A 288,358-nucleotide genomic window follows, 5' to 3' on the forward strand; every position below is an offset into this window, starting at 1 on the left:
ATTTGCCAGGAACTGTTTGACGATATTGTCTGTGTGTGGACGAACGTTGTTGGTTGTTGTGAACAAAAAACCAGGAACCTTGTTGTGCATACTGGGGTCGTACCCTGCACAGACATTACATGAAAGGGGTCAAAATTTTAACATACCATGCAGCGTTCAACGTCGTTCCCTCAGGTAGAAATTCCTTGTGGATAATGCATTGACTATCGAAACAGGTGATGAGCATCGTTTTGATGCGTGATTTTTCGGCCCTGACCTTTTCCCGACGAGGTGATGTTGGAGAACGCAATTCCATGCTTTGCCGTTTCCTTTAAGGGTCGTACAGGAGACACCAGGTTTCATCCTTAGTGACAATACGGTCCAAGAAATTGGGTGTGGCATCCACAGTTTCGACCAAATCCTGTGAAGCCTGTAAACAAACCTGCTTCTGATCATCAGTCAAGTGATGTGGCACAAGACGATAACACGTTTTCCTCTTCCGTAATACCTGAGTAACGATCTGTCCCACGGATTCACGGTTCATCTGCTATCACGCCTGGCCGTGCGGTTAAAGGCGCTGCAGTCTGGAACCGCAAGACCGCTACGGTCGCAGGTTCGAATCCTGCCTCGGGCATGGATGTTTGTGATGTCCTTAGGTTAGCTAGGTTTAACTAGTTCTAAGTTCTAGGGGACTAATGACCTCAGCAGTTGAGTCCCATAGTGCTCAGAGCCATTTGAACCATTTTTTGCTATCACGCGCACAGTTATTCGACGGTCTTTCGTGATTAATGTCCTCACTTTCTCAATGTTTTCGTCACTGACGGCGGTCGCTGGTCATCCGCTACGAGGATTGTCAGAAACGCTTCCCCGTCCTCCTCGAAAACGGGCGAACCACTCGTACACACACTTCATGGACAATACGTGATCCCCATAAACACGTACCGGCATTGCATGCGCTTCTTTCGGTGTCTTGCCAACTTAAATTAAAATTTTAATTGATCCTTTGCTCGGTCATTGTCCTTTTCACAGTTCAGGATCAACGCACTAAACGAGCACTTCGTCCGACATGTCTAACGCGGAACAGACACGATACTCAACTGAACTACGGTGGGGGCAAGTTGTCCACACCGGCCGCTACGCAGGTGCAGCGTTGTGAGTCGCCAGTGTTGCCCGATCGACCGTTATGACATCATTCACCGAACTTTATTGTCAAAGGTTGTACAATGAGAAATCTTTTTTGGAACTGTTCTGACACTGAGTTTTGTTAAAGATAATTTCTTGTAGTCAAAACAACAAAACCAGAAGATTTAATGTAAACAACAGGTGCTACCGTCTTTCCTCGTAGTAGTGTCACTTTGCTCCCTAGCTCTGCTTGATACTATCGGCACAAGTCGGTGGTCTTTGTGAATATGACGTCACATTTTCAATTGCTGCCAGCTGCAACGTTCCCATGGTTGCGTTTTATCTGCTCGGTGAACGTGTGTGCAGTACACAGGCGTCCGCGAAAGGGGAAAGTGGTGCAGGGAAAAGAGGGGGTATTTGACACCTCCTGGAATCTGGGAACAAGCTTTTTAATTATTACAGAATTCCCTCACATTCTAGCAATGGTTATCAGAGATACAGCTGAACTGTAGGTTTTGCACTGCTAGCCAGACGGGAAATACTGTGACTTCAGCAGTCATTATATATTTTGGATTTTTTGTTTGTGCCACGCGGAGTAGCCGCATGGTTTGAGGCGTCATCTCACGGCCCATACGGCTCCCCCATGGGAGGTTCGAGCCCTCCCTGAGACATGGGTGGGTGTTGTCCTTAGCGTATTTTAGTTAAGTTAGATTAAGTAGTATGTAGGCTTAGGGACCGATGACCTCAGCAGTTTGGTCCCGTAAGACCCTACCACCAATTTCCAAATTTTTTTGTTTGCAACTGTTGTTGTTGTTGTTGTGGTCTTCAGTCCTGAGACTGGTTTGATGCAGCTCTCCATGCTACACTATCCTGTATAAGCTTCTTCATCTCCCAGTACCTACTGCAACCTACGTTCTTCTGAATCTGCTTAGTGTATTCATCTCTTGGTCTCACTCTACGATTTTTACCCTCCACGCTGCCCTCCAGTACTAAATTGGTGATCCCATGATGCCTCAGAACATGTCCTACCAACCGATCCCTTCTTCTAGTCAAGTTGTGCCACAAATTTCTCTTCTCCCCAATTCTATTCAATATCTCCTCATTAGTTATATGATCTACCCACCTAATCTTCAGCATTCTTCTGTTCCACCACATTTCGAAAGCTTCTATTCTCTTCTTGTCCAAACTATTTATCGTCCATGTTTCACTTCCATACATGGCTACACTCCATACAAATACTTTCAGAAACGACTTCTTAACACTTAAATCTATACTCGATGTTAACAAACTTCTCTTCTTCACAAACACTTTCCTTGCCATTGCCAGTCTACATTTTATATCCTCTCTACTTCGACCATCATCAGTTATTTTGCTCCCCAAATAGCAAAACTAATTTACTACTTTAAGTGTCTCATTTCCTAATCTAATTCTCTCAGCATCACCCGATTTAATTCGACTATATTCCATTATCCTCGTTTTGCTTGTGTTGATGTTCATCTTATATCCTCCTTTCAAGATACTGTCCGTTCCGTTCAGCTGCTCTTCCAGGTCCTTTGCTGTCTGACAGATTACAGTGTCATTGGCGAACCTCAAAGTTTTTATTTCTTCTCCATGGATTTTAATACCTACTCCGAATTTTTCTTTTGTTTCCTTTACTGCTTGCTCAATATACAAACTGAATAACATTGGAGATCGCGAAGAGGCTACAACCCTGTCTCACTCCCTTCCCAACCGCTGCTTCCCTTTCATGTCCCTCGACTCTTATAACTGCCATCTGGTTTCTGTACAAATTGTAAATAGCCCTTCACTCCCTGTATTTTACCCCTGCCACCTTCAGAATTTGGAGGAGAGTATTCCAGTCAACATCGTCAAAAGCTTTCTCTAAGTCTACAAATGCTAGAAACGTAGGTTTGCATTTCCTTAATCTATCTACCAAGGTAAGTCGTAGGGTCAGTATTGCCTCACGTGTTCCAATATTTCTGTGGAATCCAAACTGATCTTCCCCGAGGTCGGCTTCTACCAGTTTTTCCATTCGTCTGTTTAAAATTCGCGTTAGTATTTTGCAGCTGTGACTCATTAAACTGATAGTTCGATAATTTTCACATCTGTCAACACCTGATTTCTTTGGGATTAAAATTATTATATTCTTCTTGAAGTCTGAGGGTATTTCGCCTATCTCAGACATATTGCTCACCAGATGGCAGAGTTTTGTGAGTACTGGCTCCCCCAAGGCTGTCAGTAGTTCTAATGGAATGTTGTCTACTCCCGGGGCCTTGTTTTGACTTAGTTCCTTCAGTGCTCTGTCAAACTCTTCACGCAGTATCATATCTCTCGTTTCATCTTCATCTGCATCCTCTTCCATTTCCATAATATTGTCCTCAATTACATCGCCCTTGTATAGACCCTCTATATACTCCTTCCACCTTTTTGCTTTCCCTTCTTTGCTTAGAACTGGTTTTCCATCTGAGCTCTTGATGTTCATACAAGTGGTTATCTTTTCTCCAAAAGTCTCTTTAATTTTCCTGTTTGCAACTATGTGACATGAAAAAATGCGCCCGCATCTCGTGGTCGTGCGGTAGCGTTCTCACTTCCCACGCCCGGGTTCCCGGGTTCGATTCCCGGTGGGGTCAGGGATTTTCTCTGCCTCGTGATGGCTGGGTGTTGTGTGATGTCCTTAGGTTAGTTAGGTTTGAGTAGTTCTAAGTTCTAGGGGACTGATGACCGTAGATGTTAAGTCCCATAGTGCTCAGAGCCATTTGAACCATTTTTTTTTTTAAAAATGCGAGAAATTAGGGCTAATGCAGAGGCTCATCTTCAGTCATTCTTTCTACATGCAGGTCGCTAGTGGAACAGGGAAGGGGGGGGGGATCAGTTTGTGGTTCCAGATGTACCCCCCGCCATAGATCCTCAGGTCGCTTGCAGAGCATTAATATGGATTTAAATGTTAATGAGAAATTATGACGATGATAGACGTCCACAGGGGATGGAGGGTGCGGGGTGAGGGAGGCAACAAAGTACACTTGACCACCACCCAATCCCCAGATTCTGCGTCTACATCTACATTACTGCTCTGCAATTCAAGCTTAAGTATCTGGCAGAGACTTCTTTGAACCACCTTCAGTCTATTTCCCTACTGTTGTAAGACGTCGTGGTCTCCTGACCTTCATTGCTTACATATTCCACCCTCACAATCATATTCCGCTACATTGTGTAGGAGCGGCCAGCCTACGCATTCTTTACACATAGCACGCAGTTTCAGAGATTTTCACAGGGAGACAGCAAACGCCAAACGCCAATGCTATGGATTTCTGGATTGGTCGCCTTAAACGAAACGTCATTCTCCCGTTTTAGAAGACAAATGCTGATTGGCAGACGATATTTCTGACGTCTTGAGCTGATGGAGTAATGGAAGAGACCGAAAGATATACCCCTTCACGTCTGGTGTGGAGAGGCGCCGTTCCATTGTCGCCCTTGGAGCGAGAAAACGTAACGAGAGCATGCGCGCTCATATGTGTACTCGAAAAAGCGAGGAACAAGTCTCTCCTCAGTACTTCACTGGGAGAGCACCTCTGTCGAGAGCGAATCGAAGTGCGACTCGATATTGATTCCTTGTGATTAAGCGTTGTTCACTGTGTTGGCCGACACACTTATTGTGCGGTGTGAATGGACAGAGTTATAGTTAAACGCCTGCGAGCGAATTTTTGAGTGGCATCGCGGTAGACTGGTTATCTGACCAGTGTACCACGCCAATAGTTAGACTAGGGGCGAACAGGAATACTTGACTTCCTCAAGGCGTAGGGAGAGTTTGATTGGCGAAGGTCAATCCAGATAGAACAAGAGTTATCTTATTTGTCAGGAGCGAGCGGCGCAGACAGCAGTCATCGCAGCTTACGGTATTGTGCGCTACAGCTATTGTGAGCCCCATATTTCCTCCACAACAGTACACTTCACTGCATTTCACACGCGACAGCCTTGAGCGTACCTAACAACATTCTAAAGGATAATTATTCAAGTTGAGTAGGCACGCCTCTCAGCCATTCTGCCAAGTCAACAACCATCTTAAACTTTGTATAGAAATTTCATTAGCGAATCCTATCCTTGAGAGGTAACTTCACAATCCGAAAATATCCAGGATATAACTTGTTCAATTCATGACTAAAAGTGCCATTGTGATTTGTTAGAACTTTTGCAAAATAAAATAATAACTTTCGTTAGTTTCATGTTTTTATTACACTAACTAGCACTAATCCAGTACCCAAGTATCACACTAGTTACGTAAGAAATTTTGTGAATTTTTGTGTCATTTCCTTACAGCGGACGACTCCAGAAGATATTTATTGCTGAAAGTTTTTCAGGCATTTCTCTTTAGAACGTTAGGAGCGTCTGTCTGACTTCTGCAGTAGTGTGGGGGTGGAAATTGCATCTTGCAGGAGCCACAGGGTAAAGGGTACATCTCAGATTAATCCGTTGCGCAGAATAACAAAATCTGAGATAAACCCCACGCTCACACCGTTCCAATCTCTACCAGCGTGTGGTAAGAATGAACAATTAAATCTTTCAGTACAAACTCTGATTTCTCTTATTTTATTATGATGATCATTTTACTCTATGAAGGTTGGCAACAACAAAATGTTTTCGCATTCAGAGGAGAAAGATGTTGACTGAAATTTCGTGAAAAGACTTCGCCGCAACGAAAATCGCCCTTGTTTCAATAACTGCCAACCCAACTCGCTTATCATATCCATGACACTCTCCACCCTCTCCCTCATTCCGCGACAATGCAATAAGAGCAGTCCTTCTTTGAACTCTTTCGACTTTCTCCATCAAACCTATGTGATAACCATCCCAAACCGCACAGCAATACTCTAGCACTGGACGAAAAAGCATCTCTTTAGTAGACCTGTTGCATCTGTCAAGTGTCCCTCCAGTAAAACGTAGTCTTTGATTTTCCTTGTCCACAATATTATCTATGCGATCGTTCCAACTTAAGTTGATCCTAATTTTATTTCCTAATTATTTAGTCAAATCGACACCCTTCAAATTTGTCTGACTGATCTTGTAATTGAAATTTAAAAGATTTCTTTTTGTATTCAATTAAATGACTCACATTTTTCCTTATTGAGAGTGCGACAGTACTTAACAGTTATTGCTGCTGAGTTGCTCTTCTAAACAGCATCCCATACGAGCAAACCGGTTACGTCTTTACTTGTGGTTACTTATACCTTAGGTACATGGGCTATGCGCGTCTCTGTTTAAAAAGAAAAGCTCGATGTACCCATAAGGTAGAGCCGCGCACGTCTGCTTTCATACCTCGCAGCTAATTCGCAACAAACAATAACCGGTGGCTGTGATCTAACAGTCAAATAGTCTATGCACTGGCTGGAAATGCGAGTTAATAAAATATACAGTTTAAAGGCACATTTTTAGCCATAGCATGTAAATCTATTTTTTTTAATCAGAGAACTCTGTTTAATAAAGCATGAAAGCCAATGCAAGTTATCTTGTGCGCGGTCGCATGTGATCGCTAGTGAGACACAGAAAGGATGTCTAGTATTTTCTTAATTACTTCATCTGTTATCTGTTCTGGAATGGAGACGAGGGAGAGCCTCGCGCGTTAGACTGGCCGCTCTAATTTATAAAAAGTCACTGCGTACTGCAGGGCGCATGCTCGCGCATGCTAGTAATTATATAAGGAAATTTCCACTGCGCAAGGAAGAGATACCGACGTGCGGATAATCAACATATCACTGTTGCTGTTGCGGTCTTCAGTCCTGAGACTGGTTTGATGCAGCTCTCCATGCTACACTATCCTGTGCAAGTTTCTTCATCTCCCAGCACCTACTGCAACCTATATCCTTCTGAATCTGCTTAGTTTATTCATCTCTTGGTCTCCCTCTACGATTTTTACCCTCCACGCTGCTCTAAAATGCTAAATTTGTGATCCCTTGATGCCTCAGAACATGTCCTACCAACCGGTCCCTTCTTCTCGTCAAGTTGTGCCACAAACTCCTCTTCTCCCCAATTCTATTCAATACCTCCTCATTAGTTATGTGAGCTACCCATCTAATCTTCAGCAAACTTCCGTAGCACCACATTTCGAAAGCTTCTATTCTCTTCCTGTCCAAACTATTTATCGTCCATGTTTCACTTCCATACATGGCTACACTCCATACAAATACTTTCAGAAACGTTTTCCTGACACTTAAATCTATACTCGATGATAACAAATTTCTCTTCTTCAGAAACGCTTTCCTTGCCATTGCCAGTCTTGTTTCACTTCCATACATGGCTACACTCCATAAAAATACTTTCAGAAACGACTTCCTGACACTTAAATCTATACTCGATGTTAACAAATTTCTCTTCTTCAGAAACGCTTTCCTTGCCATTGCCAGTCTACATTTTATATCTTCTCTACTTCGACCATCATCAGTTATTTTGCTCCACGAATAGCAAAACTCATCTACTACTTTAAGTGTCTCATTTCCTAATCTAATTCTCTCAGCATCACCTGACTTAATTCGACTACATTCCATTATCTACGTTTTGCTTTTGTTGATGTTCATCTTATATCCTCCTTTCAAGACAATGTCCAATCCGTTCAATTGCTCTTTCAAATCCTTTGCTGTCTCTGACAAAATTACAATGTCATCGGCGAACCTCAAAGATTTTATTTGATCTCCATTGATTTTAATACCTACTCCGAATTTTTCTTTTGTTTCCTTTACTGCTTGCTCAGTATACATATTGAATAGCATCGCGAAGAGGCTACAACCCTGTCTCACTCCCTTCCCAACCTCTGCTTCCCTTTCATGTCCCTCGACTCGTATAACTGCCATCTGGTTTCTGTACAAATTGTAAATAGCCTTTCGCTCCCTGTGTTTTACCCCTGCCACCTTTAGAATTTGGAAGAGAGTATTCCAGTCAACATTGTTAAAAACTTTCTCTAAGTCTGCAAATGCTAGAAACGTAGGTTTGCCTTTCCTTAATCTTTCTTTTAAGATAAGTCGTAAGGTCAGTATTGCCTCACGTGTTCCAATATTTCTATGGAATCCAAACTGATCTTCCCCGATGTCGGCTTCTACCAGTGTTTCCATTCGTCTGTAAAGAATTCGTGTTAGTATTTTGCAGCTTTGACTTATTAAACCGATAGTTCGGTAATTTTCACATCTATCAACACCTGCTTTCTTTGGGATTGGAATTATTATATTCTTCTTGAAGTCTGAGCGTACTTCGCCTGTCTCATACATCTTCCTCACCAGAAGTAGAGTTTTGTCAGGACTGGCTCTCCCAAGGCCGTCAGTAATTCTAATGGAATGTTGTCTACTCCCGGGGCCTTGTTTCGGCTCAGGTCTTTCAGTGCTCTGTCAAACTCTTCACGCAGTATCGTATCTCCCATTTCATCTTCATCTACATTCTCTTCCATTTCTATAACATTGTCCTCAAGTACATCGCCCTTGTATAGACCCTCTATATACTCCTTCCATCTTTCTGCTTTCCCTTCTTTGCTTAGAACTGGTGATATTCATACAAGTGGTTCTCTTATCTCCGAAGGTCTCTTTAATTTTCCTGTAGGCAGTATCTATCTTAACCCTAGTGAGATAAGCCTCTACATCCTTACATTTGTCCTCTAGCCATCCCCGCTTAGCCATTTTGCACTTCCTGTCGGTCTCATTTTTGAGACGTTTGTATTCCTTTTTGCCTGCTTCATTTACTGCATTTTTATATTTTCTCCTTTCATCAATTAATTTCAAAATTTCTTCCGTTACCCAAGGACTTCTACTAGCTCTCGTCCTTTTATCTACTTGATCCTCTGCTGCCTTCACTACTTCATCCCTCAGAGCTACCCATTCTTCTTCTACTGTACTTCTTTCCCCCATTGCTGTCAATTGTTCCCTTATGCTCTCCCTGAAACTCTGTACAACCTCTGGTTTAGTCAGTTTATCTAGGTCCCATCTCCTTAAATTCCCACCTTTTTGCAGTTTCTTCAATTTTAATCTGCAATTCGTAACCAATAGATTGTGGTCAGAGTCCACATCTGTCCCTGGAAATGTCTTACAATTTAAAACCTGGTTCCCAAATCTCTGTCTTACCATTATATAACCTATCTGATACCTTTTAGTATCTCCGGGATTCTTCCATGTATACAACCTTGTTTTATGATTCTTGAACCAAGTGTTAGTTATGATTAAGTTATGCTCTGTGCAAAATTCTACCAGACGGCTTCCTCTTTCATTTCTTAGCCCCAATCCATATTCACCTACTATGTTTCCTTCTCTCCCTTTTCCTACATTCGAATTCCAGTCACCCATGACTATTAAATTTTCGTCTCCCTTCACTATCTGAATAATTTCTTTTATCTCATCATACATTTCATCAATTTCTTCATCATCAGCAGAGCTAGTTGGCATATAAACTTGTACTACTGTAGTAGGCTTGGCCTTCGTGTCTATCTTGGCCACAATAGTGCGTTCACTATGCTGTTTGTAGTAGCTTACCCGCACGCCAATTTTTTTATTCATTATTAAACATACTCCTACATTACCTCTATTTGATTTTGTATTTATAGCCCTGTATTCACCTGACCAAAAGTCTTCTTTCTCCTGCCACCGAACTTCACTAATTCCGACTATATCTAACTTTAACCTATCCATTTCCCTTTTAAACTTTTCTAACCTACCTGCCCGATTAAGGGATCTGACATTCCACGCTCCGATCCGTAGAATGCCAGTTTTCTTTCTCCTGATTTCGACATCCTCCTGAGTAGTCCCCGCCCGGAGATCCGAATGGGGGACTATTTTACCTCCGGAATATTTTACCCAAGAGGACGCCATCATCATTTAATCATACAGGAAAGCTGCATGCCCTCGGGAAAAATTACGGCTGTATTTTCCCCTTGCTTTCAGCCGTTCGCAGTACCAGCACAGCATGGCCGTTTTCGTTATTGTTACATGGCCAGATAAGTTAATCATCCAGACTGTTGCCTCTGCAACTACTGAAAAGGATGCTGCCCCTCTTCAGGAATCACACGTTTGTCTGGCCTCTCAACAGATACCCCTCCGTTGTGGTTGCACCTACGGTACGGCCATCTGTATCGCTGAGGTACGCAAGTCTCCCAACCATGGCAAGGTCCATGGTTAATGGGGGGGGGGGGGGGGGGAACATATCACTAGTGATTAATATTGTATTCCCAATGTAAGTAGCATAGTGCACTTCAGTAATTATGGTTATGATTGACGCTATTGTGATTTCATTATTTGTTTAATCCATGATCCTAAAATTTCAACATTATATGTAAACTGAATTTTCAGTATTTATCTCATTTTAGCTCAGAAATAACGTGGCCCACGAACCTCCTTCTTACGGCGACGAAATTCTCAAATTATATGTCCGATGCCACCTTATCATGGTTTAAATATATTCACTGATTTTTTAAATATTTCCATCCGTCTCAATTCAGTTCAACAAAAATTAAAATAATATAAATAATCATATTTACTTACACATATATACATTTTTTATTTAATTATTTACAACAGGAATACAAAATAAAAGTTAAATAAATAATTTAATTACAAGGGTTCTATTCTAAAACGTGCACTTGATGCAGAATTGTGCTGAATATTGTGTATTCGAGAAAGTACGTCTCAAATAAACGGGAAGTGGTCTTACGATAGTCAGTTAAAATATAGACAGAAAATACCCTTAACAAAAGCAGTAAAGTTCGTTGAGAGCGTCACGAGAATGTAACAAAATCCCCAGAATGAATAGTCATCAAAGACGGAAAATGAAGTCTATTTTGTAATCAAAATAAACGAAATATTCACCAGCTCAAAACAGTTCAGAGTTGAACATGATGATTCACAAATTAAGACGTGTTAATGTAAGTCCTACTTTGAAGTACATTCAGACCTCTCGAAATAAAAGTCTCTTCGAAAGTTTAGAGTACTGCAGCGGACGTTCACTGAACCACGGACGTTATCACATCCAAGTCTGCCTTCTTCCAGCAGTCGACGTTAAGTGTACAGAATCGCTCCCTTGAGCTCGCCACTCAAAAAATCACAGTCCCCATCTGACTGCCCTAGTGTTCGGCTACTGTCTGCTTTTCCATTGGCTGAAGGCCGTCCCCACCAAAACTACATCGTCCGTAAGCGCTACAGACACGATCTGATTCAAGCTGACCACTTCCCGGACCAAATTAATATATTACAACGATATTTATAAAAGAAATATCATAGACATTCGGTTACACTTAGATTATTTACAATAAAAATAAATAACAGTTAGTTCATAAATAAATAAACTAGCATTCTTCCGCAAGTGTGCTCACGATAAATGACAACAGACTGTCGTTAAACATCGTTTAAACAACTATTTATACCTTTTTGACAGAAGCGTCCTTTGGTTCTCTTTTCAATTGTGGTGTCCGCTAATACATGCGATTGGCACAGAGTTTTAATAGCACTTGCAATCAACATTTGAATTAAAGTTACTGGCAAAATAATAAACTGTTCGTTTAATAAATACCTAAGTAGTACAACATGTGAGGTATTCAGGCTATATTCATTTTCTTTGTAGTTGTGGAGTATACGAAGTTCTGACAAACATTTGCATAGTAAAAACGTTACAAAAGACGTCGTAAATTAATAAATAATATAGATACAAGTATGAAGCTTCCAGGGATGACAGCTATAGTGCAGTGATATCGTTTGAGATATTGTTTGTTGAAATCGCATGAAGCGATTAAAAGTTATTAGTTCAGAGATTCATTGTGAGAATGTTTATTCAGTGTGAAATATCAACTTCTGTAGTCTTAAAGATACTGAAATATTATTTTGTAACTGGATGTGCCTCTATTTTCTGGGATTGCCAATGTATTCAGATTTGCATGAATATTTGACTGTATATTATTACAGACTCTCAAAGAGCTGTAGGAAGCCATCTTTCAGCTTTCAAATAACTTCCGGGAATTCAGCCAGGTAACACTTTCAGCGACCGCCGATATTTCGGCGGGAGAACACCCCGCCATTTTCAAGGCAAACTGCAACGGACAGGCGGCGTACATGCAAATTTAAAACCTCGGTTCTCGGACTGAAGCAGGAAAGATAGCACACACACTGAACACTAGTGCCACCAAAGATGACCAAAGTCAAAGCTATCGATAGTGAGACTATGAATTCGCAGGTGAGGTAGCATTGACTCTGTCCCTCTGTTTTTTGACAAGGGAGAGAGCCGGATTCCAAACAGAGTTTAATCAGAAACCTCCATCCCTGTGAACGAGGTTGCTCGCTAATTAAATCTCAACTACCTCCCTAATAACACTGCCCCAAAAGCTGGACGTGCATGCCAATATCTCGCTGTTATTATATGACATGGGGTGACCAGTATCCAAGCAATGTTCGGCAATAGCAGATCTACTTGGCTGCTGTAATCGTATGTGCCGTTTATGCTCAGTACATCGGTCCTCCACGGTCCTGATAGTTTGACCAATATATGCCATGCCGCAGCTACAAGGAGTACGATATACACCCGCCGAAATATCGGCGATCGCTGAAAGTGTTACCTGGCTGAATTCCCGGAAGTTATTTGGAAGTTGTATACGCCAGGAGAAACTCAGGTCTCACATCTTTCAGCTTGTCTGACACTCCATCATTTCTTGGAGCTTTGTGTGTCCCTTATAAGCGTCTAAATTCCCTGTTATCGGGATTTTCTCGCTTCCGGCAACGTGCTAATTTTTCTCTATACCTGATCTCGCCTGTACCGGTCGCCTAGCCGGATCTGCCACAGCGTGCCCTGAACCCTTGAACCCACTAGCGTTCGTTCAGCTGTACATCAGATTTACCTTACCTCGTAGCAACTCTAGGCGACCGATTAGCTCGCCTACATACTCTAACGCTACAAGAGACAACGGCCACTTTTCGCAACATTCCGATATCGTGTCTAAGTCATTTTGCAATTTGTTTCGAGCTTTTGATAACTTTACTAGACGGTAAATGACAGCATCATCTGCATTTTGCAATTTGTTTCGATCTTTTGATAACGTTACTAGACGGTAAATGACAGCATCATCTGCATTTTGCAATTTGTTTCGACCTTTTGATGACATTACTAGACGGCAAACAATCTAAGAGGGCTGCACAGTATAACATCCACGAGATAAATTTTAGCTACAGTGCGACGAGAGGAAATTATGCCTCTAACAGTTATAAACATTATCTATTCGACATATGAAAAAACAGTGAAAACGATGATAAATATTAATTATTTATATAATATTTTATGATGTCATTGGACATATCGATGTGTGTCATACAAAGACAATGATAATTGTAAATTCCTTTTATGATCTGCGTTTGTCTTCCTTTGTTTTTACCTTTTGTTGGTTGGCTTTTGTGGGTTCAGGACGCAAGACGCATATCACACTGAGGTCTGTTAAGAAATTGTAATTATTTGTTAATTATTACTATTATAAATATGAGTGAATAATTATTTGTAACATTAATTCCTCTCTCAGTAAGCATTATCTGTGTTAATTATTTCTTTCCGCTGCAAGGAGCGCAGCCATTGATGATAACGATTTATATAGCGTTTTTTTGTCTGTGTTTTCCTTAGAAAAAAATCAAATGTTTGCTTGATGAAGTCTAAATAGTACTCAATACGAAAGTAAAGTTTAATAAGCATTTCAAATACTTATCCTATTTGATCTAACAATAGAAAGTCTCTATCAATTGTCTGCCGCCATCTTAACAATTATCTCAGCGGCAAATTCAAATTACGCAACTCTGCAGACATAAATGCCGAAGGTAAAATGGCTCTGAGCACTATGCGACTTAACTTCCGAGGTCATCAGTCGCCTAGAACTTAGAACTAATTAAACCTAACTAACCTAAGGACAGCACACACATCCATGCCGAGGCAGGATTAGAACCTGCGACCGTAGCGGTCGCTCGGTTCCAGACTGTAGCGCCTAGAACCGCACGGCCACTCCAGCCGGCTGCCGAAGGTAATACATAGCTAACACTTGGTTCAAGAATCCTAAAAGAAGGTTGTATACATGTAAGAATCCTGGAGATACTAAAAGGTATCAGATAGATTATATAATGGTAAAACAGAGATTTCGGAACCAGGTTTTAAATTGTAAGACATTTCCAGGGGCAGATGTGGACTCTGACCACAATCTATTGGTTATGAACTGTAGATTAAAACTGAAGAAACTGCAAAAAGGTGGTAATTTAAGGAGATGGGACCTGGAGAAACTGACTAAACCAGAGGTTGTACAGAGTGTCAGGGAGAGCATTAGGGAACAATTGACAGAAATGGGGAAAGAAATACAGTAGAAGAAGAATGGATAGCTCTGAGGGAAGAAGTAGTGAAGGCAGCAGAGGATCAAGTAGGTAAAAAGACGAGGGCTAGTAGAAATCCTTGGGTAACACAAGATATATTGAATTTAACGTATGACAGGAGAAAATATAGGTTAAAGCTAGATATAGTGGTAATAAGTGAAGTGCGGTGGCAGGAGGAACAGGACTTCTGGCCAGGTGAATACAGGGTTATAAATACAAAATCATATAAGGATAATGCAAGAGGGGTTTAATAATGAATAACAAAAATAGAAACGTGGATGAGCTACGATAAACAACATACTGAATGCATTACAGTAGCCAAGATACACACGAAGCGCACAGCCACCACAGTAGTACAAGTTTATGTGCCAACCTGCTCCGCAGGTGAGGAAGAGACAGAGAAAATGTATGATGAGATAAAATACGTTATTCAGATAGTGAAGGGAGACGAAAATTTAACAGTCATACGAGACTGGAATTCGACAATAGGAAACGGAAGAGAAGGAAAAGTAGTAAGTGAATATGGACTAGGAGAAAGGAATGATAGAGCAAGCCGCCTGGTAGAATTTTGTACAGAGCATAATTTAATCATTGCTAACACTTGGTTTAAGAATCGTGAAAGAAGGTTGTATACGTGGAAGAGACCTGGAGACACCGGAAGGTTTCATTGATTATATTACGGTAAGGCAGAGATTTTGGAACCAGGTTTTAAATTGAAAGAGATTTCCAGGGGTAGATGTGCACTCTGACACTATTTATTGGTTATGAACTGCAGATTAAAACTCACGAAACTGCAAAAAGACAGGAATTTAAGGACATGGGACTTGGATAAACTGAGGAACCAGAGGTTCTAGAGAGTTTCAGAGTTAGCATTAGGGAAAGACTGACAAGAACAGGGGAAAGAAGTACACAATGGAAGAAGAATGGGTAGCTTTGAGACATGAAGTAGTGAAGGCAGCAGAGGATCAAATAGGTAAAAAGACGAGGGCAAGTAGAAATCCATGAGTAACACAAGAGTTATTGGATTTAATCGATGACTGGAGAAAATATAAAAAACAGTAAATGAAGCAGGTGAAAGGAAATACAAACGCCTAAAAAATGAGATCGACAGAAAGTGCAAAGTAGCTAAGCAGGAATGGCTAGTGAACAAGACGTGTAAGGATGTAGAAGCATATATCACTAGGCCTACTGGAAAATTAAAGAGACCTTTGGAAAAAAGAGAACCACCTGTATGAAAATCAAGATGGAAAACCAGTCCTAAGCAAAGAAGGGAACGCAGAAAGCTGGAAGGAGTATATAGAGTATCTATACAAGGGAGATGAACTTCAGGGCAACATCATGGAAAGGGGAGAGGACTTAGATGGAGATGAGAAGGGAGAATACTGCGTGAAGAATTTGACAGAGCACTGAAAGACCTTAAGTAAAATAAGGCCCCAGGAGTAGACAACATTCCGTTAGAGCTTCTGCCAGCCTTGGGAGAGCTAGCCAAACCCTTCCATCTGGTGAGCGAGAGGTATGAAAAACACGAAAGAAGCTCAGACTTCAAGAAGAATATAATAATACGAATCCCAAAGAAATCAGGTGCTGGCAGGTGAGAAAATTACCGAACTATCAGTTTAATAAGTCACGGTTGCAAAATACTAACACAATTCCTTTAGAGAAGAACGGAAAAAACTGGTAGAAGTCGACCTTGGGAAAGATCAGTTTGGATTCTGGAGAAACATACGAACACGCAAGGCAATACTGATCCTACGATTTCTCATTGAAGATAGGTTAAGGAAAAGCAAACCTACGTTTATAGCATTTGTAGACTTAGAGAAAGCTTTTGACAATGTCGACTGCAAAACTCTCTTTGAAATTCTAAAGGTGGCAAGGGTAAAATACCGGGAGCGAAGGGCTATTTACAGTTACTAAAGAGGAGGAACTGAATAGAATTGGGGAGAAGAGAAACTTGTGATACAACATGCCTAGAAGCAGGGATCGGTTGGCAGGACACATTCTGAGGCATCAAAGGATCACCAGTTTAGTTCTGGAGGGAAGTGTGGGGGTTAAAAGTCTTTGGACTGAAGACCACCACCACCACCACAACAACAACAACAACAACAACATCAACAACAACATGCTAGCAAATGGTGGCTCATGTCAACGGAACAGCCCCCCCCCCCCCCCAGTGGACTCGCCACTCTTTGGCGGGTTTGTGCTTGGCTACCATGGGGCCCCAGCTCATCTTTTCCCTTCTGTGCTGCATATCTCTCCTCTTGCTATTCTTTTCCCCCTCCCTTGGGGACTATGTCTGATGTGTTATTGGGAATGTTCCGCATTGTCTGTCGCTGACATAAGAATACTCACCACTGTTTTCCGTTCCCTTTTCCCTTCCTTGTCTCCCTTCTCCTCTCGTTCCTCCACTTCGACGTTTGAGGTTCCTCTTTTTCTTCTTCCTCCTTGTGCGCTTCTGAAGTCCAGGCCACGCGTCTGATATGTAACAGGTGACTGGGTAACGCGTAATTCTCAGCTCCGTGTCGACAGGTAGGATTCGCACGTACCCCCTGGTACAGGCCAGGCCCAGGAAATTTGGAAATTTGTGGTAAGGACTATGGGACCAAAGTGCTGAGGTCGTCAGTCCCAAGGCTTACCCACTACTTAATCTAACTTAAACTAACTTATGCTAAGGACAACACACACACCCATGCCCCAGGGAGGACTCGAACCTCTGATGGGGGAGGGGGGGGGGGGGAGGGGAGGGAAGCCGCGCGAACCGAGACAAGACGCCCTATCCCGGGTTCGATTCCCGGCGGGGTCAGGATTTTCTCTGCCTCGTGATGGCTGGGTTTTGTGTGATGTCCTTAGGTTAGTTAGGTTTAAGTAGTTCTAAGTTCTAGGGGACTGATGACCATAGATGTTAAGTCCCATAGTGCTCAGAGCCATTTGAACCAAAACAAGACGCCCTATATCGCACAGCTACCCAGTGCAGCCCGCAGGGCCTGGGAAGGGGATTGCCTGGGCTACAACCTTCCCAAATAGCCAATTGGTCCCTCTGTCAGGTGTTTGGGAGGTGTGGCCTGAGGTGTGAATAATCACCTATAGTGGGTGCACCCCCTTGTAAAGGGGGGCCCTAGTTGGAAGGAGTGCGCCATCAGAGACGCTGGTAATCATGGGGGATTTTCCTAGAATGAGTCAATCATCTTCACAGTCAACGTCTACGAAACGTAAACATAACGAGGCTAATGGTTCAAAGACCCTTCCTGCTACACCAAGGTTACTCGTGGTCTCACGTAATGAAGACGGTCAGTCCTTCACCATGGTAAATCCGTTTATTATTCAGAAAGGTGTTGGTGCAATTGCCGGCCCTGTGAAATCCTGCTCTCGTTTACAGAATGGCACTTTACTTTTGGAGACTACTTCTGATTCTCAAGCACAACAACTGCTAGCTGCCTCGCTTCTCCATGGCTACCCTGTTCGTGTCGAGGCCCATAGAACTTTGAATTCTTCCCGTGGTGTTATTTACACTAGGCTGCTCGACAGTCTAACCGAGGCCGAAATCCAATATTACCTGTCTCATCACGGTGTCATTGCCGTCCATCGTATACTGAAAAAGGTAGATTCCTCCTTAGTGCCCATCCGCACCCTTTTTCTCACCTTTGATAGAGTGGTACTTCCATCCAAGATCAAAGCAGGCTACGAAATTATCACAGTCCGGCCATACATTCTGAACCCGAAGTGCTGCTAACAGTATTATCGTTTCAACCACACTATAATGTCTTGTCGACATCCAGTTAAATGTATAACCTGTGGTAGGAATGCGCAAGAGAGCGATTGTCCACCTTCTTCTCCCCTCTGTATCAGCTGCAATTGCAGCCATGCCGCCTCCTCTCGGGATTGTCCCGTGTATCATGATGAGCAGGCTGTCCAAGAGATCCAGGTAAAGGAAAAAGTGCCTTACCCAGTCGCTCGCAAGTTATTGGCTAGTTGCAAACCCTGCGTTCTCCCATCTGACTCCTATACTTCTGTTCTTGTTACCCCTCGCTCCACGAAAGACATGGCTACGCAGACACGCAACCTCCAGTTCAACTCTGAGGTTGTGAAATCGCCAGTGTCAAGGTAGCATCGCCATCTCCACATCCAACTGTGCAATAAGCTGTCAAACTCTTGCCTCAAGGGGCAAAGCGTTTAGGTACACAACCAGTAGGCCGGAAAGGACAGAAGGAGTACTGCCATGAAGACATCCTCTGTCCCTTCAGCCAAACAACACCCGAGTCTTCCTGTAACCGAAAAGGCTCAAAGAATTTCACCAAAGGCAAACGGTCTTCTCCTTCACGAACTCGAAAATCCTCTTTGATGGTGTCGCCACGTGATACATTAGCCCGGCCGGCCTCTATGTCGCCGTTGCGCACCATCAACCATTTTTCAGTGTTGGACTCCACAGGCCAACCGCACAAGCAAGCCAATGCTTCTGTGGACCCCATGGAGCGGGATCCTCCTACTTCTGTGTCCTGTAGCAGCGACTCTTCACAGGCTGTCACTCGGCAGCCGCTGAGGTGACACCCCTACATCTCTTCCTTGTCATGACTCTCCTATTATGGAACGTTCACAGCCTTTGGTGCCACGAAGAGGATTTATGGCTGCTTTTAGCTTCGCAGCGTCTCCTTGCACTCTGCCTTCAGGAAATGAAACTGCACACTCACGACCGCTTTCAGCTTTCACATTTTTTACCGATTGGTTTTGACCTTCCCTCTGAGGTCAGCATTCCATCTCATGGAGGCGCCATGCTGCTCATACAGAATGACATTCATAGTCAACCCATCTCCCAGACTACCCATCTTAAAGCTGCTACAGTTCACCTTTTCCTTCTCCGCCTGACTTTTTCCCTCTGTACAACTTATTTCCCTCCGTCATTTGATGTCACCAGGGCAGACTTCCTTCAGCTTATTGGACGGCTACCTCCCCCATTTTTGCTACTTCGTGACTTTAATGCACATCACCCTTTTGGGATCCTCCCAGGACCCGTCGGAGAGGTGCCCTCTTGACTGACCTTCTTAAGCAACTTAACCTCTTCTGCCTTAACACTGGAGCACCCACTTTCCTTTCCGACTCCTTGCACACCTATTCCCATTTGGACCTATCCTTCTGCACTGCCCAACTTGCCCATTGTCTTGAGTGGTCCATTCTTTCTGACACCTACTCGAGTGACCATTTCCCGTGTGCTATCTGTTTGCTGACTCCTACCCCATCTGCGTGCATACCCAAATGGCAGCTTACTAAGCCTGACTGGCAACTTTACTCCTCCCTGGCGACCTTCAAGGAACAGGATTTCCCCGGTTATGATGACTGGGTGGAGTATCTCACAAACATTATCGTTACTGCTGCAGAACATTCCATTCCTCGCACTTCCTCTTTACTACGTCGTGTCCCGGTCCCTTGGTGGACTGAGGCATGCCGTGATGCAATTCGCGCATGGAGACGTGCTCTCCACGTTTTTAAGCGTCATCCTGCGATGTGTAAACTGTATTCATTATAAACAGATGCATGCAAAGTGTCGTCGCATTCTTCGGGATAGCAAAAGAGCTAGCTGGATTTCATTCACTAATTCTTTGAACAGTTCCACCCCTTCCTCTGTCGTGTGGGCCAACCTTCGACGGCTCTCTAGGACCAAGACCATTCCCCACTTTCCGGCATGACAATAGCAGACAATGTCATCGTGGACCCTATTGCTATCTCCAACGTTTTGGGCCGGCATTTTGCGGACATTTCGAACTGTTCCCACTATCGCCCTGCCTTCCTCCATCGGAATCGAGCAGAGAAGGCTCAGGCGATACCCTTCGCTTCACTGAATCGTGAGTGATACAATGCCGCCTTTACTATGAGGGAGTTATATCATGCTCTCAGTTCATCCCGATCATCCGCCCTAGGGCCAGACGTCGTCCACATTCAGATGTTGCAGCACCTTCCTCTTGCGGGCAAGCACTTTCTGCTTAACACGTACAACCGCGTCTGGGCAGAGGGCACATTTCCCAGACGTTGGCGTGAAGCCATCGCCATGCCATACCTAAGCTCGGTAAGGGCAAAACCTTCCTTCTAGCTACTACCCCATCTCTCTCACCAGCTGCGTTTGCAAGGTGATGGAACATATGATTCATGCCCGGCTAGTATGGTGGCTTGAGTCTTGCAGTTTACTGATGAATGCACAGTATGGATTACGAGTGCAGCGTTCTGCAGTTGACCATCTCATTACTTTGTCTACTCATGTCATGAATGGTTTTCTGCGGAAATCCCAGACTGTGGCCGTGTTTTTCGATTCCATGGTTTTCTGCGGAATTCCCAGTGTGTGGCCGTGTTTTTCGATTTGGGAAGGCCTACAACACCTGCTGGAGAACTGGTAACCTCCGTACTCTTTATACATGGGGCTTCGTTGCCGCCTGTCCTGTTTCCTTCAGGGATTTTTAAAAGACCGAGTTTTCAAGATGTGTGTGGGTTCTAACTTGTCAGACACCTTTATCCAGGAAAATGGTGTGCCTCATGGTTCCGTCCTGAGCGTCGTCCTCTTTGCTATCGCCATTAACCCTATTATGGCCTGTCTCCCGCTGGATATCTCTGGTTTCCTTTTTGTTGACGATTTTGCCATCTATTGCAGTTCCCCACGGACTTGTCTCACTGAGCGACGTCTTCAGCAAAGTCTTGATCGTCTTTATTCCTGGAGTATCGACAATGGCTTTCGCTTTTCCACTGACAAAACAGTCTGTGTGAATTTCTGCCATGCAATTGGTTTCTTCTACCATCTTTATATCTTGGGCCTGTTGCCCTTCCGTTCGTTGAAATTACGAAATTCTTGGGGCTCATGCTCGATAGGAAACTCACTTGGTCCTCCGATGTGTCTTACCTGGCAGCCCGCTGTAAGCGATTCCTCAGTGTCTCACTGAGCGACGTCTTCAGCGAAGTCTTGATCGTCTTTATTCCTGGAGTATCGACAATGGCTTTCGCTTTTCCACTGACAAAACAGTCGTATGAATTTCTGCCATGCAATTAGTTTCTTCTACCATCTTTATACCTTGGGCCTGTTGCCCTTCCGTTCGTTGAAATTACGAAATTTTTGGGGCTCATGCTCAATGGTACTTCCTGGGGTCCCGATCGAACCACCGTCCTCCGTTTGTACCGGTCCTTTGTCCGTTCGAAACTCGACTACAAGTGCTTTGAAACTTGAAACTTCCCGGCAGATTAAAACTGTGTGCCGGACCGAGACTCGAACTCGGGACCTTTGCCTTTCGGGGGCAACTCCTCTACCAACTGAGCTACCCAAGCACGACTCATGCCCCGTCGCCACAGCTTTACTTCTGCCAGTGGATACAGGTGCTTTGTTTATGCGTCTACACGTCCATCCCTCTTACGCCGTCTCAGAACTATCCACCATCGTGACATCTGTTTGGCCACAAGCGCCTTTTACACTATCCCAGTTGAGAGTCTGTATGCTGAATCTGCTGAATTACCACTGTCCTACCTCTGTGACTTTCTCCTCAGCAGGTATGCATGCCGTTTGTCTGCCATGCGTGGCCATTCGTCCTATGCCTCCTTCTTCGATGATTCCTTTGATTGCTAGTCCCTCTTCTCTGTTACTCCTGGAGTCCACTTTCGGTACTTGCTAAGGCGGCTTAACTTCACACTACCTGCAACTTTCGCGGTGGGTGTGAACACTTCACATCTTGGCTTCATGAAGCGGTCCATGTTAACCTTGGCCTTCATTCTCTTCCTAAGGACACTACTCCAGCCTCAGTCTATCGCCTTAAGTTTCACGACCTTCGCATGGAATTTCGCGATAGTACCTTTGTATACACTGACTGCTCTCGGACTGACCGTGAGGTCGGGTGTGTATCCGTCATTGGCACCCGTGTCTTTCAATATCGGCTTCTGGCACACTGCTCAGTATTTACATCCGAGCTCTTCGCATTGTATCAGGCCACAGAGTACATCCGGCGACATAGCCTTTTCAATTTTGTCCTCTGCTCAGACTCATCCAGCGCCCTTCAAGATTTATGTGCGCTGTACACCGCCCATCCGTTAGTGCAGCGGGTCCAGGAACAGTCATTTGCTCACTCTTGGTGGAGCCAGTGTGTTGTTTCTGTGGGTTCCTGGTCATGTCGGTTTGCCAGGAAACAAGGCTGCTGACGCTGCTGCCAAGGCTGCAGTGGTGTCTCTTTGGCATCGCCAATGGTCCTCACTTCACGGGAATAAGCTCCGGCTTATTAAGCCTCTCTCAGCGGCTTGGACGGGGAGGGCCGAGAGAAGGTCATTTTAACTCGGCTGCGTATTGGGCACTGCCTTTTCAGCCATCGTCAGTTGATAAGTGGCGCTATCCCACACTTTGTTCACATTTATTTTTATTTATTTATTTATTGTTCCGTGGGACCAAACTAAGAAGAAATCTCCATGGTCATGGAACGAGTCAATACATGAAATTATAACACGATAGTAGAAACAGATAAAATGAAATATAAGAAACGTATTCAGGCGACAAGTCGTAAGTTTAAATAAAGAAAATCAACAATGTAACACGGGAATTTGGTTAATTTTTCAGCTCTCCCAGGAGCTCCTCGACAGAATAGAAGGAGTGAGCCATGAGGAAACTCTTCAGTTTAGACTTAAAAGTGTTTGGGCTACTGCTAAGATTTTTGAGTTCTTGTGGTAGCTTATGGAAAATGGATGCAGTAGAATATTGTACTCCTTTCTGCACAAGAGTCAAGGAGGTGCATTCCACATGCAGATTTGATTTCTGCCTAGTATTAACTGAGTGAAAGCTGCTAACTCTTGGGAATAAGCTAATATTGCTAACAACAAATGACATTAAAGAAAATATATACTGTGAGGGCAATGTCAGAATTACCAGACTACTGAATAGGGGCCGACAAAGGGTTCTCGAACTTACGCCACATACAGCTCGAACAGATACCCTTTTTGAATCAGAAGAATTACCCCAAAAAATAATACCATGTGACATAAGCGTATGAAAATATGCGAAGTAGACTACTTTTCGTGTTGAACTGTCACTTATTTCAGATACTGTTCTAATGGTAAATAGAGCAGCATTTAGTTTCTGAACAAGATTCTGAATATGGGCTTTCCACAACAGCTCACTGCCTATCCAAACGTCTAGGAACTTGAACTGTTCCGTCTCGCTTATAATATGCCCATTCTGTCTGATCAAAATATCGGTTCTTGCTGAATTGTGAGTTAGAAACTGTAAAAACTGAGTCTTACTGTCATTTGGCATCAAATTATTTTCCACAAGCCACGAACTTATTTGATGAACTACATTATTTGATGATGTTTCAATATTACACACAAGATCCTTCACTACGAAGCTGGTATCATCAGCAAACAGAAATATTTTTGAATCACCTGTAATACTAGAAGGCATACCATTTATATAAATAAGAAACAGCAGTGGCCCTAGCACCGACCCTTGGGGAATGCCCCACTTAACAGTGCCCCATTGGACTGAACATCATTACCACTCTCAATATTGCGAAGAATTACTTTCTGTTCTTAAATTAAGAGGCGAACCAATTGTAAGCTACACCCCTTACTCCATAATGCTCCAATTTCTGCAGTAATATTTTGTCTGGTCAACAAGTCAAAAGCCTTCGTTAAATCAAAGAAAAAACCTAGCGTTCGCAACCTTTTATTGAATCCGTCCAAAACCTCACAGAGAAAACAGAATATAGCATGTTCAGTTGTTAAACCATTTCTAAAACCAAATTGTACATTTGACAGCAAATTATGTGAATTTAAATGCTCCAGTAACCTTGTATATACAACCTTCTCGATAACTTTAGCAAACACCGATGGCATAGAAATAGGTCTATAATTGCGCCCAAGTTTTAACTGTTCGCCACTTCCTGATGGAAATCCCATTTTTCATCCGTTTGCGTTCCCGCTTGGGTTTGCCGTCTGAGTTAGCGGCCGTTTTAGCGAATGATGCGAGGGCTGTCGACCGCATTTTACTCTTTACCCGCCAAATCGATATGGCGAAGGCTATTTAATTTTTAGTTTTGGACCTCCGTTTCTGTATGGTGTCTTTTTCAGTCCTTTCTCCACGTGCCTGTTTTTGCCTGTCTTCTCTTATGTCAACTGGGACTGACTTATAGCCGTTTTTTAACTCCTCTCTGTCTCCGTCTTCTATAGTTTTGACTTGGGCGTGTATGACTCCAGTTGTTGTTTGCGCCCTAAAGAAAAACAAAACCGAAAACGGAACAGCTCCGGGACGTATCGCAGTGGAAGTCATCACTGTCCCAGAGATCAATCCGACCCAAGAGACTGGCGACTCTGGATCCCCAATATGACGGCGCGTGTCATCGTAGCGAGGAAGCAGACCGACCAACTGGCCTTCCTGATGGACCTCTGGGAGGAGAACAAGAGTGCCCAGCAGCACAGGCGCTTCCACGACAATTCCACTGCAGACAGCAATCGGTAGAGTCCTCCCCAGCCAATGGCCAACACCACCGCCACCAGCCACCCCACAACACTCATCACAAGAAAAAAGTGTGCACTCAAAATGAAAAAGTGCAATGGAAAAAGTGTTTCTCCTCTCACCCCAAATAGCCTACCTCCGTTAAGTACAGCAGTGCGATGAGTCTTCTCAGTGAAAACAGTGTTTACAAAGTGTATTTCTCTCTGTAACATCTGTTATGCCCATAAATTCAAACCACAGTCCAAAGTGATCCAAAAGTACTACCAGTGTTTTCTAAATGTGTTTGTGTTAAAAAGACAACCTTTCCTTCCTGTTATGCGTTGTGGCATCCCATCCAGCTGTACTTCATTATATGTACCATATTGTGTTGGGATATATGCTGTACGTAGTGAAAAATCCCTAGTCTACATACGTTTTTGACTGGTTTCCTAATGTTATGTGCTTCGCTAGTTTTATGTAATGTATCTTCTCATTCTCTTCACTGCTTCTTATATAGCATGTCATCACTTTTCTTTCCGATTTACTCTTTTGACTGTACTGAGAGAAAAAAAAAAAAATCTTCCACTTCCGTTCCGTCCGTCATGTTAATGTTTTCTCTTATACTTTGATAACTTACAATGTTGATTAAAGAAAGCAATTCAGACCAGAATGTACAACGTGCCTGTCGAATCATAAAGTACATCGATTAAATATTTGGGCGTAACATTGCAGAGCATTATGAGGTGGGACAAGCATGTAATGGCAGTTGTAGGGAAGGCGGATAGTCGTCTTCGGTTCATTGGTAGAATTTTGGGAAGATGTGGTTCATCTGTAAAGGAGACCGCTTATAAAACATTAATACGACCTATTCTTGAGTACTGCTCGAGCGTTTGGGACCCCTATCAGGTCGGGTTGAGGGAGGACATAGAAGCAATTCAGAGACGGGCTGCTAGATTTGTTACTGGTAGGTTTGATCATCACGTGAGTGTTACGAAAATGCTTCACGAACTCGGGTGGGAGTCTCTGGAGGAAAGGAGGCGTTCTTTTCATGAATCACTACTGAGGAAATTTAGAGAACCAGCATTTGAGGCTGACTGCAGTACAATTTTACTGCCGCCAACTTACATTTCGCGGAAAGACCACAAAGATAAGATAAGAGAGATTAGGGCTCCTACAGAGGCATATAGGCAGTCATTTTTCCCTCGTTCTGTTTGGGAGTGGAACAGGGAGAGAAGATGCTAGTTGTGGTACGAGGTACCCTCCGTCACGCACCGTATGGTGGATTGCGGAGCATGTATGTAGATGTAGATGTAGACACACAAAAGCTGAATTCAGCAATCATTGGTATATTGACGTTAGATATACGTATAATTAGACCTGTCCTCCTATGGTTTATTTACAAAAACACGACAAATGGCCATGGAAACGGACTTGAGGAAGAACAATAACAGAGAGAAGCAAAAAGAAATGGAATATAGAAATTAAAACTATAAAAACGGCAGTATTGTTACCTACTGCAGAAATCTACACCTTGATAGATTAAAATGTTAACATTGTACCGTTGTTAATAATTTTAAATAAATGTATGTGGTTACAAAAAAAAAACTGCCAAGTGGGCGAATCGTGTTCAAGCCTCCCTCGCGCTAATTTTTTTCCCCGCTGTTCGCTGTATTCGGAGTTGTGTCTGTATCGTGGTGCAACGTCCGTTTGCAACAGTGAGGCGTAAGATAGGGACCTAAAATGACAGTTGATTCTGCACAACTACTCTAGTGGCAGCCGAAAGTAAATGGGTTCCGAATGAAAACCTTAAACGTTTGATGACAAGGCGACAAGTCAACCGAATCCTCCACATGAAAACGCGTGTGGTGTGTCACACACGGCGTTAGTGACGGTACGTGTGTCATATGATAGGAACCTCTCATCGACGCATCTAATTTGTACGCCTGGTGAGTGAATGAGATACACTGAAGAGCCAAAAAAACTGGTACATCTGCCTAATATCGTGTAGGGCCCCCGCGAACACGCAGAAGTGCCTCAACACGGCGTTTCATGGGCTCGACTAATGTCTGAAGTAGTGCTGTAGGGAATTCACTCCATGAATCCTACAAGGCTGTCCATAAACCCGTAATGTTTCCAGTCATCAACAATCCAATGTCGGTGTTGACGATCCCAGGCGAGGTGAAAAGCTTTGTGTCGTGCATTCATTAAGGGTATACGAGCGGGCCTCCAGGTCCGAAAGCCAGATGATGTTTCGTTGAATGGTTCGCACGCTGACACTTGTTGATGGCCCAGCATTGAAATCTGCAGTAATTTGCTGATGGGTTGCACTTCTGTCAAGTTGAACGATTCTCTTCAGTCGTCCCGTTCTTGCAGGATCTTTTTCCGGCCTCAGAGATGTCGGAGATTTGATGTTTTACCGGATTCCTGATATTCACGGCACACTCGTGAAATAGTCGTACGGGAAAATCCTCACATCATAGCTACCTCGGAGATACTATGTCCCATCGCTCGTGCGCCGACTATAAAACCACGCTAAAACTCGCTTAAATCTTGATAATCTGCCATTGTAGCAGCAGACACTTGCTGTCTGACTTAGGTTTTGCCGACCACAGAGCCGTACTCTGCCTGTTTATGCATCTCTGTATTTGAATGTGCATGCCTATACCAGTTTCTTTGGGGCTTCAGTGTATGCCTCCTAGCCCGATTTAGGTGTTCCTGTGAATGTGATCACTCCCAAGGAAATGATGAAAACATAACAGTTTGTCACACACGCTACACTAAATGAACTTAACAGTTTCACAACCACACAGTTCCTCTGTGCTCTGTCAAAATATACGTTTTTAACTTTTTTGAAGTTGCGTTCCATTTTGGAAGTTCTGACTCTTGAATTCCTTTGATGCTGCATAGTGGGCACACCCGTTTATTTGTTGTTTTCATTTCTGTGAGACGTCTATGTGGTATCTTGCCTGCTGTCACTATTGATGACATTTACTTGCAACGGTAACGTATTCTTACCATATCACTCATATTCTACACTCCTGGAAATTGAAATAAGAACACCGTGAATTCATTGTCCCAGGAAGGGGAAACTTTATTGACACATTCCTGGGGTCAGATACATCACATGATCACACTGACAGAACCACAGGCACATAGACACAGGCAACAGAGCATGCACAATGTCGGCACTAGTACAGTGTATATCCACCTTTCGCAGCAATGCAGGCTGCTATTCTCCCATGGAGACGATCGTAGAGATGCTGGATGTAGTCCTGTGGAACGGCTTGCCATGCCATTTCCACCTGGCGCCTCAGTTGGACCAGCGTTCGTGCTGGACGTGCAGACCGCGTGAGACGACGCTTCATCCAGTCCCAAACATGCTCAATGGGGGACAGATCCGGAGATCTTGCTGGCCAGGGTAGTTGACTTACACCTTCCAGAGCACGTTGGGTGGCACGGGATACATGCGGACGTGCATTGTCCTGTTGGAACAGCAAGTTCCCTTGCCGGTCTAGGAATGGTAGAACGATGGGTTCGATGACGGTTTGGATGTACCGTGCACTATTCAGTGTCCCCTCGACGATCACCAGTGGTGTACGGCCAGTGTAGGAGATCGCTCCCCACACCATGATGCCGGGTGTTGGCCCTGTGTGCCTCGGCCGTATGCAGTCCTGATTGTGGCGCTCACCTGCACGGCGCCAAACACGCATACGACCATCATTGGCACCAAGGCAGAAGCGACTCTCATCGCTGAAGACGACACGTCTCCATTCGTCCCTCCATTCACACCTGTCGCGACACCACTGGAGGCGGGCTGCACGATGTTGGGGCGTGAGCGGAAGACGGCCTAACGGTGTGCGGGACCGTAGCCCAGCTTCATGGAGACGGTTGCGAATGCTCCTCGCCGATACCCCAGGAGCAACAGTGTCCCTAATTTGCTGGGAAGTGGCGGTGCGGTCCCCTACGGCACTGCGTAGGATCCTACGGTCTTGGCGTGCATCCGTGCGTCGCTGCGGTCCGGTCCCAGGTCGACGGGCACGTGCACCTTCCGCCGACCACTGGCGACAACATCGATGTACTGTGGAGACCTCACGCCCCACGTGTTGAGCAATTCGGCGGTACGTCCACCCGGCCTCCCGCATGCCCACTATGCACCCTCGCTCAAAGTCCGTCAACTGCACATACGGTTCACGTCCACGCCGTCGCGGCATGCTACCAGTGTTAAAGACTGCGATGGAGTTCCGTATGCCACGGCAAACTGGCTGACACTGACGGCGGAGGTGCACGAATGCTGCGCAGCTAGCGCCATTCGACGGCCAACACCGCGGTTCCTGGTGTGTCCGCTGTGCCGTGCGTGTGATCATTGCTTGTACAGCCCTATCGCAGTGTCCGGAGCAAGTATGGTCGGTCTGACACACCGGTGTCAATGTGTTCTTTTTTCCATTTCCAGGAGTGTATATCCAGTGTATGGTATGACAACTGTCAAGGCTACAGAAAGAGACCAAACATTTCAATGACCGGGCGGATAGTTCATCAATGTAAAAATAAAAAAATAAAGAAATAAATAAAACTGCGTGGCACGAGGGAGTTTTGAAGTCTGGTTCATAGCCCAACGTCTAGACCATTGCCCCCCCCCCCTTTCCGTGAGGACTTTCTTGAATCATTCTTCATAATGAACCGAGCTCATTTCGATGTGGTAATCTCACGTGCCTTTCTCCCCAATAAAAGAAAGTTCTACGCCGTGAAGAAATCCTTCTTCATTTCCAACGTGTGAAATATGATGCGTTTTCCAACTCCAGAAGGTATCTTGATCCTTCAACGCCATCCATAAATTTACTGACTGTACCCTCAATATTGATTATAGAAGTCAAAGCTTTTTTCTAAAGACTCAGCTACGTTTTCTTGCCATCCATACTGCATTGGGTGATCCTATCCGCACCAGGTCTCGTCTGTTAGGAAGACCTTGCAGTCCTGTATTCGTAACTGTCTCATTCTTCTAAGGTAGATATCTTGGGATACAGCAGCTGTCGCAGACTCGATTTTAACTACTTTCAGAAGAGTGGAGATCGAAATAACAGGAAAATCTGCCACATTTTCTATCAATTTCAATGGGAGTTTTCTAATTGTGGGGACTACTGTATTCATGTAAAAATCATACTGTGCACACAGTAAAAATCATCGAGTCTGATTTTCGAGCCCTCTGGACAAACACACAGTGATTTTCTTGACATAGGTGACGTACTTTAATCGTTATGCCACGTGTTTGGTAAAGGTGTACATTAGTATTCAGTGCGCATGATTCATTACATGTAGTAAAGCACAGGAACAAATTACTGCAATACAAATTGTCGCAATGGCATGTATAGCGAACAGTCAGGCTGACAGTGTCGCCAACACGGGGGAAAATCGGGCGGTACAGCCAGTCTCAGGTGAGCGAATCGATCACGCGATTGAGTGTAGCAGCTCCTACACATTCACTGACGACAAGACAGTGTGACACTTAATTTCTCCCCCTCACTTTGAAGGGAATAAATAGCGCTTAAAATACTGCCAGTTCACACGCTAGTGACCTCGGAGGCATCTTGATGTGATCACAGCCGTGCGCGCTTCTATACGCAAGATTCTACGCGCACCCAATCACCCTTCAATTTAACTCTTTATAAAATCCACATCACACCGTACGCTAACAGTGATGCAGTTCCTTACAACCACGTAAGTGAGATCCAAAAGAAATCCACGCTTTCTGTGATATGTTTATCCGGGCTGGGAATAGTTAAGAAAATTTCTTTGGGTGATTGAAAAATTCTGTAACTTGAGATTTCCACTACTAATGTATATGCCTATAACTTCCCAAAATTTAATAAACATCGGATAAATACATTTCACGCTATGTGGTTTTAAAGTGAACATTTCCTAGCGAGAAAGCCCTGAACCGTGCAGAACTTTAAAACAAAATTGCTCCATATAGGCTAATGCAAAATAAAACAAGAAAAACATTGGTATAACTCACTTTATGATAGACCTGTTGGTTAACTTGTAATTAAAGCTTGAACTCGAATCTCCATGACAAAAGATCCGTTAGGAGGCAAGGTTGTTGGCTATCACGGATCTGGTGGTTCCCCTACGCTTCCGATATCTGCAGCGGTACGTATATGTCACGACGCAACGTAGAGATCATGTATTTTCCGAAGGCGATAGATTCAAAGAAAGGAAATAAGCACCAAATAATTACTGTCTTTCGGTACGATACCAAAGGTACTTTAAACTACAGAAACAAAACGGTATTCCATGTAGCAGATACGTCTAATTCAGTTGAATAGTAGTACTCAGCGTCACGTGCTTCTGTCTCTTAACATTCCAGTGTAATGACTGTGGTGGTCGTTGTGACAAAAAAGGCCGTGCCTAATCTTACTGTAACATTCACGTTGAAATAGCAATATGTTTCGATTTGTTAGTACCGTACCGATACCACGAAATATGATGCTATAGAGACAAAACAAATATTCAAAGAGTCTTATAACGAACAATCCTTTCTTATTATTGCGGGAGTTTGATCAACTGTTGTTTCTGGAGACGGTAATTAGCGTAGAATCAATTTCACATACGATATTCAAATGTTAATAAGATCAAGTGTTTATTCCAGTGGGTTACTTTCGTGCAAAGGACGTAAAGATTCTGTGACTGATGTCATCTATGCTCACCGAAAATGAAAATTAGTGAGAAAGCTACATGTTCAGCCAACATGTAATATTCTTTGCTACGTTGGACACGGCCATGCCATGAAAAGTCGAAAATTATACGCGTACGATGTAGGATGTTAAACGTAAAATCACATGAAGTGTAAACACATGTCTACTTATTTATGTAGGAAACATGTCTTTTCAGAAGCCGACAGTGAAAAGATTCAACGAAAGAGGAAGTAAGTACCAAGCTTCTACAGTCGTTCGGCGCGAACTGGTAAGGTATGAAAGATACTTTAAACTGCTAGTTCTCAAAAAGTTTTACTCATCTTCTGTTGTATAATTCCGTACAGATAATGCCAGAAGAAACAAAAAATCATATTTTGAAAGTGTAAAATCAAAGTATTTCGGTTTATCGACACGGAGTTGTAAAATTTTGTCAAGAGTGTCTCGGTCCTGTATACTGTTGACTGCCTCTTGCCATAGTTCATTATTACAGACGCTCTCCAACACTCTAGTGCCATATAATGAAGACGGAAAGATGATGAACGTTAATGATTAAAACACGCAATGAGTATGAAATATCATACCTATTTTAAGAAACACTGGAACTTGTTTGCGAAAGGTGTTGCTCAGTCCTTATCAACAAAAGGAGATTAGGTCCTACAGAACTCAACAGTGGCTATTATACACAGTATTGTTAGATGTGAGACGACGACGGTACGTCTCTACACCGTAGGAATTCAGATACAAATATTAGGTTGCGCTCTTGGTGTTAATTTTCTTTGTCGAAATGGTTGGCGAAACTCCAGGTGTGAAAAGGATTACATTAACTTATCCGATGAATAGCAATTTTTCAGTTAATTTTAGTTGACGTATAGTAGTTTTAACTGTAATATACGTCCTTATTATGCGGTTTCATCTTGGGCATTTGATTGAAATGAAAGATTCGGTAACCTTACAATCGTTGGCTCTTATTTGATTTACTGTTTTACAACCGACGAATATATTCAGCGCCGTTATAAAGTGTAGGAAACGTTGTTTGCAAACCCTATTATCGTTAGTTACTGTGCTCGACTAATTTTTCTGCGGATGCGGTAAATTTAAGATACTGGCACCAGTTGTCAAGGCAGGACGCAGTTTCATGTTTGCGTACTGTAGCCCCAATTTTTTAAAAATTGTGTTCAACTGCACTGTGGATGTATGCAATACGTCAAATTCGGACTTGGTATGACTATTATTTTATTCTATGTCTGTTGTCATTCCCTAATCAGTAAAGTATTATTATCAGAGGTCCGTGCGACCTAATAGAAGGCTTTTTTTTCTCAGGACAGGACCGTTGAGACATAACAGTACAATTCGTTTTCCCAAAGTAGGAAGTAAATAACGATTATGTATTTTTAATTGTATCCTTACACATGATTTTCTTGATTTTATTTGAACTTAAATAAGCGAGTTAGGAGAAATATTAATTGAGTGAATTCTGTATGTTTTTCAGAAGTACAATTATTTCTTGTATCCCACAGACCGGACCTATTTTTATAATCTCAGTCCATCATCTGTAACCATTTTGTTTTGTTTAATACCAGAGTTGTTAACTTATACTGGAAGCTCTTCTTGCTATAGAGATATATTACAGTGCAATACTGTAATATAGTAATCTGTTTTAAGTGGCTTTTAGTGAATGAATTCATTCATGCACACATCGTGTTCTGTAAATTGAATAAGTCACGTTGAAAATAAAAATGCAGAATCAGCTACTGCAGGCTCCTTATGTAAAGATACTAGGAGCAAATTGTGATAAGTGCTGATCTGTTCACTCTGAAAATTAACTGAAGATTGATTTGATTCTGCTCTCCATGCAAGCCTTTCTTGTGCTAGTCTTTTCATCTCTGCATAACTACTCTAACCAGAATTCACTTAAGCTGCATACTGTAGTCAAGCCTTGATCTCCCTCTAAAATTTTTACCTCCTTTCACTTGCTACTATTACAAGATTAGCTACTCTTTGATGCTTCAGAATGTGTACTATTGTCTTACCCCTCTTTTAGTCAAGTTATGCCATGAAAGTATTTTCCCCCCAAAGCAGTACCACTTCATTAATTACTCAGTCTCTCCATCTAAACTCTAGCAATCTTCTGTAACACATTTCAACAGCTTCTGTTTTCTTCTCTACACTGTATGTTGTCCTTGTTTTATTCACATAAGCCTAAACTCAAGTAGGTGTATGTTCAGAAAAGATTTTCCAAAACTCAAACTTAGGCCTATATTTGATATTAACAAATTTCTATTTTCTAGGAGTTCTCTTATTGTAATTATGAGTCTACTTTTTATATCCTCTCTACTTCATTCGTTATCAGTTATTTTGTTGCCCAAATGCTAAAACTCATACACTTCTTGTGATGCCTAATTCCATAATCTAATGTGCTCTGATGTCTCATTCCCTAATCTACATTCAGCATTGTGTGGTCTAATTTGATATACTATTCCATTACCTCTGTTTTACTTTTGTTGAAGATGTTCTTATAGCCTGTTTTCAATGTACTATCCATCCCAAGCAACTGATCATGCAACTCATTTGCTGTCTCTGACATAATTACATTCTTCTTGAGAAATCTCATAGTCTTATTTCTTCTTCCGGAACTTTAATACCCTTTCCAAATTTATTTTTGGTTTCCTTTATTGAAATTTCCGTGTACAGATTTAATTACATGGTGACTAAGCTGCTACCTTGTCTCACCCCTTTCTCAGCAATGCTGCCCTCTTGTGTCCTTTGATTCATAACTGCAGTTTAGTTTCTGTACAAACTATAAATACCTTTCAGCTCCCCGTAGTTTGTTCCTGCTGTCTTCAGAATTTTAGTGTGTATTCCAGTCAACATTGTTCAAAGCTTTTGTAATTTTGCAAGTGCTTTAAATGTGAGTTTGTCTTTCTTACAATTAGCCTCTAAGTTAAGTTTTAGTGTTAGTATTTTATAGTGTGTACCTACATTTATCCAGAACCCAAAATGACCTTCGTTAAGGTCACCTTCTACCTGCAGCTAATTCGTGTTAGTGTTTTGCAACCATGACTTAATAAACTGATGGTTCTATAATATTCTCATCTTTCAACACATCAGTCTGAGGGTATTTTATCTCTTGTGTGTCTTGCATACCCTGTAGAACAGTTTTGTCATGGTACATTTTCTTAATGACATTAATATTTCTGAAGGAATGCTATTTAGTTCAGGTACTTTGTTTCAAATTTCAGAGCTCTGTCAACTTATTCTTGCTGTATCACATTCCTGTCACACCTCCATCCATTTCCTCTTCATGCATAAACAGGTTTTTTGATATTGGTATCAGTCATTTTCCCTTGTTAATTTGCTTAATTTATTTTTAATATTGTACATGTCTCCAGGAAGGATGTATTCATCAGGCAAAAAATTGCAATACAAAAACATTTAGCATCAGTACACAAATACATTAGTAGTTTTTTTGTTGTTGTGGCCTCCTCATCTAACTTCATTGCATGCAACATTGATATGGTGTAATAGCGCACTAGTTGCCAAATATTCCAGTTTTCACAGAATGTGCCAAAGTATAAGATTGAGGTGTGTGATTTAAAGGGACACAAATTGTTATTAATATATGTATGTTAGGAAAAGGAAGGGCTCAAGGATTGAGATATTCATATCATTTTTGCTGCTGTATTATTATCAATTTTATATAACAACATTATGAAAAGAAAAGTTGCTACTCACCATAATAGCAGAGATGCTGAGTTACAGATAGGACAGTAAAAAGACTCGTCACAAATAAAGCTTTCGGCCAGTAAGGCCTTCGTCAAAAATAGAGGACACACACACACACACACACACACACACACACACACACACACACACACAAATGCAGCTCACACACATGACTGCAGTCTCAGGCAACTGTGTGAGTTGTATTTGCCTGTGTGTGTGTGTGTGTGTGTGTGTGTGTGTGTGTGTGTGTGTGTGTGTGTGTGTGATGTATTTTCGATGAAGGCCTTACTGTCCGAAAGCTTTATTTGCGACAGTCTTTTTGTTGTGCCTATCTGCGACTCAGCATACTCTGCTATATGATGTGTAGCAACTTTCCTTTTCATAATATTATTACATTCCATTCTGAATTTTCCATTGTTTTGTCAATTTTATATGTAAGTTTGGAACGCTATTTCCAAAGTAGCTGCACGGTTTTAATCTGCCAGGAAGTTTCATATCAGCGCACACTCCGCTGCAGAGTGAAAATCTCATTCTGGAAACATCCCCCAGGCTGTGGCTAAGCCATGTCTCCGCAATATCCTTTCTTTCAGGAGTGCTAGTTCTGCAAGGTTCGCAGGAGAGCTTCTGTAAAGTTTGGAAGGCAGGAGATGAGATACTGGCAGAAGTAGGGCTGTGAGACTGGGCGTGAGTCGTGCTTCGGTAGCTCAGATGGTAGAGCACTTGCCCGCGAAAGGCAAAGGTCCCGAGTTCGAGTCTCGGTCGGGCACACAGTTTTAATCTGCCAGGAAGTTTCATATCAGCGCACACTCCGCTGCAGAGTGAAAATCTCATTCTGGGAACATAATGGATTGTCACTATCAGGTGCAATGATGGACTGATACCAGGAAGCTAGATTAACTAATATTTGTTCTTGCAGGTATCACTAGGGAGGGGGGAGGGCCCTCAGGCACACATTAGTCAGCCCATGCTGGGGCTGGGAGGTGGGGGGGGGGGGGGGGCCTCAGGCACACATAAGTCAGCCCATGCTCTGACCCATACCCCAGAGTAACAACTGGCTCACTGTTTTTATGTCCAGCATCCACAACATTTCCATATAAAAGGTCCTATTAATTTTTTCCTAACACTAATAGTTTCCATGTTGGAGTGGATGGAAACCTACAGATTTTTGAAAATAGTGTTTTAATGGTATAAAATTAATGTTTATTGTTAAAAAAGTGGGTTAAGAACAAATATTAAATGTTTGTACCATATCAAAGTGCAGTAGATCAATATTTAAAGGATAAACTGTGTTCTGGTGGTGCAACAGAGTGGAAAGGAGAGGGGGGAGGGAGGATGATGATGATCATGATATTTGGTTTGTGGAGCGCTGAACTGCACGGTCATCAGCGCCCGTGCAAAGTCCAAGTTTTACACAATCCAATTTTTTTACACAGCCCAATCAAGCCACTGTCAGGAATGACAATGATGATGATGATGAAATGATGAGGTTACCACAAACACCCAGCCCCTGGGCAGAGAAAATCCCCAACCCAGTGGGGAGGGAGGAAGGCAGAAGTTGGAAGTGTGAGGGAAAAGCAAGTCACTAGATTGTCACGCGTTTCCTTCTTTCATAAGGTGGCAAACTGAATAGCGAGCAGATGGTTTCCTATCTTTTCTAGCCCGCTGCCTCACAAAAAGTAACTACAGGGTGTTTATATTGACCCTACTGCACCTCACCTTATGAATCAGTGGTGATTCAATTTGCAGACATGCCTGGTGGGGGCGGGGGGGGGGGGGCATTTATTTTTCTCAAAATGCATTGACACTGTGTGGAGTACAGATATGAGTTACTATTAATACTAATGCAAAAAGGGAAAAGAACAGAATCTGCATAAATCTCCGCACACTGTTCTGCACTTCTGGAGGGCAGTTGATTCTTAGTCATTCTGTACAGCAGCTTTAGTTTTCTTCTAGAAAAGGCAACTTCCCCAGCCAAGGACACTGCTCACTTTTCAGTATATCGACAGACTATACCTCCCCAGTATTTCCTATCCAGATCTCTCATTTGGGTATACAAAATAAGTTCATTGATCTCGTGTTTATATAGTGGAGTTATTTTTGGTTTATTTAGTGACTAATACTTACTTGTAGTTGTTGTGTTAGCTATTATGTAAAAAAAGCTGTACAGGCTATAGCTCTCACCTGTCAACTACGCAAGAACCTGTCCCAAATGTGATATACTGGCAATATGTACTTGATGGTGTTGTTTCACTTTCTCCTCTATCAGGGTCTGGATTAGTTTTCACACCATGAGTATCAGCTCCCCAAACATCTGAAGAGGCCCAACGGGTTCCCTCTGTAACGGAAGTAGGCCATCAGGGTGTTAATGGAAATTCAGATATTTCAACATAAGTCAGGCATTGCATGAGCACATTACTGTTCTAGTTTGAACGTGACGGCCCATGAATTGAGTGGTGAGTGGCTCTACTCTCCACAGCCCACTCTAAAAGTGCCAGCTGTTCGAGAATGGAAGAGATTTATGCAGTCTACTAGTAACACAGTAACTTTCTGGTCATTCGTTAATTCATCACCAAGTGACTATAAAATGGTTACACAGCTTTACAGTATGCGTTCAATGACACATAGCTGTAAGATGCCACATTTCCTAGTTCAATCCCCTTTCCATCAACACTGCATAGGTCATTGGCAACACAACACTTACAAATTAAGCCATTCTCTGCCATGTTTATAGGAATGTATTTTACATAGTAGCTTGTTAACAACTGCAAATAAGTTCTCACTTAATAAACTGAAAATAATTTCACTACATAAAGACAAGCTCAGTGAAGTTATTTTGTCTTTTATGTAAGACAACTGGACAGGAACTGCAGGGGAGGTATAGCCTGTATGTAACTGAAAAGCGAGCAGCACTTGTGGTTGGGGAGGCCACCTTTCCCAGAAGAATGCCACAACTGCCATACAGGATGATCAAGAATCAATTTCACATCTAGCCGTGCAAAATGGCATGCAGAGATTTATGTAGAATTTGTTCATGTCATTTCCTTGTGTTAGTATTGCTAGTAACACTTATCCATAAATAACCTATGTAGAAGATAGTTGTCCCCCCCCCCCTTCCCCGTCCCAGAGTGTTTGTGCACTCATCGCCAGTGATTCATAAAGCAAACGGTGGAAGGGTCTCTAAAACTTCGTGAAATAGCATATGGTGGCGTTTTGTAACATAGTGGGGTTGGAGACAGTCCTGCTCACTCTCTTCAGTTCCAGACCTATGATGGAGGAAATGCATGACTACAATCTGACGAGCTGCCTTCCCTCACGTGTCTTACCTCCACCCCATCTGCCAACCCCTTTCCAGACTGTCACACACATAAAATACAATTTATATCTTAATACAGTTGTAATGCACTTAGATGTGGCACACATGATTAATATTTGTTCTTGACCCGTTTCATGTAACAACAAGCATTAATTTTACACCTCTAAAACACCTGCAAATAAGTTCTCACTTAATAAACTGAAAATAACTCCACCACATAATAAACTGAGAATTTTCGCGTTTTCTCTGGGACTAATAGTTTCTGTGTTGCAGGAGACAGAAAAATCACAGATTTTTAACCCTAGGATCCATGGTGCCGAAAACACGCATGAAAGCATATGCAAAAATTTCCCTCTTTTCATATAATCATTCTTTGGAGTTAAATTTATTTCTGTCAAATTTATTGTCATATTGAAAGATTCCTAAGATACAGTAACAGGATCTGGTGGGCCTGATTAACATTTTATTGGTAAAAAAAAAAAAAAAAAAAAAAAAAAAAAAAAAAAAAAAAAAAAAAAAAAAAAAACCTCAAAGAGTGAATTTTTATTAGTTAGATCCATTTACATACAACATATACAAATAATTTTATTAATTCACTTATAAGTTGCAGTTTACATTTTATAACATTTATTACAACCAATTTCTTCAATTAAATCATACTCATTATTCACAATATTATGTATATAGGCAATATTTTGACAAAAAGTTATTATTCATTGTTCACATAAAATTACATATTTCTTACTTTTCAACATGTGACAAACAACAATAATCACAAAGAACGCCACTATGTTCCTTACAAATGTTGGTTTTACACTTAATGCATGTCATAGCACTTTTTCTGTGTTTATTATATGGAAAATAATTGCATCTTCTTTTTCCTGAGACAGGTAGTTGGTTCGGCAGTATGACATCTTTTTGAACACCACATCTGTGCATGGCATCAACAATTTTCTTTGGAAGATTAGGGATCTGAATACGAAGGTCCATTATTGGTCTTCCCATTTCCTCTGCTAAATCTCTCGGGAACACACGCATTTTATCACTTCTTCCACTATGGTATGTCAGATGTTGGGCGGAAAATAAAATTTCACTGTTCATTGCTGCAACATCCATCATATTCATCCATAATGCAAATGGCCATCTTTTTGTTTGTCTCTTGCAAATGTAATATTGAATTTTCTGGTCCATTTGATCTACTCCACCCTTCGTAGAGTTATAGAACTTTATTATATCTGGTTTCTTTTTTGCATGAGTTTCATCAATGTTTCTGTCGTGATGCATTGTGCAAATGAGAACTACAGACTTTTTCTTTTTGGGAACATAATTAACCATTGTAATGTCACCTCTAAATGCAAACAAAGAGGAATGAATCGCTCTTGAGGCAGATGTTTTCATATCATTAGGAATTTCTGGTTTATTTTGTTTGATTGTTCCCACCACTGTAATTTGCTTCTGAAGCATCTCTTCTGCCAGCTGCACACTAGTAAAGAAGTTGTCAACAGTAATATTTTTTGATGATCCTTCAATGCTTTTAGCAAGATCTTTTACCACATTCTATCCAAGATTTTTCTGAACAGGTTCATGGGGCTTCCTTCCCGTGTAAACAATTCCGTCTAAAGCATATGCAAATATAGCATGACATAATCAAAATATTTTTATGCCATACTTGGCTGGTTTAGAGGGCATATACTGGGTGAAGCTGCATCTTCCACAGAATGGGACTAGCTGTTTGTCAACTGTGAGCCAATCATTGGAATCATTCTATTTCTACACTTGTCAAGGAATAGTTCCCATACATAGCGAACAGCTGCAAGTTTGTCATCTGCAGATCAAGCTTCACGGGTACACCTGTCATCAAATCTAATCATTCTCCTTATATCCTCGAATCTATTTACTGACATGGTGGCCTGATATGTAGGATTTGCCTTTTTATCCAAGAATAATTCCCTAATAGGGACATCCCAACTCTTCTCAACACCAGAAAGCAGTAAAAGACCAAGAAAACCCCCCATTTCAGCAAGCGAAACGTTTTACCATGTAAAGCAGCCACTCTTCTGCTTTCAATATTTGTGCAGCTGATGATTTCCTCTAGTATTTCCTTGGAGATGAAATAGTGCCAGGCATCCTTAAGTTTACGGGTTTTCAAACCACGGGCTGGACCAGGTGCCTTCTTTACAATATTATGGACAGGCGTAAGAAAAGTTGCAAGAGGATCTAATTTCCAAATTGTTCCATTCCGACTAATGTATGTGTGGTCTTCTATACCTTTTTGTGGTTGTTCTTCATTTTCAGACTCTGGTGAAGTAATATTATCGGAAGGACTGTCATCTGCCTCAATATTCAAATCTGCAGATTCATTGGCTGATTCTTCACTACTTGCATCTTCAAAAGTATTTCCTTCCTCGCAAGAATTATCTTATTCAAACCACTGAGCCACAACACTTTCAAAATTAGCTGCATTTGCACATACTGACTCTCTGGCTTTCTGTGTCGAAGCCATAGCAAAAGGCGTGTCTCTCGAACAGCAGCTTGTGCAGCACTAAACGAGTCATACTCGTTACAATATGGGCCTTACAGCAACAAACAAACTACAGTAACAATGAGGCTGACAAGAGCAGCCCAGGATAACAATACTATGCAATAATAAAACATTTGATAGCAAAAAGATCAATAATACACTGACATCGCCAATATGTGAAAGTAGTGTGTATTATTTTTTAGTTATACTATTAATACTACAGCTGCTGCTGTTGTTGGCACTCCTATTGCTGGAAATACCACTACAGTTATTGTTGAATTAATAACTGCTCCCAAACAAATGTTGAAGACAATATAGCCTAAAGAACATTTATAAATGTGTGAGGGCTTCTGAAGCCCTGCTTATGCATTCATGGTGTATGGGTAAACATATTGAATTATACAAAAAAGGTATCTCGTTCAGACTTGATAGGAGGAATGTCACAGTGTTAGTGAAAGAGTACTGGAAAGCAGTTTGAAATGAAACAACAAATTACAGATTTTTTTAAAAAAAATGAAGACATACAAGGGCCTCAGAGGCCTTTTTTATGCATTTTAGGGTTAACATAACAATTCAGTTCTTTGTTGACTGGGCTAATATGCTGGGGAAAATTGAAAAATGACATCAACTGCCCGGATGGGAATAGATCAACCGCAGCATGAAGAAATATCAGAAGCTACATTAGTTGATTGTTCAGTGCTCGCTCCTTTTACCTGAGGCGCCATGCTGAGCAAGTTATGCCAACCTTCGTGAAATTAACATACCCCAAGAATAATGCAGCAACAGCGTGGGTCAAACTTAGAGTGACTAAAGCATTGTTAAACGAGAGAATATTTTATATTTGCTATGAACTTGACAAGAATTCCAGGAAACTGTTGTGCCTTCAGTATAATGTGATCAATGAATTCAGTCCCAAGACTTGTGAATGTCCTGTTTTTTCACCATGCAATGGAGAGAACCAAGTTGGTCATTCATCAACATAACCAATAAGGAAATTACACCATGATGCCCAATCAGTCCTCAAGAAGGAGCTCAACTTTGCCCTAAAGCTGATGGCAGCAGCTGTCCTCTTGTCTCATTAGCACAGTGGGACAAGCAATTGAACTTCCCCAACATGAACATGACACAGGTATAAAATTAAATTATAAAATTATTTATTAATGCTTGTTGTTACATGAAATGGGTCAAGAACAAATATTGAACATGTGTGCCACATCTAAGTGCATTAGAACTGTACCCAATACAGTCATCTACACTTAACAGCTACACTTTCTTCCCCACACACAATTCATACTCAGTGAAGGAAGGATGCCTACAGGTGTGATGGAAGAGAAGAACCTTTTCAATAAGGTAGCTGAACTTGCCTTTCAATATCAACATTGGATGCCTAGAATATGGTCTTGTGAAGTATGTGAGCAACATTCTTAGCATATATGTTGGCTTATGTGAACACAGTGGCTCACTCATTTCAAAATTAATGGCACTGATGGTCTTGTCAGGTTTGACTTCGTTTCTCTCTTCAGATGGGTCCCATGTTTAAACGTGATTGGCAAGAAATTTGACAATAAGATGACAGGCCTATTCAAGCACATCCTTTCCTATGCATTCTGTGTCTTTGGTGGAGACTGATATAAATGGACTGATGAGGTAGCTATGGGCTGCCCACTTCCCCCCATTATTGCAAATTTATGTATACAACACTTTGAAGAGAAAGCTCTAAAGTCAGTCACAGAAATGCCATTTTAGAGCTTCTGTTAGTTAAGCAACAAATTTGCAATTGGGATGCACAATAAAGACAAACTAGAATTCCTACAACATCGAAATTTCATGATGCAAATGGAAATTGACATGAAACTGGATGTGTTTGAAGGAGGGAAATGGACTGCACATGTAAATCCACTCATGCAAGCTTATTTCTGCAGTCACCATCATACAGCACAGATAAATGACACTGAAAATGTATAAGCCAAACTAGAACAACTGTAACATAGCAGGAGGTAGAGAATTCACAAACAACTGTGCAACTCCATTCTTTCCATACACAATCACTTTGTCCAGCAGAATCAGTGGTATTATAGAAATAAAGGTTTGAAGCATATTCTGGCAGCCTGTCGAAATTAAATCTGTATTGGGCTGTGTAAAAAATGTTAAGGGTTCCGCAAGTTGAGAGTGTATCAGCTCACTTGCCAATGCAGTTTGTTGTCTGTACGTAAACTGTCAGAATCATGGAAGAATGCTGCATTGAGCAGTGGTATGCACACACTTAAGACAGGCAGGCAAGTCATTAATTACAGAACATTGCTTCCCCCCTGCGGGTCCGGGGATTAGAATAGGCCCGCGGTATTCCTGCCTGTCGTAAGATGCGACTAAAAGGAGTCCCTCCCCCTCAAGGGGGTAGTTAGCGCCTGCGTCCGGAGACGGACGGTTCCACGACCTCTATTTGCGGTCACTTTGCTTTTTCACTTCTCGTTTCTTCCTTCCTTTGGTTGGTTCCTTTCTTTGCTCTTCTCCACCTCACTGTCTTCCTTACTCTTTCCCCTGCAAAATCTCCTTGCCTTCTCATTGCCTTCTTCTCCTTGCCTTCTCATTGCCTTCTTCTCCTTGCTTTCTCATTGCCTTCTTCTCCTTGCCTTCTCATTGCCTTCTCATTGCCTTCTTCTCCTTGCCTTCTCTGGTCTCCGCCTCGGCGTTTGAGACAGTCTGTCCTCTCTCTCTCTCTCTCCCCCTCTCTCTCCTTTTTCCTCTTCTTTCTTCCTCCCTGTGCGCGCCTGAAGGCCGACCCACGCGTTCGCACGTGTAGCCGGTGACGGGGTAATGCGTAATTCCCCGCCCTGGGTAGACATGTAAGGCACGCTCGTACCCCCTGGTAAAGGCCAGGCCCAGGGAGGGGTGATTGCCTGAGCTGATACCTTCTGACCATGCCGATTGGTCCCTCCGTCTGTTTCTCGGGAGGTGTGACCTGAGGTGTAAACATTCACCTAAGGCAGGAGTGCCCACTGAGAGGGTCCCCACAAGGAAGGAGCGCGCCATCGGAGACGCTGGCAATCATGGGGGATTCCTCCGCAATGGATTTCACTCCACCTCTCTCGACTTCTGCCCAAAAACGGAAACTTGACCAGCTACCAGTGACAAAAGTACTACCGCCTGCCCCACAGTTCCTCGTCGTTTCTCGATCTGAGGACGGAAAGGATTTTTCCTCTGTCAACCCTTTCGTTATCCAGAAGGGCGTAGATGCCATAGCCGGATCTGTCAAATCTTGTACCAGGTTGCGTAACGGTACCTTATTACTCGAAACTGAGAGCGCCTTTCAGGCACAAAAACTGCTTCGGGCCACACTCCCGTACACGTTCCCTGTCCGGGTGGAGGCTCACCGAACTTTGAATTCGTCACGTGGTGTGGTCTACACTAGATCCCTCGACGGCTTGACTGACGAGGAGATTCAATCATTCCTCGCTGAGCTGGGCGTGACGGCTGTCCATAGGGTCATGAAAAAGGTCAACAATGACCTTGTACCGACCCGGACACTTTTCTTGACCTTTGATAGTGTTAAGCTGCCATCGCGCATCAAGGCGGGCTACGAGGTTATTTCTGTTTGCCCCTATGTCCCGACACCTACGCGCTGCTACCAGTGTCAGCGTTTCAATCACACTCGACAGTCTTGTTCCAATGCGGCTAAATGTGTCACTTGTGGCAGGGATGCCCATGAGGGTGACTGTCCACCTCCGTCTCCTCGTTGTGTGAACTGTCAGGGTGACCATGCCGCATCCTCCCGCGACTGTCCTGTCTATAAGGAAGAACGCTGTATCCAAGAAATTCGGGTCAAAGAGAAAGTGTCCACCTCGGCTGCTCGCAAGCTATTGGCTAGTAGGAAGCCCACGCTGCTCCCAGCGGAGAAATATAGTACTGTCCTCGCCTCTCCTCGGACTACCAGGGAGGTGGCAACCCAGACATGCGATCTGACCTTCAGCACCACGGTCGTCCGTTCGGCCAGTGCTAACATCGCGCGGTCGACGTCTCCTCTTGCTGCCATCACCCCACAGAAACCGGCCCCTTCATCAGCTTCTGCTAAGACGAAGACCCAGAAGTCAGATGCACGGGCCTTCAAGAAGGAACCGTCCCGTGCAGACTTCCTACGTACCTCGACCTCCCAGCCTTCGACCGGTACTTCCACCAAATGACCTTCCAAGAAGGCTCATAGGACGCACAGTTCTCCTTCTCCGCCACGGCGCATTTCTTCTCCTGCGCCACCCAGCGGTTGCCGCCCCAGGCCGTCATCCGTTTCGCCTGGCCGCACCGCTGGTAGCCAAACATCTGGCCGTTCACCAGCGGAGGAAGCTCCCCCTCCCGGCCATCTTCCCAAGATGGCCGATGAACCCATAGACCCAATGGACGATGACTGTCCGCCTACTGATAGCGACGGCAGTGCTCGCTCGAAGCCAGGCCCTCAGCGGCCTTCGAGGTGACCCCTTCTTTCATCTTTTTTTTTTTCTTACGATGGCACTTATTCATTGGAATATTCGCTGCATTCGCTCCAACCGAGAGGACTTGAAGTTGCTGCTCCGCTTGCACCGTCCGCTCGTCGTAGCCCTTCAGGAAACGAAGCTACGCCCATGCGATCAAATTGCCTTGGCACACTACACCGCTGTGTGTTTTGACCTACCCCCTGTGGTAGGTATCCCAGCTCATGATATTTACTACGATCCCATCACGTTGCACACCGGCCTGCAGGCAGTTGCCATCCGCATTACTCTCCCCACTTTTACATTTTCCATTTGTACCATTTACACTCCATCGTCGTCTGCCGTTACCAGGGCAGACATGATGCAACTTATTGCTCAGCTACCTGGAGACTTCAATGTCCACCATCCCCTTTGGGGCTCTCCAGCATCCTGCCCGAGGGGCTCCCTGTTAGCAGACCTTTTCAACCAGCTCCATCTTGTCTGCCTCAATACTGGCGCCCCTACTTTTCTTTCAGACACATCTCACACCTATTCCCATTTAGACCTCTCTATATGTACTCCCCAACTTGCACGCCGGTTTGAGTGGTATGCACTTTCTGATACATATTCGAGCGACCACTTCCCGTGTGTTATCCATCTCCTGCAGCATACCCCCTCTCCGTGCTCATCTAGTTGGACCATCTCCAAAGCAGACTGGGGGTTCTTCTCTTCCAGGGCGACCTTTCAGGATCAAACCTTCACAAGCTGTGATAGTCAGGTGGCACACCTCACGGAAGTCATTCTCACTGCTGCTGAATATTCCATCCCTCACCCTACTTCTTCTCCACATCGCGTACCGGTCCCCTGGTGGACCGCAGCATGTAGAGACGCTTTACGTGCTCGTCGACGTGCTTTACACACCTTTAAACGCCACACTACAGTGGCGAATTGTATCAATTATAAACGATTACGTGCACAGTGTCGTCGTATTATTAAAGAAAGCAAGAAAGCCAGCTGGGCTGCTTTCACAAGCACCTTCAACAGTTTTACTCCTTCTTCTGTTGTCTGGGGTAGCCTGCGCCGGCTATCTGGCACTAAGGTCCACTCACCAGTTTCTGGCTTGACGGTCGCGAATGACGTCCTTGTGGCCCCTGAGGCTGTCTCCAATGCCTTCGGCCACTTTTTCGCAGAGGTTTCGAGCTCCACTCATTACCACCCTGCCTTCCTCCCCCGCAAACAGGCAGAGGAGGCTAGGCCACCTAACTTCCGCTCCTCGAATCGTGAAAGTTATAATGCCCCATTCACTATGCGGGAAGTCGAAAACGCACTTGGCCGATCACGGTCCTCCGCTCCAGGGCCTGATTCTATTCATATTCAGATGCTGAAGAGCCTTTCTCCTGCGGGTAAAGGTTTTCTTCTTCGTACTTACAATCGCATCTGGATTGAGGGACATGTTCCCGCATGCTGGCGCGAGTCTATTGTTGTCCCGATTCCCAAGCCGGGGAAGGACAAGCACTTGCCTTCCAGTTATCGACCCATCTCGCTTACCAGCTGTGTCTGTAAAGTGATGGAGCGAATGGTTAACTCTCGTTTGGTTTGGCTGCTCGAGTCTCGACGCCTACTTACCAATGTACAATGTGGATTTCGTAGGCGCCGCTCTGCTGTTCACCATCTGGTTACCTTGTTGACCTTCATTATGAATAACTTCTTGCGGAAGCGCCCAACCACGGCTGTGTTCTTTGATTTGGAGAAGGCTTACGACACCTGTTGGAGGGCGGGCATTCTCCGCACCATGCATACATGGGGCCTTCGCGGTCGCCTCCCTCTTTTTATTCCTTCCTTTTTAATGGATCGACAGTTCAGGGTACGTGTGGGTTCTGTCCTGTCAGACACCTTTCGCCAGGAGAATGGGGTGCCACAGGGCTCAGTTTTGAGCGTCGCTCTCTTCGCCATAGCGATCAATCCAATAATGGATTGCCTCCCAGCTGATGTATCGGGCTCCCTTTTCGTGGACGATTTTACCATCTATTGCAGCGCGCAGCGTACGTGTTTCCTGGAGCGCTGTCTTCAGCGTTCTCTTTTACCATCTTTACTCCTGGAGTGTCGCCAATGGCTTCCGTTTTTCTGCCGAGAAGACGGTCTGTATTAACTTTTGGCGCTACAAAGAGTTTCTCCCACCGTCCTTACGACTCGGTGCCCGTTGCTCTCCCATTCGTGGAGACAACAAAATTTTTAGGTCTTACATTTGACAGGAAACTTAGTTGGTCTCCACATGTGTCATATTTGGCTGCTCGTTGTACCCGTTCTCTAAATGTCCTCCGTGTTCTCAGTGGTATGTCGTGGGGAGCGGATCGAACCGTCCTACTTCGCCTATATCGGTCGATCGTCCGCTCCAAGCTGGATTATGGGAGCTTCATATACTCCTCTGCACAGCCATCCATCTTACGCCGCCTCAACTCCATACAACATCGGGGTTTACGACTTGGGATCGGAGCGTTTTATACTAGTCCCGTCGAGAGTCTTCATGCTGACGCTGGTGAGTTGCCACTCACCTACCGGCGCGATATACTGCTTTGTCGGTATGCCTGTCGGCTACTGGCAATGCCCGACCACCTGTCTTATCGTTCCTTTTTTGATGACTCTCTCGACAGTCAATATGGGTTGTATGTCTCTGCCCTGCTACCCACTGGAGTTCGCTTTCGTCGCCTCCTTCAACACCTTAATTTTTCACTCCCTGCAACCTTTCGAGTGGGCGAGAGCCACACGCCACCTTGGCTCCAGGCTCAGGTTCGCGTCCACCTTGACCTCTGCTCGCTCCCGAAGGAGGTTACCCCCGGTTCAGTCTACCACTCCTGTTTTGTCGAACTTCGTTCGAAGTTCATTAATATGACCTTCATTTATACAGATGGCTCTAAGACCAATGACGGGGTCGGGTGTTCTTTTATTGTCGGGGCACAAAGTTTCAAATACCGGCTCCATGGCCATTGTTCGGTCTTCACAGCTGAGCTCTTTGCCCTCTACCAGGCTGTTCTTTACATCTGCCGCCACCGACATTCTGCATATGTCATCTGCTCCGATTCCCTGAGCGCCATCCAGAGCCTCAGTAATCCGTACCCGGTTCACCCTTTTGTGCACCGGATCCAATGCTCTCTTCAGCAGCTGGTGGACGTCGGTTCTCCGGTTAGCTTTATGTGGGTTCCTGGCCATGTTGGTATCCCTGGGAACGAAGCAGCAGATGCCGCGGCCAAGGCTGCGGTCCTCCATCCTCGGACAGCTTCTTGTTGTGCCCCTTCGTCAGATTGTAGCAGGGTCATTTGTCGGTGCATTTTATCGCTGTGGCATGCCGATTGGGCTGCACTTACAGACAACGAGCTTCGGGCCTTGAAACCTCTTCCCGTGGCTTGGACGTCCTCCTCACGCCCTTCTCGGCGGGAGGAGGTAGTTTTGGCCCGGTTACGAATTGGACACTGCCGGTTCAGCCATCGCCATCTGCTGACGGTTGCGCCGGCGCCGTTCTGCCCATGTGGGCAATTGCTGACGGTCTGCCACATTTTAACGCCCTGTCCGGATTTTAACACCCTGCGTCTTGATCTTGGCCTGCCATGTACTGTAGAAGCCATTTTAGCAGATGACCCACGAGCAGCTGCTCGCATTCTTCATTTTATCAATTTGACAACCCTCTCAAAGGACATTTGATTATGCTGTTTTCTTTTTTTAATCCTATGCCTGTCAGTCTGTCTTTTATCGTGTTTTCCGTTTCGTTGCTGTCTTAAACTTGTGACTCGCGGTGCGTTCCTAACGTAGTCTGGGCGCTAATGCCCGTTGAAGTTGTGCGCCCTAAAAAAAAAAAAATTTGCTTGAAAATGGAATATTCCCTGGATTTTAACCAAACGAAGGTAATGAAACAGACCTCTAACTTTCTGGAATCCATCATGACAAACTCCACTGAAAATAAATCACAGAAAACGTTATTAACTGTGACTCAGGCACTACCTCAGTAAAGCCTGGGCTCCTGCTTTTGATCTACTTAAGGAACAACAGATACATAGACCACATAAAGGTAGTGGAAGAGCAAAGGCCAAACAATGAGATAGACCAAGTATGCTAGACAATGATGATAGTGAGCCAAGTGCAGTGCTGAGACCAAGTGTGGAATGCCTGACCAGCCAACAGCTGTTGCAGTTATTAAGTATTTTCTGCACCAGCCTACTGTCATCAGACTATAAGTGCGCCTGATAACAACTCATTCTGTTGTTGAAGTAGTGTGCATCTCAGGTTTGAACTAGAGAGAGTTGAAGACATACAGAAATGATCTTCTTGACTGAATAACCAATCATACTGCACATATCTAACACAGTGATTGACTGTTCAGTCAAGACGTTATCCCTAAGTTAGCATCTCTGTCATTTTGTGAAGTAGCTTTGGGTGAATTCCAAGAGGGCTTCTTAAATAAGATGATTCCTGATTTCCTCTCTCTTCCTTGTCAAATTTAAGCTTGTGTTGTTGTTGTTGTTGTTGTTGTTGTGGTCTTCAGTCCTGAGACTGGTTTGATACAGCTCTCCGTGCTACCCTATCCTGTGCACGTTTCTTCATCTCCCAGTACCTACTGCAACCTACATCCTTCTGAATCTGCTTAGGGTATTCATCTCTTGGTCTCCCTCTATGATTTTTGCCCTCCACGCTGCCCTCCAATGCTAAATTTGTGATCCCTTGATGCCTCAAAACATGTCCTACCAACCGGTCCCTTCTTCTGGTCAAGTTGTGCCACAAACTCCTCTTCTCCCCAATTCTATTCAATACCTCCTCATTAGTTATGTGATCTACCCATCTAATCTTCAGCATTCTTATGTAGCACCACACTTTGAAAGCTTCTATTCTATTCTTGTCCAAACTATTTATCATCCATGTTTCACTTCCATACATGGCTACACTCCATACAAATACTTTCAGAAACGACTACCTGACACTTAAATCTATACTCGATGTTAACAATTTTCTCTTCTTCAGAAACGCTTTCCTTGCCATTGCCAGTCTACATTTTATATCATCTCTACTTCGACCATCATCAGTTATTTTGCGCCCCAAATAGCAAAACTCATTTACTACTTTAAGTGTCTCATTTCCTAATCTAATTCCCTCAGCATCACCCGACTTAATTCGACTACATTCCATTATCCTCATTTTGCTTCTGTTGATGTTCATCTTATATCCTCCTTTCAAGATACTGTCCTTCTGTTCAGCTGCTCTTTCAAGTCCTGTGCTGTTTCTGACAGAATTACAATATCATCGGTGAACCTCAAAGTTTTTATTTCTTCTCCATGGATTTTAATACCTACTCTGAATTTTTCTTTTGTTTCCTTTACTGCTTGCTCAATATACAGACTGAATAACATTGGGGAGAGGCTACAACCCTGTCTCACTCCCTTCCCAACCACTACTACCTCTTCATGCCTTTCGACTCTTACATTGTCAAAATCTTTCTCTAAGTCTATAAATGCTAGAAACGTAGGTTTGCCTTTCCTTAATCTTTCTTCTAAGATAAGTCGTAAGGTCAGTACTGCCTCACTTGTTCCAATATTTCTATGGAATCCAAACTGATCTTCCCCGAGGTCGGCTTCTACAAGTTTTTCTATTCGTCTGTAAAGAATTCGTGTTAGTATTTGGCAGCTGTGACTTATTAAACTGATAGTTTGGTAATTTTCACATCTGTCAACACCTGCTTTCTTTGGGATTGGAATTATTATATTCTTCTTGAAGTCTGAGGGTATTTCGCCTGTCTCATACATCTTGCTCACCAGATGTTAGAGTTTTGTCAGGACTGGCTCTCCCAAGCCCGTCAGTAGTTCTAATGGAATGTTGTCTGCTCCCGGGGCCTTGTTTCAGCTCAGGTCTTTCAGTGCTCTGTCAAACTCTTCACGCAGTATCGTATCTCCCATTTCATCTTCATCTACATCAGGGCCAGCCAAACACTGCACAGTGTGCAGACGTGCGGAAGTGCTGCACATGTGCGCACGTGTGCGGCAGCGACATCTGTTATTAGACATGTGTCCTAAATGAACGGCGGTGGCTCCACTTTCCTGTTTATGTGGTACAAGCAAGAGCGCAACATACCCAGTCTCGTTTACCCCTGGTAACCATAACCTTAACAGAGAAGTACTCAGGTACTGTGAAAAAGCAAAGGACAGGAGATCTATGTTCTCAGTCGTTTAAAAATGACTAGGAACTGCAATTCTTTTTTGTAGCCATTGGTGAAAACTCACAGTGTTTGCTATGTCGCCGAATAATAGGCGGCCAGTATAAGTTTTCAATTGAAAGACACTACAATACATATCACGAAGATGAGTGTAGTGTACTCAAGAGTGAAGAATGGCAAGCAAAATTAAATGTCCTTAAGAAAATGGATGAGACACATCAACTCGATTATCATTTCTCATGACCAGTGATAAACGTGTTTGGATTTATTCCTTTCATAATTAAAAATTATTGTATACTAACTGTGCATTAGTGCCTCATTCTGCTCTGCTCCATGTTACATTATTATCTGGAAAGTTGGTCATTAAACCGTTTGTTCTCATGTGTACTTACATTTAGGGTTTTTTTTTTTTTTTTTTTTTTTTTTTTTTAATGTGTGAAGGGCTACGCTCAGCTGAAGCCAATAAAACGTAACATTCATCTAATTGTCGGTTATTATGCAGATTTCAGACGGAGTTGATGAAAGATGTAGCAATAATGGTATTGAAATAACAGGTGATCATCGAGAGGTCAGTGAGACAGAAATTATGTGGGTGTAACTGAGGGCACCGAGAATTAGTTATAGGAAACCTTGCATAAGTTTAATGTTATTTGAAATCATGAATAAGGTTCGTTGGAAGTCGCTAAGTACTCTCTTTCTTAAATACTAGATCAAAAACATTACTCGTATTTACGTGCCGCCAGTCAAGCTACCTTAATAAAAACGCACGGTTGTTAACTGTATTACTTGTCTTACTGGGTTAAACTGTTAACATAAAAGTAGACGTCTCAATGAGTGTGACAGTATTTTAAATGTTTAATACGAGAAATACCTTCCCATGGTTGGCTTGCAAACTGTGGAAAGAGCACTAGAATGCGCCGGTACAGAGTATCCAAGCAAACGTATAAAGCGACATTTGTGGGTAGAAACATGCACTACATGAACGCTGACGGCTGCGGCGTGCACGCTGTAACCCGGAAGTTGCACATGTGCAGCAGCACCGCACGCGTGCAGAATTTCTGGCCGGCCCTGATCTACATTCTCTTTCATTTCCATAATATTGTCCTCAAGTACATCACCCTCTATATACTCCTTCCACCTTTGTGCTTTCCCTTCTTTGCTTAGAACTGGGTTTCCATCTGAACTCTTGATATTCATACAAGTGGTTCTCTTTTCTCCAAAGGTCTCTTTAATTTTCCTGTAGGCAATATCTATCTTAACCCTAGTGAGATAAGCCTCTACATCCTTACATTTGTCCTCTAGCCATCCCTGCTTAGCCATTTTGCACTTCCTGTCGATCTCATTTTTGAGACGTTTGTATTCCTTTTTGCCTGCTTCATTTACTGCATTTTTATATTTTCTCCTTTCATCAATTAAATTCAATATTTCTTCTGTTACCCATGGATTTCTACTAGCTCTCGTCTTTTTACCTACTTGATCCTCTGCTACCTTCACTACTTCATCCCTCAGAGCTACCCATTCTTCTTCTACTGTACTTCTTTCCCCCATTGCTGTCAATTGTTCCCTTATGTTCTCCCTGAAACTCTGTACAACCTCTGGTTTAGTCAGTTTATTCAGGTCCCATCTCCTTAAATTCCCACCTTTTTGCAGTTTCTTCAGTTTTAATCTACAGATCAAAACCAATAGATTGTGGTCAGAGTCCACATCTGCCCCTGGAAATGTCTTACAATTTAAAACCTGGTTCCGAAATCTCTGTCTTACCATTATATAATCTGTCTGATATCTTTTAGTATCTCCGGGATTCTTCCATGTATACAACCTTCTTTTATGATTCTTGAACCAAGTGTTAGCTATGATTAAGTTATGCAAGCTTGTGTTCTGTTTTTAATTATGGTCATATTGACTGCATATTAAGTTTGTAAATTCCTGTGCTTTTACTTATCTTTATTTTCCATGCTACTAAGCAGACAATATTCAAACACATGTATTGCACATTTAAGGACATCTAAAGTATTAAAGGAAATGCGGCATTTATATTAGTTTCACAAATGGGCTGTGAATTAGAGAACATTTCCTTCTGTATTCACCTCACATGGAACAATTGTTATTTTCTGTTTTTAGAGAGGCCACAGACTGCTTCTAAGCTTTCCACTAAACAAAATTTGGATGTGAAAGATGAGAAAACGGAGAAAGTTCCTGCACCTTCATTACCACGTGACAGCATCAATGTCAAACCTGTGAGTTGTAATTATCATGCAATTACCATTTTAATACAGTTTTATGTTTTTGCATAGATAATTATAAATAATATTTATCTTTTGTTTATTAAACAAATTTTTTGAGCCTGCTTGCAGAAGAAAGTTATATTAACAGTTGCGTAACTATTGTTAGTAGTGTCCAAAACAATGCAGTTACCAGCAGTAGCCATACAAAGTTTATCCAAAATTATAAATAGCGTCTCTGTTGAGAATTTGTTAATTGACTGTAACCACAGCTCAGATTGTGAATACAAGTCATGCAATAGTGGCTAAAATCTTATAGTACAAAAGTCACCCCTCTTTAAAGTAAGGAAAATGAACAAATTAGAGAGAGGTTCATATTACTGTTTCATCACACAGGGTACAAAACTGCCCATAAACTGAGCAGAACCATTAATGGTTGATGGTGTGTGAATGCAGCAGACTTTGAAAACTCTATATTAAAAAAAAAAAATCTTCAGTAACTTATTAATTTACTTTGTAAATTGGTTTGTAAGTAATCTCCTTTGGAGAACTGCATGTGGTAGCCGCGCAGTGTGAGGTGCCTTGTCATGGTTCACACGGCTCCCCTCGTTGGAGGTTCAAGTCCTCCCTTGGACATGGATGTGTGTGTGTTGTCCTTAGCATAAGTTAGTTTAAGTTAGATTAAGTAGTGTGTAAGCTTAGGAACCTTTGAACTTATCACAAATTTCCAAATTTTTTTGCTTTGTAGACTGATCGCATCTCACTAGTACTGTAATAAAGCCGAAGTCTGCCACCTGCTTTAGTCATTCTCCTTGTACAATCCATACCTCTTGCAGTATTCTAGGACGGGTCCCACGTATGGTTTGTAAGCAATCTCCTTTGTAGACCAACTGCATTTCCCTAGTATTCTACTGATAAGCTGAAGCCTGCCACCTCCTTTAATGACTGGCTATTTGGTTGGTCTATTTCATATCCCTACAAAGTGTTACACCCAGGTATTTGTATGAGTTGATTGATCCAACTGTGACTCATTGATACTGGAATCAAAGGATATTACATTTTTTTTCATTTTCTGAAGTGCACAATTTTACATCTTTGAACATCTAAAGCAAGCTGCCAATTTTGCACCACATTCATATCTTATCAAGATCTGAGTGAATATTTGTGCAGCTTTTAGAAAACTGCTGCACGGTGTGGGATCCATACCAGAGAGGATTGTCGGAGTACATTGAACAAGTTCAAAGAAAGGCAGCACATTTTGTGTTATTGTGAAATAGGGGAGAGAGTGTCACTGAAATGATGCAGAGTTTTGGGTGGACATTATTAAAACAAAGGCATTTTTCATTGCGGCGTAATCTTTTCATGAAATTCCAATCACCAACTTTATCCTCTTAATGCAAAAATATTTTGTTGACACTGACCTACATAGGGAGAAATGATCTCTGTGATAAAATAAGGGAAATCAGAGCTCATACAGAAAGATACAGGTGTTCATTCTTTCCGGGCTCTATATGAGATTGGAATAATAGAGAATTGTGAAGGTGGTTCGATGAACTCTCTGCCATGCACTTAAATGTGATTTTCAGAGTATCCTTGTAAGTGTAGATGTATATGGTCATTTCTTGAAACTTCCTGGTGGATTAAAACTGTGTGCCGGACCGAGACTCGAACTCGGGACCTTTGCCTTACGCGGGCATGTGCTCTACTGACTGAGCTACCCCAGCGTGACTCACGCCCCATCCTCACAGCTTTAATTCCGCCAGTACCTCGTCTTCTACCTTCCAAACTCCACAGAGGCTCTCCTGCGAACCTTGCAGAACTAGCACCCCTGGAAGAAAGGATATTGCGGAGACATGGCATAGCCACAGTGTGGGGGGTGTTTCTAGAATGAAATTTTCACTCTACAGCGGAATGTGCGCTGATATGAAACTTCCTGGCGGATTAAAACTGTGTGCCGGACCAAGACTCGAACTCGGGACCTTTGCCTTCGCGGGCAGGTGCTCTACCGACTGAGCTACCCAAGCACGACTCACACCCCGTCCTCACAGCTTTAATTCCGCCAGTACCTCATCTCCTACCTTCCAAACTCTGCAGAGGCTCTCGTGCGAACCTTGCTAAGCCATGTCTCCGCAATATCATTTCTTCCAGGGGTGCTAGTTCTGCAAGGTTCGCAGGAGAGCCTCTGTGGAATTTGGAAGATAGGAGACAAGGTACTGGTGGAATTAAAGCTGTGAGGACGGGGCGTGAGTCATGCTTGGGTAGCTCAGTCGGTAGAGCACTTGCCTGCGAAAGGCAATGGTCCCGAGTTCGAGTCTCGGTCTGGCACACAGTTTTAATCTGCCAGGAAGTTTCATATCAGCGCACACTCCGCTGTAGAGTGAAAATTTCATTCTAGAAACATCCACCAGGCTGTGGCTAAGCCATGTCTCCGCAATATCCTTTCTTCCAGTGGTGCTAGTTCTGCAAGGTTCACAGGAGAGCCTCTGTGGAGTTTGGAAGGTAGGAGATGAGGTACTGGCGGAATTTGCCAGGAAGTTTCATATCACCACACACTCCGCTGTAGAGTGAAAATTTCATTCTATTGTCATTTATTGCTCGTGATCTTCCACAAGCTCATTGATATCGTTGTTGTCCACTTCTACTCCCATGCTCTTGGTCAAAGACACAATCTCATTGATTACACGCTCCGCAGGTATTGAATCAAATGCCTCAGAGTCACATTTGACAATGCACTTCGGCCAAAGCTTCTTCCAAGCAGAAGTGAGAGTTCTCTTTGCAATTCCTTCTCATGCCTTTTTGATCATCTTGATGCATGAAACGAAGTTGAACTGATATTTCCAAAACTCTCTGAGAGTGAGACTGATTGCTTCAGTCAACTCACAAAGCAATTCTCAAAGAGTGCTTCAGAGTAGAGCTTCTTAAAGTTAGAAATAATCTGTTGGTTTGTAGGCTGGAGTAAGGAAGTGGTGTTGGCCGGCAGAAACTGGATCTTGATGAATTGAAATTGTAGGCCTGGAGAATGGGCAGGAGCATTATCCATGGTAAGCAAGACCTGGAGTGGCAGTTTCATCTCAAGCAAATATTTTTTCACCAAAGAACCAAACACTCAATTGATCCAATCACAAAAAAGATTGTTGTTGGACCTCCACATCACATGTAACCTGCTCCTCTGGTCTTTACACATCTTGAGGGCACATGGAGTTTCTGAATGGTAAACAAACAGTGGTTTAATTTTCACCTAGCCACCTGCATTTGCACAGAATAACAGTATGAGATGATCTTTCATTGGCTTGTGACTGGGCAATTCATTCTCCTCCACTGTTATAAAGGTATGCTTCGGCTTCTTTTTTCAGAATACATCCATCTATTTACAATTAAAAACCTGTGGGGCAAATAATTCTCAGAATCTATGAACATCTTGAAGTTGTTGCTGAAGTTCTCCGCTGGCTTTGATGTTGGAGCTGGCTGCTTCACTGCGCCTCACAATACTGTTTATGCCAGTTCTTCTCTTAAACTTCTCGAACCACCCACAGCTTCCCTTAAGCACTTCTTCAGCCACTGATGATTCTGGAATCTTGGTAATGAGGTCAGTGAAAATCATTCTTGTCTTCTCATAAAAGATTTTCTTGTTAATAGCGTAAACTTGCAATTGCTTTTCAGTGATCCACATAAGGAGCAACCTCACGATATCATCCAGAATATGAAACTGTTGTTTAGATGCTCTTGTCACTCCCTTTGAAGTGTCTGTCTCCTTCATCTTGTCCTTGTTTGCGAGGACAGTGCAAACTGATAGTATGTGCATGCTAAATCAGCAACGCTCACACCATGTTCACGTTTTTCAGTGATTTTACATTTCATTTCTAAGGTCATTTTCTTTCTCTTATGGCTGTCTTCTTGTGGCTTTATCTTTGGAGATATTTTTATGAAGGGTTATTAAAATTTGCACACAAAAAAAATGCTGTTTGAACACAAGTTTAAAAAAATGTGTGATCACAAGCTACACTAAGATAGTAAACCCAGACTGCAGTACATACTACAGACATTGATCACATGCTGCTGCCAACTTTGAAAGGTTGTCTATTGTTGAATGTTTCCTCCGCAGCGTGCAAATGCCTGGTGATGTCACACTAAATCATTCACTTGTTATGCGAAACATCACTTGCTAAGCGAGGTAATTTTTTACAATTTGTTTTGCTCATTATACAAATTGTGCCTTATGGGAGGTTCTTGTTAAGTGAGGTTCCACTGTACTTTTGTAGCCTTATACAGTGAGTGCACATAAACTTGCACATAAACAGCATGTGCCTCTGCGGCCAGCTTAAAAAGGCTACTGTACCATGTAAAGACAGTTGTACACATTCTGGTGCACCAGGCCGTTGCGTGCTCCACTGTTTTCGTGGCTGTGGAACACTTCACTGTTAGACTGTGCATTAATGCAACCCATGATTTTGTGCGTGGTACGTATTACATCATCATTCAGTGTGTTTGTATTTTCCTTCATGCATAAGTGAATTAAAATCCAATTGTTAGGAATTGTAATATTGTGTTTGTGCTATGTTGCAACACTTTTGGTGACAAGTGCGGTATTCTAATCCATGTGTTTCGTTTCTTGGTTTGCCATGGCCAACATGTCAGTGGAAGAAGTTCTTATGTCTCCTGTTGAACAGTAGTGAGCTCTCACCAACCAGTAGCAGTCTCTTTTTGCGGCACTAAACAATTAGGCAGCATCGTTGACACCCCAGGGTTCACCACCATTGATGCACCATTTCCTCCGTATGATGATACTGTGGATGATTGGGACGCATATGAAAAATGCCTTTAGCAACATTTCCAAGCTTTTAGTGTCACCACCCCAATATGTGTATGACGTTCTTTCTGTCTGAATTTCTCCTCACGTTTATCATCTTTTACGTCAGTTAGCTCCTCTGCAGGAACCTACCAGCCTATCATTTGATGAAATGTGTCAATTACCCTCTAATTATCATTGCAAATGTACTTATGTTATTGCTGCGCACGTTGAGTTCTACTTTGTGAAAAGTGGCTCAAACAGTCATATAGAGCTTGGACAGCAGAACTTCATGGGATTAGCTGTTGTTGGCAGTTTGTTACTGAATCTCTGCAGGACTCATATGCTGATCTGATAGTTTGTGATGCTGTAATATAGCTGGCCCCTGATAGAGAACTTTGTCAATGTGCTTTACAATGTGGAAATCCCTCTCTCAAAGAGGTTTTGAACATTGTTTAGTCTTTTGAGTATCTAGGGAAGCAGGAAATCAGGCAGAAGCTTGGTGTGAAGTAGCCACCATTGCATCTTCTCCTCAGCCACTGTTGATTAGCTCTCAGGCGGGGGATGACATTGCAACTGTTCAGTCATGGTCTCCACATTGCGTGGGGCAGTGCTGCACTAAGGAGCAACAGCAGTCAGTGTTACAACAGAAGTCATTTCCTCCTCTCCTGTCATGTACTTATTGCTTTGTTCAACAAGAGCAGGCCACATGCCCAAAGCGTTGGGTGATGTACAACCATTGTAAAAAAATAATAAATAAATAAATAAAAAAGGGAAGAAGGAACGTATTGCGTATGTGTGCTACTCTCAACCTCCTTCACCAGACTTGAACACAAATGTTCAGTGTTTCCAAGTGATGGTAGCCCCAGAAAAACTTTACACTGAAGTACTCGCTATGGATAAGATGTTAAAAATGTAAGTGGACACAAGTGCAGCTCTGACTTCGTTAAATTCTCAACCCTATGTGGGCCTTGGATCACCAGCATTGTCCCCTGTCTCTTGTCGATTGGTGAGTTACAACAAACAATAAACACCCATACTGGGACAGTTTTCTACTCCCATATCATATAAAGTAGTTGTTTGGCCTTACCTTTCTAGTGTTAGACAATGCCAACACTGACAACTTATTTGGGTTAGGTGCCTTCAAAATTTTGGATTCTCTATTTCTGACAAGGTGCATGTGGTTTCGGATCAAGTTCTGTTCCAACAACTGGGCATGCTAAGTTCGGAATTTTCCTCACTGTTTTCGGACGGTTCAGGGTGAGCTATCAATTTAAAGGCTCACATCACAATGAAACTATTCGTGTGCCTCCATTTTCTTCATGCTTGCCAAATTCCCATTGCTTTATGGCAACGAGTCAAAATGGAACTCAGTCAATTTAATGTCCTTGGGTGTTGTCAGGCCTATAACATCAAGTGAATGGTCTGCTCCACTGATCATTGTCACAAAACCTAATGGCAACCTTTGACTCTGTGATGATTTTAAAAAGTCTGTAAATTCACAGTCTGTTATTGATACCCATCCCTTACGCATCAGGATAAACTCTAAGCTCACATTTATGGGAGCCAAAGTTTTTCTCAAAATAGACTTGTCTGAAGCCTACTTGCAACTGCCTCTGGATAATGATTCCAAACATACCCTCGTAGTGAATACCCCCTGCGGGTTATACTAATACCAACGCCTGCCATTCATCGCAGCTAGCACCTCTGCTATTTCCCAACAATTTTTGGAGCAACTCACAGCCTCCATGCTGGGGTGCATTAACTACCTTGATGATATTGTAGTCTCCAGTTCCTCTACAGATGAACACTTGCAGAGTCTTCATACCTTGCTCACATTGCTGCAGGCCTCTGGGTTGAAATATAACTTGGATAAATTGCAATTTTTTCAGCTGTCTATCATCTGCCTCGGGTTTAAAGTCTCACATGCTGGCGTCAAGCCTTTATCCAGCATGTGGATGCCATTATGGCTTTGCTGCGTTCTACCAATGTGAAGGAATTGCAAGTCTTTCTTGGAAAATTTGTATACTACCATAATTTCTCGTGGCCACAGAGGCTCAGCCCATACATACTCTCTCTTATGTAAAGGTATTCCTTTTCAATGGTCACTCACCTGCGAGCAAGCTTTTACCCTGTTGAAGTCAAAATTACACTTCTCATCTTGCTCGGTTACCTTCCTGTCAGACCAGCATCTTCTGCTGGACACAAATGCTTCCCAGTATGGCCTTGGCACTGTTCTCATTTACTAATAAATGGGCAGTTCCAAATGTGGTATTGCATATGTTTCCAAAACCCTGAACCAGGCCCAATACCGCTACTCACAGATAGAAAAAGAAGCCTTTACTATTGTGTGTTCACTCAAAAAGTTTGTTTTCCTCTATGGTTCTAAATTTCATTTGATTACTGATCATAAACCTCTGGTTGCTCTTTTCCATTCTTAAGCATCCCTTCCGGACAAAATGGCCCTTCGCCTGCAACATTGGGCTCTGTTTTTGTTGCACTGTAACTACAAGACTCACTTTATCCCATCTTTCTTGATTGCTGATTGGCACTAATCCAGCATTTGATCATGATGAATTGTTGGTGTTCCATTTAAATGGCAAAGCCCAGAACACTGTGGATGGTTTTCCATTTGCCATCTCTTGGATTTTCGAGGCTGTCGCTGCCTATCCTGTCTTAGGTCAGGTTGTTCAATTTGTCCACAACAGCTGGCCAGGTAAACCACCAAACCGAGCGTTGGATCCTTGGCATAATTATTATGCTTTCTGCCACTGCCTCTCAGTTCTTGATGGTGCATTAATGTTGGCTACTGGAGAGTCAATGCCCAGGATTGTGAACTCATTTGCATTGTGACAGAACACCATGCGCCTTCTTCAGCTTGACCATTGGGGTGTTTATTGTGGACTACCGCCACTTATTAGGTCAGGTATTGACAATGAGATCACGTGTGTTGTATCAGCCTGCCTGCAGTGCGCCACCTATCAGGTAGCACCAAGGGCGCCTCTTTCCCCACAAACACAATATTAGAATTTGCACAAAGCAACTTTTAATTTGCTTACACATATAGGAAAATACACACACACTGAATGACATTGTGATAGTTACCACAGTTTAACAATGAAGTGTTCGACATCCATGAAAATATTGGAGCAGCCGAGAGCTGGCATGCTGGTTTATATTAAGCTGTATGCATATAGCACAGTACTTGTTGTGCCCTCTGTGATGACGTGTGTCAGCGTCTTTGGCCGTCCTCCTCTCGTCCCAGCACCCCTGGGAGTGTATTCATGCTGATTTTGTGGGCTCCTTTCTTAACTTCGTTTGGCTTGTTGTAGTTGACACTTATGTGGTTTGTTCCCCATCCACAACTACATTGCCTATGGTCTCAGCTCTCACAAATATTTTTTCCATGGAAGGATTACCTTATATGCTTGTGACGGGTAATAGCCCACAATCTGTGTCTCAGGATTTTGAAGGTTTTTGTACAAAGAGTGACATTCGTCATGTTATGGCCCCTCAATTTCATATTCAGTCAAATGGTGAGGTGTGGAGCGGTTGGTCAGTACTTTCAAAACTCAGACAAAAAACTGCATCACACAATTTTCTCCTGGGGACACCCTCAATAGCTTCAATCCATTTGGTGACCATAGGCCCGTGGAGCTGCTTCATGGCCACCAGCCCCATATGCTGCTGCATCTGCTCTGACCAATGTCTGGCTGCTTGCTAGCACCTGCCTGACAGCTGTTCCATCTGGGCTCTGCTGTCTGGGCCTACAGGTTTGGCCAGTGCCTAAGTGGATACCGGTGGTCATCCATTACTGCTGAGGCTGCCGTCTCTGCGTCATGTGCACCTCCGATGGCTTGGTGTCCGGACACTATGACCAGCTTCAACCACCTGTCTGACCATGTGCTAGAGACCCTGCCGCCCCTGTGGCTGCGTGCACTCTCTGTGCCAGCCTCTGCAGCATGGTCTGTGCCCCCATCGGCTCCTGCGCCGTCTTCATTATTGGTGCTGCTGCCTCCAGATGGAGTAATTAGTGGCGGGCTGCCTCCATTTATGTGGACCCTGTCTCAGCCACCACCTGTATCTTTTCTGCTACCTTAATTGCCGAGCACCTGCCCAGATGTGGACATGGATACTACATCTCCATCACCAGTGCTCTCTCACGGTCTCTCATGAGGGAATGGACACCACGCCTGCTTACACTGACTCTGTTTTACACTGTTTTTTCCTGTGGTGGCACAACCCCTATTCCAGGTGTCAAACCTTTCCGATGAAGACATGGACATCTGCGCTGTATGCAAACAGCTTAACAGCTTTATATAAACTGATATGCCGGGCTCTTGGGCACTTCAGTGTTTTCGTAACAGTGCAAAACTTCACTATTAGACTGTGCATTAATGCATCCCGTGATTTCATGTGTGGTATCTATTACAACGTCATTCAGTGTGTGTGTATTTTCCTACACATGTAAGCAAATTAAAAGTTGCTTGGTGCGAATGCTAATACTGTGCTTGTGCAATGTTACAATATGTATGAATCAATGAAGATTGGTAGAACAGAAGACACTGTCCTGAAGATTTGAAAGATCTCTGCTGTGTAGTGCACAAATTTACATGGGATGAATTGAAGTAAGGAAACGATAAGATGCAGGTTAGTTCAGATTATAAAGCAAGATTTCTTCAACGAAACCTTCTTGTGTTATGTAATGTACTAAAATTTAAAAAGATTTTAAAAATTCAATAGGTGGTCGAAAATTATTGGTTTAATTTAGTTTAGTTATTTGCATGTTCCTTGAGTCAGCCTTCACTGTCTACGTCTATTCTGCATAATATAATTGGATGAATAAAATATCTACTCATCAAGCAGTGGCAGGAGATGAGACATATAAAAATTAAAGAAATATGCAAGCTTAGGGAGCCAGTGGCTCCTTATAATGGCAGAAGGGCTGAAGGGGAACAGGGATGAAGGTAAAAGACTCTCAAGGTGTAGGAAATGGGGAAGATTACCCATAACCGTGGATCTGGGACGACTTATCAGATGGGATAAAAAGGAAGATGGGATGAAAAGGAAAGATTCATCTTGCTCAGGGTTCTGGGTGACTTTACTGTAACTCTCCTCATTTCCTAAACCACAGCAGTCCTTTTCCTTCATTGCTCGTTCTTCCCCTTCAATCCTTCTGCCAGAAGGAGCCACTGGGATTTTTTTATCTGTCCAGTTTTATTATACTATCAAAAATTGACTACGAGAGCTGTTCAATAAAGAAAGATCATAATTGTTTTATGGTCATAATTTCTTGCGCTAAAATTTAGTCTTATGGTGTTCTGTTAGCTTGATGTGCAACAAACATGCCGTAGTAGTTTCATTGTTGGGACTCCTGGTTTCTGCCTGTGAGAGGCAGACATGTTCAGTATCGCCTACTGCTGCAATGGAGGTAACACGTGAGGGACAATATGCGGCCTTGAAATTCTGCTTTCATATGAACAAATTTTCAGCTGAGGCCTATACAATGTTACAGGAGGCTTCTGGAAGTTTGTTCTTCCCTACAGCACAGCTCGAAGGTGTTTCAAATATTTAAAGAGGGGAGACAATCAGTTTCAAAGGAAGGCGGACCTGGTGCTCCAGTTACTGCTGTTATGGAAGAAAACATCAACACTGCTGCTGTCATTGTGAGAGAGCATCGACAGATTACCTTAAGATCACTTTCTGAAATACTGAATGTTTCATTGGGTGCCACCCACATATTGGTGACAGAAAAATTACACACGACACGTGTTTGTGTGCGATGGGTTCCAAGACTGTTACAAAAGCACATTTGCATGCAGGTCTGCATGCAGTTAAAGTTGTTAGAGGAAGATCTGGAGTTTCTTTCAAATGTAATCACTGCTGATGAAACTTTGCTACACCATTTTGATCCTGAGAGCAAACAGCGAAGGACAGTGTGGAAATATTTTTAATCACCAAACCCCCCAAGAAACAAAAATGATTGCTTCTGCTGGAAAAGTTATGGTCATCTCACTCTTTGGTATTCATGGAGTGGTTTATCAGCATCTTGTACCTGCACACACATCAGTAACTGGACAATACTACAGGGATGTCCTGAAAACATTGCAAGTCCATATCAGGCACAAAAGACCACATTTCTGTGAAGCAGGCTGGATGCTGCACCATGATATTGCCAATGTTGCTGCTGAATATCCTGCAAAAACCAACGTGAAGTGCATCCCTCACCCTCCCTACAGTCCAGATTTAGTCCCATATGACTTATTTCTATTCTCTAACATGAAGAAACGCCTTTGCATGAGGCATTATCAATTGTCAGAATCAGTGGTGAAGGCTGCGGAGGCAATTTTGAAGGACCTCTCAAAAAATGGATTCCAGCATGTATTTGAAAACTGGCAGAAATGCTGGGACAAGTACATCGCATTCATGGGAGACTACTTTGAGAAGGACCATCAAATTTGAGGATGAGTAAGGTATGTAGTAAAAAAAAAAAAAAAAAAAAAAAAAAAAAAAAAAAAAAAAAAAAAAAAAAAAAGTAGTAAAAAAAATTGTCATCATTCTTTATTGAACAGCCCTCGTATTTTTGTTGACGTGCATCAGCATTCCCCAAACCCCCTATCAATGTGTGGCAGAGGGCACTTTTGGTGTTACTATTTGTCTTCTCCTTCCCTGATCTATTTGTGAGTGATGTGTGGGAAGAATGATCATTGGTAAACTCCTGCAGTAGCTTTAATTTCTTGAATTTTCTTGTGGTCGTTTTGTGAGACTGTGGGGGGTAGTAATACAATGTTCAACTCTTCCCAGAATGCATTCTTTTGCATTTGCAAATGTAAACCTCCCCATGACACGCAACAACTATGATGTAGAATGAGTCAGCTTCTTTACAATTACAATAAAATTTTGCAGGAAAATGTATGGCAACATGTTGGCCATTTACACAACTGTCTTGTAAGTTAACCTCAAGCTATCACATACTTTTTATATAAGTTTATACTTAAAACTCTATGTGCAATCTGCTTCCCTCTCCCCCCCCCCCCCCCCCCCCCCCTCTCTCTTTCTCTCTGTGTCTCATGGGGCATTTGTAAGGCATCTACAAAATGTTAACTTGGCACTGACAGAACCAGTAGAAAGGAAAATGCTTATAAGCCCCCATTGCTGTTGTTACCACCTTTTTTTTTTAGATATGTGTCTTATACCAACATACAGCGAGACCTTCAGAGGTGGTGGTCCAGATTGCTGTACACACCGGTACCTCTAATACCCAGTAGCACATCCTTTTGCATTGATGCATGCCTGTATTCGTCGTGGCATACTATCCATTTGTTCATCAAGGCACTGTTGGTCCAGGTTGTCCCTCAAGGCACTGTTGGTCCAGGTTGTACCACTCTTCAACAGTGATTCGGCATAGGCCCCTCAGAGTGGTTGGAGGGTCACGTCGTTCATAAATAGCCCTTTTCAATCTATCCCAGGCATGTTCGATAGGGTTCATGGTCTGGAGGACAAGCTGGCCACTCTAGTCGAACAATGTTGTTATCCTGAAGGAAGTCATTCACTAGATGTGCATGATGGGGGCGCGAATTGTTGTCCATGAAGACGAATGCCTCGCTAATATGTTGCCAATGTGGTTGCACTATCGGTCGGAGGATGGCATTCACATATCGTACAGTCATTACAGCGCCTTCCATGTCCACCAATGGCGTACGTCGGCCCCACATAATGCCACCCCAAAACAACAGGGAACCTCCACCTTGCTGCAGTCGCTGTCTAAGGCGTTTGCTGCACTTGCTGTCTAAGGCGTTCAGCATGACTGGGTTGCCTCCAAACATGTCTCTGACGATTGTCTGGTTAAAGGCACACGCAACACTCATCGGTGAAGAGAACGTGATGCCAATCCTGAGCAGTCCATTCGGCGTGTTGTTGGGCCCATCTGTACTGCGCTGCATGGTGTTGTGGTTGCAAAGATGGACCTCACCATGAACGTCGAGATTGAAGTTGCGCATCATGTAGCCTATTGCGCACAGTTTGAGTTGCAACAAGACATCCTGTGGCTGCAGGAAAAGCATTATTCAACATGGTGGCGTTTCTGTCAGGGTTCCTCTGAGCCATAATCCGTAGGTAGGGATCATCCACTGCAGTAGTAACCCTTGGGTGATCTGAGTGAGTCATGTCATCAACAGTTCATGTCTCTCTGTATCTCCTCCATGTCTGAACAACATCACTTTGGTACACTCTGAGACAGCTAGATACTTATCTTGTTGAGAGCCCTTCCTGGCTCTAAGTAACAATGTGGACATGATCGACCGCGGTATTGACCATCCAGGCATGGTTGAACTACAGACAACTCAAGCCATGTACCTCCTTCCTGGTGGAATGACTGGAACTGATTGGCTGTCGAACCCCTCTCCGTCTAATAGGCGCTGCTCGTGCATGGCTGTTTACATCTTTGGGCAGGTTTAGTGATGTCTCTGAACAATCAAAGGGACTGTGTCTGTGATACAATTTCCACAGTCAATGTCTATCTTCAGGTGTTCTGGGAACTGGGGTGATGCAAAACTTTTTTTGATTTGTGTACATTGCTTTAAAATCAAATGCATATAATTTAAATATAAGAATATAAATGTTTGATGATCTTCTGACAACTTATAAAGAAACCAATTCCCAGTACTTAAAGATCAGCATTTCCATTGAAATTTTTTTTTCTAGTAGTCAAAAAATTTGCTAAAGTGCAAGAAAAAAAGACATATTAAATTTCAAGTTATTAATGAATAACAGTATAAATTGAAATGATCAGTATCTTTCTACTCTTGGCCGGCCGCGGTGGTCTAGCGGTTCTAGGCGCTCAGTCAGGAACCGCGTGACTGCTACGGTCGCAGGTTCGAATCCTGCCTCGGGCATGGATGTGTGTGATGTCCTTAGGTTAGTTAGGTTTAAGTAGTTCTAAGTTCTAGGGGACTTATGACTGCAGATGTTGAGTCCCATAGTGCTCAGAGCCATTTGAACCATTTTTTTTCTACTCTTGTAATTGATCAAAACAATTTTTTTAGAACTTTGTATTGTATTAATAGTTTAAAATCATGATGTCACGTCCACTGAAGAGACAACCATTGTAAAAACACAAATGATCTGTGTCTTCTTTTTCCAGGCAGCTTCCCCCCGAAGTACAGCTTCCCCACGAATTGCAGCTTCCTCCCGAAACACAGCTGCCCAACGAACCACAGAAAGCAAGTCTACGAGCAAAGCACCCAGCACAAATTCTCGTCCTTTATCTGCCAGAAAGCCATTGACAAAAAGTGTTCAGCCAACAACAAGTATTCAGCCAACAGTATCATCTAGCCCCAGAAATACAAAAGGACAACTCAATGTGCAAAAGCAGAAATACAGTAAAATGAAGAAGGAACTGAAAGACAAGCAGGTATATGCAAATACTCTATGAACTTTACACACAACAGTATCAGCTGTCTATATACTGCCAAAGTTGAAAGTTGTTTGATACTGATATAAGAGATAAGCAGAATTCGGATCCCTGAGTCCAAACACTCTGATCAATTACAGTAGAAGCAGTTAGTAACATACTCTTTCACTTTGTCTTTGAATGTATCGGGATTTTCAGTTCACTTTGTGATTTTATTTGCTGGCAACTTCTTGTTACATCAGAACTTAAAATTCAATTCTGGTCCCTAGATATGTATGAAGGTAAGTCTGTAATTGTACTTCTAATATGTGAATTGCAAGGTTTGTTCTAAATTCACTTCTGTTATCCATTTTAAATACCATTAAGGAGTATATTTGTTGGCACATAAATGTAAGAACCCCTAGGTCCCTGGTGAAACTTCTGCATAATGTTTGATTATTAACTTCATACTGTATTTTTACTCTATGCTTATGTAGAACAAATACTTTTTTGCGTATAGTTGCATTGCCTCGGATTATGCCTTATGAAGGTACACAGTGAAAGTACGCAAATTCTGCTTACAATCCCAACTGCAGTTCAGTACAAAGAGAGAGAGATTTCTAAGAGCAAAGCAGGCAGAGTTGAACGTTTTCATTAATTTATCCACATGACTTATTTAACAGACTGACTGAAATTTTCATGAATGAATGTTTTTAATGAAATATCTTGTGGTTAATTCTTATGTATTGCTACTAAAAATAATTATCCAACATGAGTTCTTAGGCCAGAAAGCATAGTTTTTCCTACATTTCTTAAACTTTTATTCGCTTTATCTTGGCTTCTGATACTAATCTCACTTTATAGTGTTACACTGTTGTAGAAGTGTTCATAAACCAATGCTGCGTTGAAATAAGCAAAATGTCTGCAACTGTCAATGAAACGAAGTGAAAATTGTCAATCGTTGTGACCTACTTTTAAATTCTTTGTCAGTTGTAAACTCTTTGTTTGGTTTCATGTCAAAATACATTAATATTACCTTTACAACACTGGAGTAATAAAAAATGGGTACAAACCTAATATCTAGCTCTCTTATACTAATAATAAGACTGTAAAACTGTTTTGTCTTTCTGTCTGTTTGAACATGTTACGATCCAAAACTGCTAGATAAATTTTCATGGGGTTTTCGCAGGTAGCTTGAGTATAGCTTGGGCAACATATAGACTTAACATCATCAAATCAGACCAGTATACACATTATTGTTATAACCTTCTGGTTGCTGATATTTCTTGATCCCATTGATCCATAGTTTTGCTCAGAAAAGTTTTTTACCATCTCCCCATACTTTGCACGTCACAATGCCAAGTACGGCTTCAGTGCTCTTGGGACGGAGTGGAGCCCATGCGGAATACCTCAGACAGACAAATAATAGAATATACAAAACAAGACTTCTCCTTAATAAGTCCTCTTACATAACAATTCTGGGTGATTTGGTTGGATAAACAAATGAACAGATCTTCTGCTAGTAAAGCTTCTTCATTTATATGCAAAATTAGTACAATATCTCACTTTCAATCAACAAAATGATTTATTTCAGAAAACTTTGGCTACTAAACATTTGGAAAATCTTGTACCCTCACACCTGCTGCCCCTTTATAAATAAACAAGCATTTGACTACTAAACAATTTCCACCTGTAATACCCCAACCTGAGAATAATTTTAATTAATTATATTTTACTGTATTAACTGCACTCCAGCGTAAGTCCTTTTTTTTCCTTTTCAGACTAATCAAAAGTCTCTATGCAGTGTATACAAAATCATTTATAGCCATAAGTGGGTTTATTGTTTTCTAGTATCACTGAAATAACCAGGTAAATCATCAGTGCAACAGTTACAAGCATGTAGTCCTTTTTGTCCGGTATACTATAGTAGTTCCATACTATATCACAAGACACATAACTACACTTGATCTTAAAAGTTTTACTAATGCTGTTCCCCTCTCTCCAAAGAGAAGTGAGGTTGTCCATTGTTATATCAATAAGTGCAAAGTACTATACTTTCCTGTTACAAGTGTTTTCAAAAATAAGTACAAACTACTATACTTTCCCCCGATTTAGGTTGCGACATGTTCAATGTGCCTGCCGTCATTGGCGATGATGTGGCACAGACGAATAGCGAAATTCTGCAGACCCACTGAAGTTTTGGAACATCAATGCTGTTGATGACCTCCTGAATGGTAGTTTTCAGCTCATCAATGTTTTTATGGCTGTTACTGAACACCTTGTCTTTAATATAGCCCCACAAAAAGGAATTATATGTATTCAAATCTGGTGGCCAATCAAGGCCATGCCAGTGGCCTCTGGTACCTCAGAGCCAGAATGCGGTCACCAAAGCGCTCCTCCAGGACATCAAACACTCTCCTGTTTTGATGGGGTCGAGTTCCGTCTTGCATGAACCACATCTTGTTGAAATCATGGTCACTTTAGATAATGGGTATGAAATCACCTTCCAAAACCTTCATGTACTGTTTGGTAGTCACTGCGCCAACAAGGAATATCACACCAATTATTCCGTGATTGGATATTGTACATCACACAATCACTTGTTGAGGCTGAAGAGACTTCTTGATCACGAAATGCAGATTTTCAGTCCCCCAAATGCACCAGTTTTGCTTATTGATGAACGCACCAAAATGAAAGTGGGCTTCATTCCTAAACCAAACAATACTAATTCCCACCATGTCCCATGGCCAACCATGCAATTTGAATGTCCTGATGCAAATTGTTCAAAAATTATGACGATTTTATTTCATATAGCTCAGTAATTTGTCATCCTGTATAAAGGTTGAAATTTACTCATAAATTTCCACTTTTTTACCCTTTTTGTGACTCTTAACTAAAACTAAATCACCTGTCTTTTACTGCATGGATGCATCTTTCTCCCATCACTTTTTCCTTCTTTCAGCCTCTCTCATTGGCTTATTTACGAGTCTGGAGTCAATTTCTGTCAGTCTGTTTTCAACTTAGGTGAACTTCTCATTCATATTCATAACTGTAAGTAATTGGATAGATAAAAAAATCTACTCACCAAGCAGCGGCAGGAGAAAAAACATAGAAAAAGGTTTGATGGTTTGCAAGCTTTCGGAGCCAGTGGACATTCCATAAGTCTACCCTGACTTGGGTTCTGGGTGACTTTTCTGAACTCTGTCCCTTTTCCTGAACCTCACCAGTCCTTTTCCTTCACCCCTCTTCCTTCCCCTTCAATCCTTCTGCCAGAAGAAGGAGCCACTGGCTCCAGAAGCTTGCAAACTGTGATACCTTTCTATATGTGTGTTCTCCTGCTGCTGCTCGGTGAGTAGATTTTTTATCTAAGCAATTATTTGTATTTTCAGAAACTGGTTATTATCGTTGATATGTGCATAACTGTATTATTTAAGTGAACCACTGTTGTGAAACTGACTTCATTAACTCTTCCATAGTCATGCTGTTGTTTATGTGGGCCATTGTATTGTCCCCAAACTGAAAAGATTTTGTGTTCATGTATCATCATAATGTAGCTTTACTGAACAATATCCCAAAGTAAATTGTTGTAATAAAAGCATGGATGTATGTATATTTGCTGTAATGACCAAGTTTTAACCACACTTGGCATGATACCAGAACATATGAATGTCACAGTGACCTGGTCGTTGTGAACTACTGTGCGTTCACTGAAGTCATTGTAATAAAATGTATCACTTTAATTTTTGTATTCCCGTGATCACACCACTGCACTTTGAAAACAAGCAGAAAAAAATCTGAACCCACCAAGTTATGGCATTTTGCATCCCATTGTGGACGGCTACAAAGCTGCTCGCTGTTTGGCGTTATGTGCCATTTTTTGGATCTGGTGCTAAGTGCTGCATCAGAGCAATTCATTGAACTGCAACCTCACAGACAGCTGACAACCTTCTATGCTCTGAACAACATGTTCATTGTGTGGGCTTTGGTTATCCATGTCTTGTTAGATGTAGCTGAAATTCTTGATTGTTGCTGGATAACTCAGTTGAAATTGTCAGTATAACCACTCTGAATATGTAAAGGAAAGTTGCTACTCACCATAAAATGGGTAAACACACACACACACACACACACACACACACACACACACACACACACACACACAGGCGCGCACACACACACACACACACACACACACACACACACACATACACATACACACACACACAGGCAGTGTGGCTACAGTTGCCTGAGACTGCAGTTGTTTGTGTGAGTTGCGTGTGCGTGTGTGTGTGTGTGTGTGTGTGTGTGTGTGTGTGTGTGTGTGTGTGTGTTTTTCTGTCGTCTATTTTTGTCGAAGGTCTTACTGGCCGAAAGCTTTATTTGTGACAGTCTTTCTGTTGTGCCTATCTGTGACCCAGCATCTCCGATATATGGTGAGTAACAACTTTCATTTTCATAATTGTTACATTCCATCCTGGATTTTCCATTCTTTGATTTTCACTCTGGAATTGTATTATTCGTTTTGGTTCACATTCCATCTTCACTGGATGTACGGCGTATTCTAATAATTTCATGGCTATTTAGTTGCTTAGCAACTGGTTTCCAGTCATGTTGCTATAAGCAGATTTTTTCGTGAACAGAATTCAAGTGTATTAAAAAGTCAGCTTAAAAGCCTGTGTTACTCTCATTTACCGTATTTACTCGAATCTAAGCCGCACCTGAAAAATGAGATTCGAAATCAAGGAAAAAAATTTTCCCGAATCTAAGCCGCACCTGAAATTTGAGACTCGAAATTCAAGGGGAGAGAAAAGTTTTAGGCCGCACCTCCAAATCGAAACAAAGTTGGTCTATTGTAACATGAGACACAGTTTAGGCTGAATGAATGACGATACAGCTACAGTAGTTTGGTTAGAGTCGTAAGCTTAGCAGTTAAGCTTTACCAGGTAGCCATTGCTATGCATCAGACGCTCCGTCCGTATTTATACGGATACCCTTCCTTTTTCAAGTGCTTCGTCTGGTTTGAATCGGTTGCTTATTTTTCTTTGATCTGATAAGTGCCGTTCTCTTTGTTACAGGTGCTTACGTCACTATAAGCTGAAAATGCATTATTGTATTGTGTCATGCATTGTTTGTCGCATTCTGATAATGAGTGTTTACGACCTGCCGCCGCTCGCGGCATGGCTTGCTTTTGTGCGCGCTACCGCCGCTTACAACAAAAAAAGAGAGGAATTGTCTCATTAGCGAAACAATGGCAAGAGACTGGTATTCGTTGTTACTTACACTGCTGCTTTCTTTGATAATGATCAACAAGAACCAAATAATAGACTGTGTATGATAGATGTTCTGAACGAGAGTTTAGCTAAAATTTTTCTCCGTTTGAAAATCTTTGCAGACGCCTCTCATGTACATTACATTCTGCACAGAAATTAGAGTCATCTTAGATTTAAAAATCTAGTCAATTGCCGTGCTTCATTTCTGATTGTATCACTATTAGGCATAAGAATAATACGAATATAAACATGACATGATATGTATATTCTTCCGCATTTGCTGTTGTCTCACACTAGTTTCGTAGGTTATTAGGCAGACAGGATTTACACGAGATAGCAGCAAACCCGAAACAATACATGGCAAAATGTTTATATTCGTATTATGGTGAAGAGAATACTGCAAGTGATTCACAATTCATAAAAGTTCCTATTAGCAACCATCTCTTCTCACAGGTAGGAAAAAATTCAGAACGTAGAGTTGGCCATATTGACAAACATCCCAAACAGTCTTGCCAGTCGGAATTTCGTAGTACATTGAAATGCTGCTACATTCGAAGATGAATAATACGGAATCTGTATTTACTTCATTGGATAATGTAAGAAACTGCAGTGGTTGAAACTCGGGGCGGAAAAAAAAAGCTCGTCTTCCACCTTTTTTTTTTTTTTTTTTTTTTTTTTTAATTTATTTTCTGACGCAGAGGTTTTGGCGCCAGTGTTTATCTTTGTGGCTGCAAAGCATGTCTGTGTAGCGCTACATACATTCAAAGGCAGAAGTTATTTGTGGCGGCACCTACCAACATTTTTCAGAACTTCCCCTTACTTTGCACTCGATTCTAAGCCGCAGGCGGTTTTTTTGATTACAAAAACCGGAAAAAAGTGCGGCTTAGATTCGAGTAAATACGGTAATGTGTTTAGCTTTGTCTGCCTTTGGCCATTCTGCTTCTTGATTTTTCAGCATGATACAGTTGTTTATCTTGGATACTGAGTAATTATGTCAATACTGCAAGTTACTCCTTTAAACTATTTCTTCTGGAAAGAAGAATGTATTCTTACACTAATTCAGTCTTGGCTAGTGAACAGCGGATTGTTGTAATAGTACTGCTGCTTTTGTGCCAAAATCTTCCATTCACATTGAATCTTACTATTCAGATTTTAGTTTGTTGTACCAGTATTGCTTCCAGTTCATCCCACACCAGGGTCACCACATGCGAAATTTCAGTTAATTTATGAAGAATTATATCATTGCTGGTCTTCTGTTCTAAGAAGTCTGTGAACCCCTGACTTGCTGATAATTGTTATTATGTCTGCAGAAGGATTCAGCTTCTAGCAAAACCAGGACTCATCAACTCAGGTTTATGGGAAGGCTTTTATTGTGCCATTAATTACAATATGTGATCAGAGGTTAATCATCTAAGTACAACTCATTTTGAACAAACTCCAGTACTTCCAATTAAAAACAACAGTATCAGTATACACATTATTGTCATAATCTTCTGATTGCTGGTATTCCTTAACCCCACGGTTTGCGCAGAAGATTCTTTGGTGCCTCCGATTGCTTTGCATGTAATGATGCCAAGTACAACTTTAATGCCCTTGGGATGGCACGGAGCCCTTGCAGAATACCTCAGACAAATAGGAGAACATACGAAACAAGACTTACTCCGTAATAAATCCTCTTACATAAGAATCTTACCCTCTAGGGGTAAGATAGATACTGCCTACAGGAAAATTAAAGAGACCTTTGGAGAAAAGAGAACCACTTGTATGAATATCAAGAGCTCAGATGGAAACCCAGTTCTAAGCAAAGAAGGGAAAGCAGAAAGGTGGAAGGAGTATATAGAGGGTCTATACAAGGGCAATGTACTTGAGGACAATATTATGGAAATGGAAGAGGATGTAGATGAAGATGAAATGGGAAATATGATACTGCGTGAAGAGTTTGACAGAGCACTGAAAGGCCTGAGTTGAAACAAGGCCCTGGGAGTAGACAACATTCCATTAGAACTACTGATAGCCTTGGGAGAGCCAGTCCTGACAAAACTCTACCATCTGGTGAGCAAGATGTATGAGACAGGCGAAATACCCTCAGACTTCAAGAAGAATATAATAATTCCAATCCCAAAGAAAGCAGGTGTTGACAGATGTGAAAATTACCGAACTATCAGTTTAATAAGTCACAGATGCAAAATACTAATGCGAATTCTTTACAGACGAATGGAAAAACTGGTAGAAGCCGACCTCGGTGAAGATCAGTTTGGATTCCGTAGAAATATTGGAACACGTGAGGCAATACTGAACCTACGACTTATCTTAGAAGCTAGATTAAGGAAAGGCAAACCTACGTTTCTAGCATTTGTAGACTTAGAGAAAGCTTTTGACAATGTTGACTGGAATACTCTCTTTCAAATTCTGAAGGTGGCAGGGGTAAAACACAGGGAGCGAAAGGCTATTTACAATTTGTACAGAAACCAGATGGCAGTTGTCGAGTCGAGGGACATGAAAGGGAAGCAGTGGTTGGGAACGGAGTGAGACAGGGTTGTAGCCTCTCCCTGATGTTATTCAATCTGTATATTGAGCAAGCAGTGAAGGAAACAAAAGAAAAATTCGGAGTAAGTATTAAAATCCATGGAGAAGAAATAAAAATTTTAAGGTTCGCCGATGATATTGTAATTCTCTCAGAGACAGGAAAGGGCTTAGAAGAACAGTTGAACGGAATGGATAGTGTCTTGAAAGGAGGATATAAGATGAACACCAACAAAAGCAAAACAAGGATAATGGAATGTACTCGAATTAAATTGGGTGATGCTGTGGGAATTAGATTAGGAAATGAGACGCATGAAGTAGTAAATGAGTTTTGCTATTTGGGGAGCAAAATAACTGATGATGCTCGAAGTAGAGAGGATATAAAATGTAGACTGGCATTGACAAGGAAAGCGTTTCTGAAGAAGAGAAATTTGTTAACATCGAATATAGATTTAAGTGTCAGGAAGTCTTTTCTGAAAGTATTTGTATGGAGTGTAGCCACGTATGGAAGTGAAACATGGACGATAAATAGTTCAGACAAGAAGAGAATAGTAGCTTTCGAAATATGGTGCTACAGAAGAATGCTAAAGATTAGATGGGTAGATCACATAAATAATGAGGAGGTATTGAATAGAATTGGAGAGAAGAGTAATTTGTGGCACAACTTGACTAGAAGAAGGGATCGGTTGGTAGGGCATATTCTGAGGCATCAAGGGATCACCAATTTAGTATTGGAGGGCAGTGTGGAGGGTAAAAATCGCAGAGGGAAACCAAAAGATGAATACACTTAACAGATTCAGAAGGATGTAGGTTGCAGTAGATACTGGGAGATGAAGAACCTTGCACAGGATAGAGTAACATGGAGAGCTGCATCAAACCAGTCTCAGGACTGAAGACCACAACAACATAAGAATAACCCTTCTAAGTTCTTGATGATTTTTCTGGGTAAACAAATGAATAAATTTTCTGCAAATAAAGTTTGTTCATTTACATTCAAAATCAGTACGAGATTTCACTCTCAGCCAACAAAATTATTTATTTACAAAAACTTTGGCCACAAAAGTCTGGAAAATCTCATACCCTAACATCACACCACAGGAAGAACTTGTACCCAATGCTCCTAAAGACTACAAATTACAGCACTTTTGTCAATGTGCTGTGTGTCCTATCTAGTGGCTTTGTTACCAAATCACAGGTCACTTGGTATCTTACTTGATTTTTCATTGGACATGGTTGCTCAAAATGTGTTCTGCCCAGTATACTTTATGCACAAAATTTTTGTAGATTCTCTGTGTGATTGGTATACACTGCAAGGAAAAAAGTCCTGTGTGTGTGTGTGTGTGTGTGTGTGTGTGTGTGTGTGAAAAAAATGATCAATGTTTGTTCATTGTTGACCATAAACTCGCTGCCCCTCAATATTTGGCATCTCACTTCATTTTGAATTGTTATACAGTAGACTCAATTAGATTAACTTTTCACATCACTTATTCTGCTGGTTGCATACCTTGTAACTCCTGGAGCACTACTGATTACATTTGAAGATACGCAGCCATGTTGTGCTGGTGGATCTAACTGCCATTCCATGTTCTCAGTGTTAGAAGTAAAGTGTGTTCACTTTTTTTTACAGGCTGTGGACTGTTGTTTATATCGTTGGAACACTTTCAGATATGCTACTGACATGACCTGCAAACTCAGAAAGTGTTATTTCATTTATTACGGAATTTTACTGATTATTCCAACTCAATACCTGTCAATCAGCCATGGTGTCACAATGCAGACTTAGTAGAAACAATAAAGATTCAAATAAGGGAGATGCTGAGTCACAGATGCAGGGGATAGGCAAAACAATGTGAACACATGTACTTACTTGAGAATGGTTTATTAATGAGGGTCTGGACCCCCATTTGCCCATAATACAACTGTGACTCTTCTTGGAATACTGGTTCCGAAGTGTGTGCTCCAATACTGCCTATAAAGTTCGATAGTCCAGGAACTGTGCTGGCCAGGGAAGATGCTGCAGTTCAGTTGCCTGTTGCTCATACCACGATTATACTGTCCTGGCTGTCTGAATTGGTGCATTATCATCCTGAAATGTGGCACCATTGTTGGGAAACTACATTTCAATCATGGGGTGCACCTGATCACCAAAAATGTCCACATAATCTTTGCCTGTAACATAGCCTTTGCAAGAGGGGACCATGATATGGCTGCCCACACAATCACACTTCCACTTCCATTCTTAAACGTTGGGATCAAAGAATCAGGATTGCAGGCTTCTTTTGGTGTTCTCTAGATGTAAACCTGGCCCGATGTTGGGAGTAACGAAAACATTGACTCGTTGGACCATATGACGTGTTTCCACTGATCAGCCATCCAGGATTTATGCTCCTGACACCATTTTTTATGCTTCTTTGTGTTGGTTGTCATCACTAATGGTTTTGGTATAGCAACTCATTGATGACTATTCACTTGATGGAGTTCTCAGCAGACAGTGCCAATAGATACGGTGTCTTGAAGATGGCTATTGAGCTCTGCAGTCACTTTAGCTGACGTAGTTTTGTGTTGTTTTGACACAATTCGTGTTAGCGTATGATGATCTCTGTCATTTAGTTTTAATTTTTTACACGGTGATGTCTTCCCATGTTTTGTGTTGGCTGTAACGACTATTGAAACAGTTGCTTGTGAAATATTCAATAAGTTGGCTGTCTTGGTTACTGATGCTCCAATCTGCCCTCTGTGGAACTCTGTTAGGTCTTTCATAGGCATGTCAACCTTAGCCTCTGAATGCAAATATAAAGTGTGCACTACTCATAAACAACCTGCACTGATGCTAGTCCATACTGAACACAAACAGTCCAGGGCAATACGTGCCTTACCTGTGTTGTTGACCGTCAGACACACCCATCACATTACTACCACTGTTCACATTATTTTGTCCATCTTCTGTAGGCACAACAAAAAGACTGACACAAAATGAGCTTTCAGCTAACAAAGCCTTTGTCGAAAATAAACACTCACACAAATGCAGCTCACACACACATGGCCACAGTCTCTGGTAGCTAGAGCCAGACTACAAGCAGCAGCGCATGGTGAGAGAGGCAACTGAGTGAGGTTAAAGAGGAGGCTGGGCCGGAGAGGGTGAGACTAAGCAGGGTAGGAGTGGTGGACAGTAATGTGCTGTTAGTGGGAGAATGCAGGGATGAGGTGGAGAGTGGATAGGGCAGCTAGGTGCAGTCAGGAGGTTAGACAGAGGGCAGGGGGAGAGAGAGAGTGTGTAGCAGGAAAAAGAGAAGTAAAAAGACTGGGTGCATTGGTGGAATAGAGGGCTGTGTAGCACTGGAATGGGAACAGCGATGGGGCTACATGAGTAAGGACAATGACTAACGAAGGTTGAGGCCAGAAATGTTAAGGGAACGTAGAATACATTGCAGGGAGTATTCCCACCTGTGCAGTTCAGAAAAGCTGGTGTTCATGGGAAGGATCCAGATCACATAGACTGTGAAGCAGTCATTGAATTGAAGAACATTGTGTTGGGCGGCCTGCTAAGGAACAGGGTGGTCCAGCTGTTTCTTGACTACAGTTTGTCAATGACCATTCACAAAGACAGGTAGCTTGTTGGTTGCCATGTATACACAGAATGCAGCACAGTGGTTGCAACTTAGCTTTTAGGTCAAATTACTGGTTCACAGGTAGCCCTACCTTTGATTGGATAGATGATGTATGTGACTGGAGCGGAGTAGATGGTGGTAGGAGGAAGTAAGGGACAGGTCTTGCATCTAGGCGTATTCCAGGGATATGAGCCATGAGACAAGGGGTTTGAGAGCAGAGGTTGTCTAGGGCCGGACGAGGATATTGTATAGGTTCGGTGGGCAGTGGAATACCACTTTTGGAGGGTGGGAAGGATAATGGGTAGGACATTTCTCATTTCAGGGCATGACAAGAGGGAGTAGGAATCCTGTTGGAGAATGTGGTTCAGTTGCTCCAGTCCTGGGTGGTACTGAGGCACGAGGTGAATGCTCCCCTGTGGCCAGATGGTTGGAGTTGGGAGGTGGTGGGTGACTAGAGAGATAAGGCGCAGGACATCTGTTTTTGCTCAAAGGTTGGAAGTATAATTATGGTCCGTAAATGCATCAGTGAGACCATCAGTATATTTTTGAGAGGGACCACTTATCACTACAGTTGCGACGGCCATGGGTGGCTAGGCTGTATGGAAGGGACTTCTTGGTATGGAATGGGTGGCAGCTGTCGAAGTGGAGGTATTTCTGGTGGTTGGTAGGTTTGATATGTACTGGGGTACTGATGTAGCCATCTTTGAGGTGGTGGTCAACATCAAGAAAGGTGTCTCGTTGGGTTGAGTAGGACTGGACAAAATGAATGGGGGGAGAAGTTGTTGAGATTCTGGAGGAATGTGGGTAGGGTACCCTCACCCTCAATCCTGATCACGACGGTGTCATCAGTGAATATGAACCAGGTGAGGGATTGGGATTGTGGTTGTTTACAAAGGATTCCTCTAGATGGCCCATGAATAGATTGGCACAGGATGGTGCCATGCATGTGTCCATAGCTGTGTCCCAGATTTGATTGTATGTAATGCTTTTAAAAGAGAAGTATGTGTGGATGAGGATACAGTTGGTCATGCCAACTAGGAAGGAGGTTGTTGGTTTGGAATCCATTGGGCTTTGGGAAAAGTAGTGTTCAGTAGCAGTTAGGCCATGGGCATTAGGGATGTTAGTGTAATGGGAGATCGCAGCAGTATGGACAAGCAAGCAGGGCATCCTGTGGTAAAGAAGGAACAGGAACTGTGGAGATCCCGGGAGGGGGGGGGGGGGGGGGGGGGAATGGTTGGTATCTTTTTATAGGAGGGTAGGTTGTCAGTAATAGACTGAAGATGTTGGTCTACAACAGGAGACATCTTTCAGTGGGGGCACAGTAACTGGCCATAATGGTGTGTCCTGGGCAGTTGGGTTTATGGGCTTTAGGAAGAATGTAGAAGTTAGGAGTGTGCGGAATGGTAGGGGTGAGGGGAGAGATGGACTCTGGGGAGAGGTTCTGGGATGAGCCTATGGATTTGAAGAGAGACTGGACGTCCTGCTGGATTTCTGGTGTGGAGTCACTGTGGCAGGGTTTGTAGGTTGATGAATGTGACAGCTCAGCTGGCGGAGTCCTTCTGCAGGTAATCCTTGCAGTTCAAAACAGCATTGATGCAGCCTTCGTCAGCTGGTAGGATTAAGGTCAGAATCAATTTTTATTTGGTGGATTGCAGTTCTTTCTGTGGGTGCAAGATTAGCCTGCATTTTGAGTGATTTTGGGAATGATAGTGAGGCTAGGTTCAAGGTTAAGAAATTCGGGAAAGTTAGTAGGGGGTGATTTGTGGGGTATTGGGGGTGGAACACAGATGGATGGAGGAGCGAACTGAGTCAAGCAGGGTTCAGCATTGGTCTTTGGTTGAATCTGATGTGTGAAAAATTGTTTCTGCTGTAGGGACCAGGAGAAGGAGAGAAGGTCTTGAACAAGTCCTGCATGATTGAATTTTTCAGTGGGGCAAAAGGTGAGGCCTTTGGAAAGGACTGATATTTCTGCAGGACTAGGGTTTTTGGGGGAAAGGTTCATGAAGTGTTTCAGGTCTGTTTAGGATCTGGATTTTTGTGTGGTGGTGGGAGGGAGTTTTGGATGGTGGGGTAAATGTTTAAGCGTATGAGACAGGGTTGTCAGCTATGAGGTTTGGACGTTGTTGCGGAGGTGGTGGACAGTGGTAGCCCAAGTGGGAGTAGGAAGTGAACTGGGTGGAGAGTTTTTTTCAGGTGGTGTGGTGTATGTTGCTCTAGTTCCTGGAGTGCAAGAGTTTCAGTATGTGTTATGGGATTAAGGAATTGGGGATTGCACAGCAGGAGAATTTTACAGATGGAGGGAAGGTATTGCAGTGAGGTTTGGTCTTCATATATCTGGTTTTCGGGACTATATTGGTGAGGGCTGAAGATTGGCAGAATCTGAACAGATGGAGATCATTGTGGACGGTAGGGTAACATGTGTAATTTGATGGTACGATCATTTGGAGGGGTTCCACGAGCCAAGCAACAACAGTATGTGGAACTGGGTTGTGGCTAGGAATAAGGAAACTTTTCTGCATTGACACAGATGGAAGGAGCAAGTATCCATGATGGTAGAAAAAAACACAAAAAAATACGTAAATACATAGAATAATTTCTGAAAAAAAATCACAAAAATATACCCAAAAAATGAGAAAATCACGAAAACAGATGACATGAGGGGAGAAAAATGAAATGAAATCTGGGGGAATATGTCGATAGTGAAAGGCAAAAACTGACTGAAATTGGCGTTAAGTCACAATTAGATTGAAGAAAAAATATAAGTTTTTTTTTTTTTTTTTTTTTTTTTTTTTTTTTTTTTTTTTTTTTTTTTTTTTTTTTTTTTTTTTTTTTACTGTGGTTTGCCTGTCTGTGGGTGGATGAGTGTAAAGAAGGGGGATGGCATATGTGACTGGATCAGGGGAAATTAGTAGATACAAACTGGAATAGAGAGGAGAAGGAATGGATGTGGGTTGGGGAGGGGTTGGTGGGATGAGATACAAGATTGTATGGCACAGGAAAAGTGTGAGAAATAACACATGTAAATATGGGAGATTGCCTTATCTCTCCAGTCACCCACCACCTCCCAAGTCCAACCATCTGGCCACAGGGGAGCATTCACCTCGTGCCTCAGTACCACCCAGGACTGGAGCAACTGAACCACATTCTCCCCCAAGATTTCTACTACCTCTTGTCTTGCCCTGAAATGAGAAATGTCCTACCCATTATCCTTCCCACCCTCCAACAGTGGTATTCCACTGCCCACTGAACCTATACAATATGCTCATCCGGCCCTAGACAACCTCTGCTCCCAAACCCCTTGCCTCATGGCTCATATCCCTGGAATATGCCTAGATGCAAGACCTGTCCCATACATACTCCCACCACCATCTACTCTGCTCCAGTCACATACATCATCTATCCAATCAATGGTAGGGCTACCTGTGAACCAGTAATTTGACATAAAAGCTAAGTTGCAACCACTGTGCTGCATTTTGTGTATACATGGCAACCAACAAGCTACCTGTCTTTGTGAATGGTCACTGGCAAACTGTGGCCAAGAAACAGCTGGACCACCCTGTTCCTTAGCAGGCCGCCCAACACAATGTTCTTCAATTCAATGACTGCTTCACAGTCTATGTGTTCTGGATCCTTCCCATGAACACCAGCTTTTCTGAACTGCGCAGTTGGGAATACTCCCTGCAATGTATTCTACATTCCCTTAACATTTCTGGCCTCAACCTTCGTTAGTCATTGTCCTTACTCATGTAGCCCCATCGCTGTTCCCACTCCAGTGCTACATAGCCCTCTATTCCACCAATGCACCCAGTCTTTTTACTTCTCTTTTTCGTCCTACACTCTCTCTCTCTCTCTCTCTCTCTCTCTCTCTCTCTCTCTCTCTCTCTCTCTCTCTCCCACCCCCGATCTAACCTCCTGACTGCACGTAGTTGCCCTATCCGCTCTCCACCTCGTGTGTGTGTGTGTGTGTGTGTGTGTGTGTTGTCTTTTTTTGACAAAGGCTTTGTTGTAATTTTTCATGCTTTCCCGGCGATCTGTTGACATCTTGGATATTCGGGAATCCAGCCGGATGTTCGCGTCGTCCTCGCACGATATTTCAACAGCGTGCCCCGCTGTCTTCTTCAGGTGCTACCTGAGACTGGTCCTTGGGTTGATCGAGTCCAGTATTTATGCCTGGGAGGAGCTGGGCGTTCCCTAATCGGTCCGCGCCAAGTCGAGTGTTCCATCTGTGGTCTGCGCCTGCCAGACTCGGTTTCAACGGACCCCTCCAGTCGCGGATGTTCCGACTACCGTCGGCGCCCGTTTTGGCCGTCCTCAGTGGTTGTGGTTGCCATCTGCGGTGTGTCAGACCCGATCTGAGATGTTGGGTACTCTATCTCATGACTTTTACTATGATTTCCACTTCTGTTTCGTGCTGGGAGCTCCCTAATCGGTCCGCACCGCGTCGTGTGGTCCGTCTTGAGGTCCGCGCATGCCAGACGTGGCTACATTGTCCCTCTCTGGTTGCCGGTGTTCCCTCCGCCGTCCGCGCCCGGCCTGGCCGTCTTCTATTTCTTGTGGAACCCCGGAGTGTCCTGCGTTGAGTTTTCACAAGCTCAAGTGCTGGATTCCAGGCAGTGCTGATTTGGTATCCCGAGTCACGGTTGATTAGATTGTCTGTGACCTTAATCTCAGTGGCTTCTTTAATGACACTGTCCCAAAATCTTGAGGTCTGTGTCACAATCTTCATGATCTGGGGTGTGTCCGATCTGGTCTCTAATGTCCGACGCCTTGTCTCACGACTGTTCTCTCGGTCTCCACTTCTATTTCTTGTGGAACCCCGGAGTGTCCTGCGTTGAGTTTTCACAAGCTCAAGTGCTGTATTCCAGGCAGTGCTGATTTGGTATCCCGAGTCACGGTTGATTAGATTGTCTGTGACCTTAATCTCAGTGGCTTCTTTAATGACACTGTGCCAAAATCTTGAGGTCATTAAGGACCACAGATGGAACACTCGACTCGGCGCAGACCGCTTAGGGAATGCCCAGCTCCTCCCAGGCATAAATACTGGACTCGATCGACCCAAGGACCAGTCTCAGGTAGCACCTGAAGAAGACAGCGAGGCACGCTGTTGAAATATCGCGCGAGAATGACGCGAACATCTGGCTGGATTCCCGAATATCCAAGATGTCAAAGGCTTTGTTGTCTGAAAGCTCATTTTGTGACAGTATTTTTGTTGTACTTATCTGTGACTCAGCATCTCCACCATATGGTGAGTAGCAACTATCCTTTTCATAAATTATTACATTCCATCCTGGATTTTCCATCGTTTGAAAGATTCAAATAATTGTTAAGTACTCAACAGTTTCCTGTGAGAAGTACTCAACAGTTTCTTCGAAAAATCAAGAAACAAGTTTATTATTGTAAACACAGAGCCTTAATTGGTCATAGAAAGCTGAAAAGATAAAATCATTATTATCACCAAGTATAACAGAAACTAAAAATATATGACATTATAGTAACCATGCTTATATTAAATCATTATGATCTGAACATGATGAATGTCACTATTAACGTTTATGATCAAACTACTTATAATATTTTAACACATTTTTCTGTAAGTATGTTATGTAGGTATTGTCAGACAGAGTCAACAAATTTCATAGTTATCTTGGTATTTAAATACTGAGAAATGAAATTTGTAACCATTTTTGGTCATATAAACCCTAACAGAACAGCAGCATTAAAGAATCAAACTCCTATATACAAAAGAGCTTGAAACTTCTGTTCACTTTACACATGAGCTAAAGGCATTAGATATTTAATGTTATTCACGTAAATGAGAATAAGTTTACAAATGGTTTGAAGTTATGTTTAAGGTTAGTTGGAAGTTGCTAAGTGCTCTCATTATCAAGCACTGGAAGCATAGTGTGGGTAATTTGTGCTCTGTTTAAAGAAAAACCTAGTTTCTTATGTTTCGTTCAGTTACATAATTTTGCAGGTACATTCAGTGGTATATGTGGCTGCTGTCTGCAAAATGTGTTGCAAATAGAATAGCAGAAAAGAAGTAATAACTTAAAACATCATGTGTGATACTGCAGTTTACTGTATGAACACCAAAAATGTAGTAAGCAATAAACGTCTCTCCTTTCATCATTTTGTGGAGGATGTCACTTTCATCACTTTTTGGAGGATGTCAGTGAGAAAAAGTTTCATAAAGGTTTGAAATTATTTGTAAAGTTTGTTACAAGTCACAAAATGCCGTTAATCTCAAATACTGGATGAATATAGCCTGAGCAGTCACATATGGTCATTTACACTGCTTCAAGACATATGTACAGTTACTATCTGTAATACTTGTCTTGCTGTGTTAAACCTTTAACATAATATTATGCCCGTTAATAAATAGATTATGAAAGCATTTTAAATTCAGTCAGTAATTGTGCGATATTTTGAAAATCAAATTTTTGTTAACTCTGAAAACAGTTAGGTTGGCAACCTGAAACTGGAATGGTGCACTAGGAATTGGGTTAGTCATTTAGTAATATCTTCAGTGGTTCATACACTTTAGCTGTCACTATTAATTGTTAGTAATGTAAAGACTCTAGCGTGCAAAAATGTGATGGAGATAATTTCCACTTGCATCTATAAAAATCTTGCATTTTCAGGGTGAGATGTTTCATCTGTATGATGCCATGGTTAAACTTAGAGAAGAAATGATAACTGCTGGAGTGAAAGATGTTGAAATTCCTGAACAGCCAAAAATTGTGGATGTAGGACCCCTGGGAGGAGGTGAAGATCTCAGTTCTGCTCACAAGAGAATTGCTCATGGTATGCCTAACATATTTTGAGACTTTACTGTATGTTTCATATACCACTATGATAACAGAGTGGGCTGTTGTGAATTGAGAATGATTTATGTGCTTTTCATGTGTCAGCTCTTTTTCATAAGTAGCAAGCATGCTAATAGAAATAGGAAACTACCCTATAGTTAGAGAATGATATCAAATACAAAGTGGCATAAGAGTAGAAGAGGCATAACAAACAAGTTTCAGAGTGAATAAAGAAAGAGGGGCCAAATTGTTCTGGAAGAGAACAAAAATTATTGGATGAAAAATAAATGCCTTAGGTTTATGATGTGTAGAGTGATTAAAATGTGCCTCAAAGCAAGTGCACTATGTAGTTTTTTACACAAGAGAAAATGTTCTCATTATTCCTTCAACCAACATTATAAGGAAGGTGTCAGACTTGGTCTCTGAGCCTGATATGAGCGTACCTTCGTTCAGAGAGGAATTTTTATTGGATCATTATTGTTAATGTTATGATACCTACCAATTTTTGGAACAGTCTATCTGATTTGTAATAATTATGGAAATTGCAGCATTCCACCAGAACAGCATATCTTTTTTGCACATGTGGCTAATGCTGCTTATTAACAGTATTTTATATTGGGTGCATTTGTTATCATTCCCAGTCAATTTGTGTGTGTTGCACACATCATTAAGTTGCAGTATCCATTTACTTAGCAAGTCCTGTAGCCAACATGTCAAGGAAAAAATACAAATTATACCCAGTTGTCAGATTGGAGCATACCCAGGCTTTAATATTAATTTGAAAAATAATGCTAAGCGGACTGCACATTAGAAAACTAAGGGAATGAGACACATTGTGTTTCCATGATTACTTTTTTACAGTTTTATTTATTCAAACCTGTATACTACATATCTTTCTCTGTAAGTTCGCATTCATAGCTATCAAATGCGATCTACTTATCAGTCCTGGACATGCTTACATTAAAACACACATATGCACACACACAAGCTGTAGGTACACCCGATAAATGATATCTGCATGAGACCAATAAAGTCTCTGAAATTTAACATTTCATTTGTATATGTTTGATGCTGAGGTGCTATTCCAGAACATGGAGAGCCTTGTCAGTTCTGGTCGTTTGTAAGGGGGAATTTAAAGTAGACTGGGGCAGCTGTGAGAATTTGGATCAAGGAGGAAGGCATGCCAGGGTAATCCGTGCAGTTGTGCAAACCACTGTGCTGAGATGGCTTAGTGGCTAGTCTACGTGCCTAGTAAGCAGGAGACCTTGTTTGATTCCCAGCCTTGGTAGAAATTTTCACTTGCAGTTGTGCAAACCATTGTGCTGAGATGGCTTAGTGGCTAGTCGACCTGCCTAGTAAGCAGGAGACCTTGTTTGATTCCCAGCCTTGGTAGAAATTTTCACTTGCTGCTTCCATCTGTATATATAAAATCATATCTGTACAAGATCAGTAAACTCTCTGAAATGTGTCATTTCATTTGTATAACTTTCACTAATGTTGATGAAAAAGTGATTATTTATGGGGTATCTGCTCACTGTTGGCAGATGTTGACAGTAAATCTTGCCAACCAGTGAGACATAGTATTAGATAATTACTAGGAAGAGAGAACTGTAGCTAATTCAGAGGAAAAAGTCAAGAGTTAAAATTACTTTATGGCATTATTAAAAACTGTAATGTTTTATAATGACATAAACATATATCAAAGGAGGTGTTAGGAGCCAGGAGTCAAACTTGACCATATATAGGAGTGCAACACCAGTTATACCTCAGTCACAGGTGTGAGTACATGTTAAGACTGCTACTTGGGTCACCAGAAGATGGTGAGTAGGTCAGTTGTCAAGATATCTTACACAAAAACTAAATTTTCAGATTTCGCCAAAAGTCTTAAAACATACCATTCACATTTATGTATCTTGGTGAAATATGATACGTATGGTTTTGTTATGCTGTATTTACAGAAAATATGTGGATACTTATAAACAAATATCTGTCATTCTGATTGCAGAATTTCATGATTAAATATGTCATGTTTTGATGCAATAGTATGACTGTCATTTACTTTTCAGCCACAGGAAATAAATCTGCATACCTCTCGGCATTGGAAGAAAAGCTGAACAGTGTTTCGTTTTGGTGTTTTGACTTATGCCAGAAGGCTGTTGCAGTAAACAATAGTGTTCTTACAGAACTTGGTCATATGGGGCGTGACAAGTTGAAAGTGTCTGATAGTGAAATGCATAAAACAATTGAAGGTTTGAAGAAGGAAAGTGAGTATAAAGCTGTTAAACCTTTCTGCTTGCTGTTATTCAAAATTCATTTACAAAACATAATAATTTTAATTGAATTAACTGTGGGTTCTTGGTGAAACATTGTAAATTAACCAAGCAAACACTGTTCTTGTCTTTTCTCACAAATTTTATTATGGTTCCAGCATAACCTAGGTTTTGGGTTATAAGCCTATTTTCAAGTACATTCAGATTCTTTACTCACCATTGACCACCTGAGGTGGAATAGGCAATTTACATGGATATCATATAACACTTTCCTTGAATAGTACCTTAAAGCTAAATGAGCATTGCAAATAGTGCCCATAGAAGATAACATACACCATAGCATAAGATAAATACATTCAGTGACATCACATAATGAAATCCTTAAAAATTAATGTCAACTGGTTTTATATTCATAAATTCTGTTATATTGTAAAAAGGATTGATTAGTAACCAGTTTAGTAGCTTGCTCCTGAAGCTACTTATATGAGCCGACCGAGAAGAAAATGGAAGTTTATTAAATATTTTTAGACTATTGATTAGCTGGGAATTTCCTGTTCTTTGTCAGCCTAAGTATGTCTAATTTTGTTTTGCCTCTGGTATTATGGTGGTGTACGTTTTCCCTCATTTCGAAATCTGCTATATTGTTTTTTGCATACAATGCTGAGGCGTATATATAAAGATTAATAACTGTTAATATTTTCAGCTGAATGAACAGTGGCCAGCAGTGCTCTGATCTACCAGAATTGCTCATTGCCTGTATCACTTTCTTCTGAATTTTCAGAACTTCAGTGATGTGAAGAGAGTGTCCCCATATCAGCAGTCCATACTCTATATGTGACTGAAAGAGTCCAAAATAAATAACTCGTAAATATTCTTTTGTCACCAGGCTTCTCAGTTTCCACATAAATATGTAACTTGATCAATTTTGTGCAGGTATGGTTGATGTGTGTTTCCCACGTTAACTTAGAGTCTACATGAATTCCTAGAATTTTAACTGCTTTCATCTCTACCTCTTTTGACAATCCTAGTATAATCTGTTGGTTTTTATCAGGATTGCAAAGCAGTGTATTTGATGAGAACCAATTTAGTGCTGCTTCCAGGCCATGTTGCATTATATCTTGCAGAACTGATATGTTCTCATGCTGAGCAAGCAAAGTTGTGTCATCAGCGCAACAAATAACAGTATTGGGGATGCAATGTGGTAAATCATTGACTGCAATTATAAAAAAGAAGGGCCCAAGGACAGAACCTTGTGGGATGCCTGTCTTAATTTCTAGCAGTTGTGAGTCTTTGTTTCTGACAGAGGCAAACTGCTTCCTATTGTTTAGGTATGATTCAATTACTGCCAATGCAGAGTCATGTACGCCATAGAATTTGAGTTTAGCAAGTAAGATATTGTGAGATATGCAGTCAAATGCCTTACTTAAATCACATAAAAGAAGTGAGGCTTTATTTTTATTATCGAAGGCTGTTATTACTTCATTCACAATTGAAAGAACAGCAGTGGTGGTATTTCTTCCCTTGCGGAAGCCAAATTGACTGTTAGAGAGTAATTTATGCGACTCAAAGTAGTAGTTTAGTTGGTTATAAATAAGAGATTCAAATATTTTCGAGAAAATGGGAACTGTTGAAACTGGTCGGTAATTTTTTAGATCATGTTTGTCCCCTTTTTTATACACTGGGATAACTTTCGATACTTTTAGAGTTGTAGGATAGACTCCAAACTCTAGCTACCTATTAAACAGAAAGACCAATGGTTCGCTAATTATATGCACTGTTTTTTTAATTATGTAATTGGACAACCAAGAGTAGTCCATGCTCTTGGAGTTTGAGAACTTTGCCACTACCTTAGTAATCTCAGTGGGTGCGATTGTCCTCCATTTAAAGGTATTGTTTGTAGGTTGTTGTTGCTTAAGTAGATCACTTGCATTAGTGTTCGTTGTTTCAATTTTTTTCCTAATATCACTTACAGAGTCCATGAAAAAATGATTAACTTTATCCGGGTCAAGAACTATGCTATGTTCATCATTCCTGCAATGCTCTTGTGCAACAACATTCCATGCAGCTTTGCACTTATTAGGAGCCCCTTCAATGTATCTTTCATATGCTGTTCTTTTTGCCATTCGAAGCTTAGTTCTGTAGGTTCTCTTACATTCAAGATATGCTTTGTACAGCTCATCTTTCTGTTCCGTTCCATATTTAAGAGAATTTTTATACATGTGGTACAACGATAACATATTTTCCCTCATATTGGTAAGTTCATGTGTGTACCACTTAATGTTTTTCTTTATAGGTTGGCTTTTATGATTGATTTTTATAAGAGGAGAACAAGAATACCACAAATCTAAATAAATTTTAATGAAGTTCTGAAAAGCAGTGTCAGTTTTATTTATTCCCACTTGACAGTTATATACCGCATTTACTCAAATCTAAAAGCCGCACTCGAATCTAAGCCGCACCTGAAAAATGAGACTCAAAATCAAGGGGGAAAAAAAAAAATCTCGAATCTAAGCCGCATTTGAAATTTGAGACTCGAAATTCAAGGGGAGAGAAAAGTTTTAGACCGCCTCTCCAAATAGAAACAAAGTTGGTCCATTGTAACATGAGACACAATTGAGGTCGAATGGATGAAGATACAGCTACAGTAGTTTGGTTCGAGTCATAAGCTTAACAATTAAGCTTTACCAAGTAGCCATTGCTATGTGTCAGGTGCTCCGTCCGTATTTATACGAGTACCCTTCCTTTTTCCCATGCTTCGTCTGGTTTGAATCAATTGCTTATTTTGCTTTGATCTGATAAGTGCCGTTCTCTTTGTTATAGGTGTTTATGTCTCTCTAAGCTGAAAATGCATTATTGTACTGTGTCATGCATTGTTTGTTGCATTCTGATAATGAGTGTTTATGACCTGTCGCGGCTCACGGCATGGCTTGCTTTTGTGCGCACTGCCGCCGCTTACAATAAAAAAAAAGAGAGGAATTGTCTCATAAGCGAAACAACAGCAAGAGACTGCTATTTGTTTTTACTTACACTGCTGCTTTCTTTGATAATGATCAACAAGAACCAAATAATAGATTGCATATGATAGAATTTATTCCAAACGAGAGTTAAGCAAAAAATTTTCTCCGTTTGAAAATCTTTGCAGACGCCTCTTTAGTACGTTACATTCTGCACAGAAATTAGTCATCTTAGATTCGAGCTTCATTTCTGGCTGTATCACTATTCAGCTTAAGAATAACACGAATATAAACATGACATTATTTGTATATTCTTCCGTGTTTGCTGTTGTCTCACTCTAGTTTCGTAGTTTCTTAGGCAGACAGGAGTTAAATGAGGTAGCAGCATTCACGAAAGAATACATGGCATAATTTTTACATTCTTCTACCTTTTCTTTTAATTTATTCACTGACGCATAGGTTTTGGTGCCAGTACTGCTACATATATTAGACGGCAGAAGTCAGTTGTGGCGGCACCTACCAACATTTTTCGGAACTTCCGCTTACTTTGCACTCGACCAAGTCTATTTAAATGAACACCATCCCTACCCAGATATTTGTCACTCAGGAATTTGTTTGGGACAACAAAAATTGCACCAAGTTCATTGCAGTGATCCCTAATGCTGCCATTTAAATTGTTTATGTGAGTGTTACGCACCAATCTTCTTTGTAAAATTCCACTGATTACCAGTCTTGAGCCTGTATTATGAATTTGTCCCTGCATGTATTATAACAGCTTTGAAATTTGTCTTAGGACCACTATTATTTCTGGAGTTAGAATCATGCTTTTTTGATATTTTTAAAATGTTTTGCGAGTTGTTGAGGTTGAATGCCAGGGCGAACATCGATATCACAGTTCGGAACTACCACATTTTTCAGTATGGAGTCGCCAATAACGAGAAATTTATTTTCGTCAACCTGTTTTGATGAGATACCGGTATTTTCAAAGATTTTTTTTTTTCTTGTATGTAACTGTTTTCCAAGTGTATTTGTTTACAGATTTTCCACTCAGTACGTCCTCTGCGTCTTTTTGTACTGAAATTTGCACATGAGAATCGTCCTTGTTTTTTTATTGTACTTGACAAAGAATTTCTACATACACAAGAAACTGTTTCACTTGCCAACTTTGCGTTTGCTTCTTTCAGAGATTTAATCCCATTTTTCAGGGGTCCAATATCACTTTTTAGCAATTTTATTATGTCATCTTTCGACTTTATTGTACTTACAAGTTCGGCTGCTTCACACTGCAAACAGTCGGAGCAAGACCATGGCAGATTGTCACTTACAAATTTTAGGTTCACTTTAGCTCACTTTTCATGAAGCCAATAGCTGCACTTTACACATAAGATTGCTTTCATAACACGCTTTTTACACTGTTTATACAGTGAACTGTTGTTTTTACTATTCTTGTATGCATGCAATGTGTCATTACACTGTACAGTCGGCGCCATATTTTATTTAAAAATACTGACTCTAAAGAAGAGAAAGCAAATATAAACATGAAGCAAACAATGGAATCTCCAGCTAGGAATATTAACAGTGTGGGAAAAGACACATTGCTACTTACTGTAAAAAAGATGCAAGATGCATCAAGTTGCAGACAGGCACAATTAAAACACACTCACATATCAGCCACAGCCTTCATCAGTTACACACACACACACACACACACACACACACACACACACACACACACACACACACACAAGCAAGCAAGCACATCTCACACACACATGACCAACAATTCCAGCATTCCAGCCTGACATACTGGAGATGGCAGTCATGGCAGTCGTGTGTATGAGGTGTGCTTGCTTGTTTGTGTGTGTGTGTGTGTGTGTGTGTGTGTGTGTGTGTGTCTTCTATTGACAAAGGCTGTGCTGAAAGCTATATGTGAGTGTCCTTTAATTGTGCCTGTCCAACTAGACGTTTTTTTTTTAATGGCAAGTAGCAATCTGTCTTTTTCTACATTGTTTTAAAGATAAATGTAATGATAAGGTAAAGATAAACATGTCAACTTTGTAATGTATCAATCCTTGGCTTAATGTAAAATTACTTCATTGACCATTTTTTGACAAATTAGATATGGAATTGCACAATTTAGCAATTACACCAACTTGACTAAGCATACCTAGGAATAAAGTTATGCGTCAGCCTAGAACTTTATATCTACTCATGGATTGAGGCCCAAAGTTTTACTTTTATCTAGATTTTGTGTTATTATCTAAAAGAGGTGAATGAATGAATTGGGTTCGCTCATTTTCTAGCAGGATATACATACCAGTTTTTTTTTATTTCTAGAATTTCCAACTGGCTGAGATTTGCCCACTTTTCCTCTATGTGTAAGACCTCTACATCTGTATGTATTTGTGGTTTTTGTTAAGGCAATGTTCTGCAAAGGCTGAATCAGGCTTCTTCAACTCCAGCTTCTATGGTGTTCTTTAAGACTGGTGCAGATTGACCGCCTGGTCTGTCCAGTGTAGCAAGATTGGTACTCCCAGCGTAAGATCTTATAAACCCCCTTTTTGTGATGGTTGTTTGTTTTGTCTTTTGCATTAAACAAGCAACCACCTATTGTCTGAGTGACATAGAAAAGCACAGAGAAACCCTTTGCCTTCAAAATGTTACTTTTCCTGTTTGACATTTTCCCTATGAAAGGTAATTTGCATAATTTGTTTTCTAGTTTGTGTTGTTCATTGGGAACAGAAGGGACCTGCCTTGCAAGATACTCTGCACTATTCGTTTTTCAGTTTTCTATGTTGTTCATTGAGGACATTAGAGACCTGGCTTGCTTCTTCATCTTTTTACTTAGGACTTTGTCAATGATGTTTGGGAGAAATTCATTTTTTGTGGCTACAAAACATAATGTTATCTTACTGTACAATATATATTATAAATACAGCACAGAATTAAGCAGAAATTGAACTTATTTGAATCATGATGTGTAAGTTATCAAAAAGTCTAGATAACTTGAAACAATGATAACGTCCAGATATTAACAAACATCCTGGTAAATTCTTTAGTTATCTGAAACATACTGGTAGCAGCAGTTGTGTGATTTTTAATACCTATTTTAATTTATTGATAAGCAACAACTGTCTGTGTTGTCATTGTTGGAACACCCTTCAAGTCTCTGATAAATGACACATTAATTAGTTAGTTCTTTATTCATTCACAGATCATTTACAAAATTATATCAGACATGTCATCTTAATTGGAAAAGAAATTAAAAAATATTAACACATGCACACAGTAATATTATTTCATGTAGGTATAGATTAACATGTTGCGTTGTTAATTTATGTTGTGTGCAGTGTTTTTATACATATTTGCAAATGTTGAATTAAAGAAAATGTAAAGAGCTTACAATTACACATCACAAATTCTGAGAACAGGATTGTGCAGGAAGATTCATTAAACAATGATTGTTTACTTTAGAATTACTATCTAAATATTCCTTGACTGTGTATTATGAATTATTTAAGAGATATGTTGTAACTGATTTGTTATATATTTGTATTTTAGTGTTCTATTTAAGGGTATACGGAACGCGCTATGCTTGTAATGTTAAATTGAGCTAAAAGTTAGGAACATTTTCTTATTTGTTATTTGGACGATACTCTTGATTTTTTCACAGAACGCAGAGATATGTTCTGCTTTTATGCTGAATTATTAATTTTGAAAAAATAATTTTTAGTTTTGCAGATATTTTTTGTAAATGTTAAAAAAGTTACACATTTTAACAAGTATTTTAAAATTTACATCTATTAATAAAAAATAATTCCACATATCTTTTAATTCAGATATATTAGAAGGTCTTAAGGAACAACTACAGAAAATTTCATCTTTCTACTATAAATAGGCCCCGAGAAAATGTACCTTATACACAAAAAACTAAAGTTACGGGAAATTAGCTTCAAAGTTTTTACTTCAGTACAAGCCTGCTCCATAGCTTGTATCATCAGAATCGTCCAACAGCTTCCTCTTGATGGCTCTGCTATGCTGTCTAGCCATCTTTGAATATACTTTTGTGGCATTATCTGAAGACCGGAGCTGTTCCTTGTCCAAACAAAGCATAGCTGTGGCAGTTCGTAGTCCTACACAGAGCCCCAACTTCTGCAGAACTTTGCACTTTGTTATATTGCCCTGATTGAATGATGAAACAGCATCATAAACGCCAAAGTGAAGACTGTTTATACCCAAAAACACAGTTTTAGGTAGTCTATTCCATATCACATGGTTCACACACTCATTTGGATTTTGAGTCCGGCCATGAAGACATTCCTTTAGTAGACTAATATCTGCGAGGTCTCGGAATATTGGTTTTATTTCATCCATTATGGCAGGTGGCAGGTGATGAGGGTGATTGTATTGTTTCTTAGTTACCTTGCCTCTGTTGTACTTGCACCAACTATCGTCTCCTTTTGGACATAGCCCATATTGGGGATTCTCATTGTTTGAAGCTGTATGAAAAAACAGAGCCCAGACTGCTCTTCTCATTAATTCTGCATCTGCTGTATTCTGTCTTATTGCTAGACCATAGCACTTCTGAATTTGATCTATTGTAGCATCTGTCAGTCTATTTTTCCCATCTAAAGTTTTTCCATCGCTCAATTTCTTGCCTTTCATGCTAGCCTTGAGCCGTCGAAGTCTTGATCCCATCCTTTTCTGAACATGGCCAACACACTCCAGTTTGGAAATTTTCACATAGTTAACATAGGGTCTCAGTTCCTCAATTTCTTTGAAAGCCTTTGAGTCACCATCTCCAAGATAATTTATGTATCTAATGTTGTACCATTTTACTGAGCGTTGATAAATACTTCTTACACCAGCAACTTCCATACCACCACCTGACCCATAGTAATTTGCCACGCACTCCTCTTCATGTTTATTTTTCATTTTCTCCTTGCATCTGCAATGCTTGGAAAGTATTGCCACATCAACTACCTTACTAGTGTTCACACTTGTAGCTGTTACTACACCATTCAGAAATGTGTGGCCTCTCTTCTGCCAGCTTCCATCAAAAGCTATGGACAAGTCTCTGCTATTATTATTTTCAACAACTGCTTCCTCAACAGCATATTTCATGTTTTCCTGTGCCACATCTTCTACAGCAGAGCCTATTGCAATTATGTGTTTGTTAAATTTTGAAGGTGGAGGAGGGAGGTTCATCACACCACACGACATGGCACCTGCAGCCCTGCCCTTTCCTATACACCATAATCCATAAACCAGTCTAATGTTTGTATTGTATAGTTTAACTGTATCTGCAGTAACATGTGAGGAATTGAAGAAAGTAACACTGTGTTTGCAATAACTGCATATCAACTCTAATTCACAAGCAAGTCTTACATGTAAGTTTGTTTTCAATGAAACACCACATTTTCCACATAGTTTGCAGCACACATTGTTCTCCAAAACGTCTGATAATAAAGAGGCGTTAATTACCTCATATTTTGTAGTCCCAGCATTTAGTTTCTTCAATTCCAGCTAGTTTTCTTCTTGAAGCACTTTCCGGTGTAGTGGCAGCAGTATCACTCAATGTATCACTACCAGTGTTGAGATTAGTCGCTACTGGGACATCAGATACTGATGAAGATGAATCAGACGAATTTTTAGTACACTTTACTTTCTTGCGCCAATGTACACGCTTTCTAAATACCTTCAGACTAGGTCTTGGCATGTTGAAGGAAAGAAAACTCAATGACTTCTCCACATACGACGTTCACAACAATGACATGGATGTACTCACAAAGGAAACAATACAAATGGTGCAGAATCTATTGTCAATCGTCTAGCAGTGTAGCCAACAGAAAAGCTAACTCTCTTGTGCTCAATTACATCTCTGGCAAGGCTGTCTATATCAGGTATATTTCGCGTCTCATACACAAGGTTCGGAACATCGTGTGTCGAAATTATTTTAAAAAATTATTTAAAATAGTTCTATTCACGTCATCCAAATATTTTGTACATGGTATTAAACGGGAGACTCTAAATTTTTCGAAAATGCAATTACCCAATCGAAAAACTCATTCCGTATACCCTTAATCTCTTTGGAAAATTTTTTGTAAAACTTTATTCTCTTGTAGAAAATCCTATTTCTGTTTTTTTGTGTGTACTCTTGATCAGAATGAGTTTAGTCTAACTGTTGTTTCTTGATTATCACTGCTGTTTGTGAGAAAATGGCTGATGTTATTTGTGATGTGCATAACAGATAAGTAAATATAAGCAGCATGGTGTAGTTATAATTCCCAGCTGTTTAAAGAGAACTTTTCTGAAATTTGAAGACTGTGGCCTGATTTGTGTATATATTATGTGTTATTATTATTATTAATTCATTTAACTCCTTATTAATTCCTTTAGCTCCTTATGTGGAACATAGGGCTGCAACAAAGAATCGCCAACTTGTCCTGTCTTCCGCAGGTATGTTTGATCATCCAGATGGGGCATTGTGTCTCAAATGAATAGTGCTCTTGCAAAAAATGAAAATAATGATGGTAAAAGTGAAGTGCGTGCGAATTGTAGGGCTGAAATTGTGAAATTGTATGAGTGTATTTCTAGTCGTCAGTTAATCATTAGTGCAGTGAGTAGTGATATGTCAAAACTTTTAAAGGAAATGAGTGAGCCTTCATGCAAACAAAGGTCCATTTACGTTCTGTCTAAAAATTCAAATGAGTGGACTAGGATATCATATAAAAACTAAAAGTTTGAACACAAAAATGCTGCCAGGAAGTGAAAACATCGGACAATTGGTGGTTAAAACCAAGTTTAAAGGTCTTTTTTTTGGGTGAAGAGACTAAATCAGTGCCGACAAGTGGAGCTGAACATTCAAACCAGTTGTGTCGACAGATTGGTGAAACAATGTCTAAGCTCAGCATTAAGAAAAATGGTGACGGTGAGAAGGTTAAAACCAAATTTAAAGTTCTTTTCATGAGTAAAGAGACTGAGCCAGTGCCAGTAAGTGGAAATGAACATTCAAACCAGTTGTGTCAACAGAATGGTGAAACAATGTCTCAAGCTCAGCATTAGGAAAAACAGTGGCGGTGAGAAGTTGTGCATACCATCCATTGCACGTAATGATGAAACGAATGTAAAACACAGTGTTAACAAAAATGTACATCACAAATACAACAGTTGTGTATTATTTTTAATGGACAGCCCTGGCAAAAATGTGACAAGACTTTTCAAAGAACATAGGAGATGTTATGCATCAGATATTGTTAAGCCAGTAACAACAACACAAAATGTTATTGGTGTCAGTCTGCATTACAAAATGTTAGCAAAAAATGATTATGCTGTGTGTATAGCTGGTGCAAATGATGTTGCAAAAAACAAAGCAGATAATAGCCTAGCAGAAATAAAGAAGTTTCTAGAACTTAATAAACAGTGTAACACAATCGTTGCAACAGTACCACCTAAATTCGACTTCATGCATCACTTGTTTGTGAACAACGAAATACAAAAAACTAACATTCAAATAAAACAGATGTGTTCTTTGTTCGGAAAATGCAGCATCCTCGATATTTGCAAATTGGACAGGCGCCAGCATACCAGGCACAGAATGCATCTGAATGATGAAGGACAGAACTGTATATGTAAAATGATAAATGAAATCATTGCAAATAGAGAGAAGCAAACAGCATAATTCCATGTGTCAGACCATCAACATTGGTAGAAGCAGCACAAGAAATAGCTACAGAATCTAATAAATAAAACACGAGACCTTCTTCACTGATCGCTCCTATGCAGAGGTTGTTTCTGTGCAGAAATCTGATGATGATGAGGCACCATCAAGGGGAGCAACAGAAAGAGTATCACAAAACAAATCAGCAAGGACAGTAAAAGCAAAGTTTGCTACAAGTACTGCAGCAAAAACTGACTCAAACAGCTCCATCACCAGTGAAGGTACCAGCAAACAGCAATGGCACCCACAGCATCAGCCAAGTAAGTGTTAACTTATGGCCATGGTGGTCTACAACAAAGGAGGAGGATTTTTGCTATTCCCCTCTAAAAAAAAGATCAGACATTACAACTTCAGTTAAGGTTCAGACATATAGTAACACTGTTAATAAATCCAAACATTCAATTGTAATTTAAAAATGCCAGAATTTTCTCATGGGAATGCATTGATTGGTGTGATACATGACTCTGCCCCAAAAATCTATTTGCAATATGTACAGGGATTTAAGAGCAAACTGAATGAGCTAGAACTTTTAAAGAGTATCAACAGTGAACTGTCAAATGCCCAAATACTATGTATTACTGAACACTGGATGAAGTCTCTCGAAATAGAATCAGGTGTGTTACCACTATTCGAAGTAGTGCATCACTTCTCAAGGAAAGTCTTCAGAGGTGGAGGAAGCTGGATATTTGTAAAAGACAGTGTTGCAGCTTCACCACTGGACATACGCAACTCTCACTGTATAGAAAAAAGACATGGAATTGTCAGGTGTTGAAATCAAAGATATCAGCATGTATGTAATATCAGCTTATAGATCTCCTTTGGGCAGCTTGTGCTCCTTTTATAGAAATTTGACACCAGTATTAGAAAAAATGGTAAAAAAGAAACCTTTAAGGATCATAATGTGTGGGATTTTAAAATCAACACCCTTACAGAAGATGATGATCAGTGTAATTTTAAACATTTCATGAACTGATTCTTGAGTTTCTCCTGGCGTATTTGATAATCAAAATATCCACGGGTATGCTGCCAGTCTATAGTGTCCAACGGGCACAATATTTCGGCGATCAAACATGTCGCCATCATCAGGTGAACTGACGGACTGAGCTCCTGTGAACGTGCCGGCACGGAGATCCGTACGCTATGGCTGCTCAGAGGGAACTGGGTTCGGTCGCGGCGGCGGCTGATTTAATACCCTCCGCCCGTGTCGCGCTCCCTCCGCCGTCCGCGCCCAGCGCCACGGTCGCGCGGTGGAACAGATTGCGAAGGCGTCTGAGATGACGTCGGTGTGATGGCTCTGTCCGCCGTGGTCGTCACAACTATACGTCTGCTCGATTTACTCTTGATCGCCGACAGTCTTTTAGTGCAGGTTAGTAAAATTTTTAACAGCTTTTCACTTAACTTAGTTCCTTCTGCACGACGTATGGCGTTGCCGGCGCGGCGTACCAGGATTCCTGATGCGACGTGGCACGTTGAACTGCAGACGGCTCTCCGACGGCTGTTGTGTGTTTGCGTGGCCCGCAATTGCAGGCTCTGCGCCGGCTGCTCCAGGGGACGACTGCGGTACGGCGAGACTGGCTTCTCGCGATGCCGGCAGCACCGCTAGACTCAGTGCCAGCTCCGTCAATCCAGATGCGTTGTTAATCCAATTGCGTCGTCCACATGCACACGTAACACATTCACTGTTCTATCCTCAGTTGCGTGTCGCATTTCCCTCGCGAATCCGAATAGTTAAAAATCACTTTCACTTAGTCGATTTCCCGGCCGATGCACCATATGTGGGGCGGCGGATGTATAAGTTTGTAACAATAATAAAAAATCTGATTGCTGGATATATGCTTGCGTGTTGAATCAGTTTCTAGCTTTTAGAATGTTGTTAATGCTGTCTTTTGCCGTTCTCAACACTGGCTCTCTATTTACTTCGTGGCCCCCAGAAAGTGATTTAATAAAACTTGGAGCCAGTAAGTAGATATCCTAGTGCCCACTTTACCTGAGAATGTTATTATAACTGCAGCTTATAGCTCTGAGGAATTAGGAGATTGTCCGGGATTTCTAATCAAAAACGGTTTTCCAAAATAGTTGAGTATATTCTGAAATTCACTGATAAACAACACAAGTATCCCTACAACCTAACTAACAGAACAGTTCAGAGTCTAATGCGCTGATGCAACTATAAATGTCCGAATCAAATGTTAAAAAGAATGCTCGCCATAATTTGATGAAAATACTTCATCAAACGCCACGCTAAATATTTGGTAGAATGTCTGTCCCGCGACGGCACGTGAAAATACAACAGTACGCAAACTGAAGCTAGATAATGAAAATCATCCCAGAATTAACACTTCACATGAAATGTTTTCATGGTTCCGCATATCTCTAGTAACTTAATACGGCACCCGAGGCTGTTTGTAGCAGATACACTGATGCGACGCGACTACCGACACAGATGGCGTGTCATTCAGCGTCTGGAGAGAACTGGGGCCTTGCTTCCTCGCGCAGTGTTCTTATATATAAAGCCACGGTGCGGACGGCTGAGGGAACGCCTGATTAAATCCGCTCTCCCGACTAGCCGCTGGGCTAGTAATGCACCACTTCAAGTTACATAATAATTTATAGCTTCTTTGGCTGATGGCCGAAGAAGCTCTTAATTTAAACGTGCATTCAGCACGCAGGTAAGTATTGATAATAAAATTTTGACATGGCTAAGTTAAATATTCTGGGCGAGAGAATTAATCTAATTACACTGCCCGCAGTAGATGAGCTCTGAACTGGCCCTGTTGAGATCCGCTATCGCTATAATTTTATAGGTATTAAAAAGAAAATTTACACATCTTCATAGTCATAGCGGACCTCCAATCTATTTAAATCTAAACATCCTAGCCTTATTTATTAACCTACTTAATCTATCTTGCTTCCTTCAGTTTTGAGACGAAAACCAGAAAATCATGAATTTCCACTAAAGTCTTAATTTGTGAAATCCAAAGTACTGTTTTTATTAAATCATTATGAAATATGAATCTAAATATAAATTTTGAAGTCTCTAGCTCTTTTCTGTTGCGCCAATGATTTTTCCAGAAAAACGTCCAAATCTCGGAAATGGCTGAAGTTATCAAACTGATATTTAACACACATTAATTTAGTATTATTTCTGACATGCTAGAAAAGTTTTAGTTCATGTGCTTGATTTTTAAGGTATTGCGCAACATTTATGACGTCAGAGCTAGTTACAGCAGACTGACTTGCACATAATGGAAACTGATGTGAATTTACTATAGCGTGAGTAGGCTGCTTCCCTACATCACCCTCTACTTAAATTTTTTTGTTTATGAATGTTAATGAATGAAGAAAAAATTTAATTACAAAAAGGGAAGCAAGAGTACAGTTTAACTCCCTATGAAAAATCAAAATTGAAATATAAACCGGTAGAAACATTAAAGAAAACTGATTACCTACATTAATTATTTAAATTGTAGGCATGTTAACTGCCTTTTTAAACAATGTCATTACTCAAAATTTTAAGCAAAGTCAATGAAATATTTTCGCATACATATTGCCTTAGACAAACAAACACATATAAATTAAAAAATTTATGAAAATCTTAGATCCATTAAATACATTAAATACATTTTTACAGACACAAATTCAAAGAAAATAACATGACACATAAACAGATGATTATCTCTTAGCAGTCTTTCTAAACCTGAAAGAAAATTCCACAAATAATTTTTACACACGTGGTTGTAGCCGCTTTGGCTGGCGTCCTACACTTCCATTCATAAGGGTAGAGGAGGGGAAGTTGCTATGGTGTGCGTCCTTCACGTTCTCTCTAAATTACATGGGGGGAAAGGGGAGGGGTCACTGTGAGTTGTGTCCAAGTCACTCCACGCTTTCACGCAGCTACCAGGCTGCCATTATCTGGTTTGTCCTGTAGAACAAACAAAAAGAGTGCCTCAGACTCTGTTCACTTATTATCTAAGGGTGGGTCACAATGAAATGGGGATATATACATTTTCTCTTCCGATATGTTACTGGAACAAAGTTAACAGAACTTTTTCAGTATTACTCTCGCGGTTACTTAACTGTCATAAAATCGTTAAACAAGTGGCTCAAAACGCCGTCAATGACGTACTTGAGAAAATTTATGCTCAAGGCATACAGTCATAAATCATATTTAATCTGAATTTATTATTTCTGGGCCGGAACACTGAACCAATGCTCGGTACATTCCTGACAAATCTGCATCTTATTTACTTAACTGACTCATCTATGATTACTTTATTCTTAGAGATAGTATGAGTATGATTAGTGGTTGTTTTCTCAGCTTCCATGTACATGTGAGTAACTTTTGGTAATAGTACAGTTTTGAGTGTTCAAAACACACTACGTTTAGTTGACTACTAAATCCACTTATTGGTCCTCTGCTGTTGTCAGTTCCACATCTGCAATTACGTACTTACTTACAATGAAGTGTATTTATGCGGAGCTAAAATAATGTTTTACGTCTGTCATTATGTACTTACTTACTTTGCTAGTGTATGAACTTAAGTAATACTCACTCCACTTAAATTTAAAGCATAGGAAAGCATATTTATTTCATATTCTTAGTGTATTGCAGCTGATCAGTTTGCTCACGTGGCAATCCATTTCCACTCGATCGGACGCTGAAACCTCAGGTAGTCTCTCTCAGACCTACCACTAAAGTGCATCAAGTAATTATGGACGAGCATAATGCTGAATTCCTTAAACCTATAGGACACCATGAGCTGCTCTGTCTCATCTAACATAAAGGTACCTATGGTCGCATTCACGCCTCCAACTCATAACCTCAATACGTGTAGGTGTATCCTGTCACACACTACACTAAAATAATGGCCAGCTCCAACCTTATAAATACTTCAGGGACGTGTCCTTCACGTCTCAACCACAAACACTGCTCAATTCTATTACACTGCCTTTCCTTGCTATACCAGGTGAGTTTATCCTTACAACTTATCTGCATATTTTTCATAACACTAAGCAATCTCTTTTATTATTAATTAGTTAGCTCTACAGCATACACTAGGTTTCACTACTATTTCAGATCCTGCTTGTACATGAATTCATATATCTTTTTAAATTACTGTTGGTGGACCATTTCCAATAACACAACACTTTGTACTTACTATATTACCAGGTTTCTACACATACTTGTTACTCAAATACATTTGTATCTTAATTACGTCATACTTCTCTATTGTTTGTCACTATCAGGTTTGTCACATTAGGTATTTTTCTTCACTAATCGGTAGATGGAATAGTTACATAACTCATGGCTTGATAGCCATGACAGAAAATTTTCATGTCTGGAAAGAAGAGGTCGAAATTTTTGAGGACAGGAAAGAGGAAGAATGAGTGAGACCTGAAAGGGAAAGAAGATCTCACACAGCTGGGACTGCACAGCTGCCACACTGTGTAGAAGTTACCGAACAACCTCCTCCCTACAGCATTCATTGGTTTAGTGCTGTAAAGAAGAGTTAGAAATTTTAGGTGGATAGAAAAGACGAAGAGTGAGTGAGACCTGAAATGGAAAGAAGATCTCACACAGCTGGGACTGCACAGCTGCCACACTGTGTAGAGGTTACAGAACAACCTCCTCCCTACAGCATTCATTAGCTTATTATTGACGTGATAATCATACCGGAAAATTTTGTGTTGGAAAGTAGAGGTCGAAATTTTTGGGGATAGGAAAGATGAAGATTGAGTGAGACCTGAAATGGGAAAGAAGATCTCACACAGCTGGGACTGCACAGCTGCCACACTGTGTAGAGGTTAAAGAACAACCTCCTCCCTACAGCATTCATTGGTTTAATGCTGTATTGATAACCATACCAGAAAATTTTATGTGTTGGAAGATGATGTCGAAATTTTTTGTGGATAGGAAAGATGAAGAATGAGTGAGACCTGAAAAGGAAAGAAGATCTCACACAGCTGGGACCGCACAGCTGCCACACTGTGTGGAGGTTATAGAGCAACCTCCTCCCTACAGCATTCATTAGTTTAATGCTGTAAAGAACAGTTAGAAATTTTTATGTGTTGTAAGAAGATGTCGAAATTTTGTAGATAGGAAATATGAAGAGTGAGTGAGACCTGAAATGGGAAAGAAGATCTCACACAGCTGGGACTGCACAGCTGCCACACTGTGTAGAGGTTACAGAACAACCTCCTCCCTACAGCATTCAGTGGCTACCTATGAATCTGACAGGTCGATCTGAAAATACTTTATGATGCCTTTTTAGAACCTGTCTCAGTTCTTCCTTCTGATTGGCTGAAATCCTATCGATTTCCTGCAATTTAGTTTCCATTTTGTCTAAAATAATTGCTTCTTCTTCTTCTTCTGTGTTTGGCTTACTTGTACTAAGATTAGCACCATTACCCCAATATTTCCTGTTTTTCAGAACTCGTATAGGCAGCTCCCAAGTTCCATCATCAGTCACTACATGCTTATCACTAAAAGGGACTGTAATTACTCCGGTTATTGGCAAGACCATTTTTAACTGGCTTCTTTCAAAGTCAACAACACTCTGATATTTTGACAAGAAATCTATGCCAATTAAAACCTCAATACTGAGATTGTTTACAATTAAACATGGATGATCAATTAAATTACCATTAATGTTAAAGGGCGGTAAAGCTTCTTGCTTTACCGTTTTTGACACCTTGCCAGTAGCACCAATTATTCTTAGTCCTGATACCCTCATTACTGTAAGCTTATCTTTACCAGGTAATGCGTCAAAGAAGGACTGAGATATTGCACTCACCTCACTTCCACTGTCTAAGAGACAACGTACATTGATACCCAACATATTCACTATTATAGGGTGGCTTATTCTAGGTTGTACAGGTGGTTCCTCACATTCATCTAGTAGTTCCTTTTGGATTTGTCTCCAACTAAAGTGATCGACATCTGTCTTCATTACATTTAGGTCACAGTGTGTAGGGGTTTCCTGAATTACATTTTCAGCTGCCTTTTCCAGTCGGTCTATTAATTTTAAATCGAAACACCGCACGACTTCATTACATTTAGTTTGATGAACATGACCCAAATTACTGTAGTCTGAGCGATTCTGCGCCTCCAGACCGGGCATAACATTAGTTACAGCTAAACCACTTTCACCATTATCGTCGGTTTCCTTCTCAAGTGACAACTGGTCACAGCTACTGGGTTCATCGACCCCAAACTTCCTACCCTCTACATTCCCACTTATCTCCTGCTCTAAATCTATTAGTACATTATCAACATCCTGCACAGGCACTTTAGATAAGAGCACATCATCCTCATCGTAAATATAAGCATGAATTTCTTCTGCTTCTTCACCTGACAATTCAGTATTTTGTAGCTCATCCCTACTGTTACACTGCTGCGCCTTCTCTTTCTCTTCCCACTTAGAAAGCGTCTCTAACACGGTATCTATCAAATACTGTGAGTGATCTAATATTTCTGTTGTATCCTTAGGTGCTACCGACTCTTCATCCACATGTTCAGTCTGAGTATTCTGATCTGTCTTACCAATTCTCTTAACTACTGGCATAGGAAAAGTAACCGCCTGGTGAGCGCCAGTGTCCTCATAGACGGGAACTAGTTTTCCTGCCTCGGCCTACTGCTGTTTCCTTTATTCTCATTATAGTTAACGGGCACAGCATTACTTTCCGTACTGTTGTTTACCTGCATATTTCTGTTTGGAACAAAATTATTATTCCTTGGACGCCATTGTTGGTTCTGATAATTATTTCCCCAATTCCTACCTCTCTTAGGATGACGAACACCTACTGTTCTAATGTTTACATTGCCATTTTGCTCGTTCCGAAAATTACTATTATTATTATTGGCATTACGGTTATTACGTGCTTGCTCCTCATTGGCAGCAACACGTTCTACACGTTCCAAATATTCAATGAAACGATCCAGATTGTCTCTAGGGGCTGATATAATTCTAGTTTGCCAGTACCATGGCAGTTTGGCTTCCAGACCTAGTATAATCATTTCTGGTTTTAGCTTTTCCGCCAAATGTGACAAACGTGAAATCCATGACCTAGCAAACTCTTTAATAGATTCCTTGCCTGCATTGAAGCGTTTTCCACTCCAAAATTCTCTCAACACTTCATTTTGCTTATTGCTAGACCAATACTCATTAATAAAAGCTGTTTTAAATTCCGCTAATGTTTTACATTTCAACATAACATCAGCTGACCAACGCATGGCGTCACCTGCTAAATGGCTTCTAACAAACGAGATTTTCTCTCGTTCAGACCAAGTTGGTGGAATCACATCTTCAAAATCGTTCCAGAAATCTAGCGGATGGATATTTTTATCTGGATCGAACCGCAAGAACTGCCGACACCCGATAAAAGCGGCGTTTGCAGCTACAACTTGTTGTACATTACCATTACCAGAAGTTACTGAAGCTACTTTACTCTCAATGTTAGCAATGTTAGTACTTATATTTTCTACTTTCATTTCAACATTATCTACTCTTTGTACAATATGAGTAGTGTCAGTTTTGATTGCTTCTACTTCTGCTTGACATATGTTTACTTTTATATTAACATCTTTAAATCTATCTGAGCATAGTTCAGATTCCGCCTCGATTCTTTCTGTTAACTTGTGCTCCAGCTTCGCATCTTCCATTCGGAAGTCTTTGCGAACCTCAGCAACTTCGGATTTAACTGTTTTATACATTTCAGAAAACTGTTGAGCAACCTTTTTCTTAATATCCTCATGGTTGTAATCAATTTTATAATTCAAACTGTCCAGATCTTCTTTCAACTTATTGCAACTAGCCTTGAAAGAATTTTCTAATTCAGCTTTATTGGATTCTAATTTATTGTCCATCGCCTCAAACCGTTTATTAAAATTGGTTTGGCTGGCCACAATTTCAGACTTTAATTCAGCATTACTGCTTTTGACCTGTTCACTTATTTCAGATTTTAATTCAGCTGTCATTTGTGCATTACTGGCAGCTATTGCTTGTAATATAACATTTAGATCAACAGCCCCAGCATCTTTGGGTTGCTCACGAGCTGGCTTTTTATCACACTCAGGTGACGAAAAACTAGCTTCAATACCAGAATTATCAAAACTACATGAAACTTCTGATTGATTAGTCATATCTAACTGCTCCTTCTTAAACTCTACCATCTCTGATGACTGTTTCATTTTTAATTCATCAGAGGAACTATCATCCAATAAATTTACAATTTCTACTTTCCGCTTTACTACAGGGGTCTCTATTATTGAATCGTTGGCCCTTCCCACACTACTGTCAGGAGACAATACTTCATATTTCACTTTAACATTACTACTTTCATGCATATTTACACTCGAACCGTTGTCTGTATTTACAGTTCCCTCAACAGACATAGGTTCTGATTTAAGTTTAACCTCAGTTTCTTTTGGCGGTTTCATCGCCGACAGTCTTTTAGTGCAGGTTAGTAAAATTTTTAACAGCTTTTCACTTAACTTAGTTCCTTCTGCACGACGTATGGCGTTGCCGGCGCGGCGTACCAGGATTCCTGATGCGACGTGGCACGTTGAACTGCAGACGGCTCTCCGACGGCTGTTGTGTGTTTGCGTGGCCCGCAATTGCAGGCTCTGCGCCGGCTGCTCCAGGGGACGACTGCGGTACGGCGAGACTGGCTTCTCGCGATGCCGGCAGCACCGCTAGACTCAGTGCCAGCTCCGTCAATCCAGATGCGTTGTTAATCCAATTGCGTCGTCCACATGCACACGTAACACATTCACTGTTCTATCCTCAGTTGCGTGTCGCATTTCACTCGCGAATCCGAATAGTTAAAAATCACTTTCACTTAGTCGATTTCCCGGCCAATGCACCATATGTGGGGCGGCGGATGTATAAGTTTGTAACAATAATAAAAAATCTGATTGCTGGATATATGCTTGCGTGTTGAATCAGTTTCTAGCTTTTAGAATGTTGTTAATGCTGTCTTTTGCCGTTCTCAACACTGGCTCTCTATTTACTTCGTGGCCCCCAGAAAGTGATTTAATAAAACTTGGAGCCAGTAAATAGATATCCTAGTGCCCACTTTACCTGAGAATGTTATTATAACTGCAGCTTATAGCTCTGAGGAATTAGGAGATTGTCCGGGATTTCTAATCAAAAACGGTTTTCCAAAATAGTTGAGTATATTCTGAAATTCACTGATAAACAACACAAGTATCCCTACAACCTAACTAACAGAACAGTTCAGAGTCTAATGCGCTGATGCAACTATAAATGTCCGAATCAAATGTTAAAAAGAATGCTCGCCATAGTTTGATGAAAATACTTCATCAAACGCCACGCTAAATATTTGGTAGAATGTCTGTCCCGCGACGGCACGTGAAAATACGACAGTACGCAAACTGAAGCTAGATAATGAAAATCATCCCAGAATTAACACTTCACATGAAATGTTTTCATGGTTCCGCATATCTCTAGTAACTTAATACGGCACCCGAGGCTGTTTGTAGCAGATACACTGATGCGACGCGACTACCGACACAGATGGCGTGTCATTCAGCGTCTGGAGAGAACTGGGGCCTTGCTTCCTCACGCAGTGTTCTTATATATAAAGCCGCGGTGCGGACGGCTGAGGGAACGCCTGATTAAATCCGCTCTCCCGACTAGCCGCTGTGCTAGTAACGCACCACTTCAAGTTACATAATAATTTATAGCTTCTTTGGCTGATGGCCGAAGAAGCTCTTAATTTAAACGTGCATTCAGCACGCAGGTAAGTATTGATAATAAAATTTTGACGTGGCTAAGTTAAATATTCTGGGCGAGAGAATTAATCTAATTACACCGCCCGCAGTAGATGAGCTCTGAACTGGCCCTGTTGAGATCTGCTATCGCTATAATTTTATAGGTATTAAAAAGAAAATTTACACATCTTCATAGTCATAGCGGACCTCCAATCTATTTAAATCTGAACATCCTAGCCTTATTTATTAACCTACTTAATCTATCTTGCTTCCTTCAGTTTTGAGACGAAAACCAGAAAATCATGAATTTCCACTAAAGTCTTAATTTGTGAAATCCAAAGTACTGTTTTTATTAAATCATTATGAAAGATGAATCTAAATATAAATTTTGAAGTCTCTAGCTCTTTTCTGTTGCGCCAATGATTTTTCCAGAAAAACGTCCAAATCTCGGAAATGGCTGAAGTTATCAAACTGATATTTAACACACATTAATTTAGTATTATTTCTGACATGCTAGAAAAGTTTTAGTTCATGTGCTTGATTTTTAAGGTATTGCGCAACATTTATGACGTCAGAGCTAGTTACAGCAGACTGACTTGCACATAATGGAAACTGATGTGAATTTACTATAGCGTGAGTAGGCTGCTTCCCTACACCGTGGATATTTTGATTATCATATACGCCGGGAGAAACTCAAGAATCACATCATACACCTTTACGGGGAGGAGATGTATCGCAGCATGAAGAAATTTGAAAAGTTGCGCCACCGTAGATGTCGTTTGCTAAGTACTCTTGCCTTTCTAAAGAGATGTCGTTTCGAGAATGTTGTTCCAAATTTTGCTAAGGTTATGCATCACATCGATTCTGCAGCAGCTAAGAGAATCAAGAAACGAGCCAGCCTCGCATTGGTACGTGAGAGAGTGCAATTCACCCGCCGGAGCCTTGAGTTTATCTCACAGGAATTACTCAAACTACATTTGCAACTGGCTAGTAAGTTCACTTCTTGTTCCTGGGATTGGATTGATGGTGTCACCTGGGTGTCAGCTGATTCCGCCCATAAGAAGGCTACAGGACGTCAAACAGCTAAGTTCTCACGTCTCCTTGACAAACCATCCCTGCAGGTTCCGTGCAAGACTGTCATCAATTTGAGTGGCATGGTGTTGAGTGATGATGCGGTCTCGGTTTTGCAGAAAGGTCTCAACTTCGCTCCCACCCCCAAGTTCACTCCGGTCGCAGAAATTGTTAGTGCTGTTGAACAGGTTGCAGCTCGACTTCCGCCAGAATCAGCCGAGGAAATACGTCGTGAAACTTGTCGTGCGTTGACGAAATCCAAGCCGATGAAGTCAAATATCAGCAGTAAAGAGAGGGCGGCCATTCGTGATCTGAGGGAGCGCTCTGAAATTGTTATCTTACCGGCTGACAAAGGCAATGCTACAGTTGTTGTCTCCCACAAGGACTACACTGATAAGATTCAGAGCCTGCTAAATGACGATTCCTACCGGAAGATCAGCGTTGACCCTACAAAGAAGGTGGAGAACAAGACGAGGGCGCTTCTCAAGGACGCAGATTTACCGGAGGGTGACGCTAAGAAATTGTTACCCCAAGGTCCGGTACCGCCTAGACTATATGGACTCCCGAAGGTTCACAAAGAGGGGGTACCATTACGTCCCATTGTCAGCAACATCAGGGCACCTACATATTTGTTGGCCAAATACCTGACGGGAATATTAAGTCCTTATGTGGGTAAATGCCCTCATCACATCCGTAATTCCGTGGATTTTGTTAAACGCCTTGATAGCTTCAGGTTAGATGAGTCAGATATCATGGTGAGTTTTGACGTCGTTTCCTTGTTTACGAGGGTACCCCTGCGAGAGTCACTAGAATTGATTAGTCAGAAGTTTGACGAGAAGACCACTGAACGTTTTAGGTATGTCTTGACTTCCACGTATTTTCTTTTTAATGGAGAATACTACGAACAAACGGAGGGAGTCGCCATGGGTAGCCCACTCTCACCAGTGGTAGCGAATTTGTACATGGAGAACTTTGAGGAGGAAGCCCTGTCGTCATCCGTATGGAAACCTACTTGCTTTTTCCGTTACGTGGACAACACGTTTGTCATCTGGCCACATGGTATGGATAAACTCCTTGACTTCCTTACACATCTAAACTCCATACACCCCAACATCAAATTCACTATGGAGACTGAAACGGAGGGTAAATTACCTTTCCTTGACGTCTTGGTCAAGAGAAGGGCTGACGGCATCTTAGGTCATGGGGTGTATCGGAAGGCTACGCACACTGATCTGTATTTGCATGCAGACAGCTGCCACCACCCTTCACAGAGGAATGGGGTACTTAAAACTCTAGTACATAGGGCGCGCACTATCTCTGACGCAGAGAGTCTACCCCAGGAATTGGAACATCTGAGAACTGTATTTTGAAAAAATGGGTACTCAGAGTGGCAGATTCAACGTGCTCTCCGCCCAACCACTGCAGCACAACCTGTTGAGATGGATGAAGTCACGAGGGAGGAGGTAGGCACTGCATTTATTCCATACACAGGCGCACTCTCGCGGAAAATCGCCCGCATTCTGAAGAAACACCGGGTCGGAACTATGTTTTGTCCTCCAAATAAAACTCGTGCACTGGTGGGGAGCGCCAAAGATGACCTCGGTTTGAGGAAGGCCGGCGTGTACCAGATTCCGTGTCAATGTGGCAAGTCGTATATTGGTCAGACGATGCGTACCGTCGAGGATCGATGCCGTGAACACCAGAGGCACACTCGACTGATGTATCCGAGCAAGTCGGCGGTCGCTGAACATTGTTTGTCGGAAAATCACGCCATGGAGTATGACCGCACGAGGATTCTGGTACAGACGTCGAGATACTGGGACAGCGTTGTTAGAGAGGCCATCAAAATTCGCACCAATGACGACCTCATAAACCGTGACTGTGGCTATAATCTTAGCAAGGCTTGGGAACGAGCGATCGGGTTAATCAAGAGTAAATCGAGCACACGTATAGTTGTGACGACCACGGCGGACAGAGCCATCACACCGACGTCATCTCAGACGCCGTCGCAATCTGTTCCACCGCGAGACCGTGGCGCTGGGCGCGGACGGCGGAGGGAGCGCGACGCGGGCGGAGGGTATTTAAATCGGCCGCCGCCGCGACCGAACCCAGTTCCCTCTGAGCAGCCATAGCGTACGGATCTCCGTGCTGGCACGTTCACAGGAACTCAGTCCGTCAGTTCACCTGATGATGGCGACATGTTTGATCGCCGAAATATTGTGCCCGTTGGACACTATAGACCGGCAGCATACCCGTGGATATTTTGATTTCATGAACTGTTACAATTGTGATGTGAAATGTACATCCCTAATTGGGGTAACCAGCTGAAGTGTAAGTGCTCATGACCAAGTAGTTAGCCACACAGATTGTTCTGTTAGGTCTGTAAATCTAGGGTTTTCTGATCATAATGCACTGACTATACAGCCAGTCTTTCTGGGAAGTAAACCTCAACCCAAAAAAAATTACAATACAAAGCAAATTTGTTATGTAAAAGCAGTGTCCTTGAGTTTTTGTACCATATGCAGAGAGAAAACTGGGAGACTGCACACTATTCTCAAACTGTAGATGAAGAATTCGAAACCTTTTTAAACATTTTCTGTTACTATTTCAATTGCCAAAACAAAAAATGCAACAACAGGGTTTCCTTCAACTGGATTACAACAGGTATTATAACCTCAGCAAAAAGGAAGAGAGAGCTTTTCTTCGTCAGCAAGACTAACCTTGGCAAAAGTGAACAATTTGAGAAGTACTTCACTGCACACAAAATAATATTTAGAAATGTGGTGAGTGCTGCTAAAAACTACACAATGACAGCCTTGTGAAGTCTTGGTATAATAAAAGCAAATACATGTGTCAAATAATTATTGCAAAAACTTGTTGTGGTCTTCAGTCCTGAGACTAGTTTGATGCAGCTCTCCATGCTACTATATCCTGTGCAAGCCTCTTCATTTCCCAGTACGTACTGCGACCTACATCCTTCTGAATCTGCTTAGTGTATTCATCTCTTGGTCTCCCTCTACGATTTTCACCCTCCACGCTGCCCTCCAGTACTAAATTGGTGATCCCTTGATGCCTCAGAACATGTCCTACCAAGCGATGCCTTCTTCTAGTCAAGTTGTGCCACAAACTCCTCCCTAATTCTATTCAATACCTCCTCATTAGTTATGTGATCTACCCATCTAGTCTTCAGTATTCTTCTGTAACACCACATTTCAAAAGCTTCTATTCTCTTCTTGTCCAAACTATTTATCGTCCATGTTTCACTTCCATTCGTGGCTACACTCCATACAAATACTTTCAGAAACGACTTCCTGACACTTAAATAAATATCTGATGTTAACAAATTTCTCTTCTTCAGAAATGCTTTCCTTGCCATTGCCAGTCTTCATCTTATATCCTCTCTACTTCGACCATCATCAGTTATTTTGCTCCCCAAATAGCAAAACTCCTTCACTACTTTAAGTGTCTCATTTCCTAATCTAATTCCCTCAGCATCACCCGACTTAATTCAACTACATTCCATTATCCTCATTTTGCTTTTGTTGATGTTCATCTTATACCCTCCTTTCAAGATACTGTCCTTCTGTTCAGCTGCTCTTTCAAGTCCTTTGCTGTCACTGACAGAATTACAATGTCATCGGCGAACCTCAGAGTTTTTATTTCTCCTCCGTGGATTTTAATACCTACTCCGAACTTTTCTTTTGTTTCCTTTACTGTTTACTCAATGTACAGATTGAATAGCATCAGGGAGAGGCTACAACCCTGTCTCACTCCCTTCCCAACCACTGCTTCCCTTTCGTGTCCCTCGACTCTTATAACTGCCATCTGCTTTCTGTACAAATTGTAAATAGCCTTTCGCTCCCTGTATTTTACCCCTGCCACCTTCAGAATTTGAAAGAGAGTATTCCAGTCAACATTGTCAAAAGTTTTCTCTAAGTCTACAAATGCTAGAAATGTAGGTTTGCCTTTCCTTAATCTTTCTTCTAACATAAGTCGTAGGGTCAGTATTGCCTCATGTGTTCCAACATTTTTACGGAATCCAAACTGATCCTCTCCGAGGTCGGCTTCTACCAGTTTTTCCATTCGTCTGTAAAGAATTCGCGTTAGTATTTTGCATCTGTGACATATTAAACTGATAGTTCGGTAAGTTTCACATCTGTCAACACCTTCTTTCTTTGGGATTGGAATTATATTCTTGAAGTCTGAGGGAATTTCGCCTGTCTCATACATCTTGCTCACCAGATGTAGAGTTTTGTCAGGACTGGCTCTCCCAAGGCTGTCAGTAGTTCCATTGTAATGTTGTCTACTCCCGGGGCCTTGTTTCGACTTAGTTCTTTCAGTGCTCTGTCAAACTCTTCTCGCAGTATCATATTTCCCATTTCATCTTCATCTACATCCTCTTCCATTTCCATAATGTTGCCCTCAAGAACATCGCCCCTGTATAGACCCTCTATATACTCCTTGCACCTTTCTGCTTTCCCTTCTTTGCTTAGAACTTGGTTTCCATCTGAGCTCTTGATATTCATGCAAGTGGTTCTCTTTTCTCCAAAGGTGTCTTCAATTTTCCTGTAGGCAGTATCTATCTTACCCCTCATGAGATAAGCCTCTACATCCGTACATTTGTCCTCTAGCCATCCCTGCTTAGCCATTTTGCACTTCCTGTTGATCTCATTTTTGAGATGTTTGTATTCCTTTTTGCCCGCTTCACTTACTGCAGTTTTGTATTTTCTCCTTTCATCAATTAAATTCAGTATTTCTTCTGTTATCCAAGGATTTCTACTAGCCCTCGTCTTTTTACCTACTTGATCCTCTGCTGCCTTCACTATCTACAGTTCATAACCAATAGATTGTGGTCAGAGTCCACATCTGCCCCTGGAAATGTTTTACAATTTAAAATCTGGTTCCTAAATCTCTGTCTTACCATTACATAATCTGTCTGAAACCTTTTAGTATCTCCAGGGTTCTTCCATGTATACAACCTTCTCTCATGATTCTTGAACCAAGTGTTAGCTATGATTATGTTATGGCCTGTGCAAAATTCTACCAGGCGGCTTCCTCTTTCATTTCTTAGCCCCAATCCAAATTCGCCTACTACATTTCCTTCTCTTCCTACTGTCGAATTCCAGTCACCCATGACTATTAAATTTTCATCTCCCTTCACTACCTGAATTAATTTCTTTTATCTCATCATACATCTCATCAACTTCTCCATCATCTGCAGAGCTAGTTGGCATATAAACTCGTACCACTGTAGTAGGCGTGGGCATCGTGTCTATCTTTGCCACAATAATGCGTTCACTATGCTGTTTGTAGTAGCTTACCCACACTCCTATTTTTTAATTCATTATTAAACCTACTCCTGCATTAATCCTATTTGATTTTGTATTTATAACCCTGTATTCACCTGACCAAAAGTCTTGTTCCTCCTGCCACTGAACTTCACTAATTCCCACTATATCTACCTTTAACCTATCCATTTCCGTCTTTAAATTTTCTAACCTACCTGCCCGATTAAGGGATCTGACATTCCACTCTCCGATCCTTAGAATGCCAGTTTTCTTTCTCCTGATAACGATGTCCTCTTGAGTAGTCCCTGCCCAGAGATCCTAATGGGGGAATATTTTACCCAAGAGGACTGCATCATCATTTAATCATACAGTAAAGCTGCATGCCCTCGGGAAAAATTACGGCTGTAGTTTCCCCTTGCTTTCAGCCGTTCACAGTGCCAAAACAGCAAGGCCGTTTTGGTTAGTGTTACAGGCCACATCATTCTATCATCCAGACTGTTGCCCCTGCAACTACTGAAGAGGAACCACATGTTTGTCTGGCCTCTCAACAGATACCCCTCCATTGTGGTTGCACCTACGGTACGGCTATCTGTATCGTTGAGGCACGCAAGTGTTAGTAACATTAAAGTGTTAGTAACATTAAATTTAAAGTAAGTGCAACGTTGATCACTGATCAAGAGGAAGTAGCACAAGAATTTAAATAATACTTTATTGAAACTGTAGAAAAACTAACAGAACATCTAAAAAGCAATTGCCCCCCCCCCCCCTCAACCCGTCCTCAATACCTTCACCAACACAATGTTTTTATCACCAATTTTGGGAGCAGAGATAGAAAAGATAATTCGTAGTAAAATAAACAAAAAATCATCAGCAGAAGATATTAACCCTTGCTTCCTTCTCTGGTGTTGCAACAAACTTATTACTAAGCCGCTGTCTCATGCAACAAATGCTTCATTTTCAGATGCAGTATTCCCAAGAAAACTTAAAATAGCCCATATGTAAAAAGGGATCTACAGAAGATCCTAGCAACTACCATCCAGTTGTAGTGCTGTCTGTATTCAGCAAAATATTTCAATATGTAGTGGCTGCCAGGCTAAAATCAATTATTAGAAAAAATAAGATTCTTTCTTCTGCTCAGTATGGTTTCCAGGAAAATAAAACCACTACTGATGCAATATGTGAATTTCTTGATACTACTGTACATCTTGTTGACAAGAAATGCCTAACTGTAGGTGTCTTTCTTGAACTCAGAGACGTTTTTGAAATGGTAAATCACAACATACTTTTACAAAAGTTGGATTCTTATGAGATAAGGGGAACTACCCACGGATGGCTCAGCCGCTATGTCAGAGACTGACATCAGTACGTTCATATAAATATAGTCAATTAATCGGAATCCTAAATGGGATGCATTCATCTACACAAGTCATAAAACATACTGTGGCAAAGGGCTCTGTTCTAGGTTCTTTCTTATTTGTACTTTATATAAATGACCTCCCTTCCACTCTTCGCACTAGCAAGGCATTTCTCTTCTCTGATGACACTAACACTTATATCAAATACAAATGAATCTCGCCAGTCAGCAGTTAATAGAAATACAACTCAACTAGACTCATGGCTTGCATCAAATAACCACTTCTAAATGTAAAAAAAGACAGTATGCCTAACCATCCACACCATTTAGAACAGAACTCCCCAGGTTCCAACAGTAATACTGAGTGGCAGTAATGTTTAATTTGTCAGTGAAACAAAATTCTTAGGAATTGACATCACTGACACAGTCACATGGAAAAACCACATTGACATTATTATTTCCAGGTTAAGCAAAGTTTGTTTTATGCCCCAATGAGTAAGGGATGAGGTAATTGCCAGCACATTGGCATGCATGTATTAATGTATTGCGCTCTTTTCCATTCAGCACTATGCTATGGAATTAAATTTTGGGGGTGATAGTACTGAATCATGGAAATTATGTATACTAAAAAAAAAAGCAACCAGAATGATCCTGTACAAAAAGCAAAGAGAAATGTGTAAACTGCTCTTTAGAAATTTAAACATACTTTCTCTCCCTAGCCAATATATATTTGAACATCTCTGTTTTATTAAACAAAACGTTCAATAGATTGCACATGAATCTGGACAATCACCATCATGACACAAGCTCAAAAAAGTTGTTAAGATTAATTCCCCATTCTACTAAACTGTATAGCAATAGTGTTAAATGTAGGAGAATCAAACTCTACAACTATCTCTTGAAAGAGGTAGAGAGTATTCAAAAATCAAAATTAAAAGAAGAAAGGGGGGGAAAAAACACCTAAAGAGCACTCATAACAAAGCATTGCTTTTACAGCATGCAAGACTTCCTTGAATATGTGATGTCTATCATAAATTATACAGGGTGATTTTTTCTACTGTGTATAAACTCTAGGGATTGATTGGCGAGAGGACACAGAATAAAAAAGGTCTAATGAAATGCATGGTTACCATGCTAGAGAATTTATTCAATCGTACAGTGTTACAGAGACTTTCTGTACCTTGCAGCCACAGTTACAGTATGTGTTGTACATGGTTTCCATGTTCAACACATGCATGTACACACCATAGCATGTTTTGTTATACATGTTCACATTTGCCAGGCTGCATGCGAACAGTGTCAGAGGCAGCATGAATATGCTGCTTCAGTATCTCCACACCTGGAATGGGCTCCGTGCGCATGAAACTTTTGAGATGGCCCCATAACCAGAAATTGCATGATTTTAGATACGATGAATGAGCAGGCCATGCAACTGGGCCCCTCGTCCTATCCATCGAGCAGGGAAGACACGATTGAGAGGCCGAGCAAGGTGGTGGAGTGGTTAGCACACTGGACTCGTATTCGGGAGGATGACAGTTCAATCCCGCGTCTGGCCATTGTGATTTAGGTTTTCCGTGATTTCCCTAAATTGCTCCAGACAAATTCTGGGATGGTTCCTTTGAAAGGGCACGGCCAAATTGCTTCCCCATTTTTTCCTAATCCACTGAAACCAATGACCTCACTGTCTGGTCTTCTCCCTCAAAACAACCCAACCCAACATGATTGAGATGTAACCAGATGTTAATGGCGAAGTGGGCTGGAGCACCATTATGTAGCAGCCACATAACCCTTCAAATCATTAATGGCACTTGTTCCAGAAGAAACGCTGATATTTCCAGCCTGTCAGGCGACACGGAGGGAAGACTGGTCCCAAAATATGATTGCCAGTTATCTCAGCCCTTACATTCCGGCTGCACCGATGCTGACAATTCGCTGTCACTGTGCCATGGGGGCTCTGCATATTATCCCACAGATGACTGTTATGAAAGTTGAAGGTACCTCATCTGTGAATAGAGTGGATGACACAAATCCCCATGCCCGTGGTTGCCTGGTGAAGAAACCAGTGACAAAACTGCTCCCAGTGAGGAAAGTCTGTCTCTAGTAAGCCCTGCACACGCTGTAAGTGATAAGGATACCAACAATGATTGTCTGGCTTACCCTCTAGTGGTCGGCCAACTACCTGGTACTAACATGGCAGTCACCTTCCACAGTGTTAATCACATTTTCCTCCAAGTCTGATGTCTGAACATTTTGGGTACATCCTTCATGATTTCCTGCTTCCTGAAATGACCCTGTCACAGACAAATGCTGAAACACTGTTGCAAATATTGAATGCTGTGGTTGTTGTTGGCGTGGATAAGTCTCCTGATACAACCATGCTATCCACTGCCCATTGCCGTTTGGATTCCTGTACGTAAACACCAAGTCGGCAAGCTCTCTAGTCAAATACAGAACCATTGAGTACAATGCTGTATCACATCCACTACAAGGTAATTCAGCAAGAGAAGTGAATCAGACACAACATTACCGATGACTATAGCAGGAGAGGGTGCTAGGGCATGATGTATGAGGAAGAGTACCACCCTCTAGGAGGAAACCATGCGTATTGTAACAGTAGCTGCATGGTACAGTGTATATTAGACCACAGTTTCTGTAACAAAGTGTGATTGAATAAATGGTTTCTAGCATGGAATCCATACATTTCCATACATAGTTTCATTGGACCTTTTTCGTTCTGTATTCTGTCATAGATTAATCCCTAGGATTTGTATACGGTGGAAAAAAATCACCCTGTATATTTTTATTATGTTTCAAAATCAAACTGTTTCATTAGAAATAACCTATTGTCCATTAAAGAGCTTCCACTGTTTGACTATGACCAGCATTATTATTTGAACTTATTGTTACTCTATTATTATTATTATTACTATTACTATGAATATACAGGGTGATTCAAAAAGAATACCACAACTTTAGGAATTTAAAACTCTGCAACGACAAAAGGCAGAGCTAAGCACTATCTGTCGGCGAATTAAGGGAGCTATAAAGTTTCATTTAGTTGTACATTTGTTCGCCATTTCAGCCAATAAAATTTTTGGTCCCTTTTTCTTCGAAGGTGCTACTGTAACTGGACTACAGTATCTAGAGATGTTAGAGAATTGGCTGTTCCCTCAGCTCGAACAAGAAGCACAACAACTCATATTTCAGCAGGATGGAGCGCCACCACATTGGCACTTATCTGTCCGTAACTACCTGAACGTCAACTACCCGAGGCGATGGATCGGCCGCCAGGCAGCCCGTGACAGAGCACTTCATCACTGGTCTCCAAGAAGCCCTGATCTTACCCCCTGTGATTTTTTCTTATGGGGGTATGTTAAGGATATGGTGTTTCGGCCACCTCTCCCAGCCACCATTGATGATTTGAAACGAGAAATAACAGCAGCTATCCAAACTGTTACGCCTGATATGCTACAGAGAGTGTGGAACGAGTTGGAGTATCGGGTTGATATTGCTCGTGTGTCTGGAGGGGGCCATATTGAACATCTCTGAACTTGTTTTTGAGTAAAAAAAAAACCTTTTTAAATACTCTTTGTAATGCTGTATAACAGAAGGTTATATTATGTTTCTTTCATTAAATACACATTTTTAAAGTTGTGGTATTCTTTTTGAATCACCCTGTATATGTAATAATAATTCATGACAAGTGACAAACATGGACCACAATTCCTTGAAACAGAGATTGGATAGATTGAGATGGTAAAAAACTTCAAATACCTCGTTGAAGCCATACAAGAGAATGGACTGGAGAAAACTGCTGTGGGGGACTGGATCTCAAAAATGGAGAGAGCTTATGGATCAACTAAAAACAGTTACAAAAAAAAGTGCATCTCTTGAAATGCCAAAATAAAGCACTACATTGCTGTGGTAAAAACGGAGCGCGTATATGCCAGCAAATGCCTCTCAATGAATTACAAGTTTTAAAAGCTGGAGGTAATAGAAAGAAGAATATTACGGAAAATAATGGGTCCAACACAGATTGAAAGTGGCTGGAAGCTTTGGAGCAACAATGAAATCTACAAAAAGGTGGAGAAAATCTCGGAGACCATGAAAAAGAGGAGGTTATCATTTCTAGGACACCTGTACAGAATGGACAAAACCAGACTTACCAAAAGGATATTCGACTACACGTGGAAAAAGAAGACAACAATGACATGGATTAAGGAAGCTCGTAAATATCTGGAAAGGTTCAGCATTCAGGAAATTGAGATGTTAAATCGGGATACATTTCAGACCATGATTCAAAATTTGGAAGGATTTCAAGTCAGAAGAACTAAGAAGACTGGAAGAGCCTGGATGGATGAACAGAAGCAACAGCACAGCGTCCATATGAAGGATTACTGGAGAAAAAGGAAACTTCAGACAAAGAAGAAATGAAATTGTAGAGTGATCCTAAGAGGCCAATTCGCCGGGGGAAAAAAATTAATTAATTAAAAAAAATTGCTTATGTTGTTTGTTTGACTTGTCCCATATCATGTTGTACGCTTCTGTACATTGAATGATTGAGTGGATCAGTAAATATATAAATACAGATACTTCTCCCCATCCCATAAAGTGATTTCTTTGCAATGTGTTCATTTGGTCTCCCAAGTGTATGTCCTAAAGATCTCCACTTTGTGCTTCTGATTTGCAGGTCCATTGGGTTCTGGCTGGTCCTTTTTCAGTGTGTGTTGTTAGAGATGACATTTGTCCACCATACACCAAGGATGTTCCTCAGACATTTTTGTTGAATGTCTGCAGCTTATGGATTAGCTGCTTTGTCATTTTCCATGTTTCACATCCATATAGAAGCACAGATTTTACGTTACTTTCAAGTTCCACAATGTGGCCCTCAATGTTGTCCTCAATGTTGTTTCCTTCGATCTCCAGATAGAGCAGAGAGCTGTAAAAGTGCCTTTGGCTTTGTTGAAGTGGCTGTTAATGTTCTCTGTTGCACCATCATATGGTGTAATCATGTTGACAAGGTAGGTAAACTAACCCACCCTTTCGATTACCTGGCTCCCAAGCTTAAGCTCTGCTATGTTGTTATCATTTACCTGCATGTCTTTTGTTTTTTGGGCATTAATTTCCAAACCAACTTTCTTCACCGCAGATTTCAGATATTCTACTTCTCTTTCATGTTGTTGAGACTGTGCGATCATCTGCAAAATCTCTGTCTTCTAGATGTGTCCCATTGCTCAATTTTATTCCTATCACTTTTTTATTGGTCGCACCAATACAAGATTCAGTACTATGTTAATTAATATTGGTGAGAGTATGCAGCCTTGCTTAACTCCTATTTTCACTGCTATCGGATCTGAAAGCAGACCTTGATGTTGAACCTGGCATGTGTAATTTTCATACATGCACTTGACAAAAGCAATTACTTTCTTGGGAATTCCAAAAGTTTGCAGTAAGCTCCATATTTTAGTTCTAATTATACTGTCAAAGGCCTTTTCAAAGTCTCCAAACAGCATGTAAAACAGCCACTGATATTCGCATGAATGTTTGTCCATTATTCTCAAGGTTTTTATCTGGTCAATCCAAGAGTGGCCTTACCTGAATCCTGCTTATTCTCTTCTTATTTTCTTGTCTACATATGTTTATTCTACTTAGGATTATTTGCAACAGGATATTGCTTGGAATTGACAGCAGGGTGATGCTTCACCAATTATCACAAATTGATAGGTGTCCATTCTTGGGGAGCTTGATGAGCGTGCTTCTGTTCCAATCATTCAGTACTGTTTCATTCATCCATATAGCTGTCAGGAGTGAATGTAAAATTTCTGCTGCTATAGAGGGATCTACTTAGAGTAACTTTGGACTGATGTTGTCCAGGCCTGGAGCTTTTCCATTTTTTATTTGTTGGGCTGTTTTAGCAATTTCTTCTTTGGATGGCAGTTTCCATTAATTGACATATCTTTTGGGAGTCATTCCCCATCCACATTCAGTTAAGTTACATTGTCTTCTGTAGCTTCATGGTTCAGAACATTCTCGAAATGTTGTTTCCACCTCTCCACTTGGTCTTCTTGATTTTTCAGGCAGTTTTCGTTGATTTTCCTTGATTGGCATATCACCCCCAAATTTCTTATTTGACAGTTTTTGATGTTATATAGGGTCTTGTTATCGCTGCTGCCTCCGCCTTAGCTGCAACATTATTGATGAAGGTTAAGTTACCTTTTCTGAAACTGCTCTTCACCATCCTATGTAATATGCAGAGTTCCTGTTGGATTTTTTCTTGTATTTCCAGTACAGTCAGAGATCCAGCCTTATCTGCTGTGGCCATTTGTTTCAAGAATTTCTTCAGCAGTCTGTGCATAGGCCGTGTTCACTGCATCCCACTGGCCCTCGGTTCGTTCTCTTTGATTCTGCTGCTGAGCACATCAAAACAGTTTCCCAGTTGGATCAAGAACTCCTCTGGGACTTTTGTATTGTCCAATTTCCCAAAATTAGACTTAATCCTCTTCTGCCTGCAATGTCTCTTGTGTGCAGCTGTTTTTAGATGGACTGTTGCTAGCATAAGATGCTGGTCGCTACCGACATCTACTCCTCTTTTATTCCTCACATCTAGGAGTGATCTTTGCCAGGGCCTGCTGATTACAAAGTTGTCTATCTGGTTCCCTGTCCTGCTGTCTGGTGAAGCCCACTTCACTTTGTGACACCGTTTATGGGAGTAAATGGAAACTCCAATGATCAGGTTAAATATGCCGCACAAGATTATGAGACGTTCTCCATTGTCGTTTCGGGTCCCCAACACATGTTGCCAAATAATCTACTCTATCCCATGGTTGTCATTCACAATTTTTGCATTAAAGTCACTCATTTGCAGGAGGATATCTCTTTTTCGACACTTTTGCAGCATTTCTTGGAGTTTGCTATAAAACTTATCTTTCTCTTCATCCTCAAAATTTCTATCGGTGCATAACATTCTACAGTTGTGTATATAACCCCCCCCCCCCCCCCCCAAATGATTCCATAGCTAATGATGGAGTGCATGTAGGTATAATATATTATTATAAGGCATTGTCTATTACACATAGCATGTGATGTAGATGACATTTTCTTTGTTATTGTATTTGTGTGTTCTTTCCACTTTATGTGACAGTCAATATTAATTCCTAAAAATGTTGTATTTGATGTACAGTCTATGAAATTTTTGTCAACATTCAATTTTACAGAATTATTTTCCCCCTCTAAGCAGAAACTCTTGCTGTTTTCTTCCCTCATGTTCAGTGTACGTAATTGCATGATCACCAGTTATAAACATCTTTTATGGCTATGTTTGCTTTCTGTACTAGGGGTTCTGATGTTTTGTCTGTGATTATAATATTGCCATTATCAGCAAAATGAAATGTCTTACCTTATCTCAAAAGTCACTGATGTGTTTTGGAAACAATATTGGTCTTAAGATGCTGCCCTGGTGGACTCCTGTGCTAATATACTTGTGATTTGATACATATTCCACTTATAATTTTAATATTTAGCAGTAAAGCAGAACACTTACTAAACAACGAAGACTGTGAGTCATCAAATTAAACTTAAGTTGGAAAGGAAATGTGCCTTTTACAACAACAAAATGCACTGCACACACAAGCTTCTGCCATTAGCAAAATGTGTCAAAGGTTTTAGGACGAAGACTATATAATACTACATAACAACAAACTGCTTCTGATGAATGTGACATCATAACTGTTTACATTAGGTCTGTTTCAGTTGCCAGTGGTCTCATGTGGATGTGCAGTTGAGTTGTGTACAAGCCGTACCTTCTCCCACTTCTGGCTGTTAGCTTATTTGCTGTAACAACAAGCAACCAGATGCTACCCAGAACAGTTTTTCTGGTGCACCCAAGCTGCCAGATTCGCGCATGTGCAGAGCAGTCTGGGCTGGGGGGAGGGAGGGAGGGGGGGGGGGGTGCTCTACGAGACCCATGTTTATGTTTAGTAATTTTTCTGTTTCGTCTTAGTTTACAACTCTCACGTCAAATGAAAACAAAACAGATTTCTGTGGCCGGTAGCTATCAAGTGAATCAAAATACATACACATAAATATGGAAGGCTTAAATATGTTGTTAGTTTCAGTTTTGCGATTTGATTTTATTTCCATGTTTTTGACATCAAGCCTTGCAGAACAATGAAGTTATTTTTGTTGGTTTGGTAAAGAAATTTGCCTTTTACTAATCTTTTCCACTGAGGCAGTCAATTTATTTGAAATGAAGTGTTTCTTTCCACATTATTGGCTAGTTGCAACTGTTCACTGAATTTCAAGTGCATGTTTTCATCTTTTGGCAAGCCATAATAAAGAACCAAAGATGAGATATCTCAGTACTGGTACCACAAGAAAATTACATCCCAAAAACCACACTGAAAACCTTAATATCAAGTTGGAGCCTACTTCATTGTCAGTCTGGCCATAACAAATGTGCAATTTAAGCCAAATTGTGCATTTTACTATACTTTATGAAGAAACATCCTCTGCTTTCATGTTTCTTTTAAGACATGGTGTAAGATCTCTTAATGCTTTATATATACCAACATATGGGCTTCCTACATCAACGTAGCAGTGCATGCACAGTCACGCCTGTTTTCTGGTGCTCTCGAGCAACTGCTGAAATGAACGTATTTCTAACGGGTTGTGGGAAAATACTATGAATGGTGATCTGGAAAACATTGCTTTCAAAGTAAATTTCCTTTTACACAAGATGAATTATGTTAAGTGCGAGATTGTACTATGACTTTCTTAAACCACAGAACGTTTGACTCTCATTTAAAACTTAACACTTTGAGGACCACCCCCCTAGAAGAAGTTTGAACCCAGAAGACGAGACATTTACGTCATTATTTGAAATTTTATTGGCACCTTTGTGTGATTAAAATAGTTTAAGTATAACACACACAAATAATGTGAAAGCTTAGCTTTTCTTGTAGCTTATTAATCTTCAAGAGCAGTATTATATGTGGAAGCTTAGCTTTTATTGTCGCTACCTATGAATATTAATTTAAACCATAAACTTTTCCTTTTTGTGTGTTCACGCTACTTAACAGTGATGTTGCTATTGGCAGACTACATCATGTGTACTATGCACTGAATAACTGCTGTCATTAGCTGGCTAAATTGTGTGACATGACCGTGATTGGCTTACAAAAGTGCATCACAATTTCAGTTTCAATGCTTTGGAAACTAACGTGCTGTGTTTCGTGGAATTTGAGTTTATACTTTCGTAATATAAAAATATGCAGCATAGTGTAATATGAAAATATGCAGCATACATGTTGCTGGGATCAAAGATCTTTCCAAAATGCGTTTCTTTTTTTCTGGGTTTTGTTTTCTAAAGTGCCAGGAAGTCCTACGCTGGTGTATAAAATCTGAACCATTCAAAGGATTGGTAGGGTTTACAGTTCTGAGAGAAAGTACGCTGTCATTTAACACAGACAAAGTTTATATTCACTGGGAAAAATGTTTAGTTTTTGCCCGAGAAATACGGGTAAAACCTGGGTATTTTTTTCCTTGTCTGTGTATATACCCTGAAGAAGACTCCAAAGCAGTTCAGAGACGGGCTGCTAGATTTGCTACCAGTAGGCTCAAACAACACAAAAGTTTTATGGAGATGATTTTGGGGAATGGGAATCTCTGGAGGGAAGGCAACATTCTTTTCAAGGAACACTATTGAGAAACTTTAGAGAACCGGCATTTGAAGCTGACTACAGAATGACCTGCTGCTGTCACCACACATTTTGCATAAGGACCATGAAGATAGAAAATCAGGGCTCATATGAAGGTGTATAGACAGTGGTTTTTCCCTTGCTCTGTTTGGGAGTGGATCAGGAAAGGACATTAGTAGTTGTACAGGGTTCCCTTTTGCTATGCACCATGCAGTGGCTTGCAGAGCACGTATGTAGGTGTAGATCTAACATAGCCTTTAACAGGGCTTTGATTATCTATCATCATTCTTAAAGAGGGACATCCTACTCAAGATCCTTCCAACCCCTCCTAAAGCAGTTTTCCATTACCCAGCCAATGTACAAAACATCCTGGTCCATCACTATGCCCCTCCCAACCCTAATCCCTTACCACAAGTGTCTTATCCATGTGGAAGACCCAGCTGCAAGTACTGCCCAATCCATCCACTCAGTATATCGTACTGCAGTCCAGTCACAGGTTTATCCTACCCATCATCAATACATCCTTTGCTCCCGTAATCATCTTGGCCTCAGCCTCTGCTAATCCATTGTCATCCTCCTCCACCCCATCCTTTACCCAGTAGTTCCACCTCCCACCTGTCCTGTCACCCCCTCCTAGTCCATGCCTCCGTGTCATATTCATCATCTGCTGCACCTCACTGGCTCCTGTAACCATATGTCATAATGCCTAGACGATGCATCTGCCATCCATCCCTCCTGCATTCCCATCTTGCACTCCTGCTGCCTCCCTCTAAGCCACTAGTGACTAGTCCCCAACCTCTCTTCCTCACCCCTGCCTCTTTCTCCCTCTATCCATCCCACATGACGCAATCCCCATCACCAGTCGACCTACCGAACTGCATCCCCAGTATTGTGTGTTCAGCTGGCATAATGTAGGTTATAACACTACCGTCTGCTACTGCTGTACCATAACCTTAAAGTGGGAAGTAGATCATAAAATGGAACTATTTTGTTAAGAGTAATTATGCTATAAAGCAACAGAGCAGTGTTACCCTCTGAGAGGAATTCTGTTTGTGTTGACCGTGAAATACCTAATGGAGGTAGCTTATCGGAAGTGAAAGTCAGAATTACGTAAATATTTAAACAGTAACAAACAATATTTTACCTATGTACACTGTTCAAAGAATAAAGAAAACGGTCGCCAGTCTAATTAGGCAAGAGAATGATTGACATTCTTGTTCATGAAAATAGGTATGAGTAACTTTAACGGGCAAACGCAAGCTATACTTTGCCACACGCGAATGCAATGAACTCTGGCACCTGAATACAGTATGTTCATCTTAAGGTTGGAGGTACCAGATCAGAGCAAGCTATTTGCATAAATATAACCTTATAATACTACACACCATTACTTTCAGGGCTTATTCAAACTGAATGGTCTTTATAACATTACCATTAATACTCACTGTAGAATCATAAATTAGACATAGGTTCAGTATTACTTTTCAAACATTTTCCTAGCTGACATAAAATTGTAAATGTGGTTCACTGCAAAATTATGAACTAGTTACAGGTTAAGTCTCTCTCAGCTAAATACTTTTCTATTTAGAGTGAAAGTTGAATGGAATTCACCAACAGGTTACGTCTCACTGTCTTTTGAGTAAAGAAGTTATTGTTTTCATAAATAGTGCTCTTTCTATTAATCGTTATCTAGCATGAGCACAATAGACGAACTGTTGGTCCTGTTACACTATTAATATGCACTTTTAATACACAAGAGGAGCCCAATACTGTACAGACTTTGACTTGAGTAGCAAGAGTAATTAAAGCTTTCTATAATTAAGTGACTTTGTGTGTTTGAACTACTTTCAATGGAGGGGGGCCCTTAATCTTGACCACTGTAGCAGAGCAAACTAAACACATTTTCAATACACTAGAGAAACAAATACTTAGCAAGCATGAACATATAATTCTCAACAGTTGCAGTTCTGAACTTTTACTGCAGTGAAACACAAATTTGAGATATTTGTAAGATCCTTTCAACAAACGATATTAGTTTTAGCACACTCTAATGTCATATTAATTTTAATATGCCTCCAATAAAGGGCACTTGGTAAACACTTTAGTGTGGGAGGGACCCTAAGTGGAAATGTGACTGAGGATAAATCACGGTAGGTACAAGAGTTCAGTCAAATGTTAACCTTCTATTTGGGTTCACTATAACATCCTATGAGCTGATCCTTCACTGTACATTACTATAGTGTTCCATGACAGTGATTGCGCAATGTGGTGGCGATTGCATGTTGATAGGTGGATTTGCAGGTAGAATTGCTGGACTCTGTCATTTCTTGGTGGCGATGATAGATACCAATTCCAGAATAGTTCCAGCTCTTTGTCCATCCATCCGAGGCATTGGAAAGTGTCAGGAAAAGCCTCTCTCGGAACCAGCACAATACCCAACTTTTACATGAGCAGTTGTTAGTTTGGTAGCTCGTCCCCGACCGACTCTTTGTTCCACCTTTTCTACCTAGGCCAACCACAATTTGCGCGCTCTACACAGTTCCATTCCTGAGGGCAACCACAGCACCTTTTACATACAAAATAACTAAGAACCCTAAGTGAGGGTGGTGGTGGTTGTTGGGATGTTTAAGGGGGACTAAACAGCGAAGGTCATCAGTCCCCCCTAAGTGAAGGTCAGAAGTTTACATAACAGTAAACTAACATTTTAAATAAAACAGAACCTTTGCACATATTGACATTTCTATAAAAAAATTATTTAAATAAAATTATTCATCCTCAAAGAGATTATGTGAGAAAGACAAAACATATCATTTGCTCATATTGTACATATTAGAGGGATTACACTTCCTATACTATAAAAGACATCAAAGCTTTTAACAGAAAAGAATAAACACTCATGGTATCGATTCAATCCAACAACATTTACAGAAACTCAACGATGTAACATTAAATGAAACAAAAATGCAAAATAAATCAGTAAAGCATTAGAGCTACGGTGTTACAAGGTGCACAGGTGTGTGTGTGTGTGTGTGTGTGTGTGTGTGTGTGTGTGTGTGTGTTTGCACTTTGGCTCTTCAAACAGTTTATTCCAAAATTATGGAAAGTATACGTTGCTACTCACCATAAAGATGACATGTTGAGTTGCAGACAGGCACATCGAAAAGAATGTTGCACACTAAAACTTTCTTCAGATTGAAAGTATGAATTTGGGATGGAGCAGGAAAGGAGGAGGGATAGTTAGTTACAGGTGGGAGGCGAGAAGAGTGTGCTGTCTTGTGGAGTGTGCTGGGACTAGAAGGCAGTAGAACAATGTTGCCAGACGCAGTGTTGGGAGACTGTGGATGTGTGTTTTGGGGGTGGGAGGGGTGGGGTGGAGAAGGAGAGGAGCAGAGATGGGAAATGACTGGTGGGTGCATTGTTAGAGGGTGGTGCACAATGATGGTGAAGTAGCATGAACCGGGAGGAGGTGATAGGACAGAAGGGGCAGAAACAGATGGGTGTAGAGATTTGGAACAGTTAGTTATCATAGGTTAAGGCCAGGATAAATATGGGGGTGGAGAGTGTGTTTTAAGGATAACTCCCACCTGTGCACTTTAGAAAAGCTGGTGGCAGTGAGGAGGGTCCAGATGGCCCGATTTGTGAAGCAGCTTTTGAAATCAAGCATGTTATAATGAGATGCATGTTGCGCTATAGGGCGGTCCACTTTGCTCTTGACTGCAATTTGGTGATGCCTGTTTATCCTGGTGGACAGCTGGTTGGTAACCATACTAATATGAGAATTTGTGCAATGACTGTGGCAGAGCTAGTATAAGACCTGGCTGCAATCACAGGTGGCCTGGCCTCTTATAGGGCAGGATAAGCCTCTGATAGGACTGGAATAGGAATTGTTGGGCGATTATGTCAGACAGGACTTGCATCCGGCTCTTCCATGGGGATATGATCCCTGTGGCAAGAGTTTGGGACTGGGTGCAGCATTGAGATGGGCTAGGATGTTGTGGAGATCTGGTGGGCAGCAGAAAAGCACTTCAGGAGGGGTGGGAAGGACCTAGGGTAGGGGGGCCGCCCAGTTAGCCATGCATCTACATGTACATATACATGTATACTACGCTAGCCACCAAGCAGTGTGTGGCGGAGGGCACAATTTGCACCAAAGTAATATTTACCTCCTCTGTTCCACTCGCAGATCGCGCGAGGGAAAAATGACTGTCTGAACGCCTCAGTACAAGCAGTGTAATGCACCGCTTTCCTGGTGGAAGGCTTGTCAGTCCCTGGCACGAATCTGCCCGGTGGATTAGTGTCGAGGTCCAGTGCGCTGGCCAGTCTGTGGATGGTTTTTAAGGTGGTTTTCTATCTGCCTCGACAAATGCGGTCTGGTTCCTCTCATTTCAACTCAGTTACACTGTGTCGGCAATTGCTGTGCAAACACTTTCTCCACATACGCGTACACCATAATTACTCTATCACGCAAACATTGGGTGTACACTTGTCTGGTGCAAGATGTTCCTGGGGGTGAGGGAGGGGGTGTTGTGGGGGAGGGGGTCCACTGGGGGCTGAACCACACAATAACCCTGGGTTCGTGTGAGGCGGCAGTGGAGTGAGTGGACAGCTGTGGCCCTTTGTGGGGTTGTGTACTACTGAGGGCTACGGTGGGGATGAAGCCTCTCCGTTGTTTCTAGGTCCCCAGGTCCATACAATACAATAGGGTAGGAGTCCCTATCTCAGGGCATGATGATAGATAATAAAAGCCCTGAGAAAGGGTTTGGTTCAGTTGTTCCAGTCTGGGGTGGTAGCGGGTGGCGAAGCAGATATTCAAGGTGCCTCTTGGTGTGATGGGAAGATTGATGGTGTGTATGGGTATGGGATGGGAAATCAGTTTGTGAACTAGGACTGGGGGATACTGCCTGTCTACAAGAAAGTTCTTGTTACTGCAGATATGCAAGTACTGTTGGTGGCTGATGGGTTTATTGTGAACAGAGATGTGGGTGGAGCCATTAGAGAGTAGGAGGTTAGTGTCCAGGAAGGTGGCACACTGGTTGAAGAGATGAAGCAGATACGAGAGGTGTGGAGGTTGTGAAGGAATGGGGGTAGGATGTATTGGCCCAGTGTCCAGATCATAATGGTATCATCAGTGAACCTGAACCATACCAGGGGTTGGGGTTCTGGGTGGCTGGGAAGCTTTCCTCCAGATGGCTCAAAAACAGGTTGGTTCAGAAGGGTATCATGTTGGTGCCTATGGATGTGTCACAGATTTGTTTTTATACCTTTCCTTCAAAGGAGAAGTAGTTGGGATAAAGTTAGTAAGGTGTATGAGAAATCGGGTAGTGGGTACCTTTCCTTCAAAGGAGAAGTAGTTGTGTGTTGGGATAAAGTTAGTAAGGTGTATGAGAAATGAGGTAGTGGGTTTGGAATTTTGAAGGTTATTGGTAGAGAGAGTGTTCAATAGTAGCAAGTATATGCGCATGAGGGATGTTAGTGTATAGGGAAGTGGCATCAATAGTGATGAGTAGGGATCCAGGAGGTAAAATGGTGGAGATGGTAGAGCAAGGCTACACAACATACGTGCTCGCGGAGCAAGCTGTGAGCAGCAAGGCACGAGCACGGAGCAGGGCGAGCACGCTGCCCCCACTACTGGACCAGAGCGGAGAGTGGGGAGAGTCACGTGGGGTACAGAACAGCTGCCGCCAGTCAATGTAAATCTGCGGCAACCTGCAGGGATATCACGAATTATTACTGCGACAAATGAAACAAATAAAGGAGAGTGTACACGTGCCACGTAATTTTATTAGCTTAGTGTATGCCTCTCCGTTCGTATTAATTTGTGAACTGTTACACAATAAAAGGTGTCACTGAAGTGTGGGATTCTCGGTTATCTTGTACTTTTTGCCCTTTACAATTGCGTCTATGTTCGGAGTAATTGTTCTTGTCCATTGTAGGCGCAGCGTGCAGTTTAAATTTCGATCAGACTATGCGTTTCTCAGGCGCGTCTTGTTACATTTCATTGCAGAGAACAGTTGTTCACAAACATACGTGGAACCGAATATTGATATTATTGTAGCCGCCAGTTTGTGCAAACAAGGAGATCTATCCTGAGGGAAGTGTCTGTAGAATTCCAAAATGTTTTTCTTGTTCTGAAATTTGTCTGTGTATTCTCTGTCACACTGCAGCTCAATTATTTCTAGTTGCAGCTCAGGACGAATCTCTTCAATATTCGCTGAATATGGAGAGGAGAACAGATCAAAATCACTGTCTAGTGCTGTCAGATCTTGAAAGCGTTGATCAAAGTCTTCCTTAAGGGCATCTAAACTATGTGAATAACGTTCACAGTCTTTGTGAACATCTTGCATGGATGATAATTTAGGAAAATGAGCTAGATTTCCTGTTTCCAGCTGACTCACCCAAATTGTCAATTTCATTTTAAAAGCTCGTATTCGATCTATGAAATGAGTAATTAGCAGATCTTTACCTTGTAGTGAAATGTTCAAAGCATTCAGATGGCTAGTTAAATCTGCTAAGAACGCGAGATCACATTTCCATGAAGGCTCTTTCAATTCAGGAACACACATGTTATTTATATCCATGAACATATTTATCTCATCTAATAGGCAAAAAAATCGATTTAATAATTCGCCACGACTAAGCCAGCGGACCTCGCTGTAATAAGGCAGGCTACCATATTGGCTTTCTACATCCTCAAGAAAGCTTTTAAATTGCCTTTGTTGTCCATGCTTCCTTGTATAATTGATTGTACGAACAACAACACTCATCACATTTTTTAGAGTGATACTCTTTGCACTTAAGTTTTTCTGGTGGATCACACAGTGAACGCCCCTTATTTCATTCGGCACGGTCAGTTTTTGCATTTTCTCCTTCAACAGCGCAACGAAACTTGATTTTTTCCCTGTCATCGCTGGTGCACCGTCCGTAGACACTGAAACTAAAGAATTCCACGACAATCCTATATTTTCAACACTTTCTTCAACACTACTTAAAATATCACCCCCGGTTGTAGTGTTCTTCATGGCTGCTACATCGAGGAGCTCCTCCCTCACCTGAAGATCTCTGTTAACACCTCTAATAAATATGGCAAGCTGTGCTGTTCCAGTGATATCAACACTTTCGTCCAGAGCTAGAGAATACGGCATAAAATCTTTACAGATATTTGCAAGCTGGCTCTGGACGTCGTCTGCCATGTCCTGTATGTGACGCATAATGGTCATGTTAGATAATGGCACAATCCGAAACTGTTCAACTTGAGATGGACACAAATGTTCCGTAGCAACTACCAAACATTCTTTTATTAAATCGCCATCAGTGAAGGGGTGCAGGGAATTTGCTAAAAGCAAAGCAATTTTGTAACTCACTCTGAGAGCTGCCTCAGTTGATTTTTCTTCGCCGTCCATATCTTCTTCGGATAGCTTCCTTTTAAGTTTAATAACTTCCTGTGCGCGATCTGGTACATCACATTTTCCACTTCCGTAGTCTTTCGCGTGGTATGACATATAATGTCGCTGCAAATTAAATTTCCTAAAAGAATTCAGCATTTTGTGACATACTACACATTTTGCAACACCATCTTTTTCTGTAAACAGATACAATTCCTCCCAATGGGGGTTGAACTGCGAAAGCATGGTTGGGGTTACACAACGGCGACTTGACATGATTCTTAACCAGCGAAGTGACTGTTAGAGCTGATCGTAGTACTTTAAACGTTACACAGCTGGTGCGAATTCAATAGGCACGCTGCAGCCCTATTCAAACATGTGTGCGCATTTCCCCACTCCGCGACCTTGCACCTGCTCGCGAGCACATGCCTGAGCAGACGCGAGTACTCACGCTCAAAACCGGCCAGTTGTTAAGCCCTGTGGTAGAGAGTCAGTGAAGGAATTGGTTTTGTATCTTTGACATGGGATGCTAGTTTTTGACAATTGGTTGGAGGTGTAGGTCAATGAATGCTGAAATTCTTTCAGTGGGGTCACAGTAACCAGCTGCAATGGAATGTCCAAGATTGTTGAGTTTGTAGATTTTGGGGAGCATGTAGGAGGTGGGTGTACAGGGAATTAGGAGGGAAATGGATACAGGGAAGAAGTAATTATTGTCCTGTTAATCTGAGGAATTCTTTCCAGAGTGAGTATTAAGAATGTGGTAATCATTGTAACAGAGTCATAGAAAATTCAATTTACAAGAAATGTAATGGAGTATTTGTAAAGAACTAAAGTCCATTTGGTTTTTGTCAGTTATTTACTGAATATTTAATAAATTTTATTGTTGAAAATGTCCCCAGACAAATTGGTTTCAGACCCAAGGACTTCCACTAATGTTGATGGAAAGGTAATTTTAAGTGGAGTGCCTGATCATTACTTTCAGATGTTGACAGTAAATCATTCTAGCCAGTCAGATTAATCTTGTACTAGGAGGAGAGAACTGTATTAATTCAGAGAAAAAAGTCAAGGGTTAAAATTACTTAAGGCATTATTAAAAACTAATCTTTTATGATGACACAAACCTATGTCAAAAGAGTTTTTGGGAGGTGGGATGATGACCAGGCAGTGGTTAGGTGGGAAGGGGTGGAGGATCAAGGTGGGACGGTGGTGTGAACTGGAAGAGGCAGGGTTCAATGTTGTGATTAGGTTGACTTTGGTTGGAGAGATTGGTGGCAATGAAGTGTTTCCATTGCAGGGATCAGAAGGGGAGTAGACCCTTGACAAGTCCAAAAAGGTTAAATTCAGGTGTAGGGCTGAAGGTGAGGCTTTTGTATGGGACTGAAACATATGTGAGGCTATTCTTGGGTTGTTTCAGATCTGGATTTAGTGGAGTGTTACAAGGGGTTTTAGAGGATGTGGTAAGTTGAAAAAGTCAGCTAGGCAGCGTCTGGGTGCTTTGAGTTGTTGACGAGGAGGAACATAGTGATTTGGATAGGGTTTGGATAGCAGTGCTCCTAGGCAGCAGTAGGATGTCAGCAGGTTGGATAACTTATGGAGGTGGTGTCTGGAATACTCTTCCAGGTGCTGGAGAGGAAGGGTGCAAAAACTGCCCAATCCATTCACCCTCCTGATCTCAAACTATGATAAGTAACTGTCCCCCCCCCCTCCACCCAACCACCCCCCTCCCCCTCTCCCATCACCTCTTCCCAATTCATCTCCCTTCATTCTCATGCTGTCTGAAAATTCAGCCACCACTCCTCTCCCCTCTCTGCTCCTCTCCTTTTCCTCTCGCCATTCGGAACCCCCCTCCCTCTCAGCTGCATCTGGCAGCCCTGTCCTACCACCTTCTAGTTCCTGCATGCTCCACCAGACAGTGCTCTTCTCTCCTCCCACCTATATCCTGTTATCCCTCTCCCTTCCCTACCTCACTCCAGATTGCTGCTTTCATTCAATGCAGCACTTGCAGTTTGACCAAAGCAGCTGGGGTAGATGTCGTGTGTGAGGTGTGCCTGCATGTGTCAATGTCTGTCTGTTTTCCTTTCTTTTCAGAAGAAGGCTTTAGCTGAAAACTTGACATGTAACAGCCTTTTCATTGTGTCGGTCTGCAACTCAATGTATCATATGGATTGTGAATAGCAGTCTGTCCTGCTCATGGTTGTTGATATTCCAGCCTAGATTTTTCAGTGTTTGATTTATTCTGAAAGGTAGCAATATCTCCATTCTCTTTTGTATGTGCCTCTTGATGACCCGGCACCTCTGCTGTTCAGTGAGTACTCTCCTTTGCTCATAAATATTTACATTCTGCCAGAACTTTCCTACAAATTTTGACTAAAAATTTTGCTTTTTTGAAGCCTGTGCTACTTCTAACCTGTGAGCCCTGTTTTTCATATATGATCAGAACCAGTCATTGGCAATTCCTCAAAGGCCTTTGATAAATCTAAACATTTTCTTGTGCGGTACACATCCAGTCTAGTACATGAATTACCATTTCGGTAAACTCTACTATTGCTGATTTTGTACTTCTGCTACTCCAGAAACTGAACTGTGCTTCTCTGAGGTAGTTACATTTCTTCAAATAACTGCGTATAGAACACAGTACATTTGTAACAGGATGATCAGTTACTGATGCTGAGGTTTTCATTACACTTGTTGCACTGTTGTCCAATTGTGATATGCTAAAATTACAGAGCATGTTTGTAAGATTGCTACTAGTTTCATTTGTAATATTTTTGTTTATTTTTATATCTCCACATAAACTATATTGTTCTTGAGCATTGAAACTTTGTTCAGAATCTCAGCTAATTTCTTAGAAAAGGTGTCTATATTGTTGCCTATGGCCTTGCCACAGTGGCAACATCGGTCCCTGTAAGATTACCGAAGTTAAGCACTGTCGGGCTTGGCTAACACTTGGATGGGTGACCATCTGGTCTGTCAAGTGCTGTTGTCACGCTTGGTGTACTCAGCCCTTGTGAGGCAAATTGAGGAGCTACTTGATTGAGAACAGAGGGACTGTAATGTGCTGGCCACATGCTCTTCCATATCCACATCCAGTGACACCTATAGGCTGAGGAGTCAGTATGATTGGGCCTTCCGAGGCCTTTTCAGCTGGAGTTTACTATAGTTTTTACAACTTCATCACACTAAGCATTCAGTTACAACAATATTATGAAACGGATAAATTGCTTCTCACCTTATAGAACAGAAGTTAAATCACAGACATGTACAACAAGAATACAGATATAATTTTAGCTTTCAGCAAGAGGCCTTGTTCTAAAGTAGAAAACACACAAGCACAACTCACATGCATACGACCAGTGTCTCTGGTCTCTGAGGCTGGACTGCATTCAACAACTGTGCCTGATGTTAGAGGCAGTCTGTGAGTGAGAGGGGTAAGGAAGAGGCTGGTTTGGGGGGGGGGGGGGGGGGGGGGCTGTAGTGTTGCTTGTGGGAGCATGCGCAGATATTTTTTTTTTCGGTACCTCTACTTCTCTCCTTTCTCTCCCTCCCTTCCCCTCAACTCTCCCGACTGCACTTAGCTGCCATACCATGTCTACACCATTCCACTCCATGTCTCTACATGTTCCCACAAGCAGCACTATACCTTCCCCCCTCCATACCCAGGTATCTGCCCCCCTCCCTACACTGGTATCTTCCCCCTCCCTACCCTGGGATCCATCCCTCTCCCCACTCCTGCCTCCTCTGTATACCTACTACCCATGGATTGCTTCTGGCATCAGGCACAGTTGCTGTGCATTGTCTGGCCTCAGTGGTCATGTGTGTGGGAGTTGCACCTGTGTGAATCTGTGTGTGTTTTCTGCCTTACAAGAAGGCCTTTTGGCTGAAAGCTCAAATGTATAACAATTTTTGTTGTGTATGCCCGCAACTCAGTGTCTCTTCTCTAGGGTGAGTAGCAGTCTATGCTTTTCATAATATTATCATTATTCCATTCTGGGTTTCCCATCATTTAAGAATTTCGTTAATACTCTGTAATGATATTGATAACCACTCTGTTCAAGTGCCGTACCAAAAGCATCATTAGTAGCAACATTATCATCAGCAACAGCATCTGTAGTTAAAAAAAAAAAATCTGTCAGGTGATGGAATATGGCTTGTGAGTATGAAATATGTAAGAAGGTAACTATTAAATGGAAAATGCAATAGAAAACTTCTCTTTCTTTGTATGCGCAGTGTTTCAGCTCCTCCTTCCTATCCACATTTTCTGTGATGCCATACATTTTGCCCTTACCTTCTGTCTGTGCCTGTTCGTACACAGTACAGGTCACCCTTTAATACAGTACATTTGGGTAACTGTTGACATTCAACTTTGCAAAGTTGTTATATTGCTTACATGATATGCCTCAGTCATACACCACCCTTTATATTGAATGTTTTCAAAGCAACCCACTAATTAAAAGGCTTATGTTTAAGCTGTGCTTGTATTGCAACTCCAAACAGTTTAGGAAATATATACTATCAAGTGTGCTTTGTCTAGTTCTCTAAATCAGAAAACATGTATACTGAAATAATTAAATGTTTAAAATAAAAAATACAACAAATATTTCAACAATTTGCATCTTTTGTGCTAATTTATAAGTTAGGATAAATAAAATACTTCAGTTATTTCATATCTTTATTACTAGCCACAGTTAATATTGGCAGGCCATTCACTTATGCAGTCTCTGGAGAAAAAAAGGCAGTCTCACAATGACACTGTGACAGAGGTTCTGCAAGAGATGAAGGCTCTGCTCCAGGAGAGGGACTCCCTGAAAGAAAGCCAGAAAACTAACTTTGAAGAGGAACTTGCACAAGTCCAGAGTGAAAGGAATGCTTTGGCTGAAAAACTTAAAGCTGAAATTTTGAAAGGAAAGGGAAGACAGGTATTTTGCTTACAATTTGTACCATTTTCCATTTTTTCATAAGTGTAAGTAGTAATGGCAGTTAATTGACAAGTGCTGTTGGACAACTTTGTCTGAGAATGATAACTTAAGTAGTGTATCCAGGAATAATAGCTACAAATTTAAGAAGGATTGTTATTTTTGTAATAACCAGCATGCCATGCTTCCTGTAACATCTGTGATTGTGGGTAACTGATGTGACTTCAGTTTGACTAATTTTCTGAATGTGTTATGAATTTGATATTGGACGCATTCATTCATTCATTCATTCATTACACATTGCACAGAGAAGTAAATGAGTAGAGGGACTGTTCACCATGGGGTGGAGGTGTTAGATTTATTGGTTGCCAGAGACAATGTAGTCTTCTCCTCCCACCTCCCTACTTTGTGTTTGTCTATGTGTGTTTGTGTTTTTGTGTGTACCTAAAGAAGAGCACAAGTTTGTAAGTATAGTGAGACTGTTTAATTTTTTATACTAATGTGCATATCTACTGCTCAATGTACTCACTCATACTATAGGTGATAGTCTTTACTTGTTCCATTGTTTGCATTCTACCCAGATTTAGCAGTACAGTTGTACAGAGATATCATTTTAAACTGTTATTGCTATAGGTTATATTAATTGGTAACTGCAATTAATGGAAAAAAAAATTGTTACGGGACATATGTACTTCCCATATTCTATTCTATGTTTAGAAAAAGTTCAAATTTGTGTCTCCTGTAATGCTCAGATTACTTGCTGATTTCAAAATGTTGCAGCCAATATCAATCAAATGATGTAAATAATGTTCATATACTTAAGTATGTTTCACAGTTATGTATCTACTTTGTTATTACTGAAAATTAAAAACTGCATGACGTAGAAGAATTTACAGACAAATTTGCCATGTGCAATGCTAATAGAGATTACTCATACACTGTAGTATTTACCATGGAGCCACATTGCAACAGCATGCATTCAGAATAAGGGAGTTGCAAGTAAGGTATACTTTTGGTTTGGTTTTTAGCTTTTGTAGAGCCAGAGGTTCCCTTTGTACATACCCAGGGAACTTGGTTTTCCCATTCATTATCAAATGAAAGTGCTGGCAGGTCGACAGACACACAAACAAACACAAACATACACACAAAATTCAAGCGGGAAAAATATACAGGGTGATTCAAAAAGAATACCACAACTTTAAAAATGTGTATTTAATGAAAGAAGCATAATATAACCTTCTGTTATACATCATTACAAAGAGTATTTAAAAAGGTGTTTTTTTTTCACTCAAAAACAAGTTCAGAGATGTTCAATATGGCCCCCTCCAGACACTCGAGCAATATCAACCCGATACTCCAACCCGTTCCACACTCTCTGTAGCATATTAGGCGTAACAGTTTGGATAGTTGCTGTTATTTCTCGTTTCAAATCATCAATGGTGGCTGGGAGAGGTGGCCGAAACACCATATCCTTAACATACCCCCATAAGAAAAATTGCAGGGGGTAAGATCAGGGCTTCTTGGAGGCCAGTGATGAAGTGATCTGTCACGGGCTGCTCGGCCGTCCAGAACTTTTCCGTTTGCACAAACACCCATTCTCTGTAAACTGTTTATACCAACGTTTAATACACCACCTATCAGGAGGTTTAACACCATACTTCGTTTGAAATGCACGCTGAACAACTGTCGTCGATTCACTTCTGCCGTACTCAATAACACAAAAAAGCTTTCTGTTGAGCGGTCGCCATCTTAGCATCAACTGACGCTGACGCCTAGTCAACAGCGCCTCAAGCGAACAAATGTACAACTAAATGAAACTTTATAGCTCCCTAATTCGCCGACAGATAGTGCTTAGCTCTGCCTTTTGTCGTTGCAGAGTTTTAAATTCCTAAAGTTGTGGTATTCTTTTTCCACATCCTTTCGTCTTTCCCTCTCCTTCCCTCTTTCCTGATGAGGCAACAGTTTGTTGCGAAAGCTTGAATTTTGTGTGTGTGTTTGTGTTTGTTTGTGTGTCTTTCGACCTGCCAACGCTTTCGTTCGGTAAGTCACATCATCTTTGTTTTTTATATATATATATATATATATATATATATATATATATATATATATATATTTTCTGATGTTCACAATTCAACATACGTCTCTCCAAGTTTTCTGCTTTATCATATTTTGTAAATTCCACAATGATTCTTCTTAGTACCTACTCAGTGTTGTCAGGTGGTATCCGCTGGTTACTGTTGACAAGTAGCAACTGCCAGTGTGTGCACTACAGTGATCTCTTGGTCTTGTTGTGGAGATCTCATTTGAAGTCGAACATGTGTGTTTCAATTGCTGACAGACTTATGACAGTAGCATGTTCAGAGCCCACTACTGGGAATTGATCTGTGGCCTTCCATGTGTACACCAGGTTACTGGTGCTGCTGCTGAGTGTCACTGTGGCCAGGAGCCAAACCAAAATTCGTAGCTAGGTAAATTTTTCATTATGTAATGGTGTAACAAATTTCAGATATTCTTGTTTTTCTTTATATCTGACAGCTAGTTCATGGTTCCTTGGCTGCACTTACTTGAAATCCTGAGTCCTTTAGTAGATAATTAACTGTGTGAATATGTATCGCCTCCTTTATCAGACAGGCCCAGAAAGTGTAAACTGAGGATATAGTCTTTTTCTTCTCATAAATCATGTGGTGTCCTACACCAAGGTAGTACTTCGCTATTGCCAATTTATACAGTTCACACAGATGTGTATGACATTGGTGTTTCTCACATCAGTCTTGCACTGTACAACATGCATGACTGATGTATGTAATTCAACACTCACAACGAACCTCAGATACAGCCTGTTTCCTGAAGCTGAGATAGTCTTTGTCAGGACCTAAAAAATTGCTTAGTTTTTCTGGGGGTGAACGGCACACCTGATATGTCTGTAGAGGACTCTTCGATTATTTGAGGATGGGGAAAAGGGACAAATTACACCACATGTACTGCAGGTCTACTCACACTAACTTATATTTGTGGGCTACAAGTTATCACCATGAAGCATACTGTGATTGTTAGGGACAGGAAGAAATCGATTTATTTTCTGGCAAAGTTTGGTGCTATCTTTTGCCAAATTTGGTGTTATTTTTTATCAAATTCAGTATTATATTTGCCAGATTTGGTGCTATTTTTGTCACATTCAGCACCGTTTAGCTGCCAAATTCTGTGTTACTTTATTATGTCTATTTTGGTTTTAATTTTTTCTTTTTCCGTGTTATTTTTTCCAATTTCAGTATTACTTTTCTCCAATTTAGATTTTTTTCTCAATTTCAGTGCTATTTTTTTTGTCAATCTTGGTGTTATTTTTTTTGTTGAGTTTAGTCTTATTTTTCACCAAAGATGGAGTTATTTTTTTGTGAATATTGGAGTTATTTTTGACAAATAGTGTTATTCTTTGCCAAATTTGCAGCTATTTTTGTCAAATTTTGTGTTACTTTTTGTCAAATTTGGTGTTACTTTTTCCAAAATTTGATGTTACTCTTTGGTAAATTTGATGTTATTTTTTCAAATTCGGTAAGTTTATTGCCAGATTCACTGGTTTTTGTCAATTTCCATGTTACTTTTTGCCAATTTTGTTTGTTTTTTGTCTGTTTTGGTGCTATTTTTGGCATCACATCATAGTTCATTATGTGGGAAATGAAGTGTCATTTTATGATTATAAAGGAACCTTATCCTTGAGAAAGAAAATGCAATTTCAGTGTTCAATAACTATCGGTTATGAATATTAGTAAACTGTAGTCCTCAGATTTACATTCAACGTATATGGGGAAATGTCAGATTCCATGATATTTCGTAAAAATCACCGATTTTATGTTATTTTGCTAAAACCTGCCAGTTTTGCATTATTTTTTTTTAATCATTTTCACAAAATTTTCGTGTCCTCAGTGATGGCGTGCTGCACACACTGATTCACAGAGCACACATTATGTCCAGTGCTGATAGCCGGCAGGGTGAACGTTGACACTTAAGTACAGTTTTCTGACAGACTTGTCTGGGCCAAACTGATAAATCTAGAACAGCTAAGCATTCCATTACCACAGGACACTGCGTGATGCACAAAAGGCCAAACTCTATTTCCTCAGTTTTATCTTTCTGGGTGTGTATGGTAAAGGAGGCAGTACTTATTATCATGGTAGATACGGTAATAAATATGGAGTCAGCATTCCAGTTAAGTACAGCCTGGAACCCTGCCACCTTTAGATGTAGAGGAAAACAAGAATTTCTGATGACATTTACACCACAATGTATTGGAACGACTATCTATCTATCTGATTTGGCTTCTGGCCACAGTGGCACTTGGCAGCAGCACCAGTAGCCTGGTGCGTGCACATAAGGCGGCAGCTTGGTTCTCAGTAGAAGGCGCTGAACACACTACCATCCTCTCATCTGCATACAACTCAGTCTCACATGTATGACGAACAATTCAGTCTATATCTAAAAACAAAGATGATGTGACTTACCAAATGAAAGTGCTGGCAGGTCGACAGACACACAAACAAACACAAACATACACACAAAATTCAAGCTTTCGCAACAAACTGTTGCCTCATCAGGAAAGAGGGAAGGACAGGGAAAAGACGAAAGGATGTGGGTTTTAAGGGAGAGGGTAAGGAGTCATTCCAATCCTGGGAGCGGAAAGACTTACCTTAGGGGGAAAAAAAGGACGGGTATACACTCGCACACACACACATATCCATCCACACATATACAGACACAAGCAGACATATTTAAAGACAAAGAGTTTTGGGCAGAGATGTCAGTCGAGGCAGAAGTGCAGAGGCAAAGATGTTGTTGAATGACGGGTGAGGTATGAGTGGCGGCAACTTGAAATTAGCGGAGATTGAGGCCTGGTGGATAACGGGAAGAGAGGATATATTCAAGAGCAAGTTCCCATCTCCGGAGTTCGGATAGGTTGGTGTTAGTGGGAAGTATCCAGATACCCCTGATGGTGTAACACTGTGCCAAGATGTGCTGGCCGTGCACCAAGGCATGTTTAGCCACAGGGTGATCCTCATTACCAACAAACACTGTCTGCCTGTGTCCCATTCATGTGAATGGACAGTTTGTTGCTGGTCATTCCCACATAGAATGCGTCACAGTGTAGGCAGGTCAGTTGGTAGATCACGTGGGTGCTTTCACACGTGGCTCTGCCTTTGATCGTGTACACCTTCCGGGTTACAGGACTGGAGTAGGTGGTGGTGGGAGGGTGCATGGGACAGGTTTTACACCGGGGGCGGTTACAAGGGTAGCAGCCAGAGGGTAGGGAAGGTGGTTTGGGGATTTCATAGGGATGAACTAAGAGGTTACGAAGGTTAGATGGATGGCGGAAAGACACTCTTGGTGGAGAGGGGAGGATTTCATGAAGGATGGATCTCATTTCAGGGCAGCATTTGAGGAAGTCGTATCCCTGCTGGAGAGCCACATTCAGAATCTGATTCAGTCCCGGAAAGTATCCTGTCACAAGTGGGGCACTTTTGTGGTTCTTCTGTGGGAGGTTCTGGGTTTGAGAGGATGAGGAAGTGGCTCTGGTTATTTGCTTCTGTACCAGATTGGGAGGATAGTTGCGGGATGCGAAAGCTGTTGTCAGGTTGTTGGTGTAATGCTTCAGGGATTCCGGACTGGAGCAGATTCGTTTGCCACGAAGACCTAGGCTGTAGGGAAGGGACCGTTTTATGTGGAATGGGTGGCAGCTGTCATAATGGAGGTACTGTTGCTTGTTGGTGGGTTTGATGGGGACGGACGTGTGAAGCTGGCCATTGGACAGGTGGAGGTCAACATCAAGGAAAGTGGCATGGGATTTGGAGTAGGACCAGGTGACTCTGATGGAACCAAAGGAGTTGAGGTTGGAGAGGAAATTCTGGAGTTCTTCTTCACTGTGAGTCCAGATCATGAAGATGTCTTCAATAAATCTGTACCAAACTTTGGGTTGGCAGGCCTGGGTAACCAAGAAGGCTTCCTCTAAGCGACCCACGAATAGGTTGGCGTACGAAGGGGCCATCCTGGGTACCCATGGCTGTTCCCTTTAATTGTTGGTATGTCTGGCCTTCAAAAGTGAAGAAGTTGTGGGTCAGGATGAAGCTGGCTAAGGTAATGAGGAAAGAGGTTTTAGGTAGGGTGGCAGGTGATCGGCGTGAAAGGAAGTGCTCCATTGCAGCGAGGCCTGGACGTGCGGGATATTTGTGTATAAGTAAGTGGCATCAATGGTTACAAGGATGGTTTCTGGGGGTAACGGGTGGGTAGGGATCCCAGGCGTTCGAGAAAGTGGTTTGTGTCTTTGATGAAGGATGGAGACTGCACGTAATGGGTTGAGGGTGTTGATCTACGTAGGCAGAGATACGTTCTGTGGGGGCTTGGTAACCAGCTACAATGGGGCGGCCGGGATGATTGGGTTTGTGAATTTTAGGAAGAAGGTAGAAGGTAGGGGTGCGGGGGTGTCGGTGGGGTCAGGAGGTTGATGGAGTCAGGTGAAAGGTTTTGTAGGGGGCCTAAGGTTCTGAGGATTCCTTGAAGCTCTGCCTGGACATCAGGAATGGGATTACCTTGGCAAACTTTGTATGTGGTGTTGTCTGAAAGCTGACGCAGTCTCTCAGCCACATACTCCCGACGATCAAGTACCACGGTCGTGGAACCCTTGTCTGCCGGAAGAATGATGATGGGACTGGTCAGCCTTCAGATCACGGATAGCCTGGGCTTCAGCAGTGGTGATGTTGGGAGTATGATTAAGGTTTTTTAAGAAGGATTGAGAGGCAAGGCTGGAAGTCAGAAATTCCTGGAAGGTTTGGAGAGGGTGATTTTGAGGAAGAGGAGGTGGGGTCCCGCTGTGACGGAGGACGGAACTGTTCCAGGCAGGGTTCAATTTGGATAGTGTCTTGGGGAGTTGGATCATTAGGGGTAGGATTAGGATCATTTTTCTTCGTGGCAAAGTGATACTTCCAGCAGAGAGTACGAGTGTAGGACAGTAAATCTTGGACGAGGGCTGTTTGGTTGAATCTGGGAGTGGGGCTGAAGGTGAGGCCTTTGGATAGGACAGAGGTTTCGGATTGGGAGAGAGGTTTGGAGGAAAGGTTAACTACTGAATTAGGGTGTTGTGGTGCCAGATTGTGTTGCTTGGAATTTTGAGGTTTTGGAGGGAGTGGAGCTGGAAGTGGGAGACTGAGTAGATGGGAGAGACTGGGTTTGTGTGCAATGAGAGGTGTTTGAGGTTTGCTGGAAAGGTTGTGAAGGGTGATAGAGTTGCCTTTCCGGAGGTGGGAAACCAGGAGATTGGATAGTTTTTTGAGGTGAAGGGTGGCGTGCTGTTCTAATTTGCGGTTGGCCTGTAGGAGGATGCTCTGAATAGCCGGTGTGGATGTGGGAGAGGAAAGATTGAGGACTTTTATTAAGGATAGGAGTTGACGGGTCCGTTACCCCCAGAAACCATCCTTGTAACCATTGATGCCACTTCCTTATACACAAATATCCCGCACATCCAGGGCTTCGCTGCGATGGAGCACTTCCTTTCACGCCGATCACCTGCCATCCTACCTAAAACCTCATTCCTCATTACCTTAGCCAGCTTCATCCTGACTCACAACTTCTTCACTTTTGAAGGCCAGACATACCAACAATTAAAGAGAACAGCCATGGGTACCAGGATGGCCCCTTTGTACGCCAACCTATTCATGGGTCGCTTAGAGGAAGCCTTCTTGGTTACCCAGGCCTGCCAACCCAAAGTTTGGTACAGATTTATTGATGACATCTTCATGATCTGGACTCACAGTGAAGAAGAACTCCAGAATTTCCTCTCCAATCTCAACTCCTTTGGTTCCATCAGAGTCACCTGGTCCTACTCCAAATCCCATGCCACTTTCCTTGATGTTGACCTCCACCTGTCCAATGGCCAGCTTCACACGTCCGTCCCCATCAAACCCACCAACAAGCAACAGTACCTCCATTATGACAGCTGCCACCCATTCCACATAAAACGGTCCCTTCCCTACAGCCTAGGTCTTCGTGGCAAACGAATCTGCTCCAGTCCGGAATCCCGAAGCATTACACCAACAACCTGACAACAGCTTTTGCATGCCGCAACTACCCTCCCAACCTGGTACAGAAGCAAATAACCAGAGCCACTTCCTCATCCTCTCAAACCCAGAACCTCCCACAGAAGAGCCCCAAAAGTGCCCCACTTGTGACAGGATAGTTTCCGGGACTGGATCAGATTCTGAATGTGGCTCTCCAGCAGGGACACGACTTCCTCAAATCCTGCCCTGAAATGAGATCCATCCTTCATGAAATCCTCCCCACTCCACCAAGAGTGTCTTTCCGCCGTCCACCTAACCTTCGTAACCTCTTAGTTCATCCCTATGAAATCCCCAAACCACCTTCCCTACCCTCTGGCTCCTACCCTTGTAACCGCCCCCGGTGTAAAACCTGTCCCATGCACCCTCCCACCACCACCTACTCCAGTCCTGTAACCCGGAAGGTGTACACGATCAAAGGCAGAGCCACGTGTGAAAGCACCCACGTGATCTACCAACTGACCTGCCTACACTGTGACGCATTCTATGTGGGAATGACCAGCAACAAACTGTCCATTCGCATGAATTGACACAGGCAGACAGTGTTTGTTGGTAATGAGGATCACCCTGTGGCTAAACATGCCTTGGTGCACGGCCAGCACATCTTGGCACAGTGTTACACCGTCCGGGTTATCTGGATACTTCCCACTAACACCAACCTATCCGAACTCCGGAGATGGGAACTTGCTCTTCAATATATCCTCTCTTCCCGTTATCCACCAGGCCTCAATCTCCGCTAATTTCAAGTTGCCGCCACTCATACCTCACCTGTCATTCAACATCTTTGCCTCTGCACTTCTGCCTCGACTGACATCTCTGCCCAAACTCTTTGTCTTTAAATATATCTGCTTGTGTCTGTATATGTGTGGATGGATATGTGTGTGTGTGCGAGTGTATACCCGTCCTTTTTTCCCCCTAAGGTAAGTCTTTCCGCTCCCGGGATTGGAATGACTCCTTACCCTCTCCCTTAAAACCCACATCCTTTCGTCTTTTCCCTGTCCTTCCATCTTTCCTGATGAGGCAACAGTTTGTTGCGAAAGCTTGAATTTTGTGTGTATGTTTGTGTTTGTTTGTGTGTCTGTCGACCTGCCAGCACTTTCATTTGGTAAGTCACATCATCTTTGTTTTTAGATATATATTTCCTAAGTGGAATGTTTCCCTCTATTATAACCATAACAATTCAGTCTCGCGTATATGACTTTCAAGGAAGACCTCTATTAGAGGACCATTGCCCTGCAGACATTGGCAGTTGCTTCTTGTCATCAGTAACCAGAAGACACCACCTGTTGGTGATGAGCAGATGCATTGAAGATGTATTGTGGGGTTTACAGAACGTATTCTGGTGGTGAACCCAAGAGCCATATCTTAATAGGGTGTATGCATCCCGGGACAGCCGGGAGATCTGGGAAAACCTGGGAATTTTCTTATCTGGGAGAAACCGGAAAAAACCCAGGAATTTTTTAGAATTCTGGGAGTTGTTCATTGTTCTAGTTATTAAGTTAAATTTTTGTAACTTTCACTGGTAAGAACCAATACTGTAACAAAGGACATTACTGTCCCTCGCTACTGCAGAATAATACTGCAGCAATAAAACATCAACGGACAAAAAACGTAAGTTTCCAAGGAAGTGTGCCATATTCAACAACAAAACACAGTTCTCATACAAGCGCCTGCCAACAGCAAAATGTGTCAAAGGCTTTAGGAAGACGATGCAATTCTTCATAACAACAAATTGCCTCCGATGAGCATGACATCACAACTGCTTACATTAGATTCATTTGAGCAGTTGTGAGCGAGCTCATGTGCATGCACTGTCGAGTTGTGTATGAGTAGTATCTTCTCCCACTTCTGGCTACAGAAATGTGGCAGTTAGCTGTATAAGTAATAGCAGGAAGCAGCCAGATGCTACCTGGAAAAATTTTACTGTCATGTCTAAGCTGCCAGATTCATGCATGGGCAACAGGCCTAATCTAACGGGGGAGGGGGGGGGGGAGCACCAAATTCATATTCTTGAGGAAAAAGACCTTGTTTCACAAAGCACCCAGCAGCTCATGTTGGTCTATCGATTGTTCATATTATTTTGAAATGCATCCCTGTTGGTTTTTGAACATTTGCGAACAAATTCTAAGTTGATTTCTGAATGAATCATAAGTTGATTTTTGAATCGTGCATAGTGTTCATGACCTCTCTGCTAGGGGAATCCCTGTGCCATCTAGAAATAAACTTTCCTGCAGACAAAAGGAGATGGGGCTATACGAGCTGATCAGAATGAAGCCGAACGGGTGAATGCCAATGTGGTTGACAGGGTTTGCGAATGATCATTGTTGTTGCACTTGGCTATGAGTGGCATATCAGTGGTAGAATTAACACTTTCAGATCCACTGATGGAGTATGTACATCATTATGATTTACTGCTATAGCTCCGATGTCAGACAATGTCCTACACATTTCCATTAGTTATAAAATAGAGTTGGGGAGAAGCAATGAGTAGAAAAATTCTGTCGGAAAGGGTTGAAGGCCTCGTACAAGGGAGGCAGGGACCAAGAAGAACTCAAGGATGTATCGTCATAGCCAACAAGTTTGAGATTTTCTTTCACTGAAACTGTGCAGGCATTTTTAGGTTAGTCAGTTCTCATCCAGTTCAGATAATGATAAATGTAGGAGACCCTGAGATTTCAGTGTAAGATCCAAGTCAGTGCCCTCACAGGCACAAGTGGTAAAATCTTAAAAATAATCTGCCAAAACTTTCACAACAATGTGACACATTTTGTAGCACATTTAAGAAGCAGTCCAGCTCACATAACACTAGAGATGTTTGAAAGTGGTATCAATGAAGCTGTTACAACCTGAAGTTGATAGCAGTGAGATTTGTGCAGCAAATTTGAGAGTATATTGAAAATATAGGCTACTAGGAAACGGAGATGGTGTATTTGTCACAGCAGACAAAAAACTGAAATTGAGCATTATAGAAATGCAAGATTGTTAGGATGAGACTCAGTAACAGTGGTGGACATAAACTTATAATAATTGGATATTTCTATGTGTCATCAGACTCACATCCCCCCCCCCCCTCCCCCCCCTCTTTCCATATGTAACGAAAGAATTTAGAAGAAAAATCCTTATTTCACTAGTATTAATGTTTCACAATCTTCAGAGGAGACTTTAATCATTCCACAGTCAATTGGAACAACTGTAGTGTTGTGTGTCAAATGTGACAATACATCCTGCAAAACATTACCAAAAGCCTTCTCTGAAAACTATCTAAAAGAAATAGTTGGGAAGATAGACATATACTGGATATAACAGCAACAAAAAGATGTTTGAAAATGGTATCAATGAACATTAGGCAGTTAGCGCAACAGTTACTGTCAAAAGGACAAAGGGCAGTTAAGAGAAGTAGAAAGAGTTATATCTGTAGGAAACTAGATAAAGAGGCATTAGTATCATATCTCAATGAAGAACTTGAAATGTTTATTTCTGGACAGGAGCATATGTAAGAACTGTGGCTCAAGTTTAAAAGAATGGTTTACGATGCACTGGATTGGTATGTAACTAGTCAAACAATTCTTGATTGTAAGGACCCTCCACAGTATATTGTCACTATAGAGAAACAGAGACTACTACAAAATAAATGTCTAATAGGGCTATAGGTATAGGTGCACTGAATGAAATGCTTTTGGCTGTCAGGAGGGCAATACGTGAAGCATCAGGGAATATTGTAGAAGAATCGTACTGAAAGACTCCTCACGAAACTCAAAGAAATTCTGGACTTATGTGAAGGATGGCAGTGAAACCAAAGCTAATGTCCAGACTTTTCATGAATGAGAATGCTACTGAAATTGATGATAGTAAAGTGGAAGCAAAAATACTGAACGCCATTTTCAGGTGCTCCATTACAAATGGGTATCACCTCAGTTTGATTCTGTTCTCAGTGCAATTTAATCTTCATACCACTGTAAATGTGAATGAAATAAGTATTAGTGTCAGTGGTGTTGAGAAACAGCTGGAATCATTAAAGCTGAACAAAGATCCAGGCCCAATGGAATCCGTCTCAGATTCTGTACTGAATTTTTGGCTGAGTTAACCCCCCTCTTCTAACTACAATCTATCATACATTCATTGAACAAAAACCATGCCCAGTTCTTGGAAAAAGACACAGGTCATACCTATCTACAAGAATGATAGTAGAAGTGATCCACAAAACTACCATCCATTATTTGTTGTAGAATCTTAGAAAATATTCAGAGCTCAAATACAATGAGGCATCTGGAACAGAATTACCGCCTCAATGCCAACCAGATTGAATTTCAAAAACATCAGTCATGTGAAACCCAACTCACACTTTTCTCAAATGACATACTGAAAGCTTTGGATCAAGGCAATCAAGTAATTGCTGTCTTTCTTGATTTCTGTCATGGTTTACTTGATGTACTGTGTTTGAACAAATTTAATGATGTTATGTTGTATTTAGAACACTTTTATCTACAAATTTATATTCCCAATCATATTTTTCTCTCTTAAAATGAAATTGATATGTTGACCAACTTTATGAGAAAAGTTCTTGTTAAATACAAACAAATAAGAAAAATATTGTTTGTTGAATATGCTCCAATGTATTGACTGCTTCCTCAAAAACCATATATCATGCATTTCAGAACTAAAATGGTACCAAAAGTTCAAATCTAAAAGTGGTTTTCTAATTAGCCTGAATCTTGGTACATTATAATACCCCTTCACAGAACCTCACTCATGGAATATGCAAGACATTTTGTGACCCCATGTAACACAATATCTCTAAAAACATAGTCATCACTTATTTAAAAAATCATAGAAAAATGTTACCTATCTTGTTTTTTTATATAAAAATTATACATTTATGAACCATGACAAAGATATGCAAACTAAGTACTGCATAAACAATTGTTAATTAAAGTATGAGATGTAGTGACAGAGTCTTAACCCCATTGCTGCTGTGGACATATATAAACGTCCTGCTCTTCTATTCCCTAGCTGCTGTGGACTTGTATACACTTGACACTTGGGTCTTCATACAGTGCCATTGACTTCTGTATGTGTCTTGAGCTGCCAACTTCTCGGTGCTGTGCTCAGAGAATAAAAACGTTTTGAGTATTCATCATACTACACATGTGCATCTCTGGCTGCTATCATCTGCATAAAGCCGGATTTCATTTTCTTGAACTTTTTATGAAATATGACTACTGTTACGACCACATAATTCCTGATCCACAGATATGGAAATGGGTGTACCACATTTGGCTGTCTGTCAGATACAAATATCAGTAACTTGAGATAAAATGAAATATTGTTCTCCTCTTAATTTTAAATAAAATTTCAATATCTAACCTACATTTTTCATACACTGCAGTGTGTGAACTAATATCAATCATAAGCAAAGTGCTTTTACCTCTGAAAACTCTTTAAAATTTTTTCAGTGTTTTACTTAATTTGAAGCAGTACAGTAAGTATGATAAGTAACAAAAAGAAATTTAGTCTTTTATGGAGCAAAGATATCAGACCAAGCTGCGCAAAAATCAGTTTTTTTCAGTGAATAATTTTCTTAAGATCATGTAATACGTATCTCACAGTGGTCGAAATGTTGTCTCATAAGCACATGTAGCAGCATTTGACGAGCAGTACAGCCACAACAAAGCCACACTCAGCACAGACTGCAGAGAATACGGCTGTAGCAGCACAAGGGTTAATTATCACCCTGAAAACATCAAGCTGAGACCACGAGACTTGGAGATGGGTGTTACCGGTAGTCCTTCTCTACACCTTCACCTTTCAGTGTGACACTGTCTCCCAATGATGGATGGCTTGGCAAAGTCCTTAGTTACAGAAGTCTGTCTGTCTGGCTGTTCAGGAAACATTCAGCTTTCCATCATTCCAGAATTGTCTTTCCTAGTGTGACACTTTGTTCCAACGATGGATGACTTGGTAGAAACCTTAGTTATAGAATTCTGAATTTTGGCTGTTCAGGTGACATTCAACTTCAAAAATAACTTTGCCATCATTCTGGAATTGTCTTTCCTAGGACGGTTTCTTCATTCAAGGAAAAAGGAAGAACTTATGCCATGTCACTAGAATACAGAGAGTGGTAGTCCAAAGAAGCAGCAAGTTTTGACTGTGATCTGTGAAGAATAAACCAGGGCACATACTTGGACAGCTGTGACAGCTTTATTGGCAACCTTCCATAACCTCATTAGGAGATTGCTTTACTCCTTTGTCTCAAGGTCAAAGTGATACACCCCACACTTGTCCATGTAGCTAAAGAAGTCAGTTGAATTAACCTGAGACAGCTGCAACATTTCTGTTGCTGCCTTGGTTCGGCAATATTTTTGAATGGGTGTTATGTCAGAAACTGATCCATCTCTCAACTGCTCTCATCTCGATTGCGACACACTAGTTTTTGGGCACCAGGCTTTCATTTCTCTTGTGACTTCCAATTCATCACAAAGAGAGATATTTTTGACAATGCTAGAAGTGTCTGTGGCAATTAACTACACACTTTTCTTGGTCTGTTGTTTGAATACATTTCAACAGGGATTTCAGTGCATACCGGTATTGCAGATGTGTACCTGTGAAGAAACAAAGTATTCATTATGGAACGTTACTTTCTTAAATTTTATGGCTATCACTCTTATGATAATATGGGATACTGAATGAAATTTTTATTGTGTTGGAGTGTGAGCTGTTCCTGTTGTGTATTAATAACTTTGCAATATTGATTGTAATCATAGACTTTTTGCAGATGATGCAGTTCCCTTTATCTGTGAAAATCTGCACAGATATTTAGTCGGATCTTGAGAAAATTTCAAACTGCTGTAAACATTGCCAACTTCCTTTAAATGTTCAGAAATGCAAAATTGTGCCCTTCACAAAACTCATGAACATAGCATCTTGCAACTAAGATATCAGTGAGCCACTATTGTAATTAGTCAGTTCATGTAAATACCTGGGTGTAACAACTTGTGGGGATGTGAAATGGTTCAGTCAGAGTTGAAGCCATTTCCAGACTTAGGTTCACTGTAGGATTCTGGGAAAATACAGTCACTCTACAAAGGAGAATTTATGTATAACACTCAAATGAGCAGTTCCAGAATATTGCTCAAGTGTATGGCACTGATCCCAATTTAGAAGTACTAGGAGATATTGAACATAATACTAGGAAGAGAAGTATAAGTGGTCACAGGTTTGTTTGCTTCATGCTAGAGTGTCATGTGGTCACAGGTTTGTTTGCTTCATGCTAGAGTGTCATGGAAGTGCTGGAAAAACCTGAACTAGTAGACACTTGAAGGCAGACATCAAACATCCCACAAAATGTCCTTGCAGTACACACGGCCTAACTTGACAGTGTGTGCAGAGGATGCTGGGAGTAGCGGACTAGGCAGAGTCCTTACGGTCCCTCACAACATCCCCTGTGCATAGTGGCATGTTAGATTGAATGTATAACACAAAGTTTCAAGAACTGATATTGATTTCGGAATCTAGAAATATATTATGGGTCCTACATATCACTCCAGACTTAAGACAATATTAGACTACTGATAAAAAGCATTTGAGTTTAAAGCCAGACACTGTGATGGGGTGAGTGTAAGAGGTGCTTCACATTGAGCTGATACGATATTCAATATGATACGGGAAGCAACTTGTGGTAATGATGCAGAAGCAACCCACATTAGCAGAATGCATAGAAACATGGTTAAAGTGACTTTATTGGTTCACACTGGGACAACACCAACATGTATCTCTGTCACATCACCAGATGCAACACAATATGCTGGTTAATCTATGCCACTTCCGTTATATGATACGTGACAAGGGCAATTTCAAGTCATCCAATGTGGCTCAAAAAAATTGTTTGGTGTAGTTGAGGCAAAGCTACATTCTTCTCTGTAGTTAGTTACTAAGTAAAACTTTTAATTTTTCTATAAAAGATGTAAAACAAAAAGACAGTTTTGGAATTCACATTGCTCGCCTTTATGCTGTCTTTCTTATTCAGTTTTGAGAAAACTATTTGGTAAAAAAATTGATTTTTCTACATCTTATAGCCTGACATCACAGCTTATTAATGAACTTGTCTTTTCGTTATTGCTGACAGTTATTGTAATACCTCACAAATAAGCAAGTCACTAGGCATATTTTGAAAAGTTTACAGTGAAGGATGTAGTAGTTGGTCAGTTTACATTTGGTGGGTTTTAGGTCATAAATTGCTGCATATGAATGAAATATTGCTAACATACTTTACTTGTTTGTAGTGGTGGAAGCAGAGTCATACTTCTTTCCATTTTTGACAAAATATGTGGGACACATTGGAGCCGCCTCATGTTTCTCCTTTTTGTATGTTACCAATACAAGCCGAAGATGAAAATGAAAAACTTACTGAAATGGAAAGACACCAGGAGTCATCAGCTGTTGGTTTCTGACTGTACGTTTTGGAAGTGTATGCACACTGATTTCAGGAAACAGTAAGGCAGGCATAAAAGATTCTTGTTACATCTGAATAGGCAGCTGGATGAAGCTGAAGAGGGCACATTGGGATTTATTTTATCATCATGGGCTTCTTCCATTTCTTCAAACACATCTCTGCCCCTACATAGAGTTTACCACCCACTGCTACACCACTGATGGTGACTGATCTCACTTTAAATCCAGAAAAATTTCTCCTGAATACTCTTCAACCTGAATCCCATACTACTATGCGCAACTGAAGAGTTGTAGAAATACTATCATAGGTTTATTAATTTGTAATCTGTATTTATATTATGTACCACACTGAATTAAAATACTGTACAAGCCAGTCTTACAAAAAATAAACTTTTCATAGTGGCATTTTTAATGACGTTCACACACTTTTCCAACTTATCATATTGTAATGAGTTGCTTCTCAGCAGCAGAAATAGCAACTCAAAAACTTGTGTCCTGCTTTGTCAGAGTAGCTGATACTAGTTGCTCTAAAAAGTGAAAACTGTTTGGACACATTTTGTGAATTCATAAAAATTTTCAAGTTGAGAGATCTTACGAGAAACTACAGCTGAACTATGTTTGACATTTATACCATGGTACAGGTGCACCCAGTAATTTCTTTCCCTTTTCAGTTGTTTGAGATATAAATACTGGTGAGCCACAATAATGCGCTCTTCAGTAGAGCTCATGATTTGAGCTGTGACTCATGGTGTCTTGTTGCTTGTTGTATTGATCCAGTGGGAGCTTGAGTGTCATACTGATAAGTGTTGCATTTTGTGACCTTCTTTGCAATGTGTCTTATCACATATTGTATCTTCCGAGTGTGAATGGCACCTAATACTGTCTTCTGGTGAACTGTCAAGACAGTGCAGATTCCCCATATTGAAGTACTGCGGGTGGCCGCTCCCTTCATTTGGCTGTGGATGCTCCAGTCTTGTGTGGCTGCCAGGCAGGAAGAGGGGGGTGTGAATTGGGTTTGGACTGGAAGCTGTGTTCGAATATCTGAGAGCACTCGTGATCAGCCTTGTGTGCTGTCCATTGTTAGTTGCACTATCAGCATAGCCACTTATGCCAAATTACCACACGACACTTGGCTGAAAATCTTTATCCCTATTGACTGGGTGCTCGTGGATCCTTTTTCTACAGATTCCTATATGACATTTTTCTGATATCCTTTGATTTTTCACAGCAAATTGGTGTTCTCAAAGTCAACATACCGAGTGGTTATAATTAAACTTTCCTTATAACATGAAAACTAACCACCGTACGAGGACCGAATTTGCTAGCATTAGTATCAAGGACATTGGGAAGAGAAATAATTCAATTGAAACACTTTTATTGTGCTGCTATAGTATGTCATACCATTACTGCTTCAAAAAGGGGCTCAATATCATGCCCATCAGTGTCCAGAAGAGTCTGAAAGTGCAGGATTGCATTCTGCACAGCAGAATGGACCATGTCTATAGGTCTGCTGGCTACTTCTCTTGATATGCTGTGCTTCATCTCAGCACATGTGTAAGTGTTCCCCTGGTAAACCTTGTTCTTCATGTTGCCCCACAACCAGAAATCACAGGGAGGGAGATCAGGTGATCATGGCGATGTAACATTTGGAAACAATCAGCTGATAAATCAATGGTTTCAAAACATATTTTGGAGAAGCAGGTGAACCTCATGAGCAATGTGCAGGAGGGACCCATCTTGCACGAAAACTGTTGAGTTCAATGTGTCTCTCTCCCGATCTTGCATGAAAACTGTTGAGTTAAATGTGTCTCTCTCCTGTAGTGTGGTTGACGAAACATTTGGAAACAATCAGCTGATAATTCGATGATTTCTAAACGTATGTTGGAGAAGCAGGTGAACCTCATGAGCAATGTGCAGGGGGGACTCATCTTGCATGAAAACTGTTGAGTTCAATGTGTCTCTCTCCTGATCTTGCATGAAAACTGTTGAGTTCAATGTATCTCTCTCCCGATCTTGCATGAAAACTGTTGAGTTCAATGTGTCTCTCTCCTGTAGTGTGGGTATGATGTGCTGGCAAATCATATTGTAGTAATGCTGGCTAGTCACACTGCACGTTTTTGGTCCTGGAGTGCCAATCTGTTCAAATAAGAATGGGCCAATGATGAATGTAGCCATGAAGCCACACCATACAGCGACACGTTCACCATACAGTGGAACTTAATGCACAGTGACTGGAGTTGAAGATCCCCACATTCGACAATTCTGTGTGTTCACCTCACTCGTCAGAGAAAATTGAGCTTAGTCTGTCCATAGGATGGTCCAGAGCAAACCCTCGTCAACTTCAATCCTTGAGAGAAAGTAGAGGCCGAAGTCAACACATGGTTGTGCCTCCTGTGGTGTAAGCTGCTGTACGATATGAATCTTGTTTGGATACCATTTGAGAAAGGTTCAAAGCACCTTCCAGATGGTGGACCAAGGGATGTTCAACTGTCGTGACACAGCAAGTGCACTGCATGATGGTCAGGAATTGTGCACCGTGTTCTCTTCCAAAGCAACAGTGATTTCATCAACCACCTGAAATGTTCCCGCTATCTTCGGAAGCATTCCAATTACTATCCCAGTTACTGTCGATGTGATGAGAGGGTCTTCACACGTTAAGGATTACACCAAATAGTAAAGTCCGCACTTACAGAATTAGGCAAATATTTCTTTGTTTCCTTCACCACCAGATAAACATCTGGAAAAACTAAAAGACTCGTATTTGCAGAGTCAGTTCTCTGTTGCTGGCAAAATACTTGAAACATAGGTTGCTCCACTAGGAAAGAGAATCCTAGGTCTTATTGCAGCTGGTCTTCCTATATGTGTATGTTGCATTAATAATCTGCAGAATTTCTGAGTCATCGTTGTTTATTCACAAAAAAATCAAATCATTTCCACTGCCCAATTGTTCCATCAACACCAGCCATGTGCATTCAACTGCCATTGAAAACTTCCCTCCAAAACCCCTCTCCTCCAAAGAACAAGCAAGTGACAAAACATTAACATCTTTGGAAATGGAAGATTAATGAATTAACAACTAAAATTAATATCAATAATTATATCACCAGAAAATGGGTAATTAAGATCTGCACACAATATAAAACTTATTTGAATAACAATTAAAATTAGTCATGCATAATTAAGATCTGCACTTAGTAATGGGAAGTATAGAAATGGGAAATTGGTTCCATTTCACACCTGCCCAGTTCTCCAGTTGATTCAAACTTCTTCATCATTCTCTGCACAGCAGGTGGAGATAAAGGACCCTTCCGTAATACTTTCAGCTGGCGATATTCTTAAAGTGCAGCTGCAGCATTACTGTTGTTTTGATAATAGAGCTTCACCAATAATGTCCTGCTCCTTTTCTCCAACCTCGTGTTGACACGTCAACAAGTGCACTGCAAATGGTCAGGTGTGTGAGACTATGAATCACAGTGACTGATCATGCACCTGGTGTTCATAGTTGGAACAGGACGGTGGCACTGTGACACATGGAAATCATGCGCCCCATACTCTGGACATTAATGCTACCAAGTTTGGTACTCATATGGTAATTAGTTTCCATGCTATAACATGTTAAATAGGGAAAGTTTAATTACAACCACCTGGTGTGCTGAACCATTGCTGATTTGGCTGTGTCCCAAATGTACAGTACTAATGTGTTCCATACAGTGTTTCAAGGTAAAGTTTTGTGTTTGCTCAATGCATTGGCAGCTTCATTCATATATATGAAGTTTCACTGGGTCCTTTATAAAGCAAACAATATCTTATGTCCTTATTGGTGGTTGAAAGATGGTTTTGATGTTGCAATTTTGCATGCAAATGAATTTGAGCAGTCATTGTCCCTGTGCTCCATATGTGAATGGGAGTGGAAGAGAGGCTATACTAGTACTAGTACTATACTAGTACTATCTGCCATTCATTTCACAGTATTTTGCGGAGTGTGGATGTAGATTTATGAGTAGTTGCCAGGTGTTACACAGATTGCATGTTATCTATCTATGACTATGAATGCTCTCCCAATTCACGGTTGTGTTTTCCATAATTTTTCTTATTCTCCTTAAAATAACAGATATTTGTAAAGCCTGATTCTATATATTTCTTTATGATTTCAATGCTCATGACATTTACACATCATTTGCTTTATTATGTTATTTAAATTGATGTTAAATTTTTCTTACAGGTTGAAACAGATACTCTGTTGAATAATGCTCGCCAGAAAATAAAAGATGTAGAGTCGAAAGTTTCATCACAGGAGAACAGAATTCAGGGCTTCCATTCTCAGATGAGAAAGTTTGAAAGTCAGATTAGATCTAGAGACCGTGCTCATGCTATGCGATTAAATGACGTGTCTGAGACAACAAAAATGTTAAAGGAAAGTAAACAGGCACTTGAGAAGCAAAAAGAAGCTTTGGAACAAAGGTAGCATTTTAATTTATAACAGGATTTGGTGAGTGGTATGGTCAAGTTTCTTCTATTGCTTTAAATACTGATGACTGTTTATTTACTGTAGGGTGGAAGATTTAAAGAGAATTATGAACCAGAAAGAGCGAAAACAGGATGATACAATAAGCAAATTGAATTCTAAAATTAATGAGTTGACTGTCATGTTAAGTGCAGAGCAAGATGAAAAGTAAGTTCAGAAATATTTACATTACATACGTAATTAAATATTTCATAATATAATGTAAATGGATGGATAAAAACAACTACTGACCAAGTGGCAGCAGGGGAACATACACACAAAAGAATATAACTTTTACTAGCTTTCGAAGCCAGTGGCTACTACTTCTGGCAGAAGAATGGAAGGGGAAGGAAGAGGGTTGAAGGAAAAGGATTGGAGAGGTTTAGGGAAAGGGGTAAAGTTTAGAAAAGTCACCCAGAACCCCAGGTCAGGGGAGGCTTGCCGGATGGGATGAGAAGGAAAGACTGATTGTTGGGACTGCACCAGACAAGATTTGAAAACCTGAGAGAGGTATCCTACAGTGATGTAATTTGAAAGAATTTTAATGTTCTATATACGTGACATTTGAAGCAGTTGATTATTCTGACAGCCAAAATTTTCACTAATTACACTGTCATCTAAAGAGATAATGAAATCAATTTCAAAACCAAAGTAAAATCATACATCCTTGAATAATTAAGGATGGATGTATTCCACAGAATAATCTCTTAATATGTGATACTATAAGTGCATTTTTGTGCAATTAATCTAAAATTCAGTCCAGTTCATTATGATTGCTAGCTAAACATGCCCCGTTAGAACTATGTAACTGCCCATAATACAGACACAGATACATGTTTCTTTATTTGTGTAGTGGCAGTTGAGTATCACCTCAGAAGAATGATCACGGGCTAGATACAGGGGAGAGGTAAAATAATGTGAACACCTGTACTCACTTGGGAATGGTTTATTAAGAAGTGTTTGGACCCCTGTTTGCCTGTAATACAGCTGTGATTCTTCTTGGAATACTGACATATAATGGTTGTATAGTCTCTAATGGAATGTTATGCCACTCTTCAATCAGATCCTCTTTTTAACTCCTGTAGTGATGCGAGAGGCAGAAATCTGCTCCTGAGTCTGTGCAACAATACCGCCCACAAGGATTCGATAATGTTCAAGTCCGGGGACTGTGCTGTACAGGGAAGACGCTGCAGTTCAGTTGCATGCCCCTCATACCACGATTGTACTGTTATGGCTGTGTGAATGGGTGCATTATTGTCCCGAAATATGGCTTCATTGTTGGGAAACAACATTTGCAACATGGGGTGCACCTGATCACCTAAAATGTTCACATAATCGTTGGCTGTACACGGCCTTTGAGAGTAATGATGGGACCAGCAGAATACCATGATATGGCTGCCCACACCATCATACTTCCACCTCCATGCTTAACTGTTGGAATCAAGCAGTCAGTATTGCAGACTTCTTTTGGCGTTCTCCAGTCTTGGAAATAATGAAAACGCTGATTCAGTGTCGATAGATATGGGGTCTCGAAGATGGTTATTGAGCACTGTAGTCACTTCAGCCGCCATAGTTTTGTATTGTTTTGATACAATTTGTGTTAGCATATGATGATCTCTGTCATTTAGTTTTTATTTGCACCCATTATTATGTTTACATCATGATGTCTGTCCATGTGTTGTGTAGGCAGCCGTGGCTGTTAGTTTTGCTCTTGAAACATTCAATAAGCTTGCTGTCTTGGTTACTGATGCTCCAGCTAATTGGGCCCCTACAATCTGCATTCTTTGGAACTCAGTTAGGTCTTTCATTGTACATTCGACCTCATCCTGTGAATGCAAATACGAAGTGTGCACTACTCGTAAACAACCTGCACTGATGCCTTGTCCATACTGAACATACAGAATCCAGTGGGACATGTGCCTTACCTGTGTTGTTGACCGTCAGACAACCATCCCATTACTACCACTGTTCACATTATTTTGCATACCCCTGGTATAATCCATAGACACAACCAAGTAAACTGAAATCCAAGCCACAAGGAAACATCCTACAGATATGTGAAATTGCTACTGGCATGTACAATGCCGTTTACACAAATTGGGTCCATGGCATCTTTTGCAATATTTGGATCTCTCCATCAGCTCGAAACAAGTAGTTCTGTGTCTCACATGCCTGAGAGGCTTCATGAGTCTGGGTGTCTTACTGATTTTTGTGATGTCACTTTCAGAAAAGTGCATTCTAAAGTGTAGTGTCCCACTATGAGAAGCTACTGAATTTGTTCACTTCATCAATAACCATCTTCAGATGATAACTACAGAAGATAATTCCTGATGCAGAGCGAACAAATACTTTGCATTTTCATCAAGTTCTTTGAGTGTGTAGTGAAACTCCTATCATCATTTTTATGAAACTGGCCTGTTGACTTAGCAATTTCCAACAGACATAGTTAAAATGGTAACCAGTCCTTGTAGATCGGATAAGGCAGTACGTAGTGACAACTTTGCTTCACACAGATGAGGTATTTTAAAAACATAGTATGGCATGTCTGTGTGATGAAGAACAAGTAAGCAGCAGCGACATTCATTCATCCATTCGTAATTCATTTTTCTTAAATGAAACAATGGAAAATCCAGGATGGAATGTAACAATATTATGAGAAGGAAAATTGCTACTCACCATATAGTGGAGATGCTGCGACTCAACTTAAGAGGTATAGTCGCTACTCACCATCTAGTGGAGATGCTGAGTCACAGTTTAGGCACAACAAAAAGACTGTCAGAAAATAAGCTTTTCACCAACAAGGCCTTCATACACACATACACTCACGTGTATGCAGTTCGCATGCACATGACCACAGTCCTAGCTGCTGAGGCCAGGCTTAGCAGCCAGAGGCTGTGGTCGTGTGAGTTACGTTTGTGTAAGTGCGTGTGTGTGTGTCGTCTATTTTTGATGAAGGCCTTGTTGGCCAAAAGCTTACTTTCTGATAGTCTTTTCATTGTGCCTACCTGCAACTCAGTATCTCCACTAGATGGTGAGTAACAACTGTCCTTTTCATAATACTGACATTATTCCATCCTGGATTTTCTGTTGTTTCATATTACCATTTGTTACCACACATGTATTAATATTCACCAGTCATTACTGGGCAGACAGTGTCAGACTTACAATACAGGAAATCATACTATTATGAATATACATACAATGAAATAGAAGTACCTTAGTAACATATATAAGCATTTAATACTTCGCTTAGTTTAAAGTGGTAGCTACTTAAATTAAGACAAATTTTATAGCTGAAAATGTAACAGCACTGTATATTTTGGATAAATTTTCTTGCGATTTCAAAAGTCCATTGAGCAGTGTCAGTGTAAATAAATTTATCAACTGAACACAGAGATTGCATTCTTAGTGTATTCTGAATTCCCATTGTGATTTTTCCAGTGGTAATGACTGACTTTCAGAAGGTAACATATTATACATTTTCAGTGACATCACTAGATAGCTTACAACTGAAGTCTCACAATTACACATTTGTTATCAATTTGAACTTTCATAAAAAAAAAAAAAAAAAACAAAAAAAAGACCGGAAACTGCATATGATTATTACATAACAGTTTCCAAAATACTGCTACTTGTATGTTTGGCATTACCATAACCTTTACACTGAGCTATGCAAAGCACAGTTCTGTAACTTATGCTGTTATTCATGAAAATGGCCACTTTATCAGCTGGGTGTGTGGCCTTGGTGCATGACCTTGGCTACAAAATGTATCGTAGCTTTTGCTCTCGCAACAGCCATTAGCAAATATGAAACATTTGTTGTACCACTCTTTGGAGTATAAGCAATATTATTATGTTGGTAATCATGATACTAGTAGCAAATTTTATGAAATTTAAACTGTTGTATGTCCTAAATTGAACTATCAAACATTGGAAAAACCAGGATGGAATGTGACTACGTTATGAAAAGGAAAGTTGCTGCTCACCATACAGTGGAGATGCTGAGTCACTGGTAGGCACAACAAATAGACTGTCAAATAATGGACAGTGATTAATGAAGTTTGAGGCTAAGAGGGTTATGGAAAGTAGGATGTATTGTGGGGAAAGTTACCACCTGTGTAATTCAGAAAAGCTGGTGATGGTGGGAAGGATCCATATGGCATAGGCTGTGAAGCAGTCATTGAAATGAAGAATGTCATGTTTGGCAGCGTGTTCAGCAGCAGGGTGGACCACTTGTTTCTTCGCCACAGTTTGTCGGTGCCCATTCATTCAGACAGACAGCTTGTTGGTTGTCATGCCCACATAGAATGCAGCACAGTGGTTGCAACTTAGCTTGTTGATCACATGTTTCACAGGTAGCCCTGCCTTTGATGGGATAGGTGATGTTTGTGACCAAACTGGAGTAGGCAGTGGTGGGAGGATGTATGGGGCAGGTCTTGCATCTAGGTCTATTACAGGGATATGAGCCATGAGTAAGGGGTTGGGAACAGGGGTTGTGTAAGGATGGATGTGAGTATATTGTGTAGATTTGGTGGAAGGCAGAATAGCGCTGTGGGAGGGGTGGCAAGGATAGTGGTCAGGACATTTCTCATTTCAGGGCATGGCAAAGGGTAGTTGAAAACCTGGCAGAGAATGTAATTCAGTTGCTCCAGTCCTGGGTGGTACTGAGTTATGAAGGGAATGCTCCTTTGTGGCCACAAGGATTATCTGGCAGAAGGACTCCATCAGCTGTCGGATACTTCCACCCTGAAACCTTGCCCAGTGACTCCATTCCAGAAATCCAGCAGGATCTGCAGTCGCTACTCAAATTCTTTGGCCCATCCCAGAACTTCTCCCCGGAGTTCATCTCTCTACTCGCCCCTACCACTTCCCGCACTCCTAACTTCTACATGCTTCCTAAGTCCATAATATTAACCAACCAGGACACCGCATTGTATCTGGTTACTATGCCCCCACTGAGAGAACCTCTGCTCTTGTAGGTTAACACCTTCAACCAATTACCTGAACCTACCGTCCTACATTAAAGATACCAACCATTTTCTCCACCAACTCTCCACAGTTCCTGCCCCTTTACCACACATTGCCCTGCTCATCACTATTTACACTAACATTCCTAATACCCATAGCCTTACCACTGTTGAACTCTACCTTTCCCAGAGCCCGATGGATTCCAAACCAACTACTTCCTCCCTAGTCACCATGACCAAATATATCCTCACCCACAATTACTTCTCCTTTGAAGGCATTACCTAAAAACAAATCCAGGGTACGGCTATGGGTACCCACATGGCACCACCCTATGCCAACCTATTCATGGACCATCTAGAGCAGGGGCGGGCAGGAATCCTGCACGTGTGCGATGCACTTGCATGTGTGCAGTTAACAGGTGTTCTGCATGCACACAGGGGCAAGCTGGCCACCCACTTCTCTCCACTCCTCACCATACCGTCTCTCCGCTTCTTCCTCTGTAATGCGTTTTGTTTCCTGGCCTGCTTTATTGAATGAAGGAATAAGGTTAGTAGGAGTGCTTGAAAGAAATGGTTCAAATGGATCTGAGCACTATGGGACTTAATATCTGAGGTCATCAGACCACTAGAACTTAGAACTACTTAAACCTAACTAACCGAAGGACATCACACACATCCATGCCCTAGGCAGGAATCGAACCTGTGACCGTAGCAGTCACGCGGTTCCGGACTGCAGTGCTTAGAACCGCACGGCCACCGCGGCCAGCTGCTTGAAAGAAATCGTGGTTTGAAAGAGTACCTATTAACTACGATATGTTTTATTTAATTATCACAGGTGAAGTTTACAATACGTGTAATGTCTGGAACAAAATTTCTACATACAGACAAACGCAAACAGTTATGTAAATTTTCATTACTGATGTTTTGCTCTTAACCGAGACTTATTAATTTACATAACAGAAAAAATCTCTCACAAACGTATGTTGAGCCAAACATTGATATTATCTCCGTGGCTTCACGATGGAGACGAGGAAACTCTTGCTGTGAAAGTCCTGATAAAAATCTATTAAACGTCTTGTCAAAAGGAACCTGTCTCTCACATGGGAATTATGCTGTAGAATCTACAGTGCAGATCTATTGATTCCATTTGCAAACTGAGATGAATATCATCTACAGAAACAGCAAATTGTCTCGAGAACTGTTCAAAACCTTGGGATAAGTATGATATATCCCCAAATCACTTGAGAAATTCCTCTTTTATTGCACTAAGTACGGGAACATATTGAAATTTATTATAATGGCGTTCAATATTAAACTTCCGCTGACCAGCGAGAATACTGTCACATATTATACATTTCAAATTTTCACGTTTTTGCACAAAGAAAAAATGATTCTCCCATTCCTTTTTAAAAGATAGCAAATCTCCACTTCTCCGTTTCGTTGATTCACTCTGCATTTTCCGGTTCTTGAAATACAACTTTCACTATGTAGTGGTCGCTTCCTTTCAACGTCCGCAGCTTAGCTCAGTACTACACTGCCGCAACCTGCCGGCTGTCGGCACTGTCCCGTTTGACGATTGCACGCGAGCAGCACACGTGCAGCGCTGTGTGCTCATGAGCCGCGGCCAATGTTTGCCCGCCCCTGATCTTGAGGAATCCTTCCTAAAAACCCAGAATCCTAAACCCCTCACCTGGTTCAGATTCATCGTGACATCTTTGTGATATGAATCAGTGGTGACGACACCCTATCCACATTCCTCCAGAACCTCAACAACTTCTCTCCCATTTCTTTTACCTGGTCCTATTCAACCCAGCAAGCCACCTTCCTAGATGTTGACCTGTACCTCAAAGATGGCTACATTAGTAACTCCATCCATATCAAACCTACTAACCACCAGCAATACCTCCACTTTGACAGCTGCCACCCATTTCATACCTAGAAGTCCTTTCCATACAGCCAGCCACCCAAGGTCATCGCATCTACAGTGAAGAGCGGACCCTCTTGTAATATACCGTAGGTCTCACTGAAGCCTTCGCAGACTGTAATTATCCTCCCAACCTTGTACAAAAACAAATCTCCCATTCCTTATCTTTCCACTCTCCCACCACCTCCCTAAGTCCCACCGTCTGGCCACAAAGGACCATTCCTCTCATAACTCAGTACCACACAGGATTGGAGCAACTGAATTACATTTTCTGCCAGTGTTCTGACTACCTTTCATTGTGCCCTGAAAGGAGAAATGTCCCGTCCGCTATCCTTTCCACCTCTTCCACAGTGTATTCTGCTGTCCACCGAACCTAAACAATATGCTCGTCCATCCTTACACAATGCCTCCTCCCAACCCCTTACCTAATTGCTCAAATGCCTGTAATAGACCTAGATGCAAGACCTGTCCCATACATCCTCCCACGACCACTTCAGTCCGGTCACGAACATCACCTAAACCATCAAAGGCAGGGCTACCTGTGAAACCAGTCATGTGATCAAGAAGCTACGCTGCAACCACTGTGCAGCATTCTATGTGGGCATGACAACCAATAAGTTGTCTGTCCTCATGAATGGCCACTGACAAACTGTGGCCAAGAAACAAGTGGACAACCCTGTTGCTGAACACACTGCCAAATGTGACATCCTTCATTTCAATGACTGCTTCACAGCTGGTGTGCCATATGGATCCTTCCCACCAACACCAGCATTTCTTAACTACGCAGGTGGCAACTCTCCTTGCAATTCATCATACTTTCCCATAACCCTCCTGGCCTCAAACTTCATTAGTCACTGTTCTCACCCATCCAGCCCCTTCCCTGTTCCCATTCCAGCATTACACAGACATCATTGCACCATCACACTCAATCTTTTCAATTCTCTCTTTTTCCGCTACTTCCCCCCTCCCCACATTTCCCCTGCCCTCCGTCTAACTTACAGTATTACTCTGTCCTCCATCCCCACCATACTATCCCCCCCTCCCCGCCCCAGCCTCCTCTTTATCCCCACCCAGTCGCCACTTCCATCATGCACTGGTGCTGCTGCTTGCAGTGTGATTTCAGTTGCCTGAGACTGTGGTCGTGTGTATGAGTTGCGTTTGCATGCATGCGCGCGCGCGCGCGTGTGTGTGTGTGTGTGTGTGTGTGTGTGTGTGTGTGTGTGTGTGTGTTTGTTTGTTGTGTGTGTCTGCATCTATTGCTGATGAAGGCCTTAATGGCCAAAAGCTTTATTTATTTGTGACAGTCTTTTTGTTGTGCCTAGCTGTGACTCAGCATCTCCACTGTATGGTAAGTAGCAACTTTCCTTATCATAATATTGCTAATTGAACTATTGTAAAAAAAGTATTGACTTTTAAAACACAACATAACTGCTGATGTAAGGGTCTGATTGTATATCAGACATAAATACATTTCTCTGCGTTTACCCCTTCCTACATCGATAGTGTGATTATATCCGCCAGTCAAACAGTCATTCCTTGCGGGAACAAGATGACAGCTGCTTTTAACTCACTTACATTATGGTCAACACTGTAATAAATAATGAAACTGTGAATTTACAATCATCAAACTCTGAAGGAGCTAATTTTACTTTATTGCTTCTAAATTACTATGACTCAGTATTTAATTTTTTCATTGTATTTAAAATTCGAGATGGAAGCAAGCAGTATGGGTTCTGATGCAACAGTTAGGCAGCCTTATTTAAAATTACTGAAAATTATTAATCAGAACCTGTACTTTCATTCAAGAAAAATTAATATCAGCAAATGGGAGAAAAAGGGACCAGTGCTTTACTTTTGCTTTCTGTGCTGATCAGTTGAACAGAAAAATATAACCTGTTAATATTTTTAAATCCGAAAAGTTTTTGGATTATGCAGATAGGACTACACAAGTTATTAATTATCATATATGACACAGGAACAGAGATGTTGATTAGATTGTAGATTAAATGAACTTTCAAAATAATGTGAACATAGACTTTACATTGTCCTAATTAATTACTATCCTACACATGTGCTAAGATTACTGTCACTCGCTTAACAAATTTAAGTGTATCAAGTAATAAAAAAGTCTTGTGTTATAGTTGTTGGGTCACCAAAAACAAACGGCTGGATGCAATTTTTTGATGATTTTTCATGTCTCAAAGTAAATTAATATTGTCCACCATGACACCTTCTAGAACAGGTGTTGCAACTGCAGCCATGGCTTGAAAAACTTTGGAATGCTATAAGTACAGAAACTCTTGCATCTGCAACATAAGAATTTCAGAGACAACTTATTATAATAATGGAAATTTCTGAATGGAAGGAAAAGGCAACCACTTACCTTTAAAGAACTGGTCTGTCGCACACAGAAACGTGTAACAGTACACACATTCACGCACACACACACATACACACACACACACACACACACACACACACACACACACACACACAAACAACCTCAGGACATCCAAGCATACATGGTTTCAGTAGCGGTGAGATGGAATCTGTGGTCAACTTTCTTATTTGAAGCTGTAATCCTGATTCCCTTCTTTAGAAGAGCAGGACAGTGTTACAGTCTGCTGAGTGGCTAAACAACTGTAATCTGTAACTGATGTGGCTGTGAAAGAATTGTGGTTCATTTTTAAGAGATACAATGTTGTTATTATACGAGGGTGGTTTGGAAAGTTCTCGAAATCACCACAAGAGGTGAGTGCTAGCGCAACAAGTTGTTCATGTGATATTCATTGGACTGTTGCCTGTTAAAATATGCCACATCAGTGCTCTTGGAAGAGACCTTTGGTGGTGACGTTGCTCTATTGTTGTTCCCGCATAGTGATTTGCGGAAATGGAAAAAATCGAGATTTGAGCAGTGATTAAGTACTTCGTAAAGAAAGGTGTGAAAGAAAAGGACTTTCATGCTGATTTCTAGAATACACTAGGGGACTCTACTTCTTCATATTCAATTGTTGTCAAGTGGGCAAATGAACTTAAATTTGGTCGGGAGAGCTTAGATGATGATCCGCGCAGTGGTCGGCCAAGATGTGTGACTTTTCCAGAAATCATTGCAAAAGTGCACAGAATGCTCGTGGAGTATTGCCGATTGAAATTGCTCATGATTTCCAGATGTCATCTGAAAGGGTATATCACATTTCAACTGAAGAATTAGAAATGAAAAAACTATCTGCAAGATGGGTGGCGCAACTCATGACGCTGGATAAAAAACGCATGAGAATGAACGTATCGGAACAATGTTTGGCCTGTTTTAGGAGAAACGAACAAGATTTTGTGCACCAGTTTGTCACCACAGATGAAACTTGGGTGCACTACTGTATCCCAGAGACACAACAACAGTCAAAGCAGTGGAAAAATGCTGACACTCTGCCACCAAAGAAAGCAAAAACAGTTCCCTCGGTAGGAAAGGTCATGGCACCAGTGTTCTGGGATGCGAAGGGGATTCTGTTTGTAGATTATCTCCCCATTGGACAAACAGTTACCCGAGGAAACTATGCTAAGCTCCTGGACAAATTGCAACAAAATATACGTGAAAAAAGGCCATGTTTAGCAAGAAAGAAAGTCATCATACATCAAGACAATGTGTGTCTGCACACATGTGCTGTCGCCATGGCAAAATTACACAAATTAAGATATGAATTGTTGCCACACCCACCTTATTCACTTGATAAGCCCCATAAGACGTCCATCTATTCCAAAAGCTGAAAATTTTTCTTGGTGGACAAAGATTCACTTCAGACAAAGAATTGATAGCCGGAGTTGACAAGTATTTTGCAGGCCTGGAGGAAACTCATTTTCGAGATGGAATCAACACACTGGAACATTGTTGTACCAAGTTCATTAATCTACAAGGAGACTACACTGAAAAATAAAAGAAGTTTCAGTGATGTAAGTACTTTTTTTCTATTCTGTTCGGAGAACTTTTCAAACCACCCTCGTAATAGATGCCCAATCACAGACCCTTAGGCACCCCATATTTTAGCATTGGTTCATATGACATTGTTTCTTGGATGGATACATGGACAACCAATAACAACACAGTGGTTCAAGCTGCTGGTGAAGGAGTGTTAATATTATGTAACCCGTCTTTCCATGTGCCTTCTGTTGTATCCATGAATGGTGGAACAATAAATAACAGAAGATGTGAGTACTCAATGAGTGAAGACAGAAAACAGAATAATACAACATTTCAATGGCTGGCTAATGCTGCCACTGGGATGGCGATCACCAAATTTCTTGAATGAGTCTAGAGTCTGTGGTGCGTAGTTGTAGAAATCCCTGAATAGTTCAGTTGGAGGAGTCAAAGTCCAGATGTGGGTGAACTGAATGGTGTAGCATCGAGGTATCAGCACTAGTCAAGTCCAAGGTGAGACTGCTGGAGCGATGTGCTGCCTGCGCGTATAAAGCCCTGACAGCGTAGGAATATGCCTGCAGTCGATGAGTCTACAGTGCCATGGCACCATGTGACTGGTGTGGTACCACTGTGCAGCTGTGCATTCATCAGCTGGGCATTGCTACGTTTACTGCAGAGGCAGATATGTGCATGTGTTGCACCTTGTAATCTCCCCCTCCCCCACCCCTCCTTCCTTCTTCCATCTATTGTCCACATTAAGCAGTGCCCAGTCCAAGTAATTAATAAGCGAAGTCTTTTATGGAGATTCTGAGAGGAGAGAAGATTACAATAAACTTTCAAGTGTACTTAGCTTGTTGTGTTGAGAAGGCTCCAGTTCTTCTTGTCTAGAGGTCTGATTCTTGAAGCTGAAAATCTAAGATCTGGTCCTCATGGTTGGTTTGAGCTAAATAAATTGGAAGATTGTTGTTGGAGAATTTATATTGTAAATATATTTTCCATTGATTTTCTCATATTTTAGGATATCATACAGTTTTTGATTTTTAAAATTAGCAAAGCTGAAATTACATTGTTCACACCTATTATACAAAAATGTGTCCGATCACATCACAGGCAAGCTTACGACTCCCTCACTCTGCGGCAATAATAATATTCCAAAGGGTTTACAGTTTTTCTTAACAAATTAATTCCTAGTAATTTTTGTTACATTATTAGTTTCAATTATTATTTCACAAATGAATCCAGAAATAAACGTAGTAAACAGTACAGGATTGCGTAATTAATAATGGAAATTTTAAGTGAGCTAATAATTCATAATTTCAAACGTTTCTCAAAAAGAATAATTTTAACTGTACATTCAGAACTAATACTTACCGATTATAACATCAAAACTAAAATATTTTATTAAGTAATTCTTTCTCACAAATTTTAGCTTGAAATACAACATACAGGGTATAAAATTATATGAAAATTTTCAGAAAAGCAACTGAGATAATATTAACTGTCCAAAATTCGAAAAATAATATTGGTTTCAACAATTACTGTTGAGGAAAAGTAATACTAGAGGAGGGTATCCTGTTGCAACATCCCCCTCACATAATATGGAACAATGTGTTTACAATGTTTTGTGACCTACTGTAAGGTTTGCCAAACAGTGTACGAAATGATGCCAAAAGGTAGAATACAGATTGTCAGAGTGAAATTCCAAAATTACAAGAAAGTTTTGGGCTGTGTGATCATCACTTGCCTATGAACATAAGTATAGGTTGGCTTACAAAAATCTTGCAAAAGGTATAGAAGGAAATACATTGCATCTGACAAATTTCTGAATACAGCAAACAGAGTTCCTCTTGCTTACAATTTGTCTACCATCCAAATAATTTTGAAACCTGACTAGTGAAATGCCAAAATTAACATAAGGTGGCATTCAAAATTCACATGAAGTTGCTCTAAGATAGCTAGCTTCATGCAGAATGGTCTAATCCAGTGTAATCTTTAAGTCTCTTTCATCATTGCAATGAATGAAATGTGAGGGTCTGTTAATGTTATGAAGAAATGAATAATAAAATATTACAGAAAAATGTACAAAAGTGAAACATTGTTCCTACAAATGTAGTAAATACAACAAGTGTAAGTGTATTAACCATAATAAGTAGAATTCAGATGTATAGAAGTATCTGATGCATACCATATTAACTACGAGAATATTGATTACACCAATTTATAGGTCTCCTTGAATGAAGTTATGCCATAAACACTGTTTCAAATCAACAACTTAAGGAGCAAGTACAATTTTAGTGCACTATAGGTTTAGATTAATGTGTTACAGAAAATAATCACAGTGATCACAAAACCAAACTTTAACATATTACAGAAAATGTATGAAAAATATTTACTATACAAGTCATAATCTATACATATATGAGGGCATGACATTCAAATTTTCAGATCAGTGGAACAATCTGTCCCAAGACAAATGATACAGAGTCAAAACTAAAGAAATACAGGCAGAGGCAATGTAAAGTACGAAAATTACAAATTGCAAGTACACGTCGATGAAGTCACGCATTCAAAATCATCAAAAGAGAAAAAAAAATTCAGAGCGTAAGTGTACAGCAAGTGAGCCGACTTGAAAAAACACATGAAGACGCATATTGACCAGAAGAATATACTCAGTCACAGTTAGGAGTATGGCACAAAATCAATCAGCCACATAAACCAGAGTATGTAAGGGTATGTTGACTCACAAAAAGAGAAAATAATGAAAAAATATTAGGGCCTATGCTTACAATGTGGGGACCGACCTACGAATCCAAACCACATTAGGTACACACCAGCAGAAATGTTTTGACACAATAAAATGAATAAAGTTCAAATCATATATCAATAAGTTCATTCATATGTAAAGGATAATTAGAGGAAGCATCTAGCCTCAAGAGTTGCACACTCTCCTTAAGTACACATACACAGTCGTGATGACTATGGGTGCCCAAAACAGAGTTAAGCATGAGTTTGCACACAATTCGAGTTCCAGTGAGATACAATAACACAGTACTCAGGATAAATACAGGTAATCAGAGTCATTAACAGCCTGGAATGATGACATAATCAAGTCGTATGAAAATTAAAAGCAGTGTGTGAAATCAGAAATTTATACATCTTGTTATACAGTCTAAACACACAAACATAAATGTCTTTCACACTATTTGCTAATGGTTCATACAAACTAACCTATGTACATAAAAACCTAGAAGATTCATTTACAACTGATAAAAAATACATACTGAGTGTTGAGATAAGAAAAATCATTGAAATGTGTGACTACTAATCTAACAGTGCCTAATTTTATCAGATTATGATAAAAGCAAAACAAGGATAATGGAATGTAGTCTAATTAAGTCGGGTGATGCTGAGGGAATTAGATTAGGAAATGAGGCACTTAAAGTAGTAAAGGAGTTTTGCTATTTGGGGAGCAAAATAACTGATGATGGTCGAAGTAGAGCGGATATAAAATGTAGGCTGGCAATGGCAAGGAAAGCGTTTCTGAAGAAGAGAAATTTGTTAACATCCAGTATTGATTTAAGTGTCAGGAAGTCATTTCTGAAAGTATTCGTATGGAGTGTAGCCATGTATGGAAGTGAAACATGGACGATAAATAGTTTGGACAAGAAGAGAATAGAAGCTTTCGAAATGTGGTGCTACAGAAGAATGCTGAAGATTAGATGGGTAGATCACATAACTAATGAGGAAGTATTGAATAGGATTGGGGAGAAGAGAAGTTTGTGGCACAACTTGACCAGAAGAAGGGATCGGTTGGTAGGACATGTTCTGAGGCATCAAGGGATCACCAAGTTAGTATTGGAGGGCAGCGTGGAGGGTAAAAATCGCAGAGGGAGACCAAGAGATGAATACACTAAGCAGATTCAGAAGGATGTAGGTTGCAGTAGGTACTGGGAGATGAAAAAGCTTGCACAGGATAGAGTAGCATGGAGAGCTGCATCAAACCAGTCTCAGGACTGAAGACCACAACAACAACAACAACATGATAATTATTTACTACATGGTTCATAGGATGTGCTCCGGAACTTTTAAAGTTTTCACATTTGTGTGTTGAACATAGCAAATCATAATTCATAGAACATCAACTTTCCACAGCATTATACCCAAGTCAAACAAGATTTATAGTTATATAATGTATTGGGAAGTTTTTCCCCTGCAAGTAAAAACATACATTTATATGGAATAACAATGTCCACAGCAGTGACTTGTTTTCTAAACAAATAGTTCCTTGAAATTTATATAAATACAAGAATGTTTCATATAGGTTAATTTCTTGGCTAATAATTTACACATTTCAATCACAGGACTGATTTAGTTAACAGATGCTTGAGTATATTACCCAGCACCTCTGATATCTTGAAAGTTGACTGGACCAACAAGTATGCAGCCATACAGCAGTGTGGGAGCGGATCCACCCACATCTTTCAGTTCCTTCCCTAGTTTTCTCATCACACTCTACAATGGATGGGTACTGTCCTGTGTAGCATTCACATCAAATCCTGAAACATTGTTTTATGTACTAAGTATGCTATCCAATATCTCCCTCACATCACATGGCATATTTTTATCCCATCTATATTGAGAAAAAATAAGTACTCAGGGTTTACATTAAAACGGATTAAAAACTGCTCACACATATGATACATTAATAAACAGAACTAAATGCAATGAAAAAATGAACTAGGAAGGTAATATATACATATATACTAAAGATATCTCAAAGTAACATTGACTTGGCAATTAGCAGATAAAAAGTAATTATGTACACAAGCAAGACAAGTTGGACTGCACTGACACAGCATCCAACAAATGCCTACAAAATGAGGTATGGTCCATAGTCCACAATGTGCTGACATAAGAATTCTGTGTTTAACATACGTGTGTTTGGTTTGCACATATGAAATTTCTAGATACTATTCCTAATATTTACAGTACACATGAAAAAAATGAGTCCTCTCTCAGGTTACCACAACACCCATGACTTTACCCAAAAGAGTTCCTGACAGTTTAATTAAATCACTTTCTGCAGAATACACAAGTATAATAATAATCTACATCTACATCTACATACATACTCTGCAATCCACCATATGGTGCGTGGCGAAGGGTACCTCGTATACAACTAGCATCTGCTCTGTTCCACTCCCAAACAGAACGAGGGAAAAATGACTGCCTATATGCCTCTGTATGAGCCCTAATCTCTCTTATCTTATCTTTGTGGTCTTTCTGCAAAATGTAAGCTGGCGACAGTAAAATTGTACTGCAATCAGCCTCAAATGCTGGTTCTCTAAATTTCCTCAGTAGCGATTCATGAAAAGAACACCTCCTTTCCTCCAGAGACTCCCACCCGAGTTTCTGAAGCATTTCCGTAACACTCGCATGATGATCAAACCTACCAGTAACAAATCTAGCAGCCCGCCTCTGAATTGCTTCTATGTCCTCCCTTAATCCGACCTGATAGGGATCCCAAACGCTCGAGCAATACTCAAGAATAGGTCATATTAGTGTCTCCTTTACAAATCTTCCCAAAATTCTACCAATGAACCCAAGACGACTACCGTATTTACTCGAATCTAAGCTGCACCTGAAAAAGGAGACTCGAAATAAAGGAAAAAAAAAAAAAATTCCCGATTCTAAGCCGTACCTGAAATTTGAGACTCGAAATTCAAGGGGAGAGAAAAGTTTTAGGCGGCACCTCCAAATCGAAACAAAGTTGGTCCAATGTAATATGAAACACAATTTAGCTCAAATGAATGACGATACAGCTACAGTAATTTGGTTCGAGCTGTAAGCTTAGCAGTTAAGCTTTTCCAGGTAGCCATTGCTATGCGTCAGGCGTTCCGTCCGTATTTATACGGGTACCCTTCGTTTTTCACGTGCTGCGTCTGGTTTGAATTGATTGCTTATTTTTCTTTGATCTGATAAGTGCCGTTCTCCTTGTTATAGGTGTTTGCGTCACTCTATCTGAAAATGCATTACTGTACTGTGTCATGCATTGTTTGTCGCATTCTGATGATGAGTGTTTACGACCTGTCGCCGCTCGCGGCATGGTTTGCTTTTTGCTTTTGTGCATGCTACCGCTGCTTACAATTAAAAAAAAAAAGGGAGGTATTGTCTCAGTTGCAAAACAATGTCATCAAATGATCAACAAGATCCAAGTAATAAACTGCGTATGATAGAAGATGATCTGAACGAGAGTTTAGCAAAAATCTTTGCAGACACCTGTTTAGTACATTACTTTCTGCACAGAAATTAGAGTCATCTTAGATGTAAAAATCTAGTCAATTACCCTGATTCATTTCTGACTGTATCACTATTAGGTATAAGAATAATACGGATATAAACATGACATGATATATGTATACTCCCGCGTTTGCTGTTGTCTCACTCTAGTTTCGTAGTTTATTAGGCAGACAGGATTTAAATGAGATAGCAGCAAACACGAATACATGGCAAAATGTTTATATTCGTATTATTCTTACGCTGAAGAGAATACTACATGTGATTCACAATTCATAAAAGTTCCCATTAGCAACCATCTCTTCTTACAGGTAGGAAAAAATTCAGAACGTAGAATTGGCAATATTGACAAAAATTGCAAACAGTCCTGCCAGTCGGATTTTTGTAGTACATCGAAAAGCTGCTACATTCGAAGATGAACAATATGGAATTTGTATTTACTTCGTTTGATAATGTATGAAAATGTAGTGGTCGAAATTCGGGGCAGAGAAAAAAAGCTCGTCTTCCACCTTTTTTTAAAATTTATTTACTAATGCAGAGATTTTGGCGCCAGTATTTATCTTTGTGCCTGCAAAGCATGCCTGTGTAGCGCTACATATATTCGACGGCAGAAGTTAGTTGTGGCGGCACCTACCAACATATTTCATAACTTCTGCTTACTTTGTACTCGATTCTAAGCCGCAGGCTGTTTTTTGGATTACAAAAACCGGAAAAAAAGTGCGGCTTAGATTCGAGTAAATACGGTATCCGCCTTCCCCACAACCACCATTACATGGTTGTCTCACTTCATATCACTCTGCAGTGTTACACCCAAATATTTAATCAATGTGACTGTGTCAAGCGCTACACTACTAATGGAGTATTCAAACATTACAGGATTCTTTTTCCTATTCATCTGCATTAATTTACATTTATCTATATTTAGAGTTAGCTGCCATTCTTTATACCAATCACAAACCCTGTCCAAGTCATCTTGTATCCTCCTACAGTCACTCAACGACGACACCTTCCCATACACCACAGCATCATCAGCAAACAGCCACACATTGCTATCCACCCTATCCAAAAGATCATTTATGTAAATAGAAAACAACAGCGGACCTACCACACTTCCCTGGGACACTCCAGATGATACCCTCACCTCCGATGAACACTCACCATCGAGGACAACGTACTGGGTTCTATTATTTAAGAAGTCTTCGAGCCACTCACATACTTGGGAACCAATCCCATATGCTCGTACCTTAGTTAGGAGTCTGCAGTGGGGTCTGAGTCAAACACTTTCCATAAGTCAAGGAATATGGCATCCATCTCATACCCTTCATCCATGGTTTGCAAGATATCATGTGAAAAAAGGGCGAGTTGCATTTCGCAGGAGCAATGCTTTCTAAAGCCGTGCTGATGCATGGACAGCAACTTCTCTGTCTCAAGGAAATTCATTATATTCGAACTGAGAATATGTTCGAGAATCCTGCAACAAACCAATGCACACTAATAGCATTCTAAAATCAGGAATCTATCACTAGATATTTAATGGCATTGTCGCATTTCAAAATTGTGAAAGGATCTACCCATTTAGTCACATGGTGTATATGCATCAAAATCAAAAGCACAAATCTGTTACATAACAGAATTATATAGTTGTATGAACCTACAAATATAGTGTGGCACAGACTTAAACTGAGACAATAGACAAGACAGAACTTTAGAAATCACATCATCTTACATACTACATTCCTGACAAAGGAGAAAGAAAAAAATAGATACTTAAGGATCATGTCTATAAGCTTTCAGTTCAGCGATATTTTGTTATCCAAACAACTTCTTAGAGTTAGGATACACTAGTCTGTATGCATTAGGATGCAGATTTTCATGAAGTTTGAATGGTCCTATGTAAATATCGAAGAATTTCTTTATCTCAGATGTCAACACTTTAGATTTCTCTTTGGCTTTCATGAACTCAAGATGTACTACCTCCTATCCCCCTGCTTTTTCATCATCCCCCTGACACACTCTTCTCTCTCTTACGGTGACAGAATTCTACATGGTGGAAACTCAACATTCTCAGAAATACAGTTAGCTGGTCTATGATTAAACATGATTTCACATTGTGAAAACCTGTTGAAGAATGTTGTAATCTGTTCATAATATCCTCAATATCACTGACATAATCTATCCAATTGATATGATTTTTACTACAATATGTTCTAAACAGTCTTCCAATCCCTAACATATATCTTTCTGCAGGATTACTTGACACAAATGATACACAGAGGTTAGAATAAGCCTTATTTTTGCTTGATCAACAAAGTCTTTCCAAGCTTGTGATGTCAACTGGGAACCATTGCCAGATAAATTATTTTTTAGGAATACCCACCTGATAAAAATTTGTATTTTCAAACTCAGAGATGAATTGCTTATTGGTAGCTTTCTTAAGAAGAAACAGCTTTATGAACTTCGAAAATACATCAACCACCACAAATGCATAACAAAAGCTATTCGTAGACTTAGGCAAAGGTCTATAAACGTCCACAGACACGAGATCTAGGTTATTATTAGGCAGTATGTTTTGCATTTGGCCTCTACTTGTTTGGTTACTTACCTTCACTCTTTGACATCTGTCACAGCTGTCATTCTTCTTCTTGACGTTCCTCACTATGTTATAAAAATAGGTGTTTTCCTGAATCTTTTGGTTGATCCACAATGATCAAAACTCTCACGTGTGTAAGTAAGTAAAGCATCAATACATTGTTCTGGCCAACGTAGTTTCCAAACATCTGAGTCAGCCTTAGATCTCCTGAATAAAATACCCTTGTGTACCTTATAATATCGTTAAGTCTTTTCTCCTCCTTTCTTATCCAACATGTTCTTAACCAATTTCCAGTTCTGATTATGATTTTCAAGATCTCTTTTTCTTCTTTCACACCTTTCAATTACATAATTTTAAACTCTTTCTTTTCTGCTTCAAAGTAGTTAGATGAGTCACTTCCTAAAGGTAGCCTAGATAAAGCACCAGCAACTATATTGGCTATGCCCTTAATGTATCTGATTCCATAATTGAACTGCTGTAAAAACAAGTCCCAAGGAGTAATTCTGTTGTGGTACACTCCTGGAGATAGCATAATGCTCTGTGATCAGTATGGATGATGACTTTATGACCTAGTAAAACATTTTTAAATTTGTTGAATGCCGAATGTACAGCCAAAAGTTCTTTCTCAGTTACAGTGTATGTCTTTTCCTGCTTCTGCAATACTCTAGTAGGAAATGCAACTATGTTCAATAATACCTTCAACTTCAGCCTCCTGAAATAAATGAGCACCCAAACCAATGTCACTACTGTCTGTTATAATCAAGAAGGAAGAGAGAAATCCAGTCTGAACAATATCTGACTTTGACACAACTGTCCTGTGATCTCATCGAAAGCATCCTGAGATTCCTGTTTCCAATCCCAAACAGTGTTCTTCAAAAGTTCACACAATCATGAAGCATTCAAAGCTTAGCTGCTACAAAATTTTCTGTAGAATCCAGTTAACCCAAAAAATGATTTAAGATGTTTTTTTGTTGTGAGGAGCAGGAAAATTAGCAATAGCATCAAGTTTCCCTTTGTCAGGTGTAGTTCCTTTCTGAGATATAACATGTCCAAAAAATTTAACTTCTTCCAAACCAAATTTACTCTTACTAATTTTCAAAGTCATACCTTCTGATTCCAATTGTGAAAACATATCTCTTAACAGATCCAAATGTTGTTTCCAAGTTTTGTCTGTGAGCAAAATGTCATCGATACACACAATTAATTATGATCTCTCTTCACTTCCCAAGACAGAATCCGGAGCTCTTATGAATTCAGCTACAGATACATTTAGCCCAAATTGCACCACACAGTATTGAAAACACTTACCTCCATACAAAATGCAGTATACTTTGTAGAATTAATTACAAGTGGAATCTAGTGAAATCCAGAGGTCAAGTCCAAACTAATCATGAATTTTACATAATCAGAGTTGTATGACAGCTTGTCCACATTCTCAGGATGGTCGTTCTTTCCGCTAAGAAACTTGTTAAGATGTATAGAGCCCAAAACAAGTCTCACTCCACCAAAGCATTATTGTAAGCACTCCTACTTCTCTCAGTTACTCCTAGCAATTCCATTTTCTGAATTTCGTCTCCACATCTTTCCTTCTTTTAACTGCCATGATTAGTTTGGACTTGACCTCTGGATTTCACTAGATTCCCCTTGTAATTAATTCTACAAAGTATATGGCTTGAGAAAGAAAGGTAGGTGATTTTTAAGGTAAAGCGTGCACTGATAGCCTTGCACTTTCCTTGGTCTTTCACTGAAAACATTTATAAACTCCAATTACAGATTCCTAAGTTGTTCCTTTTGCTGGTCATTAAGAGTTTAGCTTCCCTCACTTTGGAATCTACTACACTTTCAAAATCGTGATCCTCAGTCGCATCAAAATTTATTTTGACCTAAAATGTCTGGCACTCACCTTGGTTCACAATATTCTGCAAATAGTTACAACTTTTCCCGCAGTTTAAAATACAGAAATAAGTTTTCACATAAGTATTACTTTTAGGTTCCAAAATAAACAATTCTTTAGCACTCCATCCAAAACAAGCCTCAACTTTCACTGTCCAATCCATACCAAGAACTATATTTTCTTCCAGACTAGGGATCACTAAGCATCAATGTTCAAAGGTCTTGTCTTCTATACTAAAAGTTAAAAGTACCTGAGATTTTACCAATTTGCTTTGCTTACCTGTAGTTCCTCTTATCTTTACACCTATGTTGGGCATTTCCACAAAATTCTTACTATACTTGTCTCTAAATTGTTCAGATATACCACAAGTCAGGCTATGTTTTTACCTTTATTCTCCAGGCCCACAGATACCTCACCTTCACCAATTGGATCATTACTGTGTTTGAAATTAATGAGAAACTGGTTTGAATGGACTGCTATTCCATGTCCCTCACTTACAACATCACATACACCACTTATCTTACCTGTATTGTCAACATCATTTTCTTAAACTCCACAAATATCTTATACTCATCATCATCATATTCCTCAAAAATTACTTGAACAACATCACTGTCAATACAACTCTCATCTCCACCAAAGTCACTTGTTGTTGTTGTTGTGGTCTTCAGTCCTGAGACTGGTTTGATGCAGCTCTCCATGCTATTCTATCCTGTGCAAGCTTCTTCATCTCCCAGTACCTACTGCAACCTACATCCTTCTGAATCTGCTTAGTGTATTCATCTCTTGGTCTCCCTCTACAATTTTTACCCTCCACGGTGCCCTCCAAGGCTAAATTTGTGATCCCTTGATGCCTCAAAACATGTCCTACCAACCGATCCCTTCTTCTAGTCAAGTTGTGCCACAAACTCCTCTTCTCCCCAATCCTACTCAATACCTCCTCATTAGTTATGTGATCTACCCACCTTATCTTCAGCATTCTTCTGTAGCACCACATTTCGAAAGCTTCTATTCTCTTCTTGTCCAAACTAGTTATCGTCCATGTTTCACTTCCATACATGGCTACACTCCATACAAATACTTTCAGAAACGACTTCCTGACACTTAAATCTATACTCGAAGTTAACAATTTTCTCTTCTTGAGAAACGCTTTCCTTGCCATTGCCAGTCTACATTTTATATCCTCTCTGCTTCGACCATCATCGGTTATTTTACTCCCTAAATAGCAAAACTCCTTCACTACTTTAAGTGTCTCATTTCCTAATCTAATTCCCTCAGCATCACCCGACTTAATTTAACTACATTCCATTATCCTTGTTTTGCTTTTGTTGATGTTCATCTTATATCCTCCTTCCAAGACACTGTCCATTCCGTTCAACTGCTCTTCAAAGTCTCTGACAGAATTACAATGTCATTGGCGAACTTCAAAGTTTTTACTTCTTCTCCATGAATTTTAATACCTACTCCGAATTTTTCTTTTGTTTCCTTTACTGCTTGCTCAATATACAGATTGAATAACATTGGGGAAAGGCTACAACCCTGTCTCACTCCTTTCCCAACCACTGCTTCCCTTTCATGCCCCTTGACTCTTATAACTGCCATCTGGTTTCTGTACAAGTTGTAAATAGCCTTTCGCTCCCTGTATTTTACCCCTGGCACCTTCAGAATTTGAAAGAGAGTATTCCAGTTAACATTGTCAAAAGCTTTCTCTAAGTCTACAAATGCTAGAAACCTAGGTTTGCCTTTTCTTAATCTTTCTTCTAAGGTAAGTCGTAAGGTCAGTATTGCCTCGCGTGTTCCAACATTTCTACGGAATCCAAACTGATCTTCCCCGAGGTCGGCTTCTACCAGTTTTTCCATTCATCTGTAATAATAACTCATCCAAGAGCTTTAGATTCCAACTTAAGTGTTGAATATGTCTCTTCGTAAATGGCACCACGACAGTGTTCTTAGGATTAACCTTCAGATCCTGTTTAATACACCAATTTTGCACAACGTCCAAACCTCCCTGTGCCATATTTCTAACCGTGTTAGTAAATTTGCCTAGCATTACTGTGACAAGGTCATCTATGTATCCTTGGCAGAAGCATTGACTGGAATTTAATTCCTCAATGAGATCGTTCACCACTCGATTCTACAATAGAGGGGACAAAACTCCTCCTTGTGGGCAGCCTCTAGTGGTGTTAATTACCATCTTTTCATTCATCGTGGTAGCCTCTACTTACTCCCACTAAGCATGACCCTGGTGCACCTGTATATAATGGTCCCCAGGTCATGCACCTCTGCTGCCCTTACCATGGAATCGAAGGTTGTGTTACTGAAGGCCCCCTCAATATCCAGGAAGATGCAGAGGGCTATTCCTTGGAAGTGAAGTGCTTTCTCCACCTCCGTGACGAGTTGGTGGAGAGCTGTCTCACATGATTTACCTGGTTGAAATGCCTGTTGGTTTGAACGTAGAGGGGCCCTACTAGCCTCCTCTCCCCAACATATATATTAACCAGTTTTTCCAATGTTTTGAGAATGGAGAAGGACGGACTGATTGGTCTCATATCCTTAGCCTTGATATGATCAATTCTCCCTGGCTTTGGATTGAAAGCAACCTTCACTGCCCTCCAAGCATTGGGAATGATTCCTACTGCTAGGCTAACCATGAACAGCCTGCATAGGACTCGTTATGAGCTTCTCTTCTTCCTGTTGCAGGAGAGTTGGAAAATTTTTTATCTGGGCCAGGTGACTTGAACAGTTGGAATGTTCCCACCGCCCATTGGATTTTATTGAAGTTCACACTTTCCTTGGCCGATTCCCAGTCCTTTCTTCGAGTGCTTGAGAACAATTATCTCTCTGGGATCACATTCTGGTCTGTGTTCTCCGGCAGAGCATATTGAGGAATGTGAGTTTTGAGGAGCAGTTCAAGTGTCTTATGTGCTGTCTTTGTACATTCCCCATCCTACTTCCTCAACGTACCTCCTGAATTGGTTGGTACTCTAGTAAGAATCTTATGAAGTCTGGTTTGTGCAGCCGTGCTCTCCACTTCCTCACAGAATGCCTTCCAGGATGCCTTCTTTTCTTGTCTGATTGCAAGATTGTAGTTGACAAGGGCCTCACAATATTTAACCCATTGTTCTTTATGTCTCGCAATATTAAACGGTCTCTGTACCTGTTTTCTTTGCATTTCCAAGTTCATATTCCTCCAAGGCACACTCCAATTTGTGCACTTCGTGGTGATTGTGCAGTTGCCCTGATATGAGGTCACTGTGGCTGAGGTAACAGCCTCTGCTACTTCCTCAAATTCTACTGGACTCCTTATCCAGGTTTTAATTTCTGATAAGCCTAAATCAAGGCCCCTCCTATATGTCTCCCCGTCTGTTTTCCTGGTATTCCTATAGGTCATAGTCTGTCTAATTCCCATTTCAACCTTGAATTTAATGTACATGTGGTCTGATGAGGATGGCTCCAACACCACATGCCATTGTTTGACATAGCTGCCCATCATCATGGAACTAAAGGTTATGTCAATTACTTCTTCCCTTCTGCTATTCCTGAATGTAGGTTCATTGCCCATATTCAGGACCTCTAAGTTATTAGTTAAAAGAAATTCAAGAAGGTACTCACCTCTACTGTTAGTGTCCTTGCTACCCCACACTAGATTGTGGGCATTGGCGTTGCATCCCACCAGCAGTTGGTCACCTTGCCGATGGCAAGTCTCTACAGGTCTCCTCGCCTCCAAGGAAGGAGGAGAGCTGTCGTCGTAAGGAAGGTATGCTGAGGCCAAAAAATTTCCGTCATGATACCTTCCTCACATTGCTGCATTTTAATGATCACTAAGTCCCTAGAGCAGAAATCTATCATTGGCATGAAAGAAATTCCATTTCTTACATAGATGCACATTCTGGAGTTTCTTAGATTTCTAGCATAAATCAGGTTACCTCCAGTGCCACCGAGACCCAATACACCCCCTTTATATAAATAGGGTTCTTGTATCAGTGCTGCGTCCACTTCTTGCCTCCCCAGGCAGCAACTGAGGGCAGCAAAGGCCCATTTACTGTGCTGCAGATGAATCTGCAGCACCTCCAGTCTCCATCTTGCTGCCATTTTTGAGGTCTTACAGAACCCTGACGGTGACCTGCGAGAACCTTAAAAACAATTTCAGGTCCTGCTTCCGCATCACCTTCAGGGACTTCTCTCTGACATCCACTACCAGGGTTCGTCCTTCCGGTGCAACCTCCTGGTTGATCACTCTCCAATCTTCTGTTGAGACTTTTGGGTTCTGGGCCCCTATTTTCCTGAACAGAGTCTTAGGAGAGACTTCCTTAAGGATCTTTGTTACCCATATTGATAGCTTTGTGGTCTTAAGAAGCTCCGCTGCCATCTTAACTAGCAGCTTCGCATCTTCCCACAGGGATATCATGGGCACCTTGTCCTTTAGCCATTCCACCATGTGCACCCCCTCACACACAAAAATGAAGTCATCACAATCTAATAGACCCTCCTGAAGTTGGGTCCTGGGCCAGTGTCCCCCCTAGTCTTTTCAAAGAGGGTCATCCGTACCAATTTCTCCTTCTGCAAGGTGATGGCCACCAGTGGATAGCCTTCTTGGATAACTGCCACCCTAAAAGCCGAGACTGCAGTACTATTTGTGTTTCCCTATTTCTTGCCTCGGTTTTTTCTGGACTCGTTTATCCAGGGCGGTGGGAGTCTTTGATTCTTCCCTTATCCGCTTGCTACCTGCCTTTGTCGTAGTGAGGGTCTGCGTATCCCCTTCAACCTGAAACAGCTTCTTCCTGGAGGTCTTAGGTTCAAGTTCCTTTAATTCCCTCCACTTGTCTTTAGGGAGCCTTTCTTTCCCTTTCGTTTTCCTCTGTTCCCTGAATAGTTTCCTCCTCTGAGCCCCAGAAAAGCCTTTGATCTTAATCTGGTCTAGCTTCTTGGTTACAGTTCCCACTTCTGGCTCAGGTCTAGACCCTGATTCAGTAGTGGGAATGCCTTCCATCAGTACTGACCCTGATGTTTGGATATCTGAGGTCTCAATTTGCCCCCCTGTGCCATGCACCTTTTGGCATGGATCGCATCACTTCTTTGGTTGGGTCAGGGAGTTGGGTAGGATTAGGAGTGGATAGGGAAGATGGGACGTTGTGGGACATTCTTAGTCTGACCCATCGGCTGAGGCCTTTCCGGCAGTAGGTCCTCACCTTCGGCATAGCCCTCAGCTTCACACAGATACGCAACCCTCTCCACCCGCACTTTGTCAAAGTGGTGTCCCCCGGAGAGGGATCCTGATGGAAGTTACCATTATCTCTGTTTCTGTGATTACTCCCATTGTGATTTCTATCATTCCTGTTATTATGATACATACTTCTTTCTACTGCCTTATGCAGCCTGTAAACCTATCATAAAAACTGTTCAAGACAATCGTCAGGTCCATGCACCAAATCCCACCACATCTGTCAAGGTCATTTTGTCGAATGGTTTCTCGTGATATGCTAATTTTTTAAGTTCTTACAAAACTCTTTCAAAGTGCCATCCCTATTCCTATAATTAGGACCATTCAGTAATTCACTTTTGATTCTCTCCTGCTCTGCGTCTGACCAAAATTTATTTAAAAAACTTTTCTGAACACTCTGATATGTTTTCCACTGACTTTAATTTAAATTTACCCATGACAGAGCTTCAATTTCAAGAAATCTTTTAACAAATTTAATTTTGTGATTGTCATTTATGCCTGACACAAAACTATCTCTGCAGTGGTGCAGAAAATCCACTGAATGTAAATTATCTGACGGAAAACTTTTGGTAGGAGTGTTGGGCCACTTAATACCATTGTTTGCACACAGATTTTTGTTAATACAACTTTTCTGAACTGCTGAAATTTTTTGATCTAAAACAGTTACATTAGTTTGCATATTGTTTTCTATATTTAAATTATTTTGGTTTAAATTGACAACATTTTGCTGGGTGGTAGCTCTCAACTCACACAGTTTTTCTGCTACAGCCTTTTGTTCAACTCTGATGTCATCAACATTCTTTAATTTTTTCACTGACTCAGCTATGACCTCATTTTCTAAAACGATAAATTTATTTTCTAAAACATTAACTTTTTCATTCACACTTTTTAACCCCTCTGACAACCCATTTTTTAACTCTGAAACTTGATTACTAAGTTGACCTATCTTGTCTTGTACCCTGTCCATTTTACTATTGTTTTCAGTTGTCAAGTGTTTTAATTGACATTGTAGTTGCGTAAATTTGCTATCATTATCTGTTCTTATTACAGTCAACTGACCATTAAATGCACTAAATTTGCTGTTGTTATCTGTCTTTATTTCCTCTAGTTTTGCAAATATTAACTGCAAAACATTAGTCCTAATGTTTTTTTTTTACTGTCTATGCTTTCTTTCGGCTCAAACATGTCCTGACTGGATCCTGCAGTTTCCATTTCTACTTCACTTTTGATTTTGACCCTATTCATTTTGTTAACAAGCACATGAGTCCACGAACAAATTAACTTCACAACTAGTTTGTACTTATCTTTTCTTTTTGATTTTCTTGGTTGTAGTTGTAAAGTCATCCTCACTTTCGTTAGATCTGGTCCATCATTATTGGTAGTGCATCATTACTGTTGGTGTAAAGATCCTTTGTTGGACAGCATTCAGTTTTGCTCCATGTAATCGGCAATTTATTTGTACATAAATTTCAAAAATCAACGAAAGAAAACAATTTCTGCAACAGACAAAACTTCATTATTAGTCAGTTAATCAAGGACGATGTGCACACTTGTATTCTCTGTCCTCCTCCCTTCTTCCATTCACATTAAACAGTGCCCAGTCCAAGTAATTAATAAGCATAGTCTTTTATGAAGATTTTGAGAGGAGCAAAGATGACAATAAACATTCAAGCTTACTTAGTTTGTCATGTTGAGATGGCTCCAGTTCTTCTTGTCTAGAGGTCTGATTCTAGAAGCTGAAAATCTAAGATGAGATCATCATGGTTGGTTTGAACTAAATAAATTGGAAGATTGTTGTTGGAGAATTTATTACGTAAATATATTTTCCATTGATTTTCTCACATTTAAGTACATCATACAGTATTTTGATTTTTCACATTAACAAAGCCAAAATTACATTGTTCGCACGTATTATACAAAAATATGCCCAGCCACATGAGAGGTAAGCTTACGACCCCTCACTCCGTGGAAATAACTATATTCCAAGGATCTTACAATTGTTCTTAACAAATGAATGAGTTTTCAATAAATTATTAATTTTGATTATTATTTCACAAATGAATCCAGAAATAAACATAGTAAACAATACAGGGTTGCATAATTGAAAACATAAATTTTGGGTGTAGAAATAATTCGTAATTTGAAATGTTACTAAAAAAAAAAAAAAAAAATTTTAACTGTATATTCAGAACTATTACTTATTGATTATAACGTCGAACCTAAAAATATTTGATAAAGTAAGTCCTTTTCATAAATTTTAGCTTGAAATTTAATGTACTGTGTATAAAATTATATTACAACTTTCAGAAAAGCAACTGAAGTGTTATTAACCAAATTCGAAAAATAATACTGGTATCAACAGCTACTGTTGAGGAAAAGTAATGCTAGAGGAGGAGGTCTCATTACAGCCTGCACTGTCCAGCTAAGTGGCACTGTGCATAAGCCAGAATTGGCTGGCTGTGGGTTGTGTGGTGTGATCTGTGGCTATTTGCCACAGACATTAATGATACCACAACTTCATTGTTTGACAAGAACGGTCACTGCTGTAGTGATGGACCTTCCTCTCCTAAATCTGTGTTGTGCATCATGGGATATACAGTTATTTTAAAGTATTTGAGAAGCTGATTTTTCATAGGAGACTCCATCAATTTAGTCAGTACAGGAATTACTGATACTGGAAAGATGCTGCAGTTGGATCACTTTTTTTGTAAACTGTTTCTCTTCAAGTTAGTTCTAAAGTCTGGGAAAGTAATAGAGAAGTACCATTTGTTTAAGACTGTGGCTAGTGTTTCTGTAATTTCAAAAGTAGTTTTCTTCGGGATAACAAATGATGTGTAGAAAACTGGGCTGTGATGACTTGTAAATTTTACAGTGCTTAGGAGCTCATTAGGTTTCAGTGTTAGTTGAAACAGGCAGAAGACGTGATTTGTTGGTGCTGCACATTTTAGTGATTTTGATTGAGATAAACTCGTGCTGCACTTCAACACACCAGTGTAGATGTGTATATAGAATCAGCCAAGTGAAAAATCTGTGCAACACACACATTTATTTGTATATAAAAGTGGACTTCAGAATTTTCCTTTGTGTGAGACAATGTGTAGAACAATGTGTGCTGATTCGCATATTCTACTGTTCATCATTTCTGCATAATCTTTCATTGAATGTATCAATACCTATTTGTATTGTAAAATTTCAAACATTTGCAAGTGCCAAGATGAACTTGTGCTATTATTGTTAATTGAAGGCTTTAACTTAATTGTACAGTTACATGAGAAATAGGTTTTTTGAGGATTTTAGGATGCTTACAAAACTATATTTTCATAAGTAGAGGAACTCTGGCTCACGTTTAAAAGAGTAGTTGACCATGCACTAGGCAGATAATATACCCAGTAGAACAGTTCACAACAGGAGGGAACCTCCACCATACGCAGTCAATGTAAAGAAGCTACTAAAGAAACAGAGATTATTGCATGATAGGTGTAAAACATAGCATAGGGTTGCAGATTGAGACATGCTGAAACAAACACTTTTGGCTGTCAAGAGAACAAAGCGTGATGAGTTCAATGATTACCACAGCAAAATATTGTCAAGTTATCTTTCACAGAACCCAAAGAAATTCCTGTAGTAGGTGAAAGCTGTTACTGGCACCAAAATTAGTGTCCCATCTCTAGTGAATGAGATAGGAATTGAAATTGAGCATAGCAAAGCAAAAGATGAAATGCTTAACTCAGTTTTCAACTGTTCCTTTACGAAGGAACACCCAGGAGAACTGTCCCAGTTTAATCCTTGTACCACTGAAAAGCTGAAAGTAATAAGTATTAGTGTCAGTGGTGTTGAGAAACAGCTGAAATCGTTAAAATTGAACGAAGCTCCAGGACCTGCTGGAATCCCTGTCAGGTTCTATACTGAATTTGAGGCTGAGTCAGCCCCTCTTCTAACTATAATCTATTGTAGATTCCTCAAACAATAAACCATACCCAGTTCTTGGAAAAATGCAGAGGTCACACTCATCTATGAGAATGGTGGTAGAAATGATCCACAAAACTATCATCCAATATTCTTGACATCAATTTGTTGTAGAATCGTAGAACGTATTCTAAGATAGGACATAACGAGGTATCTTGAACAGAATGACTTCTCAGTGTTAGTGTATTTCGAAAATATTGATCGTGCGAAACTGAACTCCCACTTTTATCTTGACATACTGAAAGCTTTGAATCAAGGCAACCAGGAAGATGCAGTGTTTCTTGATTTCTGAAAAGCATTTGAGTCAGTACTGCACCTACGCTTATTGTCAAAAGTATGATCATATGGGGAATCTGTGACTGGTTTGAGGACATTGTGGTAGTGAGGTCACAGCATGTTACTTTGGATGGAGAATAATCAGTAGATGTAAAGGTAACTTTGGGTGTGCCCCAGGGAAATGTGTTTGGATCCTTGCTGTTCACGTTGTATATCAATAACCTTGCAGACAGTATCAATAGTAAAATCAGGCTTTTTGCAGATGATAAAGTTATCTATAATGAAATATTATCTGAATGAAGTTCATAAATATTCAGTCAGGTCTTAAGATTTCAAGGTGGTGCAGAAATTGGCAGCTTGCTTTAAATGTTCAGAAATCTAAAATTGCGCACTTCACAAAATGAAAAAACGTAGTATCCAATGAGCCATAGTTGGAATCAGCCAACTCATACAAATATCTGGGTGTAACACTTTGTAGGGATATGAAATGGAATGATTACATAGGTTCAGTCATGGGTAAATCAGGTGGTAGACTTCGGTTTATTGGTAGAATACTGGGGAAGTGCCGTCAATCTACAAAGTAGATTGCTTACAAATCAATCATGCAACCTGATCTAGAATATTGCTCAAATGTGTGGGACCTATACCAGATAGGGCTAACGGGGAATAATGAACATTTACAGAGAAGGGTAGCAAGAATGGTTAGAGGTTTGTTTAATCCATGGGAGAGTGTCACAGAGATACTGAAGGAACCGAACTGGCAGACCTATGAAGACAGATGTAAACTATCCCGCAAAAGTGTATTAAGCAAGTTGCAAGAACTGGCTTTAAATGATTACTCTAGGAATATACTACAACCCCTTACATATTGCTCACATAGGGATCGTGAGGATAGGATTAGAATAATTACTGCACGAACAGAGGCCTTTGAATAATCATTCTGCCCATGCTCCACATATCAATGGAAAGGGAGGAAACCCTAATAATTGGTAAACAAGAGACTGGAGCTAATAAGAGTTTTTACATGCAGTAGTACACATGAAAAAGCAAAAAATAAGTTCCATGTAACATTTAAGAAACTAGAGGTCGGGCCAGGTATGGTGAAACCTAAGTCACTGCATTGTTCACCACCAGAAAAGTCAGCAGATGAACCTCAGATTTACATGTGACTGGGGCTGAGAACTAACCTAATATTGGAATGCTTTGTTTATTGTAGGTGACTAATGTAGATAACACTGGCGTAAAGGGAGAGGACCCGAGTCCATGTATGTTTGCAAGTTGGGTAATGACAGCACCAATGTTGACTTGCACGTGAAAAACCTGCTGATAAACTGTGACATCAATAAAAACCTTATTGGGTGCAACAGAGATTGCTGACAGACAATTGACATCCATGTCAGCATCTGCAGTAGACTTTGGAATTTTGCATTACAAACAAGAGCAATGTTGCCCGTTTTGTTACATTGTTGTCAAACGGCCCACCACTTAGGACAGTCCGGCCTATCGCGAGTGACAAAACACAAAGGCCAAGAGGGAAGCATGCAGCTGTTATGCTGTTACTCATTACCAGGCCTACTGTGTTGCTGCTGCAGCTGTGGCTGCCGCAGGAAGGTGGGCCAGCCACCATGATGATTTGCTCCCGCTCACAGACCACTACCACTGTTTCATCCCCCTGTGAACTGTCCCAACAAATGGCAGGGGGGAAGTGGGTTGAACTTCTGCAACCTCACAGTTCAGTTTGGGTACCCATAGCCCTCAAAACCTCAATTGATTGTGCAATTGTCAGGATGTTGGAAGGGAGGGTCTTTCACATCGGAGGGCTCGCTCATGAACCTCATTATTGTGGGCCAATCAAATGATTGCATCACAAACCATTTGGTTGGCATACGACTCCTTATGTACATCAGTGACAGAGTGACAATGATAGCTTAAACTGTGAAGCTCAGATGCCAAAGTCTTACAGGAATATTATGGTTTCTTGCGACATCAAAAGAACTCAATTTGAGTGGCAATAATGTGTGACCATTTACGGTAATATTTCAAAAGAAAGTCACATTTGTTTACAAAAGACAGTGAAGGTGGATCCTGGAGGGGGGCTGGTTGGGAAAGGAGTTGATACATGCGAGGCCATAGCCAAGACAAAAAGAAAGCATGGCATAAGGTAGCATCAGTTAACCCAAACACCTGAAAGTGCTGCTTCTTATATAGGATTACACGTAAGCAGAATTTGTGTTCTTTGAATTTCAAGTCGTTTTTACAGATGATGTACTCTGAATATATTCACCATAAATATTTAGTAACTTAGCACATATTTACAAAATTTACTCCATGTATCAGTAATCATAGTCATTTCATTCCATATTGAATCCTACCACCTCCATGAACAGACTTCTACTGTCCTATACTGCAAGACACTTCAACTTTCTTCCCAGCTGTACACAAATTGTTATTGGCCCACACTCCATTGTTATTGCTAGATTTGGAATGTCATTCACCGGAGATGCAAATAACCGAAAAGATAAAAATAAAAAGGACATAACTCGACATGTGAGGTCATGGGATCCTTGTACTGTCTATCTATAGTAAGGACATGAACAGAACAGAAAATTAACTCTTCCGGTCCTGCTCTGTAACATGGAAACTTTTTCCTTAAATGCATGTATATTTTTACCACATTTTCAGATATGGTTACACATAGAACACTGATAATATGGCAATCATTATTGCATTAGTGAGACTTGTAGGTTTTCTAATTAAATTACTGTCTAAGAGTTAGCTACTTTCATAAAGTGATTTTTTTGTGACATCTTATGGAGAAAGAAATTTTCAAGGGTACATGCACAGAAATTTTCAAAAATCGCATGACTGTTATACACAAATAGACACATAAAGCGTGTATTATGTACAATACCAGTTTGAACCTCAAATGAAATAATTTTCTGTTTTCTACAATAAATTTCAAAGCACTGTAATTCGCGCAGTGTGTTTGTAGCCAGAGATAGAAATTTCCTCCCATGTTGATAGTGAACAAGTAGGAAAAATGAAACTCATGATTTGTAATTTTCTTAAACTGTAATGAACATAAAGATTAATTTGTTCCTTCATATGTCGCTTCATACAGTTTGTTTGTTATGAAGTAAAAATAATACTAATAATAAAGCACACGCATAAAACATGATATATAGGGGAATAAAGTCCCTACATGCCCTTGAAATGACTTGGTGGACACATTTCTTTTCTGATTCAACATCAAAATGTTGTATTTGAAAATAAACTTGTTATGACACTCATGTTTATTGAACACAGTTAGCTTCTATAACACAATTAAGATTTTCTCTTAGTCCATGAACCAAACAGTTATAGTTATTGGCAGAATATTCATCCATGCCACAGTAAAAACTAATATGAAATAGTTCCTAATTAGGTTAATTTTCAAGCACTACTGAGCCAATAAGCACATGTTTAGTAGTCAAAATTTTACTAAGCCTAGTGGTGGTGAAAACTATAAGTTCATAGGCCGTAGTACTAAACACATAGCAAAAATTGTGGCAGTTGGTGTCCAAAGGTAGAGCCAAGTTGGATAATAGAAACTGATGAAGAGACCTCTATATGGCCTTATACAGGGTGTTACAAAAAGGTACGGCCAAACTTTCAGGAAACATTCCTCACACACAAAGAAGAAAATATGTTATGTGGATATGTGTCCGGAAACGCTTACTTTCCATGTTAGAGCTCATTTTATTACTTCTCTTCAAATCACATTAATCATGGAATGGAAACACACAGCAACAGAACGTACCAGCGTGACTTCAAACACTCTGTTACAGGAAATGTTCAAAATGTCCTCCGTTACCGAGGATACATGCATCCACCCTCCGTCGCATGGAACCCCTGATGCGCTGATGCAGCCCTGGAGAATGGCGTATTGTATCACAGCCGTCCACAATACGAGCATGAAGAGCCTCTACATTTGGTACCGGGGTTGTGTAGACAAGAACTTTCAAATGCCCCCATAAATGAAAGTCAAGAAGGTTGAGGTCAGGAGAGCGTGGAGGCCATGGAATTGGTCTGCCTCTACCAATCCATCGGTCACCGAATCTGTTGTTGAGAAGTGTACGAACACTCCGACTGAAATGTGCAGGAGCTCCATCGTGCATGAGCCACATGTTGTGTCGTACTTGTAAAGGCACATGTTCTAGCAGCACAGGTAAAGTATGCCGTATGAAATCATGATAACATGCTCCATTGAGCGTAGGTGGAAGCACATACTGACGAAACTAAAATGAGCTCTAACATGGAAATTAAGCATTTCTGGACACATGTCCACATAACATCTTTTCTTTATTTGTGTGTGAAGAATGTTTCCTGAAAGTTTGGCTGTACCTTTTTGTAACACCCTGTATGCACATGACAGAAGTTTGTGTGTCCAGCAGTGATATTGGTCATGTTCCCACCATATGTGCTCTCACTGGACATTGGTGATGTTATGGGTGTCAGTACATTTGCATCCACCTATCACAAATTCTGGAGGGTTACTAAATCCCTCTCCACTTGAACTGGCACATAGAACCAAAACATGCCCAGTTGGTATAGAGCAGCTGTGTAATACCAAGATGAAAGGCTCCCTGGTGAGGATGGTGCTGGACACAGAGCTTCTAGCATAGGCCCAGAGACTTCTGGAAGCAAAAATGTCCCTGCAGGATGCAATGGGTCTGGGATTTGATAATTGGCAAAGCTAAAGCTGAATGAATGTCCCTGACAAAGTCCCTCAACTCACAGGAAGAGATTATCAGGTTGCCATTCTCTGTGACCCTGTAGTTGAGAGAGCTACATTGTGGTTGTAATTGTGGACTCGCCAATGAAGCTGGTGACCAGGGTGCTGCAACCAGATGAGATGTAGAGGTTGCCAGTTGCTTCAGCCTGAAAATCCTCCAGTGGGATTGATAAATGAGCTGAAGCACCCGATGCTGCAGGGGGGATGGCACCACCATCCAGCTCTGTTCATCTTTTGTAAGATACTGCCGATGAAAAACCAGTGAAGGCTAGTTTTATCTGCACTTTGGAGCTCAGGAAGCCAACTTGACTGAAAATACTGCAGGACTCATAGAAACAGGTCGCACCTACTGGTAGGCACTGAGGCTACATCTCGGGAATTTATATGGAACTCATTGCCTGTGTGCTCCATTTGGCTGTGTACCTGAAAACAAACTGTTTGCCGGCAGTCAGATTCAGAATCTGAACTTGCCAGAAGGTGAGGCTCACATCCGTGTTGGTCAGTGATAACACAAAATTTACAACCATAGAAAAACATGAAATTTATGGACACAAAAGATCTTCTTCTTCTTCAGTAGCTCTACAGCCCTTGGTGATCCTTGCCTTCTTCAACAAACTTCCTCCACACTTCTCGGTTATTTGCTGCTCTTTTCCACCCCCGGACTCCCATATTGCTGATATCCACTATTACCTCATCGATCCATCTTCTTCTAGGTCTCCCTTTTCGCCTAACTGAATGGATCATACCTTTCATCATTTTCTTTGGAATTCTATCCTCTGCCATTCTCTCCAAGTGTCCTAGCCATCGTATTCACTGTGATTTCACAAATTTTACTATGTCCCTGCCTTGTATTAACTCTTGTAATTCGGCATTGTAGCGTATTCTCCAGCCTTCTTCCTCCCTTATTGGCCCATAGATTTTGCGTCGTATTTTCCGCTCAATGCTTCTTAGAGCATTTTTATCGTGTTCTGTCAACGTCCATACCTCTGAGCTGTATGTGATAACTGGGCGGACTAGGGAATTATATATTAGCAGTTTAGTTTTTCTTGTAACAAGGCTATTTTTGAACAGCTGCATATTTGCAAAGTAAGCTCTGTTTCCTGCTTGTATTCTTTCCCTTATAGCCTTTCCAATACTGTTATCATTTGTTATTAGGGCTCCCAAGTAGTTAAAAGAGGACACTCCATTGAAGCATTTCCCATTGATGTTTAGGTTTTTAGGGGTTCTTCTGGCCTCAGATTGTGACATTGCCATATATTTTGTTTTGTTTTCATTTACTATGAGGCCAATTTTTAAGGCTTCTGTTTCCGTTGCCCGGTATGTTTCTAGGAGTGTATTGGTATTTCTTCCTACTATAGCAATGTCATCAGCGTATGCACATATCTGGCTAGTTTTCATAAATATGGTGCCTCTTTTGTTGATTTTATTTACTGCACTATGCAGGGCTATGTTGAATAGGACAGTGGAGAGACTATCCCCTTCCTTCACACCTTTATTAAAGTCAAAGCTATCACTTGGTCTGCTAAGGACCTTTACTTTTGCTCTTGTCTCTGTCATTGTCATTCTGATTAGTCTTATTAATTTAGCACATATACCAACTTCTTTCAGTACTCTGTATAGTTCTTGCCGATTTATGCTGTCAAAGGCTTGTTTGAAATCGTTGAATAAAAATGCAGATCTATATCATATTCATAGAACTTTTCCATCATTTGCCTTATCACAAATATTTGATCAGTTGTTCCTCTGCCTGGTCGAAAGCCACACTGATGACAAAAGATGTCAATCTGATAATAATGTTCCTGAGCCTCTACATATTCTTCACTGGGGACATAACTTAAATGAAGAAACACTGTTTGGAAAAAGGCACATTTGGAAAAGTTGCCTAAAGGCCTTTCTGTGCAAAACCACAAAAACTGCACAAAATGCCCATCTGTCATATGATCAGTGATGAGACTATTGTTGAGATAATTCACTTTATATCAAATTCCTGGAGGGGCTAACAATCCCAAAAGCAATCTCTTACCAGTATGCTGATACAGTTCAATGGAGCATTCAAAATTAATATTTTCTCTGAGACTTCATTAAGAGGCAACAGAAGATATGCCTCCCTAGCCCTATCTTTGAGAATAGTCTACTTTTTGAAAGCTTAGAAAAGCCTTCATCTGGGTAAGGTAGGGGGTAAAAAACAATTTCTGCCTGAGCATCAATGGTTTTCTTAGATCTCCACACAACTTAAGAGAGCCCAAAGGCTTCCTGACCACCACCAATAGCAATGCCTACTGATTGAAGGCAACGGGAGACAAAACTTTTTGTCCTAGTCTCTATAGTTCAGTCTTAACCTCATGCTTTTGGATAATGGAATTGGACAGATTTTGCAAAATCCCAGACTTACCTTCGGCAAAGTGGACCTAAAAGTTTGCTGCTTTTCCCAAACTGGGTTCAAATGTTGATGCAAACTGCATGTAAGTTATATCAGTGGCAACACAATGTACTGATGGGCAGAGGGAATGAAAATCCAAAAGTGGAATACACACTGAGGCCAAATACAATCGTGACATACAGATCCATTACAACGAAACATTATCATGTCCAAGATTCCTTATTATAAGTGACCACCAGTTGCATATGACCTAGAAGTGGCATCTCATTGTGGTCAAACATCCCCAACTTTGATTGGGAGTGAGAGAGTGCCCACACTAAAGTATGTAGACTGAATAAAATGCATATTTGAACCATCAGCTGCTTTTATTTTAAACCCAAATATTAACCAGTTTCAATCTTGGACCATCTTCGCGGATACTATCCAAAGATACAAATAATTATATGTAGTGTATAGGAAATGTCAACAGTTATTTTACAAAGAAGTGCAAAATAACATGAATACTTACAGGGTTACAATGGTTTAAGTCACCAGTTACATCAGTCATTACTTCAATAATGTGTAATGCATGCCGTGAATATCAGTATAAGGCACAGGACCTTTAGAAGCAAACATATGAGTACTAAATCTACACAGTGCAGTACTGAAGAGATCAGTACTTTAAGTATTATTTTGTACAAAATATTGAGAAGTTGGTCAAAGATCTTAAAAAAAGATTTTTGTCACATGGTTTAAAAATATCTCGTCAACAAGTTACTTGTTAATGTAGAGGACTAGACTATCTTTGGTGAACATCTTTGGTACAGTTTCATACATCAACAGAAAATGAAGTTGCTATCTCTAAGCATGCTGTTGTTGTTGTTGTGGTCTTCAGTCCAGAGACTGGTTAGATGCAGCTGTCCATGCTACTCTATCCTGTGCAAGCTTCTTCATCTCCCAGTACCTACTGCAGCCTACATCCTTCTGAATCTGTTTAGTGTGTTCATCTCTTGGTTGATTTTTACCTTCCATGCTGCCCTCCAATACTAAATTCGAGATCCCTTGATGCCTCAGGATATGACCTACCAAGCAATCCCTTCTCATAGTCAAGTTGTCCAACAAATTTCTCTTCTCCCCAATTCGATTCAATACCTCTTCATTAGTTATACAGGGTGATTCAAAAAGAATACCACAACTTTAAAAATGTGTATTTAATGAAAGAAACATAATATAACCTTCTGTTATACATCATTACAAAGAGTATTTAAAAAGGTTTTTTTTTTTCACTCAAAAACAAGTTCAGAGATGTTCAATATGGCCCCCTCCAGACACACGAGCAATATCAACCCGATACTCCAACTCGTTCCACACTCTCTGTAGCATATCAGGCGTAACAGTTTGGATAGCTGCTGTTATTTCTCGTTTCAAATCATCAATGGTGGCTGGGAGAGGTGGCCGAAACACCATATCCTTAACATACCCCCATAAGAAAAAATCGCAGGGGGTAAGATCAGGGCTTCTTGGAGGCCAGTGATGAAGTACTCTGTCAAGGGCTGCCTGGCGGCCAATCCATCGCCTCGGGTAGTTGACGTTCAGGTAGTTACGGACAGATAAGTGCCAATGTGGTGGCGCTCCATCCTGCTGAAATATGAGTTGTTGTGCTTCTTGTTCGAGCTGAGGGAACAGCCAATTCCCTAACATCTCCAGATACTGTAGTCCAGTTACAGTAGCACCTACGAAGAAAAAGGAACCAAAAACTTTATTGGCTGAAATGGCACAGAAAACGTTCACCTTAGGCGAGTCACGTTCATACTGAGTTGTTTCCCGCGGATTCTCAGTGCCCCATATACAGACATTGTGACGGTTCACTTTTCCGTTAGTGTGGAAAGTTGCTTCATCACTAAACACAATCTTTGAAACGAAAGATTCATCTGCTTCCATTTGAGCAAGGATAAAATCACAGAAATCGATTCTTTTAATCTTATCAGCTGCAGACAGTGCTTGAACCAATTTCAGACGAAAAGGTTTCATAACTAACCTTTTTCGTAGGACTCTACATACAGTTGATTGTGGAATTTGCAGCTCTCTGCTAACTCTGCGAGTCGATTTTCCTGGGCTGCGAACAAATGCTTGCTGGACGCGTGCTACATTTTCATCACTCGTTCTCGGCCGTCCAGAACTTTTCCCTTTGCACAAACACCCATTCTCTGTAAACTGTTTATACCAACATTTAATACACCACCTATCAGGAGGTTTAACACCATACTTCGTTCGAAATGCACGCTGAACAACTGTCGTCGATTCACTTCTGCCGTACTCAATAGCATAAAAAGCTTTCTGTTGAGCGGTCGCCATCTTAGCATCAACTGACGCTGACGCCTAGTCAACAGCACCTCAAGCCAACAAATGTACAACTAAATGAAACTTTATAGCTCCCTTAATTCGCCGACAGATAGTGCTTAGCTCTGCCTTTTGTCGTTGCAGAGTTTTAAATTCCTAAATTTGTGGTATTCTTTAATCACCCTGTAAGATCTACCCATCTAATCTTCAGCATTCTTCTGTAGCACCACATTTCAAAAGCTTCTATTCTCTTCTTGTCTGAACTATTTATCATCCATGTTTCCCTTCCATACATGGCTACACTCCACACTAATACTTTCAGAAAAGTCTTTCTGACACTTAAATCTATGCTCGATGTTAACAAATTTTTCTTCTTCAGAAACACTTTCCTTGCCATTGCCAGTCTACATTTTATATCCTCTCTACTTCGACCATCATCAGTTATTTTGCTCCCCAAATAGCAAAACTCATTTACTAATTTAAGCGTCTCATTTCCTAATCTACTTCCCTCAGCATCACCCAATTTAATTTGACTACTTTCCATTATCCCTGTCATGCTTTTGTTGATGTTCACCTTTTATCCTCCTTTCAAGACACCATCCATTCTGTTCAGCTGCTGTTCCAGGTCATTTTCTGTCTCTTGACAGAATTACAATGCCATTGGCAAAGTTTTTATTTCTTCTCCATTTTAATTTTTCTTCCAAAATTTTCTTTTGTTTCCTTTACTATTTGCTCAATATACAGACTGAATAACATTGGGGATAGGCTACAACCCTGTCTCACTCCCTTTCCAAGCACTGCTTCTCTTTAATGACCCTTTAATCTTATAACTGCCATCTGCTTCCTGTACTAATTGTAAATAGCCTTTCCCTCCCTGTATTTGACCCCTGCCACCTTCAGAAGATGAAAGAGAGTATTCCAGTCAACATCGTCAAAAGTGTTCTCTAAGTCTACAAATGCTAGAAACGCAGGTTTGCCTTTCCTTAATCTATTTTCTAAGATAAGTTGCAGGGTCAGTATTGCCTCACGTGTTCCAACATTTCTACGGAATCCAAATTGATCTTCCCCGAGGTTGGCTTCTAAAGTTTTTCCATTCGTCTGTAAAGAATTCGTGTTAGTATTTTGCAGCCATGGCTTATTAAACTGATAGTTCGGTACTTTGCACATCTGTCAATGCCTGCTTTCTTTGGGATTGGAATTATTATATTCTTTTGAAGTCTGAGGGTATTTCACCTCTCTCATACATCTTGCTCACCAGATGGTAGAGTTTAGTCATGACTGGCTCTCCCAAGGCTATCAGTAGTTCTAATGGAATGTTGTCTACTCCCGGGGCCTTGTTTCGGCTCAGGTCTTTCAGTGCCCTGTCAAACTCTTTTTCATGCAGTATAATATCTCCCATTTCATCTTAATCCACATCCTCTTCTCTTCCATTGTCCTCAAGAACATCGCCATTGTATAGGCTCTCTGTATACTCCTTCCACCTTTCTGCTTTACCTTCTTTGCTCAGAACTGGTTTTCCATCTGAGTTCTTGATATTCGTGCAAGTTGTTCTCTTTTCTCCGAAGGTCTCTTTAATTTTCCTGTAGGCAGTATCTATCTTACCCCTAGTGATATACGCCTCTACATCCTTACATTTGTCCTCTAGCCATCCCTGGTTAGCCATTTTACACTTTCTGTCGATCTCATTTTTGAGACATTTGTATCCTTTTTGCCTGCTTCATTTACTGCAATTTTTCTATTTTCTCCTTTCGTCAGTTAAATATCTCTTCTGTTACCCAAGGCTTTCTATTAGCCCTCGTCTTTTTACGTACTTGATCCTCTGCTGCCTTCACTATTTCATCTCTCAAACCTACCCATTCTTCTTCTATTGTATTTCTTTCCCCCATTCTTGTCAATGGTTCCCTAATGCTCTCCCTGAAACTCTCTAAAACCTCTGGTTCTGTCAGTTTATCCAGGTCCCATCTCCTTAAATTCCCACCTTTTTGCATTTTCTTCAGTTTTAATCTACAGTTCCTAACCAATAGATTGGGGTCAGAGTCCGCATCTGCCCCTGGAAATGTCGTACAATTTAAAACCTGGTTCTGAGATCTCTGTGTTACCATTATATAATCTATCTGACACCTTACAATATCTCCAGGCTCCTTCCATGTATACAACCTTCTTTCATGATTCTCGAACCAAGTGTTAGCTATGATTAAGTTATGCTCTGTGCAAAATTCTACTAGGCGGCTTCCTCTTTCATTCCTTACCCCCATTCCATATTCACCTACTACGTTTCCTTCTCTTCCTTTTCCTACTATCGAGTTCCAGTCACCCATGACTATTAAATTTTCATCTCCCTTCACTATCTGAATAATTTCTTTTATTTCATCATACATTTCATCAATCCCTTTGTCATCTGCGGAGATAGCTGGCATATAAACTTGTACTATTGTGTTACGCGTGGGCTTCGTATCTATCTTGGCCACAATAATGTGTTCACTACGCTGTTTGTAGTAGCTTACCTGCATTCCAATTTTTGTATACATTATTAAACCTGCTCTGCATTACCCCTATTTGATTTTGTATTTATAACCCTGTACTCACCTGACCAGAAGTCTTGTTCCTCTTGCCACCAAACTTCACTAATTCCCACTATATCTAACTTTAACCTATCCACTTCCCTTTTTAAATTTTCTAATCTACCTGCCCCATTAAGGGATCTGACATTCCATGCTCCAACCCGTAGAATGCCAGTTTTCTTTCTCCTGATAACAACTTCCTCCTGAGTAGTCCCCGCCTGGAGATCCGAATGGGGGACAATTTTACCTCCAGAATATTTTACCCAAGAGGATGCCATCATTGTTTAACACTACAGTAAAGCTGCATGCCCTTGGGAAAAATTACAGCTGTGGTTTCCCCTTGCTTTCAGCTGTTCGCAGTACCAGCACAGCAAGGGCGTTTTGGTTAGTGTTACAAGGCCAGATCAGTCAATCATCCAGACTTTTGCGGTGCAACTACTAAAAAGGCTGCTGCCCTTCTTCAGGAACCATACGTTTGTCTGGCCTCTCAACAGATACCCCTCCATTGTGGTTGCACCTACGATACGGCTATCTGTATCGCTGAGGCATGCAAGCCTCCCCACCAACGGCAAGGTCCATGGCTCATGGGGGGGATCTCTAAGCATAAGATTACATAAATATTACAATACAAAGTAGAAAACCTTACACTGTATCATATTCATTGCATACACCTGATGAAATATATACAAACATGTCAGTTGTATCATAAATGTAATGGAAATTGCATCTGTAATATTGAAATAATGCAAAACACAGTGTTCAAAATGAATTGATATGTCAGCATTCATATGCATCTTAAGTTATAGTAGGGAACAATTACTGAGTTCACATATGGACTATATTTAAAGGACATCTTCATATATAAATAAACTTTCATTACAGTGCTTAAACGGAAGAATAGTATGTCAGTAATGTTAGTATCATAAAGAAGGGTAGGGGAGTAAATAACAACAGCGTAACCTACCATGTATCTAAATTTGGATTTAAGGAATATTGACAACATGTATAAAATAGTGGTATTGATGAGTAACATTCTTTAAACACTGTAACACTGTAGCTAAAGGCATTAGAGGCTCAGACATTAAGTATATATTTTGAGAGGCATATAGAAAAAAATCTTCACATAATCAAGACAAGTGATTGCTGAATAAAATACATACTTGTGTATGTACAGACTTTAAAAACATTAGATGGAATATAGACATTGTGCTACAGATGACTTTTCTAATATATCAATACGTGATGGTTACGTACATTATAGCATTTGACAACAAACAGTTTTAAGTAAAAGAGAAATACATGTCCGCCCCGATAGCTGAATGGTTAGTGTGACGGACTGCTGTCCTAATGGGCCTGGGTTTGATTTCCGACTGGGTCAGGGATTCTCTCCACTCAGGGACTGGGTGTTGTGTTGTCATCATCATCATTTCATCCCCATCCAGCGCGCAGGTTGTCCAATGTGGCGTCGAATGTAATTAAACCTGCACCAAGTCGGCCTGACCTGCCCTGTAAGGGGCCTCCTGGCCAGTGACACCAAATGCTCATTTCCATAGAAATACATGACTTGTTGTTCAGTAAAATGAAAAGTTCATCTTGGGAGCAGGAACATACTTTAGACGAAGGCAACTTATTGACCAGAAGTCCACATAAAATATAACAAAAATTAAAAATAGAATTTCTGAGTGTTTCGCATACTCAGTGTAAAACAAAGGAGAGAAGTTACAAACATTTTATAAATGTTTATGGTGAATGACGGTAGTATACAGGATGTGGATAACAAACCATAATATAATTTATCTGTACTGCAGCCATGTAATGAGGAAACCTAACAGTGGGTACAAAAAAACTGTGTGCAATAAAATTGTCATTAATGTCAGGTGTTGACATTATAATGCCCGATAAAACTTGCCACATGTATGTCAGGCAATCTCTTCATATTATAAAACTAAGCCATAAGGTTTATCATGAAGACAAGCCTAAGGAGATGAGGGGATGGAACTAATGTAATTTGGTGGCTCAAACCATATTGACCCTGTAAGTATTTATTATTTTGCACTTCTTCGTAAAAGAACTGTTGGCATTTCCTATATATTACGTATAATTATTTATATCTTTGCATAGTATCTGTGAAGATGGGCCGAGGCTAAAACTGGTTGATGTTTGGGTTTAAAATAAAAGCAGCTGATGGTTCAGATATGCATTTTATTTGTTACTTAACAGATGTTTACAGTCACCTTCCAAAAATATGTAGGCTAGTTTGTAACTGTAATGAAAAAAAGAGTCTCTTAATGTTATGCACAAAATCTGTATCAAAATTTTATGTGGTGCCAGCACCTGATCACTGTCTGAAGTATTAATTTGAATCAACAGGGGCCACGGCCTAATGTCCACAATGCTACAGCATAATGCTTCAGAGACAGAAAGGAGAGAAGTAAACAGACTGTGGACCTGTTGATAGAATAGAGAGCTATGTAGTGCTGGTATGGGAACGTAAACAGACTGTGGACCTGTTGATAGAATAGAGAGCTATGTAGTGCTGGTATGGGAACAGGGAAGGGGCTAGATGTAAGAACAATGACTGACGAAGGTTGGGGCCAGGGAGGTTATGGGAAGGTAGGTTATATGCAAGGAGAGTTCCCATTTGCGCAGTTCAGAAAAGCTGGTGTTGGAGGAAAGGATCCAGATGGCCCAGGCTGTGAACCAGTCATTGAAATGAAGAACATCGTGTTGGGTGGTGTGCTCAGAAACTGTTTCTTGGCCACAGTTTGTTGGTGGCCATACATGCAGACAGACAGCTTGGTGGTTTTCATGCCTATGCAGAATGCAGCACAGTTGTTGCAGCTTAGCTTGTAGATCAAATGACTAGTTTCACAGGTAGCCCTGTTTGACGGGATAGGTGATGCTTGTGACTGGACTAGAGTTGGTGGTGGTGGGGGGATGTATGGGACAGATCTTGCATCAAGGTCTTTTACAGGGATATGAGTCATGAGGCGAGGGGTTGGGAGCAGAGGCTGTGTAGGGATGGACAAGGCTATTGTTCAGGTTCGGTGGGCAGTGGAATACCACTGTGGGAGGGGTGGGAAAAATAGTAGTTTGGATATTCCTCATTTCAGGGCATGACAAGAGGTAGTTGAAACACTGGCGGAGAATGTAATTCTGTTGCTCCAGTTCTAGATGGTATTGAGTCATGAAGGGAATACTCCTCTGTGACCAGACAGTGAGACTTTTAGAGGTGTGGGTGACTGGAGAGATAAGACAAGGCTGTACAAAAACAGATCTCCCTTGCCTTATCTCTCCAGTCACCCACCACCACCCAAAGTCCCACAGTCTGTCAGCAGAGGAGTATTTCCCTCATGACTCAGTATCACCCAGGATTGGAGACACTGAATGACATTCTCCACCAGGATTTTGACTACCTCTGTTCATGCCCTGAAATGAGGGCTGTCCTACCTACTACCCTTCTCACGCCTCTCACAGTGATATTTCTCCACCCACTGAACCTACACTGTATCCTCATTTATACCTACACAACCTTTGCTCCCAACCCCTTGCCTCATGACCCATATCCCTGTAAAAGATCTTCATGGAAGACCTGTCCCATACACCCTCCACCAACACCTACTCCAGTCCAGTCACAAGCATCACCTATCCCATCAAAGGCAGGACTGCCTGTGAAACCAGTCATTTGATCTACAAGCTAAGCTGCAACCATTGTGCTGCATTCTATGTGGGCATGACAACCGCAAGCTGTCTGAACACATGAATGGCCACTGTGAAACTGTGGCCAAAAACAGTTGGACCACCCAGTTGCTGAGTACGCCATTCAACTCAACGTTCTTCATTTCAGTGACTGGTTCACAGCCTGTATCATCTGGATCCTTCCCTCCAACACTAACTTTTCTGAATTGTGCATATGGGAACTCTCCTTGCAATATATCCTACATTTCTGTAACCCTTGTGACTTCAAACTTTGTCAGTCATTGTCCTTACCCATCTAGCCCCTTCCCTGTTCCCTAAGTTATCAAATTTCCATTAAGCCTAGCAGAGATGGGAAACTGCACCAGCACACCCACGGTCTTTTTACCTCTCTTCTGTTCCATTACCCTCCCTCCCTCCCTCCCTCCCTCCTTGCCCTCCATCTAATCTCCTGACTGGACCTAGCTGCCCTACCTTGTCTCCGGTTCATCCCTGTGTGCTACCACAAGCAGCCCTTTACCATCCCCCACCCACACCCTTTATACCTCCACCTCTCTGCCATAGCCTCCTCCTTGCCCCCACCATCCAGTTGCTTCTCCCATCGTGCACTGCTGCTCGCAGTCTGGCCTCAGCAGCCAGAGACTATGGTCATGTGTGTGTGATTTGTATGTATGTGTGTGTGTGTGTGTGTGTGTGTGTGTGTGTGTGTGTGTGTGTATTGGTATGTTTTCTATTTCTGATGAAGGTCTTGTTGGCTGAAAGCTCGCTTTCTGACTGTCTTTTTGTTGTGCCTATCTGTGGCACAGCACCTCCACTGTACTGTGAGTAGTAATTATTCTTCTCATAATATTATCATTTCTGTATACCATAAACAAATATGTGATTGAAAATAGCACTGATCATCATCCCTCATAAAAAGTACAAATTCTGCACAATCCTCATAATCATCTTTGAGATGTTAGACACTACACAACAAAATTCAGTCCTCAACACAAATTGCTCACTGTACTGTTGAGAATGAGGAACACACACACTATTGTGTTCCTAGTCTGCCTCATACCTCCCAATAGTCCTGACTGGATTTCTGCTCCAGGCACTTTTGCCAGTGTTAATGGTTTCAATAGTTCTCTTTTTCCACATACATGAAAATACAGAAAAAACTTGACATTAATAATATAATAAAATTTATGCCTAGATCTCAAAAAATGTGATAAATCCCTACCATAGGGGACATCTTCATAACATTAATAACATACACAAATGTAAATAATTACTAGTGGTTTAAGAGAATGGAAATGGAAGTTACCATTGAGTTCAGGTCTTTCTGAAATTAACATGAGGCAATGCAATCATCAACTATTTTACCTGTATGTTTGAATAAACTGTTACCTTTTTCAGATCTTACAATAATTTCCACCCAGTAAGCAAAGTGCTTTAAATTGTGGTGCCTCTTGTTTTATTCAGGTCTTCAATATGCTACCTCAGATTACTCTCGAGTTTATCTTTTGTACATACTGACACTTTAAAAAGTATTAATGTCTGTTATTTCATTCAATTCGTGCTCACAATCTTATTAATTAGAGAAGTGTGTTTACAAAATTAGATTGCTACAAACACAGGATTATCAGCTATGGATCCTTATCGTCACTACTTCACATAATACCATTATCTTACCGAGCGAGGTGGTGCAGTGGTTAGCACACTGGACTTGCATTTGGGAGGACAATGGTTCAATCCTGCATCCGGCCCTCCTGATTTAGGTTTTCCAAGATTTCCCTAAAACCACTTCAGGCAAATGCCATGATGGTCCCTTTGAAAGAGCATGGCCGACTTCCTTCCCCATCCTTCCATAATCTGATGAGACCAATGACCTCGCTGTTTGGTCTCTTCCACCAGATCAACCAACCAGCCATTATCAATATGCCTCTTCGTTATTGCATTGTATGTTGTTGATTCATTACTCCTCAATATGAAACGGACAGAAACGCCTAAACAGCTATTAACTGTGTATTGTTTTTCAAAGGGCAATCCCATGTTGTCTAGTCCACAGTCATCCTTCCGTCTAGACACACTGTTTCAAAAACAGTATATTTCTCCAAGTGTTCTAAAGTGACAACATTAAGTATTATGCACAAAAAATGGCTCTGAGCACTATGGGACTTAACTGTTGAGGTCACCAGTCCCCTAGAACTTAGAACTACTTCAACCTAACTAACCTAAGGACATCATACATCCATGCCCGAGGCAGGATTCGAACCTGCGACCGTAGCGGTCGCACGGTTCAAGACTGTAGCGTCTAGAACTGCTCGGCCACTCTGGCTGGCTATTATGCACAAACAATTAGAAGATTACCTCTCCAGGTAAACAATCCTTGAAAGCCTTGTGTAGGATTTATGAACAGTAAGAATGATTATCCTTGTGTGTGCTAATGTGAGAGTGAAGTTACTGAGATTGAATCTAGTAGATTATATTTAGGACAGCTGGTCAGCAGATCAACATTTTTGGTTATGAACAGCAGTGAAAGAAACGTGGCCATTTTGATTTATATCAGTGTGTGTGTGTGTGTGTGTGTGTGTGTGTGTGTGTGTGTGTGTGTGTGTGTCCTCAGTACAGAGAGCTCTACTCAGAGAAACGACAAGTGTAGCATATTAGAACACAAGATGAAATTCCAGAAATGACCAAATCTTTCAAACCTTGGAACTGGGGACAGAATCCTTGATAAAATAGACAAGTGAACATGAGGGGCCACAACTGCAGATAGAAAATATATAAATATGAGTGAACTAGAAAAGGACGTATGGATCCACCCAGCTGGGGAAGGCTTTGCACACCTGCTCACTAAAGATCAGTGAACCTGCTACCAAATTACTTTATTTACTTCCAGAAGTATTGTCAATCCTGTTTGCCAAGTTGGTGGCTCCCAATTCCATAAAAAAAGGTTCAGGGTTACATGGGTAAAATTGTATACATTTGACAGATAGAATGTGTGATTTCAAATTATTCAGGCTTTTCAGTACACCTACTTTATTAAATTTAGGATAAGCTCATTCATGGCTGTTGTTATGAGAAACTCTAATTACTGTAAATGGACCGTGGTATACATGTAAGGATTGACATATTTCTTCATATATTTATTGGATTTCTCTTTTATTTTGATCAATACTAAATCTCCTATTTTAAAGCTAGTTGGCTTTATATTATTATCATGTCTCCTTTTCCTTTCCCAAGCTTTTTTTTTTTCGCCGTTCCTTTTGCCAATCTAATTTTTTCATCCTGAGCTAATCCATTTAATATTGGAAACTCAGACTCTTCTCCACTAGTGTGTGTAGATTTTCTCCTAAACATCAGCCCTTAAGGAACAATCCCAGTAGATCCATTCCATAGGTTAGTGTATTGCTGGCCCAAGCCAAGTGTTTTTTACTACAATATGTACAAGGGTGTGATGAGAAGTACTGCCTTCAGATTTTTTATTCAGTTCTCATTATCAGTTGAGGTATTGTGTATCATGCATATTACACAGTCGATTTTCCCACTTTAGTAATGCAAGTTGCAACTTCTACCTAAAGAGATCTCCCAAGTGTAGCACGTGTGTTTAACATAACTAAATTGGTGCATGAGAGACCCCCAGAAAACTGAAAATACAAATTTGAAGAGGTCGTCCACACATCGTCCTGTCCTGCAGCATGACAATGGCAGACCATACATGAGTACTGCGACATGTGTAGGAATCTGATGCCTTGGGTTCACTGTCATTGATCATTATCCATATGGTTCTGACTTGCTTCCATCTGATTTTAATTTTGTTTTCAAAACTTAAAGAACACCTCTGAGAACTTCACTTTGATAGTGATGAAGTAGTTCAACCAGAGGTACGGTTGTGGCTCCATCAACAAAATCAAACATTCTACAATGATGATATCAACAAATTGGTCTATTGTTTGGAGAAATGTGTTTGTCGCCAGGGTGACTGTGTTGAGAAATAAGCACGTAGACATAAAGAAGAAAAATGTGGAATGTTAATATAGTTTTTTAATTAAAAAGCTTTATAAGAGGTTTCACTTAAATTTGGAGAGATTACTTTTCAGCATACCCTCAAAATATTTTGATCTCTTTAATTACCCTTTTGTTAAAGGTTTCTTGTGAAAAATTGTGCAAATTTTTATATGGATAATTATGTGCAGCTCCATACACTGCATAAATCATTTAGAAACAAATTGAGGACCATTGATTGACAAGAGTTATTTTGGAACCCTCCTCACTGTGAAAATACCATATTCACAATGTACTCATTTCTAGCATGCTGGATGGCACTAAGTAGCAATGTACTATGATTTAGTGAAATTACAAAACCATCAAAGTTACACAAAGGTTTGTTTTTATTTAATTGGAGGCCAGATTTGGACTTACGCCCATTATCATCAAGCCACCCACCTAAGTCCTACGAAAACACTATAATGTGTGTACACTGGCCAAGATGCTTATATGAGTGGCTTAGTGCAAAATACTGTTTGCCTGTGATAATCCTGTTCTTCAATAAAAACAAACTTCTGTGCTACCTTTACAGTTTTGTAAGTTCATTGTTTCTAATATCAGTACTATAGTTTTTGTGTTGGCCTTCTGTATAGGATAAACTTTTACATACTTCAAAAAAGTGTCCATTGCTACAAAAATGCTTTTGTAACCCCTCCCCCAGATGATCCTAAGAAGTCAACAACAATTAATGCTCCTGGCACAGGGAATACATCATTCCATTTGATGGTACCGGTACAGTGGTGATTTTTATTCTTTGGCACTTATCGCACCCAGCTAACATGTTATTGATTTTCCTTCACGAATTACTGAAGATAATTCTTTCTTGGATCTTAGCTACCATTTTTCTGGTCCCGTTAGGATAATATCTGTCATGAAAGTAGTCAGTTAATTTGTCCACATATTGTTCAGGGAAACAGAACTTCCAGTCTTGTTTATGTAACGATTTCCTCCTGAATAATAACCCCTTGTGTATAATGTAATACTTTTTACCTTTGAATTGCCATCTGAATTATAATATAGTTTACTTTGTTTCAGGTTTGCATCTTCATATTGTTCTCTACTCACGTATTTACAAATGCCTCTAATTAAGTTCTCATCTTTTAATATCTGTAAATAAAATAATCCTATCAGATCCCAATTTGCATCACACCCATCATCAATCGTTTTTCTAGAAAGAGGATCAGCTAGTTAGTTAGTAACATGTTCCATGGATCATTTTGCACAATAGAACATAATGATGTGGAACAAGTCCTTATGCATTCACATCACAAATTAATTTGTAGATGCAGTTACATTCTGAACATTCTTTTTTTTACAATAAGAAAAAAAAGGTATACAGATGTAAGTTATCTTTTACACATTACAATAATAGAAATCCTTCTGTGGAATAGAAGAAGTTGTCAGTGAGAAACTGTCTCAGTCTGTTATCAAATTTTACTTTGTCAGACATTTTATATCACTGGGATTTTACTTTGTCAGACATTTTATATCACTGGGGAAATGATCAAAAATTTTTGTTGCAGCCTTGTGCACCTCTTTTTGTGCTAAAGACAACTGTAATTTTGAGTAATGAATTTCATTTTTCCTTCTGGTATTGTAATTATGTACCTCATTGTTTCTCTTGAACTGTAGTGGATTATTTACAACAAACACCATGAAGGAATAAATATACTGTGAAGCAGTAGTCAGAATACCCAACTCACCAACAGATGTGTGCAAGATGATGCATGGGTGAGCACCTCATATTATTCTCACAGTATGTTTTTGTGCAATGAAAACATTCTTTCTTATTCAATGAAAATATGCAAAATATGTAATCTCACTGATTTGTCTCTCCCCAAGATTTGCAATGATTCTAAGTGCAAATGTGACTGAACTAAGTTGTTTTAGGAGTTCCAAAATGTGTTTTCTCCAATTCAAATTCTCATCAATTTGGACCCCTAAGAATTTTGATGTTTCCACGCTCTTTATTATTTCCTCACCATGTGTTACACTTATTGGTGTAGTACCTCTAGATGTGCATAACAGAATATGTTGGCTCTTTTCAAAATTCAGGGTGAGACTATTCACAGAAAACCAGTCAATGATACTTTTAAGAACTTTGTTTACCATTTCTGCAAAAAGAAATTAATGTGCTCGTTGGATACTAGACGGAAGATTGTTTTCATAAATGAAGAACAGTAATGGACCGAAGATAGAAACTTAGGGAACCCATACGTGATTTCTCCCCGTTACAATGCATGTCCCTGGACTGCATTCCTTGAATTACTAAGTACACCTATTTGCATTTTATTGGTTAGGTGTGACATTATCCATTAGTTGGCTATACCATCAATCCCATAAAATGTTAATTTATGTAGGAGAATACAGCGATTCACACAGTCAAATGCCTTAAAGAGATGGCAGAAAGTACCAACCAGTGCCTTTCTTTATTTAATGCTTGTAAAATCTGGTTAGTGGATGTGTAAATGGCATTCTCAGTAGAGCAGCCCTTCTGAAATCCAAACTGTGATTTTGTAAGGATGCTATTGTTGTTAAGGTGAGATACTATTGTAGAATACATCACCGTCTCAAAAAGTTTGGAGAATGATATCAGCAGTGAAACAGGTTGGTAATTATTGACATCTCATTATCGCCTTTCTTAAAGTTCCTAAAGAGGGGTTTAACAATGGCACATTTCAGTCTCTCTGGACAAATGTCTTGCGTTAATGATGCATTACATATTTCATATAATGCAGGGCTTATTACATGGAACAAATTTTCAGTTCTTTATTGGAGACACCATCGACACCAGATGAGCTTTTATTTTTAGGACAATGTGTAATTTTCTTAATTTCAGAAGGAGAAGCTGGTGAGATATTCTTATGATTGAATTTTATGAAAGTTACATTTTCAACTAACTGCTGTGATTTTGCTCTTTAACTGCTTTCTGCTGTATCTTAGAAATGATTATTAACTGCATTTGCTACCTGTGGCCGGCCTGGGTGGCTGAGCGGTTCTAGGTGCTACAATCTGGAACCGCGCGACTGCTACGGTCGCAGGTTCCAATCCTGCCTCGTGCATGGATGTGTGTGATGTCCTTAGGTTAGTTAGGTGTAAGTAGTTCTAAGTTCTAGAGGACTGATGACCACAGAAGTTAAGTCCCATAGTGCTCAGAGCCATTTGAACCATTTTGCTACCTGTGACTCATCATTTCTAGCCCTTCCATTTAGTTCAGTAGTGTTGTGTTGTTCTGCAGCTGGTTGTCCTATCTCTCTCTTTACTAAATTCCATATTGCCTGTTGTCGGAAGTACTGATTTCTGACATTATGTGCACGTTCTTTCATTTTTTAATAACCTTTCTTAGTAATTTTGAGTATTTTTGGTAGTGTGCAAATACTGCAGGATCCCTAATTGTTCTTGCCAAAAGATACATTTGCCTTTTCCTTTTACAAGGTAATTTAATCCTTTTAGTGATCCATAGTTTTTTACCTGGCTATTTAGTGTCTTTCTGAATAGCTGATGCAGAAAGCTGTTTTCAAATAATGATATTAATTTGTCATGGAATAGATTACATTTTATGTTAGCATTTGGTTCATCATAAATTACACCCCCCGTCATTTCTCATAAACTATTCCTAAAAACATTTGTCCTGGAGTAATTAATTATTCTACCTGATTTCGACTGAGGAGAATTCACAGTGTGATGCACTATGTGATTTATCCTAACTAACTGTGCATCATGATCAGAGAGAGCATTTGTTGCTGGGTAAACAGTTATTTTCGTACTTTGAGCTTCATTAAAGAATTTAGGATTGTGCTGTTTTTATCCACGCATTCTGGAAAGTGAATTACTCAGACCAAATTGTGTTGTGATGTTGTTACTTTCTATATGTCTAATTTCCAGGCCAAACTGCTTTAGATATAAGACAAATCTGGTCTGATTGTAAAAATCTCAAAGCTTTGCGGTCTGTGGAAACTATTGTTTTATAACCAAACAAATGCCCAAACATTTGGAATCCAGATACCACGGCAGGGGCTTCCACTTCAAATATAGTAATATGTAGTTATTTTTCTCATTTCAATGTAACTTTATGCTGGTGAAAGCAACTGTTCTATACATGAATTGCAAAGGTTAATAGTAATAATTTAATTGCAACTGTAACTTGACATTGTTAACATATTACCTGATATTAGTAAGAAAGTCTATTCTACTGTGTTTGGTCAATGGCAATGAAAGATTCTGATTGTGATTCTACATCTTCATCATGTTGTTGTGGTCTTCAGTCCAAAGACTGGTTTGATGCAGCCCTCCATGCCACTCTGTCCTGTGCAAGCCTCTTCATCTCCGAGTAACTACTGCAACCTACATCCTTCTGAATCTGTGTAGTGTATTCATTTCTTGGTCTCCCTCTAGAATTTTTAACCCCCATCCTTCCCTCCAATACTAAGTTGGTGATCGCTTGATGCCCCAGAATGTGTACTATCAACCGATCTCTTCTTCTAGTCAAGTTGTGTCAAAAATTTCACTTCTCCCCATTTCTATTGAATACCTCCTCATTAGTTACATGTTCTACCCACCTAATCTTCAGCATTCTTCTGTAGCACCACATTTCAAAAACTTCTATTCTCTTGTCAAAACTGTTTATTGTCCATATTTCACTTCCATACATGGCTACACTCTGTACAAATACTTTCAGAAAAGACTTCCTGATTCTTAAATCTATACTCAATGTTAACAAATTTTATCTTCTTAAGAAATGCTTGTCGTGCCATTGCCAGTCTACATTTTATATCCTCTCCACTTCAACCATCATCAGTCATTTTGCTGCCCAAATATCAAAACTCATCTACGACATTAAGTGACTCATTTCCTAACCTAATTCCCTCAGAATCACCTGATTTAATTCGGCTACATTCCATTATCCTTGTTTTGGTTTTGTTGATGTTCATCTTATATCATCCTTTCAAGACATTGTCCATTCTGTTCAACTGCTCTTTCAAGTCCTTTGCTGTCTCTGACAGAATTACAGTGTCATTGGCAAACTTCAAGGTTTTTATTTCATCTACCTGGATTTTAATTCCTACTCGAAATTTTTCTTTTGTTTCCTTTACTATTTGTACTAACAAAGAGATAGAGGGGCTGGCCAGTACTTACCTCAGCTCAGTACAGCCGATAGATACACAAAAAACAGAACCAAAAATTTACATTCCTAGCTTTTGGAATAAATGTTCCTTCATCAGGGAGGAGAGAGGGGAAAGAAACGGAAGAAGGGAAAGTGGATTTAGTTACTCACAACACAGGTTATGAAGCAACAGGGAAAGGAAAACAGGGAGGGTAGCAAGGATGGAGGCATGGTTGTCAGAGGGAAGCCAAAGATATTCTACTGTAAGTACTGTGCCAGCTTCAAACCAAAGAGGATGCATACAGAAGTAAAGAGGTATATAGTATAAAGATAAACACAACTATGTAGGATGAAAAGATGCGTGAATGGCTAAAGAGGAAAGGGAAAGAGGAGAAGACTGAAGAGTAAATGGGAGTGAGGTTGTTTAATGTAGGTTCAGTCCAGGGGGATGGCGGGATGAAAGGATCCCTCCATCCTCCTGGACTGAACCTACGTTAAACAACGTTGCCTAATGCTCCCTATGAAACTCTCTGCAACCTCTGGTTCTTTCAGTTTATCAAGGTCTCATCTCATTAAATTTCTACATTTTTTCAGTTTCTCCAGTTTTTATCTACAGTTCATAACCAATAAATTGTGGTCAGAGTTCATATCTGCCCCTGGAAATGTCTTAAAATTTAAAACCTGTTTCCTAAATGTCTGTCTTACCATTATTTAATCAATCTGAAACCTTCTGCTGTCTCCACATCTCTTCCATGTGTACAGCCTTATTTCATGATTCTTTTAGTTTTAGGTGTGATTATGTTTTAGGTATGATTAAGTTATGCTAGTGCAAAATTTTACCAGGTGGCTTACTGTTTCATTCCTTACCCCCAGTCCATATTCACCTACTACTTTGCTTCCTTTTCCTACTATTGAATTCCAGACCCCGACAACTATTAAATTTTCATCTCCTTTAACTATCTGAATAATGTCTTTTATCTCATCATAAATCTCTTCAGTCTCTTCAGCGTCTGTGGAACTAGTTGGCATATGAACGTGTACTACCATGGTAGATGTAGGCTTCATGTTTCTCTTGGCTATAATATTGCATTCACTATGCTGTTCATAGTAGCTTAGCCCTGTTCCTACTTTTTTATTAATTATTAAACCTACTCCTGCGTTACCCCTATTTGATTTTGTATTTACGACTTATATTGACCAGACCAGAAGTCCTGTTCCTTCGGTCCCAAACTTAATTAATCCCCACTATATCTTACTGTAGCTTATCCATTTCCCTTTTTAAGTTTGCTAATGTACCTGCATGATTATAGGGTTTCACGTTCCATGCTTCGATCTGTAGAACACCAGTTTTCTTTCTCCTGATAATGACGTCCTCCTGAGTAGTCTCCACCCAGAGATCCAAATGGGAGACTATTTTACCTCTGGAATATTTTACCCAAGATAATGCAATCATTTAACCATACATTAAAGCTGCGTGCCCTCAGGAAAAATTACGACTGTATTTTACCCTTGCTTTCAGCAAGAACTTACTGTTAGCTAGTTCCTTTTAATTTTTTTATTTGAAACTTGGAAAACCACCTCACACTCTGGTGTTCTGTTCCATACAACATTCTTCTTTGACAGATTACTTGAACAGGGATTGTTAAATGATTGTATTGGCCAGCCACAAATTTTCTGTAATATCCAAATCAACTGAATACTGCTTTCAGTTGCTTTTTATTTTTAGGTGCTGGGAAATGGAGTTACTGCATCCACTTTCCTTTGATGATGTGACCTAAAAATGAGATTCTTTCTTCACAAATTCGGGTTTCTGTAGCTTTATCTCCACACTCCCTTTGTGAACAGCTTTCAGTACTTGAGCCATGGTTTTACAGTGTTTCTGGCTATCAGAGCTAGTAATAGATGTCATCTACATAAACTGTTACTTTACTGAGTAAATACGTCATCCAAAATTTTATTAATAATGCTGATAAATACGTAAACAGATTGATTTACCCTTAAGTATACCACCTTCGTGCAAGAAAGCTGTATGAGGTCCAGATTCTTTAGCCAGACTAATAGTTCAATAACCAAACCACAGGTTACATCATGGGAGAAATATAGAGCCACAGAATTTTTGTAGGATTTCGTCAGTGTTGGGTAGCCTGTCACTTTTCTCAAAACCATTTCATTTAATTTTCTGGCATCCAAAGCTACTGTGATACCTTCATTCCTTTTGGCAATTATTATTAATAGATTGTTGTACCTACTGTTAGACTTCTCAGTTATGCATTTTATCAGCCTGTCTTCATATAGCTTCTTTCTTTGAAAATGTTATAGCGTATGTGTAAATGAAAAGAAGCTTAATGCTCTTTTAAATTTAGGTTACATCCAGACTGTTTCACCACGCCTGCCAGGTTTGTCAGAAAATACAACACTGTTTTGCATCAGCCCTTCCTCCAAATCATCACTTTGAATGGATGTTACATTCTCAATACTTGTAACTGCCTCTTTTATTTCTAATTGAATTTTCTCTTCATCATTTGTGCTTACTTGACTTGTGTGGCCATATCCCTTTAAGGAAAAACTACTGCATACTGTTTCCATTTTTTCAAGAAAAGTTATTTTATATGCATTTTAATTACAAGCAAAACTAAATTTTCCAGCAGCAGAAACAATTTTGAAATCTATTTACATAGAAACTGTGTCCCTAAAATCATGTCTATGCTCATGTTTGGGATTACTAAATATTTACATTCTAGTTGTTGACCATTTAGTTCAATAGTTCGTACTTTGCCTCTGTATCAATCCGTTTATTTACCTTGTGACATCCATAGATCACATCGACCACACAAATTACAGTCTTTGGAACATTAACTGCTCCGACGAGCTTATGGTAAAATATACATGTATATAGAAAACTTGGGAACTGTTTATTACGTATATTACAATCCGTATCCAGAATCCCATATTGGTGACCCTGGACAAAAAGTTCTACATCTTCGTTGACTTCCGCGCCTGTCATATAGAACCTACAGGTTTCACGTACGACGCCATGGCTACTTCACCGAACATTCTTTACGAAGATTTGGAGGCCCAACTCTTACAACCAGGGCAGCTCAACCCTCCGCCATCAGTTATTTCGCAGCTAACTGACTGTGATTTACGATCTGCGACAAGGATAACCTCTTCTTTAGCAACTCCACAACGACCTCAAACTGTGGATTCAGGTTTTGTTTTGCCGGATTATGCACAACAACAAGTGAATAGTGAACAATCTACTAAATAGTGTGACATTCAATCGCTCGTACGAAATTCAAAGGGACCGAAATTTGCACACATGCTTTGGTTCCCTATGCGCCACATCAGTTACAGTAGTGCTGTGTGCAACACTGCCATTTGTGCAAAACACACACATAGTCAACTATTACCAAGCTGCGCCAGCCTCGCCTTCCTCACAAATCAGTAAAGACATTTTTATGCGTCCAGTTCGCCAGAACAAACCATCAGATCAGCGGCCCAGTTTCGTGACCACATGGGTACCAGTACCCTCAACATAGCCTCTTCACCCAGCAACGTTGTACTATGACAGTGCGACCCCCAACAGGTTTCATCGGTGTTTTATGGTCCTACCACGAAGGGTGCATGGCCAGTGTGCACAGCCAACTTTGACTCCGTCTCATGTCACTCATGAGTGAACACACGATGCCAGACGTGACTCTATGGGCAGTATGGTCTGCCAGGTTACCTACCGACCTACAGATGCACCTACTGCCACATTCTTTCGAGTTTATCGGTTCTCACCTACGCATCGCAGATCAGCTGTATGCACTCCTGCACCAGAGACACCCAGCTCATCCCCCATCGCTGTGTGACACTACACCTCCTGTTTACCGGCCATCTGCAGGCAGGGGCAGGGCCCACTCTGCTTCCATGCCTTCTGCGCCGCCAAGCAGTACTCATTCGCTCTCTCCTCTTTCCGAGCACTCAAGACGCACCCACGCTCCATACATCCCAGTTTATGTCCCAGAACAGACCAATGAGGACAAGCCTCCACCGCTATCACAGTCACTGCTACCGCCACATCTGGCTTATCCGTACTGTTGGTACCACAAGATTTTTGGGGCTCAGGTCAAGAAGTGCAGGTTACCTTGCCAACACTCAAATGCAGACTGCAGGAATTAAGTGACGCCAAGTCCTGCAGGGAACTTTACAGGCGTCCCCTAACATTGCACTCCATCCACTCGTCTCTCGGCCGAGCGGTCATTTATATGTGACAGACATTTCATCGCAGTTTGTCTACCTAATTGACACTGGCGCTGAAGCGTCTATCATACCTCGATCGTTGGCTCCTATCGACTATTCATCGATGGAGTCTCTCCTATGAGCTGTCAACGCATCAACGTTACAAGCTATCGGTTCTGTGAAAGCGATGGTGCACTTATCCCCTTATCTGCGTTTCCCGTGGACCTTCTACATCGCTGACATCGACGAACCAATTCTCGGTATGGATTTTTTGTCCCATTACAAGCTCTCCCTGAACATAGTCCAGTGTTCAGTGTTACACCACCTGTCTAACACTCAGATACCGTGCTCTGGCACCCATTCTCCTCGTTCTGTTTCCGCCGCAACATGGGATTTAGTCCGTGAGTGTTCTGCCCTTGTGGTTAAGATTGTGACCTGTTTCACTAACTTACTTTCTGAATATGACTCAACGGTGCACCTCTGCCAGGAGAATAATGAGCTGAAACAATGCATTGCTCACACTTACAATGAGCTCACTGCGGCCCGCACCTCGCTGTTGAAACTGCAATCTGCAGTTCTTTCACTAGATCGAACTTCATTGCCAAGCATCAGTTCGAACACCTATCAGGTTAGTTCAGAAACATTCATTGGGTGTGATGGTTCGCATTCAGTGATCTCCGTACTGCCCAAGTGCCCATTACGCACAGTGCCTCGTGTTTCAAACACTGTCTCTAATAACAGTCGCTCACGCAGCACGATCACATCCACTACGCAGGCAGCCGCCCCACTTGTTGATAAACATTCCCCCTCTTCCGCGTGCCAGCCAAACAACTTAGCGGCCATTGCTGTCCCTCGCACAATGCCAGTGCCTATCTCGCCCGCGCCAGTTGCCCAAGGCAAAGTTAACAACGAGCAGTCGCTGCACACCCCACTCCGCTCTGTGGTGTGCGTGCAACTGACCTCTACAAACAAGCGCACGTCATGCTCGAATAATAGGCATGTGATTTTTGTGCTGCCTTTTCCCGCTCGCCCTAACGGCTACGCCTCATCGCGCCCCACTTTTCCCAAAACTTCACATCAGAACGTTAACTCAGCTTCGTGTGCAGTTCTCATTCTCTTCCATCACTGTCGGAATGACACACAAGATAATTACCACTGCTGGCCCTCCTATTAAGCACAAGGTTAGACGTCTCAACCCTATTAAGTTGTGCGTGGCCTGGCAGCAAATTAACGAACTTCTGGAGGCATGCATCCTACAGCTATCAGACAGCAATTGGTCTTCACCAATTCATCTTGTCACCAAACATGATGGTTCTTTTTGAATGTATGGTGATTACAGACGTTTAAATACTTGCACTATCATGGACAATTACCCCGTGCCAAACATAAATGATTTCACTCATATGTTATTGGGTGCCACAATCTTGATTGACTGCAAACGTGCTTATCACCAGATTTCTGTATCGCCAGAAGACATTCCAAAGACTGCGATCATCACGCCACTCGGTTTGTTCCAGTACAACTTCATGCCATTCGGTTTGAAGAATGTGGCACAAATGTGGTAATGTTTCATTGACTCAATTTTACAACGATTCAAGTTTCGCATACCTGGATGACATATTCATTTTCTGAAAATCGACTGAAGACCATGAAGATCATTTATCCCAGGTCCTCCAGACTTTGGCATCCAACAGTGTCGACGTCAACAAAGAAAATTTCCAATTGCATCAGTCTTTTGTGACATTTCTGGGTTACACTGTCTCCACAGATGGAATACAGCCTCCCAAATCCTGCGTGGAGGCTATCACGTCATTGCCACCCCCAGCTATGTACAAAGAACTCAGACGTTTCCTTCGTACTATAAATTGCTACCACTGTCATCTACCTTCTGCCATCGCTCTGAAGGCCCCGCTGACAGACGCACTCTCTGGCAAACAAACTTCGGGCATAAATCAGTCCGTTGGGCTCTTAAAACAGCTTTAGCTCATGCAGTCGTACTTGCCCACCCTGATCCATCTGCCGATTTGTTCATCACTACGGATGCCAGCGGCATCGCGGTCATGGCAGTATTACAACAGAGCAAAGGTGACACAGTTTCACCACTTTATTTTTTCTCCAAACAACTGTCTAGAGCACAGAAGAAATATTCCACTTTTTGATAGAGAGCTTCTGGCGGTGTACAAGGCCATCAAACATTTCCACACTGACATCAAGGGCCGTCCTTTCTTCATTCTTACTGGTCACAAACTGCTGGCGGACGCCTTCTGCAACCCGCCAGAGGATCCTCCCCTCCGACGCTTCTGCCACTTCAATCTGGTCTCTCAATTTACTACAGACGTACGCTACATCAAAGGCACAGAGAACATCCCCGCTGATTTTCTCTCGCGGATCAATGCCGTTTCAAATATCGTCGATTTATCCGACTCACTGCTCTATAGGCTTCAAATGAGGACACTCAGGGTCTGCTCATGGAACTGCAGTCTCCACTTGTGTTTACCAAGGCTAAGTTCCCTGGCTTTTCAGACGAAGTGTGGTGTGACTCTTCTACGGGCATTCTGCGGCCTTTGCTCCCACCCATGTTGCGGCGACACCTTGCATAATCTCACCCACCCCGACATCTGAACAACCACTCGCCTTGTCACCAAACGTTTTGTGTGGAAAGATGTGAAACAGGACCGTCAAACATAGGCACACAGCTGCATTTCCTGTCAACGAAACCTCTCCACCAATTGGTAAGTTTGACATCCCTAAGGGGTGTTTCTGTCATGTACATATTGACCTTGTCGGTCCCGTGCCTCGGAGGGCCACAGGTATATCCTGTCCACAATAGACCGAATGTCTTGTTGGGTGGAAGCCATCCCCTTACCCAACATCACAGCAGAAACTGTGGCCAAAGGATTAGTTTCTTCTTGGATCACTAGGTTTGGCTGTCGGTCTACCATCACAGCCAACCAAGGTCGACAGTTCAAATCTGCACTTTTTAAGAATCTCTGTAATCTTTGTGGTATTAAAAAGATCCATACGACAGCCTATCACCCTCAAAGAAATGGTTTGGTGGAACGATGGCATCGCATCCTTAAAACTGCACTCTGGTGCCACGACTGTCTCTGGTCCAAGGCGCTTCCTTGGGTGTTGCTGGGCCTATGTTCCACATTTAAACCAGATTTACACGGGATGATTTCTGAATTCGTTTTCGGTGAAAACCCGGTTTTACCTGGGGAACTAATTCTCCCCCAAGATCCTGGGGATTCCCCCTCCTTCCCAGACTTCATCGGAACGATGTGTGCACACTTTAGAAACACCCAGCTACACCCACCTGTCAGCCATTCCCCACCTGACACTTATGTGCTGACCACACTCAGCTCTTGGTCACACGCCATGCTCAGGGATGACTCTGTCAGACAACCCTTACAACCACTTACTTCGGCCCCTTCAAAATACTCCGGAGGGGCAAGACGACGTTCGACATTATGATAAAAGATTGCCTGCAAACCGTTTCTCTAAACAGGCTCAAGCCTGCCTTCGTAGACTCTGGCACCCCTTAGCCATCTCATTTGGACTGCCCGAGCACATGTTCTTTTGAAGAACGCACTAATGAGTCCATTCAACCTACGGTTGGGTTTTCTCCATCCAATGATTCACCACCGCAGTCCGCGGGTTCCTCAGACATGTCATCATCGTCCCCATTCACAGGTTTTGAAGACATTTCTGGTACTAGAGATGCAGACGCCCAGTTCTTCATTTTACGTTGCAATGTGCCACCTGACCATGTTGACAACGTGTCGATTATGGTGTTAGATAATCATGTGCTTGTACTGTACCGTCACACATGAACTTTGTGCGACTCACAAAATGATATGTATGCTTGAGTGTTCTGATCAAAACAAGTAATTCTCGACAAAAGGTGAGAAATAAAACTACAGCACACATACAAAGTAATTTTGTTGCCTTATTTTTCAACTTTGATGTAAGGCTTACATGGCACTCATTTATGTCATTCTGCAATTTTAGTATTTGCTGTAGTCAATTTTCTCTTCTGATTTCTTATCTGTGACTTGTGTCTTTCTTGTTCCATTGCTTTGGCATGAGCTGATCATCCATCAAGGACCTAATCACCTTCTCTTTACCAAAATGGCATCAAAATAAAGAAAAATATCTGGTTGCCATGAAGCAGCAAAATGACAGGCACCTGAAAAATTTAACTATCATTTGGAACAAGAGATGCTCTTATTAGCAAAAGAGGGGGAAAAGGGTCAGACAAATTGAAGCACAAGATTGAAACAGGATATCTTCCAGTTCTTTCCTTACTTGCTAATAAAGCTACAATTTAAGTTCAGTACTATGAAGCAATAAAAAATAATACACATTATTATGAATATACAGATTAATTTTACAAATTAAGTGCATTAGTATGAAAGTGTACTCTAGTATATTCCTTTCACCCTCTTGCCTTCTGTGATTGTGTTGGTGTAAGATGATCATTGGCAGTATTTTGTAAACTTTTCTATGACAACTCCTACATGTCATCACAGCTCTGTAGGTGGCTACTGTTTTCGCCTGCTGTTGTTAGCACTTCACAGTTAGCAACAGCGTTGTGAGCTGTCAAGGCTAGAGTAGAGTACATGAACATTTTTCTGTTTTGATCCATTGCATAATTAGACTCCTAAGTAACATTCCCTTCTAGTGAAGGAACTATTTTAAACATCAAGACGTTTAGAATTCAACATCTGTTGTCTTTCATTTGTGTTGTTTTTCTCCTTTGGCGTGTCCTATTTGTTCTGGAATCAACAACAGGTAGGTATGCACTACTGTGTTAATATTCTTTTCTGGATTTGAATTTGTATGTACCTACATTCAACTGAAAGTCATTAATTCCTAAAACAGGCGAAAACTGGATAAAGAACTGGAAACTACCATCAGTCAGAAGATTGCAATGGAAAACTTGAAGAACGAATTAGAATTGCAGAAGAATGAAATCGAGAAGAAGCTAGATGAGACAAAGAGTGCTCTAAGCAATGCTAAAATGATATCTGGTGACCGAGCTCAAGGTGAGTCATTCCTGTAGATTACATCTATCTTTTTCATCACTAAAAAGTGAGTAATGGTAACTAATACTGTAGACATGTGTAAAACTTTTGAGTATGTCACACATCCATGTTATTTTGACTTCCACTAAGTTTTATGTATACTGAACTCATCTGTAACATTTTCATCTTATTAGACCAGAGTTTCCCAAATTGTATTCTGCAGAACACTGGTGTTCTGTGGGGAGTGAATAAGTGCTCCATGAAAAACTGTTAATAACATGCAGTTTTTTTTTTTTTTTGAAATTTTGACAATACTAATAAATTTTTAAAATTTTGTAATAGTTTCTGTGTTATTAGTTATGATTTAGAACTGAAGTAATCACTGAATAAACCAAGTTTTTCTCATCTTCTAAAAATTTTACCAACCTTCAAAATACAGGTGATTAATCAAAGCACAAGGATTCCCAAAGTGTTCCATCATGGGAAAAGTTTGACAACCTTGAATTAGACACTAGTTACAAGACATCAACATTAGAATTAACATAGTAAAGCTTTTAGTTTATTACTTTTTGTCCAAGAAAGTATTTCACATTTGTGATGGTCTATTAATTCATTTTAAACAAACACAGACTGTTTCACAACATTCATATCATCTACATGTCATATTCTCATCCCTACATATTACAGGCCCTTACGTATTTGCTCAGGTACAATTGATTTTGGTGAAAAAATACAAATATGCTATTCTTATCTCATTGAGTAAAATAGAAGTGGCATTCCCTAAGGTTGTCTTATAGGCCCACTGCTGTTCTTTCTCTATATAAATGATTTAGGAGAAAATCTGAGCAGCTGAATTAGGTTTATTGCAGATGACGCTGTCATTTATTGTGTAGCAAAGTCATCAGAAGATCAAAACTAATGGCAAAACAATTTGGATCAAATATCTGTATGGTGTGAAAATTTGCAATTGACTCTGAATAATGTAAAGTGTGTGTCCATTCACACGAGTGCCCAAACAAATCCAGTAAACTTTGGTTACATGATAAATCAATCAAATATAAAGGTTGTAAATGCAACTAAATACTTAGGAATGTTTCTCAATGCAGTGGGATCTTCTTGTGAAACTTCATTCTCCAAATCATAATAAAATAAAGGAAATTGAACTTGCACGGAAAGATACAGGTTCAAGAATTGTATAATAGTGAACTATTGTGGAGGTGGTTCAGTCAACCTGTGACGAAGCAAGCTGGGATATTTTTACTTCCCCTCTTTTTTTGCCATCTGCCGCCTTAAATTTAATTTTGGACTAATTATTATTAACATATGTGGGTATAATCTCATTTTTATAAAAGAGAAAGGTTGGCCCTCACTTTTACAGAATGTAACATCAGATCTAATTTTGTGGGTAGTTTTATGTATGTGACTGATTTTCTTATTTATTTGGACTATTCCTAGTTAGTATCTTTTGTTGTAGGGTGACATCAGTAATTGTTTCGAAACTTAAATTGTATTGTTAACATATAAACAAATAAATATTCTGTACTAATTATAAACATTTGGAGGAACAACTAATAGTATTCTTAAAGGATCTACTTGGCTCTATTTGAAAACATGTTAGCAAAGCCAGCCCTTAATTAATTCCAGAGTAATTAACAGTTTTGTCAAAAGTATTGTTTGTGTAACAATATTTGTTGATTTCATCATTTAAACAAACAGTTTGGCCTGACCCTTGTAGTAGAAGAAACTGTTAAAAAGAATGAATTTTTCGATGTATCCAGTTAATGTAATGAGTTATGTTTTAATTGTCATTTTTCTAAATTAAACATCAAACAAAGTGTAGTTTCAGCAGCTATTATTGTGAGGATATATAAGGGCCCGATTTTTGGTCTTGAGACAGTGAGTCCACGGCCAAGTTTCAGATGTGAAACCTGTGTTGGTTAGAACAGCAACAGTGCATCAACTTAACTGTGAAATAAGTGTAACAGCCGTATATTAAAGCAATGACAGTGTCTGTTAAATATATTTGAAAGACTGTGAACTGTGTGGTTAGGTTGTTACTGCTCGTAGATGTTCAACAGAAAACTGTTGTAGCAGTATGTGGATGTTTGCCTGCAAACTATTAATGAGGCTTATCGAAAGTTAAAACAATAGTGCACTGGCCATATAGCTGTTTGTTATTGGGGGGTTGTGAACACTGAAAGTAAAAAACTGTGAAATGCAAGTGTGCACCTGTCAGCTACATTATTTACTGTAGTCACTGTCGAAATTACAAACCTCATTTTTTCAGCCAGTGTAGCAGTACATTGACACTGAGGGCAACCAACAAAGAAATAAAACAGGCGAACATCACAAACCCTCTGCCGTGCACTAACATGTGATTTGCAGAGTAACCATGCAGATGCAGGTGTAAGTGTACAACAAAATATAATGAATTTAAATTTCAGAAATAAGAGGAGTTACCCCTTGTGTTGATCTTTTAAATACTGCAAAGCTTCAATCTCGCTGTGTTTCACAGCAACACACAAGGCAGAATGGGAGCTGCAAGAGCTGCAACAGATGGATGGACTGTCCAGAGGCACTGTCAACTAAATGATGCGTCATTATGTTGGCTATTAGGCAGTAACTATGTAGAAAGTCAGCACCCAGAATGGGGACAGTAATAACGATGACTGTGAAGGTCTATAGAAATGTGTGATGAAGACCTAAGCCAAGGGAATGGGTATGCATCCCATTAGTAGGGCTAGCTGAATTGTTGGCAGCAGTGATTGGAGAGGAGAGGTGGAGCTAGGATTGAGGGAACAGGGAAACCAAGGTCATTCAAATCCTGGATGAATAGGCACTTTGTACTGGTACAGCAACTGGACCCATCTATTTCCAGTAGCTGCTGGCTTTTGGGGGCCAGGAGCAAGGGCGTTTAGAATTTGTAGTTTTCTTGCCAAACCTCTGATAGTACCAGAAAGCTGCAGTAAGTTCATGGTTGCTGTCGGAGGGGCAGCTAGAACCATGCGAGAGATGTGGCTATTTTTGTCGGGTTTGCGTGACTGGAGGTAAAGTGAAGGTGGGTGATGCTATGGGGAAGTGATGCCAACGTGGAGCTGAGGTGTGTCAAAATCTGGTAGATTTCAGGGACCTGCAAGCTGGATGGGAGATTGCTAGTGTCACAGGCCAGGTCTCAGAGCGGTAGACAATTGCATTGCCTAATGATAAATGGGCATGCGAGGCCAGGGCAGCCTGTATGGAGGCAGGAAGGTGCAATTTAGAAACTGTCCTTCGGGGAGGGTGTGCAGTTCAGCGAGTGCTCTGCTATTATCCAGCAACAGAGATGGGTGTTTTTTGCTGCACTGCTCATACGCCATCAAATTGCATGCCCATTGCAACTCCAAAGGTTGTAAACTGGAAATGATGCGCTCTTTTAGTTATTGTAGCTGCCGGAGGAGGGTTGGGTGTTAAATAATGTCACAGGCCTGGGCATTGGTGCTCGGATTGAGGTGGCCGATTACTACACCAAACTTTGTTGCATCACTCATGATAGAGCACCCTGAAAAAACTGCCTTAATGGAAGCAAATCACAAATGTGGGTTCCATGGATTGAAGGGGGGTGAAAGGGCAGCCACACTAGCGGGAGGAGATTCTTTAGGGTTGGATAGTGCTAGGCATGTGGCTCTAACACTTAGCTGAGCCATACTGTTCTGTAGTGCTGACAGTTGTGTACTGAGTTCTGAAACCTTGGAAGTGTTAGTGAGCACTGGGGTGGGAAGGTTAATGAGAGGTTGTCGGCTAGGACAGCCTATTAGACATGACCGAATGACTGCTGCATTGGTGGGGATGTGTGGCACTTAACAGTGCTTGCAGCATGTCGCAGTATGTGGTATGGTGCTGGCAAAAAAATATTAGAGGAGACAGAGTGGGTAGGACACACACAAAAGTACAGAACACTGCACAGTAAAGTGGTTACTGATCTGATTGTGTGGTACCGAAGTGTTGGATGGCATGCACAGCCCACTCAGCAACTGGTTAGGCTGATGTAGGGGGGGACAAAAGTACAAGCTGAGGGGGGTCATGGGCAGGGAGAGTGTTGGGGTGCTGTTAAGGTGCAGTGCGCAAATGGAGGGTGGTGAGTAGGGTGGCAGGCAGAGAGCGAGACTTGGCGCTTGTTTTTAGACTGGTTCACCAGTGAAGGAAAGACTTAATGTCCCTGCTACTCTTGAGGGCATGCACATTTCTAGGTGTACACAAATTTGGAAAGAATAAATAACCGTTAATGAAACATACGGAAGAGAACATACGAGCTGGTTTCACGATATTTTTTTCTCAAAACTAACTGATGCAACAAAATATTCAAATTTCGAAATTAAAAGATTCCATTGCTCATGGGGGTGTCTTTTAAACAGGGCAAAGCTACACACAGGTTACAATATTTTGTACAGCAATGTGATGAATCAGATGAGCAATTACTGAAGGGGAAATGTCACTACAATATATTGTTGGAACGACGTTCAAACGTGTGAAATAGGTACAAAGAAAAATGAGGAGGGAATTGGGATAAAGACAAACTTGCCTGCTGGTGAAGGGTGCCAGCAGAATTGGACAAAATAAACTTGTTTCTCAGCACACTTGCCAGTGAAGAGATATCAGTGTGGTGAGGAATGAAACAGTAATTTAAGTCTCTTGGTGCTTCTGGTACCCACTAAACTTCACTGCACTGATAAACACTTTAGTGCACTTGGTAATCCAGGTGCTGTTACATGGGGCAGATGAACCAGGCATCCAGCATCAGACTTTGCAGAATCACAAAAAGACCCTTCGAGGAAACACAGCTCGACAATGGGGCATGGGAAATGTGGTAGATTCTCTCTCATTTGCCGGGCACTGTGGAAACGTGGAAACTGAATACAGGATGCAATGACAAAAAGTCCCTCTAAGAGACTCCAGTTGGTCAATACTGTCTGTGCCACCCACCCACATATTTTAAGCACTTCAAAAATGTATGTTTGATAGTGAACCTATGAGAGAATCCTGGCCACCTACTGGTAGGCATGCCGTAATGAGAGATGTAAAGCAGTTGCCTACCAACAGGTGCCTAGTACTCTCGTCATGGGTTTTCTTTGTACCGGTTCATTTTTAAAGTGCTCAACAAATGTGGACAGGTGGCACTGGGTTGTTGGTGAGCGGGAGGGCCTTAGTGGGGCCCTATGCTGTTTTATTCATGCGTGTGTCAATGTCGCATCTGTCAGTAATCATGCCACAAGAGGGCACAAAACAGGAGGGATCAAAAAATGTAAGCACCCTTTGCTGCTCAGGTCGTGTTAACGTTTTATCGAATGGTTTTGAATGGTACCTTTTGGTTCCACACTATACGCTAGAGAAAAAATTAGTCACACTGCACTCTAAAGAGCCGTGATCACATTCAGTGAGGGTTGCTGGCTCACAATGTCTTTAGAGAAGAGTTGAAGCATCTGTTGGGTGGCAGCAGTGTCAGACATGTCATCACACTGTAAATAAATGTAATTTTCAACTGCAAAATGTGTTGGAATCAACACCTCAAGGAAAGGGATGGTTTCATTGACACCCTTTATACCACCTTCTGAAGCCTTTTTGTGTCAGTTCAGAGCAGAGGTGTACCTGAAAATTTTTCGTGGAGCGCACACAAGAAAACCATGTGATCTCACATCTGAGTATCAGGGTTCTAAACTCCATTGACACATCCATGAAGACATTTGGCAGAATTGTGGTAAAATTTGGTGCCATTGTGATGTCATTAAACCACTTTATACACCACATAAACTTCTGAGCTCCGGTCTTTCTAATCTTGTTGCATGCGTCGGCATATTGCTGTTTGAACGTTGTCAAGCTCGAGGGTGATGTCACAGGGTGCAATGCTTTTGCGTCATTACAGTAAAAGATTGTAGGCACCTTTGAGCCATATTTCAAACTTATACATCGTAATTATAAATATTTACAGGGTTTTGAAAAAGTGATCCTTACTTCTGTTGGATCTTGTAGAATGTTTGCTGCAGCTCTTCTACAGCAGTTTTGCTATTGTGTCCTCCAATGCCTTGATAATGCGTAGTTATATTTTAGTTGATATCAAGTTAGGTTCTGTAGTTATTACAGCAAAAAACTAGCTGAAATATGTTATGATGAGTTGCAAAGAAAGATGTCCTTCTCACCTGTACTTTTTTGAGTTCTTGACTCGAGCTTCCTCCCTATTCAACAGGATTTTTAAAAATACTTTCCCCAGAGAGTATTAAGCAAATGTAAAACGTAATTTAAAAAATGACAGATTTGAATATAAGTAGAACATGGGCACATTTTCCCTGTACCTTTGAATTGTCATTATTTTTAGAGCCTTATATGCTCACATTGCATAACCAAGTGTACTTCTTTAGGTGGTTTAGAACATGGTTTTTCTAATGAAAATGGTGTAAAAGACTTTGCAGGAAATATATTTGTGTAAAAGTGACCTGAAAATACCAATTTTTGGCTTTTTTGCAAAAATCATGAATACTGTCTCCAGTTTATAAACTCTTTTAAAACAATAGGGGAGCGACATTTCTTATGTGAAGACCTTGTGTTGGCACGTTATCACATGCAAAGGTTGAGGTTTATCACTCAGTTATTTCCAGAAGGTCTTCAAGGCAAGTTGTAGATTCTATGAAGCTGCAGTTCATGCACTGTTTCATACTGACTGAAGTAAAATTTCATTTACACATGCTCCTGTGCTAGGCATAATGTCACATGTTTTTAAATCCCAGGTACAATTGTTGTCAGTTGCTGATGTCCATTAATGTTGTTGCCCAGTGTGGAATCATATACCATTTAATATCACACCCTCCTCCTACCTAATAAACATATTGGCCTGTTTAATGGTCCCTGTTGCCTCTCAGTATAAGGTCATCCCACACCAAGTGGGCTGGAGGTTCTCACATGACCGTCATGCATTTTGATGAAATTTTGTGTGAACATTTGCACGTCTTCCCAATGAACACTGGTACAGTTTCACGATCATCAATTCAATACTTACAGAGATATAGTCATTTCTTTGACCAGATAACACAGCTTTCAACAGTGTACCCCTGAGTTTTCAGTAAATTTTGAAACATAGTAACTTGGAAATATTTTCTTAAAAGAAAAAAAACAGGCCATCTTGTACAACTTTTTGCTTTTTCTTGTGAGGAATAATAAAAAAAAGATCTCACAGGCAATTTCCATGTACATAATCTGAGGCAAAGGCAGCCAAAAATATTGACACTTGATGAGATCATCATTGAAAGATGTCTGTGCAGTCCATTGTTCATGACTGACTTTTTCGTAATCTTCAGAAAATGCCTGCACATGCAATGCGGTAACTAATTATTCATGATGTTCAGACCATGCACTAGATGAAGCTGATACTTAATTTTAATTAGCAGTATGATCTTGGTGTTCGAAAATTTAACTGCGGACAGTGGCTGCAAGAAAGACTCACAAGAAAGGATTAGAACTACTACCTCTTTATCTCTGCAACAGCGCTACTGTAACTGACTGGGAAATACCAACTGTTTCATTCACCTTTTGTAACATATCTAATGTTTCTTTCCATTGTGGGAAAATTACCTTTTGCATACTCCTTGTAAAAGAGGAAAAAGGATTATGAATTAATATTGTGTCGAGAATAAAGTCGTTAGACAGAACATGAGCTGAGATTGGACCGAGATGAGGCAAGTAATCAACCATAGCCTTTTCAAAGAAATTATCTCAACATTTGCCTGAGTAGTTTTACGGAAACAAGGAAAACCTGAATCTTGATGACAATTTTCAACCCCAATTGTTCAATATGCATGTCAGGTGAGGTAATTATAGTGCAGTTTCTCTTGGTTAGCTCTTGCTGACAAAGATCTCATACACATACGGGAGAATTACTTTCTGTATAGCCCTTGTTTGATGTAGAATAACTTGACTGGACTGGTCTGGAAGAAATGGTCTGTGACAAGTACCTACAGTTACCTTCTACATAATGCATTTGGCTTATTACTTTTGCCACTAGTTTGTTATTGATAAAAATAAACAGTAGGACTAATTACATGTCATCTGCTTCATTCCAAACATATTTTTAACTCCTAGTTGTTATTTTAAATGTTCTGTTTATTGATAAAATTGACTTTAAAAAGACATTTTCAGAAGTTACTACATCAGTCTCACAAGAACAAATGGATAACAGCAAGTAGAGTCCTCACAAACCTTAGATTAGTTCAGCTCCATGAAAAAGAGCTGTAGTGAGTCAAAGTTCTCAAGTTTCTATCATAGGTCCAAACATATTTATAGGAAGTAGGAAGTCACTGGTTTCTGCAAAAAAAGTTATTTAATGACAAAACAATTTAATAATGTACAACGGAGAGAATAAAAGAAAAGCATTCTGTGACATATAAAAAAGTGAAACAAGGAGAGACAACTGACACTGAAATTAAACAAAACAAATGTCATGAATTTCAGTCTGAAGAGGAAAAATGACACAGTCAAATAAAATGTAGGTGGTCCCTTCACAGACCGTGTAACAAATTCATTATTTCTAGCAGTAAATTTTGATTCTTAGTTCAGGTGGTATGAACACACAAAGATAATTGCAAACAGAACTTCATCAAGTTATGCCCTGAGCATTCTAGTCTGTAGAGAAAATGCACAAAATATGAAGACAGTTTTCAAACTGCAGAAAGAGCCATAAGAATAAATATAAATAAAATAAAAGTCAAGCTCTTGTAAAGATCTGTTCAATTCATTGGGGATTTTGCTGCCCCCTGTGATTATATTTACCAGTCAGTTGTAAACATAAAAATAACATGGATAATTATTGCACAAACAGCGCTTTCCATGACCACAGAACGGGATGTAGACTCAAATTTACCAAGAAAGAATAAACATTTTCTACCAAGGAATTGAACCGTACAATAAATTGTCAAAAGAGATTAAAGAAAATTGCTAAAATAAACTCATTGCAAAAGGTAGTTAAAAAGTTCCTGCAATACATTCAGTTCAATGAAGGATTACGTAGATTTTTTATTTGTGTTACATTTTTTACTGAGCTGTTGTATGTTCCTAAGTGCCTTTCCTTTATTTTACACATTATTCCAGCCAGAAAGTTCCGTTGTTATGTATATGTGAACTACTTAATTTTTGTTGTTCTTGAATTGTAATCGCAATGCGTGTCCAGTATCCTTGTAGAAGTGATCTAAGGATGAATAAAACTACTACTAATGACTCCTCAGATCATGAAATCTAGTCAGTCAGTCGACCTTTATAAGTCCTCATCAGCTTCCTGGCATATGGTGAGCATACAGTTTCTTCATCTTTGAGTTTATTTAGTCAAATACGGATTTTGTTAAAACATGCACTTTTGTGGTGGCAGCAAATACAGGCATTAACTGAACCAAAATGAGTATACCCCAGACTTGAGAATCGGAGATCTCATTGTCTGGCAGAAGAGGGAAAAGGATTGGAGAAAATGAGACTTTAGTAGTTAAACAGGAAAGTCACCCAGTTCCCAGATCATTGGAGATTAAAATGAATAGGATAATTTTCGTTTCCCTCCTGTCTATTATTGCTGTGCCCTGGAAAGACTTATTTCCTTCAACACTTAGCCTTCTCATGGAAGCTGAAGAAACCTAAGTTCTGAAATCTAGTGCTGGGGTCACCTTCTTTTCATATCTGTGTCTGCTGCCACTTGCCAAGTCTAATATTTTCTCATGTTTTTATATGGCAGTGCAAAAAATGGTTGAAATACAAATAGTAGCACGAGAAGAGTCAGTTGACTGGTCACATAGAAGAGCTTTGAAACAGTGGATAAACACACAAACAATGATACCATACTTGTCTCCCACACTCAACATCCAACCACAAAAACATCCAGTTTGGCTCGTCTGTTGATGTGCCAAGAAAATTGGGATTCTGCTTTCCAAAAAATCACTGGAATTCAGGAAACTGTTTTAATCACTCGAGTAGATCTGTGATATGAATAATCTGAGTTTGTCCAGAATTTCTAGTGGAGCTTCAGCTGTGATGGGAGGAACCAACAAAATTTTGGAACTTTTCTGGTATTTCTCAAATTTCTCCAAAACTACATGTTTCATTGAAAAAGTCATGGTTACAAGAAATGTACAGAATTAAATTCTTTGATTGAGTACCAAGCCTTTGCTATTTGATTAAATTTTCGTGCAGAAAAGCTATGTCTGAAAATGGTGTTTTTTCATATGTTTTGAAAAACACATTTCATCTCTATAAGACATGCAGCATCTGAGAATGGCCACTTTGATGCAAAATTTTATTGAAGAAAAGTTGTAGAGCATCAAATTATGTTTTCAAAAATCCAAGAAAGTAACAAAAACCTCTATGGTAAGTAAACAGTCATTATTATGTTATAACTAAATCTTGTGGTTACCAACCACTGACAACTTTCTACATCCCATTCAATGAATTTTTCCAATATTCACCTTTTAATTTTTGGTAGTGGTACATGCTCTATAATCTCAAAGTTACTGAGATAGCAGTTTTGAACACCATGAAGTTACCAAAATAATATTAATGTATAATATTACAAACATGACAAAAATTTGTATACAGTAGTGCTAGTGAAAAGATATATGTTAAGTTTATTATTATTTTATTAATAATAATGCAACTTAACTCAGTTAATGTTTAGCTTAGCACCATTACATGCTTAGAGGATGAGAATGGAGATAACATTAACTCTAATTTGTCCATTGCTTCTGTATTCATAGCCCCAGTGAGATCTCTTCTTCCTTCTTCCAAAATATCATTGTCAATGTCACTATTTATCAACGTCAGTAATAGGTGTGTCTGTTGGAACATTGTTGCAGAATTGGCATTTGCATTGTTCACAAACGGTGGTACACTTAATGCTGTCTTTCCTGCAGGAACAGCCTCCATGGCACCCTGTGCCAAATGTGCAGTAAATGATTTTAGACGGTTCCACAGGTGTTGCTTCTTTAGTAGTAGGAAGTGGAAAAAGGCCAAATTTTGAATTCTTCCAGCCCCATTGCAGTGGATGTAGTGAGTTGATTTACCAAGCTTGCATCTTCATTCTCAGAGAATGCCATCAAACAATTGCTTCCGTATAAGGTAAAAAGGTGAGGTTGTATGATGTTTTTGTTATATATTTTTAATGATTTTATAGCAAAGCACAGTTAATGGCTGTGTGTGATTTTCACAGTACAAGACTGCTGTGAACTTCTGTCCAGCCTCTTCACTCTTTATCAGCAGTAGCACTGGAATTGCTGAATATCTCTGCTACTTTCTGTAGGTTTTCATCATCCCTAGTGCCTTGAGGAGTTTCAGTTTTCCTTAGCTGAAAAAAAAGTAAGTCATATTGCAGCCACTGAAGGCTTGTAGGAACAGAATGTTGCCTTTTGATAATTGAGACAACTTGAAATTTAGGGGGCTGTGGGCTGTGTTGCCTTGTATGCCTTTGCCTGGCTTCAGTAGAAATAAAGCTAGGCTACAATGGGGTTGAAATGGTCAGAATTACAAAAGATCTGTGTCCTCACCAATAACAACATATGTTGTAATAATAAATAAATAAATAAAGTAACAAGTATTACTAAATATTATTAAATATGCACATAAAAACACTTTTTAAATTGGTGTAACATGATTGTGTTGTTATAAATGTTCTGTAGGCTATCAGACTGTTTCTTACTTCTTCAATTGAAGCTGCAGGCAGCGGACTCCAAGTACACCAGTGCATGTCATAATTAAGAAAATCTTCCTTACTTGGTTTCAGTTGAATAAGAAATACTTATTACTGGTATCAAATTTCCTTCTTATTTGAAACGTGTGATAAAAAATACTCGTAGCCCCTCATCCTCCACACGACACTACTTAACAGAACTTCTACATACAAGAGAGTGTGCAAAAACAAAATCATGTACAAAAAATGTAATGCTTTTTTTTTTTTTTTTCCATTTGTCTGCACCTTACCGCGCATTCATAATTAATGTCTTTGCCAACGCTTATGATCGATTGGTGTTACATTTTTTTGTTTGTTAATAAACCTTAATTTCATGATATCCTGGGGTATTTCACCATGTACTTATACAATTGCCCCACCACTGTACGTTGACATGTTATGGAGACATACAGTGTTGTTTTTGTTTATATATATTTGCTGATAGGGGTCAAAGCCCTTTATTTATCAGCTTCCCTTTCGTTTAATGGAATAGATATGTCAGCTTATCCTGTGTATGTTAAATTTCTAAAAGAAATTAAAAGATTATATACATAATATGATAGTCCATTACATATTTGAATTTAGCACACTAACAGTAATGTTCAGTTCACTTCATTCTCGCTACCGGGTTTCGCGCTGACGTACTGTCCGATCTTGCGGCTAGGAGCTAGATGCTAACGGTCAACATGCTAGATGCTAACATCACACATGTGTGCACTTGCTTTTTTAGTTTTCATTTCTCATTGAATGTCGCACTTTCACCTGAATATCACATATCGAAGAATTGCCGTGGCAATCATCTTCATTCTGGGTGCAATGGGTGTGCATTTATTGTTCAAAATCCGATGCTGTGGCAGAAAATCTCAGTTTTTATGGCCCGGATGTCATTATTACCCTTCGTACTTGCATTTTCAGCGGAGAGAATCCCAACCAACAGCATCTGTTGATGAGGTAAGGACCTGCTCGAACAACTATAGTTCAATTATTAAAATGTCAAGTGTTGTGAGTCACAATACTCAGAAATTATTTCGTTGCACATGCATGTTCATGTCGCCACACTTGACCATCCACTTGTTGAAAGACGCTTATAGGCATTCAAAACATAGTATAAATTGTTTGCCCTTAAAGTTCATTTTTTCGTATGGAATTTGGTTTCCATTGAAAATTCATACAAGTGTTGAGCTACAGCAATATGCATAACATGATAGCTTATACCTATGGCTGACATTCCATCCAGCACTTATATTACGAACATGAATTTCTTAAGTTTTAAAACGTCAAAAAATTTTCATTAACTGGGTTCTGTTACTACAGTTTATTTGTTGGTTTCAACTTCTCTTCGTTCACATCACCTGTAGAAATTAATTACACATCACATTATTAGGATGCAATACATGGGTATGATACACTTATGCTTCATTTTAGAGATAGGCTTTTATCTCTTACAGGCACTCATTTCTTAATTAGGTAGAGGAGGGAGGAAAAAAATTGGAAATAGGACTAAAACATTGCGCATTGCTGGCCTAACTACGCTTGGCGACACCTCCTTGTTTGGGAGGGCAGAAAGGAAATACTCATGTACTGGTTCAAGGATTTATGATGAAATGTTACTCGTACAATGATGGACTAGTTGCCAAGGAACTTTTGTTTCATTGAAATACTGACTAATCATTCATGTAATATCGTGTTGTTTCTTCATGTGCTAGTGCTGTTTACTTCACTTCATGTGTAGCTTAGTGTGAAACATGACATTTTAACCATCATAGGATTATTTTTTTCAAATACCTGGAAATGTCATTATTCAAGCTTTCATGTGACATGATAAAATTAATTGGTTTTTGTAAAATCTCACACTTAGGGTTTTTTTTTTTTAAGTATTGGGAGCAGCTCAGTATATTTTGACACATTCGACTGTTTTAACTTGGGACATATTGCACACATTCTTAATACCTGTAGGACTTGTCTTCTCAAATTTGGAAAATAATAAAGAGTTGCAATTTTTTCAGTACATTTGTGTACTCCATAATACCCCTGTACTTCATGTGTGTCTCTTATAAATTCGTCGATATAATCTTCAGAAATACACACACGCCATTGATCAGATTTTTTATGTTTCCTGCGAAACAAAACGCCCTTGTACTCCTGATAGCATTTACTTACCTTTCCACATTCATCCTGCTTAAGGTTTTACATGACTTTCCTCCATCTGCGATCTCGCTCTTGTATAATTTTCATTTGCTTGCAAAACTTATGGTAATCAGACTTGTGTTGTACCTTGCATTAATGATGTTTTGATTTCTGCATCTTGTTCTGTTAATTCAACAAATTCCTCTAAACCTGTGGTAACCTAAACAAGGCATCTGCAATAACATTTTGACTTCCTTTAATATAAATGATTTCAAAATTGAATTCTTGTAAATATAGACACCACCTAGCCAATGAACACTGCAATAGTTTACATGTTAAAAGAAATGACGGTGACTGTCACAGTAAACTTTGGTATTCTTGCCCCACAAAAAATATTCAAACTTAAAACTGCCCATATTACCAGTAAATTTTCCAATTCTGACACAGAGTAAGATCTTTCTGCTTTAACGTGCGACTAGCAAAACTGATAACCTTGAGTACTTTCTTACTATATTCCTCTTGCATCTGTAACAAGCATGCCCCTAGCCGTTGAGATGAGACATATGTGCATAGACAAAAATCCTTGGGCATGTCAGGGTGGCTAAGAATGTTTGCATTGACTAATAAGTGCTTAATGTTATTAAAGTTATCATCCCATAGCTAAGGCCTGTCTTTTTGTAACAAGTTGAGCTATGCATCACTGTTTATCAGTTACTGTGGTATGAATTTACGAAAAAAGGATGGTAGTCCTAAAAAAGCTTTTAGTTGTTTTTCATTCCTTGGAGCTGGACAGTTGCGTATGGCATCAATTTTTGTCAGATCACATAATATACCTTGTTCTGACAGAACATGTCCTAAAAATGTGACTTGCTCCTTTCCAAAACTAGACCTCTTTAAACTGGCTGTTACTCCGTAATCTACAAATTGTTGAAGCATCTGTTTAATGAGCCTAATGTGTTCTAACCAAGTGGGTGTGGCTATTAGCATATCGTCTACATAATCAGTGACTTTGCTAAGCAATTCTGGTCCCAAAACCTTGTCCAAGGCAGATATAAACATTCCTGTGCTATTGTTCAGACCAAAAGGTAGAATACGGAATTCGTACCTTCTGCCACCATAAAGAAATGATTTTGACTTTCTTCATGGAGCTTTATTTGCGAGTAGGACATCTTGAGATCGAATATACTTAAATATTTTGTATTGTAAAACTTTAGAAGCTGTTCGTCCAAGTTGTCTGGTCTTATGCGTACTGGCAATAGAACCTTAGTGATACCTCTAGAATCGAGAACTAATCTTACAGAACCATCTGGTTTGCTTATTGGGAATATTGGACTACAATAGGGTGAAAATGAAGGTTGTACAATTCCCCATTTAATCATATGATTGACCTCTTTCCTTACTGCCTCTTGTTTTGCCCACATAATAGTTTATGACATTACACAAAATGTCTCATGTGAATAGACTTCAAATTTTTATTCATAGTCTTTGATTACTCCTGGCTCCTTACTGAAAACATTTGCATGCTTAAATAACAAGTTAGAAAGTTCTTGTCATTGCATATCATGTAATAACTGTGATTCACTTATTTCCTGCTCTACCATTTCGTAATTAACCCTCAGTGTTTGGTTCTTGTTCAGTATCAGATTTGTTTGTGAAATATACAGGTGGAAAGGAATATTGTACTATATTTTTGACTCTGGTTTGTTTTTGTTACTTTCATCAGGTGTTTTGACTAAATCAATAGAAAAGATCTGATCCTTTACAAAAATAGTGGTATTTACCATTACCTATGTCAATCTTTGTTTTGTATGTTCTAAATGTGTCCATGCCAATAAAACACTTAACTACAAGCTTGTCAATTATAAGAAAGTTGCACATCACTGTACAATATTCAGTTTGTAATGGAATAAGTGCCTTATGCTTTACCAATTTAGTCTTACTGCTTGTAGCAGCTTGCACCTTGCAATTTTGTACAGGAAGTGTTGGGAATTTGCCTCTCTTCTTCAATTCACAAAAATATGCATCCGATATTAGGTTGGTAGTTGTATCTAAAATTCACTGCCTGTCAATATTAAATATTTGCACCTTAATGATTGCTGGTACTTGTTCTTCCTTGAATTTATCTACTATATCTAACTCGTGTTGATACAAATCATCCTAGATGTCACCTTGTTTGTCAAATCTTTGTTGTTTTGCTTTGTCCCTATTCCCTGAGAGGTCAATAGCCTGGGGCTTAACTACGACTGGTTGGTGTTTTCCAATGGCATAGTGTGACTTAGTTCATTACCTGGAGAAATCTCAGTGAGTTGTACTGTGTATGTACTTTGCCAATTTGTATCGTTAGTTGCTGTGCCATTATTTTGCTTTCCAAAGGTTGGCTGTGGTAAAGTGTAAGGCATGGCATTGTTGCCGCACGTTGGCCACTGCTGCGACTGACTGTTTCTATTCATGTTCGGCAAAGGCCTTGTGGTGGTGATTTGTAATTAGCTCGTGCGTTGAAATTACCCCTGTTGTTTTGAAAACTTCTTTTAAATTGTTTGTTTTTTCTGTTCCCATTACCATACTTGTTACCTCTGGGTACGTGACTTTGCTGTTGTGTGTACCATCCTTGCTGTTTGTTTAGATCACATTTTACTGACTGGTTTACATAACTATGTTGTTGTTGTGCCTGATTTTCTGTTGCTCTATTGAGTACCGGTTTTTCCTAAGAGATTAAGTCGATAGAATCAAGTACTGACAGAAAATATTCAGTGTTGTGCTCTGGCATTGTGACTCATTTTTCTCTAATGTGCCATGGTAAATGACTTTTCAAAAATTTTAACACGTCTACCTGTGATATTGGGTTTGTCCAGTAGTGTGTCTTGATCAGATATTTATCAAAGTATCCAAGTAAGCTACCGTATTTGTCATTGAAACAGTGCAGGGTTTAAAAACTCGTGTCTGAGTCTTTCTTGCACTGCCTCAGACAAGTATTTGTCAAGGAAAGCTCTTTCAAATTGGATTATAAGTGCTGCAACATTCGTCTCAGCAAACCTTCGTCTGCAAAAATAGTTGATAGACACATTCTAATGTTTTTCAGATGACAAGAGACAGTGTGGTATTGGGTTGCAAGGTACACACATCTCTCAGTTCAGTTAACTTGCACGTTTTGTGTAGCTGATCCTCTTCTTTGAGTAATCAGCTATGTCGATCTCCCAAAAGCTTCTTCTCCAAAGACTATAGCTGGTTAAAGGAATTTATTAAAATACTTCTCTATCCTTGAAATAATTTTGGTACTCGTAAAATATCTCTCAGTTCAATCACTATATATTTTCAACTTTCACAGACAGTAACTTCTGCAACTAACTTATTCCTTAAACATTAGACTCATTTACACATATTCAAATAGCATACATATGTCTTGCTTCGTTCATAGCCAAGACTTGAAGTAATTCAAAAGTCTGTAGTCTCAAACATGTACAATACATGAATGAACATAGAAATCTATATTCAATTGTTCATTGCTCTTTTTACAATCAACACAGGCACTAAAGAGCACAGAATACTACATAAACTCTCCTTGTTCTTCTCAACCCATACCCGGAAACTCTGTGGACTGTACAGCAGGTACCCTCTGCCGCCGTTTGGCCACTGGGTCCATCGTTTTCTCATAACTGTTTTTAGACCAGCACGTACGAATAGGCAATGCGCAGTAGGGCATATTTGTTTCTCCCACTCACCTCTAAAATATCAGGTGTTCAAAACGGTGGAAGGCCTAGTGGTTCTAGCTAATTTACTCTGAAATTCTCGAAGCACTACATATTCCCCCTCCTTAAATCGTACACGCGATATTTTATACAATCTTTATGTAAATTCATGTCACATACTGTTCTAACAGTAGACATAGCAACATAGATCTTTGTACTCATTTAGAATAAACTCTAGCTAATCTTTCATTTATTCTACTCTCACTCTATTTTGCCATCAAACATGAATATTCTACGGCGACCTGGTAAGTTTTCATAATATTTAGGCTTCATTAGGACTCTGTCTCAATTTCCAATTGCAAACTCTAGGTGTGCATTACATTTAAGTACTTTTTTCTAATTCTTTAGACTGCTTCTTCATTACGCAATGATCTTATTATTTATAAACTTTTTGTAGTCTGGAGGAACTCTGGGCAAAATAAAAGTGTTCCTATTGACACTCATAAAACATAATAATGCTAGTGAAGTGTAGAATTCAAACTTACCAGTATAATTTCTACAAAATTTTGTTACTTTTGTCATGATACTGTCCTTTCCCCTCTAGAAACAGTACCTATACCTCATATACGCATTGATCCCATGAGTACCCTTTCTCCTTCCATTGTGGTAGGTACACCCCATTTTTAATTCCTATTTTCCTATGGTACAGGTCGATCCCCTTCTTGGTGCCCCTGTCCGCATAGTATAGGTCAGCCTTTCTTAGGTCTGCCTATCTGCACTTTTCATCCAATATCCAATACATGCTTGCTGGGTACACCCCCCCCCCCCCCCCCCATCCTTTATGAATAGGCCTCATGGTTCATTTCCCTAGTATATGTCTTTATAAACACTATAATTAAATGTTTTCTGGTAAAGTTACAAATTTATTTCACACCTAAACTCCACTTCTTGATACTTCATTTAGTCCCCGGAGTCCTCCCCATCTTTTCAACTTACACATACTTGGTATATACTATGTCTCTATACACCATTAAATATATAATATGTTTACTTAGGTTATTAGAGTCCCACTATGCTACAAATCGTCAGAATATTTATTAGACTGACATTCCTTAACAATTATCACAATTAGTTTCTCCCTGACTTACGCTCATTAGTTATACTCCTTATCAACATGATGGTTTTTTTTTTTTTCTTTCTTTTTTTTCCAGTCGACAATGTAGAATCGTCACAATGAACAACCAAAAGTGCCTATTTCTCTGTGTGCACATTCTTTCCCCATACCTAGACAATGTAGAACTGTCACAATGAATAACCATAAGTGCATATTTCTCTATGTCCTGATTCTTTCCCCTTACAACACTTGCCAGTCACACATCCTTTTTATCTGTATTTTCATTGTTTGCATATTCGTGTTAGTGTGTGTGTATGTGGAAGTGTGTTTGTGTAGCCTGATTCTTCGGCCTACTTGTTTGAAATAAGGTGAAGGTTATTGAAAACCACGGAAAATAAGGAGGACTTCAGCTATAGAAGTATATGCATATGGAAAGAGGGGAAGATAGACCGGTACTCAGATGAGAAGTAAGAAAGGAAACAGTAGAACTGGTTGCTAAGATCAAAGATTTGAAAGAAGATAGCACCAAAGACAGGAAACCCTTCCCACTCCCCTTCCCCAGGATCCCTACTTTGCCAGTACTTGGGTGAGAAGCCGGAGGAGGAAATATGTTAAACGTCTGCTACAGAATGAACATTTCCACCTTCACCTTTGAAGTCCCCAAAGAAAAATCTTAGCAACCCCTGTGGAACGCAAATGGTGAAGAACCAGTCACACTTCTCTGCGAGGGTTGTCTGAAATGTGTGGTGTGTGTTTAGTGTTAGTAATGCTTGTACTTACACTACCCACCCCTTCCAAAACTAATATAAACCCTCCCTTATACATCCCATCTCATAAAAGGTATAAAATGTTCTATAAAAAATAGAAAATTATATACTACGATAGCATAGTTGTTTAGTCATTCAGTTTATACTATACTTTTATACACACATAAAATCCTCTATTCAGTTTATGTCATCTCATCATCATTCGGTTTAAATAGTACCATCGTATTATACTTTCCATTAATACAACATTCTATTCATTTCACTGCATGTCTAGATATCACTGTTCATCCGTGATTCTCTTAAATTGGTCTCAATCTAGTAGTCATATTCAGTTTCCTACATACTAAAATTATAGGATGGTTTAAGAATTCAAGAATACGTTACAGAATAGTACAAGATTTGAAGGGAATTCAGTGCAGGAAAAATAGTACAGAAGAAACACCGAAAACAATTAAGGATCCGACGGTCATCACTCCGCCCATTAACGTAAAACGTTAACATCCCTGGGAGACAGATGTGAATCTGCCTGGATCCCATGGATCTGACAATAACCTCACTCGATTACTTATGGACCAATATGTCTCATTAAATTTTGTATGAAAGCATCCCCACAACAAAACAATTACCGCTTTGTTCGGAAACACAACATTAAGTGAAGTTATTGTATTTTCTACTCTGTCGTGGACAAATTTGAATTCTTCACACAAGTCGTCTATAACATTACTGTTATCATTAAGTTTGGAAGATATTGGAGACTAGTTGTCAGAGGGTACTCTCGCAGCAACTTTTCTGTCTGTCAGTTCTTCTACTTGTTCCTCCAGACTGTTTATATTTATTGTGTCTGAAGTAGCTAGTTCCTCTTTAAACTTTCTTTCCATGTTGTCACCTAGCATGTTAATGCCTGCAATTTGCGATTGGACTGTATGAATTAATTTGTCCTACTTTTCAACACTTTCCTTTAAAGTGTGTAACCTTTGTTTTACAGCATCAAATGTAATATTACATACACTTTGAAATGATCCTAGTTTTTTGCTCAGTTTAGACCCTATACTGTTACATTTATCTTCAATATCAAATTCTAGTTTCTTTGCCAAATCCTGATATTGGTTACTCTGTGTCTGAATAAAGTCAGTGAACAGCTGATTGATGTGACTACTTTAAAGAGCTAGTTAATTCTCCTTTCAAAACTTTCCACTTTAGTGGTTAAAATAAAAAATTCAGTCTTCAGATTTCCCATACCTTTACACAACTGGCTAAATTCCTTATTTTGTTCATCTACTTTTGCACTTAACAATTCTAAAGTCTTTTTCTGAACGTCCAGTTTATTATTTATTTGATTATTCACTGTGTCTATTTCCCTACTTAAATTAACACTCTGTGCATCCAGCTTTTCACTTAAAGTTACGCCTTGTGCTTCTAGTTTTTCACTTAAATTTGCACTCAGTTCATCTCTCAAGGAAGCATTTTGAGCATTTAAATTTTTACTTAGAGTAATAATTTGAGCATTTGACTCTGTTCTTACTGAGTCTAAGTTTAGACTTAGTTCTTTGATTAAATTTGCTACTTCAGCCCAGGCTGGCATTTCCTTATTCACTGTCATAGCCATGGCTGGTTCTGTTAGTTGCTGTTCTTGATGCATAACTTTATTGATTTTAGACCTAGTAATCATCTAAAAGAAAATTCACTGAGTACAATAACTACACTAACATTTTATCATTCAAAGTTCCTTCAACTTTACCAAACAATTATTGTTTTTCACTTACCTGGCGTAGAGTTCTAGCTGCGTTGGTGAGTAGATGTGTAATCAACACCGGTGGACAGCACTGGTGCCGGTGGTTTCGAATGTTGGCTTCAGCGTCGTCGTCGGAGAGCAGACGTGGAGTCCGCACCAATGAGCAGCAGCTGGCGCAGTTGGAGTTGGTGGCTGGTTACTACGTCGGTGTTGGCACAATGTACGTGTGTGAAAACTGCTTACTCTCCACACCCAATCTTCTCAGTCGTAAGGTTGAGGTCTTCTCTCTGTTGTTGCTGTTTCCCCCCCTACCCCCACCCCCCGTGTCTTTTACTGCGTTGCACTCGCATCTTTCTTCCGTTGGTTTATTGGACTCAATACAATTACTGGAAACAGTTCTCACATCTTGTTAGGCATGGTTGCTATGGCAACTCATAATATCTTCTTCCCATTTCTGTCTTAAAGTTCCCATTTTCTTCAGGTCCTGTCACTTAGGTCGCCACATCCTAACGTTTTTCGGACGACAAGAGACAGGTATGGTATTGGGTTGCAAGGTATACATATCTCTCAGTTCAGTTATCTTGCACATTGTGTGTATCCTATCCTCTTCTCTGGGTAATCAGCTACGTCGATCTCCCAAAAGCTTCTTCTCAGAAGACTATAGCTGGTTAAAGGAATTTATTAAAATACTTCTCTATCCTTGAAATAATTTTGGTACTTGTAAAATACCTCTCAGTTCAATCAGTATATATTTTCAACTTTCACAGACAGTAACTTCTGCAAGCTAACGTATTCCTTAAACATTAGACTCATTTACACATATTCAAATAGCCTACATATGTCTTGCTTCATTCATAGCCAAGACTTGAAGTAATTCAAAAGTCTCTTGTCTCTAACGAATCCAATACATGAATGAACATAGAAACCTATATTCAATTGTAGAAACGTATATTCAATTGTTCATTAGTCTTTTTACAATCAACACAGACACTAAAGAGCATAGAATACTACATAAACTTTCCTTGTTCTTCTCGACCTGTACACAGAAACTCTGTGGACAATACAGCAGGTACATGTCTGCTGCTGTTCGGCCACTGGGTCCATCTTTCTCTCGTAACTGTTTTTAGACCGGCACTTACAAATAGGCGATGCGCAATAGGGCGTATTCGTTTCTCCTATTCACCTCTAAAATATTGGGTGTTCGAAACGGTGGAAGGCCTAGTGGTTCTAGAATTTACTCAGAAATTGTCGAAGCACCACAACATGACATTTTTGGTCATATTTATGTGGTTATTGTAGTTAACTGTAATTCTGGTTTGTAATTGCTCAAGTATTGAGTTGTGGGTAAGTTTACATTTTTCACTCTACAACTGTTGCTGGTACCTGCTGTGGGACTCATGACAATTTGTGGATAAATACCAGCAGGTTGTTGTTTGTTCACTGTAGCCAGTGTAGTATTTACATGCATATTTTGAGATCCTGTAATATTTTCTTCTAAAAGATTGCGGATCCTAATTTCCGCAGCTTGTAGATTAATGGTTACCTTGTTCACTATTTAATTTTCTTTTTTCTGAATAGCAATTTGCAATTGGTTACTAACTTCTCTGCAATGGTATTACTCTTATCTAACGTGCCTGCTTCAGCTTGACTAATAATATCACTCAGATTCTCATTGAGCTTCTCTCTCTCCTTCTTAGCACATGCTAAGTTAACTTCTAATGTTGCTACCCTTTAAGTAAGATCTTCTACAGTTAAGAGGTACACCCTCATAGTCTCTGTTTAGTTTGTTAACGACAGTAGTTACCTTTCTTGCTGTCGAAACCATCTGGTTTTGTATGGCTTCAATGTTTGTGTTTGTGTCTGTGATTTTCTTTATCTGTTGCTCTACTTGATCATGATTGTCGTCAAAAGAATCTACCTTCTGTTTTAACTCCGTAATGTTACTGTTAACTTCAGAAAGTACTTCATGCTTTACTTGTTTTTTCGTATCATTCAATTTTTCATCGATTTCAGTATGAAAATTTTTGGCTAAGTCATAGAATTTCTGTGAGACCGTGTCTTGCAAATCCTTGAATTCTTGTTTTTGTTCATTTTTCATTGTATTAGATCTTGTAGAACAGTGTTTTGTTTTTATGTTTTACTACGTTCGTATCTTGTTTCATATCTTTGAAATTTGTATTAATACTATCAAATTTCGTGTTTGTGTTACAGATAATAACTGCCATAGCAGTGCATTAATTGTACTACTGTGGCTGCTGTCAGCTGTACTTTCCAAGTTAATGTTTGTGTTGCCAACAAGTGATGTTTGAAACGTTTTGTCAAACTTCATATTGGAATCACTCTTCAGTGTTTCATTCATGAGCGGTATGTCACTCTGGGAGATTGTAAACATTGTGTTGTCAAGGTCATTCTGCTTTGGAGTGTTGCTATCATTTGTCACACCTCCGACACTCATCTCTGATCTACTTAAACTTTCTGCAGTAGGCATGCATGGCGCCTGAACTTCAATTGGTCAGTCATGCAATTCTACTCCATCTTGGCTGATTGCGTTTTCGCTATTGCTATCAACAATGGACATATAATTTACTGCCAAGTTGTATGAATAAGCATAATTTTCTACGAAGTTGTATGAATAAGCAACAATAGAAATTTCACAAAACTGTTAAAATTTCATATGCTAATTATTATACTTGACAATTGTAATTTATGTGATATCAAAGCCTGTTTTACGTCAATTGTGATGTGCAAACTATTGTGTCACAATTCTTTATGTTTTACTGACAATACATATCGCACTGAAAAATTTCTGTAAATTTTTTGCAAATAAAGTTCAAGGAAGGGAACAACGAGGAAAAGGTTTTTATCTACATCTAAAGAGGCGTAAGCATGCAAGCTACTTGCATAGCCATCCTACCTTTGCTGCGCCGAACAAAATAGCTTACTATTGAAAATTTGTATGTGACCTGTGTCCAATTCTTATTCCATTCCAAAATTTCTCCTCAGTTTTTGCCTGTTTGCAATACTACCTCCCCGTCATCATTTGTGCAAACAGAAAATACAGATTATTAGTTTTTATGACTCATAACAATGTCATAGAAATTTCTTACTATAACCATAATTAGCAACTCGCAACCGGTGCCCTGAAGTCCTGGCAGACAGGTCGACGGTTGTGTTGTAATAATAAGAAATAAATAAAAGATTAGAATATTATTAATAAATATTACTAAATATTCATATGAAAATATATTTTTGTAGGATATAATACGATTGCATTATTAGAAATGTTTGAGCTTATTTGAATTTTTCTTGGCTATCGGACTTCTCTTACATTTCAGTTGTAGTTGCAGGCAGCGGCCTCTCAGAACACTGGCTCTTGTCATAATCACGAAAATCCTCCTTTCACGTCACTTCAATAAATAAAACATACTTGATACTGTTGTTCAGTATACTATTATTCATGCACACATACGATACATAGGACTCGTCATACTACCTATTTAAAATTGCACATCTTCATCGTTCTTCTATATACAAGAGAGAGTGTAAAGACAAAAAACTATACAAATAATTGAATGAATGTTTTTTCGTTTATCTGCACCTTACCACACATTCATAATTAATATCTTTGCTAATGCTTATGGTTGATCAGTGTTTCAAATTTATTTATTTATTTATTTTTTAATAAATCTTAATTTTACGATATCCAGGGGGTCTTTCACCATGTACTTATACACAACCCTGATTGTGGATTACGTCAGCATTTCCTCTTACATGTCTCCCCTTGCTGCAACAGCCTAAATTATTCCCTTAATTCGATCACCACCACTCTCTGCCTTTTGTGCCATGCAGAACTCGTTCAGTCATGTCAGATGTCAACAGGAAGAAAACTGTATTAAGTTAAGCAAGATGTTGAGTAAGAACGTAGAATATAGATAAACCTTACTAGGAAGAACATAAATTCTGTGATTTTTTAACATTGATGTTACATATTTTTTGTTGCGGCTATGAATTAATGTCTCAGAATTGTGAAAAATTTAAAATCAAAGTTCGAATGTACTTTACAATCACTGAAGAAAATAGGTCTTTTACCTACCATCCCACTCTGTGCAACAGAAATCCTCCATCTACAACAAACTCTAGCTTTTCAGAGTCAGTTGGGTCTTTAAAGGCATCAAACAACTTGGTAAACACAGCTTTTTGGGTTTTCTACATGTCTACCTAAGCAGAAAATGAGTTTACTAAAAAGTAAATGAACAAGAGTGAACACTGGAAGAAATCAGTCAACTGCAAATAGAAAGATGTTGTTGCCTGTTTAACCATGTGATTTACTTATAATTGAATAATAGTGATATTTAGTTACCAGCTAGATTTTTTGTCACTATATTTGACTTTTTGAAAACAATTTGATGCTCTACAACCTTTCTCCTATAAAATTTTGTGTCAAATTGGCCAAGTCTCAGATTTTGCTCATCTTGTAGTGATGAAACAAATGTTTTTCAAGTGTGAAAAAAATGCCATTTTCTGACAAAGCATTTCTATAGAATAACTTAATGAAATAACAAAGTTTTGGTACTCAGTCAATGCAGATTGTAATACTCAACATTTTTGTAACCTTGGCTTTTTCGATGATACACCCAGGTTTGGAGGAATTGAGAAATAGCAGAAAATGTCCAAACTTTGTTGGTTTTCTTTTCTTTACAGCTGAAGCTCCACTCTGAAATTGGTGCAAACTCAGATTATGCACATCAAAGGCCTACTTGAGTAATTAAATCAGTTTCAAAAATTCCACAGATTTTTGGATGGAAACCCCATTTTTGGAGCTGGGGTGTGAATTTGTGTCTATCAGAGAGCACGAGCCCATGTGTGCGCACACACACACACACACACACACACACACACACACACACACACACACACACACACACACACACACAGTAGACATCCTCTCTCCTAACTTTGTGATTTGCCTCAGCCCCAGACTGCTACAGTGGTGCTGAGAGAGAGGAGTTACTGTGTGTGCATGCGTGCATGTGTGTGTGCGTGTGCGCTTGTCTGTGTGTGCACATGCACAATTGTTTAAGTGCCTACTCACTGAAACATCTGTGTCACTGTTAGATTTTGTTCCTCATGCCCGTATGAATTTGATGTAGAACTATAAGTTATGAGTATTTACTTTTCAGGTTCTAAACGGACTCCACATGAGGAAGAACTGTGGGTACAACTACAGGGTACCCAAGTACTACTCCAGTCAACACAACAAACACTTGCTGCAGTTCAGGAAGAAAAGGAAAAGATTGAAGCATCTCTGAAAAATATAATGGTAGGAAGCAAAAGACATCATATTATATGTGCACCTAATAGCAAGTGTGTAATGTGCATTTGCCATTACTTGACAAAATACAACAATCAGCTGCTTTTTTGTTGCTTTATTTATGCCAAGATGTGTTTTGAGCTTTAACCTATTTTGAACTGGTGTACTACACTGCCGTTTGTGAAAAGGAATTATCTGAATTGTGCCACACTTGGTGGAAGTGGCAATGGGTGTGCAAGCAATACTTGATACATTTTGCAGCAAGGTGGGGTACATGTAGGCCCTCTTGTGTTGGTCCGACAGGGTCAGTGTTGCGCCTAGTGTCGTCGGTGCAGAGCTGTCACACAAGGTGGAAACAATACAGTGAGTGCCAGTATGCCTCGACAACATGAAGGGAGCCATATTGGCATGTGAGGGAGTTCGAACGAGGCAGAATGATCGGTCTCTGGGAAACGGGGTTGTCATACCGTGGCATTTCGGCTTGCACAGGGCATGCTGCTACGACAGTGATGTGTGTGTGGAAGCAATGGGTAGAGGAAAGTTGTACACAGCAACGAGTGGGAACTGGACCACAGAACATGACCACAGAATGGGATGGCTGTCGTCTTGTCCGCATGGCCATTACGGACCATACAGCATCATCCACAGTGTTGGCTCACTGCTGGAGCACTGCAACAGGTGTGAACTTGTCTCCATTGATGGTTCTTCACCGTCTGCTGCAGGTTGGACTGGTTGCATGTCTTCCATTACATTGGCTTCCATTATCCAGAATCCACAAGCTCCTCTGACTGCAATGGGCACGTGAACACAATCACTGGGGTGCTGAGTGGCAAAATGTAACCTTTTTGGATGAGGCCTGCTTCAATGTGTCCTACAGTGATGGCCGCATACGTGTCCGCCGTACTGTGGTGAGAGAAACCTAGAGGGCTACATTGTGGAGTGGCATAGTGGACAAACATCAGGTGTGATGGTTTGGGACGCCACTGGTTAGAACAACCGATCTCGCCTCATATGTATTGCACTTTGAACAACAGAGGTTGTGGAGCCTGAAGCACTCCCTCTGCTTCAGGCATCTTCACAGGCCACATTTCAATGGGACAATGCCCGGCCACATATTGTGAGGAATGTACAGGCTTTCTTCGAAGAGCAACAGGTACCATTTCTTCCCAGGCCTGCAAGTTCACCAGACATGTCGCCCATTGAACATGTCTGGGATATGGTTGGTCTGCACCTGGTGCATCACGATCGTCAAGGAACTGGTGTCATGGATTTGTGGGCTCGGATACAAACTGTGTGGAGGGAAATACCTCAGGAACATATTCAGAACCTTATCGATTCTATGCCATAGCATACAGCAGCTCTAATTGCAGTGCATGGTGGCCACACGGCATACTTAATAGTAGGGCTCAAAGGACATGTACAGATTTGAAAAAGTTACCATTTGTTACTTGTCCTGTACCTAACCTGTGGTATTAATTGAATTCGTGCGTTTCCTTCTTGGTGCTGCAATTTCCACAAATGGTAGAGTATATTTATCTGTTGGTCAATATAACATTTTTAAAATCTGCATTTTGAGCACTGAAACTGCCTTTTGTTGTGTAATTTGTGGCCTCTTTTCCACTTACATCCAGTGTTGTAGTGCAGCATTTGCCATATTGCTGACTAATGCATTCATGCATATTGCAAATTTACTTTTTGTTGGTGTGCCTGTTAACCGTTTGTTGCCTGAACAATTTTTCCATTATTTTTATTCCTTATAAGACTTTCCAGTACAGTAAATATGTAGTAACCTTTGACGACAAAATTAGTGAGACATAACTTAAGTCAGCCATGATGTACAGTAACTGGGAATAATGAAGTTTAGAGATATGAAGCTAGACAGCTGTACAAGCACAATTGTAGGTGAGAGGCTTCAACTTATTGGTAGGATACCTAGAGACCACAGTTTATCTTTTTGGAGAGTGTTTTTGCAACCTACGCCAGAATACAGCTGACACCTGTGAAATCTTATCTGGTTGAACTAATAGAGTACACCAAGTGTGTACAGAGTAGGATGACATGAATGGATTTAGACTTCTTTGAGTGACAAGAGAATTTAACAAATTCTAAAATTCTTAAATAACTAACCTTCAAATAAAATTTACTTTATAGAGATAATGATGATAAAATTAGAGTGATAATGCTGTACAAGGAGTATTAATTTCATATTCCATTCATCAATGGAACAAAAAACAAATAAAAAAAAACCTTAATATGTGCTACATTAAAAAGCACCTCTGAGATCACCTCAAACAACACATGAATTCTTTTAAGCTGCAACAGACCATTGGCTGCACTTAAAGGTAACATTTTGTGCAATCTACATCAGATATGATCTTTCAGAGTGCAGCTTAACCAAAATCAAACACATAAAGGACTGGGTGAGGATTTTAAGTATACATCATTCGTCATTTGGCAACCTTTATTACCATAAAAAGACACACTATATACACTAAGAGAAACTATTTCTGAGATGAGCAATAAGTACATTTAAAGTAAGAGGGAACAACAGTCTGGATATCAGCAACAGTTATAAAATGAAACAGGTCCTTTTATCAATCACATCTCCTTATAAACAATCCTGTAAAAATGGAAACCTCTAATGTCAAAACATAATGTTATCATTTAAACCACTCACTGTTTATACTTTAACAAAGGACACAGCTTGGAAGAACAGTAATGGGCACAAATAAGTTAAATGTAATTTTCCTTAACGTTTCACAAGAACATTACAAACTTGCCTGACAGGGCTGACATAACATTCCTTACACTGTTTATGGTAAATGTTACATGATATGATTTACTAAATATGTAAAATTCAAACCAAAGTGTCTTTGTTTAAAATGCAAACCAAAGTGTGCTTGATTAGTACACAAATTTTCTTTTAACTTTTATGAACCAGCTTGCAAACCATATATAGCTGTAGTACTGTTGGCAATGAAAATTGTAATAAAATAAAATGAATATCAATAATAATTAAGTTTGGCATACACCTTAATAAACAGTGTAACTCAATCCAAACAGGCCTTGGAAGGCCCAACAGTACTGACTAGCCATTAGTCATCCTCAGCTGATAGGAGCCACTGTGTCATGTAATATTTTGTGTAGTGTAATATCTTGTATAGACACCTTTTATTAATCTGACACATTCCACATCATTACGAAGTGTTGTATTCATGATATATGGAACAAGTAATAATCTAATCTAATCTGGATGTGGATATGGAAGGCCATGTGATCAGCTCACTGCTCTTTAGTCATTATCAATTTTTGTGACTGCAGATGCTACTTCTCAGTCAAGTAGCACCTCAATTGGTCTCACAGAGGCTGAGTACACAGCGTTTTCTGACATCATTTGGCAGACCTGGGTGGTCACGCATCCAAGTGTTGGCAAAGACCAAGAGTGCTTAACTTCTTTGATCTGACTGAAATTGGTGTTACCACTGTGGCAAGGATGTTGTCAACAAATAGTGTATAACTAACATAATTCCTCCATTACCCCCTAAAAAATATTAATACCTATAATTCCAACTTGTAATATTAAATAGTTAAACAATTTTTGAGATACGGAGATTTTAAGATGTTAACGCACAGCAAAAATTGCACAGTTTTGGAAACATACAAAATTATTAACTGTAGAATGAAATGTACAAAAAATCTTCAGCTTAGGCTCCTACCTGATTTTGATGGGTAGAATAAAATAATAAAAAATTACATAAGTCTTAATTGTCAAGATTAACTTTTTTATTTGTTGATTTTACACAGAATGTCACAGTAATGAAGCAGTAGTTCAAAGATTTTTTAATTTTTTCCCTGTAACTTATTAATGCTCTGTTTTATATTAAGTGGAAAATTATTGTAAGTTTGTGGCTAACATTGTAAGTATGTACAGATGTTGGATTACTTCAAGTTTCTTTGAAGTTCAGTGCCTTTCATTTCCAAATTTTATTATATTTTTAAATAAAATGAACGTTTCATGTTATTGGCCAGTAATAATTTGTTTATGCAATGGTAAGTACTTTGCAGTGTACAAAAGGTGACCAAGTGCTGAATTTGTATCTTCCAGTTTTATCTACCATATCTATGTTTTCATTCTCTGTTTCAGAAGAAAGCTGATATCTCTCCTCAGAAAACAGATGAACAATTTACGGAAAAGGAAAATACCATTAACAAACTTAATGAACGTATAAAGTCCATATCTGCTGAATCAGAACAAAAGTAAGATAGAATTGCTTCTTAGACATTGGGCAGAAGTAAACATTTAGTTAATGGCCATAAAGTAATTATGAGAAACACAATTAATTTATTAATTGTTTTTTACACTAACAGTGGCATTGCTGGGCTGAGAATCCATTGACAGCCTGGACCTAACTGAGCCTAATCCCTTCCTGTTACAGGAATGCTTTTACTTTATTGATTAACTGAAAGCTTCAGCATATCACTATGACTCATCTCTTCCTATGACACCGATTAAATGACGTAACTAATGCCATGTGTTAGATGTTATATACACTGATAATAGATTCATGCCTTGTATTCTGCAGATCCTTTCATAAAGGATTAACTTTAGGGAAAAAAGAATGGATGACAAGCTGGCTCTCTGTGTTGTGGTGCTAGCTACCATTAATGTAGGGCTGCTTATGTTACAAAGAAAGGGCCTTAAATGTGATTGATATAAATTTGCTAAAATATTTGCGTATTGACATCGTATTTAGAAGATAGACTGATAGTTTGATAAAAGCTTGTGCTTGATAATTATATTACTTATGTGCTGTAAGTGTAGATTTTGCATCTGAACTGCTAATTATTGTTAGAAAACTGTTATGTATGCACTCTAGGAAAAGCAAGAATACCACTTTGTAAAGTTTATTTCATGCACCAACAAAAATTATTTCGTGTGAAAAGTGTCTGACTGTAATACTTGTGTGTACAAGTATTAGTAATTTCCATGAGAAATATTTAGTCCAAGCTATAATTGTACTGTTTGTTAAGGGGAGTTGGAATGCCGGAAAATGGAAAAAATTCACATTTTCAGTTTTTAACCTTATAACTTAATTTGAAATTTTCTGCTTAAAATGGTGCAAAATTTGTTAAGAAATTCCAATTGGAAGTATTTTTATTTAATTTTTCAAAATTACATGTGCGCCCAGCAAAGTTACCCATCTTGTGATTTGTACACATTTAAATCTTCGCATTTCCGAAAACATTACATATAGAAGGCTGTGGATTTCACTCTTCAGTTGTAGAATCTTTGATCCTTCCATAGGTACCATTGTTTTTACGACTAGCTGTGTTTATTGTTCAGTTTTTGATCTGTGAGTGTTTGTTTTGAGCCTCGAGTTTAGTTTGTCGCTCATTTGGAGTTTGTTATCTGTCTTGTTTTGACTTTCAGTGGTGAGTGCGTAGTTTCTACGATGCCTAGGAGTGCATCATTATTTAAAAAGCGAAAGTTTCGCGGTAATAGATTTACAAATAACGTTTGTTCAAGTGATTCTGCTTCAGCACCTGTTGATGCTGGTGAAAGTTCTGACGTTTGTACAGCTGAGATGTGTGAAGGAGACACGCCCACCAGTGCATCAAAAAAGAAGTTATCAAACTGTGCAAGTGAAATTACAGATGAAGCTTCTAATGAACAATATGTTTTAGTCGACTTTCCTGTTTTTACTGAGTTTATGAAGAAATGTTTGTGTTGTAATCTTTGTGGAGGTTCTTTTGATATGAACATAACAAAATCTATAGGACTTTCCTGCAAAATTGCTATAGTTTGTGCCAGTTGTGAAAATGAGACCTGTTTTTGGAGCTCTAAAACATGCAGTAGCAATTTGTTTGAGAGTAATATCAGGCTAATGTATGCAATGAGAGCAATTGGTAAAGGACATACTGCTGCTCAAACATTTTGTGCCATAATGAATCTTCCACCTCCACCTGCTAAAATTGACAATTACACTGAAGTGATAGGAGATGCTGTTCAGTCTGTAGCAGATTTATCAATGAAAGCTGCTGCCAGTGAAGCAAAATATATAAATGAAGGAAACCCAGATATCCCTGTTGCTTTTGATGGAACCTGGCAGAAAAGGGGTCACACATCCAAAAATGCTGTTGCTACTGTTACTAGTGTGGACAGCGGTAAAGTTTTGGACTATGAAGTGCTCACTAAACATTGTTACCATTGTGCATCTGGTAAGATAGAAGCAGCTCACATATGTAGCAAGAATTATGAAGGTACGAGTGGAGGCATGGAGGCTGCCGCTGCTGTGAAAATGTTTAGCAGATCAGAAAAAGAACGGGGAGTATTTTACACAAAATTCCTTGGAGATGGGGACTCCAAGGCATACAAAAGTGTTACAGAATCCATGCCATATGTCAATAAGACAATAACTAAACTAGAATGTGTCGGTCATGTTCAGAAACGAATGGGCACTCGTCTAAGGAAACTGAAACAGAATCTGAAGGACAAAATTTTGTCAGATGGTAAAACCATTAGAGGTCGCCTGTCAGATAAAATTATAAATGAATTACAACAATACTATGGTATGGCAATAAGAAATAATGCAAATAATTTGCAGGAAATGAGACAAGCTGTATGGGCCACATATTTACATCGATCATCAACTGATGATAATCCTCAACATTTTGCTTGTCCAGATGGTCCTCAGTCATGGTGCAATTATAGAAAATCTCAAGCTACTGGGGATCCTTATCACCATAAAAATTATATTCCATTGGCTGTTATGGAAGTAATTAAACCAATATATAGAGACTTGGGGCATCCTGATCTTCTGCGAAAATGTCTTCATGGTTGTACCCAGAATCAAAACGAGTCGTTCAACAACCTCATTTGGACTCGTGTACCTAAGAATGTATTTGTTGGGATAAAAACATTGAAATGGGGAGTCAGTGATGCTGTTATTTCATTCAATGATGGTCATATGGGTAGGCTAAAGGTCATGGCAAGGCTCGGCATTGCTCCTGGTATCAACACCATCAGAGGTCTTCAGCTTCTGGACAGCGTGCGAGTAAGGAAGGCTCAGTATGCAGCTGAATTTAATACAAAAAAAGCAAGGGCAGCAAGGAGAAGAAAGCTTCTAGGTGAAGAAGAAGAACTAGAAGATGACCCTGATTACTCTGCTGGACACTTTTGATAATAGAATAAAAGGTATTTGTGAATTTTCATAATAAATTACTTTAATCGCATTTTCTGGCATTTGACATTTTTAGTGTTACATGTACCTTTATCTCATAAACCACTCAACCAACAACATTCAAATTTTCAGAAATGCTGCAAAACAGTTCAAAGAGGCCACTGAACTAGAATCATGACAAGAACTGGCTTATTCTCTGAACTAGGGAAGTTTATGTTATACTTTTTCCAATAAAAAATGGCTTAATGGTAAAAAATTCATAAATACTATACCAACAAAAAGAAAACATTGGTTCTAGTTCAGTGGGCTCACAATATATGCTGAAAACCTCTGCCAGAATTTCAAAGTTCTGAAGATAATAGTTCCAAAGAAAAAGGTACACAAAGTTAGCAAATTTAACATTGGCGAGATAGGGCATTCCAACTCCCCTTAATGTATGTTGTGTAAACTTCATTGGAATTATGTCAAAGTCATACTCAGCTTGCAAGGAATGTGACCGATGTACTGACTGCATGAAAAGAGTGCTAAAGTGAACTTGAAATTCATAAATATTGATTCACCATCAACATGTCATGACTGTGTTCATAACAGGCAGTCAGAACTTTTAAGTACAATAAACACAGAAATCTAAATCATTAACTAAATAATAAAACTGAAACAATTAAACGCAAAATAACGCCTCTGAAGAAAGAAAATGGAAAACTGCCCACTGAAAAACTTCAAGAGTGTGTGTGTGTGTGTGTGTGTGTGTGTGTGTGTGTGTGCGCGCGCGCGCGCGCGCGATTTGTGCACCGGAAAGTGATCATAACCACAAAAATCTACGTTGTCAAAGTTTGGTGAAAAATGTAATTAAGACCAAGAGTTATTTTAGCAACAAATAGGGACATTAATCACACTGGGTAATCACTCACACTGTATGGAAGAAATAAATGAATACAAATGAACAGCTGTAAAATGATTTTTAAATAATTGATGGTTCAGTGCTCCAAGATACCACAACTTGAAGTTGCAATGTTGATGTTTGCTCAGCAATAAAGACACACCAGCTAAACAAACATCCTAAAAATGTGCTGCAAGCCAAAAAAGATGCTTCTGAAAATTTAATTTTCATTGAAAAATACAAAGGTTCATGAAGAAGAACATTATTCCACCAGAGTGTGTTTTAAATTATTTTATTTGCATTACTAGTTTTGGGCACTGCCCATTCTCAAGTGCATCAATAAAACATATTGACACACCATAAAAAAGAGAGCTAAAACATGAAATTCACTCAGCTACACTAGATGTACCGTATTTACTCGAATCCAAGCCGCACTTTTTTTCCAGTTTTTGTAATCCAAAAAACCGCCTGCAGCTTACAATCGAGTGCAAAGCAAGCGGAGGCTCTTAAAAATGTTGGTAGGTGCCGCCACAACTAACTTCTGCCGTCGAATATATGTAGCGCTACACAGGCATGCTTTATAGGCTCAAAGATAAATACCGGCACCAAAACCTCTGCGTCAGTAAATAAATTAAAAAAAAAAAAAAAAGGGTGGAAGACGAGCTTTTTTTTCTCCGCCCCGAGTTTCGACCACTGCATTTTCATACATTATCCAACGAAGTAAATACAAATTTCGTATTGTTCATCTTCGAATGTAGCAGAATTTCCATTTACTACGAAAATCCAACTGGTAAGACTGTTTGGGATGTTTGTCAATATGACCAACTCTACATTCAGAATTTTTTCCTACCTGTGAGAAGAGGTGGTTGGTAATAGGAACCTGATGAAATGTGAATCACATGCAGTATTCTCTTCACCATAAGAATAATACGAATATAAACATTTTGCCATGTATTCTTTCGTGTTTGCAGCTATCTTATTTAAATTCTGTCTGCCCAATAAACTACGAAACTAGAGTGAGACAACAGCAAACGTGGAAGAATATACGTATCGTTTCATGTTTATATTCGTATTATTCTTATGCGTAGTAGTGATACTGTCAGAAATGAAGCACGGTAACTGACTAGATTTTTAAATCTAAGATGACTAATTTCTGTGCAGAATTTGATGTACTAAAGAAGCGGCCGCAAAGATTTTCAAACGGAGAAAATTTTTCGCCAAACTCTCATTCAGAACATCCTCTATCATTTGGTTCATGTTGATCATTATCAAAGAAAGCAGCAGTGTAAGTAACAACAAATAGCAGTCTCTTGCCATTGTTTCGCTAATGAGATGATTGCGCTCTCTCTCTCTCTCTCTCTCTTTTTTTTTTTTTTTTTACTGTAAGCGGCGGTAGCGCGCACAAAAGCGAGCCATGCCGCGAGCGGCGACAGGCCGTAAACAGGCACTGTCAGAATGCGACAAACAATTCATGACACAGTACAGTAACACATTTTCAGCTTACAAGGGGAGGCCGCCAATTGTGAAATTCAGATTCGATTCATACTGCGCATAATAAATGCTCATGGCCAGAGGTGTAATGTGGCAAAGCACCAAGATGCACTTCTCAGCCGTTGTCAAGAAAATCGACAGTTAAAATAAACCGTTGCGCTGAAATACTCTCTACGATTGATAAATCTCTACAGCGTCGTGGCGCAGCGGTAAGCGCTCGGATTCGTAATCCGAAGGTCACCGGATCGAATCTCCCGCCATGCAACCTTTTTCTTTTTTTTTTGGTATTTGTTTTCTGTAACTCAAATGTGTGTATACACACACACACACACACACACACACACACACACACACACACAGAGAGATATATATATATATATATATATATATATATATATATATATATATATATATATATACACTCCTGGAAATGGAAAAAAGAACACATTGACACCGGTGTGTCAGACCCACCATACTTGCTCCGGACACTGCGAGAGGGCTGTACAAGCAATGATCACACGCACGGCACAGCGGACACGCCAGGAACCGCGGTGTTGGCCGTCGAATGGCGCTAGCTGCGCAGCATTTGTGCACCGCCGCCATCAGTGTCAGCCAGTTTGCCGTGGCATACGGAGCTCCATCGCAGTCTTTAACACTGGTAGCATGCCGCGACAGCGTGGACGTGAACCGTATGTGCAGTTGACGGACTTTGAGCGAGGGCGTATAGTGGGCATGCGGGAGGCCGGGTGGACGTACCGCCGAATTGCTCAACACGTGGGGCGTGAAGTCTCCACAGTACATCAATGTTGTCGCCAGTGGTCGGCGGAAGGTGCACGTGCCCGTCGACCTGGGACCGGACCGCAGCGATGCACGGATGCACGCCAAGACCGTAGGATCCTACGCAGTGCCGTAGGGGACCGCACCGCCACTTCCCAGCAAATTAGGGACACTGTTGCTCCTGGGGTATCGGCGAGGACCATTCGCAACCGTCTCCATGAAGCTGGGCTACGGTCCCGCACACCGTTAGGCCGTCCTCCGCTCACGCCCCAACATCGTGCAGCCCGCCTCCAGTGGTGTCGCGACAGGCGTGAATGGAGGGACGAATGGAGACGTGTCGTCTTCAGCGATGAGAGTCGCTTCTGCCTTGGTGCCAATGATGGTCGTATGCGTGTTTGGCGCCGTGCAGGTGAGCGCCACAATCAGGAGTGCATACGACCGAGGCACACACGGCCAACACCCGGCATCATGGTGTGGGGAGTGATCTCCTACACTGGCCGTACACCACTGGTGATCATCGAGGGGACACTGAATAGTGTACGGTACATCCAAACCGTCATCGAACCCATCGTTCTACCATTCCTAGACCGCCAAGGGAACTTCCTGTTCCAACAGGACAATGCATGTCCGCATGTATCCCGTGCCACCCAACGTGCTCTAGAAGGTGTAAGTCAACTACCCTGGCCAGCAAGATCTCCGGATCTGTCCCCCATTGAGCATGTTTGGGACTGGATGAAGCGTCGTCTCACGCGGTCTGCACGTCCAGCACGAACGCTGGTCCAACTGAGGCGCCAGGTGGAAATGGCATGGCAAGCCGTTCCACAGGACTACATCCAGCATCTCTACGATCGTCTCCATGGGAGAATAGCAGCCTGCATTGCTGCGAAAGGTGGATATACACTGTACTAGTGCCGACATTGTGCATGCTCTGTTGCCTGTGTCTATGTGCCTGTGGTTCTGTCAGTGTGATCATGTGATGTATCTGACCCCAGGAATGTGTCAATAAAGTTTCCCCTTCCTGGGACAATGAATTCACGGTGTTCTTATTTCAATTTCCAGGAGTGTATATATATATATATATAAAAATTCCCAGCAATCAGTTGCAACAATTATGCATATAATAAGTTGTTGAAAGTCGTTTGTCGTGGGAAAACTGGCGACTTCAAACATCATTATGTTTTCCGCAAACAAAGTTGTATTTCACAAATGTTATTAATTATCTTCATAATGTTAACCACGTATAGTTAACGGAAGACGTAGAAACGATATTCCGAAACGAATACGTATAGCGTAAGTCAAACGTTCGAATTAGAATAGAAACCCCACGAACACAAATTTGCTGTGTCAGGTATGAAATATAAACTCCGTTACTCGCTCGTTACACTTGAAGGACAGATGTTGAATGGGCCGAAACGAGCCGCCGCATAACAGCGAAGTTGCCTGCTAACTTCGAAAGAAGGTAGATGCGGTCCCTAGCGCAAGTTATAACATCGTCGAAAATCAGTGCGGACGTGAGAGCTTTGGTACACCCTGTTAAACGAACGGAAAAATGGAGGCGGTACAATTGGAGAGCGATCTGCCTTCACCAACATGCATAAGCAATTCATTAATAGTTTATATATATGAAATACAAAAAACTAATAATTAAAAATAATATTGCATGGCGCGAGATTCGATCCGGCGACCTTCGGATTACGAACCCGAGCGCTTACCTCTGCGCCACGACGCTGTAGAAATTTATTTATCGTAGAGAGTATTTCACTGCAACGGTTTATTTTAACTGTCGATTTTCTCGACAACGGCTGAGAAGTGCATCTTGGTGCTTTGCCACATTACACCTCTGGCCATGAGCTTTTATTATGCGCAGTATGAATCGAATCTGAATTTCACAATTGGCGGCCTCCCCTTGTTAGAGTGACGTAAACACCTATAACAAAGAAAACGGCACTTATCAGATCAAAGGAAAATAAGGAAATCGATTCAAACCAGACGAAGCACGTGAAAAAGGAAGGGTACCCGTATAAATACGGACGGGGCGCCTGACGCATAGCAATGGCTGTCTGGTATAGCTTAACTGCTAAGCTTACGACTCGAACCGAACTACTGTAGCTGTATCGTCATTCATTCGACCTAAATTGTGTCTCATATTACACAATGGATCAACTTTGTTTCGATTTGGAGGTGCGGCCTAAAACTTTTCTCTCCCCTTGAATTTCGAGTCTCAAATTTCAGGTGCGGCTTAGATTCGGGAAATTTTTTTTTTCCTTTATTTCGAGTATCATTTTTCAGGTGCGGCTTAGATTCGAGTGCGGCTTAGATTCGAGGAAATACGGTAGCTTTATACAAGTATAGTAATTACAGAGACCGGACTATATGCATCATAAAAGCCTTAAAATATACATGCAAATATTCATGAAAAATGCTTTAAAATGCATGAAAAGTGTCAAAATAAGCCAGATCAAATAATAAAAAAACATGGTAGTTACTGTGTATGTCAAAGTCAAACCTGTGCATATCAATCACAAGGAAGAGCGACGGCCATCAAAAAATCGGTACATTTTGAATGCTGATATCATTTTCTGAATGCTTCCTGGTAGAGGTTAGGAAGGGGGCCTTTCTGGGACTATTTTCTAAAAATTTGCAAAATGGGAATGCATACCATATTTCAAGAGTTGTTCCTTCTTTGCTATTGTTGTCAGTAATAAGCAGATGCAATGCGAGTGAGTCACAATGAAACAGTCGATATGTACAGGACCAACTTCAAGATATTTCACACGCAGAGGAGCATACTTGGGAACTCCGTAATATTTTATTTAAAAAACAACATACAATCATGAATTTTTTGAACAGCATTAACTTTTAATTAATATTATTGGACCAAAGTGTCATTTACAATTTATTTTACGTTTCCCTACTTTTGTAAACGTAAAGGACTAAGGTAATGTTTAGTAGTAAGATTGTGTCTTTGATCATGCAAAACATTTTTATAAGCAGAAATTGACTGTTCTACATCAACTGAGGTATTTGGCCAGTATTTGAATTTGAGTGCTACGTTGACACTTATTGTTTCTGGTAAAAGTTAACCCATCCCATTAATAAAACTATCAATTTGGCACAAGGGTTCAAAGCTTGGCTTATTGTTTAAAATGTTTTCAAACTTTTCTTCAAGTTTTCTTGGGATACCTTCACTAGAACAGTTTTATTAATTAACTGAATAGTTTCACTCAGCACCAAACCATGAGTTTCAAGCTTTTTAATACTTGCAGATATATGGGGAAAATGAGTGCTAGTCACAGCAATGTCTCTTTTTAATACTGGAATCACTAAAAGCTTCCTTACACTGGCAAACTGCCAAAGCCTCTGCATTTACTACTCCTCTAATGGCCTCGAAATGTTCATTGTAAAACAACACAGCATCAACCCACATACCCCAACGAGTTACCACTGTTTCAGGAGGTAAGGGCACATTTGATAGTTTTTATTTGTTGGTCTTAATGCGAGCAGGACCCTTTAGAAACACTTTCTTTGTGGATGAATGCAGTTTATTTATATTCACAAATGTGGATCGAATGTACTCCTTCAGAAAGGCAATGTACTCCATGAGCAAAGCACATCACATGAATCAAATTGGGATAAAATACTTGGACAGCTTTTCCTGCTTTGATCATATAGGGAGCAGCATCAGAAATAAACACAAACACCCTTTCATCTGCAGAAGATTCTGGAAATATTTTCCGAGTACCCTCATTCACAAATCTGGTGATCGTAGAATGATTTACTTTGTCAAGTTCTTTGCAGGCTGCTAAATGAGAAGAAGAAGGCACTTCTTTTAAAGCACCAACAATTAAATTGCAGTGTAACAGCCACAAGAGTATGTAGTTTCATCATCTGAAATTCAGATAATGCTGTCCTTGAGTTCATTGCATATTTCTTCCAGAACATTTACATATATTGTCAGTATGTAATTTTTATGCACTGTTAATTCATCTGGTTTGTTTCGATTTAAACAATATTTGTGCAGGAAGCCTTTGAGGATTGGGTTTGTAAGCTTGTGAAGAGGAATATTGCTTGCAATGAATGTTACACATAGATCACTGTTAAACCGACTTTTTTGGTTACCTTTGGACAAATCCCTGCTACTGAAGCTTGCTGTTGTCAGAAGTTGTTGTTGTGGTCCCTTTTTCTGCATTCTTGTGATATGAAAACCTGTCTTAACATGCTGGTCTATTTGAAATTTTTTGCACGAAATATTTTTCTCGCGAACTCGACAATGTAAAACAGTTCTGTCCTATGCAAATGTTCCAGGGTGGTGAGCTATCCATGAAATTATGTTTCTTTTTTCAGCACACAACACGTTACATACAACATGTCGTAAACATGTTCAACTGTGTACAAGTAAATAGAGAGCTAAACTCAAACAATAGGCATGTGACTAAAAGCTTGTGTAGTTTAATTGTTGCTGGCACCTATGGTATGACAGTGGAGGAGCTTAACCAGGGGTACGGGTGCAGGAGCATTGACCCTCTCTGCCCATTCCTGTCCTCCTTCTGTAATGATTTTGCTAGGCAGTGGCCTCTGGGTTAGCAATTGCACACAGTTCTAGGTTGTGGTCAATCTGTGAGACATCAAAACTAGATTGGCTAGAGACCGCCCATCTAAATTTTTAAAATATTGTAAACATAGAGTGAAAATATGCATCGTCACTAGTTTTTAGTTAAAATATGCAATAAACTGTGAAAAGGAGCCAAATATGCAACATGCAAATGCATATAATCCGGTCTCTAGTAATTACCTGTAGTTATAGATGTGAATGTAGCTTTATACAAGTATAGTAATTGCCTATAGTAGCAGATGTGGATACATTGTCATCATTTCATAAAAAAATCATATTGATTCACATATTTCCTTATCATTCACATTGGTACAAATTCAGTTCATAGCTGTAGCTAAACTGAGTTTGTAAAGAGACACAGAACTTAATTTGTATGACAAGAAATGTTTTTGCAATTTTTAGTAAGTGGTATAATACACAGAATATCAGCAAGTGAAAAATACATGGAAGTGATGTAATTCACACCTGGCAAGTACGGGCCAAAAGTAGCTAAAAAGCTCCAATAAACATGGGCCAGCAAATCAACCATTGCCTATGTATCACATTAATTTGAGTTGGGAACCAACAGTAAAAGCCCGTGGATACCACAGTACTTATGCTGATATCTCAAGGTTTGGAAGTGACTATCTGTTTGTTTACTGTCCTTTCCCCTCTGTGCACTGTGCCGTACCAGCCTCATAATCAGTTACGAACTTCAAGGCACCATGGACAGAGGCTACACTGATGAAGAGTTCACTGACATGCACTTCATATATGGCAAAATCAATGGCAGTCCCCTCAAGGCTGAATGATTGTATGAAGAAGCTTTTCCTCTCTGACAGATGTATTATTTAATTGGTTACATTAGTGCCTTAGAGAAACTGGAAGTTTCACACACCATGTATCAGAAGGTTGACCCAGATCGATAATACCCAATTTGAGGAAAGGATGTTATGCATTGTACATGAATGTACAAGTACTTCAACAAGGAAGATTGGTACCCAAGAGTGAGTCCTGAGTCTAAGCAGTGTGTAGTGGATTTTTACATCAGCAAGTACTCTATCCGTATCATCTCCAGTGAGTGCAAGCCATAACAGTACAGACTTCCCTCCTAGAGAGAATTTCTGCCAATGGGTGCAACAGCAGTGTACCCTGAATCCCTGTTTCTGTTCACGGATGAGGCTGGATTTCCTCGTGACAATATTTGTAACTATGATAACTGTCACATTTGGGCTGATGTCAGTCATAATGATGTATCACAATGTCAGTAGCATTATTCTTTGAATGCTTGGGCAGGACTGCTTGGGGGCCACACAACTGGACCACACTTCCTGCCACATAGACTAACTGGACAACAGTACATGTGGTTTCTGCAGACTGTGCTTCCAGATGTACAAACACAAGGGGCACCAATATGTAAAGATGGAGATTGTTGTTGTTGTGGTCTTCAGCCCAGAGACTGGTTTGATGCAGCTCTCCATGCTACTCCATCCTGTGCAAGCCTCTTCATCTAAGAATAACTACTGCAACCTTCATCCTTCTGAATCTAGTTCGTGTATTCATTTCTTGGTCTCCCTCTATGATTTTTACCCTCCAAGCTTCCCTCCAATTCTAAATTTGTGATCCCTTGATGTTTCAGAACATGTCCTACCAACCGATCCCTTCTTCTAGTCAAGTTGTGCCACAAATTCCTCTTCTCTCTGATTATATTCAGTGCTTCCTCATTAGTTATATGATCTACCCATCTAATCTTCAGCATTCTTCTGTTGTACCATGTTTCGAAAGCTTCTACTCTCTTCTTGTCTAAAGTATTTATCATCCATCTTTCACTTCCATACATTGCTGCACACTGTACAAATACTTTCAGAAAAGAGTTCCTGATTCTTAAAACTATACTCAATGTTAACAAATTTTATCTTCTTAAGAAATGCTTGTCTTGCCATTGCCAGTCTACATTTTATATCCTCTCCACTTCAATCATCATCAGTAATTTTGCTGCCCAAATAGCGAAACTCATCTACGACGTTAAGTGACTCATTTCCTAATCTAATTCCCTCAGAATCACCTGCTTTAATTTGAGTACATTCCATTATCCTTGTTTTGCTTTTGTTGATGTATTGATATTCATCTTATATCATCCTTTCAAGGCACTGTCCATTCTGTTCAGCTGCTCTTCCAGGTTCTTTGCTGTCTCTGACAGAAATATATTGTCATCGGCAAACCTCGAAGTCTTATGAAACAAAAAAATGCAGCTAACAGGGACCTATACAAATATACCTCAAGAAAAATATTTTTAAAAGTGTAAATGAATATAAGATTCCCTTCTTGATGCATTTACATACAGATTAATTGTCTGAATGAAATGGTAAATATGATAAAACTTCAAAAATTGGTGAATTACACATTAATTTATCAGAACTGAGAAGCGTCAAAGTTCACTGCCAAACAAACACTGGCTTAAAAAAGACTCTACTCTATCACAATTTTAAATAAATGAGGGACATTCAGAATAGGCAGTAGCTTTGTAGAACTAGCAGAAATCATGGATGCTCCTGTATGCTTATGACTATTGAAAATATGTTGGAATGTGTAAATTAAGACACGGGTTCAAGTCTTTGAATGGAGCACTTACAGTAGAAAGCTGCTGTTTAGAATTAGGGTGAAGCATTGTAGTGATCTATACATACAGGCTTCCAGCATGCACATCATATGTGATTATAAATCAATCATTTGAAGATAAACTTTTCCAGGTATGCTGAAATATGTTGATGTCAAAAGGTTATTCAAAAAATATCTCCAAAAATGATATGGGAAATTACCATTCTAGTTTCCTCCTTAGAGTTTTCCAGTACCTTTGAGAAGTTTCTTAAAATATGAGTTGAAAATTTTTTTGAAGAATTCAAGTCATTTCAGAAAATCTAAATATTTTTCAAAGAATCCAAAGCACTGTGTTTGCTCTCAATGATTTCCTGTGTTGATGAGTATGAGAAAACTACAGGAATTTTCTGTGAATTACAAATACCTTCGATGGTTTTAACCTCTTTTCACATTTGCATAACTCTGAAAAATGTGGAATGAGGGTTGCATTTTAAAATGATTGAAGTTTCGGTTAACCGTCTGCTTCACGTCTGCTATGCAGTGAGCTACGTTAATTTAAGCATTAACTGTATTTTTCTTACTCGTCACTTCTTTATCCTTGTGTTTTTGCTTTTAGGAAGCTTTAATTGTCGAGTGCTAGTAATAGCGTTCCGTAGATTTCGTGTTGTTTTGAATACAGTCAGAGAGAGTCCCTTTAGTCAACCATAGTGCCAGTAGTGCTAGTGTTTGTTTTCAGTACAGTCCAGGGACAGGTAGGGCTATTTTCATTGTTTTCTACAAGAAGTGTCTAGCAACCACAGTTTAGTCAACAATCAGCCGCCTTTAGTGAATTAGCAGTCTAGTTAAAAGTTGATTAACTCTCTACAGTAAATTGATTTCTTAGGATGGAAAGGATGTGTGACTGCTGTGTACGGACGCAGGAGGAGCTGGCCACTGTTCGCGAACAGCTGAACGTGTTGATAGCCGCTTGTCAGCCGTCTTCAGGCTGCTGCCTTGGAGTGTAGCGGCAAGGGGGAGTCTGGTGCATCGCATGGTACACCCCAGGTGTTACATGCTTCACCCACTGTCCCAGCTGTTGAGACATCTTCACGGGTACTGGGCGCGGTTGGGCCACCCTCTCCCCAAGGGGAGTGGCGGGTTCAGTGGCGTTTGTGGAGGGTCAATTTGGAGGTTGGCCATGTGGCATCGCCCGCTCTGCCTGTGAGTGGACATGTGGCCGCTCCTTCAGCAAGGTCCGAGCAGGCACACGGGGGGAGGGGTTTATTAGTTATTGGGAGCTCCAATGTTAGGCGGGTGATGGAGCCCCTTAGGGAAATAGCGGAAAGGCCAGGGAAGAAGGCCAGTGTTCACTCTGTCTGCTTGCCGGGGGGGTCTCATCCGAGATGTGAAAGAGGCCCTGCTGGCGGCGATAGAGAGCACTGGGTGTACCCGACTGCAAATTGTTGCTCATGTTGCCATTAATGACTCCTGCCGTCTGGGTTCAGAGGTCATCCTCAGTTTGTACAGGCGGTTGGCGGAATTGGTGAAGGCGGTTGGCGGAATTGGTGAAGGCGGAAAGCCTCGCTCGCGGGGTGGAATCTGAGCTAACTATTTGTAGTATTGTTCCCAGAACCGATCGCAGTCCTCTGGTTTGGAGCCAAGTAGAAGTCTTAAACCAGAGGCTCAGACGATTCTGCGGAGATCTGGGGTGCAAATTTCTCGACCTCTGCTATCGGGTGGAGAAATGTAGGGTCCCCCTGAATAGGTCAGGCGTGCACTACACGCAGGAAGCAGCTACAAGGGTAGCGGAGTACGTGTGGAGTGCACATGTGGGTTTTTTAGGTTAGAGAATTTCCTCCCTAGGCCCGACAAGACGCCTCCTGAGACGCGGCAAGGTAGGAGTAGGCAAAATGCAACAGGGAATAACAATATTAATGTGCTAATAGTAAACTGTAGGAGCATTTATGGAAAGGTCCCAGAACTGCTCTCATTAATAAATGGTCACAATGCCCATATAGTACTAGGGACAGAAAGTTGGCTGAAACCAGACGTAAACAGTAATGAAATCCTAAACTCAGATTGGAATGTATATTGCAGAGACAGGCTGGACAGTGAAGGGGGAGACGTGTTTATAGCGATAAGAAGAGCAATAGTATCGAAGGAAATTGACGGAGATCCGAAATGTGAAATAATTTGTGTGAAGGTCATGGTTAAAGCAGGCTCAGACATGGGTATTGGATGTCTCTATAGGCCCCCTGGCTCAGCAGCTGTTATGGCTGAGCACCTGAAGGATAGTTTGGAAAATATTTCGAGTAGATTTCCCCACCACGTTATAGTTCTGGGTGAAGATTTTAATTTGCCGGATATAGACTGGGAGACTCAAACGTTCATAACGGATGGCAGGGACAAAGAATCCAGTGAAATTTTTTTAAGTGCTTTATCTGAAAACTACCTTGAGCAGTTAAACAGAGAACCGACTCATGGCGATAACATATTAGACCTTCTGGTGACAAACAGGCCCGAACTATTTGAAACAGTTAACGCAGAACAGGGAATCAGCGATCATAAAGCAGTTACTGCATCAATGATTTCAGCCACAAATAGAAATATTAAAAAAGGTAGGAAGATTTTTCTGTTTAGCAAAAGTGACAAAAAGCAGATTACAGAGTACCTGACAGCTCAACACAAAAGTTTTGTCTCAAGTACAGATAGTGTTGAGGATCAGTGGACAAAGTTCAAAACCATCGTACTATATGTGTTACATGAGTATGTGCCAAGCAAGATCGTAAGAGATGGAAAAGAGCCACCGTGGTACAACAACCGAGTTAGAAAACTGCTGCAGAAGCAAACTTCACAGCAAACATAAACATAGCCAAAGCCTTGCAGACAAACAAAAATTACGCGAAGCGAAATGTAGTGTGAGGAGGGCTATGCGAGAGGCGTTCAATGAATTTGAAAGTAAAGTTCTATGTACTGACTTGGCAGAAAATCCTAAGAAATTTTGGTCTTATGTCAAAGCGGTAGGTGGATCAAAATAAAATGTCCAGACACTCTGTGACCAAAATGGTACTGAAACAGAGGATGACAGACTAAAGGCCGAAATACTAAATGTCTTTTTCCAAAGCTGTTTCACAGAGGAAGACTGCACTGTGGTTCCTTCTCTAGATTGTCACACAGATGACAAAATGGTAGATATCGAAATAGATGACAGAGGGATAGAGAAACAATTAAAATCGCTCAAAAGAGGAAAGGCCGCTGGACCTGATGGGATATCAGTTCGATTTTACACAGAGTACGTGAAGGAACTTGCCCCCCTTCTTGCAGCGGTGTACCATAGGTCTGTAGAAGAGCATAGCGTTCCAAAGGATTGGAAAAGGTCACAGGTCATCCCTGTTTTCAAGAAGGGATGTCGAACAGATGTGCAGAACTATAGATCTATATCTCTAATGTCGATCAGTTGTAGAATTTTGGAACACGTATTATGTTCGAGTATAATGACTTTTCTGGAGACTAGAAATCTACTCTGTAGGAATCAGCATGGGTTTCGAAAAAGACGGTCGTGTGAAACACAGCTCGCGCTATTCGTCCACGAGACTCAGAGGGCCATAGACACGGGTTCCCAGGTAGATGCTGTGTTTCTTGACTTCCGCAAGGCGTTCGATACAGTTCCCCACAGTCGTTTAATGAACAAAGTAAGAGCATATGGACTATCAGACCAATTGTGTGATTGGATTGAAGAGTTCCTAGATAACAGAATGCAGCATGTCATTCTCAATGGAGAGAAGTCTTCCAAAGTAAGAGTGATTTCAGGTGTGCCGCAGGGGAGTGTCATAGGACTGTTGCTATTCACAATATACATAAATGACCTTGTGGATGACATCGGAAGTTCACTGAGGCTTTTTGCAGATGATGCTGTGTTGTATCAAGAGGTTGTAACAATGGAAAATTATACTGAAATGCAGGAGGATCTGAATAAAATTATGTGACTAAGAAATGGAATTAAAAATTTAAATTTAAATCAATTAATGAAATTAAAATGATGATCAAGGTCATTTCAGTCAAGATTTAAAATAGACGAAGCTGTTATCCTATTCATCATACCACGCAACGATACTATATAAGTCAACCTTTTATTGCTATTGAGAATTTTAAAAAATTCCAATTTTTCTTCATTAATTGCTCGCAAATGAGGGCCCACCAGTGCGAACAGCTGCAGTGTGTGATACGTGGGATCTTAACCCTACATCTCGGTATAGATAATTTCAAAAAGTTGATCAATTTGCTGGGGACCTGTCCTTGTCAGCATTTCTTCTCAGTAACTATTGTTTTCTTCACCCCCTTTTAGTTCTCTATATCTTTTTTTTTTCCTAATTTGTCCATTTTTCCCTGCCCCCGCCCCCCTCCCCCAACCTCTGCCACATGTAATGCCCTTAGCTTTCCGCTCTTATTAACTCATGTGTGATGTATTGTCAGTAATCTCTGTTTTGCTTATTATCCTATCTTCCTTGAAGCACTCAGGCTCTCAAGTCTCATCTGATGGTTTCCCCATCATCAGTCTTTTATTCTCATCATGCCAGTCTCCCCTGTCCTAGGGCTCTAGATGAATTTTCCAAACACTCCCCAATTCCTAAACTTTGCCAGTCTTTTTCTTTCATCCCTCTTCATTTCCCTTCAACACTAGTGCCAGAAGAAAGCTTGCTCATTTCTTTCAGATATTTTATCTATTTCATTCTATTACATTTTCAAAAATATATTATTTTCGTTGGTATATGTAAGAATTACAAGGTATTTGAAGGGACATCTGTGAGATTTATGGTCATTTATTTTACAAAGTTTCCTTATTTGTCACTTTAGTTGAACAGTATTATTGGCTGCAGATGGGTTACCTCAATGAATGTTTGACTGTAACAGTACAACAAGGGGATATGGGAAAAAAATCATTCTCCTCTTCTAGTCAATTAAATTAATTTTGTTTCCAAGTTTATGTATTAATGTTCATTCATTTAAGTTTTTGGATTGCTCCATTGCCAAAACATGTAAAATCTAACTAAGGGAGCCACTTGAATTTGAGATATAATGTTCGTTTTTGGTTTTTTAGTTTTTTTATATTTTGTGCAGCTGGTATGAGTGTCAAATATTCCTGTATTACAACTGCCTCTATATTTATTCCAGATCCTAATTTTGCTGTAGTAACAAGACTGCTGCTATGGTACTCTGTTCAATTTTGAAAATAAACTTTTTGACATGGGAAAATGCAAATTTCGTTGTGACCTACTTGAAAAGACATATAGTTTGAAAAGTAAAGTCACTGCATTGCGATGGAGGGGGGGGGGGGATAGTGAATGTGAACTGTTTTGCAGTGTGCGTTCTTGCTCTATTAATTTTGAGGCCAACACTTTTCAGGCAGTATTTAGCCACTCGATTTCAACAAAACATAAATGTAACTTGGAAATTAAATGTGGATCAAAGAAGTTACATTTAGGGCTTCATATCAGACACAAGCTCAGTATGGATTCCAACAACATAGATGTTAAATACCAAGGGCAGTTTCACTGTCACCGAATTGATGTGGACAATGAAATCAGTGGTTTCCAATTATTTATGGGTTTGTCAAATTATGTTTGTTACATTTTTAAGAAGATGTTCTCTGATAGTCTTCCTGAATATTTTTCACTTTTGTTTAAGAAAATGAGATACCTAATAGCTTATGGACTGCCACAATATTCCTGGAAACATTTGTTAGAAGCAGCATATTCATCATATTACACATTGAGTTTCAATGAAACTACTGATGTTAAAGATAAAAAAAAAAGAATTTCAAAAAATCATTATATTTTGGTCAGAGAGTGAGAGTTGCATAACAATGCATCATGTAAGGACTGTATTTATCACCAAAAACTATGTGAAGCACTCTCTGAAGGGAGGCTGTCCCTAATACATATCTTATTCTTGGATTAGGTGGAACTAATGTCAATAAAAAAAGTGTTTAGACTTATAGGTAGTTGTATCGACGAGGAGGCAAAAAACTTACAAATATTGGAACTTGCAACATTCATACAATGCACAGTACTCATGTAAAGGCTTTGGAGCGCTTAGGTGAAGAAGCATCCAAATTCATGGTCAATATTGAATTCAGAATGTTGTGCTCAATGATGTTTTCACCAATAATCCAGTTAGCACTCACACCCTTCTGCCTCTAAGGATGTCACTTACATCCCTTTGACTTCTTATTAATATCAGCTTTGGAATTGTTGTAACTGGTGTATGTACAATGTGAGCAGTAGACTGAACACAACTTTATTCCACTGAAGCATTAACAACTTGAACAGAGTATTTAAGTAACATTCAGCATGAACCAATTACATACACAAACAACTGTAGCAGTACACATGGAGAACTGAGTTCAAGCATAGCTCGGCTAGCCTCAAATTACATAGACCGGGCTCTGTGGCAGGCTCTGAAAGTGATTCTCTCTCTCTCTCTCTCTCTCTCTCTCTCTCTCTCTCTCTCTCACACACACACACACACACACACACACACACACACACACACACACACACACACACAAGTCTGAGGCACCATGTGCAGATGGCGTAGCACTACCACATGTGCAGCCTTTTGAAAGTATGCGCACATGTCACTGTATTCCTCCTCTCTTAGGAAGTTCACAAATTCTTGAGACATTCATGCTGTCCTCCTTGTCCACTGGGCTCTGGCTAAGGTGACATGCTGCAACAGGAGCGTACAGTCTTGAAGTGCTGCAGGTGCAGAAACATTCTGTGCCCACTTCACCATGTCAAGCCATAAGGCAACACTAGTAACGCTGGGGCTATTTACATGCCAACCTCGGGCATCAGCTCTGGTAATAATGTTCTCTGTGCTGGTGATACTGGTATCAGCAGTTGCTCAGGAATGGGTGATGGAATCCCTGACGATTGGTGTCAGAAGCAACAGAGGAACTTCTGGTTTGGCCACTGAGGATGGATGCCCTTGACCACACAGGAGTGGAGAATCTGCAGCAGCAAGTGATGTGACGCCCAATGTGGACAGGCTCGGAGGTGATGGTGTGACATCAGGGGGTGCCCAGCCGCCCACGTGAATGTGAAGCTGATCATGGTGCCTTGAGCATGGGCCATCCTCTGTGTAGATGTCACAGAGACAATGCCCCTGGCATCTGCCGATGACAGCTGGAATCCATTTAGGGCAACGTCTGAAAGTGTGTGACCAGATAACCAAACCCAGCAAAAATAGGCACAGTGGCTGCACAGGCTGACATCCAGGTGGAGGATGCATGAGGTGTAGCAGTGTTCTTGGCTGGCGCCCATGTAGTGGCTCTGCCGGGTTGTTCTCACTGAACGGTGTGGAATGCTTTGGTGAGAGAAGCCGATCTAAGGCAATGCCGGACAAAGTGTTTGCAACATACGTTTTCATCTGAGCTATGAACATTCACACTAGGTGTTCCACCTTACCATTAGATTGTGAATGGAATGGCATGGCGAGGGTGTGACGTGTACCATGCAATTAAAATTGTGGACCGTTATTGGACACTTACATCGTGGCAAATCTTTGACTGAAAAATTTTTGGACAAGGCTGCAACAGTGGCATTTGCAGATGTGGAAACATAATGAATGATGTACGTTGTTGTTGTTGTGGTCTTCAGTACTGAGACTGGTTTGATGCAGCTCTCCATGCTACTCTATCCTGTGCAAGCTTCTTTATCTCCCAGTACCTACTGTAGCCTACATCATTCTGAATCTGCTTAGTGTATTCATCTCTTGGCCTCCCTCCACGATTTTTACCCTCCACTCTGCTCTCCAATACTAAATTGGTGATCCCTTGATGCCTCAGAACATGTCCTACCAACCGATCCTTTCTTCTAGTCAAGTTGTGCCACAAACTCCTCTTCTCCCCAATTCTATTCAGTACCTCCTCATTAGTTATGTGATCTATCCATCTAATCTTCAGCATTCTTCTGTAGCACCACATTTCGAAAGCTTCTGTTCTCTTCTTGTCCAAACTATTTATCGTCCATGTTTCACTTCCATACAAATACTTTCAGAAACGACTTCCTGACACTTAAATCTATACTCGATGTTAACAAATTTCTCTTCTTCAGAAACGCTTTCCTTGCCATCGCCAGTCTACATTTTATATCCTCTCTACTTCGACCATCATCAGTTATTTTGCTTCCCAAATAGCAAAATTCCTTTACTACTTTAAGTGTCTCATTTCCCAATCTAATTCCCTCAGCATCACCCGACTCAATTCCACTACATTCCATTATACTCGTTTTGCTTTTGTTGATGTTCGTCTTATATCCTCCTTTCAAGACACTGTCCATTCCGTTCAACTGCTCTTCCAAGTCCTTTGCTGTCTCTGACAGAATTACAATGTCATCAGCGAATCTTAAAGTTTTTATTTCTTCTCCATGGATTTTAATACCTACTCTGAATTTTTCTTTTGTTTCTTTTACTGCTTGCTCAATATACAGATTGAACAACATCGGAGAGAGGCTACAACCCTGTCTCACTCCCTTCCCAACCACTGCTTCCCTTTCATGTCCCTCGACTCTTATAACTGCCATCTGGTTTCTGTACAAATTGTAAATAGCCTTTCGCTCCCTGTATTTTACCCCTACCACCTTCAGAATTTGAAAGAGAGTATTCCAGTGAACATTGTCAAAAGCTTTCTCTAAGTCTACAAATACTAGAAACGTAAGATTGCCTTTTCTTAATCTAGCTTCTAAAATAAGTCGTAGGGTCAGTATTGCCTCACGTGTTCCCATATTTCTACAGAATCCAAACTGATCTTCCCCGAGGTCGGTTTCTACAAGTTTTTCCATTCGTCTGTAAAGAATTCGCATTAGTATTTTGCAGCCGTGACTTATTAAACTGATAGTTCGGTAATTTTCACATCTGTCAACGCCTGCTTTCTTTGGGATTGGAATTATTATATTCTTCTTGAAGTCTGAGAGTATTTCGCCTGTCTCATACATTTTGCTCACCAGATGATAGAGTTTTGTCAGGACTGACTCTCCTAAGGCTGTCAGTAGTTCTAATGGAATGTTGTCTACTCCCGGGGCCTTGTTTCGACTTAGGTCTTTCAGTGCTCTATCAAACTCTTCACGCAGTATCATATCTCCCATTTCATCTTCATCTACATCCTCTTCCATTTCTATAACACTGCCCTCAAGTACATCGCCCTTGTATGGACCCTCTATATACTCCTTCCACCTTTCTGCTTTCCCTTCTTTGCTTAGAATTGGGTTTCCATCTGAGCTCTTGATATTCATACAAGTGGTTCTCTTTTCTCCATAGGTCTCTTTAATTTACCTGTAGGCAGTATCTATCTTACCCCTAGTGACATAAGCCTCTACATCCTTACATTTGTCCTTTAGCCATGCCTGCTTAGCCATTTTGCACTTCCTGTCGATCTCATTTTTGAGACTTTTGTATTCCTTTTTGTCTGCTTCATTTACTGAATTTTTATATTTCCTCCTTTCGTCAATCAAATTCAGTATTTCTTCTGTCACCCAAGGATTTCTACTAGCCCTCGTCTTTTTACCTACTTGATCCTCTGTTGCCTTCACTACTTCATCCCTCAAAGCTACCCATTCTTCTTCTACTGTATTTCTTTCCCCCATTCTTGTCAATTGTTCCCTTATGCTCTCCCGGTAACTCTGTACAACCTGTGGTTTAGTCAGTTTATCCAGGTCCCATCTCCTTAGATTCCCATCTTTTTGCAGTTTCTTCAGTTTTAATCTACAGTTCATAACCAATAGATTGTGGTCAGAGTCCACATCTGCCCCTGGAAATGTCTTACAATTTAAAACCTGGTTCCTAAATCTCTGTCTTACCATTATAAAATCTATCTGAAACCTGTCAGTATCTCCAGGCTTCTTCCATGTACAGAAAATGATGGAAATGGAAATGAGCGTTTGGCGTCATTGGCCGGGAGGCCCCTCGCGGGGCAGGTCCGGCCGCCATATCGCAGGTCTTATTACATGCGGCGCCACATTGGGCGACCTGCACGCCGGATGGGGATGAAATGATGATGAACACAACACAACACCCAGTCCCTGAGCGGAGAAAATCTCCGACCCAGCCGGGAATCGAACCCGGGCCCAGAGGACGGCAATCCGTCACGCTGACCACTCAGCTACTGGGGCGGACACAGAAAATGATAATATGCACTGAACGACAAACAGTTGATAAACGTTTAGAAAATGGGTCCCTTGCTTGTGATGGTGTTAGCCAAAGAGACAACGATTCCTATGGAGATGCTTGGTGCATTGCACAATGTGAACAGGAGGCAACCAGGTGAGTAATATCACCATCCAAGCCAGGCCAAAACATGTGTTGAGGAGCCAACGCTTATGTGCATGATACATCCCAATGATCTGCAAGTAATAAACGGAGAAATCTCCCAACAAATTTGGGAGGCGATCACTACCTGAGGGACGATAAGATGTGTGTCTCACAACACACAATCTGTCTGACAACAGAGAACTGATATCGAAATATATAATAATTACAGAGGGGGCTGGTCATATGAGGAGGTGGTGAATCCGCTCAACCATGTTGTATGAAAGTTGTGACCTTCCACAGAATCGGATCCAAAGAGGACCTGATCCATGGGTAGTTGCAGGAAAACCATCAACCATCTGCTGTGTCATGACATCAATGTGGAAACAAAAAGCAGTTCCTCCTGATCAAATCTTGGGTTTGGACCAGCTGGCAGGCGGTACAAAGCATCGGCATTTGCATGTTGATTCTTAGGGCGAAAATGAATCTTGTAGTTGTAATGTGAAAGGAAGAAAATGGATGCGATGGTAATGATGCAGAAGGACTGAATAAGGAAGTCAGTGGTCTGTGAGTGGTGACCGTATCGAATTTGGTACCACAGAGAAAGACATCGAATTTCTTCATAGCATACAGACTGGCCAAAGTTTTCTTTTCTATCTGAGAGTATCTAGTTCAAGCAGGAGTCAGTGTTTTAGAGGCATAAGCAATAGGCAATGGGCCACTTGGAGTTGGGATATCTATGAGCCAGTACTGCCTCCAACCCACAGTGTGAAGCGTTCATTGGATGGACAAAGTGGAGGCCTGGTTGGTTCGTCACTAAGCAGAGCGCAGACCGTAACATGGTCTTATGGGTGGAAAATGCGGTTTCACAGGTCACCGACCAGCGAAACTGAGTCCCTTTGCACTGTTGTGACTTTGCCCTTTTGTAATGTTTTGTGGTTCCTGGCTGGATGAGGAGAGGGTGGTATGATAGGTGGGCGTCCGGTTTCCTCTCACTATGACGCAAACTGCTCATGTGGTGTTAGCATTGCCATGCTCTGCCATAGGTCTGTACACAGTTTTCTACTGATATAGGGATAGAAGCAAAGCCCAATGTTACAATTTGTGAGCAGTACACTGCAGGAACTGGCTTTGACGGATGAAACACAAGACTGCAAAGGCATGCGATCTGCCACTAAATATAACTTGCAACTTTTGTCGCACCTTACATAATAGCAAGAGCTTCTTTTTCAATTTGTGAATAATTGCACTCAGTTTGAGTTAATAACTTTGAGGCAAAAGCAATAGTTCTGTCTTGTGCACCAGTTCTGTGTGAAAGTACACCACTGATTCAGTCTGTTTGCAAAATCATTGGTTTGGCAGGATCAAAATGTACTAAACATCTGCCCCAAGCAAGGTATTTTTGAGACCACACACTTCAGTCTGCACAAAAGGCACATTTTTCCAATGTAAGAGATACAATGGGGCCGCAATCTTTGAAGAATTCAAAATGAAACAAATGTAGTGTATCAACTTGCCTAGCACTGACTGCAGTCCAGATATATTGTGAGGAACAGGCAGGTCACAGATCGCAAGAAAATGGGATTTGAGGGGGTACACATCCTGACTGTTTATCATATGACCTAAGTACTGTGGCTCTACTTGAAAAAAGTCACACTTTTTGAGACATAGCTTGAGTCCTGCATTTGACAACACTCGAAAAAGAGCACACAAATTGGCAATGTGTTGCTCTGGCATATGACCTGAGATGGCAATATTGTCAAGGTAGTTTGAACAGAATGGCATCTGAGCAGTCAGCTGTTCCAAGTATTGTTGAAAAATGGCGGGTGTGGAGGCACTGCCGAAGGGCATACGCAAATACTTGAACAGACCTAAGTGCGTATTAACAACAAACACATTCTGTGATTCTTCATCTAGTGGTATTTGCACTTTGCATCACACAAATATCTTAGAAAAGTGAAGGCCTGCACCAAGCCTGTCCATAAGTTCTTCAGGGCGAGGCAGTGGATAAGTGTCAATTATTGTCTGTGGATTGACTGTATTTTCGAAGTCAACACAAATGTGAATGCAACCAGAAGCTTGGGCATCAAAATTAATGGATTTGCCCACTGAGTAGTTTATATTGAGCAATCACACCATTGTCTTGCAATTCTTTTAATTCACTGACTACTTTGGCTTGTGAAGCAATGCGAACAGCTTGACAAGAAACGTAGGTCATGCATTGTCTTTCAGGGTAATGTGTGCTACAAAATTGGTAGCTTATCCAAGCCCATCACAAAAGAGTTCAGGAAATTCCTTAAGCAAACTAGCTACACTGTCTTTTGGATTAAAAGCAATCACTGAAAGTGTGTTGTCTTGAATGTTAAGGCTAAACAAGTGAAACGAACCTAAGCCAAAAATATTTTCAATGCATCTTGATTACAACACAATAAATTTCACTGTCCTAGTGTGAGATTTGCAAGTGACAGTCAAATACACTGTCCAAGTACTGGGATTTCTTGTCCATTGTATGGATTTTGACAGGCATAGTGAGCCTAACTGTTTGTATGTGGCATGATTAAGCAAAGTTACAGAAGCATGTGTGTCTAGTTGAAAGTCAATAGGATGGCCAGCATTTTATAGTGTTAAAAATAGTGTGTTGGCATGGCATCACACTGCACTGGCGCGAGATGAGGACACAACCTTACTCGAATTACTGCTAGAACCTGTACTCAGTTTTGGAAACACTGCATTCACAGAAGGTGCATGAGACCTGTTGTTGTGAGAGTGGGCAGAATTGGCATTATTTTGCTATTGCAAGCAAAGTGCATGGACATGGCCTTTATTTCGATGTGAGTAACATGTTGCATTGAGTGATGGGCAATCTTGCCGCTTATGGCAAGCAAAACGGTGAGGGAAATACTTCACTAGATTTACAGACCAGGCTACTTGTTTACTAGGCTATTTGCACATCTGTGTGTGTGCTCATTGTGGCGGCTGAGTGGGGGAGTCACGGGCAAGAGGCAACTTGACCCGACAAATCAGGACCTGATCAAATTTATTGACAGCTATGGTGCTGGAATCAAATTGCTCTAATAGTTGCAATGCTTGATGGAGTGAAGGATCTGAGTACTGGAGAATCTGTTCTCTAATTCTGCTCTCAGGGACAGAGTATACGAGCGCATCATAGATCATCAAGTCAATATAAAAGTTGCCACAACTACACATGATTTTACGCTTCCTAGTGGAACCCTGTAAGTTAGTATATTGCTAACAGTTCATCTGTTCTGGCTTTTTGTTAAGGCAAAAGAACTGAAATGTGCCTGCCACAACCTGAGTCTGTTGTTTGTAATACAGACTTAATGCACCTACTACTTCATCATAGGAGAGTGCATCAGGAGACGGTGCAGAGAAGAGTTTTTGAATTAAGCGAAACACAGGGGTTCCCACAATGGACAGGAGAGAATGAGATTTCATAGTACCTTGAATGGAAGTGCCGAAATGGAGGAATGTTTTTTGGTGGCACTCGTTGGGTTGGTTGGTTGGTCAGTTGGGCAGCTGATGCATCTTGTGAGGCAAGCAATTGCTGTACAGTAGGCAGCAATGTTGCTATATGCTGGGTGTGAAGCTGAAAAATGTGACGTAGTTCCAGAGCAGAAGCAAACTGTGGTGGCTGAGGCACAGGAAGTGGAGAGGGTAGGGTAGTCATTCTAACGCTGACAAATTACTGCAAAATATGAGAAGACAAATAGAAAAGCAATGTGCAGAGCCTTTGAAAAGAGAAATAGATTAGATCGCCCTGTAATAAATGCATCATCAAGAACAAATGAACAAATAGGATCACTGTAACAACAGCTCCCCTGCAGCAACCTAGAACACAGGAAAAGCAAACAAAACTTGTTGATCAGACTCATCAGCACTTGTTGTGGATATGCCCTCTTGTAACATTTGGTGGTCCCTGGCTGGATGAGGAGAGAATGGTATGATAGGTGGGTGGTCGTTTTCTTCTCACTACAACAGAGAATGCACACGTGTTTAAAATACACTTTATTATAGTATCCAAATGAGTGCTTAACTTCAGTGATGTCCAATCTGAAGTTCTGTGGTTAACAGATATCTAATAACATGTACTAATTCTTGAATACTGTCTGTGCCCTTATCACAGCTATATACAATGACTAATGTTCCCTCACTGCCAACTAAGGTGCAAGGTGACTACTATCACTGTGGAAGACCAGAGCATAGTGTGATGTATTGAGATGCAATGCAAACTGAGTCCCGATCAAACATACTGAGTTACTGAGATTAGGAGATTGAGACAGCTCGGTTGTCAGCGGTGGCCTATATGCATGCTGCCCAGGGGCCGTTATCAGTGTATTAGCCTGGGAGCATGTCTTGGTCTTCTCTTGTCATAGGTGCGCCTGGTTCAGTGCATGCTATACAATGTTTCCTAGTGCCGACCGGTATGCCGGCAAAGGTGTATCTCTGCACATGCCCAGTAACACATCTAACAGGTGTGCGATTGTCACTGCTCCAAGCAAAAAGTATGGTAGCAGGTGACTTTGCCTAGATAAACGTGAAGTTCTTTGTCTGCCGAGGGGCATGGAAGTGACACAATAGCAGAAACATGTTGATTCAGATGTTTGTGACCCTCACAAGGAACTTCAAACCCAAGATAAACTATAGAAGTTTGAAAAAATTGACATTTTTCTAAAATGCACTATAATCAGGCCGCTTGTAGGAGAGAAAGAAGAATATGGAGATTTTGTAAATGCTCATCAGTGTAGGCACTGGAAACTCCTGTCTCATCCAACTAGTTTGCACAACCCAGCACAGATACTGTAAGTTGTTCTTAAAACATTGAAAAATAGCAGGAGCACTGGCAATTCCAAAATACAATTGTAAGTATTGGTACAGTCCAAAAGGGGAATTGACAACTAACATATGTTGAAACTATACCTAAGGGGAGTTACAAATAGGCATCTGACAAGTCAATTTTTGAGAAATATTGACCACCTGATAACTTTGCAAAGAGTTTGTCTGGATGCGGTATCCATTGTGCATTCACAGAAACTTTAAAATTGTCACTGAGGTGTAACTGGCCTCACGGTTCCCTTACTATAACTAGGGAGGTAGACCATTCACTTGATGTAATAGGCTGAACAATGCTGGAATCCACGAGGTGATCTAGTTCATCTTTGACTTGTTCCCTGAGTGACACTGGAACTATAAGGCCTTGAAAAAAGCGAGGCTGAGCAGAAGGATTCTTGGTAACGTGCACTTGAATATTGTTGGCACACCGCAGTCTTCTTGGCACACCACAATCCAGGAGGGAACAAAAAGGAAAACACGGAACACAATGCATCAAAGTTTGTATACAGCACTTGTTCAGACCCTAAATTCACTTCCTCTGAAATGGTAAAACCAAACAACTTAAAAGAATCTAATCCAGAAAGATTCTCCTTACATGTGTTATCTACAGCAAGAAATGCAAAAATGAAATGACCTGACTACTGACTTTTAGGTTACTTGGGCAGAGAACTGACCAAGAATAGAAATGTTTATTCTAATTTACTAACTTTAACAAAACAGGAAGAAGTGGAGGGGAGTCCAGGTCCATATAAGTTTGTGAGTTGCATGTGCAAAATTTTACAAAAACACTGACATCAATGAAAAGAGTGTTTGGCACAACCGAAACAGCTGATACAATGTTTACATCCCTATCTTCATCAGTATCATTGTGCTAAATTTTTGCATTACAAACAGATCTTTTTTGTTGCAGCCATGATAGGTAGTCCACCATTTTGGGCAGTCTTGACACTCATAGCTAATAAAACAATAAGGACAGGATGGGGAGAGTGGAACATGTAGGTTGCTGTTCACTGGCCTGTTTACTTTGTTGGTACAGGTGTTGCTGGGAGTGAGGCTGGCCATCTTGATGGTGTGATCGTGTACCAACCTCTGCGATCAGGTCTTCCCCCAGCAAATTATCTGAAGCTTGGTGTGGAGGAGAGGGTTGGATTGCTGTTACCTCACACCATGACTTGATTTGGTTACCTGCAGCTTGCAACACCTCGAACAATTGTGCAATAGCTAAAACTTCGTACAGGGATGGATTTTTTCCCACTGGGGGATAAGCTCTCACACCTCATGATCCAGGGCTAAAAGAATGACAGCATCTTTCACCATCTGATCGGCATATGGCTCTTTATGCACATTAGACACAAAATGACAATGACGACTTAACTCATGGAGTTCAGCTGCCCATGCTTGGTATGATTGATGTGGTTGCTTTGTGCAGCAGCAAAACTCAGTCTGGGCTGCAAAACATGGGTGCACTTATAGTAGTATTTTGAAAGAAGTTTACACATTTGGTCAAATATTAAAGAAGATGGATCCTGCATGGAAGTGAATTGATGTAGGACTTGATACATTCCTGGCAATATCCATAAAAGGAATAAGGCTTAATGTAAAATAGCATCAGTAATCCCAAAAGCTTGAAAGTGTTCTTGCAGATATTTCTCATATGTGTCCCATTCCTCAATGGACTCATCATATGTAGGAAAGGGTGGTGGATAAACCTTGGGGGCTGTGGAGCACAAAACAGCAAGCAACATGAGCTGAGGAGCATGCCGACTTGACAAAACAGAAGCCAATGATTGAAGTACCTTAATTTGACTGTCCAGCTCCTATGATTGGAGGTGCAACGCCATGACAAATAATTCTTGCTGTTTGACCAGATGACATAAAATGTCCTCCCTAACACCATCAGCCATTGTGAGAATAAATGGAGGGCCAACCAGGGGGAGGGGGGGGGGGGGGGGGGGACCGATGTCCGTAGCAGTCTGGTCCCTTTAAACCAACCAACCAGAGTAGAAATTTGCATGAAGAACAGGACCACATTCGGTTCCAATTGTGTTGTCATTACTTTAAGTACAACACGACCAGTAGACTGAACACAACTTTACTCCACAGAAGCATTAACAAACGAGTACAGCATTTAAGTAACATTCAGTAGGAACCAATTACATACACAGAGAGCTGCAGTAATATACGTGGAAAACTGAGGGATAGTGTACCTCGGCTAGCCTAACTCAGGTCTGAGGTGTCCTCTGCGGATGACATATCACTGCCGCATGTGTGGCCTTTTGAAAGAAGGCACACACATCACTGCAGAAATGACTCACGACAATGTAATACAATATTTTATCCCAGTTTTATGAATTACATTAATATAATGAAGTGGATAAGGCAAATACATAAAAAATGTTATGTAAGAAAAGATAAATGTCCAAGCACATATACATACAAATAACCTAGGTTTTTATTACCTTAAGTATCTATTGCAAGTCCCACATATCGTCGGAAAGCACCACGTCATTAGCAGATCATGTGCTTGGCCCTCCACTTTGACAAAGACGTGTATGTGCACTTGCATCTCTTTGCACCCAATGGGAAACACTTCTTCCTAAGTAGTTCTTCAAATAACTGCTAGGAAGTGGTTCAAATTGCCTAGTACTCCTGTATCTATTTGCTGCCAAATAGGTTGGTTCTTCCACTACTGTATGGTGTACATACCTCCAAATACAAAATTACAGTGCCTGTTTTGTGAAGAGGTATGTTGTGCTCAGACAGCCAAAGCATTCAAGACGACAGCTCACATAAAGGAAGAAATCCATGTTCAAGCTCTGCTCTGGCACAAATTTTCATTGTTGTAACTCCATTATAAAACTGGGGGTTGTTCATTTTCGCATCTGTGAATGAATTTTGTGTATATCTCCAAATATTCAGATTTTTCGCTTACACCCCTTTGCTTGTATCTGTCTCAGCTACGATTACCTATGTTGAACTATCAATACAGAATTGCCATTGTAGCTGCATATGTTATTATTATTAACTTGATTGGCCACATTGGATCAATTGAGTCATTCCATGTTCACTTTCTCTTTGAAGATTGGACTACTTGCTTTCTGTGCTCAGCCTATGAAGAAAAAAAAGTGGCCATAATAGAGAAATTTATTATTGCCTTAATCAGCCTTTTTGGTTGGGAATTATCAAAAATGAAAACAATTAATTTGTGCCATATCTGTTTAAAAATATTTTATAACCTTTTAATCAACTTTGTTGCCTGTCTCACCTTTTTCAAGTGCCACCATGGCTCCTCAC

The 288,358-nt window shown here is 40.5% G+C and overlaps 1 protein-coding gene across 1 annotated transcript; it reads left to right on the forward strand.

Annotated features, from left to right (window-relative positions):
• Positions 1–30,232: 30,232 nt before the first annotated feature.
• On the forward strand, positions 30,233–228,544 carry LOC124777936 (intracellular protein transport protein USO1-like). Its single transcript, XM_047253491.1, has 13 exons — positions 30,233–30,308; positions 53,879–53,994; positions 67,908–68,177; positions 86,199–86,361; positions 88,430–88,627; positions 97,987–98,046; positions 98,417–98,580; positions 99,390–99,567; positions 139,531–139,748; positions 160,512–160,750; positions 160,842–160,961; positions 225,813–225,976; positions 228,471–228,544. The coding sequence occupies exons 1-13, from the start codon at positions 30,233–30,235 to the stop codon at positions 228,542–228,544; spliced, it is 2,040 nt and encodes a 679-aa protein (XP_047109447.1).
• The last annotated feature ends 59,814 nt before the right edge of the window (positions 228,545–288,358 follow it).

The sequence above is a fragment of the Schistocerca piceifrons genome, chromosome 1, assembly GCF_021461385.2.
Source record: "Schistocerca piceifrons isolate TAMUIC-IGC-003096 chromosome 1, iqSchPice1.1, whole genome shotgun sequence".
Classification (NCBI taxonomy): domain Eukaryota; kingdom Metazoa; phylum Arthropoda; class Insecta; order Orthoptera; family Acrididae; genus Schistocerca; species Schistocerca piceifrons.

Bases quoted from the DNA above. Each gene is read 5' to 3' on its own strand.
- LOC124777936 (XM_047253491.1), top strand. From the start codon at position 30,233: ATGGCATGTATAGCGAACAGTCAGGCTGACAGTGTCGCCAACACGGGG. The intron at 139,749-160,511 runs GTATTTTGCTTA...TTTTTCTTACAG, and splicing joins TGAAAGGAAAGGGAAGACAG to GTTGAAACAGATACTCTGTT. The intron at 160,751-160,841 runs GTAGCATTTTAA...TATTTACTGTAG, and splicing joins AAAGAAGCTTTGGAACAAAG to GGTGGAAGATTTAAAGAGAA.